Source organism: Pan troglodytes, chromosome 19 (assembly GCF_028858775.2).
Source record: "Pan troglodytes isolate AG18354 chromosome 19, NHGRI_mPanTro3-v2.0_pri, whole genome shotgun sequence".
NCBI classification, from domain to species: Eukaryota; Metazoa; Chordata; class Mammalia; order Primates; family Hominidae; genus Pan; species Pan troglodytes.
Window position 1 is genome coordinate 28,111,360 of NC_072417.2, and position 263,753 is coordinate 28,375,112.

Sequence of the window (263,753 nt, forward strand, 5' to 3'; positions counted from 1 at the left end):
CCAGACATAGAAGGGTAACTGGAAACCTGGACCTGTCTTCCTCTACAGGACTGTGAGGTATTTCCGAGTGGTGCTGACCGTGGGTGGATTCAGCATCGCGGAAGAACTACAGTGGAGGGAATGACGCCCCCCAACTCAGGAGTTCACCAGCAAACAGGAGGCACGGAACACAAAGCAGCTAAATCGTGGGGCAGCAAGTGTCACAGGAGGCGGGGGTTACAACGGGAGTGTGTGATCACACCTACGGCCAGGCAGACCCTTCACCCTCCACAGGCACCCATGAGGCTGCCCTGTCCACTGGAATAACTCATGTGTGAGGGGAAATCCCTGGAAATGGTTAATTTATGAAGTGCCTTAAGGAGTCTGACAAAGCAGAAAAAGGAGGAGGGTCAAGGGTACAGATTGAAAAAGAGGCATAAAAGTGTGGGTGCCTGGGGAGCTGTTAGGAAAGAGACAGTTGGGACCACAGTCTGGGGACTATGCCATTGCCATTTTGCGTGCCAGGCTGAGCAGTATAAAGTCTCCATGTAGAACACTTGGTGTCTAGTCTCTATTCACTAGCTAGGAAACACTGAGCAACTGGGTCCTTAGTTCCTCATCTCTAAAACTACCAAATAACAATAACAATACGTAGCCTGTCTACCTCACAAGACCGTTATGATACCCTACAGCAGTGGGGAGCAATGGAAGCTTCCCAGGCAAGGGAAGGACAGAGCTGGAGCTCTGCTTAGTAAGGCAAGTGAATGTAAGCTGGGCTGCTGGAGAGGAAGATGACCAGGCAGAAGTGTCTGGGAATGTTAGTGGCTCAAACCATGGCACTGGCAATATGAAGGAACAGGCAAACACAGAAGATGTGCAGACAATTCAACAGACGACCAAGTGATGGGAAGGAGGATGGGGGAGAGTCAGAGATGATCCCAAGGCCCTGATCTGGATCGGGAAAGCAGGAGGAAGGAATGGTAAGGGGGCCAGGAAGGGTCTCTTTGGGACACGCTGTAGAGAGAGACATGGGGAGTGGGAGGGGGAGCTGGATCTGCAGGCCTGATGCTCGTGAGAGGGGTCAGAGTTAGTGTTATGGGCTAAACTGCATCCCCCTCAAGTTCATGTTAGAGACCTAAACCCCAGTACCTCAGAATGGGACTCTATTTGGACACAGGGCCTTTAAAGAGGTAATTATGGTAAAGTGAGGTCATATGGGTGGACCCTAATCCTACATGACTATTGTCCTTCTAAGACAAAAGCAGGACACAGACACGCACAGACGGAAGACCATGTGAAAACACCAGGAGACGGCCATCGACAAGCAGACGAGAGAGGCCCTCAGAAGAAACCAATCGTGTCACACTTTGCTCTTGGACTTAGAGCCTCCAGAATTGTGATGAAATTAATTTCGGTTGTTTAAGCCGCCAAGTCTGTGGGACCTTGCGGTGGCAGTGCCAGCAGAGTAATGGAGTTAGTAATGTACGGGCTGAAGAGCATCATGCAGGCGAACGCTGAGGCTGGGAAAGCAAACAAGGTCACTCAAGGAGAGAATGAGGGTTTTACTATCGACAGAGAAGCTCTCAGAGTGCTCTGCTGAGGCCCAGGTGGTGAGAAGGAGCAGAGAGAACACTGGAGGGAAGGGGCTGGCCAGTGCACTGTTGGGGAGGGAGCCAGGGGAGACAGGAATGGCCGCCTGAGAGAGGAAGCAGCAGGGCTGGGGGTTTTCTTCCCGGAGACTGAAGCAAACAGGTGATGGGCCAAGGCTAGAAGAGAGAGGAAGGAGTGTGATGGAAAACACAGGTAGTGAAGCTGGTGTTAAGTAAAGACAGGGAGGGTGAAAATGGGCGGAGAGAGACATTCAAGTTTACAAGAGACAAGGTGGCTGCAGGAATGAATGCTAGCTGACCTCCAGCTTTGAACAGGATGAGCCAGCACCGCCCTCCTCACAGCGCTCTGTGCACCAGCAGCACTGGCATCACCCAGGGCCTGTTAGGAACACAGACTCTCTGAATCGGAATCTACAGCTTCATCAGACCCCCAGGTGATTCTGTAAGCTGGGTGGTGACAGGGGTACGGCAAGGGTGTGTGAGGGCAGAGGGCAGAGGGCTGGTTGCAGGCCTTCTCCCAAACATGCCTTCACTCCCGCCCTCTCTCTCCCTGCGCTCCCTCACCAACAGCCCAAGACCTCTCTTCCAGCTCTCTACGCCTTCCTGCCACTGAGATTTAAATGCCTGAAAGCCTCTCTCATGGTACATGACACATTTTATATATGTTAATTACTAGTATTTTTAGTGGTTTTCAAAAGAAACTTTAGTGTCTCTCATATTGTAGGCAATCTAACATTTTGCTCACGCGCCCTGTGTGTCTGAAAAGCCTTTACTCCTTGTGAAAATCCTACCCATCTTTCAAAGACCAGTTCAATTTTAATGTTTGTTTTTTTTTTGAGACAGAGTCTTGCTTTGTCGCCCAGGCTGCAGTGCAGTGGCACGATCATGGCTCACTGCAGCCTCGACTTCCTGGGCCCAAGTGATCCTTGCACCTCAGCCTCCCAAGTAGCTGGGACTACAGGTGCATGCCATCACGCCCAGCTAGGTTTTTTATTTTTGCAGAGGCGGTGTCTCCATATGTTGCTCAGGTTGGTCTCAAGCAATCCTCTTGCCACAGCCTCCCAAAGTGCTGGGATTACAGGTGTGAGCCCTGTACCTAGCCAACTTTTTCTTTAAGACCCTTTCTCTTTCATTATTTGATCAAAAACAAATCTGACTTTCTCTGAACTTCTGAACAGAAATAAAATGAATCTCCTACTACATTGACCTAATCAACACACGTCTCCCGTTCCCTGTCAAGACACCATGGAGGTGGATGTTGTGTGAAGGTAGGAGCAGAGGTTTGAATTTGGGAAGACTGGGTCTACATCCTGGCTACTGGGCTCTGTGACTTCACATACACCCTCAAGCTTTCTGACACAACATTCTTTATCTCTTTGAAATACTCTAATAATAAGAAATACCTGGCCTGGAGCGGTGGCTCACGCCTGTAATCCCAGGACTTTGGGAGGCTGAGGTGGGTGGATCACTTGAGGTCAGGAGTTCGAGACCAGCCTGGCCAACATGGTGAAACCCCATCTCTACTAAAAATACAAAAAATTAGCTGGGCGTGGTGGCAGGCGCCTGTAATCCCAGTTACTCGGGAGGCTGAGGCAGGAGAATCCCTTGAACCCCAAAGACAGGGGTTGCAGTGAGCCAAGATGGCACCTCTGTCTCCAGCCTGGGAGACAGAGCAAGACTCCGTTTCAAAAAAAAGAACCAAAAAAACAAACAAAAAAATTAGTTGGATGTGGTGGCAGGCGCCTGCCCAGCTACTGAGGAAGCTGAGGCAGGAGAATCACTTGAACTCGGGAGGCGGAGGTTGCAGTGAGAAAAGATCGCGCCATTGCACTCCAGCCTGAGTGACAGAGGGAGACTCTGTCTCAAAAAACAAAAAACAAAAGAAAGAAAAGAAAGAAAGATCACTTATTATCCTCCCTTCCTATCCCTTACAGTGCCTAATACCAAGGTTGATGCTTAAATACTTGCTGACTGACAGCTTAAGTGGCCAAGTTTTATGTTTACTTGAGCCACTCAGCCTTGCAGAGATTTTCTGGGTTCCTTGGCCACAGACAATACAGTTTCCAAATGTGAACATGAAGGACTAGATAAAAACCTGGGGTTTGTATCAACACAATCTAGGTCCAAGCCTGGAATGACTGTCAGGAACGCTGGGGAATCAGGAATATTCTAAACCTATCTGCCAAGAACACTCTGAATATCCACTGCCAGAGGTGCAGGTAGTGTCTGCTTCATTGACACCCACAAATAGATGTGAAGCAACCTTTTGCAGACATGGCAGCTCGCACCTGCAATCTCAGCACTTAGGGAGGCAGAGGCCGAAGGATTGCTTGAGCCCAGGAGTTCTCACCTGAGCAACAGTGATATGCCTGTCTCCACAAAAAAAAAATAATAATAATAAAAGTTGAAGTCCTTCTGGATAGGAAGGTTAAGGATGCCTTTCCTAGCCCCTAGCATAGAGAAGAGAACTGAAGTGGTAGGGAATGAGTAACAGGCAAAGGGGCCAGGCATGGTGGCTCATACCTGTGATCCCAGCACTTTGGGAAGCTGAGGTGGGAGGACTTCTTGAACCCAGGAGTTCAAGACCAGCCCAGGTAACATAGCAAGACACCATCTTAATTTAAAAAAAAAAAAAAAAAAAGAGGCAAAGGGATGATGGTAGTTGTGGCTCACCGTCTGTTTGAAGCCGACAGCTGTGTGCTGAGGGGCCTTGCGAAGGGCGTTGGTCATCGTTCTCCGGGCCTCTGAGTACTCCAGCTGGATGGCTTTGATTCGCCCTGGGAATGGAGGAGAGGAGAGTTGGTCAACAGAGTAGGGTCATCCAACTCCCCACCGACAAGCCAGGGTGCCAAATGGGCCTCTTACGCACCACCCCTTGGAAAATTTGCACCAGGCAGGCCTGAGACACCTTCTGATTTATGGGTTGGGCCCCTCTGCTCACCTGTGTAGTAGAGGTACCTGGCCCACTCATTGTTGTTGGCCTGCTCTGGGAACACAGACTTGGACACCAGCTTCTCAGCCTGGTCGTACAAGCTGTAGTGTAGGTAATTCCGCAGCAGGAGGTTCAACAGGGTGGCCTGCCCGTCTGCGTCATGCCGAAGCGTAGCTGTCCGGAGCCGAGCATGCAAGAAGCTTCAAGAAGGAAAGAAAGATGTCAAAGCCTTCAAATCACAACTCTCTGAACTGCCTTTAACTCTTCTCTCTTTCTCAATTCCTTAAAAAAGTTATACAAATTGCTTTTCTGGTTATTTGCTGAATACTGTTAATTATTGAGTGCCTAAGGTGTACAGCACTATTCTGGGTGCGAAAAAGGGACAAAACCCTGCCCTTAGGGAATGCAGTGCAGTGGGGGAGGCAATGGTCATGAGAAAGAAGCACAGCCTGCAGTGTGGCAGAAGACGGGAGGCCTGTGAGGCCAGGGGAACTGCAATGGGGAATGCAGGACGTGAGAAAGATGAGTCGAACTTTTCAATAGCTTGGCCAAGGCAGGACTCACTGAGAAGGGATCAGTTAAGGGAAGGCTTGAAGGAGGCGGAGAGAAGAGTGTTCTGGACAGAGGGGCAGCCAGTGCAAAGGCTCTGAAGAAGAGTGTGCCGGGCACACCAGAGGAAAGGCAGGCCAGTGGGGCTGAGGAGCAGGAGGAGGTGAAGTCTGGGAGGTCAAAATGGAGCAGATCATGTCAGGCCTTATGAGGTATTGTAAGGACTTTGTCTTTCCTTGAGACGGGAAGCCACTGCAGGTTTTGAGCAAAGAAGTAAAATGTTTTCTAGCCTGTCCCTCCACCCCTAACCCACCCTCAGTCCTACCTTGATGTGGGGTGAAGGGAAGAATCTGGGGACAGTTCTTTACAGCCCAGCAGCGACCCACTTCTTCATCTAGCACCAGTCTCTCTCCCACACCTCTCATGTGGTGCAGGGCATGGGAACCACTGCCCCTCTTCCCTGCTTACATCTACAGGTTCTTCGCCCTCTGCAGATTCACAGCTGTGTGCTTGTGACTGACCAAGTCTCTGACCCCACGGACCCCAAGTGAGATCCTTGGCTGCCTGTACCTGCGCACCACATCCAGCTTGTCCAGGAACTCATAGACCCGGGCGTGATAATAGTAACACTTTGCGGCTACAAGGTCTAGGGCCCGGCGGTTCTGAGTACTGATCTTCTGCATCAGGTCATCAGAGATCTTCTGTGCCTGGGGAGGAAGCCAAAAGAGAATCAAGTGGCAGTTCCTCAAAAGGATAAACATGGAGTTGTCATTTGAGCCAGCAATTCCTATCCTAGGTATGCAAGCCAAGAGAACTGGAAACTTAGGTTCACATAAAAGCATGTACACGAATGTTCACAGAAGCATTATTCATAACCAAAGAGTAGAAACAACCCAGGTGCCCGTCAGCTGATGAACAGATAAACAAAATGTGGCACATCCACACGAGGGAATATTACTCAGCCTTAAAAAGGAAGGAAGTACTGACACACACTACAACATGGGTCAACCTTGAAAACATGATGCCAAGTGAAAAAAGCCAGAAACCAAGGGCACATGGTGTGTAATTCCATTTACATGAAATGTCCAGAGTAAGTAAATCCTCAATAGAGACAGGGCAGATTAGTAGCTGCCAGGGGCTGGGTAAGGGGAAAATGAAAAGTGACTACTAATACGTATGGTGTTTCTTTGTGGGGTGATGAAAATGTTCTGGAATTAGGGGTGGATATACAACTTTGGGAATATACTAAAACCCACTAAATTGTAGTATACTTTATTTATTTGTTTGACGGAGTCTCGCTCTGTCACCAGGCTGGAGTGCAGTGGCACAATCCTGGCTCACCACAACCTCCGCCTCCCTGGTTCAAGCAATTCCCCTGCCTCAGCCTTCTGAGTAGCTGGGGCTACAGGCACATGCCACCACGCCCAGCTAATTTTTTGTATTTTTAGTAAAGACAGGGTTTCACCATGTTGGCCAGGATGGTCTTGATTGTCTGACTTCATGATCTGCCTGCCTTGGCCTCCCAAAGTGCTGGGATTACAGGCGTGAGCCACCATACGTGGCCTGTAGTACACTTTAAAGGGGTGAATTATATCTCAAAAACAAACAGCCAAGTACAGTGGCACGTGCCTGTAATCCCAGCTACATGAGAGGCTGAGGCGGGAGGATTACCTGAGCCCAGGAGTTCAAGACCAGCTTGGTTAACATAGCAAGACCCCATCTCCAATAAAAACAAAACAGTGGGCCAGGCGCAGTGGCTCATGCCTGTAACCCTAACACTTTGGGAGGCTGAGCCCAGGAAATCACTTGAGCCCAGGGGTTGGAGACCAGCTTGGCAAGAAGGTGAAATCCTGTCTCTACAAAAAAAATGCAAAAATTAGCTGGGCGTGGTGGCACATGCCTGTAGTCCCAGCTACCCAAGAAGCTGAGGTGGAAGGATCACTTAAGCCGGGGAGGTCAAGGCTGCAGTGAACTGTGATCACACCACTGCCCTCCAGCATGGGCAACAAAGCAAGACCCAATCTCAAAAAAACCCCCAACCAAACAACAACCAAAAATAGTGTGGTAAGGAAAGGAAACAAACCAGGGAATTAAGGAGTGCGACTTACTTCCTGAGTGTGCTCCTGTGACAGTGGCTATGATGAACAAAGAAGCTGGCCCTAGCTGGGGGAGTGGTGGAAGTGCAGTTTGCAAAATGGAGCTATTAGTCCATAATAACAGCTACCATTTATGAAAATATCATGAAAGCTTACTATATGCAGATCATTGTGCTAAGTATTTCTAAACAAATTATTTTATGTAACGCTAACCATCTTGTAAGGTAGGCACTATTATCCCCAGCTTACACATAGCTGGGAGAAATTAATTTGCCTAGGGTATGGCTGGGATTGGAACCCAGGTCTTTCTGTCTCCAAATGCCCCTACTTTTCCCCAAGAATGTACTACGCTGGTATCCCCCACAGACCGGTACAGCGTGACCACTGCAAGCCCTGTCCCACAGTGCCCAGAGCAAGAGTGGGTTCTCCCGGGATGTGGGATCAAACGCATACCTCTATGGGGAAAGAGTGTGGGGGACAGTTCTTAAGAATCAATGATTATTTCCATTTCTTCACCAGGGACCATCTCCCCACCAAACCCCTTGCATCACTTGGGGCTTATGAATCGCTCTCACTGCATCCTGGATACCTCTTTGTAGCGCTTGCTGTTCATCATGAAGATGACCATGAGGAGTTGGAGATAGGCTTCCACTTCAGGCAGGAGGGGTGTCGACGCAGCTTTTCCCGTGCGGGGACGGAACTGTAAATCAGCCTCTGTGTCCATGGGCTAGGAGAGGACAGAAGTCACCATGGAAAAGCTCAGTCTGATCAAGTAACCAAGAATTTATTGAGCATCCACTATGTATTTCAACATATTGATTGAGTGTCTACCATGTGCCAAGATTTTGTTAGGTGCTAGGGATAAAAAAATAAAGATGACAGTCTTTCCCAAAGAAATCAAGGAGGAGCTGGGTGTGGTGGCTCACGCCGGTAGTGCCAGCTACCTGGAAGGCTGAGGCAGGAGAATGCTTGAGGCCAGGAATTTGAGACCAGTCTGGGCAACACAGTGAGACCCCATCTCTCAAAAAATAAAAAAGAACTAGCCAGGCATGGTGGCATGCACCTGTATTCCCAGCTACTCGGGAGGCTGAGGCAGGAGGACTGCTTGATACCAGGAGTTTGAGCCTGCACTGGGCCATAAGTGTGCCACTGTGCTTCAGCCTGGGTGACAGAGCAAGACCCCATCTCAAAAAAACAAAACAAGTCAAGGATGCTGGCAATATAATATTAATAAACACAATAAAGTGTTACAGGAGAATAAAAAATTTCTTTACACAACATAATGGAGACAAAGGACGATGTAAGGAACCTTCAAAGAGGCTACAACCTAAGTGGAGACATTAAACCACCACACCTGGATCCACTGCAAATACTACTGGACAGGGCTGAACGAAATAATTCTAGAGATGAAATCAGAATAATGAGACCAAAAAATTGTTTCTTGTGGGAACAAAGAAAATTTAGGGAAAGTCAACATATAAACAAAACATATTTTCATATTTTGTCACTGACACTGGAAAAAATAATGTGTTACAGTCACCCCCCAAAATAATCACGTTTCATGAGTTTAGAGATGTGAAGGTCAGAAAATATTCAAGGTGGAGTTGGGGGAACAGTACGTTTTTCCCCTTTCCCAGACAAGAAACTCTTCACTGCCCTACCTCCAGGGATGTTCTGAGTTTCCCCATCCACGGAGCTGACTGAGTATACAGGATTTTAAGGACATGCAGGTGCTGGAAGGTCAGTGGAATTGGAGAAGGCTGAGAACTGGCCCATGCCATGAATCATGAGGGAGAGTTTACAGCTACAGAGGATAAGGAGAGGTCTCTCCTGGCACGGAGGCGCCACCACCACCACCACCAAACTGACTTCGTCTGCATTCACTACGTGCCAGGCACTGCTCTAGGAGCTTTATACTGCCCGCTTCCCAATCCGTTCATCACATTTAACAAATGAAGAAAATGAGGCACAGCAAAATGAAGTCACTCGCCCAAGTCCCACAGGTACTAACTGTCAGGGTTTGGATTCAAATTCAACTCTACCTCTAAAATCTGTGGGGTTTTTTTTGTTTTGTTTTGAGGTAGGGGGGTCACCCTGTCACCTAGGCTAGAGTGCAGTGGTGCAATCTTGGTTCACTGCAATCTCCACCTCCTGCATTCAAGTGATCCTCCTGCCTCAGCTTCCCGAGTAGCTGGGACTACAGGCAGGTGCCACCATGCCTGGCTAATTTTTGTACTTTTTGCAGAGACAGGGTCTCGCCATGTCGCCCAGGCTGGTCTCAAACTCCTGGGCGGGCAGATTGTTTGAATCCAGGCTGGACTCAAACGATCTGCTCGCCTCAGCCTCCCAAAGTGCTGGGATGACGATGTTAGCCACTGTGCCCGCCTCAGCCTCCCAAAGTGCTGGGAAGACAGGTGTGAGCCACTGTGCCCGGCCCTGACAGCTGTGCTCCTCCTAACCACTGTTCTCTACCTCCTCCATGGTGAAGCTTCAGAGGAAAGAGGCAGCAGCACCTTCTCTCTCCTAGAACAACAGAGAGGTCACCCAACGCAACCTCAACTGGAGTAGGGGGTACAGGTTGCAGGGTAGTGGGAAATGAGTTTGGCTGGGAGGGTCCTGATCCCCTGACTTGGAAGAATGACACTACAGGGCAGTGGACGGTTCCCTTGTCACTGTGCAGATGAGTATTCAAATGGACTGCTTTGGCTTCTCTCCTCATGCTACCACAGGTAATAAGATGGGACTTTAGGATGGAAAACAATGCTGTTCCTGGAGATCTGAGGCCAGGCCTGCACCCTTTAAGTTGGCCTGACTCACTCACCTCTTCCAGGAAGGGGAGCAAGAAGTCTCGAGTGGCATTATTTGAAGTGAAGAAGCCCTGCAGAGCCTTATACAGAACATAGTGGTTGAGGCGGCGTGATGTGGAAGGCAGCATCCGCAGGGCCCGCAGCACGAATCTCGGCTCCTTGCCTGAAACCGCTTTCTCTAGCTGTTTCACGTGCTCCTTGATGTCTGAAGAGGAGCAGAGAAGAAAATGATGTCACTTTCACTCCTAGTCCCCCACCACTCCAGGCAAGGAGTTCTTTTTTTTTTTTTTTTTTTGAGACGGAGTCTCACTCTGTCGCCCAGGCTGGAGTGCAGTGGTGTGATCTCGGCTCACTGCAAGCTCCGCCTGCTGGGTTCACACCATTCTCCTGCCTCAGCCTCCCGAGTAGCTGGGACTACAGGCACCCGCCACCACGCCTGGCTAAATTTTTTGTATTTTTAGTAGAGACGGGGTTTCACCGTGTTAGCCAGGATGGTCTCGATCTCCTGACCTCCTGATCTGCCCGCCTTGGCCTCCCAAAGTGCTGGGATTATAGGCGTGAGCCACCGTGCCAGCCAGGCAAGGAGTTCTAAGGAGCCTCTCACAGAGGGGCAAAATGCGACCACTCACCTTTTCTGCCCTAATGGGGTCCATAATATTTACAGATTCCACACACTGATTTTAAGACATAACCAAGTGGCAAGAAACACATACAGTGGGGATGCAGGATGGGGTAGAGGATGACAGAGGAAGAAAGGAAAAACCAATTAACTACAGAAACCTGGAGTCCAGATTTATCAGATCTTAATGGAAAAGACTTTCTAAATGTGAACAATGGGAGAAATCACATACGCACAAAAGATTAATGGGCTTGACTTCATTTAAAAAAACCCTTTTAGATAACTGTGTATACAAAAGAAAAATATTTTCAACAAATGTGATCAAAGATTCATATTTTTATTCTATAAAGAGCTTGTATAAATGGTTAAGAGATATAATGGTATAATGATTATATTGCCACAATTTCAAAACAAAAATGGAGACGAACTAACATACAAAGAGGAAAAATAGCTAACAGACAAAAATTATATTCCATTAGTATTTGAGTAATTGCAAAGGGAAACATTTTTAAACTACCAAATTTGTAACATTAAAAAAATTATAGGTGGGGCACAGTGGCTCACGCCTGTAATCCCAGTACGTTGGGAGGCTGAGGAGGGCGGATCATTAAGGGTAGCAGTTCGAGACCAGCCTGGCCAACATGGTGAAACCCAGTCTCTACTAAAAATAAAAAAATTAGCCGGGCGTGGTGGTGGGTGACCGTAATCCCAGCTACTCAGGAAGCTGAGGCAGGAGAATCGCTTGAACTTGGGAGGCAGAGGTTGCAGTGAGCCGAGATTGCGCCATTGCACTCCAGCCTGGAAAACAGAGCAAGACTCCGTCTCAAAAAAAAAAAAAAAAAATTATAGAGTACAGTGAAAACTACATTTCTCCTGGTATAATGTAAATCAGCACAGTTTTTCTGGACGATAACTATCAAAAACCTTTAAAATGTTCAGCCTTTTAAACTCAGGCATATAGGTTTTGGTGGGAATCTGTACTGAAGAAATAATTATAAAAGTAGATTTTTTAAGTTGGGCACAAAGATGATTGCTTCAAAGCTATTTATGATAGCAAGAAACTAGAAACAGTTTAAATGCAAAGCAATAAGGGAATGCAATCAATGAGTAGTTTCTTAGGCACTTCTGTATATTCAGCGATTAGCACAGGGTATCTGGGCCACACTAATGATATAAATAATAACAGCTGATATTTATGTGCTAGGCACAGTTTTAAGCATTTTAATGTTCACAACAACCCAATAAAGTACTGTACTATTACTCGTATTTATACAGATGAGGGAACTAATTCCAGAACTTGTACTCTTAACCATTATATTGGGTATTCAATAAATGTTTCTGGAATAAATTGAATGCTGATTATGTTTACGAATGTTAATGAAAACACATAAAATTCAAAATTTATATTTAGTTATGCCTTGATACAAACTGTATACATAACTTGCTCTCAATTATAGGAGAACAGCTCAAAAATTCACAAGAAAAAATGTTAACCATGTTTTTTATCCCCTGCTTTTAACTTCTCATATATTCCACAATTTCTGCAATGAATATGAATTACTTTACAAGAAGAAAATGAAGTGCCTGTAATAAACACACCCAGTAGGCAATGCTGAGTGGCACCTTTGACATTGCTGCCACTACTTTAGGTAAAAGGATCTCTATTAAATATCGATCCTGTTGCTCAACTTTACAGTAAGAGCTGATGTAGTCAACACCATCACATCCTCAAAAGCACCACCTAGGAGGATAACTTTGCTTATCTCAATGTTTTTGAGCTAGTTTCTCACGCATTTTAGTGAAAAGAAAACCTAGTAAGTAGTCTGGTCCCACTTGATCCAGAACCAGGAAAATGGCACCAGGATCACAGTGGGAAGCTCTCACTTTGCCCACTTCAAATGGAAACAGGACGCTCTAAGTGGGGAAAGTAAAACATGAACTTGGAGGAACAAGAGGACTACAGACACTCGAAACAGGAACCTCGGAGAAAAGAAATAGGAGACACCGGTATATAGGAGTTTAGGCCAAAGGTGAGTATTACAAAACCAAACAAAGATGACACCCGAAAAGTTTTAGGTGTGTATGTACTTAAACCCTTTAGAAACAGAGGGGCAGTAAGGACCTGAAGGGAGAAGACAGCAAGGGGACTGTTGGGACACTTCAGTTAGAGAAGTAGGAAACAAGATACTAAGTCGAAATGGTTCATTCGGGGGAGTGTGCTAAAGGCAGCTAGGACAACAAAAATCTGCTGTACAGTTTTAAAACTCAGGAGTCAATATTCTAGGTCATCCTGGCCCTGTTTACACACAGACACAAACACTGGTTTCCAGCGGGAACAATCAGTCATATATTGGAGGCGCTAATATCAGTCGGGTGGGATATAAACGGAATAGGTCAGAGGGGAGGACTTAGAAGAGGGAGTCCCCAGGCCCACTGGGACCTAGATATAGATGCAACCCCAGATATGGGGATGGAGGGGATGGGAGGGGAGTGGTTCCCAGCCTGGAGAGAAGGTTCAGTCATTGGGCCTGGAGTCGGGAGTGTCGGGGCAGTGGGAGCAGGTATCTGGGGGTGATCCCAAAGAACTGAGGGTGGTGGAGGCTGCTGTGGCTTCCCAGCAAGAAGCCAAATCACAGGGGTCGCTGTCACCCGCGATCGCGGCACGTTCCCGGCCTGGGCTGCCGTACCCTCCAAGGTGACTGTGTCCAGCTCTCGCTGGGAGTGCTCAGCCGCTGCCGCCGCCGTCTTGCCGTCTGCCTCCCCCGTTGACCCGCCACCCGTCGCTGCCTCCTCTTTCATCTCCACATCCTGGGGGGCCGGCGGCGGTGGGGGTTCTTGTTCTCCTCCGCCGGGCGGCGGTTTCGCCTTGTCGGCGCCGCGGCGCCGCGCCGAGCCCTCCTGCTTCATGGCACCCGGGGTCACGGCCTAGTCCGGGGACCGAGGCCGGGGCCTCGCGTTAACCCTCGCACCGGGGACCAGGAGCCGAGCCGGGCCTGCACACGAGCGCGAGATAGCGTCGGGCCGCACGATGACGGAGCAGCTGCAAACCCCTTCCCGGCGCTGGGCCTTCTGGGAAACGCCAGGCCCGGCAGGCCGATGGCCGAGTCAACAAAGGGGAAATAAATCCACAGCCGAGGTGCAGGATGAAGGAGGAGCTTCGAGGAAGGAGCGGGGAGGAGCCTTTATGGGTTCGTGGGGCTTTCTTTCGAGCGCTTAAGTGTGATGCTTTTATGTTCCTCTCGAGTGCATTTCTGTGGGCGTCCACGAGAGGTCCCCTCAGGCTCCAATCTGGGTTACAAAGGACTTTAAGAGCCCCTCAACCAGCGTGGAGTGGGTACAGCCTATCCGAGCGCGGGATGAGATGACGTCACGAGTTGCCGGGCGGGTTTTGCGCCCAAGTTCGCTCAATTTTCCCCGGTCGCGGCGGGGTCTCCTTCCAGATCCGCTGGGCTTGTGCTCAACGGCTGCCGGGCGCATCCGGCAGGAGGGAAGGAAAGAAGGCTGTGAAGGAGGGACGTGAAGCTAGGGCTGTTGGGCTTAAAATAAACCGAACTGGAGAGTAGGAAGACCCCTATGGGATCCGGACTTCCTTGGTTAGATTTGAGTTTAGTGCTGAACATAAGGCATACAATTTCTGCAGGCTGGGAGTGCCGATAGGTAGGAACGTGCATTTGCGTAGAATCACTCCAGTTTAACAAAATATAGGGGTCCACCCTATGTACGGCCCACGGTTAGCAAATAGGGAGGTGAAAAACAGCTCAAGAATGTAGTATACGGGGGAGTCAGATGGTTAGATAAGCAGACACTGTACTCTGAGCTGCGGTGGATTGGGAGTGTTGAGGAAAGAGGGTGGGAGCCCCTACTGGCAGACGCTTTAGGGAGCCCATTGAGAGGGCTTTTATACATCCAGACAGACATTGTGAAATGGGGAACAGAATAATGGTGTGCCTAAGGACAGAATGATGGTTTACTTAGTGGTGTACCTAAGGGGAAGCAAATTGGACAAGAAACCCTACCCACTTATTTTTCAAAGGACTCCCCCACTGGTTCTGCAGGGAAGGTGAAACAAGGTGAAGGATATAGCTCCCAATTTCTTAGAACACAAAACAAAAACTCTCTCCCTACCTTGAAACTTTTCTCTGTCCCATAAGTGGAAGTCCTGAGTTTTAGACCTTTCACGGACCCTACAAGACGATCTAGCCCTGTTGTAAGGACCTAGAAGGCAGGAAATATGCTTTGACCTCCTCCTTTGCATATATAAAGGGTATCCTGCATATCTTTTGCATCCTCTTTCATAGGATTGCAGGATGTTCCTTGCATTAAACAGCCACTTGCTAACTGGAAAGATATGTGCTCTAGTTTTAGGGAACATGCCTTGACCAGTTCCTCCTCAACTGTCCTCTCACCCTCCAGGGCTGGGGGGTGGATAACAGGACTTTTGAATCATCATTGGAATAAACTCATTAGAACCTCTTCATAACACCATATCTGCAACTGAAGGTGGGCGAGAATGGTAAGGAAGAAAACAGATGAGTTATGTTCATCCTTAACAATCAAAGGAATTACTCTTCTAGATAGTTAGGGTGTTAGCTCATCTCTCTATTAAGTTTACATCACAAGGAGAAAACAACCAAGTCAGCAGATAACAACCCAGTATATCCATGAGCAATAGAGTGAGGCTTTGGAAGGTGCTCAGGATCAGGGAGGCTGGCGGCATAACACAAAGCTTCTGGCAGTTGGTCATGAATTCTTGGTGGATGAGGGAACCAGGCTGGGCAGGGGGCGACTAAGACACTGGGGGAGAGTCTGACTCCATGGACCAAAATCCTTAGAGAAATTCTTCCACTCATAAAACTTTTTTTTTTTTTTAAACGGAATCTCGTTCTGTTGGCCAGGCTAGGGAGTACAGTGTCGTGATCTTGGCTCACTGCAACCTCCCCCTCTGGGGTTCAAGCGATTCTCCTGCCTCCTTCTCCTGAGTAGCTGGGACTACAGGTGCGAGCCACCATGTCCAGCTAATTTTTAATTTTTTTTTTTAATTTTTAGTAGAGACAGGGCTTCACTATGTTGGTTAGGCTGGTCTTGAACTCCTGACCTCAGGTGATCCTCCTGCCTCGGCCTTGCAAAGTGCTGGGATTACAGGCATGCACTGCACTCATAGAACTACTTTTTTAAAAATTATTTTTATTTTTTGAGACAGGATCTCGCTCCATCACCCAAGCTGGAGTGCAGTGGTGCTATCTTGGCTAACTGCAGCCTCAGCCTCGCAGGCTCAAGTGATCCTCCAACCTCAGCCTCCCGAGTAGCTGGGACCACAGACACATGCCACCATGCCTGGCTAATTTTTGGTATATTTTGTAGAGATAGGGTTTTGCCATGTTGCCCAGGCTGGTCTTGAACTCCTGGATTCAAGCGATCTGCCCACATTAGCCTCCCAAAGTGCTGGGATTACAGGCGTGAGCTACGGTGTCCGGTCCTGATAACTGCTTTAAAAGAGGTTGGTGAAAGATGTTCAAACCCAGCTTTTAGGCAGAGGAGGATGATATAAACCCAGCGGTTTGATGAGATTGTAATATCCATATTAGTAGTCGGTCCATATGCCAAGCCTACCCACACTATTTCCTCCTACAAGAACCCTAAATTTCAGGGCAGAACAGAGAAAGGTGAAATAATATCACAATTTAGTTTTTAAAGTTTTGGGTTAGTCTTATTCTTGGGTCCCCCTTTTTTTTAAAGGCCCATCTGCATTTTCTGTTCAATAAATTTGAAATCTGTCTTATTTTTGTTTCGGGCTTCTACTATGTATCTCTCGGTCTTTCCCTCAACCCAGAGCTAGGGGACTCCCAAATGCTCTTCTTTGAAGACAAACTACTTTGATATCTTCTTACTTAAGACTCTAGATTCCATTAAACAAATCTAATTGAACAGAAAAAAAAATCTGGATTCCACATTCTATACCCTCTGAGCATTTTCCAGTTTGCCTGAGGACAGTACAGCATCATATTCATGTACATATGATTTATATGCAGTATGATAACAATTTCTTTTTCTGGCACAAATTAAGAATTTCTGTATGATAAATTCTTTAAAGAAAAACACCAAAAGACATATCATTCCTAAGATTGACATAATATTTTCCATTAATTCCAGTAAAGCTTGTTTTTTGGGGAAGTATAAGTAGGAGGGATTAGGATAGGAAATTAATTAATCTTTTTTTTTTCTCAGTTTTGCTGAAACGGCTCATAGTTTTAAAAGTCTGAGTGCTTCTACTCCTAGAATATTTAAGCATAGGCCGGGCACGGTGGCTCACGCCTGTAATCCCAGCACTTTGGGAGGCCGAGGCGGGCAGATCACTTGAGGCCAGGAGTTCGAGACCAACCTGGGCAACATGGTGAAACCCCGTCTCTACTAAAAATACAAAAATTAGCTGGGTGTCGTGGCGCATGCCTGTAATTCCAGCTGCTCGAGAGGCTGAGGCAGGAGAATTGCTTGAACCTGGGAGGCGGAGGTTGCAGTGAGCCAAGATCAAGCCACTGCACTCCAGCCTGGGTGACAGAGTGAGCCTCCATCTCAAAAAAAAAAAAAAAAAAAAAAAAAAAAAGAAAAGTAAAGAAAATTTAAGCATCAGCAGATGGGCTTAGTGGGTTGCGGAGCTGGAGGGGTAGGGGGTGATATATGGTTGGGCAGGTGGAAGTTGGTTATCATGGGTGACCAGCTGAGATTTCAGACGTCTTCAGCTGATGGCTCTGAAATGCCCTTAGGTGGTAAGGACACAGCACCACGAGGTTGGGAAGGCATTAAGGAGTCATGAAGCAGACGTAAAAGGCAAATTAGGAGGCCTTGGTCAGCTGCTGAAGGAGAGAGAGGCCCGCATAAAGAGCACAGAGGCGAGGGAGGGTGTCTGGGTCCCACATATATTGGGGGCCCGATCTCTGCACTTCCAGGCCACTCAGCCCGACTAGAGCCTCCGTGAGGGTCAGCTCCTCGTCCCCAAGGGAGGAGAGCAGCTCAGGTTGCAGGGGGAAAACACCCTCTTTATCCAGCAGGAAGTTCTGTTCCATCGTGCTCTCCACCTGGAGGGAATCAAAACAGCATGAAAAGAAAGAACTGGAAACCTCTCTCCTCTCCTAATTCACAAAAATCACAAGAAGGTTACATTCCCCTTATTAGAATTCCTTACTTTACCTTACATTACAACCCCATCTGGGTCTTTGAACAGCCCTATACAGTGGGCAGCACATTGATTTTTAGCCCCATTTTACAGAGGAATAAATTGAGACAGACTCAGACACATTAAAAAATTTGCTCACAGGCCAGGCGAGGTGGCTCACACCTGTAATCCCAGCACTTTGGGAGGCTGAGGTGGGCAGATCACCTGAGGTCGGGAGTTTGAGACCAGCCTGGCCAACATGGTGAAACCCTGTCTCTACTAAAAATACAAAATTAGCAGGGTGTGGTGGTGGGCGCCTGTAATCCCAGCTACTCGGGAGGCTGAGGCAGGAGAATCGCTTGAACCTGGGAGGCGGAGGTTGTGGTGAGCCAAGATCGCACCATTGCACTCCAGCCTGGGCAAAAAGAGTGAAACTCTATCTCAAAAAAAAAAAAAAAAAAAAAAAAAAAAAAAATTTGCTTACAATATTTGGCTAGGAATAAGCAAGGCCACAGTTTCTGTCTCTTCTCCCAAGATCAGGCTAATAAACCCAGATTATTACCCAGAAATTCAGTCTTCTACCTCTTGTGAAATAACAAAAAATGAGAAATAGAGAGAGAAAGGAGGAGTGGGCATAAGCCCCTGGGATAAGACAGGGATCCTCCAGAATGGCTCCATCCTTAGGCGAAATCTGCATCTCCACTGGCTGCAGCTACTCCCAGACTCTCCCCAGCATCTGCTGTTTTTCCCTCACCAGCTTTAGCTGCACGGGTAGGATCTTTTTCTCCATGGATTTCACCAGCAGCTTCTGTTGGGCTTCACTTAGCTCTGGAGAAAAAAAGCAGAGAAAGATGTGTGTTGCTGGTGCAGAGGGGACTACAGCCTCCAAATAGCGCACTTCCAGAATTTCAGCCTTCATTCATTGGATGTAATTACAACGCAGGTGTTAAGGGAGCCATAGCTGAGGGGTCCACTTTGGTCTTGGAGTCGGAGGGCAGGCTTCCTAAGGGGACAAACGTTTTGGCTTACACCTGAAGGACCACAGAGTTTTTCTAAGTGGAAAACTAGAAAATGTGGAGGGAAGAAGAGCTTTTAGGGGCAAGATAAGAAAATGTTACTCCCTGAAGTTAAAGCTAACAGGTATCAGGATAGAAGTGATGAGCTTAGCTATATGCAGAAATTTTAAATATGTTGCTGATAAAACTAGGGTTATTCAACCTCTATTAGCAAGACTAGGCTGTCTTCTCAGACTACCCAATGTGACCAAGCAAATCCTTAGGAATGAAACCAATTTTTTTTTTTTTTTTTTTTGATGGAGTCTCGCTCTGTTGCCCAGGCTGGAGTGCAATGGAGTGATCTCGGCTCACTGCACCCTCCCCCTCCTGGGTTCAAGCGATTCTCCTGCCTTAGCCTTCCGAGTAGCTGGGATTACAGGCACCTGCCACCACGCCCGGCTAATTTTTCTATTTTTGGAAGAGGCGGGGTTTCACCATGTTGGCCAGGCTGGTCTCGAACTCTTGATCACAGGTGATCCATCCACCTTGGCCTCCCAAAGTGCTGGGATTACAGGCATGAGCCACTGCAGCCAGCCATGAAACCAATTTATAAAAATGTAGATATAAACTACTTAACTGTGGTATAATTGGGCATTCATTCATTTATTCATCCATTTGGGAATTGATTCAAGCGATTCATTCCTATTACTGAAAAGGTCTATAAATGAAGACCTTATTCCCCACTTACCTGTTAGGGCTCCAACGAAATAGAGGATGGCGCCCATGGCCTCCTTTGATAGCAGGACATCTTTTGGGAGTGCCTCCAGAGTCACTTCATGTCCCTTGTCTAGAGCCCCTTCAAGCTGTGGGGGAAGGTGGGCGACTATTGAAGATAACATAGGAAAGGGCCCAACCCAGGGCCCAGCACATAATAACCCCTTGACATGCGGAAACTCTCTCCATTTCCTGATTTCTTTTTCGAGGCCTCATGTCCTGAAGAGTACTGGACTCCTGGGTTCCTTGTTTCCTGAGTTTTGGACTCTGGAAAGAGAAGGTTCCAGCCCCTCCAGCAGAAGGCCCTTCTGGCCATCAGAGGGAGCATGTGCCTTGGGGGAACCCACTGTTTGCCCTTTTCCAGGGGACAAAGGGAGGAGCAGTGGCCTGGCAGCCTTGGGGCACGTGGCCAGCCTTGGGGAAGGTATCTAAGGTGGACTCCCCTGGCCACCCACCTCCTGCCCCCGTCAGATCTCCCTACCTGCTGCAATACCCGCCCCCACCAAATCTTCACCAAAACATGCCTTCTCCCACCCTTCCCCACTTCCACTAGGTCCTCACTGCGAGCTCAAGGTCTTGTAGCTCCTTTTTCTTCCCTAGAAGTTTGCTGAGGGAGCTGAGCAGGGAGCTTTGCCCTACTCGGCTCAGCTTCTCCACTTGTTGGGTCTCTCTCTGAACTTCTTCTTTTAGTGTCCTGAAGCCTTCGTGTACGTCCCCTATGGGGACAATAATGGGACACACAGCCCTCCATCGGGCACCTTCCTCTCTAGTCAGCATTCCCCCTTCAGGGCTCCTACACTCAGCCCCCTTTAGGTACCCATGCTCTACCCCCCAGTTTGAGCCTGGCCCCATTTTTCTTTACCAAGGAACGCGGTGACAGAACTATCCACCAACCCTAACCTGAGGGTTGGGGCGAGAAGGTGGGCCAGGATGCATGTATCATCTAACCCAACAGTTAATCTTCCTGAGATCCCAGGCCTTATCCCATATCAGTACACACTTGACTTTTCTTTGAGACTCCAGCAAAAAGTGGAGAAAGAAGGTCTGTTTTCCCTTCCCATGAGTTAGCTGACGAAGAATGACTTCGCCTTCTCCCCTCTCTACCCCTAATGCTACCTCCATGCCAAAGTCTTGGGAGAAACTCACAAAGTTCCTTACCAACATCAGATGCCTGGATAACTGAGAAAAAAAGGAAAAAAAAAAAAAGATAAGAATGCAATCCTTCAGAATGGCAGCCATACCCAGGGGATGAGACACTAAGAGAGATGAGGAAATACATCCTGCCTGTCTCCTGGGAGAGCCCAGCTACCTTGTTCCTGGCATTACTGTGACTCAGTGGCTCTGGCCCCAGTTGCTGGGCGGCCGAGTTGCAGATGTGTGTGTAGCAGGTTATAGCTACTAAGACTCTTAATTTTTTTTTTTTCTAGGCCAGGCTCAGTGGCTCACACCTGTGATCCCAGCACTTTGGGAGGCCAAGGTGGGAGGATCACCTGAGGTCAGGAATTTGAGACCAGCCTGGCCAACATGGTGAAACCCCATCTATACTAAAAATTCGCCGAGTGTGGTGGCCCGCGCCTGTTATCCTAGCTACTCAGGAGGCTGAGGCACAAGAATTGCTTGAATCCGGGAGGCAGAGTTTGCAGTGAGTGGAGATCTCACCATTGCACTCCAGTCTGGGCAACAGAATGAGACTCTGTCTCAAGAAAAAAAAAAAAAAAGGCCGGGCGCCGTGGCTCACGCCTGTAATCCCAATACTTTGGGAGGCTGAGGTGGGTGGATCACCTGAGGTCAGGAGTTCAAGACCTGCCTGACCAACATGGTGAAACCCCATCTCTACTAAAAATACAAAAAATTAGCAGGGCATGGTGGCGGGTGCCCGTAATCCCAGCTACTCCGGAGGCTGAGGCAGGAGAATCACTTGAACCGGGGAGGTGGAGGTTGCAGTGGACTGAGATTGCGCCACTACACTCCAGCCTGGGCAACAAGAGTGAAACTCCATCTAAAAAAAAAATTTTTTTTTTAAATAGAGACATTGTCTCACTATGTTGCCCAGGCTGGTCTTGAACTCCTGAGCTCAAGGGATCCTCCTGCCTCAGCCTCCCAAAGTGCTGGGATTATAGGCGTGAATCACTGTGCCTGGCTGCTACTAAGGCTGTTGAGGACAAAGGTCTCAGGCATCAGACCACCTGGGCATCTTGTCCAAAGACTCCCCCTTTCCACTGCTTTTTCCCAAGCTATTGGAATTTCTGCCATGTTTTGGGGACAATTATTTGCTGAGATTCGCTCTGCTATTTCCCTGTCAGTCCTGTCAGAAGGAAAGAAAAAGACTGGAGTTTTAAAATTTGGAGTCAAGAAAGTTTCAGTGGAATGAAAGGAAACACTTACGGATGACCTTCTCCTCTCCTGACTTTTCTGAAGACAGAAAAAATGCACATCTGTCAGCACAAAACCCATTTTTGCCTTTTCATCTAAAACAGTCTTCAAGGCAGTTTCATCAGTGATCATTATAAAAACACAGGGAGATTATGCTAGCTCATCCACCCCCATGATTCGGGAACACACTCTGTCTCCAAGTCTTACTTCTGCTTCTGACTGTGCCTTCCGGTCTCTGTCAGTTTCTATATCTCTCTGGGACAGTATTTATATGCCTCTATCTGTCTTTCCTAAAGTTGAGGCTAGGTATTCTTAGGGACTTGGGAAACAAAAGCAGAGGCTCCTTGGGGGATTATAGTATAAGCTAGGAGAGGGTGGAGGATTTTGGCAGATAATGTCAGGGGTAGGGCGGAAGATGTGGGAAGCCTGTAAGCAATTTCACTTACCTCCAGGAGGGAAGGTTTGCATGTTATCATTGCAGATATGTGGAATATCTGTGAAGGGCAAGGGAGGGAGGGTGGGAGGACACTTAGCAGCTGCCCCCCATTCCCTTCTTCAGTCTCAAGCCAAAGGGCTCTGCTAAGGGCTAGGACCTTGCACCCCAAATGCTTCATTTAATTCCCAGCTTCAACCTCCATTGCTGGAAGCAATCTTTTCTTCCTTGATAAATTCTCTACTATGAGAACACTACTTTCTATCATCCATTCCAGTTTCTGTCTGTTTCCTCCTTTGGCCACAGACTTCTTGAGAGCAGAGGCAGTGCATGTTCATATTTGTACCCCCTCCCCCAATGACCACAGTGCCCAGCACCCAGAAGATGCTCAGAATCCAGGAGCCTCTTCACCCTTCTCTCCAGAGCAGGCTCCATGGCTGCAGTCGGATCACAGTACAACACACCCCCCTACTCATTCTCTGACATTTCCGCAAGAGGGGACCAGGGTGCCTCAGTACTGGTGCAGGTAATTCTCATCTTGTGGGGAGAACATGCGGGTCTCTGCTCACCCCACTCATCTTTGCCTTTGACCATCAGCTGTCTCACTTGAAAGGCCAGGACGCAGCCCTTGGGGATGGTTACAGCCTCCTTGTGATTTATGGATCCCTAGAATTAGACAATGAGAATTTGTGAATCTCTGGACATCTTAAGTATGAGACATTGGGAGCGCAAGTTGGGGGAGGTGCAGGGTCAGGGCTGAGAGCCTTCAGGGAGATAAGAAGCTGGAAGCCTTCAGTGGTGTCCCTGGTCTGGACTCTGAGGAAGGACTTCAAAGTCCTTGTGCTCATTTCTGCTGATTTTCCCTCTAGTGACCTGGTTCAGGTCAGTAGAGTCTAGTCAGGTCAGTTCTAGTTCCTGGTTCAGATGCATGAAGGGAACTGGGCAGACCTGCTCCATCTCCTGCCTGTACATCACCCTAGAGCTTCCATCCAAGCCCTGGCTCCTTCTTCCTCTTCACCATCTGTCCCATGCTTACCTCTTTCAGGACGCCTTCCATGACTAACCCCTACTCCTGGCTCCAAATCCCAAATCATCCCTTGAATATTTAGATGCAATAGACAGAGGTATGGAGACCATTCCTTATTTCCATTGGCTTTTCCAAGCTTGTGTTCTCTGGGCTTTAGCCTCTGTGTCTCCTCTATGAACCTGATGACTTTCTGAGAGTAAAGATGTCTCCTCTTTGGAATGGGAGCAGCACGAGGGAAAACCCAGGAATGTGACTTTCCCCTTCCCCAGTAGTTCCCTGTGGCATCTGGCGCAGGGATCTGCCCTCACTGGGTGCCACTGACCAGGGAGGGGGCATGTGTCTGGGATTTGGATCTTTAAGAGCCGGGGGAAGGAGTGGCCCTTTTCAGCATCCTCGGTGGGCGCTGATCAGGCAAAGCTAATGAAGCCTCCAAGGAGGGGCTGAATGTAAATGTGTATGTGTGAGTGTGAGTGTGAGTGTGAGAGTGTGTGTGTGTGTGTGTTTGAATCAAACCTGTAGCCCCAATGGGGCGAAGAAGGGGAGGGAGAAGCAGGCCTCTGCCTTGCCGGCTCGCTCCAGTGTGACCTCCTGCACCGTCTCCACCACCTCCATCACCACATACAGGTTCTCCCCTTGATCTTGCATCTCCTTCAGGAATGGGTGGTCTGCTGCCAGCTTCCTGTTGCAGGAGAAACATAAGGGAACTGTTCAGAGCTCCTTCCTGCCTGTACCACACCCTCCTCTTTCCTTCTGTCATTCCCAGGAACTAGACATTGTGGTGGCAGGGAAGGAGTGAGGACTCTGGACTAGGGCTGAGGTTGAAACCCAGATCTCATGCTTACTGGCAGGGCAGCTTCTCTGAGTCTTAATTGCCTCATCTATGAAATGAGTATAATGATGCTGACCTCCTGGGTTGCTCAGAGATAAACTCGGTAATTGTCTGGGCCAGCACCTGGCCGGGAACAGGGCCTCTTGGGTGCTTCTTACCCCCTTTTCCTCCAGTTCGGGGGTAGATGCTCCCCCCCTCTTTCCTCCCCATTCATCTCTCTGGGATCCTTTCTCTCCACATCTTATGCTCTGTCTTGCTGTTAACACCAGTTCCTCCTCTCCACTTGCTTCTTCTGTCTGCTTCCATATATAAACGTGTCCCTAATCCTAACAAATTTGTTTGCTTTGATCATGCCACTCCCTCAAATTACTACCCTATTTTTTTCCTTCATTTCATTGGCAAATATATCAAAAAAATTCTTTTTTTTTTTGAGACGGAGTCTCACTCACTCTGTCACCCAGGCTGGAGTGCAGTGGCACGATCTTGGCTCACTACAACCTCTGCCTCCCGGGTTCAAGCGATTCTTCTCCCTCAGCCTCCTGAATAGCTGGGATTACAGATGTGAGCCACCATGCCCGGTCTACCTAAATTCTTTATAATTTGCCTTGTATTTCCACTACTCAGCTGAAATTACAATGATCTCTTACCACCTATCAGTCTCAATGACCTCGCCTAACTCTGTGCAATACTCGATCCTGCTGTGGAAACCCTCCGTGCAACGCTGGCTTCTCTTGGCTTCCAGTCACACTGTACCACCCTGGCTCAACTCCAGTACTTCTAGTTTCTAAATCTTATCCATTCTGTCTGCACCTCATTTTCCAGTTTCTTTGGTTCTCTAAAATTTTATGTTCTGTAAGATTCTGTTCTCAGTCCTGTTTTCTCAACTCCCTCTAAAAGCTCCCCACACCCAACTCACTCCTACAGTTTTTTCTTTTTTTTTTTTTTTAAGGTCCCACTCTGTTGCCCAGGCTGAAGTGCAGTGGCTCGATCATAACTCACTGCAGACTTGAGCTCTTGGGCTTAAGTGATCCCCTTGCCTCAACCTCCTGAGTAGCTGGGACTCTAGGCGCACCACCATGCCCGGCTAATATTGCATTTTTTGTGGAGATGGGGGTTTCACTCTCTTGCCCAGGCTGGTTTGAACTCCTGGGCTCAAGCAATCCTGCCTTGGCTTCCCAAAGTGCTGGGCTTACGGGAGTGAGACTCCTCCCCTGGCTCCTACAGTTTTAATCTTTATAGTGCTGATTACCTTGTGTGTATCTTCACTTTGACCTCTTTCCTGAGCTCCAGGCCCTTATTTCCAATCACCTGTTCAACATGCTCAGCTGATGTCTCAGCAGAACCAGAAACTCAAAACATCCAAAAGGAACTCACAATCTCCAAATCTACCTCTAACCTGTGTCTTCCTGTTTGTCACCTGTAATGGTACCTTTAATGTCCTATAATGTCACAACCTGAGTAAAATCTCACAGTCACCTTTGACAAACCCTTTCCCTCATCCTGCAATCAGCTACCAAGCCCAGGCCATTCTATCACCGTTGGCAATGGGCATTGCATCCATTCCTCCCTCTTCACTCCTCTTGCCCTTCCCCAGCTCGGGTCCTCAGTTTTCATTGCTCATGGGATAGAAGAACAGTGTCTTGGCTGGGGGTGGTGGCTCACGCCTGTCATCCCAGCACTTTGGGAGGCCGAGGTAGGCGGATCACCTGAGGTCAGGAGTTCGAGACCAGCCTGGCCAACATGGTAAAACCCCATCTCTTCCAAAAATACGAAAATTAGCTGGATGTGGTGGCGTGCGCCTGCAATCCCAGCTACTCAGGAGGCTGAGGCAGGAGGACTGCTTGAACCTGGGAAGTGGAGGTTGCAGTGACCTGGTATCGTGTCACTGCACTCCAGCCTGTGCAACAGAGAGAGACTCCGTCTCAAAAAAAAAAAAAAAAAAGACCGGGCGCAGTGGCTCACGCCTGTAATCCCAGCACTTTTGGGGGCTGAGGCAGGTGGATCACCTCAGGTCAGGAGTATAAGACCAGCCTGACTAACATGGTGAAACCCCATCTCTACTAATAATACAAAAATTAGCCGGGTGTGGTGGCTCACGAGCCACCTTACCTCCTTCTTTCAACCACTACTTAACTGGGATTACTTCCCTGTAATCCCAGAACTTTGGGAGGCCGAGGCAGACAGATTACAAAGTCAGGAGTTCGAGATCAGCCTAGCCAATATGGTGAAACTCCGTCTCTACTAAAAATATAAAAAATTAGCTGGGTGTGGTGACAGACACCTGTAGTCCCAGCTACTTGAGAGGCTGAGGCTGGATAATTGCTTGAACCCGGGAGGCGGAGTTTGCAGTGAGCTGAGATCGTGCCACTGCACTCCAGCCTGGGCGACAGAGCGAGACTCCATCTCAAAATAAATAAATAAATAAAATAAATAAATAAAAAATTATCCGGGCGTAGTGGCGGGCACCTGTAAACCCAGCTACTCATGAGGCTGAGGCAGGAGAATTGCTTGAACCTGGGAGGTGGAGGTTGCGGTGAGCCGAGGTTGCACCACTGCACTCCAGCCTGGGCAACAAGAGCGAAAAACTGTTTCAAACAAAAAAAAGAAGAAAAGTGTCTTGCCTTGTCTGACTGCTTCAAACCCCTGTTCCTCTTCCCCTATCTGACACACTTCCTCCATCTGGCTGGATTAGTCATGGGACACATCAGAACATTTTCAGGATCTTCCTGGTGCCTACAATTCAGTCTCCTGGAGCTGCCACTTGCCTCTTCCATGGTTTGGGTTCACCTGCATTTCCTGCTGGTTCTACTCGCACCTCTTCCGCCCCTGCTATGCTGGCTGTTCCTGGCCCTTGGTGGTTTTGAGATTGCTCACCTGTGTGCCTTCATAATACCCTTCTCCCAGCCCTGCATGCCCAATTTCTGCTCATCTTTCAAGGCCCAAAACAGAGGCTGCCATGTCTGTGAGATCTTCCCTTATTTCCCCAGCCAGAAGTCCCTTTGACCTGCCACAAGACTCAGTCAAACCATCCCTACAGCACTTAGCACTTCTTGGCTTTGATTATAATTACTGTTGCACAGGTTTTTAAAATTTTCACCTTCCTAAACTGCAAGGTTCTTGGACAAAGATGTTCTAGGCGCACCCCAGCCCGTAGTAGAGTGCTTTACTATACACATGCTTGCTGGATGACTACCCCGGCCTTTCCTTCTGGCCTTCACAGTCCTTACCTCCTTCTTTCAACCACTACTTAACTACTTAAAAGTCAGTTCCCGTGTCAAGCCAAACATCCGTGGTGCCCAGCATCAATGTGGCACCTGCCACACCCTTTGTGCTGTGGGGCAGCATTCCCGAGGGCATGCTTAGTGTGTATTGGGGTCAGGCAGGAGGCTTCATTTATGGGAGCAGAACACAGTGCTCAGGTCTCAGCTGGGGGCAGTTAAGACACATCCCTCCTTTTTCTAGTGTATTGCATAGTCTTAGAGTTAGAAGGAGCCTTAGAGATGATCATTCAATCCTGTCATTTTGCAGAAAAGAAAACTGAGGTCCCAAGAGAAGTGACTTTTCCAAGATCACACAGCAAGCTAGTGTGGACATCGTCTTCCCTGTGCATGCGTGACAGTGGGGAGGTGGTCCTGGAGACGGTGGCAGCAGCGGGAGGTGTGACTAGGAAATGGCCTGGATGCAGCCATGGGCCAGAAGGGTTGCCTCCAAGAGCTCCCCTGTCATGACCACATTGGCAAAGGTCAGTGCAAGGGTCCTACCTTTCAACTCAAGGCCCCAAGCACCATTTCCATGCACTGCCCCACCCACATCCCGGGAGACCCTCGGTCCCGCCCACTCTCACCTCTCCTGCAAGGTCTCCAGGGCCTTGGGAGCCACACTGAGTGTCTGGACCTCCAGAGTGCTGTTCTGCGAGAGCCCTGCCGTTCCCTTCACCTTCACCGTCTTTGGTACATCCACATCTCCCTCCACTCGGGTGTCCAGCATATTCTTAAAGCCAAAATTCCCAGTGTCTGTTGGGTCTGCAGGAGGGAAAAGACAAAAGGGGTTGGGCTGGCTGGGTGCAGTAACTCATGCCTGTAATCCCAGCATTTTGGGAGGCCAAGGTGGAAGGATTGCTTGAGCCCAGGAGTTTGAAACCAGCCTGGGCAACAAAGCAAGAACCCATCTCTACAAAAACAAACAAGTAAATAAATAAAAGAGGCTGAGCTGAGAGGTATCCCCCCGACCACCAGCCTCCTCAGCTCCTGATGATGACTTTGGGCTAGATGACATCTAATCACCTCTGGCCAGAGGGAGCTTTGAGGTCCTCCTTGCAGGCCAGGTGCCCAGTCCCTGTCCCTCAGTATCCCTCAGTTCCCAGCCCCACTTGAGGCTGACCTGAAGGTGAGCTGCCGGGCTCAAGGACATCCAGCAGTGTGTAGTCGGTGCGGACGTACCGGGCCCCCCAGAAGAGTGTGCTCTTCCTCTTCCTCAGCACCAGGCAGAAGGGATGGAAGCGCTTGAAGTCGATGAGGCTGTCAAGTGGTGTCAGGTCCCCTCGAGGGTTTAGCTGTCTGGCCAGGGCCCGGGTGACATTTTCAAAAATGGTCATTGTCTCTGTGGAGGTGGGGAGACAGGAGAGTGTCAAGGTGGCTGCCAAGGCTGCCAAGGAGCCCGGGATATAGGCTGGGCCCCTGCAGAGAGAGTTTACCCGGCTCTGGGGCAGGGAGAGCTCTTAGAGATGCCTGGATTGTCTCATGTCACAGCTGGAAAGAATCAAGGGAGTCTGCATTTTATGATGAGGAACCTAGGGCTGGAGAGTTGAAAGAGTTGCCCCAAAGTCCCATAGATGGCCAGCAAAGCCACACCTCCCTTTTCTTTGTCAAGGGCATTTTTCTCACTCCACGCTCATTTTCTTCACTGCCACAGAGCCCAGCTGGAGCACTTCTTTTCTTTCTTTTCTTTTCTCTTTCTTTCTTTCTTTCTTTCTTTCTTTCTTTCCTTCCTTCCTTCTTTCTTTCTTTCCTCTTTCTTTCTTCCCCCCCTCCCTTCCTTCCTTCCTTCCCTTCCTTCCTTCCCTCCACCTCGCCTTTCCTTGCTTTGCTTTCTTCTCTTTTCTTCCGAGACAGGGTCTTACTCTGTTGCCCAGGTTGGAGTGCAGTGGCGTGATCACAGCTCACTGCAGCCTTGACCGCCAAGGCTTGATTGATCCTCCCACTTCAGCCTCCTGAGTAGCTGGGACTGCAGTCATGCACTTGGCTAATTTTTAAATTTTTTTTTGTAGAGACAGAGTCTCACTATGTTTCCCAGGCTGGTCTCAAACTCCTGGCTCAAGTGATCCTCCCACCTCAGCCTCCCGAAGTGCTGGGATTACAGGTGTGAGCCACTGCGCCTGGTCTAGAGCATTTATTTAGCAATGGAAGTAAAGCTTTCTCTCACACCAGAGACTAGCAATAGCCAGAGTCGGAGGACACCAGGGGAGGGAAGGAGATGCTGCTGGCAACAAGAGCCTGGGTGGCCAAGCTGTTCACCTGCCCCAGTTGCCCTTTCCATGTGTGGGTTACACTTCCCTGCACCCTGTCCTTCCCTCATGCGTGCCACAGGTATGAGTAGACCCACTCCCCTCTCACAGCCCCTGGGGGATGCCTGGATCCAGACTTTTTTTTTTTCTTTTTGAGATGGAGTCTTACTCTGTTGCCCAGGGTGGAGTGCAGTGGTGCCATCTCAGCTCCCTGCAGTCTCCACCTCTCATATTCAAGCGATTCTCCTGCCTCAGCCTCCCGAGTAGCTGGGACTGCAGGTGTGTGCCACCACGCCTGGCTAATTTTTGTATTTTTAATGGAGACAGGGTTTCACCATGTTGGTCAGGCTGGTCTCGAACTCCTGACCTCAGATGATCCGCCCTCCTTGACCTCCCAAAGCACTATGATTACAGGTGTGAGCCTCTGCGCCCAGCCAGGATCCAGGCATTTTGATGCTCTTCACCTTTGCCCCCTCTGCTTACAATACCCGCTTCCGGATCTGAAGACTCCCTAGTCCTCCGCTAACGCTCAATTCAGGTCACCTCCTGGAACCTCTTCCCTCAGTCCTCCAGGCAGCTGGTGACTGTATCTGTGTTTCCAAAGAGCTCTTCTGATGCACCTTCCTGTTGTTATGATCTGTTCACCTGACCCTATCAGCTCCTCGTCTGTGACTTCCCAGAGGGCAGGAAATGGGTCTTAGTCACCTCTGCAGCAGCAAGTACCACACCTGGCACAGAGTTCGAGCTTGGCAAATGTGTGTGGAAAGAACCAATGAATGTGGCCCTGAGAGATGTGCGCTAGGGTGAGAGGGCCCTGGAGAATGTGGGGCCCATGGGAACCTGAGAGGCAACATTTTTTTTTTCTTTTTGAGACGGAGTTTCATTCTTGTTGCCCAGGCTGGAGTGCAATGGCATGATCTCGGCTCACTGCAACCTCCATCTCCTGGGTTCAAGTGATTCTCCTGCCTTAGTCTCCCAGGTAGCTGGGATTACAGGCGCCTGCCACCATGCCCAGCTAATTTTTGTGTTTTTAGTAGAGACGGTGTTTCACCATGTTGGCCAGGCTGGTCTTGAACTCCTGACCTCAGGTGATCCGCCCATCTCACCCTCCCAAAGTGCTGGGATTACAGGTGTGAGCCACCGCACCTGACCTGAGGGTCAACATCTTAAGTCTCTGTCTTTGAAGTTTGAGTCCAGGTGCTCTGGCTGGGTGGCCGATCGGCACACCCCAGTTATCCCTGTGGGTGGAAGAGGCCACACGAGCTGGCGTGGAAGCATCCCACATCCACCACAGGCACTTCACAGCAGCAGAGGGGGCAGGAAGCACGGCACAGATGCGTGGGGCTGTTCTGCCAGCTTCAAGGTGCTTTTTTTTTTTTTTTTTACCCTCATTCCTGGGAGGGCCAGGATGGGGCAGGACAACCTCCTGGTGCCACCTGGGTGCACCTGGGAAGGGCTTGGGCAACAGCAGCCTCCTCTTCACCGGAGAGATGTCCACAGGCCTGCCTCTCCCTTCCCTCCCCAAGGCCTATCGGGATACTTATCCCACTGGACTCTAGGGGAGTTCCATTCCCTTCTTGGTCCACCCATCTTCCTGTGTCCTCAGAGCACCCCTGCCTTCCCTGCTGTCATCAAGTTCTTACCTGGGAGCGGGGCTGGGTCCTATCCAGCAGCTGGGTCTGGGGTGAGGGCCTAGGGCTCACTGGGTCTGTAGGTTGAGAGGATGACCATCCCTTGCCAGGACAGGCTGCTTTATGCAGGGACAGAGGCTTCCGGGGACCCCGCCTGCCCTAGTGACCCCACCCCCCTCCCACTCCACTTCCTGGAGAACAGCATCAACCTGTTCCACGTGTGCCCTGGCCTCCTGAGGGCTGAGGGGGTGGATAGGGAGCTGCCAGGCAGGTGCCAGCATGGGTGGGGGTAGCCAAGGCTGATAGAGAGGTGGCAGCTGGAGGTTGGCTTGTGGATTGAGAGGAAGGCAGGTGCCTTTGGGAGGGGTGCAGAGGGAGGCAGTGGGAGTGTGTGTGTGTGTGTGTGTGTGTGTGTGTGTGTGTGTGTGACCAGGGATGGCATCTCTGTTCTGTCATCATCACTGTCATTGGGGAGCATCTCGGATTCATGGTGGGGGTCTGCGGGTGTCCTGGGATAGGGATTCCTGTATGTCCACACATTCCAGTAGAGAGCAGAGCATCTGCAGTGCCGCCCTCCATCCTGGGCTTGTCAGCCTGTGTGTATTGCTGCCTTACTCCATTTGTTTTAGCTACATAGACATAACTCTGATACCGCTAGAAGCAGATGTCTGAGTAGGCAGAGATGGAGTTAGACCAAATGGGTTTGTGTTGTTTAGTGTTCAGCGTCTCTGCTTCTCACAGAATATTGTATACACACATCAGCATATCCGTAGGCAGGGGCACAGCGATATTCATGGAAAAGCCCAGGAGGCTTGTCGTGGGCTTTCAGATGTTGCATCAGAGGTCACTCAGGTCCTCCTCTTAGCTTAAATCTCTGCCTAGAAGGAATTTTAAAGGAATTTCAAATGTTGCCTACATGGTCACATTGCTAGAGGACAGAATAAGGGACTTACAAGCAAGGCCCTTACAGTGTTGGGCCATGTGGCCATGCATATGTGCAGGTATAACCTGACACAGCAGAGCCTTCCTGCTCCCACCTTGAGGCTCTTCTTAGTACCACTCATGGAAAAAGAAACGCAACCCTGAATGCTGTGAAGAGTAAATTCCATCTTTTTTTTTTTTTTTGAGAAGGAGTCTCGCTCTGTCCTGCAGGCTGGAGTGCAGCGGTGCAATCTCAGCTCACTGCAACTTCCACCTCCCGGGTTCAAACAGTTCTCTGCCTCAGCCTCCCGAGTAGCTGGGATTACAGGCATGCACCACCATGCCTGGCTAGTTTTGTATTTTTATTAGAGACGGGGTTTCGCCATGTTGGCCAGGAGGGTCTTGATCTCCTGACCTCATGATCCGCCCGCCTCGGCCTCCCAAAGTGCTGGGATTACAGGATGAGCCACCGCGCCCGGCCAATTCCATCTTTACTGAAGGTTTCCTTGAGGGGCTGATGGTGAATGAGACTAGACCATTCCACACTTAGGAAAACTCCCTAAAATAGTCATCACTCCACTTGCGTCCCCAAAGTCTCATTCAATATGACAGATGCTCCCAAATATCTCTTCTCTATGTCTTGAAACAGAACAAAGCCAAGCCTTGCCTCTGCCTCTCTGGTCCCTGCTCACTCTCTTTTTCTTTACATGCTTTCCCATCCACCCTACACCTTTTTGAGACAGGGCCTCGCTCTGTCACCCAGGCTGGAGTGCGGTGGCTTGATCACGGCTCACTGCAGCCACCCAACACTTCATCCTCCTTCCACAGCTCCAGCCATTCCAGCAATCAAATGTCCCTTCTCCTTAGGAGAGGCAGAGGCGGGGGCTTGAGTGTGTGGGAAGGTTGTCGTTAGGCTGGGTGCGGTGGTTCACGGCTGTAATTCCAGCACTTTGGGAGGCAGAAGTGGGTGGATCACCTGAGGTCAGGAGTTCGAGACCAGCCTGGTCAACATGAGGGAAACACCATCTCTACCAAAACTGCAAAAATTAGCTGGGCGTGGTGGCAGGTGCCTGTAATCCCAGCTACTTGGGAGGCTGAGGCAGGAGAATCACTTGAACCCGGGAGGTGGAGGTTGCAGTGAGCTGAGATCGTGCCACTGCATGCCAGGCTGGGCGACAGAGCAAGACTCCGATTCAAAAAAAAAAAAAAAAAAAAGAAAAAGAAAAAAAAGGTTGTCGTTAGTCATCTGGTCCCTATCACAAGCACATATTTACATAGAAACCTGTTGTCTGTGTTATAGTCTTTTCATCTCTGTCTGTTTTCCTGGATTTCCACCTCTTCCTCCTTGTATCTCTCAGCCACTACACTGACGTGATGCCTGCATTTCAGCATATCGTCCTGAGGCTGTGCAGTCTCCTTATGCCTTAATCAGCTCCGGGGAAGGTAGTCCCACTCCCACCCTCTCACCAGCCTAGCATTGCCTCGGTCAGACTTTTGGGAGTTTCTTCCCAGTGACTACCCTTCTCCCACTGGCTGCAGGCCAAGGTTCTTAGTCTAGTGGATTCTGCAAAGATCTGGAGAACAGTGGCATCTAAAAGCCACACGTGGCTCTGCTCTCCCCGAGGACCCGCAAAGCCCATCTAGTCAGCTTTCTCTCCTCTGACCGGGAAGTCTTGCTTCTCTCATTTCTCCCGCCTTCAGTCTGATCTCAGAGCACTCTGCCGGGCCTGTCCTCACACTCCTGGTGTCGTCCCGACCCTGCCTGCACCACATTGTCCCATTCCCCCAGACTGCCTACTGGTATTCCAAGCAGGGGGCTTGGTGAGTTCAAGGCAGGGAGGAGATATATGGGCTTGTGGGGTCAGCCAGGTTGAAGTTCTTGTGCTTTTGGAATGAAAATATCCACATTTAGGCTTGTCTTGGTGGTGCTCCTTCCTCCCATCCAGGGTGCCCTGCCTCTTTTTCTTTCTTTCTTTCTTTTTTTTTTTTTTTTGAGATGGAGCCTCACTCTGTCTCCCAGGCTGGAGGGCAGTGGTGTAATCTCGGCTCACTGCAACCTCCGCCTCCTGGGTTCAAGCAATTCTCCTACCTCAGCCTCCCGAGTAGCTGGGATTACAAGCACATGCCACCGCTCCCAACTAATTTTTGTATTTTTAGTAAAGACGGGGTTTCAACCCTGTTGGCCAGGCTGGTCTCGAACTCCTGACCTCAGGTGATCCACCCACCTCGGCCTCTGAAGGTGCTGGGATTACAAGCGTGAGCTACCGTGCCCAGCTGCGTCTTTTTCTTTTCTTTCCTTTCTTTCTTTCTGTTTTTTTTTTTTTTTTTGAGACAGGTTCTCACTCTGTTGCCCAGGCTGGAGTGCAGTGGTGCAGTCATGGCTCACTGCAGCCTTGACTTCCTGGGCTAAAGGGATTCTCTCATCTCAGCGCCCGCTCCCTGCTCCCAGTACCTGGAACTATAGGCATGTGTCACCACACCTGGCTTTTTTTTTTTTTTTTTTTTTGAGATGGAGTCTTGCTCTTATCGCCCAGGCTGGGGTGCAATGGCACAATATTGGCTCACTGCAACCTCCGCCTCCCGGGTTCAAGCGATTCTCCTACCTCAGCCTCCAAAATAGCTGGGATTACAGGCACGCACCACCACGCTTGGCTAATTTTTTGTATTTTTAGTAAAGACGGGGTTTCACCATGTTAGCCAGGATGGTCTCGATCTCCTGACCTCGTGATCCGCCCGCCTCGGCCTCCCAAAGTGCTAGGATTACAGGCTTGAGCCACTGCGCCTGGCCATGCCTGGCTCACTTTTTAATTTTTTGTAGAGAAGGGAGTCTCCCTATGTTGCTCAGGCTGATCTTGAACTCCTAGGCTCAAGCAGTCCTCCTGCCTCGGTCTCCCAAAGTGCTGGGGTCACAGGCGTGAGCCACTGCGCCCGGCCTGGGGCAGAATTTAAATTGTACTGGCGGATATTTAAGTTAGACTGCCTTGTAAGGACGCTTCAGGTCAATTAAAAGAGACAATAAGGAAGCAGGAGGTCATGGGGTGAGTGCTGCTCAGGCAGGCGGTAAACTTTGCTCTCTACCTCCCTCTGGTGGTCAATTAAGGTAGTGATGGACAATGATCACCTCTGATTTAGAGACCAAGCTTGTGACTATGTAGGGTTGTTAGGAGACAGGGATCAGGAGAGGGAATTGATTTAGGAGAGGAAGCCCCAGGCACCTGCCCCGTGGGACCATTTCTGTCTCTCTGACCCATAGAGTGCACTGCAGACAGACACAGTCATTGGGACAGGGCATTATTTCCTTACTCATTTTCCCTTTTGTTATTGTTTTTGTTGTTGTTTTTTGAGACCGAGCCTCACACTGTTGCTGGCTGGAGTGCAGTGGCACAATCTCGGTTCACTGCAACCTCCACCTCCCAGGTTCAAGTGATTCTCCTGCCTCAGCCTCCCGAGTACCTGGGACTACAGGTGCGCACCACCACACCGGGCTATTTTTTGTGTTTTTAGTAGAGACAAAGTTTCACCACATTGGCCAGGCTGGTCTCGAACTCCTGGCCTCAAGTGATGCGCCCACCTTGGCCTCCCAAATTGCTGGGATTACAAGTGTGATCCACTGTGCCTGGCCTCCTTTTTATTATTGTTGATTTCCCCCTCAGCAAGGGGTCAGAGGAAACAGAGAAAAGTAGATTATGGGCATTCATGGAAGTCACAAACTCTGGCCAGAATGGGAAGAAGCTGGCACTCTGGGAGTTGGGAGGGCAAGGAGAGTGTTGTAGGATTTGGAGCCTACTTGAAGGGTGCAGGATAACTGGAGCATTTGCAAGAAGTGATCCCTCACATGAACATATTCCCAGACCTGCCCTGAACAAAAGGAGGTGGAATGGTAATGGTTAGGGATGAAGACAGGCTGGGCTGGGGCATGACTGCCTGGTGGAGGCGCAGGAAGAATGCTTCCTAGGGATGCTGTGTTTTATCTCTCATATGGGAGGTTGGATGTTTGGGGGTGCAGATCATAGATTGTGAGCTAGACTTCCATAAATTCTCCTTTCTGAACAGAGTAAAGCTCCCATACTCTTTCCTTATTCTCTAAAAAGCTTTAACGTTTCTTCCCAAATTCCCAAATCAGCTTTGGAGTCCAAGACCTCCCCAGACTCTGGCTGAACAGACATCAGTGTTCAGCTCTAAGTGTGTCAAACTCAGCATCCAGCTTCAAGGTGTCAGCCCTCACTGCCCCCACCCCTCCACTGCCAATCCCCCTACCCATCAGCCCTGTCTGGGCAAGGAGGCCACTGCCAGCCTCCAGCCCAAACCCAGAGAACTCTCTTCTGTCAGGTGATCCTCCCAGCAACCCACCTCTTCCTGAGCCCCTGCTGATGCACGGGAGCACGTGTTGGAGCTTCTCTGTATTTTTTTTTTCTTTTTCTTTCTTTTTTTTTTTTTGAGATTGAGTTTCGGTCTTGTTGTTCAGGCTGGAGTGCCAATCTTGGCTCACTGCAAACTCCGCCCCCCGGGTTCAAGCGATTCTCCTGCCTCAGCCTCCCGAGTAGCTGGGATTGCAGATGCGCGACACCACACCCGAATAATTGTTGCATTTTCAGTATAGATGGGGTTTCACCATGTTGGCCAGGCTGGTCTCGAACTCCTGACCTCAGGTGATCCACCCACCTCGGCCTTCCAAAGTGCTGGGATTATAGGCATGAGCCACCGCGCCCGGCCACTATTCTGTATTTTCACCAGCTCCCCTAGGCTTGTCCTCAAGCCCCACCCTGCCTTCCCTAGCCATGGACGGGCAGGGCTGGGGATCCCTGATGAATAAAATATCTGGAGAGCCAAGTGTTGTTGGCCAGCACCCGAAAGATGGAGAGGCTGGCTTACAGGACACAGAGCAGTGTCAAGGCATTTGGCTCCCAGGTGTAAGGAGGATCTGTCTCCTTGGTCTCCTTATATGTCAAGGCCACAGAGTCCCATCAGGGCCTGACCACTTTCAGCTCCTCACCTCAGAACCCCCAGAGCAGCTCAAAGTAAAGACAGAAGGGCTCCATCTCTCCCTGAAAGAAATTCTAGTCCAGGATGGTTTCCATCTGCACAGTGGAGAAAAAGCATCACAGGATGCTTTGCATTTAGGGAGCCACCAACTTCAGAAGTGGTCTGTAGTAAAATTGTATTTTATTATCTATCTATCTATCTATCTGTCTATTTTTGAGACAGAGTCTTCCTCTATCGCCCAGGCTGGAGTGCAGTGGCACGATCTCGGCTCACTGCAGCCTCTGCCTCCCAGATTCAAGCAAGTCTCCTGACTCAGCCCCACAAGTAGCTGTATGTACAGGAACATACCACCATGCCCAGCTAATTTTTGTATTTTTAGTAGAGATGGGGTTTCACCAGGTTGGCCAGATGGGTCTCGAACTCCTGACCTCAGGTGATCTGTCTGCCTTGGCCTCCCTAAGTGCTGGGATTACAGGTGTGAGCCACCATGCCTGGCCTGCAGTAAAATTTTAAATTTTAATTTTCAGTAAAAATTTAAATTTCAGCCCCTATCGCTGTTCTGCAGTGAGCAGATATCTGCAAACCTACCCCCAAAGGCCAAGGGAATTGAAAGGCCAAAGAAGGAGGCTGACAGGCCAGGCGTGGTGGCTCACGCCTGTAATTCCAGCACTTTGGGAGGCCGAGGCGGGCGGATTATCTGAGGTCAGGAGTTTGAGACCAGCCTGGCCAACATAGTGAACTCCCATCTCTACTAAAAATACAAAAATTAGCTGGGCGTGGTGGCAGACGCCTGTAATCCCAGCTATTTGGGAGGCTGAGGTAGGAGAATCGCTTGAACCCAGGAGGCGGAGTTGCAGTGAGCCGAGATCACGCCATTGTACTCCAGCCTGGGGGACAACAGCGAGACTTCATCTCAGAAAAAGAAAGAAGAAAGAAAGAAAGAAAGGAAAGAAAGGAAAGAAAGGAAAGAAAGGACAGAAAAGAAAGAAAGAAAGAAAGAAAGAAAGAAAGAAAGAAAGAAAGAAAGAAAGAAAGAGGCTGACAAATCCAGCTTCTTAGAAAGAAACATTTAATAGGGACTTACGAACAAAAGTGGTTCCCCACACCTGCTGTCCAGAAAATATCTTTTCTATAACAAGCTTTTAGAGTGAAACAGGTGCAGCCAGTCATGGCTCAGACTGTCTTGCAAAAGTCATGGCCACTGGGGAGGTTAGATACACATCTATATGAGGGATTATCTGTGTTACAGGCATTGTTGCTTTATGAGGGGTTGGTATGGTTTCGCTGTGTCCCCCACCCAAAATCTTATCTTGAATTATAATCACCATAATCCCCATGTGTTGGGGGTGGGACCGGGTGGAGGTAATTGGGTGATGGGGGTGGTTACCCCTATGCTGTTTTCATGATCATGAGTGAGTCTCATGAGATCTGATGGTTTTATAAGTGTCTGGCATTTCCCCTGCTTGCATTCACTCTGTCCTGCTGCTCTGTGAAGGTGTCTTCTTCTCTTTTCCTTTCCGCCATAATTTTAAGTTTCCTGAGGCCTCCCCAGCAATGTGGAACTGTGAGTCAATTAAATGTCTTTCCCTTATAAATTACCCAGTCTCAGGTATTTCTTCACAGCAGTGTGAGAATGGACTAATACAGGGGTTATCTATGCTACAGGCATTGTTTAAAGACTTTGCTGCCAGAATCAGGAATCCAATACCAGTCACCATGGCAGTTTTGCTTCAAGATGGCATCACACTGCCATTCTTTTACTTTTTATTTTTTATTATTTCTTATATTAAATAGAGACGGGGTCTGGCTATGTTGCCCAAGCTGGTGTGGAACTCTTGGCCTCAAGCAATCCTCCTGCCTCGGCCTCCCAAAGTTCTGGGATTGTAGGTGTGAGCCACCGCACCCAGACTCTCTTGCTATTCAACAAGCTATTTTATTACAGTCCCCATCCTTGATCCCCCCTCTGTCTGTTAATGCTAGAGTGAAGCAGAGATGGGCAAGGATTAAGAATCCGGAGACCTAAGTTCTGTAGAGAGTTTTGCTAAGAGCCTGCTGTGTGGCCCTAAAGTCTTGTGTGCTCTCTGGGCCTCAGACTGCCCATCCACAAGTGTGGGGGTGCAGCTGGATGAGCTCAAACTAAATTTTCTCCTCGTTGTCATCCCCCAGGCCCCTCTCCAACTCCACCTATTGGGAAAGGATCCCCTTCTCCCTGGACATGGCCAGCAGCTGCTGTTGCACCTCACTCAGCTCTGCAGAGGGTAAAGGAGAGGAGAGGGCATGAGGGACAGGGCATGCTCTCCCTCCTTCTGTGGGCAGGGCATTGTAAAGTGGCTCTGGGGGCCGGGTGTGGTGGTTCACACCTGTAATCCCAGCACTTTGGGAAGCTGAGGGGAGCGGATCACTTGAGGTCAGGAGTTTGAGACCAACCTGGCCGTGATGGGGAAATCCCATCTACTAAAAATACACAAATTAGCCGGGTGTGGTGGTACATGCCTGTAATCCCAGCTACTTGGGAGGCTGAGGCAGGAGAATTGCTTGAACCTGGGAGGCAGAGGTTGCAGTGAGTGAGATCCCACTGCTGTACTCCAGCCTGGGCAACAGAGAGAGACTCCGTCTCCAAAAAAAAAAAAAAAAAAAAAAAGTGGCTCTGGGAACTGGGGTTAGCTCCCATGTGCGTCCGTGGAGGGGAAGTGGGCGGCAGATTCATTTTTTCTCCTCCAGGAGAGGATGAGAGGAGATTCCTGGAATGGTATGTTCCCTTTTCCCCTTTTGGGAAAAATGAGCTGGCGTAGGGATGGTAGGTGGGCTTGCCCCTCTTGCCTTTTCCTTGGAGGAGGGGACAATAGGGTCTGCACCCTGCCCACTCTGCTTGTAGCTTGGTATCAGGGCTGACTTCATGGGCACGCAACCTGTGCAGTTGCACACAGCCCCATGCTTCGTTTAGTGCTCTGCTGCTACTGTCTTGAATATAATTTTTTTTTTTTTTTGAGTTTCGCTCTTGTTGCCCAGGCTGGAGTGCAATGGCGAGGTCTCAGCTCACTGCAAACTCCGCCTCCCATGTTCAAGCGATTCTCCTGCCTCAGCCTCCCAAGTAGCTGGGATTATAGGCATGTGCCACAACACCTGGCTAATTTTGTATCTTTAGTAGAGACGGGGGTTTCACCATGTTGGCCAGGCTGGTCTCGAACCCCTGACCTCAGGTGATTGGCCCCCACCTTGGCCTCCCAAAGTGCTGGGATTACAGGCGTGAGCCACCACGTCTGGCCAAATATAATTCTTAATAACTTTTGTAGCAAGGAGTCCTGCATTTTCATTTTGCACTGGGACCCTTAACTTTTGTGGTAGGTCTTGCTTGGTACCATTGGACCTAACCTAGTAGGCCTGGTACATCAGGGATGGCCCTCACCCTCATCCCTGACCCTCACCACACAGAGCACCCAGTAGGTACAGAATGTTCCTCCAACATGGAGCTGAGGTTGCTGGAAGTCTCCTGCAGTCCCGCAGCCATTCAAAGACCCCGTTCCTACCCCCAGTCCTCCCTCTCAGAACTGGCTCCTGTAGATCCAGAACTCGATCAACCTGGCAGAGAGATGGGAAGTGATGATCCCCCTGAAATTTGAGAGACAGGGAGCTTCCTGAAGGGAGGGGGACGCAGGTCTTCACGCTCAGAATGGCCATTCCATCAGGGACAGGCCCCAGTCTCTCTTGCGGCCGGAAGAAGCCTACTCAGGTGGGCTGAGATCTCCCAGGAGGAGGCCGATCACGCCCCATCCAGCCCATCTCTGGCCCTACCACCTTGTATCCCCGCCCTCAGCCATCTTAAGCCTAGCCTATCATCCCCCACCATCCATCCTCCTACTCGCTAGCCGGGCTTGGGCTTCCGGCGCATGTCTGGTCCTCAGCACTTGAGCCCTGTCCCCGATCCCGCCCCGCCCCTGGGCAATCCGCTCTGCCCCCTGCTACCTTAAGCCCAGCCTCTCGTCCCTTGTAGTCCGGCCGTCCACCCAGCCCCGCCCCCCGGACGCCATCACCATCTCTGCCCCGCAGCCCGCAATTCCGCCCACCCCGCCTCAGCCCCGCCTCTACCCCAGCCCCGCCTCCACCCAGCCCCGCCCTCACCGCACCAGCCCAGCCTCCGCACCAGCCCCGCCCTTACTGCCCAAACTCCGTCTCGGCCCCAGCCCCACCCACACCTCCCCCGCACCGCCTCCGCACCAGCCCCGCCCTCACCACCCCAGCCCCGCCTTCACTCCGCCAGCCCCGCCTCTGCCCCAGCCCCGCCCTCACCGCCCCAACCCCGCCTCCGCACCAGCCTCGCCCCAGCCCCAGCCACCTCCTCAAAGCCCCAGCCCCGCCCTCAGCGCCCCAACCCCGCCTCTGCCCCAGTCCCGCCCTCACTGCTTAAGCCTACCACACCAGCCACGCCTCCCCCAGCCACGCCCACACCGCCCCAGCCCCGCCTCCACCCCAGCCGGTCATTCTCTCCGCAGGCGATCTGCCGCCCGGGTCAGGCCTTTCCGCACCGCAGCTGGTCCTTCACCTCCACCTGCAGCGCCCGAAACCCCCTGTGCTCCTGTGGGGCCATCTTGGGCCCGGACTGAACTGTGGGTTCAGGACAGTGGTGACTGGGACCCTACCCCTCTCCACCCTCTTCGACCTCACTTTACTCAGCGAGTCCCTCACTCCCAGGCACAGAGGTTTCTTTCTAGGGTATGGCGCCCTGCTCCCCTGTGCAGACTCTCCTCACCAGGAAAAGATGGTCACAGCAGGGTCTTGTGGTGAGGGGGCGTTGGGGGCTCAACGCCTTACAACGTTTTCCGATGGGCATTGAGGATCCTGTTTAGGGGAAAGGGACACACCCTGTCACCATGGATGAAGGGGAAAGGGACACACCCTGTCACCATGGATGACTGTCAGATGGAGAGCGAAATCACGAGGACGGAAAGCCCAAACGGAAGAGGTGTCCTGCGCCAAGGTGCCTCCCTGAGTGGGCCTAACCTCAGCCTACCTGAAACAGCGTGGTGGAGGCTTGCGGGCAGGATGCACCGAAAAGGCCCAAGAAACCCGTGGCTGCCATCACAGTCAGCACTACGTCCCGCCAATGTCCAGGGGACCCCTCTGCATCCCACCCACCATCACCCCAAAGTCTTTCCCTTGCGAAGGGGCTCTGGGCTTCAGCTGCTGACTTGACAGGTTTCTTTCCTTTGCTTAGGAAAGGGGTCTCTGTGTCCCTCTCACCTTCTAAGGTTTTGTCCACCCTTGGGATGGGGATGGGGAGAAGAGCCCTCTGCTTCTCTGACCTTCTGAGGGCATTTTCCGCTTCTTGTTCTTGGATGGGGGATGTCTGTGAAGGTCAGAAATGGGGCACTGTGGCCAGGTGTGGTGGCTCACGCCTGTAATCCCAACACTTGGGGAGGCTGAGGCAGGTGGATCGCATGAGAACAGGAGTTTGAGACCAGCCTGGCCAACATGGTGAAACTGTCTCTCCCTATCTCTCCTATTTCATTCCACTGGAAGGGGAGTATGTGTGTGTCCCAGAGGGACAGGGCCCCGTGGATTCTCTCCCATCTCTACTAAAAACACAAAATTAGCTAGGTGTGGTGGTGTGTGCCTGTAGTCCCAGCTACTCAGGAGGCTGAGGCAGGAGAATTGCTTGAACCCAGGAGGCGGAGATTGCAGTGAGCCAAGATCGCACCATTGCACTCCAGTCTGGGCAACAAGGGCGAGACTCTGTCTCAAAAAAAAGAAGAAATGGGGCACTGGGCACTGGCTGTCTCTGACTTCTCTGTCCCTTCCCACCCCCACCCACCCCTGCACCCAATATATATAGTGTTGCCTCCAGGAGGGGACACGTAGGTGCAGGCATTAGGGAGCCACACAGCAGGGGATGTGGAATAGGGATTGGGAGGGACCCAGGAGGGGGTGGAGTCGCCAGCTGGTTTGGGGGGCAGAGCCCAAACAGAAATGGAAGACTCCAAACTTCCAGACTTCAGCTCAGCTCTGAGGGCTTGGCTCGGAGTAGGAACCGTCCCTTGGGAGGCCGCCTCCCCTCCCCTTCCCTCCCTCACACTGTACTCTGTGACTCCAGCTCTCCTCCCCAGTGACCCACTGCTTGGGGAGAAAGGCCATGATGATGCTCCCGTGTGGAAACAGAGAGCCCTGGGAAATGCAGCTGTCCACAGGGCAGGGAGGGGAGGGGAGGGGAGGAGATAGAAGAGAATGAAAGAAGGGAACCCTGGCAGATGGTGGGAGAACCCTGGCTGCAGTGGAGCTGCCTGGCGAAAGAGCCAGCTGGGAATCTCAAAACCTGGGCTTTGCTCACAGATTAACCTTGGGTCAGTCCCTGGACTTTTCCAAAGTCCAGTTTCCTAAACTGTACGAAATGGTGGTTGCAATAGCAATTTTGCCTTCCTCAGGGGATTCCTGTGAGATGATAGATGAAAAAGTCCTTAGAAAAGATAAAAGTGTGAAGGGAAATGGCATAGAATGCAGAGGAGAGTAGGGGCTGCGTGGGGGAAGGAGAGGGGCAAGTGTGCATGGAAGGGATGGGGCAGAGAAGGCATCTCAGAGATTCCCAACCTTGAGCCCCACAGCAGTGAGGTCGGGGATGGAACCGCCCCTCTGGCCTTACCCCCCTTCTTCAGCATCTCCATGGTCTTGGTCACCACGTATAGATTCTCCCCATCCTCTGGAAGCTTCTGGAGGAAGGACTGCTCTGCCTCCTTCAGCTTTGTGGAAGGGGTGGGGCTAGACTCAGAGGCTGTCAGAGGTTGCGAGTGGGTAGACCCTCTGCCCATTTCAGCTGCACCCTGGGCTCATGGTTGTCTCTCCCTATCTCTCCCTTATTTCATTCCCCTGGAAGGGGAGTATGTGTATGTCCCAGAGGGACAGGGCCCTGTGGATTCTAGTCCTGGTTCTTTCCTTCCCTCCCTATGTGACCTTGGATAACTCGCTGCCCCTCTTTGGGCCCTTTTGTAAAATAGAGATCCCTGCCAACTTGAGCAGTCCGTGCGATTCTGGGTGGGTGCTATTCCTCTGTACCAGCCTCTAGCATCTGGCCTGGAATCCTCAACCTGCCTCCTCACCCCACCCTGCAAGCTCGCCTCTTCCTCAGGTTTTCCAGATCATTCACGATGATGGCTGAGGTTTTGGATGTCCAGGGAGTTTTGACATTTGCCTTCGACAGTGACAGAGGCATTCACCAGGACCCCTATGACTGCAGTCTTGGTGATCTTGAGTCTTTTCTTAGTTCTACAGGACAGACGTGCCCTGTGCTCGTTCCCATACACCCTCTGCTGGAAACATTCCCTGATAAATTGCCTTGGCCCCAAAAGTGAATGAGAAGTGAAGGCTGACCTTAGACATTAGTATTAGTGTGGGGGCTTAAGTTTTGTTTGGTGTTCTAAAAGAGGAAGATGGCAGTTGTCATAAGTGTAGAAACATATATATATATATATATATATTTTTTTTTTTTTTTTTGAGACGGATTCTCACTCTGTCACTCAGGCTGGAGTGCAACAGCGTGATCTCAGCTCACTGCAACCTCTGCCTCCCGGGTTCAAGTGATTCTTCTGCCTCAGCCTCCTGAGTAGCTGGGATTACAGGCGCCCGCCACCATGCCCAGCTAATTTTTGTATTTTTAGTGGAGACAGGGTTTTGCCAGGTTGGCCAGGCTGGTCTTGAACTCCCAACCTCAGGTGATCCACCAGCCTCGGCCTCCCGAAGTGCTGGGATTACAGGCATGAGCCACTGTGCCCGGCTGAAATATATATTATGATTGGGGAAGATCAACTGCATTACAGGGTCCCGAGGCAGGTACGTGTGTGTGTGCTCACATATGCGTGTGTGGTGGTAGTGGGACATAAAAGCTGTGATCACGCCACTGCACTCCAGCCTGGGAGAAAGAGTGAGACCCTGTCTCTAAATTAAAAAAAAAGAAAAAAGAAAAAAAAAGACTAGGCTTTTAGGCTGGTTTGTTTTGCATGGCCCCAGGGGCAGATCTTCGACCAGTGGGAAGAAGGAACAAGGAAGTAGTTGAGGTTGAAGTAGCATTTTCCAATAGTCATTCTGCCTTATTTACTTCAGTCCTTGATGGAAATTCTTTCTCAAGTGCATCACCAGCTCCCTGCTTCTGAGAATGGACACTCCAAGATTTGAACTTTTCTGCAGGTAACCCAAAGTCAATGTACTGATCTCATGCATTTTGCCAATGCCCATAGGCCCCTGTGAGGCAGGGGGAGTCAGTTTTCCACACAGGGCCATTTAAGAGACACTAAAATGCCCTATGACAATGCCTTTTGAGTTCTTAGACTTTTAATCATGTCCCTCCCCGTCGTTAGGGTGTACTTTCTCACTGCTGTTATTCTGACCCTCTGTAATATAATTTTTGCTACTTCAAAAATACTGTTTCTAACTTGCTATAAGCAGGAAGCCACAGTTCTGAAATTATTAGAACTCCTGTAAACTAAGAATAAATGAGTTCTGAGCGAGGGTTCCTGTGAGCAAAGTACATGACCCTTTGTCGGTGTTTGATTGAGATGCTCCTTATGGGTTCACAGGGCCCCTGTGCACAGCCCTGTCTTCCTGGACTGTCATCACTGATACACTAGCCTGTCAGGTCCCCAGGGTCAGGCACAACTTCCTGATCTTTGTAGTTGCAGCGCCTGCCATGCACAGGAACTCAACGGATGGTGTTTGTTTGTTTGTTTTGAGACAGAGTCTCATTCTGTCACCCAGGCTGGAGTGTAGTGGCACGGTCTTGGCTCACTGCAACCTCTGCCTCCTGGGTTCAAGCGATCCTCCTGCCTCAGCCTCTTGAGTAGCTAGGATTACAGGCCCGCACCACCACACCCGGCTAATTTTTGTATTTTTAGTAGAGACGGGGTTTCACCATCTTGGCCAGGCTGGTCTCGAACTCCTGAGCTCAGGGCCCACCTTGGTCTCCCAAAGTGCTGGGATTACTGGCTGGAGCCACCGCACCCGACCAACAGATGCTTGTCAAATGAAGGGGTGGGCTTGTGGTGGCATCCATTTGGCAGCTTGGGGGCCTTGTTCTGCTTTCCCTTTGCCTTCCTGGTTTGGGGTGACTGTTCCTTGGAGGTAAGAGAGGTTGATGATGGCAGATTCTCAGAGAGCTAAGGCGAAACCATTTCTAGCAGTTCGAACTCCCTTTAGTCCAATGGGGGAGGCAGTCCCTCCCTTTGGAATAAGCTCCCCGGGTTCCTCTGGCTTTGATGCCCCTCACTCTGTAGGAGACCTCAGTCTTAGGGTTGTGCTCTCAAAGCCACTGTTTGTGAGCCCAATTCAGGAAGGGGTGGAGCTTCACTCTCCCTCAGCTGGGGGCTCCCTCAGGGTACCCTTGGCTTTCTCTGCCACTCCAGGCCTCAGCTCTGTAGGGCAGGAAGAAGCTGGTGGCGGAAGGGCTGTGGGGGCCTGTAATCGCCCAAGGGGTTCACCTTGCGTGCTGCCTAGACAGAGCCGATTTATCAAGACAGGGGAATTGCAATAGAGAAAGAGTAGTTCATGCAGAGCCGGCTGTGTGGGAGACCAGAGCTTTATTATTACTCAAATCAGTCTCTATGAGCACGTCGGGGCAGAGTTTTTAAGGATAACTTGGTGGGTTGCGGGGAAGCCAGTGAACCAGGTGTGCTGATTGGTCAGAGATGAAATCACAGGGAGTCAAAGCTGTCTTCTTGTGCTCAGTCAGTTCCTGGGTGGGGGCCACAAGATCAGAGGAGCCAGTTTATTGATCTGAGTAGGGCCAGCTGATCCATCAAGTGCAGGGTCTGCAGAATATCTCAAGCACTGATTTTAGGAGCAGTTTAGGGAGCCTCCAGCGGCATGACTCCTAAACCATAATTTCTGATCTTGTGGCTAATGTTAGTTCTACAAAGGCAATCTAGTCCCCAGCCAAGAAGGAGGTCTGCTTTGGTAAAGGGCTGTTACTGTCTTTGTTTAAACTATAAACTAAGTTTTTCCCAAAGTTAGTTCAGCCTATGCCTAGGAATGAGCGGGGACTGCTTGGAGTTTAAAAGCAAGATGGAATCAGTTAAGTTAAATCTCTTTCACTGTCTCAGTCATCATTTTGCAAAGGCAGTTTTAGGCCTCTCCCTCTCCTCTCATCACAGCCCACTGGCTCCCTGATGCTGCATGTGGTGACAAGCTGGGACCTGGGCCCAGGCCACGGGAATTCTTGCCTCAGGCCTGGGCTAGCTGTGGGCTGGGCTGTCTTGGTTCCTGAGCCAGGTTCCAGCATTTCCTGGTGGGAGAGTTTGGGACTGACATAGTGTGTCTCCCAGAAGAGCGTGCCTTTTCTCTCCCTCTGTCCCAGGCAGAAGGGCAGATGCGGGCAACATCACTGAGGCTGTCCAGCTGCCTCACCAGGCTTCCGTAGTTTCTCAGAACCCAGGGTCCTGTGATCCCTGGTCCATGGCAGAGGTGAGGATGGGAGTGAAGCCAGTTACGTCACCCCCTCCTGCCTGCCCAGTGGACAAGCACAAGCCCGGGGTCAGGATGCTGAGGGAGCAGTCCGGGATTCTGGGGCAGTCGTTCCGTGCAGGAGCCGCTCTGAGTGTGTCGGCACAGTCCTGGCCAGTCCAGCAGATGGACTCTGGTGGCAGGGGCTGGGGAGCAGAAGGGGAGATGGGAAGCTGGCCTCCAGCCCAGCAGGAGCACCCCCCACCAAAGGGGTGGTGGAGGGGCTGAAGACAAGCTCAGCACCCGTTCTCTTCACCAACAGGCCACAGGTGCCCAGGAAAATGAGCAATACGAGATCGGAGCATTGATAAAAGTGACTTTATTGAGTTGTCCAGGGTCTCCTTACTTCCCCCAGCTCTCCAGTCACCCGTCCCCAGCTCAGTCATAGAGGAGACCACCTTCCCCCCACAAGAAGGAGCTCAGGAAACTAATCAGTGTATAAAGGAGAGGACGGAGAGAGATAGGGAGTCTCTGGATAGGGACCTTGAGTCGGAGGAGGGGATCCTCAGTAGAGGGCACAGGAGGAAGAGGAGCCTGGGGACAAGAGAAGCAAGAAGCCAGGGGAGGTTCTCAGTAGAGGCAGAGGGAGAAGACAGGAGGAGCCCACAGTGTCCTTTTAAATCTGGCCACAGCCTGGCTTTTGACCTCGCCTCCAGCTTGGTTCCACCCACCTTCCCCTTGCCCCTCTTTGCACCCTCTCTTCCAGCCCCAGGGTGAGTCTTGCTGCTGCCCAGACATTCTGAGTTGTTGCACATCTTCCTTGCCTTGTCCACACCTTTCATCTAGGGGCCTTCTCTGCTCTTGCTTTTCTGTCCAAAGCTCTCCCTATTTTTTTTTTTTTTTTTTTTTTTTTTTTTTTTTTTAGAGAAGGTCTCGATCTGTGGCCCAGGCTGGAGTGCAGTGGTGTGATCTCAGCTCACTGCAACCTCAACCTCCTGGGATCAAGTGATTCTCCTGCCTCAGCCTCATGAGTAGCTGGGATTACAGATGCCTGCCACCACGCCCGGCTGATTTTTTGTATTTTTAGTAGAGATGGGTTCCTTGGAGGTAAGAGAGGTTGATGATGGCAGATTCTCAGAGACCTAAGGCAAAATCATTTCTAGCAGTTTGAACTCCCTTTAGTCCAATGGGGGAGGCAGTCCCTCCCTTTGGAATAAGCTCCCCGGGTTGCCTCTGGCTTTGATGCCCCTCACTCTGTAGGAGACCTCAGTCTTAGAGTTGCGCTCTCGAAGCCTCTGTTTGTGAGCCCAATTCAGGAAAGGGTGGGGCTTCACTCCCCCTCAGCTGGGGGCTCCCTCAGGGTACCCTTGGCTTTCTCTGCCACTCCAGGCCTCAGCTCTGTAGGGCAGGAAGAAGCTGGTGGTGGACGGGCTGTGTGGGCCTGTAATCGCCCAAGGGGTTCACGTTGCGTGCTGCCTTGGGTGATCCACCCACCTGAGTCAGTTCAGGCCGGGCGCGCTCACGCCTGTAATCCTAGCACTTTGGGAGGCCAAGGCGGGCAGATCACGAGGTCAAGAGATCAAGACCATCCTGGCCAACATGGTGAAACCCCAACTCTACTAAAAAATACAAAAATTAGCTGGGCGTGGTGGCGCGCGCCTGTAGTCCCAGCTACTCAGGAAGCTGAGGCAGGAGAATCGCTTGAACCTGGGAGGCAGAGGTTGCAGTGAGCGGAGATCCTGCCACTGCACTCCAGTCTGCTGACACAGTGAGACTCCATCTCAAAAAAAAAAGAATCAGTTCAAACATCCTACAGCGAAGCCTTTGAAATCGCCCTGGGCCAGGTGCAGGCTCCCTCCTCAACCTGCCCCCCCACAGCCCCTCCTCCCTTGTTCCCACCCCACCTGCTGTCATTCTCTGTTATGGGTTTTCTGAGTCTAGCACAATCCAGGCACAGAGTAGGCACCAAAAAACTCCAGGCACCAAAGATGGTGTTGGTTAAGACGACACAGAGAGAGAGAGAGAGAACCAGCACAGGTATTTAGGGGAAATAAAGGAGGGAGGGGTGGGATGGGCTTGGGGGCAGGGGTGAAGCTGCACAGGAGGCAGAGGGGGTCAGAGCAAAGGAGAGGGCATAGGGGCAGGAGTGTGGGGTGTGGCTGGAGGAGCATCCTGGGTCATCAGACCACTGTGCTGAGGATGGAGGAGTCCTCGGAACGCACGGGCAGCACTGGGGCCCGCTTGAGGGAGCGCCTGGTCTCATCTCGGTTCTGCCACACATAATGCACCAGATAAGCCACCACGAGTGTCAGCCAGCCCCCCATGGTGACCAGCAGGGCCACATCGGTGCTCCTCCGGGCCCCACCCCACCCCGACCCACACAGCTCTTCTTCCCCTGCCAGCAGCAGGAACTCCTGCCCCACGAGATCCGGTCGGGCTCCTGAGCCACACACAATGCCTGTCCCAGTGCCTGGCACCAGCCTCACCTGCCGGAGCACTTCCTGGAGGGCACAGTCACAGTGCCATGGGTTTGCGGATAGGTTCACTTGGATCTGTAGCCCCACAAAGGCCTCCACGGGCACTGAGGCCAGCTGGTTGGCAGAGAGGTCCAGGTGGCGCAACGTGCCCTCCAGGCCCTGGAAAGCCGCCCCTGAGAGGTGGGCAAGGGCATTATGGGACAGATCCAACTCCTCCAGGACAGGCAGGTGCTGGAAGGCACCAGCAGGCACCGACGCCAGCTGGTTGGCATCCAGGTAGAGCTTGCGGGTGTCATTGGGGATGCCAGAGGGCACAGCACTGAGGCCTGCCTGGCTGCAGCGGAAAGTCCGTTCACCTGCTTCCTTTGCCACATAACAGCCCCGGGGAGGCACCTGGGGGCTGGGCACAGTACCCCCTGTGCCTATCACCAGCAGGAGGGACAGGAGGTGACCTGCTGTTGGGAGCATGGCCATAAATTGGCATAGTCCTGGAGTGCAGTAGGATCTGGGGAAGAAAAGGCCACATAAAGGAAGAGTGAGTCGAGAGAATCGCATGCCCCACTGCCGGCTTTCTCCTCCCGAGGTCCCTCTGGGGAGTCTTTTTGGGCTGGGGCCTCTTCTCTGGGGGCTTCTCTCAAGCCTGGGTGACTTTTTCACTTCCTTATTGGGGTCTCTCTTGATTTAAGTCTCCTCAATAGGGTCTTTTGGGTAAAGGGTCTCTTGCACTTGAAACTCTTTTAGGGTCTGTTGATTCTAGAAGGTTAATCTGTGAGGCCTTGTTGGTCATTCTGGGTCTGGGGGTTTCTAAGTTTCTGCCTCTGTCCATGTGTTGATTTCTCTCATTGGAATAAAGTCTTCTTCCCCTACCTACCTGGGTGGCTGCCAAGTGGGCTAGGTAGGTACCAGAGGGCCTGGTTGGCACTCGCGTGATGGAGACAAGGGGACGGATGAGCGATAGGGTGTCAGGGCGTCCAGCTAGGCCAGGTGACTAGGTAAAATAGACCTCTGGCCCCACCTTCTATGCCCATCTACCCCTTTTCTGGGAGCATCCACCCCTCTGCCTGCCCCAGCTCTGTCCTCTCTGCTCTGTACTTCCTCCCTCCTCCTCCCCGTCCTCCTCCATTCCTCTCACCCCTGTTGATGGCAGAGCCTTCTCCAGTGCAGGTGCCCTGTCCCTGGACGTAGGCTCCCTGCTGCTGGGCTCTGGAGACCCGCTTCCTCCTCCAGAAGCCCTGTTTGCTCGTAGCTGCTGGAAGTTGGGGGCTGGGACCCAAGAGTGTTGGGTTTCCTGGCATGTGACTCTGGGCCCAGGTGTCGGATACCTGAGCCATGGTGTGGCCAGGCAATGCCAAGAGAGGGCAGATCCTGGACCCTGATGAACTCTGTTGTGGGGAGACCAGGACCCAATTCCATTCCCTGCACCAGGCTCCCCTCCCAAGGCCTTGATGCTGCCATCTTCCCTCGCTCCCCAAGGCTGAAACTGCTTCCCAGAACCCCTCTTCCTTACCCAGAACCTGGCTGGGCAGAAGGATCCCTGCTTGGCAGGCCTGGCAGGCAGAACTGGGTGGGCCCCATCTCACATCCAGTGTCTCCAGCAACCTGTATTCCCCCAACTCCATTCCTCTCCCTACTCCCTTCTGCCCTTCTTTCACGCCGTGGCACATTCTTCCACGCTCGGTGGCCCCTTCTTCCACGGTGAGCAAACTTCCCCTAGTCTTTCCTTGGAAAACATGTCTGTCCAGGGTTCCTCATTTCCTGGCTCCTCGCAGTGCCCAGACCTCCTGCCTGCCAGGGGTGCTGTGGTTCAATTTCAGTTTGTTCTCTGCGTGGTAGATTGATTGCTTCTCTAGGAGTTGGAAGGAGTTCTTTAAGGCACCTGAAGCCTGATGTGGTCATCTCTGAGTTTTCCTGCTGATTTTATGATCTGGATGAGAACTGACTCAGGTTCTCTCAGTTTGCTAGAGCCCTGGACTCTCAGGTTGGCACTTTGAACTCTCCCTCAGGCCTGGGCACCAAAGATGGCTTGGATGACTTGTTCCCCCAGGGTGTCCCTATCCCAGGCATCATTTGCAGGAGGCCACGCCACTCCGTGATACCACCCTCTCCTAATGTTCACTGGGTAGTGGGAAGGAAGGATTTCAAGGCAGAAGATGAGATTAGTGTGTGACCTGGGCATGTCACCTGACACTGCTGCAGGGTTGGGAGGACCCGCCAGGGTTGAGTGGATGTGAAGGTACTTTGTGAAGTGCTGTGCAAAGGCTAGTTGTTAGGATTACTGACTTCCAGAACACATCATGGTCTTCCTCCATGATTTCATTACCCACGCCAGGCTTTTCCCCTTCACCTCCTCTCATATGCTGTGCAGGGGTAGGGGTGACAAAGGGTCATAGATGTGATCCATGTGGATGACCCATCTCATTCCTTAGCCCATGGTGGCTTATCCCCTGCAACTCCCTTGACCCTCAAGTCCAACCACATGGTGCCTCCTATGGCACCATCCTACCCACACTATCTCCAGTTCGGTGCTGGGATTCAGAGCCTCAATGATTGATAGAGCTCAAAGGAAGGGACCAGCCAGTTGATCCCTCCTTAGTTTGCAGACCGGTAAACTGAGGCCCAGAATGTGACCAGAGTTACACAATGAGTCAGTGGCCAAAGACCAGAGCCCAGTTTTCTGACTCCTTGTCCAACCACTTTCCATTGCCTGCTAGCAGCTCTTACCTCTGTGCCTCTCTGCCACACATACCAATACCCTACATCCTTGCACGTTGAGCCTGATGGTACCCACGGTATTGTATTGTACGGAACCTGGAAGCCCTCCTGCCAGGTCAGAGAGGTGGAAGAGAACAGGAGAGTGGGGTGTCACAGAGACTAGGGGTGGATATACTTACACGAAGGAAGATGAGGTCATACGCATTGGAGACCTTTCTGAGAAGGATTTTTCTTGCTGGATTTTGGAAGACTATGGGTGACCAGGACTGGACACGGAATTGTAGAGCTGAGTGCAAAATAAAAATGGGGTGTGTGTGGGGGGGGTCCCGTGTTTCAAAAACCTGTTAAGAATTTCTTCCTTTTTTTTTTTTTTTTTTTTTTTTTAGATAAAGTCTCACTCTGTGGCCCAGGCTGGAGTGCAGTGCCACAACCTTGGCTCACTGCAACCTCTGCCTCCCAGGTTAAAACGACTCTCCTGCCTTAGTCTCCCGAGTAGCTGAGACTACAGGTGCCTGCCGACCACACTCGGCTAATTTTTGTATTTTTAGTAGAGACAGGGTTTCACCATATTGGTCAGGCTGGTCTCGAACTCCCGACCTCTAGTGATCCACCCACCTCGGCCTCCCAAAGTGCTGGGATTACAGATGTGAGCCACCACACCCAGGTGAAAACTTAAGAATTTCAAGGCCTTGCCAGGTATGGTGGCTCACGCCTGTAATCCTAGCTCTTCGGGAGGCCGAGGTGGGTGGATTACTTGAGGCCAGGAATTTGAGACCAGCCTGGCCAATGTGGCGAAACACCATCTCTACTAAAAATACAAAAAATTAACTGGGCTGAGGTGGCGCACACCTGTAATCCCAGCTATTTGGGAGGCTGAGGCACGAGAATCACTTGAACCCAGGAAGCAGAGGTTTCACCGAGCCTGGGTCGTGCCACTTGACTCCAGCCTAGGTGACGCATTAAGACCCTGTCTCAAAAAAAAGAATTTCAAGGCTGAGTGCAGTGGCTCATGCCTATAATCTCAGCACTTTCGGAGGCCAAGGACCAAGGAGCCTCATGAGTTTGAGACTGGCCTGTGCAACACAGTGAAACCTCGTCTCTCCAGGAAAAAAAAAAAAAATTGTCCAAATGCACTTTCTACAAAAAGAAAAATAAATTAGCAGACCATGGTGGTGCATACTTTAGTCCTAGCTACTCGGGAGGCTGAGGTAGGAGGATGGCTTGAGCCTGGGAAGTGGAGGCTGCAGTGAGCTGTGATTGCACCACTGCACTCTAGCCTGGGTGACAGAGTGCGACTCTGTCTCTAAAAAATAAAAATAAAAAAGAATTTTAAGATGACGACAGCAGCAGAGTGTAAAACCAAGTGCAGAGCTCTTGTGAGCACAGGGCATGAGGTCTTGTGGGACCTTGTCGGCCGCATGCCTGTGAGGCTGGCCCTGTAGGTTACCTTTGAACAAGCAGTTTCAGAAGCATGATGGGGACCAGACCAGATGGTAGGATGCCAGATGATATCATCTCTGAGGATGTACTCACCACAGACTTATTCCTGTGATGTCAACAGGGGAATTTTGCAGACTCACATTTGTCTAAGGAATCAGATAACTTTCTACACTTAGGCAGGAGAAGCAACAAGCAAACCTTTTCTCTGAGGGCCGGACACTCTGCTGCTGGCTACTTGGTGTCCATTTCGGGACTGTAGCTGAATGTGGGACAGAAAGCTGAGCAATCCTCCCTTTCCCCCTGTTCCTCTCTCACACTGGGCAGGGGCTTTAACTGAGGCACAAGAATTGAGCCTGGCTGTTGATGGAGGGTTATTTCCTTCTAAGACTAGGGCAGCTTCCAGGAAAAGAGTGGAACTAGGGTGTCCAGCACAGCAGCTGTGGGAGAAGCAGGAGCCCAGCTGGAGCTGCAGATGTGGTTAATTAAGGGAGTCTGAGTGCAAACTCAGTGAAGGAGGGAGATCTGGGGGGAAGGAGGAACCACACTTAGGACAGTGCACACTGCCCACTAGGGGCTGCAGAATTGGAGCAGAAATTCTCTGCCATCCATTTATTTGTTTATTCATTCAGTGAGGATTTCCTGTGAGCCTTATGTGCTAGTTGAAGGGGACATAGACAGGGTTCTTAAGGTGCTGGGTCTATGGCAGGGTTCTCAAAACACCCTGCACATTCAAATCACTTGGGGAGCTTTTACAGATTAGTTATGCTGGGGCTTCATCTGGACCAATTATATTAAAATCTCTGTGCATGGGGTCTAGGCACTGGTTTCTTTCGAAAGCTCCTCAGATATGTCTAACGAGCAGCCTGAGTTGAGAATTGTTGGTCTGGAGGGAGGCACAGACATGTCTCCACAATGCTTTGATGTGATGCCTGCATTAATTGATGTTTGTACAGGGAGCTGTGAAGCACAGAGAGAGAATAAGTATTAATAACATGGCAGAACCATCCCTTCCCTCCTACTACCAGATTAACACACATGGCTTTGGGAGTGGCAATGCACTCAGTCCTTGATGATTCAACCTGATTGATCTCAGCCCATCAGAAATCCTGTTGCCTACTTCTTCAATCTCCTTTGCAGCTGAGGGTGGCCCAATTCTGGTCAATGACATCTAAGCAGAAGTCCGCAGAACAGGTTTGTGGGACAGTCTTTGATTTGCTGGTAAGAGAGGATAGGGCTGGGCTCTGCTCCTCTCCCTGCCTTTTTTTTTTTTTTTGAGATGGAGTCTCTCTCTGGAGTGCAGAGTCTGGAGTCTCTCTCTGAGTGCACCCAGGCTGGAGTGCAATTGCATGATCTCGCTTCACTACAACCTTCACTTCCCAGATTCAAGTGATTCTCCTGCCTCAGCCTCCTGAGTAGCTGGGATTACAGGCCTGCATCACCACACCCAGGTAATTTTTGTATTTTTAGCAGAGATGAGGTTTCGCCATGTTGGCCAGGCTGGTCTTGAACGCCTGGCCTCAGGTGATCCACCTTCCTTGGCCTCTGAAAGTGCTGGGATTACAGGTGTGAGCCACTGCACCAGCCTTTTTTTTTGAGAGAGGGTCTCACTGTGTTGCCCGGGCTGGAATGCAAACACAGCTCACTGCAGCCTTGACCCCCTACCAAACTCAAGCAATCTTCCTGCCTCAGCCTTCTATGTAGCTGGGACCACAGACATGTGCCACCACAACCAGCCAATTTTTTTTTTTTTTTTTGTAGAGATGAGGGTCTCACTTTGTTGCCTAGGCTGGTCTCAAACTCCTAAGGCTCCTGCCTCGGCCCCCCCCAAAAAGTGCTGGGGATTACATGCGTGAGCCACCGTGCCTGGCCCCTACTTTGAACATGAAAGGGTCAACTCAGGCCATCTCGTGGCCATGAGACAACAAAGCATAAAGGGAGGGTTGAGTATTACTGAGATGTTGGCCTGGAAATCACTGAGCTACTCAACCAACACCAGCAACTGCCACCTCTAGACTCAATACGTGAGAAAGAAAGCCCCCTAATTTCAGTGCTTCTCAACTTGGCTGCACACTGGTATATAGGCAGTTTTGAAAACTGCTGATGCCTGGATACACCCATGTGGCATGTGTCTGGTAATGGAGATTTTTTTTTCTTGTTGAGACAGAGTCTCACTCTGTCGCCCAGGCTGGAGTGCAGTGGCACCATCTTGGCTCACAGTAGCCTCTGCCTCCTGGGTTCAAGAGATTCTCCTGCCTCAGCCTCCCAAGAAGCTGGGATTACAGGCACACGCCACTATGCCCAGCTAATTTTTGTATTTTTAGTAGAGACGGGTTTTCTCCATGTTGGCCAGGCCAGTCTCGAACTCTTGACCTCAGGTGATCCACTTGCCTCAGCCTCCCAAAGTGCTGGGATCACAGGAGTGAGCCACCGTGCCTGGCCAGGTGATGGGAATTTTCAAAAGCTCCTCAGGTGATTCTAATGGCAACCTAGGGTAAGAATCATTATTTGGGTTTTCTGTTGATTTCTGCTGAGAGCATCCTTAACTGTACAGTAGCTTTTCCAGGGTATAATCAAGGAAGGCTTCACAAAGGAGTGACATTTGAGCTGGGCTTTCAAGGCTGGGTTAATAGGTGGAGAAGCAGAATGTGCAAGAGCAAGGGAGCATGAAATGGCTTGGCTTCCAGATCACTGCGTGGATGGAGGGGGTGGTGGCAAAGGCCAGGGGTAAAGAAGTAAAAAGGGAGCAGATCCTTGTGGCTTGCACGCCATGGATGCATTGAGACTTGATTCCGTGGCTTATGGATTAAAAAGGTTTTATTTAGTTTTTATTATTTTATTTATTTATTTTTTTGAGATGGAGTTTCACTCTTGTTGCCCAGGCTGGAGTGCAATGGCATGATCTCAGCTCACTGAAACCTCTGCCTCCCAGGTTCAGGCGATTCTCCTGCCTCAGCCTCCGGAGTAGCTGGGATTACAGGCACCCATCACCACACCCGGCTAATTTTTGTATTTTCAGTAGATACGGGGTTTCATCTTGTTGACCAAGCTGGGCTTGAACTTCTGACCTCAGGTTATCTGCCTGCCTTGGCCTCCCAAGGTGCTGGGATTACAGGCGTGAGCCACTGCGCCCGGCCTATTTATTTATTTTTTTTAGACAGAGTCTCACTCTGTCACCCAGGCTGGAGTGCAGTGGCTTGATCTCGGCTCACTGCAATCTCTGCCTCCCGGGTTCAAGCAATTCTCCTACCTCAGCCTCCCGAGTAGCTGGGATTACAGGCGTGCACCACCATGACCAGCCAATTTTTTAAATTAATGTTATTATTTTTTTAATAGAGACGGGGTTTTACCATGTTGTCCAGGCTAGTCTTGAACTCCTGACCGCAAGTGATCCTCCAACCTCAGCCTCCCAAAGCGCTGGGATTACAGGCGTGAGCCGCTGTGCCAGGCCAAATTTTTATTTTTATTTTTTTCGAGACGGGGTCCCACTCTGTCTCCCAGTCTGGAGTGCAGTGGTGGCATCACAGCTCACTGTAACCTCAACCTCCCCAGGCTCAGGAGATCCTTCCACCTCAGCCTCCCAAGGGATTACAACCAGAGGTGCATGCCACCATGCCCAGATAATTTTTTTTTTTTTTTTGTATTTTTGTGTAGAGATGAGGTTTGGTCATATTGAGCAGGCTGGTTTCAAACTCCTGGGTTCAAGTCATCCACCCTCCTCGACTTCCCAAAGTGTTGGGATTACAAGCGTGAGCCACCGCATCTGGTCGGATTGAAAGGTTTTAAAATTAGATTTGATGTCTGGATCACTCTGTTGGTTGTGTCGGGGATGTACTGGTGGCAGGAAAACCAGTTATGGCAAAGGTCTAGGTGTGAGATGATAAAGACCTGAGGGACACATGGCATGGGTCTGGAAAAGCCATCACCGGGGAGTCTCACGCTCTGTCTTGGCCTGTGAAGTGCCTGGGAAAATTCTCGGGCTAGGCCCAAGACCAGCAGACGTTTATGCCACGGGGCACATCCTTTCTGTTTTCTGGACCCTCACAGTCTCTGAGATCCCTTCTAGCCTGATGCTCCACGTGTCTAGAATGGCAGGCAGGGAAGAGACTGAGGCATGGCAGGGCCCTGGCTCCCAAGTTCAGGGCTCAGGAAAGTGAGCCTCTTAGCCTCCCACCCTCGGCAGTCTGAGTCACAGCTCCTCCCTCCAAGGGTGGTAACTCTATATCCCCAATATGTGACCACAGGGGAAAGAAGTTCAGCAGGCCTCCATCTCCTTCCCTCCCTGATGTTGGAGACCTCCAGGTCCAGCCTGGATCTGGGGATAACTGAAAGGAAAAAGATAGATAGATAGGTAGGTAGATAGATAGATAGAGAAGATAGATAAGGAAGGGCTACCTTCTTTATCTATCAGGTCAGCCAGGGACCCGTCTAATGCCAGGTTACTGGGCAGTTTCGGGGAGAGGGCAACAAAGGCCTCTGCTATTGTTGTTCCCTGTAGAAAAGAGCAAGGGGTGTATACATACACTTCATGCTGCCATGCTTGGAGATACTGTCTCATTTACTTAACACATATCTGAGCATGTACTGTGTACCAGGGCCTCTTAGGCATTGGGGATTCAGAGTTGTTGTTTTTTTCTTTTGTTTGAGACAGGTCTCGTTCTGTCATCCAGGCTGGACCACAGTGGCATGATCACAGCTCACTTGCAGCCTCAACCTCCTGGGTTCAAGCTGTCTTCCCACCTCACCCTCCCAAGTAGCTGGGACTACAGGCGCACACCATCACACCCAGCTAACTTTTGTATTTTTGTGTAGAGCCACCGTGCCTGGCTGAGAACTAAATGTCCCCCAACCAATGAGGGAAGACTGGTGTGTGCACAAATATAGCCCTCTGATCACCTAAGGGAAGGCTTGGGCTGAGGGATCCGCCAGGGTCACAGGAGCCTGGAGGATGAAGCAGTGGACTCTGCTTGGACACTGGGGAAGGCTGCACCGAGAAGGTGACAGGTGAGGTAGGCCTTGAGGGGTGTATAGGAGTCCATCAGATGGAAAAGGGTACGAGGCTGAGGCAAGAACAAGGGAGAGCTGTGTGGCTGTGGTCTGGGACGTGCAGTTCTGTCAGAGGCGTGTGAACCAGAGCAACTCCGTCTTAAATAGAAGCTGGGTAAAATGAGGCTGAACCCTACAGTTAAGGCATTCTAAGTCACAGGATGAGATAGGAGGTCAGCATAAAATACAGGTCATAAAGACCTTGCTGATAAACCAGGTTGCAGTAAAGGAGCTGGCCAAAACCCATCAAAACCAAAATGGCAATGAGAGTGACCTCTGGTGGTCCTCACTGCTACACTTTCAGCCGCGCCATGACAGTGTACAAATGCCATGGCAACGTCATTTTTAGACCCTTAAATGGTCTAAAAAGGGGAGCATGAATAACCCACCCCTTGTTTAGCACATCATCAAGAAATAACCATAAAAATGGGCAACCAGCAGCCCTCGGGGCTGCTCTGTCTGTTGAGTAGCCATTATTTTATTCCTTTACTTAATAAACTTGCTTTTACTTTGCACTGTGGACTCACCCTGAATTCTTTCTTGCGTGAGATCCAAGAACCCTCTCTTGGGGTCTGGATCGGGACCCCTTTCTGGTAACAGTTCCGTTACATAGTTCAGTTAACATTTATTGAGAATTCACTCTGTTCGGGAAATGCAAATGTGAGACAGGGAGCAAGTCTAGCAGCCCAGGGGGAGGTGGTTCTGTAACAGACAAATAAAGCCCTTTGCCCAGTGCCTGGAACAAAGCAAACAATAATGCTTGCTGTGATTGTTACTGAGGGAGGAGCTGGCCTTAGGCAGAAGAAGGTGATCTGGGAACGGTGGCCACCCAGATTTCTAGACAGGTGAGGCTAGGAGTAGGAACTCAGTTGGTAGGGAGCTAGGGGGTCTTGTCTTGAACTTAACTGTTTTTATATCCATTGCCCTTTTGATCTGAAATATTTTCAGTTTTCTAACTGCTTTTGTTCATGGGAGAGTGTCAATTGTCCATATCAAAGAATATGCAGGTTGAAGGGTTCCTAAGGTACCTCCCTGCACTTGGTTCCCCAGGGAGGTTCTTGTTCCCAGGCACAGGCTGGGGGATGGGGGCCCAGTGGCCCTGACCGGTTCAGCCCTTTCTCTCCACAGCCCAAGATAGCCAACTACAGGACTGGGCGAGGGAGGCAGAACAGAGTGCCCACTGGCGATGCTGCCAGTCCCGCACCCACTCCTGGCTTCTGACTGGCACAGTAGTTCTCAGGAGGGTCATTCGCTGCTCCTTTGTCTGCTTAACATCTGCATTCCCCTCCCCCTCCTTCTTCCCACCACATGCCTGGGGTATCCCCCACCCAAACAAAAATAAAAACACAACTGTCAATGAAATAAGCAGTTCTTTCCTTCCTTGCACTTGCTCTGGACATGACCTCACCACCCTCCCTTCAGGAAGCAGGTGGGGGAGGAGGGGAGGAGTAGGAGTGGAGAGGTGGTATTCTTTCCCCCAGGGGAAGGGGCTCTGTTTCTTTTTTCTTTTCTTTTTTTTTGAGACGGAGTCTCGCTCTGTCGCCCAGGCTGGAGTGCAGTGGCGCCATCTCGGCTCACTGCAAGCTCCGCCTCCCGGGTTCACGCCATTCTCCTGCCTCAGCCTCCTGAGTAGCTGGGATTACAGGCGCCCGCCACCACGCCCGGCTAATTTTTGTATTTTTAGTGGAGATGGGGTTTCACTGTGTTAGCCAGGATGGTCTCAATCTCCTGACCTCGTGATCTGCCCGCCTCGGCCTCCCAAAGTGCTGGGATTACAGGCGTGAGCCACCGCACCCAGCCCGAGGCACTGTTTCTTGACATCCCTTCTCCCAGCTTCTGAACACGGCCAGCAGCATCCCAGGAACATGTTCCTTGTTTACCAACCTATCTCAGCCCACAAGACGGTGTATGTCTCACAAGCAGAGGCCCCATCACCACTCCCAGATCACCAGATGAAAGCACACTGGGGCTGGGGAATGTGTCTACCTCAGCAGCCTAAGGATCTCCCAGAGGGCAGAAAGAGCCTGTGGCAGACTCATTTTGTTTTTAAACAATTTTAATAAAAAATTTAAAAGTAATATCACATTACGTGAAGTTTGAAACTAGAGAATGAAAAAGATCACCCTAAATCCCTTCATCCTGATTCAAGGTTTTTTTGTTGTTGTCTTTCTTCCTTCCTTCCTTCCTTCCTTTCTTTATTTTTTGAGACAAAGTTCCACTCTTGTTGCCCAGGCTGGAGTGCAATGGCGCCATCTCTGCTCTCTGCAGCCTCCGCCTCCCGGGTTCAAGCAATTCTCCCACCTCAGTCTTCCTAGTAACTGGGATTACAGGGGCGCGCCACCATGCCTGACTAATTTTTGCATTTTTAGTAGAGACGGGGTTTCACCATGTTGGCCAGGCTGGTCTCGAACTCCTGACCTCAGATGATCCACCTGCCTCGGCCTCCCAAAGTGCTGGGATTACAGGCGCTAGCCACCACACCCGGCTGTTGTTTTAAGAGACAGGGCTTGCTTTATTGCCCAGGCTGGAGTGAAATAGTGAGATCATAACTCACTGCAGCCTCGAATTCCTAGCGAGATCATAACTCACTGCAGCCTCGAATTCCTAGCAAGATCATAACTCACTGCAGCCTCGAATTCCTTGGGCTCAAGCGATCCTCCCGCCTTAGCCTCCTGAGTAGCTGGGACTACAGGAACATGCCACCATGCCCGGCTAATTTATTTTTATTTTTTATAGAGATGGTGGTTGGGGCGGGGTGGGGGGGTCTCATTACGTTGCCAGGCTGGTCTTGAACTCCTGGCCTCAAGCAATCCTCCCACCTCAGCTTCCCAAAGTGCTGGGATTACAGGCTTGAGCCACAGTGCCCGGCCCAAGGTCTGTTTTTATTTTGTTGAATTTCCATAGCCTAGTAAAGTAGATGCTCAAATATCATTCAAATGTGGAATGAATTAATAAAAGGCAACACATACTGAGCACTTAATTATGTGCCAGGAATTGTTTTGAGTGTTTCATTTCACATTTACTGACCCATTTAATATCCACAACATGAGGAGGGTATTATCATGATCATCGCCATCTTCATTTACTTTATTTTTTCCGAACACCAGTGTCACTTGCCAATTCTTTTAGCAACGAGGTAACTGAAGCACAGAGAGGTTCAGTAACTTGCTTAAGGTTACACAGCTGGTAACTAGAGGAGCTGCAAGTTGAACCCTGGCAGTCTGGTGCCAGAGGATGTTACCAGTGCTGCTCTATTTTGGCTTATCTTAATCATTAATGTATATGCAGGTTTAGACTTTTTATTATGAACAGTTTTAAACATTAAAAAAGTAGAGAAAATAGCCCAGGCGTGGTGGCTCATGCCTGTAATCCCAGCACTTTGGGAGGCCAAGGTGGGCAGATCACTTGAAGTCAGGAGTTCAAAACCAGCCTGGCCAACATGGTGAAACCCTGTCTCAACTAAAAATACAAAAATTACCTGGATGTGGTGGCGTGCACCTGTAATCCCAGCTACTCGGGAGGCTGAGGCAGGAAAATCTCTTGAACTAGGGAGGCGGAGGTTGCAGTGAGCCGAAACTGCACCACTGTGCTCCAGCCTGGGTGACAGAGTGAGACTCTGTCTCAAAAAAAAAAAAAAAAAAAAGTATAGAAAATAATATAAGGAACTTCATGTCCTCATCACACAGCTTCCATAATTATCACCTCATGGCTCATCTTATTATTTCCCTATGGTTCCCAGTCCAGATTATTTCGAAGCAAATGCAATCACTGTATCATTTCATCCACAGATATTTTAGTATGTATGTCTGAAAGGAGGACTTTTTTTTTTTTTTTTTTTTTTTGAGACGAAGTCTCTCTCTGTCACCCGGGGTGGAGTACAGTGGTATGATCTCGGCTCACTGCAACCTCTGCCTCCCAGTTTCAAGTAATTCTCCTGCCTCAGCCTCCCGAGTAGCTGGGATTACAGGCACGTGCCACCATGCCTGGCTAATTTTTTTCTATTTTTAGTAGAGACGGGATTTCACCATGCTGGCCAGGCTGGTCTCAAACTCCTGACCTTGTGATCTGCCTGCCTCACCTCCCAAAGTGCTGGGATTACAGGTGTGATCCACCGCACCCAGCCAAGGAAGACTTTTTTTTTTTTTGAGATGAAGTCTCACTCTTGTCTCCCAGGCTGGAGTGCAATGGCACGATCTCGGCTCACTGCATCCTCCACCTCCTGGGTTCAAGCGATTCTCCTGCCTCAGCCTCTCAAGTAGCTGGGATTATAGGCGCCTGTCACCACTCCTGGCTAATTTTTGTATTTTTAGTAGAGGCGGGGTTTCACCATGTTGGCCAGGCTGGTCTTGAACTCCTGACCTCAGGTGATCTGTCTGCCTCAGCCTCCCAAAGTGCTGGGATTACAGGCATGAGCTACCACGCCCAGCCATGGAGGACTTTTTAAATTAAAAAAACAACCTTACCACAATTCCATATCACGCCTAAACATTTAGAATTCCTTAATATCGTTGAATACCTTGTCAGTATTCAAATTTGCCTGATAACTTAATAAAATCTTTTTTTTTTTTTTTTTGAGACAGAGCCTTGCTCAGTCACCCAGGCTGGAGTGCCAATGGTGCAATCTTGGCTCACTACAACCTCTGCCTCCTGGGTTCAAGCAATTCTCTTGCTTCAGCCTCCCGAGTAGCTGGGATTACAGGCGCCCATCACCACACCCAGCTAGTTTTTGTAGTTTTAGTAGAGACGGAGTTTCACCACGTTGGCCAGGCTGGTCTCAAACTCCTGACCTCAGGTGATCCGCCTACCTTGGCCTCCCAAAGTACTGGGGTTACAGGCATGCGTGACCATGCCCGGCCTTTTTTTTTTTTTTTTTTTTTTTTTTTTAAAGTCAGTTTGCTTGAATCAGGATCCAAATAAGACTTTTAGTTGATATATCATTTAATTTATTTTAATCTGTAAGTCTCTCCCCCTCTTTTTTTTCCTTTTTTTTTTTTGAGACAGGGTCTCACTCTGCTGCCCAGACTGGAATGCACTGGCACGATCATAGCTCACTGCAGCCTTGACCTCCCGGGCTCAATTGATCCTCCCACCTCAGCCTCCTGAGTAGCTGGGACTATAGACACACCACCATGCCCAACTAATTTTTGTATTTTTTGTAGACCACGGGGTTTTACCATGTTGTCCAGGTTGGTCTCGAACTCCTGGACACAAGCCTTGGCCTCTCAAAGTGCTGGGATTACAGGCGTGAGTCACCATACCTGGCCCCAGTTTTATTTGTTAAGGGAATTGGGTGTTTGTCCTAATTTTCTTCATTCTAGACTTTGCTGACTATATCCCTGGGGAATGTATGTTATGCTATTTTGTGTCCTCATCTTTTCATATAACTTAGCAAACATTCCCCATACTGCCACGGGGTTTTCACAATCTGTCCTAAATGGCTTCATACTATTCCATCCAGTGGATATACTGTAATTTTTTTCTTGGGCATTTGGTTGCTTTCAGTTTTTCACTACTATAAATATTGCTGGAATGAACATCCTGACACATTGCAGCTTTTCCTGTACATGGGATGACTTCCTTAGAATATGCTACCAAAAGTGTAATTATGGCTCTGAGGCATGAAGAATTTTTCAGCTTCTTGGCACACAGTGACAAGTGTTTGTCCAAGGGTTTGTATGTCCCCCAGCACGAAATAAGAGAGCTGTCACTCACTCTGAATAGTGCTTAGGGCTATTCACAGCTGAAGAACGTTTGGGGAAGATATGGTAATTATGAGGGCCAAGAGAGAAGAAGAAAGATGATGACAGGGACTCCCGCTAAATAAAGCAGAAAGTGATCTGCAATTTACCACAAATGAACTCTGTTCATTCCTATTGTGAAAAAAAAATCCTCGATAACAGGAGTTATTAATAGTGCATGACATGTCCAGTAATCTTTCTGTTAGACTCTGCATTAGTCAGAACCTTATTTGAGACGTGGACTCAGTCTGGGTCACTGAACTTCACAGAGTTGTCAGGAAACTGACCAAGATCCAGAGGGATCGATCAACTTGATGGAGGATGAAGAATCCCAGAGAAAAATCAAAGGAGTCAAGCAGGCACACTTCGGAAAAACCAGAGACACCTTTCTTGCCTTAATGCTGGGGAGGTTTCTGTGAAAAGAACAACACTGGGTTTGCTTATGTCTGCAGAAAGATGACTATAAGGAAAGGCACCTCCACAAACCAGGAGAAACTTCCACAGGACATAGGCAGAGCTATTTCAGACTCAGATGATTATTTCGATCTTGGGATGAGCCTTTTTGGGGCCATTGGCCCTGGAAATATTGAAGAAGCTGCCTGTTCTGCTCTGGGTGGTTCAAATACCCACCTGCCTGGTGACCACTAAGTGCCTCTGGGGGTCCCACTCCAGCTGTGTGACAACTGTTTCCTGGCAGCCCCCTGGGGAAGGAAGGGTAGGTGTAGTCCGAGTAAAGTGCTCCCCAGTTTCCCTGGGCTAGCCTTTTCCTTCCTGTTCCTTCACTTTCAGTTCAGGGTGCCATGAACTGCCATTCAGAGTCAGGTTGGCATGCCATGACATCATCTGATCTTGCTATTCCAGCCCTGCCCTGCATAGAGTGGACTTAGAAAGAAGCTGGGTAAGGAGTTGAAACTACCCAGACAATACCTCTTGGTGACATGGAGAATGGGAGTGACCGAGGAGACCTCAAGAGCCATTTAGTTCAACCTCCTACAGTAATATTAAGTAGATTCCTACAATGCAACAGGTGCTTTACATACATTCTTTTGGGTTCCCACAACCTTGGAGGTGGGGTTTCACAGGTGTGGAATTGGAGATTAAGACAAGTAATTTGCCCAGGGTCACACTGCCAATAAAGGAGGGCCTACCCCATGTCTACCAGGCAGTAAAGTCTGTGCCCTTGCCTTTAGACGATGCAGATGTGAAAACTGCAGACCAGAGCCTCTCATTCAAAGCCACACAAGCTGACCTGAGACAGAAACTCAGGCTCCTTACTACAGATGGAGGAATCTATGATACGTAGCCTCTTCTCACGTCAGGTGCGGGGCGGCCAAGGATGTGGCCCGGTCCGGGGCAGCCTGGGCCAAGCGTGACTGAGAAGGAGAAGGCAGGCTCCGTTCTGGGCCCTCCAGACCCTCATCCCAGCCAATGTTGTGAAAAGCGCTCTCCCAGGAGGGCCCAGCAGGGCAAAGGGCCGGGCTAGTCTGTTTCTGGAGGAGCCAATCTGGGGCCAGGGCGGAGGCAGCCAGGTGCAGTGGAAAAATCCTGCAGTTGGGGTCAGAATATTTGGGTTTCGATCCAGTCTAGGACCCAGCAAAGACCTACAGAAAGTTACTTACAAGTCCGAGTCTCCTCATCTGCAAAACTGGGGCACGGATAAAATACACTTGAAGGGCACAGAAGCAAAAGTTGGAATTGTTACGCACCAAAATTCTATCATCCGATCTGACCATCACGTCACGGTACAACTTCCAACCGTGCGTCCCCGAAGAGGCCGGGAACGGAGCCCAGTAAAAACTACAACTCCCAGGAGGCGTCGGGAGGGCCGGCCCGGAGCCAGCGGAAGAAACTACAACTCCCAGAAGGCGTCGGGCGTGCCGGCGCGGGGCGGTGACGTACGGGGACCGGCGCGGAGCGCTGATTCGGCCGGAGCTGCCAGCGGGGAGGCTGCAGCCGCGGGTTGTTACAGCTGCTGGAGCAGCAGCGGCCCCCGCTCCCGGGAACCGTTCCCGGGCCGTTGATCTGCGGCCCCACACGGTGAGCCCGGACGGAACCAAGAGGCCCCAGGGCTAGGGGAGGGGCGGGAGAGAAGGTGGGGGCTGCTGGGGAGGCGCCCCGGGCTGGAGAGACGGGGGCAGAGGGAGTGGGGGGTGGAGGGAGTGCATCAGCCGAGGGGGTGCATCGGCTGGGGAGGTGGCCAAGGAATAAAGTGCGAGCGGGAGGCCGGGGGTGGAACGTCGGGAGGAGCGCCTCGGCTAGGGGTGGGAGGCGGGGAGCGGCTCGGCTTCGGGGATAAACGTTTGGCTGCCTCCAGGGCTGGGTGAACGCGTGGAGATGGCTGTGGGGTCCCGGACCGGACCGGGTTCCGAGTGCGAAGACCCAGGCTGGGGAACAGAGCGGGACCCCTCCCCCCGGCCCCGCACCCGAGGTCTCACTCAGAAAACCCCAACAACAGTGAGGACTCCGCCTCTTCGCTCCTCCTCTCCTGTGCTTAGTGCGGGTTCGCCTGGGCACTCGCTTTCCGCTCCTACCGCCCTCCCTCAGTCGGGGTGGCTGGGCCAAAGTTGAGAGGTTATCAGCTGTGGTCCTGCAGCTTGGGGGGTGGGCGGAATGGACATGGCATTGTGACGTGCTGCCCCGGACTCCCCGCTGGGGTCCCCATCCAGGCCTGGATGTTTTGTGCTCCTCTTCCAGAAGACAGGAGGTTTGCTGTTGTGAGGGCTGCTCTTTCCTGGGGGAGGGAATGGGAAGGGCTCACCTGGTGGCTGCCCTGGTGGTGCTCAGCCTTGGCTTGAGTGTCTGGCATACTGGCTGGGCCCGGATATTTGTATGTGGAGCCAAGAGGGTGGGGCGGGAAGGAGGGGGAAAGAGCTACCAGCAAAAAAGTGGTTAACACAACAGAGTTGCTGCAGGCTCTGGTTTGAGGCAGGTTATGAAACCACATCAGGGCCCAGCACTAAGCAGCCTCCTGCCAGCTATGGCAGCAGAAGTTTTCGGCTCAACTCCTGTAGACCTAGTCGACCTCTGCCAGCCTCTTCTCTCTGTTTCTCCCCATCTAGGGTAGGGGCCAGTTGGTTGTTTTACTAATGGAAGTGATATGTATCCATAGTCACACGAAAGTCTCAAGAGTGTTTCCTCATTGCCAGTCTTTTTGTTAGTTTATTGATCTCTTCTTTTTCAGGGGTCTCTGGTGGTTTCCTGCTCTCAGGGCACCTAGTGTTTAGGCTTCAGGAAGAAGCTTCTGAGGGTGTCGGCTAGGACCTAGGTCTAGGCTTTTCCTAGGCCCATCAAGTTTTGTTGGCTGCCCTGTGAAAGCCAGAAAGGCGTATGGGGTCCTGTGATCTGGGATTCCCCAAGGCTTTTGGCACTCCTGGACAAATACTAGGAAGGGTTTAGTGGGCTTTCTATACCAGCACCCCTGTAGGTGCGGGTTACAGAGAGGTGATGGGGTGGCAGTTTCAGGTCAGACTTGGGAAGCTCTTTCCCTCTCCTTAGTCAGAGTTAAGTGCTTCAGAGCCCTCACTTGTCAGCCACATGCCGCCCTCCTCTCTCAGGTGGAGGCTTTTGCGTAGCAGCTGTCCCAGGGGCTGCTAGAGTAACTGAAGCCCCAAGGCCCTGGGAAGATAAACAATCTGAGCCAGCTCTGGCTTTCTAGATACTTGAATTTCTGTTAGGCTCAATTATCCAGCCTAATGGGCTGCGCTGATGGGTCCCAGGAGCATCTCTTCAATCAGAATGCGCCCCAGGCTGGCGCACGGGTGTTTGCTTGTTGGGATGGCGTGTTGTGGGTCACATTTTCTCTGAGGTCTCTAAGCTTGGAGCTGTCTGAGAAGAGGAAACTTGCTCCTGTTATCCTGGAAGTAAAGAACTGGCCCCTGAGGACTCAGTCTCCTGTGCAGGTTTGGCTAGGATCCTAGTCAGAGATAGATAGCATCTGGGTCTGACGGGGTTGCTGCAGGGGCGTGAGGGAGGTGGCCTTCTGGGTACTTCTAGAATATCTCCATCTGGGACTCTTTTCTGCATTCCCAGGAAAGATGGGGCTGTTACCATGGTGATGACCTTACGGTCTTTAGCAAGCAGGACCCTATGTCAGATAGGGAGGTGAGCCAGTACACAGGTGCCATCTGTCTCCACTTTCTTCTGGTCACAGGGCCCTCAGGGATCTGGGGACGGCCAAACTCTGGATAAGGGGCAGATCATTCCACCCCTTCCTTCTCTACTTCCCTCTGCTCACTGTGGGTTGCGGCCACCTCCTGGTTCCTCCTGCTGCAGGACTCCTACCGTTGGTGCTGGGCAGGGGAAGGCATGGTGCTAATATACACCTGGAAACAGGTGCTGAGAGGGGAGACTGAGGTGAGGATGGGCAGGACAGAGAAGAACAGGGGCAGGAGGGAGGCCACAGGTTCGAGTCTGTGCCCTTAGGAGACATATGTTGAGGTGGATTCCAGCTCTCTATGGGAGTTACAGGTGTTGGCCATGTTCTCTATCCTCGCCTCTCTTGTGGGGAAAAGGGCCCTGGTGGTTTGGCAGTGGAGTGGGTAGCATCACAAGGGTTGGCCTGAGTGGCTGCCAAATGGAGAAAACATCCGGATGGGTTGTTTTGTGTCACCCAGGAGGGGTGCCTTCTAGGTCTGGGCAAAGGTTGTCCCTAGTCTGTTGTTTTCTCCTTTCTTCCTCCCTTCCTCCCTCCCCACTTCCCTCTTTCTACCTGATCAGTCCTCCTAAGTTGGGGTTTGGGGAGATCCAGAATTGAAAAAATTAGAGGAGGTGAGTGGATGCAGTGACCTCAAAATAGTTCATCCACTGCTGCCTGTACCCACAGGCCTCACTTCCTTTCCCTCCTGATGGGAAGAGCGTAAGAGTAGATGTGTCCCACATTAGGCCTTCAGTGAGACACAGTCCAGCAGGGGTTGTGCTGAGTGAGAATTCTCTCCCTGGGGCTTTGTCGGCAGAGGGTCCTCATGGGAGTGCCATAGGGGGTGAGGCTGGGGGATGGGCCTTGACTTCTCTGCCCTGGGGCTGCGTGCCTCTTGATGACCTGTCCTCCGATGCCCTGCCAGGGCCCTGTCCCAATGGGATGATGCATGGGGCAGCCTGTTGTTTATCCCAGCCCAGCAGCAGGAAATGAGTAGAGCTAAGTCCACATGGACTTTCTCCACTTTCCATGCTTCAGAATCAAAAGAGTGGAACTGCCTGGAGTTCTCAGGGAAACAAGGGCCTGCCTCCCAGCGGGATCCGAGGGTGAGAGGGGGCAGGGAAAGCAGTGTGACCTGTCTGACCTGTGCTGCTTGTTTGCAGAACAGCGGAGAGGGGCAGCAGGATGAATGTGGGCACAGCGCACAGCGAGGTGAACCCCAACACGCGGGTGATGAACAGCCGTGGCATCTGGCTCTCCTACGTGCTGGCCATCGGTCTCCTCCACATCGTGCTGCTGAGCATCCCGTTTGTGAGTGTCCCTGTCGTCTGGACCCTCACCAACCTCATTCACAACATGGTGAGAGCCTGTCTGCTGCCTGCCCCTGCCCCTGCCCTGTGGGCTGCCCTTTGGCAGGGCTGAGGGATAGGAGGAGCCTGTCGGGCCTGGCCCAGGTGTCAGGGTGATGTACTGACAACATCTGCCTCCAGAGCCCAGGCCTAGCCCTTACCTCTCTGCCTTGCTCCCCCTTCTGGGTTCCTGCCCTGTGTACCATGACAGGAATCAAATCTGCAGATTTTTCCACATCTCTAGGGTGGGGTGGCTGTTGGCCTGGAAGATGTGCTCCTGAGAGCTGAACAAAGGGCTCCAGAGAGTTCCCAGGACCCGAGAGTCCTGGTGCCTAGGCTGATACAGAAATGCCCCTTTCTCAAGTTAGCTTCTCGAACCGTCTTCCACTTTTGCCCTTCTCTGCTCCCTCACCACTTGCTACCTTGCAGTCTTTGTCGGGTAAGCAGGGCTTAGTCCCATCGCTTGCCTCCTCCCAACAGGCACAGGGGGCTATGAGTGGCCTGGAGGGGGGCAGCATCTCGGTGCCTATCTTGTGGCCAACTCCCACCGTGCGTTCTCATGCCAGGCCTAGCCCGTCCCCCAGGGAGTCCCCTTGTTCTTCTCCTGCCATACTCCCAGCTGCTCCATCCTGACCTCCAGCCCATATCCCCCTGCCCAGCAGAGGGAGGCTCCAGATCACTGGGAGTTACTTGTGTCTGTGACTGGGTGGAGGAGCTGGGCAGGGGGGCCTTTCCCTTTTGTATCCTCTAACAAAGACTTCTTCCTCCAGGGCATGTATATCTTCCTGCACACGGTGAAGGGGACACCCTTTGAGACCCCGGACCAGGGCAAGGCGAGGCTGCTAACCCACTGGGAGCAGATGGATTATGGGGTCCAGTTCACGGCCTCTCGGAAGTTCTTGACCATCACACCCATCGTGCTGTGAGTGCCTGGGCTACAGGAAGACACCAGCAGGCAGGGCAAGGCCTGGAGGACCCCAGGGCCCAGCCATGCTTATTAACCCTGCCGTGGCTCCTGGTGTAGGGATGAACAGAGGAAGTTGGAATATTCCTGGGTCTTACACTGGACTCAGGCTTTGGGCCTCCCTGGCCCCATCTTTCCTCCATTGGAGCTTCCTTCCTGCTAGTGAGATAGGCCTACAGGCTTGGGGTGAAGCTGGGAGGTGGGGGCGGCGCTGGGCCAGGAGGGGCCCCTTTAGCCTGAGAGCTCTTGCTTCTTACGCTGGTCTGGGAACCTCTTCTGTAACTCCTTAGCTGTTGGGATTCTGCCTTTCCCCTCCCAGGAAGTGAGGGAGGAAGGGGTCCTCCCAACAGTCTTTTATATCTCTCCCCACCCTTCCCCTCCCAGGTACTTCCTCACCAGCTTCTACACTAAGTACGACCAGATCCATTTTGTGCTCAACACCGTGTCCCTGATGAGCGTGCTTATCCCCAAGCTGCCCCAGCTCCACGGAGTCCGGATTTTTGGAATCAATAAGTACTGAGAGTGCAGCCCCTTCCCCTGCCCAGGGTGGCAGGGGAGGGGTAGGGTAAAAGGCATGTGCTGCAACACTGAAGACAGAAAGAAGAAGCCTCTGGACACTGCCAGAGATGGGGGTTGAGCCTCTGGCCTAATTTCCCCCCTCGCTTCCCCCAGTAGCCAACTTGGAGTAGCTTGTAGTGGGGTTGGGGTAGGCCCCCTGGGCTCTGACCTTTTCTGAATTTTTTGATCTTTTCCTTTTGCTTTTTGAATAGAGACTCCATGGAGTTGGTCATGGAATGGGCTGGGCTCCTGGGCTGAACATGGACCACGCAGTTGCGACAGGAGGCCAGGGGAAAAACCCCTGCTCACTTGTTTGCCCTCAGGCAGCCAAAGCACTTTAACCCCTGCATAGGGAGCAGAGGGCGGTACGGCTTCTGGATTGTTTCACTGTGATTCCTAGGTTTTTTCGATGCCACGCAGTGTGTGCTTTTGTGTATGGAAGCAAGTGTGGGATGGGGCTTTGCCTTTCTGGGTAGAAAGCTGTCTAATCCAAGTCCCAGGCTTTTGGCAGCTTCCCTGCAACCCACCGTGGGTCCTGGTTGGAAGTGGGGAGGGTCAGGTTGGGGAAAGATGGGGTAGAGTGTAGATGGCTTGGTCCCAGAGGTGAGGGGGCCAGGGCTGCTGCCATCCTGGCCTGGTGGAGGTTGGGGAGCTGTAGGAGAGCTAGTGAGTCGAGACTTAGAAGAATGGGGCCACATAGCAGCAGAGGACTGGTGTAAGGGAGGGAGGGGTAGGGACAGAAGCTAGACCCAATCTCCTTTGGGATGTGGGCAGGGAGGGAAGCAGGCTTGGAGGGTTAATTTACCCACAGAATGTGATAGTAATAGGGGAGGGAGGCTGCTGTGGGTTTAACTCCTGGGTTGGCTGTTGGGTAGACAGGTGGGGAAAAGGCCCGTGAGTCATTGTAAGCACAGGTCCAACTTGGCCCTGACTCCTGCGGGGGTATGGGGAAGCTGTGACAGAAACGATGGGTGCTGTGGTCCTCTGCAGGCCCTCACCCCTTAACTTCCTCATGCAGACTGGCACTGGGCAGGGCCTCTCATGTGGCAGGCACATGTGGCGTTGTGAGGCCACCCCATGTGGGGTCTGTGGTGAGAGTCCTGTAGGATCCCTGCTCAAGCAGCACAGAGGAAGGGGCAAGGCGTGGCCTGTAGGCACTGTCTCAGCCTGCAGAGAAGAAAGTGAGGCCGGGAGCCTGAGCCTGGGCTGGAGCCTTCTCCCCTCCCCAGTCGGACTAGGGGCAGTGTTAATTTTGAAAAGGTGTGGGTCCCTGTGTCCTCTTCCCGGGGTCCGAGGGAACAGGAGAGGTCACTGGGCCTGTTTTCTCCCTCCTGACCCTGCATCTCCCACCCCGTGTATCATAGGGAACTTTCACCTTAAAATCTTTCTAAGCAAAGTGTGAATAGGATTTTTACTCCCTTTGTACAGTATTCTGAGAAACGCAAATAAAAGGGCAACATGTTTCTGTTTCCCTGTGTCTGGCCTTCGCTTCCTGGAAGGCTGAGGGGAGGGGACAGGGGTGTGGGCAGCGGCTCCCGCTGAGGTGCTGGTGGGGCATCAGTGCAGCTCTGACGGTGGCGGGAGGGGCGCTGGGACTGCTGGGCTTTCTGCTGACTTCAGCAGGGAAATCCCCCAAGGGGGCTGTGAGGGAACTGGCGGCGGCAGCGGTAGGCAGAGAGCAAAATTCTCTGTGCTTTTGCCTGGCTGTTCTCCGACAGGTCTTGCGCCTTGGCCCCAGAGGCTGGGGTGACCTGTGCCATGGCCAAGGAGGGGGACACTCCAGCAATGGTTTATACGTGGAGCCAGGGTCCCAAGTGGTGCCCAGTCCTTCCCAGTGAATCCCCAGCCCTTCTCCGGTTTCTCACTTCTCTCCCCAAGGCCTTTCCCCAGTCACCTCTCCCTTGGGAGCGCTGCGTTTCCTTCTGGCCTTTCAGTGGAGGGGACTCTTCATGTTTCCTCCTCCCACCATAAGCCTGAGTGGCAGGGGAAGAGGTTCTGGGGACTTTCTGAGGCCAACATGGCTAGGAGAGAGAGGAGTCCTATAGCAAGGAATCCTTATCTCACGAGGGCACTGACCTTCCAGCGTGTTCTGGGGAGTATCAGCTGCTATTCCCAGGAGAGGCACAAGGTCCCAGGTAGAAGGGAGGAGCTGTTCCTAGCAGCCTGGGGTCTCTAGCCCCGGTCCACCATCACAGCACCCTTGGAGTGAGTGTCAGGGAGTGTGGGATATTTGCCCAAGTCCAGCCACCACCCCTGTCCGAGTAGAGCCCACACAGTATTGGAAAGAGAAATATAGCCACTGCTTTCACTCCTGGGAGTAGGGGTGCCCTGGTTGCTTTCACCAGCCTGCAAGAGTATAGTCAGGGTGAGGTGCTGGAGAACATCAACAACGATCTGGGTTCAAATCCCAGCTTTGCCACTTATTAGCCATGTTGCTGTGTCAACTTCTCTGAGCTTCAGTTTATTCCACTGTTGTGTAAGGATAATGCCTCTTAGGGCTGTTGTGAGCATTAGCACAGTGCCTGGCATATAGTAAATACTCAATATATGGTAGCCGTATTATTGTAATTGTTACTACCACCACTGTCGTCTATTTATTTATTTATTTATTTTTTTTGAGACTGAGTCTTGCTCTGTTGCCCAGGCTGGAGTGCAGTGGTGCCATCTTGGCTCACTGCAACCTCCGCCTCCCAGGTTCAAGCAATTCTCATGCCTCAGCCTCCTGAGTAGCTGGGATTACAGGTGTGTGCCAAAACATCTGGCTAATTTTTTTTTTTTTTTTTTGGTAGAGACGGGGTTTCGCCATGTTGGCCAGGCTGGTCTTGAACTCCTGGCCTCAAGTGATCTGCCTGCTTCGACCTCTGAAAGTGTTGGGATTACAGGCATGAACCACCACGCCTGGCCTGTCATCCCTTCAAATGTTCTTTCAGAACTGAGGCATGCAGAGGCTGGAAGACAGGCTGGGCTCACCCGGGTGGTTATCTCTGAGAGAGGACATGGGTGAGGTCAGAGGCCTCTCCCTGGAGGAGGTAGGTGGAGAAGCCAGGTGGCATCCAGATAAGGAAGACCAGCATCTCCTTGAGAGTGTACACGGGAGCACGGGATGGGGAGGGAGGCTGAGTGCTCCTTACAGGCCCACCCTGTTCCCTCCAGGTGTTAGCTGCTGTTGTCCTGGGTCTTCAGTGTTGACCATCGCATGGCATTTGGGCAGCTGGTTCTGCTGGGTTACGGTCCTCATGTCCCTGGCACAGACACAGCCATTGCCTGCTGGCACTTGATACCTACTCATATTCCATTTCTCTATTCCAAACACACTGGATTGCATGGCCCAGGGCGCCACGGTGTGCACCATTGTCTGGCCCACACTCACCTAGAATACATATCAGGATCTCCTACCCACTCCTTAGGTACAAGAAGAAGAAGGGGTTCTGGCCGGGCATGGTGGCTCACACCTGTAATCCCAGCACTTTGAGAGGCCGAGGTGGGTGGGTCACAAGGTCAGGAGATCGAGACCATCCTGGCTAACACGGTGAAACCCCGTCTCTACTAAAAAACACACACAAAAAAATTAGCTGGGCGTGGTGGCAGGCACCTGTAGTCCCAGCTACTCGGGAGGCTGAGGCAGGAGAATGGCGTGAACCTGGGAGGCGGAGCTTGCAGTGAGCCGAGATCGCGCCATTGCACTCCAGCCTGGGCGACAGAGCAAGACTATGTCTCAAAAAAAAAAAAAAAAAAAGGGTGGGGTTCTGGCCTTAATCTGCCTCCAGCTCAGTTATAAGGTGGCTTATCTAAAGGCTTGGGAGGTGGGGCACCCAGCCCTACCCACCCATCCAGGAAGTTCCACACCTGGACAACTTTCAATTTCATTATTTTAGCTTCCTGAGATTCAGAGGCCAGGAACTGTGCAGAGATCTGTGGGGATTCTCACAACTTCCATTTCTGGTGAACAGCTGAGGTCAGAGAGGAGGTGGGTACCACTTGAGATGGGCCTGTGGTTCCCGGGTACTGTCTTTCCAGACACCTAGAATTCCCAGGTTGGTAGTGAACTGAGAGTCAACCACCATGATGGGGGCAGAGACAGAGGAGGAAGCAGTGAGTGGACAAGTGCCTGTGCCGGGCAGAAGGGATATAGGGGAAGGTGGCCAAAGGTAGGATGGGGAAGTGGATCCCAGGAAGCTTTTGTTTCTTCTGAGGCCAATTTACCACCACCTCATTGGGAAATTGTTGGTAGGGAGGCACCCATCCAATTGCCTTGCAGAATACAGCAAGGCAGGGAGCCCAAGAATCAGAGCCAAGGGAAGAAACGACCAGTTAAAGTTAGTAATGTGAAGTCTGGCAACCGTGCCCGTCATTCCTCCCTGGTTCCTCTGTTCATCAACGTTGGGGCTAGTCTGGCTGGGGCATGGTGGGCCTGCCTTTCCATCCCTTGGGCCCCTTGGAACAAGGGGGCAACTCTGCTGTGGGAGATGTAGAAAATGGGTCTCACTTTCTCTATTTGGGGCAATAGCTGCTACTTTTTTCCTCCAGATGGGTACCATGAGGGGCAGAGGAGAATCTGGGATCTGTGATGTTTAGCCCTCTTTACTGAGTCATGGCTGCCTCACGTTCTAGAAGTAAGGCAGGCAAATCATTCCAGGTACTGATTGTCCTGGAACCTTTGGCTCTTCCTTGACCTCATGTCACGTGCGTCCATGTGAAGAGAGTCCACGAAACGGGCTTTATGTGAACAACAAGGCTGGGTACAGGCAAGCTGAGTCCAAAAAAGGGGTCAGCAAAGGGTGGTGGGATTATCATTAGTTCTTATATGTTTGGGATAGGCTTACAAAGTACATTGTCAAGGGTGGAGAAATATTACAAAGTACCTTCTTAAGGGCAGGGGAGAATATTACAAAGTACCTTCTTAAGGGCGGGGGGAGACTATATCGTATCAGTTAGGGTGGGGCAGGAACAAATCACAATGGTGGAATGTCATCAGTTAAGGCTATTTTCATTTCTTTTGTGGATCTTCAGTTGCTTCAGGCCATCTGGATATATACATGCAGGTCACAGGGAATATGATGGCTTAGCTTGGGTTCAGAGGCCTGACACCTCAGGCTGCCAAATGTGGAAGATTTAAATACTTGAACCAATACCCTCCTCCCAAAAACTGAAATTGGCTTCTGTTTCTGAGTTGGTCCAGGCGCAATGTTCAGCGTATTTGAGGAAATCACAAGAATTGTAGTTAAGGAGATGGATGCTGGAGGGGATATGATTGCCGTTAGAAGCCTTGTTGATGCTGATAGATTCCGCTGCTTCCATCTGGTGGGGGAGAAGAGAACTTTCTTTGGATGCCGGCACTACACAACAGGCCTCACCCTGATGGACATTCTGGACACAGATGGGGACAAGTGGTTAGATGAACTGGATTCTGGGCTCCAAGGTCAGTATAATGTAGATGACAGGTGGCCAGCCAGGAGGCCTTGACCGTTTGTACTCCATCTCCTTCTCAATTCCCCATTGTTATCAACCAATCAACAACGAAACTGTGGGATTTGTACACATTCACACACCTTAATTTAAGAAATGCACGGAAGAGCTGCATGGTGGGAGGAGAGTGGGAGAAGTGGAGATTTATTTCCATTGGAAACCGTTCCTAAATGGTCTTCCTTTTCCATTTTTTCCCTTGTAAAATAATCTGCTTTTAATTTAGCGAGCTCTTCTCATGTGTTTATCATTTAAATGAATAAGTAAATGAGGGCAGTTTGCTTACTGGTTAAGAAAGGATGCAGGCTTTAGGGCTGGAAGCACCTGGTTTCAAAGCCTGGCTCTGCCTCTTATCAGCTGGGTAACCTTTGGACAAGTTGTTTTATTGCTCTAAGTTTCAGTTTCCTCCTGTGTCAACTCTAGAGGACTGTTGTAAGAATCAAGTGAGGGATGGGTGCGGTGGCTCACTCCTGTAATCCCAGCACTTTGGGAGGCCGAGGTGGGCGGATCACGAGGTCAGGAGATCGAGACCATCCTGGCTAACACAGTGAAACCCCGTCTCTACTTAAAAAAAAAAAATACAAAAAATTAGCCAGGCGTGGTGGCATGCGCCTGTAGTCCTGGCTACTCAGGAGGCTGAGGCAGGAGAATTGCTTGAACCTGGGAGGTGCAGGTTGCCGTGAGCTGAGATCACGCCACTGCACTCCAGCCTGGGAGACAAAGCAAGCCTCTGTCTCAAAAAAAAAAAAAAAAAAATCAAATGAGAACAAATTACGTGAATCATTTATCACAGTGCCTGCCACAAAAGGAGTACCCAATAAAAGTTATCTCCCAGGTCGGTGGTGATTCTTATTATCCTTTCATGTTCCTTGGCTATCAAGACTGAAAGGGAAGTTGCTGATGAGCAGAAATCCCTAAGGTATTGAGGGAATTTATGGAAGAGTCAATTATTCCAACCCCCTGCCTCTGATCTCAGTTATTCCTGGGGTACTTGGGTTTCAGAAGCCCCAGGGTTAAGTGTTGAACTCTCACTTGGAGCCCACACTGGAATATGGTGAGGAGTTCATTATATTTCATAATGTGAAAAAATATTTCATAATATGAACAATAGCAAGGAGTTCATAGCTCAGACCTCTCTGATACAGTCCATTTCTTTTTATGAGGTCTCATGCCAAGAGACGGAAAAGAGCTCTAACAGCCCTGAGCAGTTTTAGAGTATTACAGTGTGCCAGGAACTGCTTTAAGTGACCAAGAGCAGTACCCAGATTACTTGGAGGTGGTGGACCTTTCCACAAGCAGAGTTTCGTTAAGCAAGCAAGGGGCTTTTGGAGAAATTTCAGATTCGCATCTTTCAAAGACTGAGTCAATTCTCTGAAAAGTAAATTGCTAAGAGCCAATTTGCTAAAAGTCAGCTCTCAAAAAAAAAAAAAAATCAGTTTGCCAAATGATCAATTCACTGAAAATGGAAAAATACTTTAACCCAGAACTAGGATGTTTTGCCACAATAATATTACTCCCCAGGGACAGGGCAAAGTGTAAGTCTGGGAAAAAAAAATTGACTAAGTCAGTCAACTTCCTTTAAGGAAAAGCTCATCTGTGTGCATACAAAATTCGGAGGCAGAGGTGAAACCAAACTTAAAAAGAAAATCCTTACAATGATGGGAATTGGTAATTTGAATAGATTTTTAGCTTGGTCTGCTCCCTATTTAAATGGGTTATTTTGTAACTGTATAATGCTGTTGGTGCAGTTAAAGTGTGCATAGGGCTGGGCACAGTGGCTCGCGCCTGTAATCCCAGCACTTTGGGAGACTGAGGCGGGTGGATCACTTGAGGTCAGGAGTTCAAGTCTGGCCTGGCCAACATGGCGAAACCCTGTCTCTACTAAAAATACAAAAATTAGCTGGGCATGATGGCGCATGCCTGTAATCCCAGCACTTTGGGAGGCTGAGGCGGGCGGATCACTTGAGGCCAGGAGTTCGAGACCAGCCTGGCCAACATGGCAAAACCCTGTCTTTACTAAAAATACAAAAATTAGCTGGGCGTGGTGTCGCATGCCTGTAATCCCAGCTACTCGGGAGGCTGAGGCAGGAGAATTGCTTGAACCTGGGAGGTGGAGGTTGCACAGTGAGCCATGATTATACCACTGCACTCCAGCCTGGCGACAAAGCAAGACTCCGTCTCAAAAAAAAAAAAAAAAAGTGTGCATAGGATTTTGTGTTTGTTATTAAAGTCCATACTTTATTCATATTAACTTTTGTTTTTTTTTTTTGAGATGGAGTGTCGCTCTGTTGCCCAGGCTGGAGAGCAGTGGCGCGATCTTGGCTCACTACAACCTTCACCTCTAGGTTCAAGTGGTTCTCCTGCCTCAGCCTCCCGAGTAGCCGGGATTATAGGTGCCTGCCACCACACCTGGCAAATTTTTTGTATTTTTAATAGGGACAAGGTTTCACCATGTTGGCCAGGCTGGTCTTGAACTCCTGACCTCAGGTGATCCGCCCGCCTTGGCCTCCCAAAGTGCTGGGATTACAGGTGTGAGCCACTGCACCCAGCCCATGTTATCTTAGTTTTGACCTAGTGTCCTTTTTCTATTCCAGAATCCCATCCAGGATCCTACATTACATTTAGTCGTCCTGTCTCCTTAGGCTCCTCTTGGCTGTGACAGTTTCTCAGACTTTACCTGTTTGGGATAATCTTAGCAGTTTTGAGCAGTACTGGTCAGGGATACTGTAGAACGTCCCTCTGTTGGAATTTGGCTGATGTTTTTTCTCATGGTTAGACTGGGTTCTGGGTCTCGGGGAGGAAGACCACAGAGGTAAAGGACCATTCCTATGACATCACATCAGGGGTACGTACTGTCAACATGACCTATCATTGTTGATGTTGACCTTGATCACTTGGCTGAGGTAATGTTTGTCAGGTTTCTCTACCAGAAGTTACTCTTTTTCCTCTTCTTCATATAGTACTCTTTGTGCACATAGTTTTTATTTTTCTTTTTCTCTCTGATATTTTTCTTTTCTTTTACACTGCTCAAGAAGCAAATGGTCCCTAAGACATTAGTGTCTCATGTACACACAAATAGTGATTTCAGTCACTGTTTCTAATTCTGTCACATTTCCACCAGTTCCAAAATGGATTTGTCTTTGGAAATCCAGCCCTGCCTCCAAAACCTAGCAGTGGGAGCTCTCCCTCCCCTGTAGGTTCCCATCTGGGAGGTTGGAGACAAAGGCACGCAGCCCCTTCAGCATGCCCACACATCCTCCACGAACCCTGGGGTGGCAACTGACTCAGAACCAAGGCCCTTATTAGTGCCTGATCAATCAGGGCCGAGTCCATGCATGTTTGTGACTTTCCAGGGTTGCCTCACTTCATACTTGTGTGGTTCATACAAACAACAGCGACAGAACTGCTTTTTTTGGAGATGGAGTCTCGCTGTCGCCCAGGCTGGAGTGCAGTGGCTTGATCTTGGCTCACTGCAATCTTTGCTTCTGCCTCCCAGGTTCAAGCGATTCTCCTGCCTCGGCCTCCCAAGTAGCTGGAATTACAGGCACGTGCCACCACCCCCGACTAATTTGGTAGAGATGGGGTTTCACCATGTTGGCCAGGTTGGTCTCCAACTCCTGACCTCAAGTGATCTACCCACCTCAGCCTCCCAAAGTGCTGGGATTACAGGCGTGAGCCACCCCACCGTGCCCACCCAGAACTGCTTAATTTTTATTTCCCAATTGGCTGGGGCTCCTACTTCTTTAGCTTTACTTTTCTTTGTCTTGTTTCAGCCTACAAGACTGGCTTACAATTATTAAGCAGTTAGAATGTATGCCAGGCACTTGGTTAAGTGCTTAACTACATCATTATATTTAATTTCTTCATTTCTTTTCTTTTCCTTTCCTTTTCTTTTTCTTGTTTTGTTTTGTTTTGAGGCAGAGAGGCAGAGTCTCACTCTCCTCCAGGCTGGAGTGCAGTGGTGTGATCTCAGCTCACTGCAACCTCCGCCTCCTGGGTTCAAGCGATTCTCATGCCTCAGCCTCTCAAGTAGCTGTGATTACAGGCACACACCACCAGGCCTGGCTACTTTTTGTATTTTTTAGTAGAGACGGGGTTTCACCATATTGGCCAGGCTGGTCTCGAACTCCTAACCTCAAGTGATCTGCCTGCCACAGCCTCCCAAAGTTCTGGGATTACAGGCGTGAGCCACTGTGCCCAGCCTTAATTTCCCTAAATATAGGAAGTAGACATTAGTAATATTCTCCTACTATAGATGAAGAAACAGACTCAAAGAGGTTAAGTGACTTACCCAAGGTCATGTGGTAAGAAGGTGGAGGAGTGGGCTCAAATCTGGGATCCTGTGACCCCAAGGTAACTGTGCTTCTGGTGAGAACAGCATTTCCTGGACAGCCACAGCTGTGGCGCTCCCTCAGAAGGGAGGGGGATGGTGGCACGGAGCCCAGGATGGGGCTGCCCCAGGGAGGGTGTTTTGGAGAGAGATCTTTTGGGGGTCCGCTCCAGAGTGACCTTTACCATTCTCTTTCCAGGTCAAAAGGCTGAGTTTCAAATTCTGGATAATGTAGACTCAACGGGAGAGTTGATAGTGAGATTACCCAAAGAAATAACAATTTCAGGCAGTTTCCAGGGCTTCCACCATCAGAAGATCAAGATATCGGAGAACCGGATATCCCAGCAGTATCTGGCTACCCTTGAAAACAGGTGAGGTTGGAGTTGGGCAGCAGGGAAGGAGGGGAAGAAGCCCATCTTGGGCACCAAGGGATTCAAGGGTGGCAGACCGGCTCTTTTTAAAATTTATTTATTTTTATTTTTCTTTTCCCTGCTTTTCATGAGCTTTGTGGGGGACTGGCTCTCTAGGGCAGCCTCTCGCTCTCTACTTCCAGGATTCCCTCAGCCCGCCCCTTTACGCAAGCACGCCTTCCTCTTCTCTGCCTCCAGAAAGCCTTCTCATTCACCCAGGAGCAGTCTCCAGGAAGCCTTCTGATGCCCCCAATTCACTCATATCCCTGCTGTCCCCCAGGATGGTTAATTCCTCTGACTTGGACAAACCTGGTTGTTTTTTTTTTGTTTGGTTTTTGTTTTGTTTTTTTTTGAAATGGAGTCTCGCTCTGTCGGCCAGGCTAGAGTGCAATGGCATGATCTCGGCTCACTGCAACCTCCACCTCCAAACCTGGTGGTTTAAGAGGCACTCTCCTTTGCTCTCCTCTGCTCTCCTGCACTGAGCTGCCCACATCAGTATTTTGTGCTTGTTTCCCTCTGCCTTGTGGGCAAGCCAGTGGCTTCCATGTTCGTCTTTCCCACTGGACTGGAAGCAACTTGTGACAAGGGACTGACTTTACTAACCTCTTTGTATTGACCCCAAGCACACAGTAGGTACTGAGTGAAAGAGAGCTGAAGTGAAGCACGAGGAAAGCAAAGAACCCCTTGGAGGACGTTTCCTGCACGGAGTACGGCCACCCCACCCCAGCAGGGTGGCACCGATCCAGTGCCACAGAGGTTCTGGTAGCTGGTGGGCAGGTGCTTCCAATTCAAAAGGACATCACTAGCCATCCCCTCAGCAATAGTTCTGTTGTTGTTTTCTTCAGCTGGGATTGTTGGAGATTGAGGAGTAGCTCAGGGGAAGGTGACCCACAGTTTTCCTGGCCTTGCTCTCCTTGAGTGGAGCGGGTACCTTTTTTCTTTTCCTTTTCCTTTTTTTTTTTTTTTTTTTTTGAGATGGAGTTTCACTTTTGTTGCCCAGGCTGGAGTGCAATGGCACATTCTTGGCTCACTGCAACCTCTGCCTCCCGGATTCAAGAGATTCTTCTGCCTCAACCTCCCGAGGAGCTGGGACTACAGGTGCCCGCCACCACGCCTAGCTAATTTTTGTATTTTTAGTAGAGACAGGGTTTCATTCACCCTATTGGCCAGGGTTTTTTGGAGAGAGATCTGGTCTCAAACTCCTGACCTCAGGTGATCCACCTGCCTTGGCCTCCCAAAGTGCTGGGATTACAGGTGTGAGCCACCATGCCCATGCCACCCTTTTTTATTAATAAATTAAAAACAAAGGCTTACAATAAAATTTTACTGGTCCTTTGAATTACCCCTCCCTACCACAGTATTGCTGGGGAGAGGTCTTCAGAATTGTTCTAAGAGAGCTCGGTGTTTTCTATTATAGAATGCTTGTTTGTCAGGTGAGGGTATTGGTATCTATATGTGGGGTGGGGCACTGGATAGGTAGGGGAAGGTCATCGGAGGCAGGGACCCATGTCTTGAGGGCCTTTTGATTGCAAATAGAAACTCCATCAGACTGTTTCAGGTCTCAACATGAGTTTCTCCCAGCGGGAATGGAATCTGATGCTTCATGAGCCTAAGGGCAGATGATGCAGCTGGCTCCAGGGACCAGCGCAAGGAGCTGGAGCCCCTCGTCAGAGAAGAGGGTGTCTTGGGCTTCACAGATGCCTATCTCAGTGTCACGGGAAGGGCACTCTCTTTGGACTTACACTGACCAGGGTTTGAATCCCAGCTCTACACTTACTAGCTGTGTGACCTTGGACCACTCACAACCTGTCACTAAGCCTCAGTATCTTTACATGGAAAGTGGACGTAATTCTGCCTACCATCATAGGATTGTGAAGGTTAAGTGGAAAAGCGTGGCTCACAGCTGGCACATTGTAATCTTCCATAAATGCTGGCGAATTCTTGCCCCACTTTGTTTTTATTTATTTATTTTGAGGTGGAGTCTTGCTCTGTTGCCCAGGCTGGAGTGCAATGGTGCAGTCTTGGCTCACTGCAACCTCCGCCTCCCGGGTTCAAGTGATTCTCCTGTCTCAGCCTCCTGAGTAGCTGGGATTACAGATGTGTGCCTGGTGATCCACTCACCTCAGCCTCCCAAAATGCTGGGATTACAGGCGATAGCCACCGTACCTGGCCTCTCGCCCTACTTTGTACCCCACCCCTACCTCGACCCCGAGGTGGGTAAAGTGAACTGCGATGGGGTGCTGTGTTCCTTGGTTTTCCAGTCTCAGAAGCGATTAATCTTAAATAGGAGCTGGCTCACAGAGAGGGAGAAGAGTCAGTGGGAGGTAAGGCCCTGAGATCCTCAACTCTCATCTCTCTCCACTCTCTCCAGGAAGCTGAAGAGGGAACTACCCTTTTCATTCCGATCAATTAATACGAGAGAAAACCTGTATCTGGTGACAGAAACTCTGGAGACGGTAAAGGAGGAAACCCTGAAAAGCGACCGGCAATATAAATTTTGGAGCCAGATCTCTCAGGGCCATCTCAGCTATAAACACAAGGTTAGGATCATGGGAGGCAGGGACTGTGGAGGCCAGTGTTGGCCCACACCCCGCAGGTCAAGGCGATGCCAGCCTTAGACTCTTCCTTCACTCCTCTCCGAGCAGCCCTGCTGGTCTTGGCCACCTTGCCCCAAGAAAGGGTGGGTGGCATTGCCCAGTCCTTCGCTTGTTACTCTCTAGCGGTGCCCTCTTTTCATTTGCATTTTCTTTCTTTCTTTTTTAAATAGAGATGAGGTCTTGCATGTCGTCCAGGCTGGTCTCAAACTCCTGGGCTCAAGCAATCCACCCACCTCGGCCTCCCAAAGAAAGTGCTGGGATTACAGGTGTGAGCCATGCACCCAGCCTTCATTTTCTTTGTACATTTCCCTTGTACATTTTCCATGGTTCATCATTACACAGGTGTATTTTTGCTTGTTTATTGTCTGTCTCCTTTCTAGGAGGTAGGAGGACAGGAGCCATGGTGCCTAGAACAAAGCAGCTCCTCAGTAAACATTTGTTGAATGAACAGTGGCAACAAGATGAGTTTTGGCATCAGACGTGGGTTCAAATTTCAGCTCTGCCACTGTTTTTAGCTGTGAGACTGTCTCACCTGCTGACCTCTCAGAGCCTCAGTTTTCTCGTCTATAAAATGGGGATACAAATGACTGCCTCACAGGATTGTTTGGGAGATCAGGCAAGATAATGATGTAGAAACACCTGGGGATCCGTCAATGTGAGCTCCTTTTTCTAGGGCCAAAGGGAAGTGACCATCCCCCCAAATCGGGTCCTGAGCTATCGAGTAAAGCAGCTTGTCTTCCCCAACAAGGAGACGATGAGTAAGCAAAGGCTGATGGAGAACAGGATGGGGGGCCCTAAACACACCAGTGAGGTGGGGGGTGGGATTCAACCAGGCTCTGTCAGCCTAGGGTGGGTGGCTGGTGAGCTTGGAGGTTGGGGAGGGGTCCAGGGAAAAGGGTGGGTTCAGCACTAGGAAGGACTGAGGCTCCATGCTCTGACCTGGGGACCTGGACCCGCTGACCCAGGATTTGCCTGAACATGACATAAGAGTCATTAACTCCTCTCCCAGTCTCCAAATAGAATAATTGTCTTTTTTGGCTGGACGTGGTGGCTCACGCCTGTAATCCCAGCACTTTGGGAGGCCAAGGTGGGCGGATCACCTGAGATCAGGAGTTCGAGACCAGCCTAGCCAACATGGTGAAACCCTGTCTCTACTAAAAATATAAATATTAGCTGGGTGTGGTGGTATGCGACTGTAATCCCAGCTACTTGGGAGGCTGAGGCAGGAGAATTGCTTGAACCTGGGAAGTGGAGGTTGCAGTGAGCCGAGATCTCACCATTGCACTCCAGCCTAGGCAACAAGAGCAAAACTCCATCTCAAAAAACAAAAAACAAAAAACAAAAAACAAAAACAAAAAAAAAAACAGTTGTCTTTTTTTTTTTTTTTTTTGATTGGAGGCTGGTATAGGGATTGAGAGGGACTGGAGAGAGGGAACTTACAGAGTGAGAACTGGTCTCTCCAATAACTTGTTTTTTCCTCCCTTTTTGGTGCTGGTTTAGATATTCATTTCAGGGGCAAAACAAAATCCTTTCCAGAAGGTGAGTGAGCTGCTGGGCTTCCTGTTCGTCATTTCCGAATGGGCAAAGACACTATTTTAAAAAATGGAATTATAGAGTGGTTAGGTCCAAGGATGTGGTAAGACGCACCCACAGGTGGGAACCATGGCAAGTGCAGGAGAAAAATTAGCCTGTTGAAGAGTCTGGATTGTACATTGGACTAGGGTTTCCAGGCTGCTCCTAGGACAACTTTGTGCTGGCAGTCAGCTGGATCCTGAGCTTACAGCCCTCCCTGAAGTCTTGTTGGCCTAGGAAGCACAATTAAATGACTTGGCCAGTTCCAGCATGACAGCACTGGCTGTGAAAAGGGTCCTGGACTGGAGTCAGGCAGTCTCAGGGTCTAGTCCCACCCTGCCACTCACTAGCTCTACAGCCTCCCAAGTCACAGTTTTCCTGACTTTATTTTAATTTAATTTAATTTAATTTTTTGAGACGGAGTCTTGCTCTGTCGCCCAGGCTGGCGTGCAGTGGTGTGATCTTGGCTCACTGCAACCTCTACCTCCTGGGTTCAAGCGATTCTCCTGCCTCAGCCTCCCAAGTAGCTGGGAATACAGGTGCCCACCACCACGCCAAGTTAAGTTTGTTTGTTTGTTTGTTTGTTTTTGTATTTTTAGTAGAGACAGGGTTTCACTATATGTTGGCAGGCTGCTCTCAAACTCCTGAACTCAAGTGATCCACCCACTGCAGCCTCCCAAAGTGCTGGGATTACAGGCGTGAGCCACCATGCCCAGCCTTTCCTGACTTTAAACTAAAGGAGTGAGACTAGAAGGTCCCTGTGATTCTGAATTATGTGGCTTCCTCTGGAATTTCTAGGTTTTCCCCTTGATCCCAGCAGGGTTGTACTGCCTAAGAGAGCTTGGAAAGGGATAGAGAAGTCTGACCCAAATTTGCGGAGCGACTGAGTGTATGCTGCCCCCTTTCTGGGCCTTGGCTTCTTCCTCAATCATCTAGGCACAGTCCTATGACTGCCTGTTTTTGAGGATGTGGGAAGGGTCTACAAATACAGTGCTTTCCCATTGACACACACTGATGAGGATGCAGGCTCCCTGGCACCAGCAGTGAGGGCTCAGATTGCAAGAGTAAAAACTTCCATCACTGGGAAGAGAAGTCTGCAGGGGACTGGAGGTGATCTGAAGATTCTGAAATAACTCTTCCTCTCTCTGCAGAGAAGGATGGTGCTTCATCCTGTTTAGGTAAGGGTGATAGCCAAGTGTGTTCAGGGTGGCTGCACCAACCCACCCTGAGTCCCTGTGGCTCAAGACTGCTGCTCAGGTGGGGTCAGCTGAGTGGGTAGGAAGTCGGGAGGCACTGCCTAGCAGGTTTCAACTTTAGTCTGGAGGCTGCATCTGTCTCCTCTAAACACAGTGGTTCTCATTGGTTATACCCCGAAATCACACCAGGAAACTTTAAAACTAGTGACGACTGAGTCCTGTCTCCAGAAACTCTGACTTAATTGTGGGGGTGTGGCCTGGACATCAGGATTTGTAATAACTCCTCAGGTGATTCTCATGTAGTCAAGGTTGAGAACCACTGCTTTAACTTTCTCCAAATCCTAATTACTTCTAGTGTGGCCTGAGGACTGCACTTTGAATGGCAAGGGCCAAATAACCAAGTTTTTGTTTTTTTCCAGGAGGTGGAGAAGAATTTGGGGTTGGGACTAGACTGGGGGTGAGCTGGGGAGATGGAAGATGGAAGTGGGGTCAGTGGGAGGCAATGATGGTAGGTATCTTGGAAGAAGGATGCTTAATTTTAACACGGAAAGACTGGAAGAAGGGAAGATACAAAGAGGTGGTCTCCAGAAGACAGTCAGACAAATAACAGAGCCTTAGAAATAAAACCTTTTGGGCTGGGCGGCCCAGGTTCTCAATTGCTGCCTCTACAGGAAAGTCTTTGGGTTCGGAGGATTCCAGAAACATGAAGGAGAAGTTGGAGGACATGGAGAGTGTCCTCAAGGACCTGACAGAGGAGAAGAGAAAAGATGTGCTAAACTCCCTCGCTAAGTGCCTCGGCAAGGAGGAGATTCGCCAGGATCTAGAGCAAAGAGTAAGGGACCCTAAGAAAGCCTTGGGGCAGAGAGAGATAGGAGCCAGAGGGGATGGCAGTTGGCACAGTGAGGATAATCTGCTATGGTGAGACTGCTCCTCATCTCCCACACCTCCTGGCCCTAGGTATCTGAGGTCCTGATTTCCAGGGAGCTACACATGGAGGACCCAGACAAGCCTCTCCTAAGCAGCCTTTTTAATGCTGCTGGGGTCTTGGTAGAAGTGCGTGCAAAAGCCATTCTGGACTTCCTGGATGCCCTGCTAGGTGAGGAAGGGTCTCGCTGTAGGCTGGGGTGGAGGAAGTGTGAGCAGAGAGGCCTGTGGGGAGTCACATCTTGGGAGGAGGGGCTGCATGTTGCTCTTCACAGTTTATGGGGGCCACTCCTTCATGTCTTCCTCAGGCCAGGCATTGAGGGGCTGGTTCCTCGTCTGTGACTCCTGCAGGCCAAGAGGGAAGCAGGAGTCACAGCAGAGGCCTGTTTGGAGTAACTCTCATCTAGCACTCCCAGGGGCTCTCTGGAACCTTTTGATGATGCATGTTCTGGGTGTGATCAGCCACTGAGGCCCTGTCCCACCATATATCTCTCCTTTTTACCACTCTTTCTTTGCCCCCAGAGCTGTCTGAAGAGCAGCAGTTTGTGGCTGAGGCCCTGGAGAAGGGGACCCTTCCTCTGTTGAAGGACCAGGTGAGACAGCCTGGGCTGAGGGCCATGGTCATAGTGGAAGGGAATGCCCATATTCTCAAGGGACCCAGAAGTCCCAGGGTACAGCCCCTTCTTATTCCATAGTTTTCTGCCGGCTCACATCCATGCAGCTGGTTTGTGACAATTCCCTGGACAGAGAGTTGCCAGAACAATTTGTGGTGGGTTCTTTAGGCTCTGTTTTTTATCTGTGGGCAAGAGAGGGCTGCAAATTGGTTAGTCCCAGGACAGCAGCTGGTATGATCTTGAGTTCCCATGCAGATTGACTAGCAGAGCCTGCCACTATGTTGAGAGAGTATGAAGCTCTCCGGGCTCTGCAGGAAAGAGTGCCATGATGGATTATTACGTCTGCCTATCGGCTCAGCAGCAAGGAGTGTGGCCAAATATTTGCCATTTCTGGTATATCGTTGTTCCTAGCTATTACAATCTGGTGGGTTTCCTTCCAGGTGAAATCTGTCATGGAGCAGAACTGGGATGAGCTGGCCAGCAGTCCTCCTGACATGGACTGTGACCCTGAGGCACGAATTCTCTGTGCGCTGTATGTTGTTGTCTCTGTCCTGCTGGAGCTGGCTGAGGGGCCTACCTCTGTCTCTTCCTAACTACAAAAGCCCTTTCTCCCCACAAGCCTCTGGGTTTTCCCTTTACCAGTCTGTCCTCACTGCCATCGCCACTACCATCCTGTCACCAGTGGGACCTCTTTAAAACAAGCAGCCAACCATTCTTTGATGTATCCCATTCGCTCCATGTTAACATCCAAAACCAGCCTGGATTTCATACATGGACTTCTGATTAAAAGTGGCAGGTTGTGCATGTTAATTTTGTCTTTTGAAGCCTCACTAAATGACAGTAAAGCAATAGAAAAGCTTTGTATAAACCTACAAGGATAAAAAGAATGCAGCAGCAGATAAGAAACTTTAACACATCTTTGGAAGCTAGAAAGCAATGAAAGGAGTGCAGGCTGGGAGTTGTGGGACTGAGGGGTAGACAGGAGATTGCTGTTTTTATCATAAGCCTTTTATTTATTTATTTATTTATTTATTTTTGAGACAGAGTTTTGCTCTTGTTGCCTAGGCTGGAGTGCAATGGCGTGATCTCGGCTCACTGCAACCTCTGCCTCCTGGGTTCAAGCGATTCTCCTGCCTCAGTCTCCAGAATACCTGGGATTACAGGTGCCCACAATGATGCCCACAATGATACAAAAATTAGCTAATTTTTGTATTTTTAGTAGAGATGGGGTTTAACCCTTGTTGGCCAGGCTGGTCTCGAACTCCTGAGCTCCAGTGATCCACCCCCCTCGGCCTCCCAAAGTACTGGGATTACAGCGGTGAGCCACCGCGCCTGGCCAGCTTTTTAGTTCTATTTGATATTTTTAAAGAAACTGTAATTAAAAGTTAAAGAAATGTATGCTTGTTATAAACCATTCAAACATTTCCCAAATATAAATTAGCAGGTGAAGTTACTCTGTGACCTACCCTTTCTTTCTAGAGACCCAGAGAGGTAAGTGAAATATCAGAACATTAAAGTAATTTTGCCTCAGGTGAGGGGGATTGATATTTGCAAATCCAGGCAAACTAAGTTTGGGTTTGGCTAGCCTCCTGGACTGATGGCTCCAGAAGCCAAGGCCAAGGGCCTATCCAAGTTTGGGAGTCTAGTAAAAGGAAACCTGCCCTACCATATTAGACTAATCTCAAAGGCTACACTGTAAGTGTTAGGGTGAATCAGCAGTAAACTTACTGTTCTTACTCCACCCCCAGGGGACTGCAGGGAAGACTCTCTTGGTACTGAGTGAGGAAGAGGTTAGCGAAAGGAAAGGAAAAAAAATGCTGAGAAAACCACAGCCTAGTCTTTTCTCAGAACTTAGCCTGCATTTGTATCCTCTTGAGAATTCCAGAGAATCTGAAATTGTGAACTTGGTTTTTGGGGGTCTTGGACTGAATGTACCCCCAGATGCCTGTCAGAACCAAACACAAATTATCTCTGGAGGAAGTAATCTTCCACAAATATATATATTTGAGACAGAGTCATGCTCTGTCACCCAGGTTGGAGTGCAGTGGAGCAATCACAGCTCACTACAGCCTCCACTTCCCAGGCTCAAGCGATCCTCCTACCTCAGCCTCTTGAGTAGCTGGGACTACAGGTGTGCACCACCATGCCTGGCTAATTAAAAAAATTTTTTTTGTAGAGATGGCGTCTCCCTGTATTGCCCAGGCTGGTCTTGAATTTCTGGGTTCAAGCGATCCTTCTGCCTTGGCCTCCCAAAGTGTTGGGATTACAGGTGTGAGTCACTGTGCTTGGCTGGCTAAGGCACATATGTTTTCCTTTTGAGAGATGTGGTATTGCTCTGTTGCCCAGGCTAGAGTGCAGTGGTGCAATCATGGCTCACTGCAGCCTCTACCTCCTGGGCTCAAGTGATCCTCCCATTTCAGCCCCCTGAGTAGCTGGGACCACAGGTACGCACCACCATGCCCCATCTAATTTTTTATTTTTATTTTTTGTAGAGATGGGGTCTCACTATGTTGCCAGGGCCTCACTATGTTGCCAGGGCTGGTGTTGAACTCTTAGGCTCAAGTGATCCTCCCTCCTCAGCCTCCTGAAGTGTTGGAGTTATAGGAGTGAGCCACTATGCCGGCCTAAGGCACATACTGTCAAGTAACTCAAAAGTCAAGGGAGAAATCCTAATGGAAGTTATAAGATTTTTTTTTCTACTTAATGATAATAAAAATATACATATCAAACTTGTGGAATTAAGCTAAAGTCTTTTGTTTTTAGAGAAAATACATGTTTCACCTTGTTTTAGAAAAGAAAAAAAGCTAAAAAAATCAAAAAGCTAAGTATTCATGTCAAAAAGCTAACAAAGAAAACTCCAAAACAAACCCAACAACAAGCTGCTCCCTTCCCCTCCAAAAAAGCCCAGCAAAATAAATCCAGGAAAAAGAGGAGAAAAAGCACACAAATTGACAAAATAAGAAACAAAAACGTTAAGAGGATCAATAAAGACAGACATTGGACCTTTAAAATGACTCACAGATCTCTGACAAGGGTGATATTTAATTTAATTTATTTATTTGTTTTTGTTTTTGAGATGGAGTCTCACTCTGTCTCCCAGGCTGGAGTGCAGTAGTGCGATCTTGGCGCACTGCAACCTTCACTGCCTGGATTCAAACAATTCTCTTGCCTCAGCCTCTTGAGTAGCTGGGACTACAGGTGCACACCACCACACCTGTTTAATTTTTGTATTTTTTAGTAAAGACAAGAGTTTTGCCATGTTGGCCCGGCTGATCTTGAACTCCTGACTTCAGGTAATCCACCCACCTCAGCCTCCCAAAGTGCTGGGATTATAGGTGTGAGCCACCGTGCCCAGCTTGACAAGAGTGATAAAAAGAGAGAGGGAGCAAATATCATCAGTTTTAAGAGTGAAAAGGGAACAGTTCTAAAGATGTTACAGGCATTTAAAAGACAGGAGGATATTAGAAATGACTTTATGCCAATAAATTTGAAATTTTAGGTGAAATGGGTGTTATCCTAAAAAAATATAATTTCCCAAAGTTGTCCCAGAAAAAAATAGAAAACATGGGCCTGGCGCGGTGGCTCACGTCTGTAATCCCAGCACTTCGGGAGGCCAAGGTGGGCAGATCACGAGGTCAGGAGATCGAGTCCATCCTGGCTGACACGGTGAAACCCCATCTCTACTAAAAATACAAAAAATTAGCCGGGCATGGTGGCAGGCACCTGTAGTCCCAGCTACTCAGGAGGCTGAGGCAGGAGAATGGTGTGAACCAGGGAAGCGGAGCTTGCAGTGAGCAGAGATTGTGCCACTGCACTCCACCCTGAGCGACAAAGCGAGACTCTGTCTCAAAAAACAACAACAACAACAACAACAAAAAACCAGAAAACATGAATAATCCTCTAAGAACAAAGGATACTCTATCAAGAACAAAATATTGGCCAAGCATGGTGGCTCACACCTGTAATCCTAGCACTTTGGGAGACTGAGGTGGGTGGATCACTTGAGGTCAAGAATTCGAGACCAATCTGGGCAACATGGTGAAGCCCGTGTCTACTAAAAATACAAAAATTAGCTGGGCATGATGGCGCATGCCTGTAATCCCAGCTACTTAGGAGGCTGAGGCATGAAAATTGCTTGAATCTGGGAGACAGAGGTTGTGGTGGGCCGAGATCACGACACTGCACTCCAGCCTGGGTGACAGAGTGAGACTCTTTCTCAAAAACAAACAAACAAAATATTCCCACAAAGAAAATTCCAAGCCCAGATGGTTTCTTCAGTTATACAATTAAGCATTTAAGAATAAGTAACTCTAATTTCACACAAACTTTTTCAGAGACACTTTCCAATTCATCCACAACACTAGCAAAACTTAACAAGAACAATAAGAGAAAGGAAAATGCAGGCCAGTCTCATTCGTGAGCTTAGATGAAAAAACAGAAAAACAAATCAGCAAACCAAATCACCGTAGAAAAAGAATAATATAAACTGGATTTATCTGGGATTTCAAGGCTGGCTTAACATTGAAAAATTAATGTAATTTACCACACTAGCAATTTAAGAAGAAAAATGATGGGATCATTTCAATAAAGACAAAAATGCATCTGATAAAATTCAATGTCCATTCACGATTAAAATTCCAAGAAAACTAGGAACAGGGCCAGGTGTGGTGGCTTACACCTGTAATCCCAGCACTTTGGGAGGCCGAGGTGGGCGCATCACTTGACGTCAGGGGTTCAAGACCAGCCTGGCCAACATGGTGAAACCCCATCTCTACAAAAATACAAAAATTAGCCAGGCTTGGTAGCAGGTTCCTGTAACCCCAGCTACTTGGGAGGCTGAGGTGGGAGAGTCGTTTGAACCCGGGAGGTGTAGGTTGCAATGAACCAAGATCACGCCATTGCACTCCAGCCTGGGGGACAGAGCCAGACTCCATCTCAAAAAAAAAAAGAAAAAAAAGAAAAGAAAACTAGGAACAGGAGGAAACTTCTTTAATCTGATAAGAGTATGTACAAAATATGTATAGTAAATATCATATTTATGGTAAAATGTTGTAAGCTTTCTCTCTGAAATCAGTAATAAGACAAGGATATTCACTATCACTGTCTATTTGACATTGTACAGAAGATCTAGCAAATGCAGTTAAACAAGAAAAAGCAACAAAATATGTAAGAATTATAAAATATTGCATTACTTACAGATGATCTAGTGTGTACATTGAAAATCCAGAAGATTTACAGATAAATTATGAAATTAATAATTTAACAATTTTGTAAAATCAATATATGGACCAGTTGTAATCCTATATATACCACTAACAAGTACAAAATGAAATTTGAAAAATACAATGATAATGGCACCAAAAATATGAAATATTTAGGAAAATGTTGAACTGAGGGTCTGAAAGAGCTGAAATACATTGTTATAAAATCTTACTGAGGCCAGGTGTGGTGGCTTACACCTGCAATCCCAACACTTTGGGAGGCTGAGGTGGGCGGATCACCTGAGGCTGGGAGTTCAAGTCCAGCCTGACCAACATGGAGAAACCCCGTCTCTACTAAAAATACAGAATTAGCTGGGCGTGGTGGCGCACATCTGTAATCTCAGCTACTTGGGAGGCTGAGGCAGGAGAATCGCTTGAACCCGAGAGGCAGAGGTTGTGGTGAGCCGAGATCGCGCCATTGCACTCCAGCCTGGTGACAGATCGAGACTCTGTTCGGAAAAAAAAAAAAATCTTACTGAGAGACCTTAGAAAAGACTTAAACAAAAGAAGAGATACTACATTGAAGGATTAGGAGACACAATATTGTAAAAATGTTAATTCCTCTCAGATTGATTTATGGATTCAGTACAATCCCAATAAAAATCCTAACAGTTGAGTGAGTGAGTGTGTGTGTTTGTGTGTGTGTGTTTATGTAGGTGTGTAATTTAATAAGCTGATTCTAAAATGCAAAGGGCAAAAACAGCTATGAGGCTCTTGAAGAAGAACAAGGTGGAAAGACTTGTTCTACCAGATCCAAGACTGATTTTGAAAGCTATGTTATTTCAGTGTGGCACTGAACAGGGATAGACAGAAAAACAATGAAAGAGAGATCTCAGAAATGGATCCCCATGTAAAAATGGACATTTGATATATGAGAAAAGTGTCACTGAAGATTAGTTAAGAAAGGCTAGACTTTTCAATAAACGGTGCCAAGACAACTGGATAAGCATGTAGATAAAAAATGAAATTTGGCTGGGCATGGTGGCTCACACCTGTAATTCCAGCGTTTTGGGAGGCTGAAGTAGGAGGTTAATTTGAGCCAGAAGTTTGAGGTTACAGTGAGCTATGACTGCTACTGCACTCCAGTCTGGGTGACAGAGTGAAACCCTGTCTCTAAAAAGAAAAAAAAAAAATGAGCCAGGTGTGGTGGCTCATGCCTGTAATCCCAGCACTTTGGGAGGCCGAGGTGGGCAGATCACCTGAGGTCAGGAGTTTGAGACCAGCCTGGCCAACATGGTGAAACCCCATCTCTACTAAAAATACAAAAATTAGCTGGGTGTGGTGGCAGGCGCATGTAATCCCAGCTATTCAGGAGGCTGAGGCAGGAGAATCGCTTGAACCTGGGAGGTGAAGGTTGCAGTGAGCTGAGATCACGCCATTGCACTCCAGCCTGGGCAACAGGTTGAGACTCCGTCTCAGAAAAAAAAAAAAAAAAAAGGATCCCTATCACACAGTATACATAAAAATTAAATTCCAGATGGGTTATAGATCTAAATTGAAAGGTAAAATGATAATTATATTAACATTAAAAACTTCTGTTCACAAGATATATGATAAAGAGGGTAAAAAGCCCACGGAGTGGGAGAAGATATTTAAAACACATGCAACTTACAAAGGGCTAGTATCCAGAATGTATAAGGAACTAATACAAATCAATAACAAAAAGATGACCCATTAGAAAAACAGACAAAATATTTGAACGGCACTTTCCATAAAGGAAAAACCAAATGGCTAACAAATGTATAAACTGATGCTTGACTCCATTACTAATCAGGGAAATACAAATTAAAACCACTATGAAATAACATTATTCCCTCACCGTAAAAGCTAAAAGTCTGACAATATCAAGTGTTGGTGAGCACCTGGACAAATGGGAACTTTCATACACTACTGCTAGGAAGGTAAACTAGTACAGCCACTTTGAATAACAGTTTGGCATTACAAATCAAAGATTTGCCTACCCTGTGTTCCAGAAATTCAACGTTGAGGTACAGACCCTAGAGAAACATATGCACATGTCGATCAGTGGGATACACTCTTAAGAAAGTTCTTTAGTAGAATGTCATCAACAGCCAAAAACTGGAAACAACTTGAATATTCACCAACAGTTGAATATGGATAAACAAACTAAGGTATATTCATACAATGGAATACTATACAGCAATTGATATAAATGAACTAAAACTACAGGAGATTAATCTTTGGAAAGAAAGTACAAAAGAATATATTCAATATTATTATCTCCACACAACATTCAAAAACAGTAACTATATTGTTTAGGGATCTACACTTTGGCGGTAAAATTCCAAGAAAGGTAAGGAAATAACTATTATGAAATCATCCTTTTTGGTGGAAAAGTGATATGATTAGGAGAATCATATCTGAAAGGGGTTGAGCATCTGAAAGGGGTGGGTTTCAAGAATGCTAACAATATTTTATTTCTTCACCTGGGTGGCAGGTAGCTCAGGAGTTTATTTGGTAATTATTCATTAAGCTACGGTTTTATATTAAATACACTTTTCTGTATCCATGATGTACTTCACAATATAAAAGGTGAAAAAACAAGAGAATGGTAATGCTTACTGTTCTATTTGAAGTTTTTTTGTGTGTTGTGGCAGTGTAAACCCCTCCTCCATCTGCTTTCTGAAATCTTTTCTCAAGTCTACCACCCATATCTCCAAGGGACAGAGTCCTAAGCTGCCATCTAGGTTACAGTGGCATCTAATGAAACAGTACAGTACTGTGCTGTACTGACAAAAGGGATGAGAAAATGGTCTTTGCTAAAGATGTACTGTACTAGAAAATGATAAGAGCCAGGGCCAGGCATGGTGGCTCACGTCTGTAATCCCAGCACTTTGGGAAGCTCAGGCAGGTGGATTACTTCAGGCCAGGAGTTCAAGACCAGCCTGGGCAAAATGATGAAACCCCATCTCTACTAAAAATACTAAAAATACAAGACTTAGCCAGGCATGGTGGCATATGCCTGTAGTCCCGGCTTCTTGGAGGCAGGAGGCTAAGGCAGGAGAATAGCTTGAACCAGGGGGGCAGAGGCTGCAGTGAGCCAAGATCATGCCACTGTACTCTGCCTGAGTGACAGAGTGAGACCCTGTCTCAAAAAGAAAAAAAGAAAAAGAAAATGATGGAGTCAGGACCAGAATCAGAAAGCCAGAGGCCTTCCCCTTCGATTGTGTGTTGCAGATGTCTTCCTCACTTGCTTTCTGTCACTCAGGGTAGACAAGCTTTGGGAGATGCTTTAGAAACCATTGGGGCCAGGCGCGGTGGCTCATGCCTGTAATCCCAGCACTTTGGGAGGCCGAGGCAGGCAGATCTTGAGGTCAGGAGATCAAGGCCAGCCTGGCCAACATGGTGAAACCCTCTCTACTACAAATACAAAAATTAACTGGGTGTGGTGGTGCGCGCCTGTAATCCCAGCTGTTTGGGAGGCTGAGGCAGGAGAATCGCTTGAACTAGGGAGTTGGAGGTTGCAGTGATCTGAGATCGCACCACAGCACTCCAGCCTGGTGACAGAGCGAGACTGTATCTCAAAAACAAAACAAGAAAACAAAACGAAACAAAAACATTTGATAGTAGGCTCAAACAAAGCTGGGCCATAAGGAAAGAAAAGGGAGGCACATGCACATATCTCCAGATTCAATTTAGTCTTTCCTCTCCATTTGAAATTTGGTTGACTTCCTTCCAAGTGAGCCACACTCCAGGAAACCCCAGAAATGAGGTAGGGTCCAGGAATCTAAATTGGAGCTGTTCAGTCAAAGCTGTGCGAACTACATCTGCAGAAAAAGGACTTCAAGCTCATTTGGACTGAAGTGTGCTTCCTCTGCTGTCTGCACTGCATGCAAAACCTGAATGATTGGTGTTACAAAGCTACTTTTGGCTGGCCGCGGTGGCTCACGCCTGTAATCCCAGCACTTTGGGAAGCCGAGGCGGGCAGATCAGGAGGTCAGGAGATTGAGACCATCCTGGCTAACATGGTGAAAATCCGTCTCTACTAAAAATACAAAAAAAAAAAAAATAGCTGGGTGTGGTGGCTACTGCCTGTAATCCCAGCTACTCGGGAGGCTGAGGCAGGAGGTTGCAGTGAGCCGAGATCGCATCACTGCACTCCATCCAGCCTGGTGACAAAGCGAGACTCCATCTCAAAAAAAAAAAAAAAAAAGCTACTTAAAAAATTTTTTTTATTTTTGCTTCCTGTTTCCTTATTTTCTAAACAGCTTCATTGCGCTTTATTTGATTCTAGATTCTGATACCAGATATCAATGTGTTGTTACCCTGGGATGATCCAAAGTGATAGCATAGCATCTGTTTATCAAACTCCACCTCATAGCTGAGTCCATTGCAAGCAGTCTTTGTAACATGAGATCACTCTGGAACTGTACTTTCTTTTTTATTATTTTATTTTTTTTTTGAGATGGAGTCTTGCTCTGTCACCCAGGCTGGAGTGCAGTGGCGCAATCTCGGCTCACCGCAACCTTCGCCTCCTGGGTGCAAGCGATTCTCCTGCCTCAGCCTTCTGAGTAGCTGGAATTACAAGCTCCTGCCACCACGCCTGGCTATTTTATTTATTTATTATTATTTTTAAATTTTGTTTTATTTTATTTTTAGTAGAGGTGGGGTTTCACCTTGTTGGCCAGGCTGGTCTCGAACTCCTAACAACAAATAGTCCATCCACCTCAGCCTCCCAAAGTTCTGGGATTATAGGCATGAGCCACCACGCCCAGCCTGGAACTTTACTTTTACACCAACCATGTTTCTACAACTGCAGGGGCCTTCAGACCTGCAAAACTCCTTATTGTGCCATAGCTGTCTAAAGCTATATTACCTCCTGGCAGCTACAATTCTCTGACTTAGGGAGAAACATAAAAGTTCTTTTTTTGACTAATTAATGTTCAATTCTGAGTAACGGATGACTGGTGAAATAAGCAGCTTGCTACAGTGAGACCCAGAATTTCCACTCTAGGCCACTGACATCTGCACAAACCTGGCAGTGATATAAACGTTTTTCCCCATTTATAACGTTACAAATATTTTTTCTTGAGATCAGGTTTTTGTTTTGACTGTCAAGCTTTCCACTCACAGAGCTAAAGGTAATCACACTAATCTGTCAGTTTATCTGTGCTCTTCTTTCTGAGGGACTGAAGAAGCTTATGAAACAAAAGGAGGAAGAAGGCAGGAAGGACCTTGAGACACATTTATCAGATGCATGGGTTGTGGGGTAAGGAAAGCTTGCCAAAGGGGAACACAGCTCAGGTGCAAATAAAGCAGCAATTTAAAGAGTAAAAGGAAACTGGAGGATGAAAAACAAAAGATAGAAGGAGAAAACAGCTTCCTGGCTTAGGAAAAAGAGAAATTCACAAACTCAACAGCAGTGCCTACATTCTGTAGGATTTTCTAAGGAGAGGGGAAGAAAAGTCAAAGCAGAATAACATCAGACAGAGGCCAGGCGCGGTGGCTCATGCCTGTAATCCCAGCACTTTGGGAGCCCAAGGTGGGCAGATCACCTAAGGTCAGGAGTTTGAGACCAGCCTGGCCAACATGGTGAAACTCCATGTCTATTAAAAACACAAAAATTAGCCATGTGGTGGCAGGCGCCTGTAATCCCAGCTACTCAGGAGGCTGAGGCAGGAGAATCACTTGAACCCGGGAGGCGGAGGTTGCAGTGAGCCAAGATTGTGCCACTGCACTCCAGCCTGGATGACAGAGTGAGACTCCATCTAAAAAAAAAAAAAAAAGAAAAGAAAAAAGAATAGCATCAGACAGGAGCAGGTGGCAATCTTTTGGAATGCAACGCCATCAGTAGTTTACCCTTTGACCTACACTGTAAGTTTTCCCTCAAGGGGTGGTTAAATTTTGTATTTGGTTGTATCTTATTTGCCTAACAGCCACTTCCCATTAAACTGCTTTGTTTGAGGAGCTCATGTGAAATGTTAGAAATAATTACTGGTGTTTAAGATAAAACTTACTATGAAAGACAGAATAGTTGGTAATGAAGAGAGCGTAGATACTGGAATATTCAATGTCAAGTCTGCCACATACCATCTATGTGACTTTTTGGGCAAATTACTTCCCTATTATGCCTCCGTTTTGATGTGTATCAAATGTGAATAATAAGAGTATCTGCCTCCTATGATGAATATGAGAACTACTGAATACATCGGAAACACTCTGTGCAGTTCCTGGCGTGTAGTTCTATATGTACACGTGTTCATTATAACGTGGGAGTACATGCAGCGTTTCTTTTTGAACTCCATAGGCATGTCTCTCTTTTTTTTTTTTTTTTTTTTTTGAGACGGAGTTTCGCTCTTGTTGCCCAAGCTGAGTGCAATGAGTGATCTCAGCTCACTGCAATCTCCACCTCCCGGGTTCAAGTGATTCTCTTGCCTCAGCCTCCTGAGTAGCTGGGATTACAGGTGCCTGCCACCAGGCCCGGCTAATTTTTTTTTTTGTATTTTTAGTAGAAACAGGGTTTCACCATGTTAGCCAGGCTGGTCTTGAACTCCTGACCTCAGATGATCCACCCGCCTCAGCCTCCCAAAGTGCTGGGATTACAGGCGTGAGCCACTGTGTCCGACCAGGCATCTGTCTCTTTAGGATGGTTGGGGTGGTAGTTCTACCTTCAAGAAGGAAACATTTCCTTCTTAGGGGGACATAATCACTTTAGAATCCTACCATTAAAATGTTCATACTCTCTTTCTCACTTTTATGAAGTTCTACTGTTTCAAAATGAGATGTGCTATTATGGAAAAGAATAATGCATTAGCCTATTTCAGGATAACCTAGTCATTAACCTGTGTGCCCAGTTCTTTTTATGCCGACAGAATAAAACTATCCAAACAACAGAGATTCATCCTCACTGGAATAGACACATATTCTGGATGTGGGTTTGCCTTCCCTGCTCATAATGCTTCAGCCAGCGCTGCCACCTGTGAACTCACAGAATGCCTTATCGACCATCATGGCATTCCACACTGCATTGTGTCTGATCAGGGAACTCACTTCACTGCAAAGGAAGTGAAGCAGTGGGCTCATGGCCGTAGAATTCGCTGGTCTTACTCCACTCCCCATCACCTAGAAGCAATTAGCTTAACGGAAAGGTGAAATGGCTCACTAAAATCTGTTACAGTGTCGACTGGGAGACAACACCCTGAAAGAAATGGGTTCTGCTTTACAGGATGCAGTTTAGGTTTTGAATCAGAGGCCACTATCTAGTGCTGTCTCCCTCATAGCCAGGATAGTCCAGGAATCAAAGAGTGGGTGTGGGAGTGCCTCCTGTCACTATTCCACCCAATAACCCACTAGAAGAATGTTCGCTCTCTATCCTGGTAACTTTGAGCTTTGATGGTTTGGAGATCTTTGTTCCCAAGAGGGGGATGCTTCCACAAGGAGACACCACAATGGTTCTTCCCTGGTTTGGAAGATGAGACCGTCACCTGGACATTTTGGGCTCCATATGTTGTTGAACTAAGCAGGGGAAAAAGGGGATGAGGTGAGAAAGGAGAGTTAATCTACTGGCTGGAGAGAATGATCCTGATGACCAATGGGAAACTGAGTTGCTACACAAGGGTAGAAAGGAGGACTATGTCTGGAACCCAGATTCTCTGAGGTACCTCTAGTTCTTCCATCTTCAATAGTAAAGGTTGATGGAAAACTATGTAGCAACCAAAAAACAGGTGTGGGGAGGAGAAGGGGTAAGAACAATAAAGATTCAGACACTTTGGCAATAAAATTTCAGTCATTCCACCACATAAAGAACCCACAGCAACTGAAGTTCTGACTGAGGGCAAGAATAATACGGAATTGGCTTCCCGCAGAAGGAAGCCATAGGTATAAACTACAACCTTAATGACCAATCACAGAAACAAAGTAGCTTTGCATATTTTCTCTTTGCTTCTTGTATTCACACCTTTATTTATTTATTTTGAGACAAAGTCTTGCTCTGTCGCCCAGGCTGGAGCACAGTGGCACAATCTCAGCACACTGCAACCTCTGCCTCCTGGGCTCAAGCGATTCTTCTGCCTCAGCCTCCTGAGTAGCTGGGATTACAGGTGTGTGCCACCACACCTGGCTAATTTTTGTATTATTAGTAGAGACGGGATTTCACCATGTTGGCCGGGCTGGTCTCTAACTCCTGACCTCAGGTGATCCACCCACCTTAGCCTCCTGAAGTGCTGGGATTACAGGTGTGAGCCACTGTGCCCAGCCAATACCTTTATTTTAATATGCTATCCTTCTTCTCTCTCCTTTCCATTTTTTAATATACAGATTGTTGGTAGATAATTTTACAGTTTAGTCTTTAGGTAAGAATATTCAGTGGAACTGTGACTGAATTTGAGAAGTATTTAAAATAGCAATAGAAACAATGACTGTTGGGACTACGTATCTTTACATTTTGGGGAAACAGCAAGTACTTTTAAGATGGATAGATGTATCTTCTTAGAATATAAAATTGTGGCCAGGTGAGGTGGCTCACGCCTGTAATCCCAGCACTTTCAGAGGCTGAGGCGGGAGGATCACTTGAGCCCAGGAGTTTGAGATCAGCCTGAGTTCTAGAGAGAGAACTTGTCTCCACCAAAAAATTTTAAAAATTAACTGGGTGTGGTGGCACGTGCCTGTAGTCCCAGATACTTGTGAGGCTGAGGCAGGAGGATCGCTTGAGCCCAGGAGTTCAAAGCCTGCAGTAAGCTATGATTGTGCCACTGCACTTTAGCTGGAGCAACAGAGACCTTGTCTCAAAAAATAAAAATTGTTTTGTCCATGAACAAGGGTTCAAATGTGTATAGAAAGGTGCATGTGGACGTCAAATAGCCAAAAGGTTAGACTGTGACAGTTAGCAACTTATTGTCTCTCAGCTCCAAATTCATCCTTTTTGCCTGCTCTATGAAAATGAATCTGGGCTCTGAAAATATTTTTCCTTTGCCAGCTGGCACAACAATGAACTGTCAGAAAGGGGTGCTGGAGAGACACTGTAGGTTCTGAGTTCTTGCTTTGGCAGGCTCTGGTAGCATGTTCAACTTCTCCATTGTCCATACCCTGCAGTGCCTGGTGGCCAGCAGCATCACTGACAACTCCTCCTCCTTCTGTGGATTTATTTATTTATTTAGAGATGATGTATCACTGTTGCCCTGGAGTGCAGAGGCACAATCTGGCTCACTGCCATCTCTGTCTCCTGTCAGCTACTTGGGAGGCTGAGCGATTCTCCTGCCTCAGCCTCCCAAGTAGCTGGGATTACAGGCACCCACCACCACACCCAGCTAATTTTTGTATTTTTAGTAGAGACAGGGTTTCACTATGTTGGCCAGGCTGGTCTCGAACTCCTGACCTCAAGTGATCTGCCCACTTTGGCCTCCCAAAGTGCTAGGATTACAGGCATGAGCCACCACGCCTGGCCTCCTTCTGTGGTTTTATGGCAGAGTGTCTCTAGTGAGAAACTTCCCTATGTACAGCTTTTCCTGGCACCGCAGAGGGTGGGTCTCTGACAAGTTCTAGAGAGTGTATTTTTAGCACGACAATGACTTTTCTTCCATCTGGTGACCCATGGTTATGCTCATTTTAACAAGCTGGACCTCAGCCCTAGGGGATGGTGGATTTTCTTAGACACTCTCAGTCCTAGTGGTATTGCCTTAAAAATATATGTATATCTGTTATTCCTCTATTCTTTAGAGTTCTCCTTACATCTTACTAGGCAATTCCTTATTATTCCAATCCCTTGTTACATTTAATAATTCCTCATATTAAACTTCCTCTAATCAAATTACTGTGTATTTTCTGTCTCGAGATTGGACCCTGACTGATGCACATACAGTTAATAGATGGAAAATAATACATATTGCCATATTAATGTAGTGGAATAGAGGAGGAATGGAATCAAATCTTCATGTGTTAACAGAATTTTTAAAAATATGGGTAAAGAAAGTTGCAAAGCATACGCATTACACCTTTGATGTAAAAATTAAAAGATTAAAAAACTTAAGGCCGGGCGTGGTGGCTCACGTCTATAATCCCCAGCACTTTGAGAGGCCGAGGTGGCAGATCACCTGAGGTCAGGAGTTCGAGAGCAGCCTGGGCAATACAAAAATTAGCTGGGCATGGTGGTGCGCCCCCTGTAATCCCAGCTACTCAGGAGGCTGAGGCAGGAGAATCGCTTGAACTTGGGAGGCGGAGGCTGCAGTGAACTGAAATCATACCACTGTACTCCAACCTGGGCAACAAGAGCAAAACTCAGTCTCAGAAAAAACAAAAACAAAAACAAAGACAACCCCCACCCAACAACAACAAAAAAACTTACATGGGAGGGATACCTACCAATTTCAGAGTGGTGATTAATTCTTGGGGGGGGGATAAGAGAATAGTGGTAGAAGAAAAGTATAAAGAGGCTTTAAATGAACCTGTAATGTTTTGTTTTTAAAGAACTGAAGTAAACAAAAAACTGTAAGAATATAATGAAAATGAAAGGCAAGAGTCCATAATCTGCAACTGAAACAATTTGGCAGAAAAAGGTCAGCCTAGATTACATTTGGACATCTTCTCTTCTGGATATTCTGAGCAGGTTAATACACAGGTAACCTAAGAACACATATCTTGGTAAGAATTTCAGGATAGTCTGCTTTGCAGCTGATAAGAAAGCCTAAGGTAAGATAAAAATGTCCAGTGACAACACACAGGCTCTTACAAGAGATTTTATTAATCATTGATTAGAAAGGTACATAAACTGTTAGCCTTTTATTCCCCAATAATACCTCTGATAGGCTAGCTAATATGTCCATAGAGGCTAAATGTTTGTGCTCTTGAAAGTTTGTAATCAGTGATTTTCTTATACTTCAATAAACTAATGCTTTCACATACGACCAGAAAATTTTACTAAATCTGAACTAAGTAGATCCATTAGTTTTTCTAACTGCTTCAGACAGAAACATTTACAATACATGAAGATATGGCACCTGCAGTTCAAAGCATTAAGCTATTAACACCACATACATGCCAAAATGGTTGTTGAAACAAGCAAATGAAAACCAAATGTTCATTAGTTTATTGTTAATAATACACTAGTGTTGGAAAACACTCTTGCAGAAGTACAAAATACAAAATTCTCAATACTGACTCTTTTGGTAGGTACAATCCTGTGAAATGTGACTTCTAAGTACTACAAATGTACACACACAGAATCAAGATGAAAAAGAGGGAGGCCAGGTGCGGTGGCTCATGCCTGTAATCCCAGCAATTTGGGAGGCCAACGTGGGTGGATTGCCTGAGCTCAGGAGTTTGAGACCAGCCTGGGCAACACGGTGAAACCCCAACTCTACTAAAATACAAAAAATTAGCCAGGCATGGCGGCGTGCGCCTGTAATCCCAGCTACTCGGGAGTCTGAGACAGGAGAATCGCTTGAACCCGGGAGGTGGAGGTTGCAGTGAGCCGAGATTGTGCCACTGCACTTCAGCCTGGGCAACAGAGGGAGACTCCATCTCAAAAAAAAAAAAAAAAAAGGGAAAGGGTGGGATTTTTTTCAGCAGCAAATTGTAGGAATGCTGTTACACCTTCTGTTTCCATTGAATAAGTCAGAAGATATAATAACTTTGTTGCCATTTTAGGGCTTTGTGTCTCTGCTAATGAGATAAAGAATATTACATTCATTTAATTTTGTTGTTAATGGGTTAACATTTGCAAAATATTAATTCAACACAAGCTTTTAATTCTACTGTGTTATAATATTTAAATAGTTTACTATGGATCGGGGTTAGGGGATGGAAAAAGTGTGAATCAATGTATCAAGGGGCAAATATTATCTCTCTCTCTCTCTCTTTTTTGAGACAGAGTTTCATTTTGTCACCCAGGCTGGAGTGCAGCGGTGCCACGATGTCAGTTCACTGCAACCTCAGCCTCCCAGGTTCAAGCAATTCTCATGACTTAGCCTCCCAAGTAGCTGGGATTACAGGTGTGTGCCACCACATCTAGCTAAATTTTTTTTTTTTTTTTTTTTTTTTAGTAGAGATGGGGCTTCGCCATGTTGGCCAGGCTAGCCTCAAACTCCTGGCCTCATGTGATCCGCCCACCTTGGCCTCCCAAAGTGCTAAGATTACAAGCGTGAGCCACCATGTCTGGCTTTTTTTTTTTTTTTTTTTTTTTTTTGAGACAGGGTCTCACTCTGTCGCCCAGGCTGGAGTGCAGTGGTGTGATCTTGGCTTGGCTCATCGCAACATCTGCCTCCTGGGCTCAAGCGATCCTCCTACCTTAGCCTCCCAAGTAGCTGGGACTACAGGTGTGTGCTATCACACCCAGCTAATTTTTGAATTTTTCTGTAGAGACAGGGTTTCATCATGTTGCCCAGGCTGGTCCTGAACTCCTGGGTTCAAACAATCTGCCTGCCTCAGCCTCCAAAAGTGCTGGGAGTACAAGCATGAGCCACCATGCCTGGCTGCAAATATTCTCAAGATTCAAAATAAGTAGCAAGTAGGATATAACCACAAGTTTACCTCTGAATGCAGACTCAATTTAATCAGTTCAATTACTTATTACAGCTATAATGCATAGAAATGTGGGGGGCATTCAAAGGTTAGTATGAGGAAGTTCCTGCTCACAGGAGTTTATTCTAGTAGGGGATGGTGGGGAAAGGATACAGAAGATAGAAAAGACATTAAACCTAGATTCAGTGCTGGAAGAGATATTATGGATTTAATATAATCCTTTCATTTTACAAATAATGAAAGAGGCTTAAAAATGTTAAATGACCAGTCTGGGCAACAGAGTGAGGCCTCATCTCTACAAAAAAAATTTTTTTAATTAGCCAGGTGTAGTGGCACATGCCTATAGTCCCAGCTACTCCAGAAGCTGAGGCAGGTGGATTGCTTGAGCCCAGGAGGTCAAGGCTGCAGTGGGCTGTGATCACACCACTGCACTCCAGCCTGGGCAAGGCAGCAAGATCCTGTCTCAAAAAAAAAAAAAAAAAAAAGAAAGAAAAAGAAAAAGAAAAAAGAAAAAAAGTAAATTGTAACAAAAATGTGGTTGCATGTTAAAATTAGCAGTAGCAGACAATACATTTATGGAAGAAATTGATCAGTGTGGGTAGAAGTGTTGTGAATAACGTGGAAACAAAGATGGAAGGGCATTCTACATATGAGGAATAAGTGTAGTCTGTCTAGGAGAAAGCAAGATGAGTCTTGTTACAGAAAAGGGTTCAAACTGAAAAGACCTTTACATTCTTAGAGCTGGAAGAGAACTTAAGAGATTTAGTCCAATCTGTCCCCCAGTGTAGAATGATAGGAATCAAGGTGGAAAGGTCAATGGAAACCAGACCGTAGAAGGCTTTGGATGCCAATTTTGGGTTTAATCTTTTATGCCAGGGGTTGCCAGCCTCTTTTCCCCTCCTTTAGGAAGCTTTTTTCTAGACTTCCCCCCACAATTGCCTTCCCATGAAATTTTAATACCACAGATAAACTGTGTATCTGCTTATGTAACGTGTGATCCTTTTTTTGTGTGTGTGACAGAGTCTCCCTGTTGACCAGGCTGGAGTGCAGTGGCACAATCTTGGCTCACTGCAACCTCCACCTGCCGAGTTCAAGTGACTCTCTTGCCTCAGCCTCCCAAGTAGCTGGGATTACAGGTGTGCGCCACCATGCCCAGCTAGTTTTTGTATTTTTAGTAGAGACAGGGTTTCACCACGTTGGCCAGGCTAGTCTCAAACTCCTGATCTCAGGTGATCTGCCCGCCTTGGCCTCCCAAAGTGCTCTGATTACAGGCATGAGCCATTGTGTCCAGACTCGTGTGACCCTTTGAAGAGCCACAAACATATGAAAAAATGCTCAATGTCACTAATCATCAGGGAAATGCAAATTAAAACCACAATGAGATAACACCTTACCCCAGCCAGAATGGTCATTACTAGAAAGTCAAAAGACAATAGATGTCAGTGTGGATGTGTTGAAAAGGGAACACTTATACACCGCTGGTGGGAATGTAAATTAGTACAACCTCTATGGAAAACAATAGCAGATTTCTCAAAGAACTAGAAGTAGACCAACCATTCAATCCAGCAATCCCACTACTGGGTATCTACCCAAAGGAAAAGAAGTCATTATATGAAAAAGACACCTGCATGCATATGTTGTTTGTTTGTTTGTTTGTTTGGAGATGGGGTCTCACTCTGTCATCCAGACTGGAGTGCAGTGGCATGATCATGGCTCACTTCAGCCTCTGCCTCCCAGACTCAAGTGATCCTCCCACCTCAGCCCCCTAGAAGGAGCTGGGACTACAGGTGTAAGCCACCAAGCCTGGATAATTTTTTGTATTTTTGGTAGAGACGGGGGTTTGCCACATTGCCCAGGCTGGTCTTGAACTCCTGAGCTCAAGCAATCCACCAGCCTTGGTCTCCCAAAGTGCTGGGATTACAGGGTGAGCCACTGCATCCAGCCAGCATGCATATGTTTATTGCAGCACAATTCACAGTTGCAAAGATATGGAACCAACCTAAGTGCCCCTCAACTGACAAGTAGATAAATAAAATGTGGCATGTATACACCATAGAATACTACTCAGCTATAGGAAAGAACAAAATAATGTATTTTGCAGTAACTTGGATGGAATTGGAGGTCACTATTCTAAGTGAAGTAACTCAGAAGTAAAAAACCAGGCTGGACACAGTGGATCATGGTTGTAATCCCAGCACTTTGGGAGGCAAAGGCAGGCAGATCACTTGAGGTCAGGAGTTTGAGACCAGCCTGGCCAACATGGCAGAACACTGTCTCTACTAAAACTACAAAAATTAACTGGGCATGGTGGCGCATGCCTGTAATCCCAGCTACTCGGGAGGCTGAGGCACGAGAATCACTTGAACCAGAGAGGCAGAGGTTGCAGTGAGCCGATATTGCACTACTGCACTCCAGCCTGGGCAAGTGAGACTCTCTCTTAAAAAACAAAAACAAAACAAAACAAAAAAACCCCAAATACTGGCTGAGTGTGGTGGCTCACACCTGTAATCCCAGAAATCTGGGAGCCCAATGTAGGTGGATCACTAGAGCTCAGAAGTTCGAGACCAGCCTGGGCAACATGGCAAAACCTGGCTTTACCAAAGAAAAAAAAAATTAGCTGGGTGTGATGGTGCATGCCTGTGGTCTCAGCTACTCAGGAGGCTGAGGTAAGACGATTGCTTGAGCCCAGGAGGTGAAGGCTGCAGTGAGCCGAGATCGTACCACTGCACTCTGGCCTGGGTAACAGAGCAAGACCCTGTCTCGAAACAAAAAAAACAAAGCAAAACAAAACAAAATACCATATGTTCTCATAAGTATGAGCTAAGTAATGAGTATGCAAAGGCATACAGAGTGGTATAATGCGTATGAGTATTGGAGACTCAGAAGAGGGGAAAGTGGAAGGGGGATGAGGGATAAAAAACTACATATTGGGTACAATGTACACTACTTGGGTGAGGGGTGCCCTAAAATTTCAGACTTCACCAGTATACAATTCAACCATGAAACCAAAACCACTTGTACCCCTAAACCTATTGAAATAAAATTAAAATAAAATGCCTAAAAGTAGCATCAACATGTCATTAGAAGTAATAAATAGCTCTATGCCAGAGTAAAATTGTCTATTTCAAGAGACAAAACTGTAAATATATAACACACTTAGAAAACCACGGCAGGATACATAAGCAGTACTGGTAAAATTTAGCCCCCAATATGCGGTGGAATTAGAACTGCTTTATTTTGGAAAGATACAGTTTGAGTATTCCTAATCTGAAAATCTAAGATTTGAAACTTTTCTAAGTGTCAACACGATGTTCAAAGGAAATACTCATTGGAGCACTTTTGATTTCGGATTAGGGATGCATTTTTGATTTTTGCATTAGGGATGCTCAACCATTAAGTATAATGCAAATATTCCAAAATCTGAAATCTGAAACACTGCTGGCCCCAAGGTTTTTTGTCTTTTTTTTTTTTTAAAGAGGGTCTTGCTCTGTCACTGAGGCTGAAGTGAAGTGGCATAATCATAGCTCAGCCTCCTGAGTAGCTGAGACTACAGGTACATGCCACCATACCTAGCTATTTAATTTTTTTTTTTTTTTTTGTAGAGATGGGGTCTCACTATGTTGCTCAGGCAGGTCTCAAACTCCTGGCCTCAAGTGATCCTCCTGCTTCAGCCTTCTGAAGTGCTGGGACTACAGATGTTAGCCACCATGCTTGGCCCCAAGTATTTTGAATAAGGGATACTCAACCTGTATGGTGATTGGAAAAAGTAATGAGATATATTTATCAATGTTAATTAGCAATCTGTTATAGTTATGCAGGAAACAAAGCCAGCTCACAGTGAAAATAAAACATCACTATCTTGACAGAAAGTCCTCATTTCAGAATAGCTACCTATCAGCAACTGGTTATCATTAGGTTAAAGGAAGAAAAAAAAGTATACCATGCTAACACTGATCAAAGGAAAGCTCGAGTAGCTATATTAATTTTGGACAAAGTAGATTTCTGAACAAGGAAAATTATCAGGGATGAAGAATGGTATTACATAATGATAAAGGGGTCAATTCTCCAGGAAGACATAACAGTCGTTTATAGGTGCCTAACAACAGAGCATCAAAATAGGTGGGTTAAAAACTAACAGAACTGCAAAGAGAAATAGACAAACCCATTATTATCCTTGGAAACATCAACACTCTTCTATCAGGGATGGACAAATGCAGCAGGCAGAAAATCGGTAAAGATATAGTTGAATTACGGCATCATCAATCAACTGGATCTAATTGACATTTACAGGATCTCCATCCACCAATAGCAGAATACATATATTCTCCTAAAGCTCACATGAAACATTCACCAAGATAAACAACATTCTGGACATAACAGAGTACCTGAGCAAAAAATTTTTAAGAGATGCTTATGTTGCCCAGGCTGGTCTCAAACTCCTGGCCTTAAGCGATCCTCCTACCTCAGCCTCCTGAGTACTGATCACATTTAAAACAATAAAAGCAAGCCGGGCCTGGTGGCTCATGCCTGTAATCCCAGCATTTTGGGAGGCCGAGGCGGGCGGATCGCAAGGTCAGGAGTTCAAGACCAGCCTGGCCAGGATGGTGAAACCCTGTCTCTACTAAAAATACATAAAAATATTAGCCAGGCATGATGGCGGGCGCCTGTAGTCCTAGCTACTCGGGAGGCTGAGGCAGGAGACTCACTTGAACCCGGGAGGCAGAGGTTGCAGTGAGCTGAGATTGCACCACTGCACTCCCTGTGGGCGACAGAGTGAGACTCCGTCTCAAAAAAAAAAAAAAAAAAAAGCCATACACAGTAAGCCTGCAGACCACAATGGAATTAGACTAAAAATCAATAATGGAAAGATAGCTGGAAAATTAAAAGATATTTGGAGATTAAACAATAGGCATCTAAATAACACATGGGTCAAAGAAATCTCAAAAGAAATTTTAAAATATTTTAAACTAAACAAAAATGAAAATACAACTTATAAAAACTTGTAGGATTCAGCAAATGTTTAGAGGGAAATTGATAGCATTGAATGCACATATCAGAAAATAGGAAAAATATAAAATCAATAATCTAAGCATGTGCCTTAGATTAGAGGTACAAGTTTCTGGAAACTACAGGAAGAAGAGCAACATAAACCTAAAGCAGGCAGAAAAAAAGAACTAATAAGAATTAGAGCAACAATCAATTAAATTGAAAGCAGGGAATCAACAGAGAAAATCAAGGAAACCAAAAGCTGGTTCTTAGAAAACATCAGTAAAATTGATAAAACTCTGGCCAGGCTAACCAAGAAAAAAAAGGGGAAGACACAAATTACTAATATCAGAAATAAAAGAGGGATTATCACTACTAAACATTAATGTCATTAATGACATTAAAAAGATAATAAAGGAATATTATAAATAATTCTATAATTTGATAATTGAGATGAAATGAACAAATTACTTAAAGGACAAAACCTACCAAAATGTATACAAGGAGAAACAGATACTCTGAATAGGTCTAGATCTATTAAAGAAATTGAATTTTTTTAAAATTTTTTTATTTTTATTTATTTTTTTTGAGACAGAGTCTTGCTCTGTTGCCCAGGCTGGAGTGCAGTGGCGTGATCTCGGCTCACTGCAACCTCTGCCTCCTGGGTTCAAGCAATTCTCGTGCCTCAGCCTCCTGAGTGGCTGGGATTACAGGTGCCCGCCACCACGCATGGCTAATTTTTGTATTTTTAGTAGAGACGGGGTTTCACCGTGTTGGCCAGGCTGGTCTCCAACAACTGAGCTCAAGTGATCTGCCAGCCTCGGCCTCCCAAAGTACTGGGATTACAGGTGTGCACCACCATGTCCAGCCAGAAATTGAATCAATAATTAATAACCTTCCAAGACAGAAAGCATCAGGCCCAGATAGTTTTGTTGTTGTTGTTGTTTTGTTTTTTAGTGGCTTAAAACAACACAAATTCCCCAGGAGTTCAAGATCAGCCTGGGCAATATAGTGAGACCCTGTCTCTAAAAAACAAAACAAAACAAAATCACAAAAATTTGCCATCTTACAATTGTGTAGGCCAGAAATACAATATGAGTCTCACTGGGCTAAACACAAGGTGTTTGCAGGACTTTGTTCCTGTTTGGAGGTTCTACAGAAACCATTTCCTTGCCTTTTCCAGCTTCTAGAGGCCACCTGCACTCCTTGGCTCATGGCTGCCTTCCTCTGCGTTCAAAGCCAACAACATAACATCTCTCTGACTCTGCTTCTGCCATCCCCACCTCTTTCTCTTTCTCATTTGTTTCCTTCTTCCTGTTTCATAAAGACCCTTGTGTTTACATTGTACCCACCAAGATAATCAAATATAATCTCCCTATTTTAATGTTTAGCCACCTTAATTCTGCTGTAACTTTATTTAATTCACCTTTACATGTAATTTAACATATTCACAGGTTTTGTGGATGAAGATGTGGACATCCTTGAGAGGCCCTTATTCTGCCTGCTACACTATTCCAGCCCCTTCACTATGATTTTTAAGTACATTCCAGTATTTGTTAGAGGCCCAGACAGCTTTACTGGTGAATTCCACCAAACATTTAAGAAATAAATGATACGTATTCTCTATAATCTCTTCCATAAAAACTGAAGCAAAGGGAATACTTCCTAACTCATATCCTATGAGGCCAGCATTACTCTAATACTAAAACCAGATAAAGATATTACAAAAAGTAAAACTCCAGACTAATATATCTCATGAACATAAATGCAAAAATCCCTAACAGAATATTAGCAAATTAAATCCAACAATGTATAAAAATATTTATTCACATAGCCGAGAAGGATTTATTCCAAATATGCAATGCTGGTCCAACATTTAAAAATTAATTAATGTAATCCATAACATTAACAGGCTAAAGAAAAATCATATGACCATATCAATAAATGCAGAAAATGCATTTGACAAAATCTACTACCCATTTGTGATAAAAATTCTCAGCAAACTAGGAATAGAGGGGATTTTTTAACTTAACAAAGAAAGTCTACAAAAAGTCTATAACTAACATCACACTTAATGGTGAGAAACTAGATGTTTTCCCTTTCTTTTAGACTGGGCATGAGGCAAGGATATCCCCTCTCACCACTCTTATTCGACATTATACTCAAAGTCCTAGCTGATGCGATAAGATAAGAAGGAAAATAAAAGGTATACAGATTGGAAAAGAAGAAATAAAACTGTCTTTGTTCACAGATGATATGATTGTCAATGTAGAAAATCCCAAAGAATAGGCAAAAAATTCCTGGAACTAAGTAATTATAGTAAAGTCACAGGATATAAGGTTAATATACAAAAGTCTATTGCCTTTCTTATAACAGCAATGAACATTTGGACTTTGAAATTAAAAGCACAATATCATTTATATTAGCATGAAAAAATTAAATATTAAGGCATAAATATAATAATAAATGTACAGGATGTATATGAGGAAAACCACAAAACTCCAATAAGTCAAAGAATATCTAAACAAATGGAGAGATATTCCATTCATAGATGGGAAGACCTAGTATTGTTATCATGTTAATTCTCCCCAACTTGACGTATAGATTCACTGTAATCCTAAACAAGCTCCAAGCAAGTTATTTTGTGGTTATCAACAAAATGATTCTAAGGTTTACATGGAGCAGCAAAAGACTCAGAATAACACCAAACTAAAGAGCAAAGTCAGAGGACTGACGCTACTCAAATGTGAGACTTACTATACAGTAATCAAGACAGTGTGGTATTGACAAAATAATAGACAAAATGATAATGGAGCAGAATAAAGAGCCCACACATAGACCCTTACAAATGTAGTCAACTAATCTTTGACAAAGGAGCAAAGGAGCAAATGTTATTCAATGGAGAAAGAACAGTCTGTTCAACAAATGGTGCTGGAACAATTGGATATCAATATGCAAAAAAATGAATCTAGACATACAATTTATACTTTTCATAAAAATTAACTCCAAATGGATCTTAGACTTACATATAAAACATAAAACTATATAACTTCTAGAAGATAACAGGAATATCTAGTTACCTTAGGTTTGGCAATGAGTTTTCAGATATGACAACAAAAGCATGCCATGAAAGAAAAATTATCAAGTTGGATTTTATTAAAATTAAAAACTTCTTCTCTGTGAAAGGCATTGTTGAAGGAATGAAAAGCTGAAGGAATAAAGCGAAAGAATTTTTTTTCGCAAATTTTCACAAAGAATGTGAAAAAATCTTTGCAAACTTGTATTTAATTAAAAATTTGGAAAAAAAGAAAAAAAAAGATGTCACCTTGTCAGATGTCAGTCAGCTCAAGCTGGTTGATAATGTTGTCTATGTCTTCTACATCCTTTTGGTTTTTGTACCAGCTGTTCTATCAATTATTGAGAGTACATTATTGAAATATTCAATTATTGTTATCAAGTTATCTATTTTCCTTTTTTTAATTCTTTACATTTTGACTTGAATATTTTGAAGCTCTGTTAGGTGCAGATACATTATTTCTTCTTGATGTATTTAACCTGTGTTCATTATGAAATACCCCTTTCATGCTGAGTAGTACTTGCTTTAACATCTATTTTGCCTGATATAGATATATTCACTTGACCTATATTATGGTTACTGCTTGTATAGTGTCTATATTTTTTATTTTTACTTTGGGACTATTAGTGTCTTTGAATCTGATGCATTTCTTTTGCAGGTAGTGATGGTTGAATTTTTCTTTTTACTCAGTCTGTCTGACAATTTCTGCCTTTTGATTGCATTAGAACTATAACATTTAATACAATTGTTGATGGTTGTACTTAAATTTACCATTTTGCTAATTGTTTTCTGTATTTCTTCTGTCTTTTTGTTGTTGTTGTTGTTCTTTATTTGATCTTTAACTGGCTTTTTTGTTAAATAATGTTTTCCAGTGTAGATTTTCAGTTTTTCTGTTTTTGAGTTGTATTATTTCAGTTGTTTTCTAAGTGGTAGTGCCAGTGATTGCAATATGCGTATTATCCTATCACAGTCTACTTCAGATTAATACGTAAACTTAGTTCTAGGAAAATACAGAACCTTGCCTTCAACATTGCTTCACTTTCTTTCTTGTCTTTTGTAATTTTATTATCATATATATTACACGCATATATGTTGCAATCTATTAATATAGTCTTTAATTTATTGTGTTAATGAACTTAATGTCTTTTAAAATTACTAAGAAAATAAATCGGAAGATTAACTAAAAAAAATTTGTATCCAAAATATACGAAGTCCAGCCTGGGCGATGGAGCAAGACTCTGTTTCAAAAACAACAACAACAACAACAACAACAACAACAACTATATATATATATATATATGCAAAGAACTCTTAGAATTCAACAATAAGAGAATTAAGAACCCAATTATAAAATGGGCAAAGGATATGAACAGACACCTCACCAAAAAGATACACAGATGGCAAATAACCACATGAAAAGATGTTCAACATCAGATGCCATTAGGGAATTGCAAATTAAAACAATAAAATACCACCATACACCTATTAGAATGGTCAAAATAAAAAAAAACTAACAATACCAAATGCTGGGAAAGATAAGGATAACAGGAATACTTTTTCATTTCTGGTGAATGCAAAACGGTAAGCCACTTTGGGAGACAGTATGGCAGTTTCTCATAAAACTACACATAGTCACACTCCGGCAGTCATATTCCTAGGTTATTTACACAATTGGGTTGAAAACTTATGTTCATACAAAAACCTGCACACAAATGTTTATAGCGGCTTTATTTTTAATCACCAAAAACTGGAAGCAATCAAGATTTCCTTTAATGGGCGAATGGATAAACACACTATGCTATATCCATACAATGAACATTATTCAGCAATAAAAAATGAGCTATCAAGTCACAAAAAGACATGGAGGAACCTTAAATGCATATTGCTAAGTGAAAGAAGCCAATCTAAAAAGTCTACATACTGCATAACTCCAACCAACTACATGACATTTTGGAAAAGGCAAAACTGTAGAGACAGTAAAAAGATCAGTGGTTGCCAGGGCACGGGGGGAGGGATAAATAAGTGAAGCACAGAGGATTTTGAGGGTGGTGAAACTATTCTGTATGAGACTGCAATGGTGCACACATGCCATTATGAATTTGTCAAAACCCACATAACCTTACAACACAATGAATCTTAATGTGAACTATGGGCTATAATTAATAATAAATTAATATTGGTTCATCATTTGTAACAAATGTGCCACACTAATGCACCATCTTAATAATAGGAGAAATTGTGTAAGGAGGAATGAGGGTATGGGGTGCGGTGGGTGTATGGAACTCTATATATTATCTGCTCTATTATTCTGTAAACCTAAACCTATACTTTAAAAAATACAGTATATTAATTTATCTTAAAAAATAAAATCATAGGGACCAAAATAAATAACTTTTTTGGTTCTAATACAAAGATAATATACACGCCTTTATATCATACAAGAGTGATTCCAAACAAATAAATATATGGAGAGTATACAATTTTTATTTTATTATACTTTGATACTCTTCTTGACCTTACTATACTCTTAGGTACACAGCAACATACCGTTTGTAAACAATAAAACATTTCATTAAAAATAATCCATTAAAACTTCAAGTTTCCTTTGTACACTAGAGATACTGGATTAAATGCCTTCTTAGAAATGCCATGTTAACCATTTATTTTAAAGTTTCCAAAATGCATGTTTTCCAGTGGTTTGGTCTTACTGATTTTACTTAATGGAACTATCTATGATGCTCTGGGATGTGAAAATCATCTTATGTCCCCGACTTCCACAAGTAAGTAACAATGCTTTCACCTCTAATCTTCATATTGCTGATTTTTGTTTGAAGTTTGTGGGCAAGATTTAGCTCCATAGGTAAGGACGGAAAAGCAGGTCTGACAAATTACATTAACATCAGGACTAAAAGTCGCAGGACTACAAACCACTGCAGAGGAAAACACAGGGAGTAATTATAATTTAGAGGCATTTTATGCCTCTACTACTTGGAGGTATTCTATACCAACAATATAAATCTGCCTTTAATATCACACCATTTCAGTACCTATATTATACCAGGTAATGTTCAGCCCATTTAAGTTGTGGAAGATTATGTGAGTTTCAAACTTTATAATTTGATGATCTTAAAGATAGGAGAAAGTGAGAATCCTATTTTTTCTTTTACTATCAGCATTTTACAGTATCTTCTGCAGTGCCCCATTTATGAGTTCCTATTTCTAGTTTTCTAGTTCCTATTTCCTAGTTCTCTGCTTTCCAGGTAGGACCATTCTGTTTTCCTTCATTGTACAGTAGCTTAAGACAGAACATTATAGAAATGTTTATAATACAAGAGAGTACATCAGGAAGAGTTAATATACATTAAAATAACTATATTTAGAAATTTGGGCTTTGGCTGGGCGCAGTGGCTCATGCCTGTAATCCCAGCACTTTGGGAGGCCAAGGCGGGCAGATTGCTTGAGCCCAGGAATTCCAAGACCAGTCTGGGCAACAGGGCGAAACTCTGTCTCTACTAAAAATACAAAAATTAGTCAGTAAAAATACAAAAATTACAGATTGCACACCTGTAATCCTGGCTACTCAGGAGGCTGAGGTTGAAGGATGGTTTGAGCTTGGGAGGCAGAGTTGCCGTAAGCTGAGACTGCGCCACACTGCACTGCAGCCTGGGTGACAGAGCCAGACTCCATCTCAAAGAAAAAAAAAAAAAAAGGGGCCAAGCATGGTAGCCCACACCTATAATCCCAGCACTTTCGGAAGCCAAGGCAGACGGATCCTTTGAGGTCAGGAGTTCAATCGAGACCAGCCTGGCCAACATGGTGAAACTCTGTCTCTACTTTTTACAAAAATTAGCCAGCTGTGGTAGCTACTGGGGAGGCTGAGGCAGAAGAATCACTTGAACCCTGGAGACGAAGGTTGTGGTGAGCTCAGATGACGCCACTGCACTCCAGCATGGGTGAAAGAGTGAGACTCTATCTCAAAAAAAACAAAAAAAAAAATTGGGGCTTTGAATTTTTACTTCCCTTTAGCTAAATATATATTTTTTTTTGGTAAGAGAATCACTGTAAAGATTCTATTCAGTTATGCCAAGTGAATTACTTATATATTCTTCTGACTCTATAACCTAAATATTTAGATATTTATATTTTGTAGTTACCACAACAGCTAGCGCAATTACTGTGTAGACGTTCATTTTTTCCAAAGCCTGGTCGACAGCTATCCAGACGTACTACTTGCAAACTGTGGTCCACAAAATGCATTGCTGGTAGAGTTTTATTAAAGTTATGGTAGAAAATATATGCTTGGCTCCGAAAAAAGTCTTCTATTCGATCTCTTGCCTAAGGTTGAAAAATACCAGAGAAAGGTACAATTACTAAACCATGAACCAAATTTATCCTCCAGTATCACAGGCAATAATGTACTGTAAGCATGCCATACTTAACGTAGATAAATTCCTGAAAAGGTGTGTGTTAACACCAAAATTAGTCTAGCTTTGACCTTATCAACCGTTGTCAATTAATATGTGCAATGGTTAAGAAAAATTGGCTGGGAGCGGTGGCTCATGCCTGTAAACCCAGCACTTTGGGAGGCCAAGGCGGGCAGATCGCGAGGTCAAGAGTTCGAGACCATCCTGGCCAACATGGTGAAACTCCGTCTCTATTAAAAATACAAAAATTAGCTGGGTGTGGTGGCATGTGCCTGTAGTCCCAGCTACTCAGGAGGCTGAGGCAGGAGAATTGCTTGAACCTCGGAAGCGGAGGTTGCAGTGAGCTGAGATCGTGCCACTGCACTCCAGCCTGGCGACAGAGCGAGACTCCGTCTCAGAAAAAATAAATAAATAAAAATTAAAATTAAGATTAGGCTGGGCGTGGTGGCTCACGCCTGTGATCCCAGCACTTTGGGAGGCAGAGGTGGGCGGATCACTTGAGGCCACGAGTTCGAGACTAGCCTGGCCAACATGGTGAAACCTCGTCTCTAATAAAAAATACAAAACTTAGCCAGGGGTAGTGGCAGGCACCTGTAATCCCAGCTATTCGGGAAGCTGAGGCACAAGAATCACTTGAATCCAGAGGCAGAGGTTGCAGTGAGCTGAGATTGCACAGCAGCCTGGGTGACAGAATGAGACTCCATCTCAAAAACAAAACAAAATAAAATGAAAAGAAAAAATAAGATTAAAAAACTTGTTTTGAATTATTTGCAATGTCTATCCCATATGTAGATAATTGGGCATTCATTATATCTAATTTCCATGATCATCAAAGAAAAAGAGCCAAGCAAAATGGAAAGCAAGACTTTTCTTGGCTGGGCGTGGTGGCTCACACCTGTGATCCCAGCACTTTGGGAGGCAGATATGTGCAGATCACTTGAGGTCAGGAGTTTGAGACCAACCTAGCCAACATGGTGAAACCCCGTCTCTGATAAAAACACAAAAAATTAGCTGGGTGTGGGTGTGGTGGTGTGCACCTTTAGTCCCAGTTACTTGGGAGGCTGAGGCAGGAGAATTGCTTGAACCTGGGAGGTGGAGGTTGCAGTGAGCTGAGATGGCCACCACTGCACTCCAGCCTGGGCAACAGAGCAAGACTCCGTCTCAAAAAAAAAAAAAAAAAGACTTTTCTTTAATCAGCATTATAAACCGATGATGTAAATTTTGGGTTTTTGAGCACAGAATTTAATAATAACTAATTTTAACTAAGTGCTTCTCATAAGCCATGCACAATAACAATTAAGGACATGAGCTCAGGAACTAGACCAGAGAGTGAAGGGATTTTTAAGACTATGTCCTTTGCCTCTGAGGATGGTAGAGGGGAGAGCAACTAGTATGACCAATATAGATATAATTTTGGAAGCACCATTGGCTTAACGTAGGGTGACATGTTTGTGAAGTTGTTCTTTAAGCCACTATTTAATCATCATTTGGGGAACAAAGACCAGGGATCCTTCTGTCATAGGTAAAATACATAATACTAACCTTGGGAACTATCTAATATTACAGATGTGCTACTCCAAAATAACACATCTTGATACTCCAGCTCTCTTTTGAGAAAGAAAAAAAAATCACATCTTGAAATAACTAAGAATCTCATAATCTCAGTTTAAAAAACTGAAACCAAAAATCAATAATACTTAAAAAATCAATATTATTAATACTTTATATTCGTTTTTTAAAAAATAATTTTTCCTCCTTAGAAATGATCTTATTATTGATAAATATTCACAAGATGGAGAAATAGGTTTTTAAAGAAACGTTTCAATATAACGAAATATTTACAAAAATGTTTTAAATAGCTTTATTGATTTTCAAATACTTCCTCCTTGGCTGAGGCAGGAAGATCACTTGAGCCCAGGAGTTTGAGGCTGCAGTGAGCTATGGTCGCACCACTGCACTCCAGCCTGGGTGACACCCTGTCTCTAAAAAAAGAAAAAGACAAATACTTCTTCCTTACCATGAAATTCTCACCTGGAGGATATTATGATTAGTGGTATCTTCACAGTCAACAGATCCATTGCAAGCACCTTTCCACCCCGGCGCAAAAGGATTAACTGAAGAGAAAAAAAATGATAGACTCACAAAGGGATTCTGAAAATTCCAAACATTTCAATAAAGGTCCAAGTGCTGAATTCCATGTGCATGCAGGCATGTGTTTAGTCCAGCTATCTAATCCTAGTAATAAAACAAGGTGCACAATTTGAATAATTTATACTTGATGGTTTCACTCCATCTGGGGGCTAATGTAAGTAACTACAAGGCTTTAAAATGAATAGAAATAAATTTGGTTTGATTATTCACTTTTACTAAGTTTTCAAAAATACAATTTAAAATTCTGTAAGAAGTTATAAGTGAAATATTAGCTGCATAAAGGCTGTATTAATAAAATATTGATTTTTAAGAAGCAACAATATGTCATATTTGAAAGTAATTAATTAGTGTGTTAAGTTTTAAAACCATAAACAGGCTAAGGTCAACTACATACTTTAGTGCTTAACAAACATGTAAGACCTATTACTTTTAAAATATCTTATATTAATATGGTAATTTTGTAATCTATTATGGTTCAGGACTAAATTCAAAATTAAAGAAATTTTAAAAATTTTACCTTGAAATGCTATAAATAGCTCATGTATGAGGCCATGTTCTGGAATTTCAACAGAATGGCATTTATATGATGGCTCTATGACATGGCATGACAAATCAGAAATTAGACTATCCAAGATTTTCTTCAGCACTCTAAAGAATACATCATTGTATCTCCCTATACAAGACTTTGTGGTAAAACGTACAGCCATCTGATATGAATAATCAGGTTCCCGATAGGCTTTAAAAAAAAAAGAAAGATGAGAGTGAAAACAATCGTACCTAGCATTAATTTCCTCTACCAAACAATTTTCAAATACTATGTAATACTAAATCCCATCAATCTTGCAGTCAGCATAGAAACATAACGTTTTATCAGTTAGTCCTCACAAAAATACATAAAACTATTAACTTTAATGAAAAATGTTATTTTCATCTGATACATTATCTACTTGGTACAACAAGAGAAATGGCTTCTGTGGGTTGGCTATACAGATAACAGTATCAAGAAAAAGAAAGATTTTTTGGGGAGGGCCTTAATTCACAGAAATTGTCATTGCTGTCAGCACAACCCAGTGAAAGGATCATTAACTTGCTTTTATAGAATTAAAGATCAGTTTTTAAATTACCTGCTAAATTGTGATAAAGTAGATGTGCTTGCATATCTAGATAGAGGCAAGTAGGGAGCTGAAAGAAGATTATTTAGGATAAACTATCTTGATGTCAACTTAAGAGTTTGCTTAGTCAAATACATCCCAAAATATTTTGTAAGTCATAATTGGTGACAGTCACCTATTACAGACTCATTTTCATTAAATGAAGAAACCATACACTTAATTACGATCCAAACTAAATGTATAAGTTAAAATGTGCCTAAATTCTTACCAAAGACCATAAAGTCATATCTCTTTTTGACTGTTTTTTCTTCTTGAGTTTCTGCTTTAACAGTCTTATAAGAAAGAGTACATGTGTAAAGTCCAGACAAAGGCTCCAAAAAATCTTTCACCATCAGCTGTCCAGTTTCAGTTATATTTATTCTATTATTTCCTAAACAGAATAGTAAATTACTTATTTAACATATAACATATCAAGCATTATTTAGTACACTTGGAGTTACAAATAGATACAAAAATTTTAAAAATTAATGAACTATCTCAACTTTAAGGATCCCACAAAATCTTAATTCTGTCATATTACTCTGTGGAAGACTGCATGAGATAAGTACACTTTTGAAATATATTTTGGTTTTCTTTGTTTCTTGGCATCTAGTTTCAATTGGTTCATCCCAGCAATTCAGAAAAAGAGATTGCACTGCTCTGTAGTACTATACAATTTCTTCAGACAAGAAACTAATTAATAATACTTATGTTCCAAGGCACTCTAACATGATGAAAAATTATATATTAGTTATTTCATCTCCTATTACTGGTACTACAATGATAAATTTTAGGTTTTATAAAGACCTTTGAATTAATACAGCTCTGAGAAGCAGGGCACAAAAATTACTGCTTCAGTTTTTGCATAAGGAGAAAATAAGGAAGTGGCCAAAATATAACATGATTTTTCTAAGTAGGGAGCAAGAGAAACTGCAATTAAAATTAAATTTCAATTTGTTCTTTCCAATAAGTAACAGTGATTTTCTAAAAATATGTTCACATCATTAAAAAAGTACATATTAAAATCAAATTTACCTGTTAACGTCTTTTCATTAGGCCCAATCCATAAGTAGGTGGGGTCCACTATTTCTTTTTTAGAAAGCTTAAAATCCATACAGATAAGGACTGGACTATTTTGATGTAACTCTACATATATTTTGTCTGTGATGAAATAAAATAATGTATAACTACATTATATAGCAAAATTAAATTAAGAAATATACTCCTACCATTTTGTGCTGAAGACACGAATTAGTTCTTGTTGGATTTCACTATTTTAAAAATCAATCTATAACATTTAGAACGCTCGTCTGAAGTCCTTTTTGCTTCTCATAGTAAGTTTTTTAAAACTCTACACTGTTAGTCACGAGTCATGATATTTTTCCATATTACACTTTTGTTTATAAAAATACACGATATATTTAAAGTTCATTTTAATGTACAGATTCAGAACTCACTCAAATCATAATTTTTTGGAGGGTTGGTGGAAGCAATTAAAAGTTCAGAAAAGGCCTGGGCACGGTGGCTCACGCCTGTAATCCCAGCATTTTGGAAGGCCGAGGGAGTGGATCGCTTGAGTCCAGGAGTTTGAGACCAGCCTGAAGAAAACGGCAAAACCCCCTCTCTACTAAAAATACAAAACTTAGCTTGGCGTGGTAATGTGGGCCTATAATCCCAGCTACCCGGGAGGCTGAGGGAGGAGACTTGCTTGAACCCGGGAGGCAGAGGCTGCAGTGAGCCGAGACTGCACCACTGCACTCTCACCTGGGCAACAGAGCAAGACTCCCTCTCAAAGAAAGTTCAGAAAAAGACTTCAGCAAAACTATTCTAAAGATGATCAGCTGGGAGCGGTGGCTCATGCCTGTAATCCCAGCACTTTGGGAGGCCGAGGTGGGTGGGTCACCTAGCTCAGGAGTTCAATACCAGCCTGACCAGCATGGTGAAACCCCATCTCTACTAAAAATACAAAAAAATTTGCCGGGCATGGTGGTGGGCCCCTGTAATCCCAGCCACTTGGGAGGCTGAGGCAGAAGAATTGCTTGAATCCAGGAGGCGGAGGTTGCAGCGAGCCGAGATCACACCACTGCACTCCAGCCTGGGCAAAGGAGCGAGATGCTGTCTTAAAAAAAAAAAAAAAAAAAAAAGATTGGCTGGTGCTGTGGCTCATGCCTGTAATCCCAGCACTTTGGGAGGCTAAGACGTGCGGATCACCTGAGGTCAGAAGTTCGAGACCAGCCTGGCCAACATGGTGAAACCCTGTCTCTACTAAAAATACAGAAATTAGCCAGGCGTGGTGGCGCACGCCTGTAATCCGAGCCACTAGGGAGGCTGAGGCAACCCAGGAGGCAGAGGTTCCAGTGAGCCAAGATTGTGCCATTGCACTCCAGCCTGGGTGACAGAGTGAGACTGTCAAAGAAAAAAAAAAAAAAAAAGAAAGAAGGAAGGAAGGAAGGAAAGAAAGAAAGAAAGATAGATGATCATGATCACCCTAAGGGAAACCTTATGTTTAACTGTAAATTTTCTCCATTGGGAACAATAATTAAGCCTATCTGGGCATATTAGGAAGATGTGTGATTACTTCTTGTTTCTGGTTTGGTGGACAGAACGATGGTATGCTTGGAATCACTGCAACCCAGAAAGATATTAATTTTAAAGCCTACTGAATGCCAGGCTCTGAGCACATAAAGACAACGTCCTACAATTTGGTTGGGGGTCGGGGAGAGAACCCAAACACAGAAGGAGTCTAAACATGACAAATTCTATCAACTGGCTCAATTTATCTAAAATTAGCTGTGTAACTAATTTTCCTTGGGAAAGTTTCACTGCAGAGATAAAGGACATTTGAGCTGAGCCCTGAAGGATGCGTGGGAGTTTTTCCAGTTAATAAGGGGAGGATTAAAGATATTCCAAACAGAAGGCCTTGGAAATCACTCCTTTGCGTGGGTTTCCCACGTTGCAAAGCAGCAGAGACACCTGGAAGTGAGATGGCATCTGAGAGAGAGATCTGGAATAAATTCCAGCCCTTTGTGAGCTGTAAGGCTTTAAAGCAAGGCTACACAATAGGGATCGCTGTAAGGATGAAAAAATGCGACCGTCGTGAACTGCCAAGCAGATGCTTAGTATAATAGATGCTCAATAAACGCTGGCTCGTTCCCCTTCTCTCCAGGAAGCTCTTCCGTGAAGAGCTTCGCAGTTCCGGCCCCTCCAATGGGCCCGCGTGTGCAGAGGCCCTTATTACCTGGCTGTCCTATCTTGCCATAAAGGAAGCCCTTCTTATTGAATAAGGTAGAACGCGGGCATTGGACTGCGGAGGAAAGAAAACACTGACTTTTAGTTAGAAGAGGAGCAGGGTTCAGAGTCGGGCAGGGCAGGGCGAGGCGAAGGAGGCAGGACCGGGAAGCTCGGGCAGAGGGAGAGGCCTGGGGACCGGGTGGAGGGAGCCCCACCTCCTGTGAGGCACCAGAGCACCGCGGAGAGTAGGACGCACGTTCGCATCACGGCTCAGGGGCTGGCGTCGCAGGAGGCGTCGAGGGACAGACTCCCTCCTACCTCAGCCCTGGCCCAACACCTCCCCACCTCCTCCACAGTGCGGAGCAGAACGCCGGGGTCGCCTCCCCTACCCGTCCGTCGCAACGGCGGGAGCGGACGCGCAGGAGAACGCGTGCGTGCTTCGATTCTCGCGCGCGGGGGCGGGGCGACGGCGCTGCAGGCGACCGCCAGATCCTCTCGCGCCCACGCGGCAGCAGGCGTGCGAACTCTTCGCGCCTCGCCTCCGGCGCCATTTTCCCGCGCTCCTGGCCCCTTGCTCTCTGAGCGGAGCGGAAGGCAGGAAGAGAATAAAGGAAAAGAAGCCACGGTGTCGCGTTCCGGGGATTCCCCAGTCTAGGGGCCGAAGGGATCAAGGAGAGAACACCGCGGGTCCCAAGGACCGTGGTGGGGTAGGGCGGCTAGGGGATGCGATGAGGAATCCCCTAGGAAGGGGACCTGAGGAAGGCAGAGACTTGTGACAATTTCCTCCTCACGTGAAGCAGAGAGGCCCGCGTGGGGATTTCCTACGCCTCTCTTCTCATGAACGCTGAAACTGGGTGTTGAATCTCTTTCAAACTGACACTCGATTTTTACCTAATTGCATTATTTACCAGCAAGACCAAGACCCAGAAGAGCCACTACTGAGCCAAGAAGGCGCTTCCGGGCCTTCCCACTATAGAGGAACGTTGAATCTTCATTTTCACTTCAAGTATGAGGCGATGTGAGAGACCTCCCCCAGTGCAAACGTATCTAGGTTGATGAAGTGACCTTGCTTTAAAAATGGGCCCAATTGTAAGGCCCATTGGCCTTTTCTGTAGGGATGGAGCCCGATTGGCCTTTTCTGTAGGGATGGATGATTAGTCAAGATCGGGGAGCTCCAAAGGGGATCATGCCCGCGTCTTTGATGGTTCCTTCTTGGCTACTAGTTTGGTGGCCCGAAAGGCCCTGTGTGTTGTCTGTTTCTTAGCAGCGGGACACCACTCTCAGTAGTGGTTTTGAGTAGGCTGGTTAGTAGAGAGAGCCCAAGGTTCAGACAGGGTGCAGAATGGTTATTTTGGGTGAGATCAAGAGTTTTCGGTTTTATTTCCTTTGAGCCGAGTCAGTACTTGGACTCTCTCATATGGTCCAGGAGCAACCTTTGTCAGTAATTTCATTTTTAGTCACTGTTAATTTTACCTATATAGCATAAGCCATGAAATGTGACTCAGTGAGTCAGATCCACCCATTTTCAGTTACCATGTCTGGATACATGGTCTGGTCTCAACTGTTCTCTTCTTAAGGTGATGATAATGAAGACAGATTTAGGCATTATCTTTGATTCCCTACAAGTTCTTCATTCCAGTTTTAGTCAAAGTACATTATATATCCACAGTGTGTTTTATTGACTTCTTGGTTACTGTAAGTAATTGATAGTTGTAAATCCTGTGTGATAAACTAAATCCTATGAGAGGAGACTTAACCAAATGAGTAATAGTTGTCAAAAGTACCCATCCACTCTTTTTATATAAACTTTTTATTTTAGAAGAGTTTTAGATTTGCAGAAAAATTGCAAAAACAGTACAGAGAGTTTTTACATACTCCCTCCCGATTTTCCCTATTATTGACATCTTACGTTGGTATGGTACATTTCTTACAATTAGTGAACGGATATTGATATATTACTATTAACTGAAGTCCAAACTTTATTCAGATTTCCTTAGTTTTTTACTCAATGTCCTCCCTACCTCGTTTGTTTTTTTGCTCCAGGATCTCATGCGGGATCCCACATTACCTACAGTCATCGTATCTCCTTAGATTCCCCTTGGCTGTGTCAGACTTTTCTTGTGTTTGAAGGTCTTGACCTGGCTTTAATTGGTGAGGTATTTTGTAGAATGCCTCTCTACTGGAATTTGGTGTCTTTCTCCATATTAGACTAGAATTATGGATTCTTAGGAGGAAGATTACAGAGATAAAATGACATTCTCATCACATCATATCAAGGGGACATACTATCAACATGCCTTATCACTTGATGTTAACCTTGGTCTGCTGGCTGAGGTACTGTTTGTCAGGTTTCTCCACTGTCAACTTATTCCCCTGCTTTCATACTATACTCTTCGGAAGGAAGTCACTTTGTGCACCCACACTTAAAGAGTGGGGATTTATGCTGCATCTCCTTGAAGGTGGAGTAGCTACATAAGTTATTTTACCAATTCACTTTTAATCCCCTTAGGTATCACTCTCGGGAGTCCGAAATACTCAGTATTGAACTATTTACAGAGTACTAACACGTTCCACTGTCAAATATACAGAAGAACATTGTAATGGAAAATCATAAAGTTTCCTTACAACTTTTTTTTTTTTTTTTTTTGAGACGAAGTCTCACTCTGTTGCCCAGGCTGGAGTTCAGTGGCAAGATCTCGGCTCACTGCAACCTCTGCCTGCTGGGTTCAAGCGATTCTCCTGCCTCAGCCTCCTGAGTAGCTAGGATTAGAGGCATGCGCCACCACACCCAGCTAATTTTTGTATTTTTAGCAGAGACAGTATTTTGCCATGTTGGCCAGGCTGGTCTCGAACTCCTGACCTCGTGATCCACCTGCCTTGGCCTCCCAAAGTGCTGGGATTACAGGCGTGAGCCACTGCGCCTGGCCTACAACTTTTTCATAACCAAATAACTTTTCATCCTCATACCATCCCTGTGAAATTTTACAGTTCCTCTTCTGCTACTTTTGATGTGCTATTTTTGCTTTTAGAAACTAACAAACAACAAATTTCCCCTTTCAGTACTAAAATTAGACCTAGTGTTTAGAGTATTTCTCCAAAATTGACATCCTGCAGAACTCCCAACTCGTACAGTTATAGAGATGCTACTGCGGTGCTTAAAGCCAGTGTAGTTTTTCACCCACTTGAATATATATACACACATCACATAGACTGCCTATACCAACGACATACTATTGTTTAAAGCTACAATTCATAAAATTACAGCATGTATACTTTAACTAAGTGTGGGTTTCTTCTGATATGGACAGCTGATGCACAAACCCTCAGCCTTAAGTCTCAAATATATTTGTATGCACTAATATAATTTTCTAATAGCGGTGACAGTGGCCTTTTGAGACTCATTCGTATATTGTCCCACACGCTGGATATCTTTAGAAGGGCTCACCTGAACAATGTCCCTTAGACCTCAATGTGAAGAAAAGTTCTGTTTTGAAAAACAGTTTTGTGGTCACTTCCCCTTTCCTCTCTCTGCAGTCAAATGTGTGCTTTACCTCTGGACAGTAGGGAGGGTGTTGGGAGAAGATGTTGACTGATACATATCTGTATACTAACATCTTTAAGTTAATTTTACAATCTTACTGCGCCCACCTTCCACCCTTAGCTCTACTTTCTTTGCTTAATTTTCTGGTACATCATATATGTATTTTTGTAAGGTGTGTATTTAGAAGAAGGCAGGCTGGGAGAAAATAAACACACTCTATAAAACACTCCCTCTGTTTATATAGAGTGGGTAGTATTGCGTGAGTGGTGGCAAATAAATCAAGCAGTTCCCAGAGGGAAAACAAAAGTGAGATAAATGCTTCCAAAAATTAAAAAGTTGAATTGATAGAAGTGCCAAAATCCTTTCCAACTGTCTGAAAACTTGGACCAAAAACTTTTACCATGTGAAATGAAAAAGTGAGGAAGGAAAAAAAAATACTTTGAAAGAAGGGGGTTCTCATTGATACTTTCCACGGCTGTTATCACTGAATCTAGACAAAAAGTTCCAGATCTTCCTCAATTTAAGATAAACGTCTTTGAACTTCAGCTTGCCAAGAAAGCAAGGCTGACCCCCAACCCTCCGTGTGATGTCACTTTTCTCATCCATTATCCTTCTAAAATAGACATTTTGAGACAATTTAGTGATGCGACATTTCCATCCTGTCGGGGTTCCTTGGGTTTGACATTCGAAAGGGGGCTGGAGGCGCGGAACCCGCGGCACTCCGCGGCCAGCGTCCTTTAAAGCCGCCGCCAGCCAGCGCCGCTGTAACCCCGCGCACCGGCAGGTCGCCGGCTCCTGCCCTTTTCAGTCTGCGCCGACGCGGCTGCCGGATCCCGGGGACTCCCCGCGCCGGGAATCTCCCGCCAGCTGCGCGCTGAGTCCAGGCGACGGCAGGAGCACGTGGAGAGGCCGGGTAGCCACAGCGGCAGCTCCAGCCCGGCCCGGCAGCGACATGGAAGGTGAGCCTCCAGCCCGCTTCTTTTCTCCGGGGTCTTTGAGAAACTTAACCTGTGCAAGCAGTAGAAAGAGTTTCTTCTGAATCTCAGTTTTGCTTCTATTTACTTCTTTTGTCAAAAGTAAATATGAGGTATTGCAGAGGACAAAGCGCGTCGGTTCTCTTAACGTCTCTCACTTGTCCTTCCCCCGCCCTTTGGAAAGTGATAACTTCTTCGCAATTTTATTTCTAAAGAGTTGTCAGACATGGGGGGTCTACCCTACATCTGCAGAGGAAGAGCACTTAAGGGGTGTCCCTGAAATGGCTGCAAATCTGGGGGTGGAATAATCAACCCTTTTGGATATTTTTTCCTTCATGGCCTCAGTGTTTATTGGAATTAGACTAATCTGAGTAACTTGTTTTCTTCCAAGGGTAAATGGTGTCATATGGGAAAGGTATGGCATTTTAAAGCGGTTGGCATTTGCAGTTCCCTTGGAACTCGATCTTCTAATGAGTCTTCTTTACCCAGCGCAAAAATCAGGTTCACATTAGGAGTTTCATATGAATTAATTTTGAAAGTCGTAACACTATCCTTGCTTCTCAAACATTTTTCATTCTGTACTTCCTTGGGATACCTAAAATTTCACACTGCTACTGTAAACTCTTCAATGGTCTTTTCAACAAGTGTTTCTAAAACCTTGAAAATGGCAAATGCATCTCAACTCGGGGGGGATGGTGGGATTAAGAAATTCAGAATTTCATTCTATTAAAAATGAGATATTGACACCTAACTAAAATGTTACTTTGATAAATATGAAGATCGTGGGTATTTTCTTCATAATAATGGAAGAATCTCTAATTAACAATGAACTGATCTTTGGCAGCTTTATTTCTAGAGTATATAAAGTTGTTAAAATATCAAAAACTTTATGCTTTTAATTTTTTAAATTAGGGCTTGAAAACTTTAAAAATTTTGCATTTTTAACATTTAAATAATGGTTTATTGAAGTGTAATTTTTAACAAAGGTTTTATTGGCCAATAACAAGGAAAAAAAGTCGGGCTGTTGTATACTATGGGAAAAATAATTTTTGAAAAGCTCATATGCTTTAATTATTACAAATGATTAATTTGTTTTTATGAAATTATAAATCAGTACTCCAACACTATTTTTCCTAGCCTTAACCATACCATGTATCAAGGATAATGTACAGAATCATGTAAATCCATAGAAACTGGAGTATTTCTCTATAAATGTTAATACTTCCAAATTCATTTATTTAATGTGCAATAAAGAAACTAAATAGCGTATCTTAGGTTATTGGTGTACTAACACAGATGTTTAATAAGCCTGAAGACTCCCTTAAGAAGAAAAGAATGAAAACTTGTGTAGAATTTAATTTAGAATGTGTAGACTATAAGTGGAAAGAGAATATAGATCAGTAATTTTTTAAAGTTGTGTTTACATGATTAGATTAAATCTATAGGTCCATGGAGATAGATAGTATAGATTATGCTTAATGAAAAAACTTTAACATTTAAATTTTAAAAAGAGGTTAATTATATGAATTTGGCTATTTTAATGTCAGGTCCTTGCGGATAGAGTATTTGATGTGGTAAAATATCTAGTTCATTATAGCTACCCAAAATAGACTAATCTGGCCCATGTTTTTGATATTTAAAAAATTTTTATATCATCTTGTGGTTTTGATCTCAGTCTAGATTAGAGATTTGGTCTATAGTGTATACCTCTCTTGGCAATGTAAGAAAGTAGAATACTTCATGGAATACCTTTATTTTCTGCCCAATTTGGGGGTCACATTGATTCATAACAGTTTATTGTACAATGCAATACTGTATATCATTCCTTCAGCATATAAAGTCATTTAACAAATTCATTTATCTTTTAATTAATTTATTGAGACTTTCTATGTATGAAGATGTCAGATGAATAAGCTTTTGAAATAGAAATCTTGTAGAAATGAAGATTTAATGAATATACTAAATCAGAAGCTATAACTTTTTAATTTTCTCACAATCTGTGACCTTAAATATTTTCTACCCAAAGACTGTTTATGAATCACTAAATTTTATTATTTGTACTATAACATCTCTTCTGTCTGTTATGGTCGGGAAATGAGGTGGTTCACAAACATGAATTTCACAGGTAATGGCAGACTTCTTATTTAATGTAAAACATTTTTATTTTTAACAATATTGAGTAAAGATTTTTCTAAGTATATTTATTACACAGCTCCCTGCTTTATAAGCAAGGTACATAAGAGATAAGTTTATCTCGGCAACTCTGAGTTACTGTTCTCACCATCAGATCATGTATTATTCCATAATATATTCTCACAGGGGTTTTGAGCTGAATGCCCCTACACCAAACATACCTAGGATATTGTACAATTTTTGTCTCCTTCTTGATGTCAGCTTATATTTCTTACCACATAGATTTTGTGGTAGTAGTGTTTTGTTTCAGGTCCCTTTCCATGTTCTGGATGGCTGAGATTAACAGAGATAAAGCCTGTAGATGATGGAATCTGTTTGCCCTCCATTGTGAGCGTATGGAGGATGAAATGCGAAGGTTTTAAGAAACAAAAGCCACAGAAAGGCCATGGCGTCCTGGTAGAACATAATTTTTCAAAATTCCTGTTTGTACTTCCTTTAATCCAGTATGCTATTTCATGCTTCCATGTCTTTGCTATTATGTTCACCCATTCTCTACTTGCTTATGCCTACTCATCTTTCAAGACTCTGCTCAGGCATCATCGCCATGAAGGCTCTCCGATGACCTTCTTCTGATGACCTCCTCCTAGTGCCTTCTGGTGATCACCCCTACCCAGTCTCTCATGTTCCTTCACCTCAGCTAAGGGCCTCTCCTTTCTGTGTATACTTCTACCACATTGTGTTGAAATTATTTATTGATGTAGGTGTTTATTCCCCCTCTGGTCTTTAAGCTTCTGGAGAACAGAGACTGTGTCTTGTTTTTGTACACTGAATGCGAAGGACAGTTTCTGGTTCATAGAAGGCCCTCAGAATTTGTTGCATTCAATTAAAATAGTGCTGAAAAAGTACTTTTTATTATGTTTATTGTGATGCATTTTATTTAAATAAATTTTTAAAGTAGGAGATTGGGGCTAGTAATTCTTTGATAAAACTCAGTAATTTTTTAAGCACTTAAACTGTATAATTGAAAAAGAAAGCTTGGAAAACAAAAATGTTATTGGATATTTTTTGCTAGACTGTCACTTAAAGCCAATTTTAACAAAATTAGATTTAGGGGGTACATGTGCAGGTTTCTTACATAAGTATATTATGTGATGCTGAGGTTTGGGCTTCTATTGATCCTGTCACCCAAATAATGAGCATAGTGTCCTATAGGTAGTTTTTCAACCCTTGCCCTCCTCCCACCCTTCCCCATTTTGGGGTCATCAGTGTCTAATTTGGGGGTCGCATTAATTCATAACAGTCCATGTGTACCCAGTGTTTAGCTCCCTGTCATAAGTGAGAACATGCGGTATTTGGTTTTCTGTTTCTGTGTTAATTCACTAAGAATAATGGCCTCCAGCTGCATCCATGTTGTTGCAAAGGATATGATTTCATTCTTTTTTGTGTAAAGCCAAATTTTAACTGTTAAATTTACATAAGCAGATTTCAGGATCGCAATTAGTCCTTAAAATATCCATTGAATATGAGCAGAAATTTGTTTTCTCAGTCAGTAAGATATAGATGATGCCATAAAAATAGCATACACTTTCAAGTGATACTTTAAAAATACATTGTTATAAACTTTTCATTCATATATAAATGTATATACTTACACTTATTTAGGACTAAAAGATTATTGATTATTGGTAGATCTTTTATCAGACATCCAGTTTTTTTTATTATTATTATTTTTAAAGAGATAGTCCTTGCTCTGTTGCCCAGGCTACCACAAACTCCTAGGCTCAGACGATCCTCCTGCCTCAACCTTCTGAGTAGCTAGGACTACAGGCATCCACCACCATAACCTGGTAATTTATTGTACAAACCGCCATGACCTGCTGATTTATTATCTTTTATTTTTTGTAGAAATGGGGGTCTCACTATGTTGGTCAGGTTGGTCTTGAATTCCTGGCCACAAGTGATCCTTCCGCCTCAACCTTCCCAAGTGCTGGGATTACAGGAGTGAGCCACTGCACCTGGCCTAGATAGATGTCCAATGATAATTGGCTCATATGTCAAGCTATAGTTCCAGACCATGTATGAGAAGAACTGAGTGATTAACACAGAAACTTGCCTATAGTAGGTGCTCAATAAATGTTTTTTGTCCTAAGGATTCATTAATTATTTTGAAAAGAGACCCTACACATCACAAGGCCATAGAATGTACTCTGCTATTTAGCCTTTATTAAATTTAGCTCCATATTAACTGGTATATTTATGATAATTAGAAATTATAAGGATGAGGCCAGGAGTGGTGGCTCACGCCTGTAATCCTAGCACTTTGGGAGGCTGAGGTGGGCAGATTGCTTGAGCCTGGGACTTCAAGACCAGCCTGGGCAACATGGTAAAACCCTGACTCTACAAAAACTACAAAAATTAGCCAGGCGTGGTGGCACATGCCTGTAGTAACAGCTACTTGGAAGGCTGAGGTAGGAAGATGGCTTGAGCCTGGGAGGTCGAGGCTACCGTGAGCCATGAGCATGCCACTGCACTGACATGAGCATGCCACAGCCTGGGCAACAGAGCAAGACCCTGTCTCAAAAAAAAAAAATCATAAGGATGACACCAAGGCCTTTTGGATCACTAAAAAAAAAGATGCAATAATGAAACAATAATTATAATTTATTTATAATATATATAGTTTGAAAAGTAATCTGTGTATAACTTTATTAATTAATATTACTATATAACTCATCAAAATACCTTTATCCCTAGTGATTCTGAATGAGGTTATTTTTTCAGTCTAATTGAAATCTGGTTTTTGCATCCAAAATTAAAAGTTTTTTTTTTTAATTAAAAAGTTACTTAAAAAATTTAAGGGCTGGGCACAGTGGCTCACACCTGTAATCCCAGCACTTTGGGAGGCCAAGGTGGGAGGATTTCTTGAGGCCAGGAATTTGAGACCAGCCTGGGCAACATGGTGAGGCCCTGTTTCATAAAAAATAATAATAAAATAAAAGTAAATTGGCCTGGTGTGGTGGTGTGCACTTGTAGTCCCAGCTACTTGGGAGGCTGAGGTGGGAGGATGGCTTGACCTGGGAGTTTGAGGCTTCAGTGGGCTGTAATGATGCCACTGCACTCCAGCTTGGGCAACAGAGTGAGAACCCATCTCAACAACAACAACAAAAAATGTAAGTCCAAAGTGGTATACAGTAAATGAAAATAATGTGGAATTACCATATTATATTAAATACCAATACCATATGAAAATATTATGTTAGATATGTGTCCAATCCAGGAGATATTTAAAAACTGGGTACTTGATGGTTACAGGCGCCTGTAGTCCCAGCTACTCGGGAGGCTGAGACAGGAGAATTGGTTGAACCTGGGAGGCGGAGGTTGCAGTGAGCCAAGATCGCGCCACTGCACTCCAGCCTGGGTGACAGTGTGAGACCCCATCTCAAAACAAACAAACAAACAAAAAACTAGGTACTTGGTAATGGATATGAAACAAAGTGCATTACTCTTTACTTATTGTCAGTACTTAAAATCAGCTTACTGAGTGATTTTTTATAACAGTGGAATTGGCAATATGTCACAAATTGTACTTAGTAGTGTTCTTAGAGATGAAATTTTTGGCAGATTTGGTTATTGTGGGTTTACAAAGGAAACTTTTCTTTCTTTCCTTTTTTTTAATAGAGACAGAGTCTTGCTATGTTACCCAGGCTGGTCTTGAACTTGTGAGCACAAAAGATTCTCCTGCCTTGGCCTCCCAAAGTGCTAGGATTACAGATGTGAGCCACCAATGCCCAGCCAATGAAGGAAACTTTTAAAATAAGAAATGGAAAACATTTCAATACTGTCACTCATGAAACAGAACAAAACTATTATTTTTCTACTCTGAATTATCTAAGGATTATGCAACTAGGTTTCTTGTTTATTTTGTTGATTAATACACCTATAGCCCCTTCTAGACTGTTATTTTCCAAAGTTTAGGGATCTCTCTCTCTCTCTTTTTTTTTTTTTTAATTTTTGAGATGAGGTCTCTCTACATTGCAGCCTGGTCTCAAACTCCTGGGCTCAAGCGATCCTCCCACCTCATCCTCTTGAGTAGCTGGGACTAGAGGCATGTGCCACCATGCGTAGCTAGGGATCTTTTTATAATCGGTGGTAACTAGTACCCAACCCAGTCCCCAGCACATAGTAGGCCTGTAGTCATATTTGTTTAATAAATTAATGAATGAGTTGCCTGTGTGTTTGGTCATTTGACTCTTTTCTTGCCCAGCTTTTATAGTAAAGGGGGGAAGGAAAATAGAGACATTGAAATTGGTAAATTTTGCTGGCTAATTTGTTAAAGGTACTGTTAAAGGTTTGGTAGAAGAGATTGAAGTATTGGCTAAATCCGGTGCGTGAATACGGCCATTTTTCTAATCCACGCCCCCCACAAAATACAATGCCTTCTAACTTTTGGCTTTATTTAATAATTTTGGTACATTTTTTATTTCAGTGAAGCACTGCAGTTTCCACTATAAACCTTTTCTTCACAATAGATGTTTTGATTCTTAAAATTGTTGAACATCACTTAATTTGAATACTCTATCACAGCAACATCAGTTCATTTAAGAAGTAATGTCTATTAGAGAGACTATTAATTTACCAGAATATTTGGCACATCAGAACAATTTCCTCTAGGAGTTTGTGGATATGAGAAAAAGATCACTCTCACAAACCTATAACATTTTTATGGATATGGAATTTCATCATAACTGATGGAAAATATTGTCCAGTATGAAAACTGGAAGTAACTAATTTTTATAATGTATAACAACTAGTCATTTTTGCTGTCATCTACCTCTATCTCTTAGTTAAGAAATCCCTTGACCTAGACTGCTAAAAATCACTAATAGTTGATTTATATGCTTACATACAGTGTAGGCAGTTCCACAAAGGTGCTTCACGGGCCAACTTGATTTAAATTTCATTTGAATTTCACATAAAATTCCAGACTTTAAAGTATTGAAGATGATCAGTGTATAAATTTATCCTCTGACCTCAAAATGAGACTTTTTTTTCCAAATATTAAAATTTTATAAACGTGATGAGTAAAATCATGGTGCTGCTGGTCTTTTTTCTCATGTAAAATTATTATTATTATTATTATTATTTTGAGATGGAGTCTCACTCTTGTTGCCCAGGCTGGAGTGCAGTGGTGCAATCTTGGCTCATTGCAACCTCCGCCTCCCAGGTTCAAGCAATTCTCCTGCCTCAGCCTCCCGAGCAGCTGGGATTACAGGCTCCCGCTACCACGCCCGGCTAATTTTTGTATTTTTAGTAGAGACAGTATTTCACCATGTTGGCCAGGCTGATCTTGAACTCCTGATCTCAGATGATCCGCCCGCCTTGGCATCCCAAAGTGTTGGGATTACAGGCATGAGCCACCACGCTGTAAAAGTTATTTAAGTAAGAATATTATTAACAGTTTGTGACCAGCTGGCCAACATGGTGAAACCTTATCTCTACTAAAAATATGAAAATTAGCTGGGTGTGGTGGCACGTGCCACCACCAGCAAGGCAGGAGAATTGCTTGAACCTGCGAGGCCGAGGTTGCAGTGAGTGGAGATTGCACCACTGCACTCCAACCTGGGTGACAGAGCCAGACTCCGTCTCAAAAAAATAAATAAATAAAAAAGAATATTACTAACTGTCTTATTCCCTGTACTTTATTAAGTGCCTGTAAAGGCTAAGGCTCAGCTGCTTGGGACATGCTTCTGTCACAGTATAGTAATCAACTACTCACTAACAAAGACATGTAACATGTAACCTTACAAGCATTTAAAAGAGTTATTATATACATGTTATATTGTACATGTACAATATACATGTATATTGTACATGTACAATATACATGTTATATTGTACATGTTATATTGTACATGTACAATATACATTGTATATTATAATACATGTTACATCATCATTGTATATTATAAATCTTAAATACTTATAATAAAGTTGGGGCATTTCTTGTTTGATTTTTATGTTCAGAATGAAATAAAATGAATGTTAAATATTTTTGTGATTCAACTTTGAAGGAAAGATTACTTATCATCCTTTCTCAAGTTTCTGGGAGTAGTTTAATTAAAAACTGTTCTGAAATAATAAGGTGAAGCACTCCTGCCTCAGCCTCCTGAGTAGCTGGGATTACAGGCATGTGCCAATACTGCCCGACTAATTTTTCAGATTTGAATTAGTAGGGCTAGGAGACCAGAATGCACAAATAAGTAACAGCTTCTAAGTGTGCCAAGCCAATAGCATAGTATGCACATCTCAATAAAAGGAATTTGGAGATTCTCAAAGGACTCTATAGATATCCATTGCAAACATCAATGACCTAGTATGGACTTAGTTGCCCCAGACCTAAACAACTAGAACATTTTTACACGTAATCCAATTTGGGGAGGGAGATCCAATCTATATAATAGGACAAATAATGACTGAACAAGTTGATATTAGGAATTCATGTAGTGCTTATAGATTTTATAACTACTACTCTACACAATGAGACTTGATGATTACACGATGACCTTGAGGTATTTCACTGTTAGTCTCACATTTCAACAAGAGTTAGGATTAGACACAAAAACAAGACAAAAACTTGTTTTTTTTGCAACAGGACACCGTTTATACCAAAATCTTATGTGGGATCAGATGCAAGTGTAATGTTCCAAATGAGAGATTGGAGAAGGAGCAAGAGACCACTGCTAAGCCTATCTTCCTCTTGCCATAGATCAGCCCTGTGGCAGCCCTCTGCAACCCTGGATTCCATAAAACACGTTTTGAAAATGACTGATTTAGACCGTTACATGTTTTTCCTACTAGTAACCCTGTATCTAGACTTGCCTCTTTTAATCTGTTTTGAGGATTGCTGCCAGAATGATCTTCCTAAAACATAAAGTTATTCTCCTACTCAGACACCATTTTAAATATTTTTTAGTTGGACATTTAAGATACTCCACAACATAGCTTCAGTACCTTTCCAGTGGTATCTTCTGTCCTGTAATGTGACTCTGGACTGCTGCTTAGTGTTCCCTGTTCAGGCATTGCTTTCCCTCACTCCCCATTTTTCTAATGCTGTTCTTCCAACTCAACAAGTCCAAAAATGAACTAATTTTCTCTCCAATCCAAACCAACGTCTCCTGACTTCCCAACACTGTTAATAGCGCCACAATCATGCCAACTGAAATCCTCACTCATCCATTATGGTCTATCCTAAATGCCATCTCCTTTAGGAAGCCATCCCTCATTCTAAGAGGAATACCTTCCTTTTCTGAAACGTAGTGACATTTTTTGCTGTCTAATGACTTCTAGACTGTAACTCCATTTTATGTTCAAACATGAAGCATTTTTGCATGGTTTTAGTACACTCAAATTTATCTAGGATTGGAATTACCACCTACATTGAGAGAGGATGATTTTTTTGTTTAGTTTAGAGCTTAGCCACTTTTACCATTATTATTACTGTTTTTCATTTAATCCATGGCTTTATTTCCTTGTTTTTTAAATTTTATTTCCTTGCTTTTTTTTTTTTTAAATTGATGCAACATGCATCCTTCTGCATTTAGCTGTTGCATTCATGGTGATTCTACAAATACGTCTATCTACCTTATTCTGTCTTCTGGAATAATTGTGCTGGTGCATTTACATTTTGAAATATAGAATATTATTTACTGTCATTTATTTCACCTTTATATTACAATTGGGACTTTGTTTTTTTGTTTGAGACAGAGTCTTGCTCTGTCACCCAGGCCGGAATGCAGTGGCGTGATCTCGGCTCACTGCAACCTCCGCCTCCCAGGTTCAAGTGATTCTCCTGCTTCAGCCTCCTGAGTAGCTGGGATTACAGGCATGTGCCACCACGCCCAGCTAATTTTGTATTTTTAGTAGAGACAGGGTTTCACCATATTGGTCAGGCTGGTCTCCAACTCCAGACCTCGTGATCCACCTTCCTCGGCCTCCCAAAGTGCTGGGATTACAGGCGTGAGCCACCGTGTTCGGCCTTTTTTTTTTTTTTAGACGGAGTTTCGCTCTTGTTGCCCAGGCTGGAGTGGAATGGGGCGATCTCGGCTCACTACAACCTTCACCTCTCAGGTCCAAGCGATTCTCCTACCTCAGCCTCCCGAGTAGCTGGGGTTACAGGCATGTGCCACCACGCCTGGCTAATTTTGTATTTTTAGTAGAGACAGAGTTTCTCCATGATGGTCAGGCTAGTCTTGAACTCCCGACCTCAGGTGATCCACCTGCCTTGGCCTCCCAAAGTGCTGGAATTACAGGTGTGAACCACCGCTCCTGGCCTGTTATTTTTTTAAAATAAAAAAAATTTTGACAAGCATTGCCTACAGTTTAAACAGTATCAGCAAAACCTATCATCACTCTGATAGCATACATTGCATCAGTGGTGGGTCATCTTCACATATGTACTTAACGTATGTTTTTTATTGTTTAAAAGATTTTAAAAGATAGTTGAAGAACGACAGTTTTATAAAGTTTAATTTTGATGAATCTTGTAATACATTTATTATACAATATAATTCAAAAGTCAGAAATCTTCATTCTTCGTTCTAAAACTATTTATTGAATACCTTTTTTGTGTCACATATGCAAAATACTGGCAATACAGTGGTAAAAAAGGCAGACAAAGCTTTGGCCCTTATGGAATTTGGTAAGGTAAGGAAGACAGACCAAAGAACAAGTAATAACAATTGAAATAATTAAATTTATGCTAAGTGCTATGAAGGAAATAAAAAGAATGCTAATATGGAGAGTAATGGAAGGAGGCAGGGTCAGGGACCTCTCCTCTAAAGAAGAGGTCTGGCTAGTGATAGGAATGTGGCTCTGGCTGTTTTCTTCAGCACATGGATGATTTTTTTTTTTTTTTGAGATGTAGTCTCACTCTGTCACCCAGGCTGGAGTGCAGTGGTGTGATCTTGGCTCACTGCAACCTCTGCCTCTGGGGTTCAAGCGATTCTCCTCCCTCAGCCTCCTGAGTAGCTGAGATTATAGGCACGCACCACCATGCCTGGCTAGTTTTTGTATTTTTCGTAGAGAACAGGGTTTCACCTTGTTGGTCAGGCTGGTCTCGAACTCCTGACCTCTTGATCCGTCCGCCCCGGCCTCCCAAAGTGCTGGAGACTATGGGTGTGAGCCACTGCGCCCAGTCAGTGATATTTAAAGCCAAGGGAATGAATGGGATCACCTAAACAGAGAATATATTGAGAGAAGGGCTCTCAGGATAGTGCCTGGAGACATACCTCATTTGGTCAGGTAGAGGAGAAGCCAGCAAAAGAGAAAGAGCAGCCAGTGAGACAGGAAGAAAACCAGCAGAGTGTGGTGTAACGGAATTCAAGAAAGGGGAGTATTTCATGAAGGAGTGGGTGGTCAGCTATGTTGAATGTGGCTGAGAAATCAAGCAAGATAAGGACAAAGAGTGTGGTTGGTTTTGGCAACATAACACTTGCTAGTGACCTTGACAAAAGTGGTTTCTGTGGAGTGGTGGGGATGGAAACCAAATCGAAGTGGGTAGAGTGGGAATGGGAGTAGAAGAAGTAGAAACGTTGATTACAGACCAGTTTTTCCAGAAGTTTAGCTATGAGGGTGAAGAAGAGAAATCAGTGGGATGTTGCTGGAGGGAAATGTGGATTAAGAGAGGTTTTGTGTTTGTTTTGTTTTTCAAAGATGAGTGACATTTACACTATCTGTAGTGTAAGTTTATTGAGAGAAAAATGCCAATATTGAAACATTTTGAAATCCTAATTTGCAGGGAAGTTTGGGAAATTAGTGATCACTGAAAATATCTTCATATTTAGTTTATGCATGACATGTAAATCAATTTCTGTACCACGTGATTTTTAAGCTATATATGGAGCCCATTCAGTGAGTGGTTGGTGTAGATGCAACTTATAAAAATTCTGTAGCAAAATCATGAGAAACTCTTGAAATTCAAAGTTTTTTTCAAAAGCAAGAAGATACTGTTATAATTGCATTTCTTAGGTTTAGGATTTAGATATTTGGAGATGTGTGAGTATTCAATGGATTTTCTTTAAATTAAGGAATAACATATAATTAAAGTGCACATATCTTTTGTATATAGCTTGATTATTTTTCACCTATATCCAACCTTCCAGATCAATATATGGAACACTTGCATCACCTTAGAAGGTTTCCTTCTGTCCATTTATTGTTAATTTCCCCCTTTGCCCCAAATTAATCACTATTCAGACTTGTATCCTCATAGATAGTTTTCCTGTTGTTGAATTTCATATAAATTAATTTTACAATATATGCTTTTCTGGGGTCTAGCTTCTTTTCCTCAATAGATTTTTGAGATCCATCCAAGTTGTTATATTTATTAGTAGTTCACTCTCTTTTATTATCGAATAGTATGGATATACCACAATTTATACCTTCTGATGTTGATGGACAATTGATTGTTTCCAGTGTTTGGCTGTATTACAGACATTCTTTTGCATGTCTTTTGGTGGGCCTATATGTATTCATGTCTCTTGAATATATACCTAGGTGGCCAGGCACGGTGGCTCACGCCTGTAATTCCAGCACTTTGGGAGACCAAGGCGGGCAGATCACTTGAGCCCAGGAGTTCAAGACCACCCTGAGCAACATGGTGAAACCCCATCTCTACAAGAAAAAGTACAAAAATCAGCCAGGCCTAGTCATGTGCTCCTGTAGTCCCAATACTGGGAGGTCAAGTCTGCAATGAGCCATGATCACACTACTGCACTCCAGCCTGAGTTGCAGAGCAAGACCCTCCCTCTCTCTCTCTCTATATATATAGTATATATAATATATACGTGTATATAACATACATGTATATAATATACACGTGTATATAATATACGTGTATATTATATATACTATAGAGTATATTATATATGTATATATACTATAGAGTATATTATATATTATATATACTATATGTATATATACTATATAGCCTATTATATATGTATATATAGTATATATAGTATATAGTATATAGTATATATAGTATATAGTATATAGTATATATAGTATATAGTATATATAGTATATATAATATATAGCCTATTATATATGTATATATAATATATACTACATATTATATATACATATATAATATATAGTATATAGTATATATTATACATTATATATACTGTATATTATATATACATATTACATATATACATATGTAATATGTATATATAATATACAGTATATATAATGTATAATATATATAATGAATATATGTGTATATATATACATATATAGTATATATACTATATAGCATATTATATATGTATATAATATGCTATATAGTATATATACTATATAGCATATTATATACATATATAATATGCTATATAGTATATATACTATATATTATTTATGCTATATATTATATATACATATATAATAGGCTATATATTATACATATATAATAGGCTATATAGTATATATACATGTATAATATGCTATATATTATATATACATGTATAATATGCTATATATTGTATATACATGTATAATATGCTATATATTGTATATACTATATATTATATATACATACAATATGCTATATATTATATATACATACAATATGCTATATATTATATATACATATATAATATGCTATATATTATATATACATATATAATATGCTATATATTATATATACATGTATAATATGCTATATATTATATATACATGTATAATATGCTATATATTATATATACATGTATAATATGCTATATATTATATATACTATATATTATATATACATACAATATGCTATATAGTATATATACATGTATAATATGCTATATAGTATATATACATGTATAATATGCTATATATTGTATATACTATATATTATATATACATACACACACACACACACACCCCCCCCCCTAGGAATACCATTTCTGGGTTCTAATGTAGGTGTATGTTTAGGTTTGATACATATTGCCAAAGAGTTTCCAAAGTGGTTGGATCAGTTTACCCTCCCACTAGCAATGTCTGAGAGTTATACTTGTTCCACATCTTTTTGTTAACACTTGCTATTATCAGTCTTTTTAATTTTTACCATTCTTTTGGGTGTGTAGTGAGTGGTATTTCATTGTGGTTTTAATTTAATTTGCATTTTCCTGATGAGTAATTACATTGAGTGTCTTTTCTTATGTTTATCGGCCATTTTGGATCCTCTTTCCTGAAGCGTCTAAGGTTTTCTGGTCATTTACTTTTTTTGTTAGTTTGTTTTGTTTTTTTTTCCTGAGACGGAGTCTCGCTCTGTTGCCCAGGTTGAAGTTCAGTGGTGCAATCTCGGCTTACTGCAACCTCCACTTCCCAGCGATTCTCCTGCCTCAGCCTCCTGAGTAGCTGGGATTACAGGTGACTACCGCCCCACCTGGCTAATTTTTGTATTTTTAGTAGAGATGGAGTTTCACCATGTTGGCCAGGCTGGTCTCAAATTCCTGACCTCAGGTGATCCGCCTGCCTTGGCCTCCCAAAGTGCTGGGATTACAGGCATGAGCCACCGCGCCTGGCTGGATTTTTTTTTTTTAATTGGGTTGTCTTTTTTCGTACTGATTTTGTGGGCTTTTTTTTTTTTTTTTTTCCAGGTGCTATCACACCTGGCTAATTTTTGTATTGTTTTAGTAGAGACAGGGTTTTAGCATGTTGGCCAGGCTGGTCTCAAACTCCTGACCTCAGGTGGTTTGTCTGCCTTGGCCTCCCAAAGTGCTGGGATTACAGGCTTGAGCCACTGCACCCAGCCAGTAATGTGTACTTTGTCAGATGTGTAATACAAATACTTTATCCCAGTCTGTAACTTGTTTATTTTTCTTAATCTATTTGATGAATAGAATTCTTAATTTTAATGAAGATTAATTTATCAGCTTCTTTTTTGTGACTAAGTGCTGCTTATATCTTGCTAAAGAATTCTTTGCCAGGCACGTTGGCTCCCATCTGCAATCCTACCACTTTGGGAGGGTAAAGCGGGAGGATCATTCAAGGCCAAGAGTTTAAAACCAGCCTGGGCAATGTAACGAGACCCCATCTCTCCAAACATTTTTTTAAAAATTAGCTGAGTGTAGTGATGCACACCTGTAGTCTCAGCTACTCAGGAAGCTGAGGTGGGCAGATTGCTTAAGCCCAGGAGTTCCGGGCTGCAGTGAGCTACGTCATGTCACTGCATCCCAGCCTGTGCAACAGAGTGAGACCCTGTCTCTAAGAAAAAAAGAAAAATAAATCTTTACCTACTCCAGGGTCATGAAAATATTCTGTTTTCCTCTAGAAGTTCGATTGTTTCAACTTTCATATTTAGCTCTGTTACCCACTTCAAATTAATGATTCTATTTTTGGCTCCAGCTATTTTACAGTTATAAAACTAGGCATTTTACAGTTATAAAACAAGTCTTCATTTCAATATGTTGGATTCAATCATTTTACCAGAAACATCTTTTTAAAGTAGCAATGACATGAAATGCCCATTTTTCCTTTTCTCTCTGCATGTTCATTTGGTAGCATGTGATATACAAGGTAAAATTGGAATGTATGTTTTTGTCTACAACTTAAGGGTAACCGACCTTTGAAGGAAAATAACACTAGACACTGACTTTGTTGTTTTAACAACAGTTGTCAGCAGTTCACCTGTGCCCCACGGTCTACAGTTTCCTCATTAAACACTTAATCTAGGAGAAAAAATGGAATGCTTTATTTTTTTTTAAAGGGGGAGGGTAGGAAGAACTGGAACAGTAACTTGGTTGTATTTGATCTGGTGTTTTTAAGCAAGCAGTCTTGATGTTTCTTAACATTTACCTTAGCCCAAGGAAATAGGGAAGGAAGTATTTCATGATTGGAGGGATTACTCTCACTTTAACGCATGTCTTTGTTTTTGTTATCTTCCTTTCCCCTCAATCAGCAATAATGCACAGTCAGTTAAGGTGTTTGAAATTAATTGGATCTAAAATTTCTTCTAGTTCTGACCTTCTAAAATCTGTAATCTGTATAGGAAGGCATTTAAAACACGATTTAAATTCTCTGAAGCAACAGTAAAACTCAAGAGACAAATCCTGCTTCTCTTCTTAATGTGTCACTGACTTTGTGCCCTTGGGCGATTACTGGCCTTTATGTTTTTTGTCATTATTTGTATCTTGGATTTTGTCTGTAAAATGGGGAAAATAATAAATGCCATTGCCCCTATTTATCTTCCAGAATTGTTATGAGAAAAAAAGAAATCTCATTGCACTATTAGGCTGAGTGCTTGATGCCACGTTTTTGGAGAGCCACAGGCAAACAAAAACGGGTTCAGAAGACAGCTCTCACCATGGTCAGGAAACTGGGTGGTAACATCTGAGCTATAACTTATCCTGTATGTTCCCAGAAAGCTGAACTAGGACCTGAAATAGACATTTCAGTAAATTTGAGTTCAGCTACATTTAAGAAAGAATGCTTTTAACTACTAGAGTTTTTCTGAAATGGAAAGGAATAACTTCTGTATTATTCGAAGTGTTCAAGCAGAGGCTGTATAACCCAAGTAGGGGGATATTAGAGGACATTCAAACATCAGATGGCAGAGGAAGGAGAGGTAAGCTAGTTATGATAATAATTTCGATTCTAATATGCTAATTTCATCGGTTATAGGGATCATTTTTCATCCTACAGAACTGTTCTTGTACTGATGGAATTTGAGGAATGATTATATATGATGGTGATACGGAGAACTGGTAAAGGATTTTGCAGAAATGACAGCGAACGCTTCTCTGCCACATTTACAGTCCCAGGTGTTAATGTTGCAATTCTGAAAACATTCTTATAATCAGTGCCTCAATTTCTAAAACTTTTAATTAAAAAGTAAAAGTGAACATTTTAGATAAGATAAACTTTTTCTTTTTAAAAAAGAGGTATGGGTATAAAGGACTCCATTTACTATTATAAAGAAGGAATGGAATATCAACATTCAGAGATAGCTTTCTGGCACCTCTGGTGCCTGACAGCTGGCAAACTCAATACAGGATTCTTTCTGAGATTTGACATTTTGCTTTGCTTTAGTGCTTATACTTCCTACTGGGAAAACAGACCATGGAGTAGAAATATGATCTCTGAAATTAAGAGGAAAATTTTGTTAGCTAATATTCTTAATTGAATGGTAATTATTTAATAGTACAGTATTAGAAATAAAGGCAAGTTTATAACCATTAGAATTAAAAACATGATTGTACATTTTTGTTGCTAATGTAAATATTTGATTTTGTTCATAGCTAATTTATATTTGAACTAATAGGTAAAGCATTCATATGTGAACTTCCATGAAATCTCAATTAACTAGACTCCTGCCATTTCCAAGTTTAAATTTTATTTATAATCTGCCCCCTTTCGTTTTACAGCACATGAAATGTTAGAAACTCTGAAAAAAAAAAAAAAAAAACCTTGGTATCTTAAAAAAACTAACCGGTGAAAAAATTTATATAGCGTCATCGTCAATGAAAAGAGAATCTAAAAAGCCAAAAACGAATTTGAAATTATCATCTCTTAGTAAGCATGTGATGAAGTCTTGTTTTCTATACTGGTAGAAAACAATTTGACATTGCTAGAATGGCTATGAGTAGCTATGAATGGGAGAGTGCTGTGGAACACTGCAAAAGAAATAAGCTTTAACTTTTACAGTCTAATATATATGTCAGTATCTCAGTAGTAGACTAGTTGTGTCCTTTAGAAGATGTGTTATTTAAGAGATAAGGTGTTAATGGAAAACACTTATGTTTTAATTAAACCTTAAAACATATCAGGAGATTGGTTATTTAGTTGTGGAAAGAGCAAAAAGACAAATGAAATAGGTATTAACTAGAGTTTTCTGCTAGATTACAACTCTGGCTTTTAAATGAAATAAGAAAATGGTTTTATCTAATGATACCAAAAAATCCTGATGAAAACATGGTGCTAAGTATATATTTGTATACATACATGTATGTTCATTTAAAAATATTTTATCTGGATATTTGGATATCCTGTGGTCGATATTTTTACCCTCTGAAAAGTCGCATTAATTTTTCAATCAGTGACATTTGTAAAGTGCTTTGTATGAAAGGTGCTGTCTAAATGTTTTATTTCTTTGATTACTGCATCAGTGAAAACCACAACTTTCTCTTGAAATTCCAATTGCAGGGTTTTGAAAGTAAACATAGAAGTATTAGTAATAGACCTAGAACAGGGCTCCATAAGCTTTTTCTGTAAAGGACCAGATAGTGAATGTTTTAGGCTTTGCAGGTCATATGGTCTCTGTCACAACTACTTAGTTGGCTGATGGAGTACAAAAGCAGCCATAGACAATATACAAATGAATGGGTTTAGCTGTGTTCCAATAAAACCTTTTTTTTTTTTTTCTTTTTTGGAGACAGAGTCTCGGCCTGTTGCCCAGGCTGGAGAGCAACGGGGCAATCTCAGCTCATTGAAACCTCTGCCTCCCAGGTTCAAGTGATTCTCCTGCCTCCCCCTCCTGAGTATCTGGGATTATAGGCACCTGCTACCAAGCCTGGCTAATTTTTTTTGTATTTTTTTATAAAGACGGGGTTTCGCCATGTTGACCAGGCTGGTCTCGACCTCCTGACCAAGTGATCCACCTGCCTCAGCCTTCCGAAGTGCTGGGATTACAGGCATAAGCCACCGTGCCTGGCCTCCAATAAAACTTTATTGATGAACACTGCAATTTGAATTTTGTAAAATGTTCAAGTGTATTCTTCTGATTTTTAAAAACCATTTAAAGATGTAAAAACCATTCTTAGTTCACAGGCAGTACAATAACAGGCAGTGAGCCATAGTTTGCAAAACCATCTAGTGCGTTCATAGGGATCAACAATAGAGATATAAAACTTCACTTGTTCATTCAACAAGTATTTATTCAGTGTCCATCATGAGCAGACACTAGTGTAGGGGCTGAAGATACAGCAATACAAAACAGACAACATCACTGTTCTCATGGAGCTTACATTCTTGTGGGAAAAGACAGATTTAAAAAAATGAGTGATGGTGATCTGGGAGGCTGAGGCAGGCGGATTACCTGAGGTCAGGAGTTTGAGACCAGCCTGACCAACATGGAGAAACCCCATCTCTACTAAAAATACAAAATTAGCTGAGCATGGTGTCGCATGCCTGTAATCCCAGCTACTTGGGAGGCTAAGGCAGGAGAATCGCTTGAACTGGGCAGGCGGAGGTTGCCGTGAACCGAGATCGCACCAATGCACTCCAGCCTGGGCAACAAGAGCAAAAAAATAAAAAATAAAAAAACAAGACTCTGTCCCCCGCCAAAAAAGGAATGATGGTGATAATGAAAAAATTTTATAAAGAAAAATAAAGCAGGTAAGAGGAAAGAAAATGACAATGGAAGATGACATTTTATGTAGGGTAATTAGGTAAACCTTGTTTGAATAGGTGACTTTTAAGCAGATACTTGAATGAAAAGAGAAATTGAGCCAAGTGGCTTCTAAGAGGAAAGCATTATAGTCAGGGGGAAGGGTAAATGCAAAGGCCTTGAGGCAGGAGCATGCTTTCCCTGTTCAAATAACAGGAGAAATGTAGACAATTGATGAGATTTATATTTCAACAAAATTAACCCACTCCAAGATTCTTCCATCATTTGCCCCAGATATGTATAAACATCAGTACAGGAAACTATATTTCTATCAAAAGCAATATAGGGACTCTTCCTACTTAACTTTGTAGAGCATTCTTTTGGAAAATATTTCAAAGCTATGTTGACTGCCTACACATTAAAAAGACCACAGTAGACCCCATCAAATGGAAACTTTTTGTGGGTTTGTTAGGGGGGACTGAAGTGTAAAGAAGTTACAAAATGATTAATTAAAAACTAAGATGTTTTTGCTGCATTTAGAAATATTTAACAAGTTTCTGGTCTTCGTTTGGGAGTTCCTTCACCATCTGTCCACTCCTATCTTTGAATGGGCTTCATGTTCTTATAAATACCTTGAAGTTTAGGGGGGAAATACACTTCAATCTATCTTGTTGTTGTGTTTTAATTTAGTAGCTAATAAGAACATTCATGTGACCTGATCACAGATGGTTTTCCTATCTCTTTTTTTTTTTTTTTTTTAAAGACGGAGTCTCACTCTGTCGCCCAGGCTGGAGTGCAGTGGTGCCATCTCGGCTCACTGTAACCTCTGCCCCCCGTGTTCAAGCGATTTTCCTGTTATGAATGCTAAGGTAGTCAGAATCTCATTTTTCTCTTCGAAACTACACTCAGTTACTTCTGGTGTTATTTACAGTACACAAAGGACACTTTAAAAATATTGAGAGCTATTTAAATGTCAGAGGGTTTAAAATATTCAGGGGACCAAGACCTTTTGCCTTTAGTTCACCAAATCAAAAGCCATCTTTCTGTGTAGTGACTAAAAGATGTTCCCACATGAAGGTTGCTCATGTGAAAGCTTTGAGCTAGTTTTCGTTCTTTCTTTTTTTTTCCCCTCCGTTAAGAATCTTTTCAGCATGCAGTTGAAAGTTTCATAGTTAGCGTTTTTAAAAAACACTATCGAACTTACAGAAAAGTTGCAATACAGCACAAAAAAACTTTTTTTCTGCAGGTTTTGAAAGTAAGTTGCTGACACGGTGCTCTATCCCTCTCCTATGCTTTAGCGTATGTGTCCTGCCTTCACAATAAAATAATCAAAACCAGGAAATCAACATTACTACCATTCAATCCTCAGACCCCATTCAGGTTTCTCCAGTTGCTTCTGTGATGTTCTTTACCACAAGATATTTCGGTTCAGGATCACACATTGCTTTTCGTTGTCATGTCTCTTTCCTCTCCTTCAGTCTGGAACAGTTCTTCAGTCTTTCATGACCTTGAAACTTTTGAGGATTATAAGCCAGCTGCTTTGTAAACTATCCCTGCAAATTCGAGTTTGGTTGTTTCTTTATGGTTTGATTCATGTTTTGCATATTTGGCAGGAATATCACAGAAGTGATGCTATGTTCTACTCACTATCAGAAGGCACATAATTTTTGTTTGTCCCATTACTGATGATGACCACATGTAACTTTGCTCAGTTACAGTGATATCGAACAGGCTTTTCCATTATATAGGTGCTCTTTTCTTTCAACCTTGTAATTAATAAGTATTTTTGGAGAGAAGCACTTTGAAACTATATAAATATCCCATTTGTCACCACACTTTTAATTTATTCATTTATTAACATCAGAATGTTAATAATATACTCATGAATTTGTACATGAATAATGTACTTATGAATAATGTACTCAGAATGTACTCATGAATTTCTGTTTTTTTTTTCCAATGAGTTATAGTCTAATACTATTATTATTTTATGCTCCTTTGTCCCAGATTTGGCCAATGGAAACCCCTTCAGGATGACTGCTCTATACTTTTAAGATATCCACTTCATTCTGTGAGCACTTCCTTGCTTTCTGGCACAGCAAAATGTTCCCGACTCATACTTTCAATTCTCATGCCTTAGCCACCCCAGTAGCTAGTACTACAGGCATGCGCCACCATGCCTGGCTAATTTTTGTATTTCTAGTAGAGATGGGGTTTCGCCATGTTGGCCAGTCTTGTCTCAAACACTTGAGGCTGAGGCGGGCCTCAAATGATCCACCTGCCTCAGCCTCCCAAAGTGTTGGGATTATAGGAGTGAGCCACTATGCCCATCTTGGAGTAAACCATTTCTTCAGGGAGCCTCGTTCCTTTAAATGGAGAATAATATTTAGAAGTTAATATCTAGACGCTATTGTAGTTTCACTGTTCCTAGGTGCTCTCAGTGAATGGGGAAAGGGACTGTATTTATGTATACCCATATACACACATTTACATCTATATTTTATCTGTTTTTTTTTTTTTTTTTTTTTTGCTTTGTTGTCATCCAGGCTGGAGTACAGTGGCACCTTCATAGCTCACTGTAGCCTTGAACTTGTGAGTTCAAGTGATTCTCCTGCTTCAGCCTCCTGAGTAGCTAGGACTACAGGCACACTTCACCACACCTTTCTAATTTTAATATTTTTTTGTAGAGACAGGGTCTCACTATGTTGCCCAGGCTAGTCTTGAACTCCTGGTATCAAGCAATCCTCCTGCCTTGGCCTCCCAAAGTGCTGGGATTACAGGCATGAGTCACCTCGCCTGGCCTATCTTTTTATATATAGTAGAAGCCATGAGTTCATGCCAGTACATCCACTTCCAATACAGGACCACAGGCTTCCATATTTGTAACTCCCTTCTCTCACAGAAAAACCTGGCTCTCATTATCCTTATTATATTTACTTATTTGACCATTCCTCCACTATGTAATACAACCAGTCGCCCATTGGCACTTGGCATCTCCTACTCAGCACAGTTGCTCTGCTTGACTCATTTGGTTTTGATAATCCCATACTGTGGCCTCCACTCTGTGCGGACATTCTTCTCAACTGCTTGAGCTCTGACAGCCCCATGCAGGACTGCCCCTAAAATGTAGATGCCCTCTTCACCCCACTCGAGTTTTGGTACTTTGCACTGGACTACTCCTGGCATTGAAGTTCTCCTCATTCCATTTAGCCTCTAGTGGGGGCTGCCAGCCACTTCATTCCCTCTTCATTCCCCTCTTCATTCCCTCTCAGGCTCCAGCAGTCCAGGCCAGGCAGTCCTCCTCCCTGCATGTCCTCTTATACTGTTTGAGCTCTGACTTTTCATGCTGTCTGTCCCTCCATGTGGAAACTTGCCTTTTTTTTTTTGTTCCAGACAGAATCTCTCTGTTGCCCAGGCTGGACTGCAGTGGCACTGTGTCATCTCACTGCAGCCTCGACTTCCAGGGCTCAAGTGATCCACCCACCTCAGCCTCCCGAGTGACTGGGACTACAGGCTCATGCCAACATGCCTGGCTAATTTTTGTATTTTTCGTAGAGATGGGGTTTCGCCATGTTGCCCAGGCTGGTCTTGAACTCCTGGGCTCAAGCAACCTGCCCACCTTGGCCTCCCAAAATGTTGGGACTACAGGCATGAGCCACCACACCTGGCCTGAAACCCTCCTTACCTCGTTCACACTGCCTACCCTGCATGGACACACTCTTCATGCTGGCTGGTCTCCAGCAGCCCACCCTGGGCTACCCCTATTCATTGCATGGACATTTTTCTCATCCAGCTTGGATTTTGACATCCCATGCCAAGCTGCTCCTTTGCGTATTTTTAAACTATGTGTATTTCCCTTGCCTTTATGCTTTGTTGCTAACCTCTAATGGCTAACATATTAAAAGTTTTAAATTAGAATACAATGTGACTATAGTGACTGTATTTTTTAAACTAAAAATTGGAATATGACCTGATTATAGACCATTTTAAATCAGTACTTTTCTAAATAGTTTTGAGTAAATGATCACAGTCAAAATAAAGAACAAAGGAGAGTTTTAATTTCTGTAATGGAGTAGTACCTCCTATTGAACCAACCTTTCCACGGATAAGAATGATAGATTCTGGACAAAATATAAAAAAAATTATCACCTGAAAGCACTGGAAAAATGACCAAAAGCAGCCTGTTTTATGGCCTTTTATACAAGGGCAGGCCCCATTTCAGCCTCAGAGTGGATAGAAAATCCACAGTTTTGACAAACCATAACAACCACAGCAACTGGGAAGTGAAGGAAGACATTCTGCAGTGGAGAAAGCCAGAGAGGGCTTTTTTGGATATAAATTATCTGGCTGATCCACTAATGTGTAGAGTTACACTCTAAATAGCCCAACTGAGGCTAAAATAACTAAACAGATTTATACTTCTGCAAAGGTGACTAACTCATCCCAGTTTCTTTGGGACTCTGAAAGTTCTGTGTTCTAGGAAACCCCTCAATCCAGGCATATTGGAACATTTGGTCACCCCAGCTGCTGCCCACAACAGGTGAGACGGAGTTTGAGTTTAAGCCAAGGCAAGTTAGTTGCAAGGTTTAAAAAGTAAAAAGTCTGGTCAGGCATTGTGGCTCAAGTCTGTAACCCTAGCACTTTGGGAGGCCAAGGCGGGAAGATTACCTTGAGGCCAGGAGTTTGAGACCAGCCTGGGCAACATGGCGAGACCCCCTCTCTACAGAAAATAGAAAAATTAGCTGGGCATGGTGACACCTACCTGTAGTCCCAGCTACTCGAGAGGCTAAGGTGGGAGGATCACCTGAGCCCAGGGAGGTCAAGGTTGCAGTGAGCTGTGATTGCACCTATAGTCCCGGCTACTCAGGAGGCAGAAGTGGGAGGATTGCTTGAGCCTGGGATGAAGAGGGCTCAAATCATACCACTGCACTCCAGCCTGGGCAACAGAGTCAGACCCTGTCTAAAAAAAATTAAAATAAAGGAAGAGTCCTCTCTTCCTTTCTCCGCCATCGTGGTGTGTGCTTGCCTCCACTTCTCACCATGTCTTCTCACAAGACTTTCAGGATTAAGTGATTCCTGGCCAAGAAACAAAAGGAAAATCTTCCCATTCCGCAGTGGATTTAGATGAAAACTGGTAATAAAATCAGGTACAACTCCAAAAGGAGACATTGGAAAAGAACCAAGCTGAGTCTGTAAGGAATTGCACATGAGATGGCACACATATTTATGCTGTCTCAAGGTCACAATCATGTTACCATATCAAGCTGAAAATGTCACCACTGTCTGGAGAGTTGAACATGTTTTATTGGGAATATATTTTTTCTCTCTGAATCTCTTATGAACGTGTTGGTTGACTGCATTCAGTAATAAATATATGAGACCTTTCATTTCAAAAAATACGAAAAAAAAGAAGGAAAATTAAAACAAAAAGGACTGGGCATGGTGGCTCATGCCTATAATCCCAGCTCTTTGGGAAGCTAAGGCAAGAGGATTCCTTGAGGCCAGGAGTTCAAGACAAGCCTGGGCAACATAGTGAGACTCTTGTCACTACAAAAAACTTTAAGAGCCAGATGTGGTGGCACACACCTGTAGTCCTAGGTACTCAGTAGACTCAGGCAGGAGGACTGCTTGAGCCCAGGAGTTTAAGGTTACAGTGAGCTACGATCATGCCACTGCACTCAAGCCTGGGCCACAGAGCAAAATCCTCTCTCTTAAAAAAAAAGTAAAACAAAGATTCCTACATGCTTCAGAGGAACATATAGAATTCACAATTTATGGGCCGGGCGCGGTGGCTCACGCCTGTAATCCCAGCACTTTGGGAGGCCGAGGCGGGCGGATCACGAGGTCAGGAGATCGAGACCATCCTGGCTAACACGGTGAAACCCCGTCTCTACTAAAAATACAAAAAATTAGCCGGGCGTGGTAGCGGGCACCTGTAGTCCCAGCTACTCGGGAGGCTGAGGCAGGAGAATGGCGTGAACCCGGGAGGCGGAGCTTGCAGTGAGCCGAGATCGCGCCACTGCACTCCAGCCTGGGCGACAGAGTGAGACTCCGTCTCAAAAAAAAAAAAAAAAAAAAAAAAAGAATTCACAATTTATGTAGTATATCATTCACAAGGTCCAGCATACAATCCAAAATTATGTGGTCATATGAAGAAGCAGGAAAATATGACCCATACTCAAGAGAAAAGGAAATCAATGGTAACTGACCTCAAGATGGCATACATAATGGAACTGGCAGACAAGAACTTGTATAAACTATAGTAATTACACTTCTGTAATTGAAGTTATAGAAGGAAAAGCGTGGGAGAATGGAACAGAAAAAATATTTGAAAGCATTTAGAGAAAAATGAAATTATTTGTTAATAATAATTATTATTTGTTAATAACAAAATAATAATATTTTGTTATTATTTGTTAATATTGTTATTAATATTTTGTTAATATTATTTGTTAATAACAAAATAATAATAATTTGTTAATAAACAAATAGAAAACCTCAGCAGAGAAATTAAAATGAACTAAATGGAAATTCTAGAACTAAAAATTACAATATCTGAAAAAGAAAACTCATTAGATAGGCTTAACAGCAAATTAAGATGACAGAAGAAAGAGTAAATGAACTTGAAGATATGAAAATAGAAATTATTCCTTCTGAATATCAGAGAAAAAAGCATTGTGGGGGGATAAAACAACAATGTCTCAGGGAACTGTGGGAAAATATGAAAAGATCTAACACACATATAATTGAACTTATAGAAGGAAAAGGGGAGGAGAATGGAACAGAAAAAATATTTGAAGAAATAATGGCTGAAAATTTCTTAAGTTTGGTGAAAAACGTAACTGTACAGATTTAAGAAGTTCCATGAACCCAAGTGAGATATATGCAAATAAAATTACAGCTGGGAATATTATGGTCAAACTGCTGAAAGCCAAAAGTAAAGAGAAAAATCTTGAAAGCACTTAGAGAAAAGGAACACATTACCTATAGGAAAACAACAACACAAGATATCACTGACTTCTCATCAGAAACAATAGAAGACAGGCCGGGCGTGGTGGCTCACGCCTGTAATCCCAGCACTTTGGGAGGCTGAGGCGGGCAGTTTATGAGGTCAGAAGACCGAGACCATCCTGGCTAACAAGGTGAAACCCCGTCTCTACTAAAAAAAAAATACAAAAATTAGCCAGGCATGGTGGTGGGCTCCTGTAGTCCCAGCTACTCGGGAGGCTGAGGTGGGAGAATGGCATGAACCTGGGAGGCAGAGCTTGCAGTGAGCCAAGATTGCACCACTGCACTCCAGCCTGGGCAACACAGTGAGACTCTGTCTCAAAAAAAAAAAAGAAAAAGAAACAATAGAAGACAGAAGACAGTGGAATGCCATCTTAAAAGAGCTGGAAGGAAAAAAAAACTGGGCCAGGTGTGGTGGTTTATCCTCTAATCCCATTTTGGGAGGCTGAGGTGAGAGGATGGCTTGAGGCCAGGAGTTTGAGATCAGCCTTGGCAACAAAGCAAGACCCTGTCTCTAAAAAAAAAAAAAAAATTTTAAGACAAAAACCCTGTAAACTCAGAATTCTATATCTAGTAAAAATATCCTATAAGATTGAAGACAAAGTAAAGACATTTGCAAATAAATGAAAACAAGAAAAGTCCCTCAGATAATTGCACTATTAAAAATGCTAAAGTTCTTTAGACTGTAGGGACGTGATACCAGATCAGAACTCAAATCTTTATGAAAAAATGAAAAGCACCAGGCCAGGCACAGTGGCTCACACCTGTAATCCTAACACTTTGGGAGGCTGAGGTGGGAGGATCATTTGAGCCCAGGAGTTTGAGACCAACCTGGGCAACACAGTGAGACCCCCGTCCCTACAAAAAAATTTTTTTTAATTAGCCAGGCATGGTGGTGCTTCTGTAGTCCTAGTTACTTGGGAGGCTGAGGTGGGAGGATTGCTTGAGCCCAGAGATCGAGGCTGCAGTGAACCATGATTGTGCCACTGCACTCCAGCCTGGCAACACAGTGAGACCCTATCTCAAAAAAAGAAAAAAAAGGCACCAGAAATGTTAAATATGTGGGTAATTAGAAAGTATTATTTTTTCATCTTAATCTTTAAAATACAATATGACTATTCAAAGCAAGAATTAGCATTGTATGGTAAGGTTTAAAGTATATGCAGATGTGATACATATGACAACTATAGTATAAAGGTTGGAGGGTAGGAAATGGGCCTAAATGGTTGCAAGCTTTTTACATTTTATGTGAAGTGTATAATTTTAACTCTAAGAAGCCTGGAAAATTAAAGATATATTTTATAGTCCCTAGAACAGAGAGAAATAGACAAATCAACGTCATATTTGGAGATTTTAATACTCCTTTTTCAGCAACTAAACAACTAGTCAAAAATTAGTATATCCATAGATCTGAATGACATTGTCAACTACCTTGATTTAATTAACATTTATTAAACAGTACACTTGAGAACTGCAGAATACCTAGAAGCAGTTTCTCCACTACTTATTGAATCTCCCCCTGTTTCTGCCCACCTGCCTCCACTCCCGCCTCCACCATGTCCATCAGGGTGACCCAGAAGTTCTACAGGGTGTCCACCTCTGGCCCCGGACCTTCAGCAGCCACTCCAACATGAGTAGGCCCGGTGCCTGCGTCAGTTCCTCGAGCTTCTCCCAAGTGGGCAGCAGCAGCAGTGTCCAGGGTGTCCTGGGTGCCAGCATGGGTCTGGGTGGAGGCTATGGCCGAGCTGGTGGTTATAGGAGGCATCACAGCCATCATGATCAACCAGAGCCTGCTGAGCCCCCTTAAGCTGGAGGTGGACCCCAACATCCAGGCCGTGTGCACTCAGGAGAAGGAGCAGATCAAGACCCTCAACAAGTTTGCCCCCTTCATCACGGTTCCTGAAGCAGCAGAACAAGATGCTGGAGACCAAGTAGAGCCTCCTGCGGCAGCAGAAGACAGCTTGGAGCAGCATGGACAACATGTCCAAGAGCTACATCAACAAACCTCCGTGGCAGCTGGACACTCTAGGCCAGGAGAAGCTGAAACTGGAGGCAGATCTTGGCAACATGCAGGGGCTGGTGGAGGACTTCAAGAACAAGTACGAGAATGAGATCAGTAAGCATACAGAGATGGAGAATAAAATTGTCCTCATCAAGAAGGATGTGGATGAGGCATACATGAACAGGGTGGAGCTGGATGGAGTCTTACCTGGATGGCAAGCTTACAAGATCAGCTTCCTCAGGCAGCTGTATGAAGAGGAGATCCGGGAGCTCCAGTCCCAGATCTCGGACACATCTGTGGGGCTGTCCACGCACAACAGCTGCTCCCTGGACACGGACGGCATCATTGCTGAGGTCGAGGCCCAGTATGAGAAGATCGCCAACCGCAGCCAGGCCAAGGCTGACAGCATGCACCAGATCAAGTATGAGGAGCTGCAGACCCTGCCTGGGAAGCACAGGATGACCTGCGTTGTACAAAGACGGAGATCTCCAAGATAAACTGGAACATCAGCCGGCTCCAGTCTGAGACAGAGGGCCTCAAAGGCCAGAGGGCTTCCCTGGAGGCTGCCATTGTGTATGTGTGGGGAGCGGTCCGTTAAGGATGCCAATGCCAGGGAGTCCAAGCTGGAGCCCGCCCTACAGTGGGCCAAGCAGGACGTGGCGCGTCAGCTGCTCAAGTACCAGGAGCTGATGACCATCAAGCTGGCCCTGGACATTGAGATCGCCACCTACAGGAAGTTGCTGGAGGGCAAGGAGAGCCAGCTGAAGTCTGGGATGCAGAGCATGAGTATCCATATGAAGATCACCAGGGGCTACTCAGGTGGGCTGAGCTCAGCCTACAGGGGCCTTACAAGCCCTGGCCTCAGCTATGGCTTGGGATCCAGCTTTGGCTCTGGCAGGGGCTCCAGCTCCTTTAGCTGTGCCTGCTTCTCTAGGGCTGTGGTTGTGAAGAAGATCAAGACGGCGATGGGAAGCTGGTGTCCCAGTCCTCTGATGTCCTGCCCAGGTGAAAGGCCATAGCAGCCCCTCCCAGCCTACCCCCTCCCATGGCTGCTCCAGAGCCTGTGGAGGAGGCCACTGTGCAAGGGAGTATAGGGAACAGGAGACCCACCTGAGGCTCAGCCCTAACCCTCAGCCCACCCATGGGGAGTTTACTGCCTGGGATACCCCCCTTTGTAGCCCATGCCTCCAGCTACAAAACAATTACATCATTTTTTTTTCCTCCAAAATAAAGCCTCAGCCAGATCTGCAAAGCAAAACAAAACAAACAAACAAAACCAACAAAAACCAGAACATACATATGTCTCAACTACACATGGCACATTCACCAAGAACACCAGTCTTAATACTTTTAAAAGGACTACAGTCACACAGACTGTGTTCTCTGACTGTAGTGCAATGGAATTTGACTTCAATAACAAGTTAGCTAAAGAATTCCCGAATTCCCCCAAATATCTGGAAATTAAACACTTATAAATAACCAGTGGATCACAGAAGACTCGAGGGAAATTAGAACTGAATTATAATCAAAACATCAGCATTTATGAGATGCAGCTAAAGCAATGCTTACAGGAAAACTTATAGCTTTAAATGTTTATAATTAGAAAAGAAGAAAGGAATAAAGTCAGTCACTAAAATTTCACCTTAAGAGGGCAGAAGCAGAGCAAGTTAAGCCCAAAGTAGAGGGAAGAAGCACTTTTGAACAAGTTCTAGTTTCTCTGTGTTGAAACTAGATGTATGCCTCCTACCCTATAACCCAGTAATTCCACACCTAGGTATTGACTCAAGAGACATGAAAGCATATGACCACAGAAATACTTGTGCAAGGATGATCATGCTCCAGTCTAATCATGAGAAAAACAAACACATCCCAGTTGAGGGACATTCTGCAAAATACCTGACCAGTACTCAAAACTCAAGATCATCAAAACAAGGAAAGTCTGAGAAACTGTCCCAACCAAGAGGAGCCTAAGGAGACAAGATGACTAAATGTAATGTGGGATCCTGGAAGGGATCCTGCAACAGAAAAAGGACATTAGATGAAAACTAAGGAAATCTGAATACTTAGATAGTAATAATGTATGAATATATATTCATTAATTATAACAGATGTACCATACTAATATAAGATGTTAATAATAGGGGAAATTGGGTGTGGGGTATATGGGAACTCTCTGTGCTATCTTTGCAATTTTTCCATAAATTTAAAACTACTCTAAAATTTAAAAGTTTATTATTTTAAAAAGGAATATCATAGTAGTTTGACTTATAAATAGCCCAAACTGGAAACAGTCTAGGTGTCCATCAATAGGAGAATGGATAAACAAACTGGGATATTCATATGGAATACTACTTAGCAATAAAAAAGAAGGAACTACTGATAAACACCACAGAATGGATGTATCTCAAAACATTATGTTGAGTGAAAGAAGCCTCGGGCAAAATAATTTATACCATATGTCTGTGTGATTCTGTTTTTATGAAGTTCTAAAATAGGCTAAACTAATCTATGGTGGAAAAAGTCAAAACAGTAGTTGTCTCTGGAGTATGTGGGTGGGAATTGACTAGGAAGAGATGTGAGGGAGTTTTTCTGGGATGATGGTAATGTTCTGTATCTTGATAGGGGTTTGCATTACATGAGGATATGCATTTTTAAAAACTCATTGAATGGTACACTTAAGATCCATGCATATCACTGTATGTAAAATTTACTTTTTAAAATCTTGTAAACATATTGAATTTTAGTTAATAATAATCATGCTGAAATGTTAGGACTGAGGTATACTGATATCTGCAACTTATTTTGCAATGCATTGAAAAAGCTGGATCGATGAATGGATTGAGAGATGAATGGGTGGAAACATATGTGAGAAAGCAAAAATAGCAAAATGTTAATTGTAGAATCCAGAGGGTGAGTAATGGATGTTCAACTGTGCAGTTCTTTTTTAAAAATTTTTTATTGATACATAATATTTTACATATTTATGGGGCACATGTGATAGTTTGTTACATGTATAGAATATATAATAATCAAGTCAGGGAATTTGGAATGTTTATCACCTTGAGTATTTATCATTTCTATGTGTTGGAAACAATTCAAGTCCTCTCTTCTAGCTATTTTGAAATATATAATACGTCGTTGTTAACTATAGTCACCCTACTCTGCTGTCAAACATTAGAGCTTATGCCTTCTGTGTAACTGTATGTTTTACCCATTAACTAACCTCTCTTCATCCCCCATTCCCACCCACACACCCTGTCTATCATTCTACTTTCCACCTCCATGAGATGAACGTGTTTACTGTCATATATGAATGAGAACATGTGATATTTGTCTTTCTGTGCCTGACTTATTTCACTTAACATAGTGACTTCCAGCTCCATCCATATTGCTGCAAATGACATGATTTTATTCTTTTTAATTGCTGAATAGTATTTCATTATATATATATGTACATATATATATATATATATACCACTTTGAACTCTTTTTTTCTATGTGTTCATAATAAAATATTGGGGGAAGAATAAAGAATATATGAAATTATTTCTAATGGGACCCACTTTTTGCATATTGTTCTTGGTGTAAGTAGATCTCTGGCAGAAAGTTCTTAGAGTAACATTGCTGAATCAATATTTTTTTTTCATGCTCCTTGAAAGGCTTTTAGGGAGAATATAGAGAAAGAGTAATCTTGCTCTGAAAGAGGAATTCTGCTGTTAAGTTTTCCGAAATGGTATCCCTTATTAAATTTGGAATGCTCAAACCTGTAGAAATGTACCCTAAGTAGCTAATATTTATAACCTCTTTCTTTTCAGATATACAAACAAATGCGGAACTGAAAAGCACTCAGGAGCAGTCTGTGCCCGCAGGTAACATCAGGTCTTTCCTCTCTGGAAATATACCTTTACTAAAAATACCAAAGAAAGAGGAATGTGCTTATTCTGGTTGCAGTAAAAATGCTATGGAAATGTGTGTGTGTTTTTTTTTAAATATGGTTGTCTGTTGCTGATGAAAAAATAACTCATCCATTTAGATCATGTAAGTTCTTTAGCATCTTAGGGCCAAACATACACTACCTAATGTTGATCACTGTTTGTTTGTTTGTTTGTTTGTTTTTTAATTTTTCAGCTCATTGCTCTGAAGACAGTTTTTGTTGAATAATATAGTAGCTTGTATTTGAATGACTTGCGATTTTTACTGTAGAACAGTGGTCTGCAAACTTTTTTGTAAAGGGCCAGATAGTAAATATTTAGACTTTGCAGGCCACATATGGTCTCTGTCACGTATTATTTTTTGTATTTCTTACAACCCTTAAAAAATGTAAAAACCATTCCTACCTCCTGGGCCCACACAGAAGCAGGCTATGGTCAGACTTGTACCTCAGGCCATAGTTTACTGATCCCTGCTCTAGAATAAATTATAAACATTTACAATAATTTATTTCCTGAAAATAACTTCTGTGTCCTCCATTGATTAACTCACTGTGTGAATCAAAGCTTACATTATATTACAAAATTTAATTTATCACTGAAATGCCTTTTTGTGTTACTGTAAGTTGTAATCACATCTTTCTTTCTTTCTTTTTTTTTTTTTGAGACGGAATTTCGCTCTTGTTGCCCAGGCTGAAGTACAATGGTGCGATCTCGGCTCACCACAACCTTAGCCTCCCGGGTTCAAGCCATTCTCCTGCCTCAGCCTCCTGAGTAGCTGAGATTACAAGCATGCGCCACCATGCCTGGTGTATTTTTAGTAGAGACGGGGTTTCACCACGTTGGTCAGGCTGGTCTCGAACTCCCAACCTCAGGTGATCCGCCCGCCTCGGCCTCCCAAAGTGCTGGGATTACAGGCATGAGCCACCGCACCCGGCCAATCACATCTTTTAACTGAATCTAAACCTCATATTAATTGTTTAGGTGTCCACTATATTTTAGTCATTTCAGGCTTGAGAAAAGTGAACCATTGTTTAGAATGGTATCTTAGAGTTCACAGAGTATACATCATAATATGCAGAAATTAGAAACTTCAGATATTCATAAATCAAACACTGAGTCCATGGTGACCACATTTTCAGGGGCTCTTAGTGATGGGTTTTGTGAAACGTGTTTCTCTTTCGCTCCCGCGTGTGTTTGGTCATGGCTCAGCTGAAAGGAGTGCCACTGCAGAGCTTCTAGTTACCTCCCTACTTCAGCCCAGCCTCAGTGCCACAGGATTCAGTGTCTTTGACTATTTTTTATATTAATGGGAACTCAGCAAATATTTTATTGAAGATTGGGAAGGAGTTAGATAAAAAGAGGGTAACTTTTCAGTTCATTTCTTCTGCTATCATCTTTTTGTTAAGCTACTACGCTTATATGTGAAAATAATTCCAGTTGCATTGTTCCTTTTTCTTCTAGTATTATCAATATTTATTATACATTTCTCTTAAACTTATTTTGTAACAAGTTTGCTGTTTGTTTAAGCATGTTTTTATTATGTCTGCTCCCTTTCACTTATGAACTTTAATAACACTTTGTATTTCCTTTATTTAATCCTTTGTCTGAGCCTACCATGTGTTAGAGTTGTGGGCTTCTCTTATCTATATCTCAAAGTATGAGCTCCTTGAAGACATAATGACTTATTCATATCTGTAGCCTTGTCAACGTTCAGTAAATGTTCAAACAAATAAAGAAACTTGGGGTCCAATATGTTTTCCACAGAATCACATTTATAATGTGAACAGAAGGGAAAAACAGAATTTGGCATACAGAAAGCTTACAGATCTTCCTCCTAGGAAAGCATCTTTCCCAAATTAGGTTATGCCAGTGTTTGCACGCTTAGTATTTCTGGTCACTACTTTGTCATAAATAGCAATGGCATCCTACTGAATATCGTGAGATATACCAATGGACAGATAGTTTTTCTCCAGAAGGAACATGAGTGCCCTTTAACTCAGATGAAAGAAATATTCAAGAAAGTTGTGTGTATTCAGAGGGTACATGAACCCTGGGCATATTTCTTTTCTCTTTTTTTTTTTTGTTTGAGATGAAGTCTCACTCTGTCACCCAGGCTGGAGTGCAGTGGTGCTATCTTGGCTCACTGCAACCTCCACCTCCCGAGTTCAAGTGATTCTCCTGCCTCAGCCTCCCGAGTAGCTGGGATTACAGGCATGCACCGCCATGCCCAACTAATTTTTGTATTTTTAGTAGAGATGGGGTTTCACCATGTTGGCCAGGCTGGTCTCGAACTCCTGACCTCAGGTGATCTGCCCATCTCGGCCTCCCAAAGTGCTGGGATTACAGGCGTGAGCCACTGCGAACCCTGGGCTTATTTCTAAACCTCAAGAGTTTTCATGTATATATCCCTTTTGGGTATGTGTGAAGGGGTACTATCTGTCACTAAAAGATTGTGTGAAGCTGAAAGTTAAATGGGGGTCTACTTAATACATATTTATAAAAATCCTTTAACGTTGAACCACATACTTAAAATTCCTTTTATCTTTTAGAAAGTGCAGCGGTGTCGAATGACTACAGTTTAACCAAATCTCATGAAATGGAAAATGTGGACAGTGGAGAAGGCCCAGCCAATGAAGATGAAGACATAGGAGGTGAGCCGTAGTGTGCAGACTAAACACTGATGCCTGTAGATATTGCTTAGGCTTAGTGTAGAGAAGAAATCAGCTCTCCAAGGAAAACTTGCAATTGTAGGTTTAGTTAGGAGTGATTCTGTTTTGTTAATTTCACAAATATTTGCATTTCATAGTTGTAGGTTATCAGCAAATTTTGAGAATTTAAGGTGCTTATCCAGTGTTCCAATTATATTAACTTCACTTAAAACATGATGTTTGACTATTTTCCATTATAAAAGTAATACATGTTTATTGTAGAAAGTTTGTCTGGGGTGTTTTCTGACACCAACAAACCAATTTTCCGGTTTTCCGACAATGACTTGGTGTCCAACAATTCAATTCAATTATTATTATTATTTTTTTTTTGAGACGGAGTTTCACTTTGTCGCCCAGGCCAGAGTGCAGTGGCGCAATCTCGGCTCACTGCAACCTCCGCCTCCCATGTTTTAGTGATTCTCCTGCCTCAGTCTCCCAAATAGCCGAGATTACAGGCGCCCACCACCATGCCCGGCTAATTTTTGTATTTTTGTTAATAGAGACGGAGTTTTACCATGTTGGCCAGGCTGGCCAGGAACTCCTGACCTCAAGTGATTGCCAAACTCAGCCTTCCAAAGTCCTGGGATTACAGGCATGAACCACCACACCCAGCCCACTTCAATTCAATTCTGATTGTAATTCCTGATGTTTGCGTAGACCGCACAGGTTACAGGCTCAGTCTCACAGTACTGCACAGTACTCTCCCTACTTTAGACAACAGTCTCAAGTACCAGGTCCCCAGGTTACCTGCACTTTTGTCTGACTTAGCTACAAAATCGGGGACTCCCCTCCACATGTTTAATAATTTGCTAGGATGACTCACAGGACTTGTTACATAACTCATTTATTCATTCCTTTACTCTCAGCTACTCTTCCTCCTTCTTACTGTTTATGCCCAAACTTCCCCACCTTTGGGAGGAATATTAGGTTTGACCACTGCACTGGTCTAGATCGTAGGCAGCAATACTAGTCTAGCAAGCACCTCTCCCTCAGTCAACTCCCATACATACAGGATAGGGTTACACAGGTACAGAACTAGTGGGCTATTTCTACCACTAGGCAATACATCTGCATTCCATGTTAACCCCAATTTTGCCAGATGGGATAAAGGCACAGCCTGCCTCATCAGGCCCTTAGGAGTTCTGACATAAAGGTTTAAAGCTACGGTTACACTTTCTTGCTTTAGAAATCATCTCTGTTTCTGGCACTTGTAATTACAGTGCTGGTATTGCAACCACTGCATCTGGTAGGAAAGAGAAAGCTGATGTGACAATGTAGGGAAGGAAAAAAAGAATAGTCATCACACCAATATCCTCCTCTTTGGCAAGAATTGTATAGTCATATCAGCATCCTCCCCCACCTCCTCTTCCCTAATCCACCAGAAAAACAGAGGAATCTACCTAGTGGGAACACTCCCTTAGCTCATTTCAATGTGACCTCACACTTGTGCAAATGCATAAACCAACCCTTCACACCTATACCTTACCCTATTTTAGACAATCAGTGTTTCAATTGACTGGTCCAATTCTCTATCAAACTATTACTCTGAGGAGGATAGCTCTTTGCCCATTGTTTGACATTATGGGCTGTAAGTAGAGTGCTCCTTAGTCTAAAGAAATGTGGCTCAGCCATTCAAATTGGTGCAATATCTTCTGTTCTGGTTCTTTCGTGGTACTGACCATTTGTGTATACAACCAGGTAAGCAAAGCCCCTTCCAGAGTCTGTGTTTATCCCCGTCAAAAACAATTTATAGGTTGGGTGCAGTGGCTCACACCTGTAATCCCAGCACTTTGAGAGGCTGAAGCAGGAGGATCTCTTGAGCCCAGGAATTTGGGCCCAGCCTGGGCAACATGGTGAGGCCTCATCTCTATAAAAAAAAAATTATAATAATACAAATAAATTAGCCAGGTGTGGTGGTGTGTGCCTGTAGTCCCAGCTACTCAGGAGGCTAAGGCTGGAGGATCACTTGAGCCTGGGAGGTTGAGGCTGCAGTGAGCTGTGATCCTGCTACTGCACTCCAGCCTGGGCAACACAGTGAGATCCTGTCTCAAAAGAACAACAACAGGCCGGCCGTGGTGACTCACACCTGTAATCCCAGCACTTTGAGAGGCTGAGGCAGGTGGATCATTTGAGGTTGGGAGTTTGAGACCAGCCTGACCAACTGGTTAAACCCCATCTCTACTAAAAATACAAAAATTAGCCAGGTGTGGCAGTACTCACGTGTAATCCCAGCTACTGGGGAGGCTGAGGCAGGAGAATTGCTTGGACTCGGGAGGCAGAAGTTGCAGTGAGCCAAGATTGCACCACTGCACTCCAGCCTGGGTAACACAGTAAGACTCCATCTCAAAAAAAGAACAAAAACAAAAATGATTTGTAGCCCTTGGGACTACCAGCATCGGCTCTTCAATGCAATCCACTTGCCAACTATGTGTGGGGTCTTCCCCCTGGGGAATCTTCCCCATAGTCACCTACAGTAACTGTCTCTCTTATTGGCAGACATAATAGTTTGTTGCTATTTTGTGCCTCAGGGGGTCCAAGGGAAATATGTCCAAATTCAGCCCATCTTCTGCAGTGGCTGTAGCATCCCCCATCCTGTCTACTCATTTTATGGACCCACGTGCTCACCTCAAACATGCACACTGTGATACCTACTAATTGGTTCTGATCACCTTCCAAATCTGGAAGGGGGGTCTTTTACTGAGCATTGACATGTCCTACTTTAATGCACCCCTCAAATTCCCATAGTGATTTCCACAGGGCTTTGTCCCATATGCGAGTCCCTTTAATATGCCAAGTTTCCATTGCACTCTTGCCTTACCACATGGCCAGGCTGTTGACCATTGCCCATGAATCAGAAACTGAAACATATGGGCATGTATCACTGTTCAGTTCTTCCATCACTTCTAGGAAAACAGCAGATTATTCAGCTCACCAAGCTGATTTGTTTTTACCTTCTTTAATTACAGTTGTGGTGTTCCAAACAGGATGTTGTCCATTTACCTTAAAACTACCATCCACAGCCAGGCATGGTGGCTTATGCCTGTAATCCTAACACTTTGGGAGGCCAAGGCAGGAGGATTGCTTGAGCTCAGGAGTTCAAGACCAACCTGGGCAATATAGTGAGACCTCGTCTCTACAAAACATTTAAAAATTAGCTAGGCATGGTGGCATATGCCTGTGGTCCCAGCTACTTGGGGGACTGAGGTGGTAGGATCGTTTGAGCCTGGGAGGTTGAGGCTGTAGTGAACCCTGATTGTGTCACTGCTCTCTAGGCTGGATGATAGAATGAGACCCTGTCTCAACAAACAAAAAAACTACCGTCCACAAATCAAGCATCTCTTTGTTGGTCAAAGACTACTTTATAGGGCACTGTCTAAGTGATGATAGAATCCAGCAGCTCCTCACATAGTTCCAAAGTCAATTGTAGGGGAAAAGAGGATCCCTGCCCCTGAGTATATCATCCTTTCATTCCCAAGGTACCATGATTCTCTATAAACTATTTCTATGTTATTATAGAACTCTTCTGGGCAATGCTCTCCCCATTAGAACACTTCTCTGACATCACCCAAGACTTCATTGATATTTTAGGTTTTAAAATTATTTTTTTGTCCTTCAATCATAAGAGCAATTTCAATTAATATTCAATAGCAGGCTAATAATTGCCCCTCAAATGGAAATTCTCTGGTCCAAAATCCAATTGTTGTCATTGCTGGAAAGTACTCACAGGTTTTTGCCATAAGCCATTACCCAATTCTCACACACCAAGCCTATATTTCACCTACCCCAAGTCATCCCAGGGCCAGATACCAGTCAACCAGAGACCATCTCTATGCTTTAGAGCCCACCAGAATTATTAAAACTAGCCAATCCTAAACTGTTTACCCAGCCCTGCCTTGCCTTTTCCACAGAAACCCCAATTAAGGCTCTGACCTAAGGTTTTTCCTCATTCCTCTTTTCTGCCTCCTGACCAACACTGGTGCTTTCTCCTGTGATCTTGCATAGCACATAATAACCACCTCTCTGGGACCTGTGAATGTGATAAACTTCTTTCTGGGCCTTGTTCTAATTTTCTTTGTGTCCACACTGACTTTACCATATCATATCTGACATGTACATTCTTAAGACACCACTTAACCGTGGCATTTACCATGACCTGGTGTATTAGTCTGTTCTCATGCTGCTATGAAGAAATACCCAAGATTGGGCAATTTATAAAGAAAAGAGGTTTAATTGACTCACACTTCCACATGGATGGGGAAGCCTCAGAAAACTTACAATCATGGCAGAAGGCAGCTTTTCACAGGGTGGCAGGAGAGAACGAGTGCCAGCAGGGAAATGCCAGACACTTATGAAACCATCAGATCTTGGCCAGGTGCGGTGGCTCACACCTGTAATCCCAGCTCTTTGGGAGGCCGAGGCGGGAGGATCACGAGGTCAGGAGATCGAGATCATCCTGGCTAACATGGTGAAAACCTTTCTCTACTAAAAATACAAAAAATTAGCCAGGTGTGGTGGTGGGCACCTGTAGTCCCAGCTACTTGGGAGGCTGAGGCAGGAGAATTGCGTGAACCTGGGAGGCAGAGCTTGCAGTGAGCCAAGATCACGCCACTGCACTCCAGCCTGGGTGACAAAGCGAGACTCTGTCTCAAAAGGAAAAAAAAAAAAAAGCCATCAGATCTTATGAGAACTCACTCACTATCATGAGACCAACATGGGGGAAACCACCTCCATAATTCAATTACCCCATTATTCAATCCCACCGGGTCCTTCTCACAACACGTGGGGATAATGGGGGTTACAATTCAAGATGAGATTTGGGTAGGGACGCAGCTAAACCATATCATTCTGCCCTGGCCCCCATTCAAATCGCATGTCCTCATATTTCAAAACACAATCATGCCTCCCTAACAGTCCCCCAAAGTCTTAACTCATTCCAACATTAACCCAAAAGTCCAAGTCCAAAGTCTCATCTGAGACAAGGCAAGCCCCTTCTGCCTATAAGTCTGTAAAATCAAAAGCAAGTTAGTTACTTCCCAGATACAATGGGGGTACAGGCACTGGGTAAATATACCCATTCCAAATGGGAGATATTGGCCAAAACAAAGGGACTACAAGCCCCATGCAAGTCCGGAATCCAATAGGGCAGTCATTAAACCTTAAAGTTCCAAAATGATCTCCTTTGACTCCGTGTCTCACATCCACGTCATGCTGATGCAAGAGGTGGGCTCCCATGGCTTTGGGCAGCTCCGCCCCTGTGGCTTTGCAGGGTACAGCCCCCTTCCCAGCTGCTTTCACGGGCTGGCGTTGAGTGTCTTGCAGCTTTTCCAGGTGCACGACACAAGCTGTCAATGGATCTACCCTTCTGGGGTCTGGAGGATGGTGGCCCTCTTCTAACAGCTCCACTACACGGTGTTCCAGTGGGGACTCTGCATGGGGGGTTTTACCCTACATATCCCTTCTGCACTGCCCTAGCAGAGGTTCTCCATGAGGGCTCCACCCCTGTAGCAAACGTGTATCTGGACATCCAGATGTTTTCATACATCCTCTGAAATCTAAGCAGAGGTTCCCAAAACTCAATTCTTGACTTCTATGCACCCATAGGCTCAACATCACATGGAAGCAGCCAAGGCTTGGGGCTTGTACTCTCTGAAGCAACAGCCTGAGCTCTACCTTTGCCCCTTTTAGATGCAGCTGGAGCAGCTGGGACACAGAGCACCATGTCCTGAGCCTGCACAGAACAGGGTGACCCTGGACCCAGCCCAGGAAACCATTTTTGCCTCCTAGACCTTTGGGCCTGTGATGGGAGGGGCTGCTGTGAAGGTCTCTGATATGCCCTGGAGACATTTTCCCCACTGTCTTTGTAATTAACATTAGGCACCTCATTACTTATGCAAATTTATGCAGCTGGTTTGAATTTCTCCTCAAAATGGGTTTTTCTTTTCTAGCACATTGTCAGGCTGCAAATTTTCCAAACTTTTATGCCCTGCTTCCTCTTGAACGCTTTGCTGCTTAGAAATTTCTTCCACCAGATACCTTAAATCATCTCTCTCAAGTTCAAAGTTCCATAGATCTCTAGGGCAGGGGCAAAATACTGCCAGTCTCTTTGCTGAAGCATAGCAAAAGTTACCTTTGCTCCAGTTCCCAAGCAGTTCCTCATCTCCATCTGAGACCACCTCAGCCTGGACTTCATTGTCCATATCACTGTCAGCATTTTGGTCGAAACCATTCAACAAGTCTCTAGGAAGTTCCAAGCTTTCCCACATCTTCCTGTCTTCTGAACCCTCCAAGTCTCTAGGAAGTTCCAAACTTTCCCACATTTTTCTGTCTTCTTCTGAGCCCTCCAAACTGTTCCAACCTCTGTCTTTTACCCAGTTCCAAAGTTGCTTCCACATTTTTGGGTATCTTTATAGCAGCACCCCACTCTCTGTGGTGCCAATATACTGAATTAGTCCACTCTCACACTGCTATGAAGAAATACCCAGCTGGGCACAGTGGCTCATGCCTATAATCCCAGCACTTTGGGAGGCCGAGGCAGGCAGATCATGAGGTCAGGAGATCAAGACCATCTTGGCTAACATGGTGAAACCCTGTCTCTACTAAAAATACAAAAAATTAGCTGGGCATGGTGGTGGGCACCTGTAGTCCCAGCTACTCAGGAGGCTGAGGCAGGAGAATGGTGTGAACCCGGGAGGCGGAGCTTGCAGTGAGCCAAGATCGCGCCACTGCACTCCAGGCTGGGCAACAGAGCAAGACTCCATCTCAAAAAAAAAAAAAAAAAGAAAGAAATACCCAAGACTGGGTAATTTATAAAGAAGAAAAGAAGTTTAATTGACTCACAGTTCTGCATGGCTGGGGAGGCCTCAGGAAACTTACAATCATGGCAGAAAGTACCTCTTCACAGGGTGGCAGAAGAGAGAGTGAGTGCCAGAGGGGAAATATCGGATACTCATTAAACCATCAGATCTTGTGAGAACTCACTCACTGTCACGAGAACAGCATGGGGGAAACCACCTCCATGATTCATTTACCTCCCACTGGGTCCCTCCTATGACATGGGATTATGGGCTTACAATTCAAGATGAGATTTGGGTGGGGACAAACCCAAATCATATCACCAAACCATATCAGCCAAACCATATCACCTGGGTAATGGGCATATTCAATATGTGAATCTTGATTATCACAAAGCCAGTTCCACATGGCTTGCATATGAAGCATATCAGCTGCTTCATCTGGGGTATTCCAGTTGGCATTGAAAGGGGAAGTCAGATAGTTCCCTTTCTCAGGGTAAATAGACCTTATAATGGCTCTTATCTGGTCCCCCAGGTCAGCTGTTCCCTTAGGAATGACCTGCTGTGTGTCTGGATCATGTGTAGCCATCTGTGATTGTTCCATAGTGAGCTGTGGATCCTATATAAACCCAAACATGCTCTTCCACTCTGAAGCATTTAAAAGCCAAGATACTGCCCCTAAATTATTTATTCTTACAATTCATTTTAGTCAAAATTCTTTAGGAAGCTGATGGTACTGATCTACAAAATAAAGTAACTCTTTCACACTATACCCCCTGGTTTCAGTAGTTTCTTGGTTTTGCCCTCCCTACCTGGACTCTCTTTTTGGTGACCAGAGATCTTAGAGGTATTTTCTGTTGTTCCCACATTTTTCCATTAGAGGCAGCTTTGGGTCTAGCATCCGAAGTTCAGGCCCACCAGAATCTGAGCGTGGTTCAGCATCAAGGTCCAACCCAACACTCTTTTTAACTTTCATTTTAGCTGTTGCAGATAACAATAACCACTGGATTGTGTATTTCACTTTTTTCTTATTAGTTTGCATTTCCTGAAGCATTCAGTGAACCAGCTCCCCAGGAGTTGGGTTCATCTTTAAATTTCACTGGTAACTTTTACCTTTAGTAACTGATCACAGCCCCTTTGCTGCTCCATAGGTGACTATATGGCCACTCAGGAATCAAAATTTCCTCATCCCCTACCCTTTTATTTTATCCTTCCAAACCACATGTTTCTGTGAGCCTGGGCTGATGTAGCAAATCCCACTCCAATTCTGGGGTGTTTTCCATCCACAACCAAATCTCTAGGCAATTCCATTGTTGGGTGTCCAACAATTCAATTCAATTCTGATACTAACTCTGAGAATTAGTACAGACCACACAGGTTAAGGGCTCAGTCCCACAGACCGCCCCTACTTCAGACACCAGTCTCAAGTGCCAGGCCCTCAGGTGACCCACACTTCTTCCAACTTGGGCAAATTTGAGTGTTCCCACATCCTTCCTCAGGTTTAGTAATTTTCTGGAATGACCCGCAGAGCTCAAAAAGTTTCTTTACTTATCATTACCAGTTTATTATAAAAGATACAACTCAGGAACAGCCAAATGGAAGGGAGGCATAGAGCAAGGAAGGGGTGACATGGAGCTTCCATACTTTCTCTGGGCATGCCACACCCCCAGCTCCTGAAGCTCTCTGAATCTTGTAGTTCAAGAACGTTTATAAGACTCAATCTCCAGCTCCCTTTCCTCTCTCTTCTTCCCTGAGGTCACTGGGTGGGGCTGAAAGGTCCAACGCTCTAATTACCAGGTCCTTCTGGTGAACAGCTCCATCCTGAGGCTGTCTAGTGGCCCCAGCCTCAGCTACCTCATTAGCATAATCTAAGGTGCTATTGAAAGGGGCTTGTTATGAATACAAAAGATACTCCTGTCCCTGCTACTTAGAAGCTGAGGCAGGAGGATCTAGTGAGAAAAACAAAACAAAACAAAACAATACTCCTATCACTTAGGAAATTCCAAGGGCTTAGAAGTTCTGTGCTTGATCCTGGGAGCAGGAACAAAGACCAAATATGTTTTTGTATTATACCACAGTTTGGAAAGTTCATTGAAATAGAAAGAAAAAAGAAAACCCCACCTCTATCCTACCACCCAAAGATAGTCTCTAATAGCATTACAGAGTACTTACTTCCAGGCTTTTTTGTGAGTTTTGAGCATTATATTCACATTAATATTGCTCACATTTTATGGTAATATTTATGTTGATAAATCTAATCACTTTTGCTTTATGAATGTTACTCTGTTACTCAGATCTCATCTTAAATGTCATTTCTTCAGAAAAGCTTTTCCTGACAATTCAGTCACTATTTTAACACAGCCCTATTTTAATTCATCGCATGACACTGAACACAGACAACTTTGGAGTTTTGTTTAGTGTCTACTCTCCTTCCAGCCTTCTTGGGCTATTTTTTTCCTTGCCAGATATTTACAGTACCTAGAACAGTACCTGGCCCTACTGTGGTAGGTGTGCAATAAATATTTGTTGAGTAAGTGACTAAATGAAAGCCCTAGGTCAGTTATATGTGTGTATACATGAGTTTCTTAAAGGAAGAAAAGAAAATAGGCTGGGCGCAGTGGCTTGGCTCACGCCTGTAATCCCAATACTTTGAGAGGCCAAGGTGGGCGGATTTTTCTGGAGGTCAGGAGTTCGAGACCAGCCTGGGCAACATGGTAAAACCCCATCTCTACAAAAAAAAAATTTTTTTTAAATTAGCTTTGTGTGTGCCTGTAGTCCCAGCTACTTGGGAGGCTGAGGTGGGAGGATCACTTGAGCCCAGGAGGCAGAGGTTGCAGTGAGCCAAGATTACACCACTGCACTCCAGCCTGGACAATAGAGTGAGACTCCTTCTCAAGAAAAGAAAATCATTTCTCAGAGTCTTTTTCTTTTGTCTTAAATTTCTTAAGAGACCAAGAAATTGAGTTATTTGTCTAAAACTTCTGAGATTCAAATCACAGCTTCAACTAACATTCCAGCTGTACTGAGCTATACATTAATTTGTACCAGTTTTTAACCACAGAGACAGAAAAATGCTGCCTGGCACAGGATGTGGTCATTTGTGCTGAGGAAAGGCATATGATGTTGTATCAGCTTCGTGCAACTTCTTGAAGGTGACATCCATGGAGTCTCACTCAGAATGAGGCAAATGATAGCTGTGCCTGTGGCTTGTTTTTTTTCTGAGTTACAGTTTCTGAGTTCTAGTAGGTAATACCATTAAATTTGTAGTTGAAATAGTGATCCCTATGCCACTGTTGGTGTGGGAATTTATAATTTATGTTATAAATTTACTTTGGGTTCAGGGGTAGCCTATGAGTTTTATATTTTCAGATAGTTTGTGGTAAAAAAAAAACAGATTAAATACTCAAACATAAACAAGAAACCAATAATTTCCATTCAACAATAGGAATTTAAAATAAATATTGTAAAAACCCAAGTGGTGAAGCACCTTGTTAGGAACCCATACAATAGTATCGCCTTACCTCCAACTACATGTCAATGGGTTAATAGGATGTTTGTGTAAAGAAATTATTTTTCTCAGTTGCTAGGGGTCTAGGAGTGTCATGCAGTTCTTGATAGAGAATAGAAGATATGATCAATCACTCTAAATAATTTGGGAAAGAGAAAAGAAACAGTTATTTACTTTAAGCTTCATTCAGAAAGAAATGAATACGCTAATTTTGTTGTTGTTTTGTTTTTGTTGTTGCTCTGTTGCCCAGGCTGGAGTGCGGTGGTGTGAGCTCAGCTCACTGCAAACTCCGCCTCCTAATTTCAAGTGATTCTCGTGCCTCAGCCTCCTGAGTAGCTGGGACTACAGGCATGTGCCATCATGCCTGGCTAATTTTTATATTTTTAGGAGAGACGGGGTTTTACCATCTCTACTAGATGGCCAGACTGGTCTCAAACTCCTGACCTCAAGTGATCTGCCCACCTCAGCCTCCCGAAGTGCTAGGATTACACCACTCCTGGCCTGAGTAGGCTAATTTTAACGTTGAAAGATCATTCCATTATTTTGTGATTAATTTGCAAACAGATTATAGTAGTCCCCCTTCTCTGCGGTTTCACTTTCTGCAGTTTCAGTTCCATGGTCAACCATGATCCCAAAATAGGTGAGTTCAGTACAATAAAATATTTTGAGAGACAGTCAACAATTATGTACCTTTTATTATAGTATAGTGTTGTAATTGTTCTATTTTATTGTTATTGTTACTAATTTCTTACTGTGCCAGATTTATAAATTAAAACTTTATCATAGGTATGTATGTATAGGAAAAAACATAGTATTCAGTCATATACCACATAACGTTTGGGTCAATGATGAACTGCAAAAACAGTGGTGGTCTCATAAGTTAAGACCTATTTTTACTGTATCTTTTCTAAGTTTAGATATACAAATACTTACCATTGTGTTACAGTTGCCTACAGTATTCAGTACAGTAACATGCTGTACCCATAACATGCTGTACAGTCTAAGAGCAATAGGCTGTACCATATACCCGAGGTTTGTAGTAGGCCATACTGTCTAGGTTTGTATAAATACAGTGTGCTCTATAATGTTTGCATAATGATGAAATCACCTAATGATCCACTGCTTAGAATGCATCCCATCATTAAGGAGCATGTGACTGTATATAGGGTTTGGTACCATCTGCAATTTCAGACATCCGCTGGAGGTCTTGGAAAGTATCCTCTGTGAATAAGGGGGGACTACTCTACTGTACTATTAACACTGGCACTTAATCTGGGTCATATATGTTTGGAAAAGGTGGTTACCAGGACCCTGCTTTTATAAAATATATAATATGATCAGTATGTATAAATTATACATGCTAAATTATAAAAGTAATAGAATGTAAAAACAGCATTGCCCGATAGAAGTTATACCTACTGCATAATAAGGTACCACTGCCATATGCAGCACAGGAAAACATTAAGACTAGAGTTAGGCCCGGTACTGTGACACAAGCCTGTAGTCCCAGCTACTCAAGAGGCTGAGGCAGGAGGATCACTTGAGCCCCGGCATTTGAAGCTGTTGTGCATCATGATTACACCTATGAATAGCCAGTGCACTCCAGCCTGGGCAATATAGCAAGACTCCATCTATAAAAAAAGAAGACTAGAATTAGAATTATACTTTTAAAGGTAATTAGGGGAATTTAGCTACAATGTAATAATTATTTTAAAATGTTAGAGAATTCTATTCTGTTTAAGTTTAATGGCAGCATTTATTTTTTAATGTCATTTGAAAGATTTTAGGAACCAAAGACTTGTCTGGAGTGTTTAAAATTCAGAATAATTGCAATCATGTTTAATGTATATGTTAAAAAATGAAATATCGTGTGCATCTTTATAAGCTTCCAGTTCTTAGAAAATTGTTTTATAGAAACTTTCACACCCTGATGGAAACACTCACTTTATTTTTTCTCTTGCGGAAAGACAGACTAATTTCTAGGGGAAAAGGCTTTACCCAACTAGAGTAAGTTTGGAAAACAAAACAAAAATACTTGGAAAAAACTTTAAAAAACTATTAATATTGGCCAGGCATGGTGGCTCACGCCTGTAATCCCAGCACTTTGGGAGGCCCAGGCAGGCAGATCGCCTGAGGTTAGGAGTTCAAGGCCAGCCTGGCCAACATGGTGAAACCCCGTCTCTACTAAAAATACAAAAATTAGCTGGGCGTGGTGGCGCATGCCTGTAATCCCAGCTACTCGGGAGGCTGAGGTGGGAGAATCTTCTGAGCCTGGGAGGCGGAGGTTCCAGCAATGAGCTGAGATCGTGCTCAAGCCTGGGCGACGGAGCGAGACTCTGTCTCAAAAAAACAAAAACAAAACAAACAAAAGTATTAACTTTGAACATAAATACGCTTGCTTGTGATCTCACAGACATTGTGGTAATTTTTTACAGTATATTCCCAGGAGCCTAGTGCAGGTATTGGCAAACTTTTTCTGTAAAGGACCAGATAGTAAATATCTTAGGCTTTGTGGGCTATACAATCTCTGTTGCATCTTCTCAACTCTGCCATTGCAAGGTAAGACAACTGTAGAAGATACATAAATGAATGTCAGTGGCTTTGTACCAATAAAACTTTATTTACAAAAATAGGCAGTGGGTTGGATTTGACCTGCAGGCCATAATTCCCTTACTCCTAACCTAGTGTATACATTTATTGTATGATGAGTTAAGAAAAGATTTGGCACTTGAAAGGAACATTGTTTGTGTAACCATTTCAAAAGGGCATCAGTGAGGATTCTAACACTATTATTTTAAAAATCAGAAAAATATATATCACTAACAGCTTTTTATCACATGCATGTATAGTTGATATAGCTCTATTTACATAAATTAATTAGACATAAATAAAACCATATGTAGACTAAATGTTGTGTTACCATTTAGTTGGTTTTCTCCTTTATTCCTGAAAATTTAAATCTAACAAGCACTGGCAAATATTTACATCAACTCAAGTTTATTTCCTCCAGGAGGCCTTTTTATACTATCCCACCTCCCACAGTGTGGTCTCAGAGCTGAATTTTTAAGAGTATGTTTAGTTAGTACTTATTTAAACACGTAATTATATTCTGTTCGAAATTGTTTGTGCATGACAAGGTTTCACCCCATTATATCATAAACTTTTTGAAAAAAGAAGCCCTAACCTATATTTACATCTTTCTAAGAATACTTACCTATGAAGTGATATAATCCAACCAGTTTGGAAAGCAGAAGAAATGAAGAAATTCAGAGTTCTTTTTCTAGCCTGCTCATTCACTCTTATGAACAATTATTATTTCTCTTCCTCTTAGTGACCAACTGTAACTATCTTCAGACTGATCTTGAGCCATAGGAAATAACCCAGAGATCCCCAAGTCTTTATTTTTGTTTAGCATCCAATGAGTGCTGGGAATATCACAGCCACTTTACTGAATACAAAAGATTTGGGACCTTCTACTTGGATCTAAAATGTCAGCAAGATACTGTGATGTCAAAAGCAAGAGTTAAAACAATTTTATAATATATCATGAGAAAGAATATTATTGTTGCTTATATCTTGGCCTATGATCACAGAGCAACTAAAAAATAAAAACCTCTGAGTATCAAGGCTAGAGGGAAGATGTGTTTCATGCTAGTGTACTGAGGGATATTAACTAGGTAGAGATAAGACTCGAGATGGTGGAATGTCATCCCAGCAAGGCAATTGTCATGCACAAACAATTTCAGAGAGAATGTAATTAGGTGCTTAAATTAGTGGAAAAGACATGGCCTTAAGGCCTGAACGACTGAAATAGAACTCTTGCGACTTTTTGTTTCAGTCCTTCTTCCTCTGAAATTGGATTCCCGTCTTTGCCATTTCCCACTTAGAAAATAGAAGGAAAGGTTCTGTCATGAGCATGTATATGTTATGAGGGTATGATGCATTTGCCGATAGTATTTTTTCCTCTTTGAATAGCTGAGGAATAAAAGTTGGGCTACTGACCCCCTGTATTTAACACTCTACTGGCCCCCTATTTTTCAGCAGCCCCCATCATCCACTATCTCTATTTACACAAGCCATTTGTTCTGGAGCTGCTGTAGGGGTAAAAAGTACACACGATACCTCGATACCCATCAACACTAGCTGTTTACCCTGCCTGAGTTGCACATTTACCCTCTGTCTTAGTTTTCCAGGGCTTCCATAATAAATTACCACAAACTGGGTGACAAAACACCAGTTTGTCACAAAGCAACAGAAATTTTTTACTATTCTGGAGGGTAGAAGTTCAAAATTAAGATGTCAGCAAGACCATGGGAAGGGCCTAGGGAAGAATTCTTTTTTGCCTCTTTCTGGCTTCTGGTGACTTCCAGCAATGCCTGGTGTTCCTTGGTCGTGGCAGCATAACTCTAATCTCTGCCTCCATTGTCACGTGGGCTTCATCTCTGTGGGCATCTCCTGTTTCTCTCCTCCTCTAGGGAGACTAGTCATTGGATTTAGGGCCTACCCTAATCCAGTGTGACCTCATCTTAACTAATTACATCTACTATGACGATATTTCCAAATAAAGTCACATTCTGAGGTTCCAGGAGGACATGAATTTAGGAGGGACACTATTCAACACAGTACACCCTTCATCTCCTGGCTCTGTAACTAAATATCAAATAGACCCAATACCCATCATGAAATAGATTTCTTTTTTAATTAATTGTGCAGTGGTGATCAATCAGTGTATGTATTTAATTACTTCCATTCTGTACAAGCTATGGGTCTTGCCTGATTCCAAGAGAAAAGGTGAATTTGATCATTTTTGAAAGGTCTTACATTTTCTCCATTGTGACATCTTGTGCAGTGTAGATGCTTAGATCAAAGATAAGAACTTTAATTAGAAAGCTTGCTGAAAAAAATAATTCTTCTTCCCCTTAGGAGAAATAACTCCCATCTTCAGTAACTTCCCATGGCATAGTCTCAGTCCCTTTTGAGGTGTACAACTCTTTGGTGCTTAGAAGAAGTACAAACTACTTTGATGCTTCTGAAAGGGGAAAAAAATTAAGCCACATGTGTGGTTTATGGATGCTAATTACCGCCACATTTAGATGTGTGAAGAAGGGTGGCTGGAGCGAGCTGGGAGAGACCGCGTGAGCCTCGCTTAGGCACTCGCTGAGGCTCCCGCGGTACTGCTCAGTACACGCAAATATATGCTTCAAAAGGAAGTGCCGTTTTTTATCAAAATATTACATCTCTCAAGCCCAGATCAAGACCTGTCACTCATGGGATGCAGGGGTTATCTTACAAAATCAGCAGTGCTGTGCTGCAGAAGTTCACTCACAGGGGATTTCTGTAAGTGCTTACCATGGGCAGAGCTTTACAGCTTGTACTGTGTCAAACGGGTAAGTTCTGTTGATGATAAAACCAAGACATCTCTCCCTGAATCTTTTTTTTTTTTAATCACGCTGTCACCCAGGCTGGAGTGCAGTGGCACGATCTCGGCTCACTGCAGCCCCAACCTCCCAGGCTCAAGTGATCCTCCCACCCGAGACTCCAGAGTAGCTGTGACTACAGTTGCATGCCACCATGCATGGCTAATTTTTTTTTTTTCTGTAGATACGGGGTCTCGCTATGTTGCCCAGGCTAGTCTCAAACTTTTGGACTCAATCAATCCTCCTGCCTTGGCTTCCCAAAGTGCTGGGATTACAGGTGTGAGCCACTGTGCCTGGCCCTTGAAACTTTTTAACAGAAAACATCTCTGGATTTTCTTTTCTTCTTTTTTTTTTTTCATAACTAAGCTGCGTAGCACAGCAAACTAAAAGGAATGTGTAGGAAGATATTTGACATCTGCCAAGGAGCCACAGACAGTTGCAATGGTTAACAGAAAAATGGGGCTGCCCACTGTCCTTAGTGGATCCTCTGGAGAGTTTTCTCCCTTCTTTTTATTTATTTATTTATTTATTTATTTATTTTTTGAGATGGAGTCTTGCTCTGTCGCCCAGGCTGGAGTGCGGTGGTGCGAACTGGGCTCCCTGCAAGCTCCACCTCCCGGGTTCACGCCATTCTTCCACCTCAGCCTCTAAAGTAGCTGGGACTACAGGCGCCCGCCACCACGCCCGGCTAATTTTACTTTTGTATTTTTAGTAGACACGGGGTTTCACTGTGTTAGCCAAGATGGTCTTGATCTCCTGACCTCGTGATTTGCCCACCTCGGCCTCCCAAAGTTCTGGGATTACAGGCGTGAGCCACTTCGCCCTGCCTCTTTTTGCATTCTTTGTCTGTTAAGCAGTAGTGTTGGTGCCTCCTTCCAGCTGGATTAAGAGAACGCATGAAACACCCTTATGTGCCTGCTAACTTTCATAGCAGCTTTTCTTGCCAAGTGAGTTCTGCTTCTCAAATAAACTTTGGCACCAGGCACGGTGACCCGAGCCATTGTGTACCTTGGTGCCATTTGATAGCTAGAGGAAGGTACCCTGATGAGGGATAAATGAGGAGTCCCAGTGGTGTGCCAGAATCAGCTCATAGCTGCTTGTTAAATTTTCAACAATTTTGTATGCTGGCTGACTCCATGATGGTAGCTTGAAATTGGCCATGGTGGAGTATTTATACCACTGAAATCAGCAAATGCCACAAATAAGCCCTTCCCCCATCCTGAGCTGGTTGTTAAGCAATTACCAGAACACCACTGGACTGAAGACTGAACAAAATCCTGTCCTGGCTCATCAGAACTATCAAATTTTTTGTAATTTGTCAGCCCAAAGGGATTTTGGGTTTTGGGTGTTCTGTTTTGTTTTTGTTTTTGTGTTGTAGTTTGCATGAAAGAGAATAGTGTCGGAGACAAGAAGAGTACATGAGCTCTCTCCACAACATAGTAGATGGGATCCCGAAATTTTATCTTGTAAAATATGGGGGTCATATTATTGCAAGTAAATGAAATATAGTAGGTGGTTTTGTGTTTTGTTTTGTTTTTAATATACTGTTACAAAAAGCACAAAGCAATGACAGTGAAGTTTAAACTGGACACAATTGTAAACCTTAAAAGACCCAAATGATCTTGAAGCAATTACTTCCTATCCATTCCCATAAGAACTTTAGCTTGCTCTTGTCTGAGAAGTGGGCAAGGGTAGACAACTGGAGGCAATCAGCAATCCTTTTACATCCAAATTTGTACACATTGTATTGTGGCAGGGTGTTATTGTACTTGATTGTGTCCCAAAGACATGGCAAGAACCGTCTTTTATAGTTGTGTTCTTTTGTGCCAAAGTTCTGGGAATATAGTAAATGCTCAGTGTTTATCCATTTTTCTTTCTGCCTTTCCATCCAACCATCCATTCATCCATTTATCCCCTGCAGTGTTCACAAGTGCTCACTAAATAATTATTGGTTCATTAACTAAAGTGAAGAACAGCATGTGAGTACATTTTGGCATTGGGGTCTTTTATTTTAGTAGTGTTCTTCGAATGCTGGGAAAACTTTCCAAGGATTGCATGGGATAATTTTAAGAGAATCAATTTCCAGGTCCACAACTTCAGTATATTCTCTGCCCTTCTTCCTAAAACTGATCTGCCTAGAAGACTGCTGCCATTGAGCTTGCTTGCTTTTTCTTTTCTTTCTTCCTTTCTTTCTTTCTTCCTTCCTTCCTTCCTTTTCTTCCTTCCTTCCTTCTTTCTTTCCCTTTCTTTCTTTCCCTTTCTTTCTTTCTTTCTTTCTTTCCTTCTCTCTCTCTCTTTCTCTTTTTTCTTTCCTCCCTTTCTCCCTCTTTTTCTTTCTCTCCCTCCCTTTCCTTCCTTCCTTCCTTTCTTTCTTTCTTTCTTCTTTCTTTCTTTCTTTCTTTCTTTCTTTCTTTCTTTCTTTCTTTCTTTCTTTCTTTTCTTTCTTTCTTTCTGACAGGGTCTTGCTCTGCTGTCCAGGCTGGAGTGCAGTGGTGTAATCACGGTTCACTGTAACCTTGACCTCGTGGGCTCAAGCAATACTTCCACCTCAACCTCCTGAGTAACTAGGTCTACAGGCACGCACCACCATGCCCTGCTAATTTTTTAACTTTTTGTAGAGGGGTCTCACTGTGTTGCCCAGTCTGGTCTTGAACTCCTAGACTCAAGTGATCTTCTCGCCTTGGTCTCCCAAATTGCTGAGATTACAGGCATAAGCCACCATGCCCAGCCTTCCTTCTCCACTTTATAAAAGAAAAGAACATTTCTCACCCACCTCTAAGGTGTAAGTACTTCCAAGATGCCAAACAAAGGATCAATTAGATAATTTCTTTTATCAAATTTTCATAACTTATTTCCTCTCTATCCTTCTCATTAGGAGATACAGTCCCAATAAATTTTACTTTTTGTATTTGGTAATTATTGATCAAATTATAATATACCTATATTGTTTTACTCAATTGTATGTTAATAATTGTAATGCTAATTCAATCCAGAAGAAAACACATTTTGACACATAGCACTTCATGTTAACAAAAGTAACTATATTTTATTGGGGTTTTTTTTTTTTTTGCTGCAGATACGTATAATGGGATGAACAATAGATGACTCAAGCATACAAGAGTACTACATTAGGATAAAATTCCATGGGGGTAGTGAAATGGAAATAGAAGTTCAAAGAGAAATTTCCTGACTTTCTTGAAAAGCTTACTTATGTATTTTTAAATTTATGATGGAGTAAATTAAATCACAAATATGTATATATTCCTAAGTAGATACATTTGAAAGGGTGTGGTAATGGTTTAAACTATCATTATTTACAATACACAAACTGTATTCTTTTGTTTAAAAGTAGTTAAACTCATGATGAAAAATTATAGATGTCAACTTAGTATGTACTTAATGTCCACTATGTATAAGAGAGATATATAATTTTTCAAAATTCTTTTGAGGATGCTTGAGCAAAAAATTTGAAAAATGCCAACCACTATTATATGAAGTTTACAAAATATAACACAGAGGTGTCTTTAAGCCTGAGCCTATTTAAAGGCCTGAGGCAGAGATTCTCAACCTGAGATCTCAGGGTTTGAGAAATCAATCAATAGTATGTGAAATTTCGTGTTTATGGGCATGTGTACCTTTTTCTGGGCAAATAGTACAGTTCTCAAAGATGTTCACAACCTAAAAAAGATTAAAAAGATCTGACCAAAGCATGTAAAGTCTTAAGAAACTTGACTTTGCTGTTTTCATAATAGTTTCATATGCACTGGCATGTGGAATTGCTTCCAACATAAACAATTTTGGTTCAGTTGTTTGTATATAAAATAATACTAATTATGAAAAATAATGAAAGATTCAATCTCCCTTTCTTCATCATCATCCTGAAATCTATGTCAATCTTTTAATTTTATTCCTTGCTTATTCAGAGGCCTTTTCTTTTCTTAATTTTGATGGAGAAAATTACAGGTGCTTCATCCATAGAAAAATGCTGAATGGAAATGTGGAAAACAGTTTTTAAAAGAATAGACATCATCTGCCCCTGACAGTTGTGTCTTGCGGTTTCTTCCAGGATCTAATCAGCAGTCTAGCAATAGGTTGACATAGTATTCAGGCTTAGAATTAGGAAAATTACATTTGGAAGTGACTAATAACACAGTACTTTCAAAGCTTTGGATTTTAAAGTGTCACACACACAGCAGGTGAATGAAGATGTCAGAGCCAGGCCTAAAGGAGCACCCCGGTAATCCAGCCCTTGGTGTATAACCTTCAAACACCAATAAACAAGATTATCTGGGTTTAACATGTGACCTTTCTCATTTTGACTGGTAGGTCCAGATGTTTTCTCATTTAGCTGCCTGGTTGAAATCTGCTTTAACTGACTGCATTTGGATCTAGATTTGAGGTTGCAGGAATGACAGTCTTGAAAACTACATTCTGCACTGGGTGATACTGTCTAAACAGTAACATATGGAGACCTATGGTTTAATAATTAAAAATAATTTGTGACCTTACCCTTAATAGATTTGCTAATTATGTCAACTGAATAAGTAAAAATGGGTTCACGATAGATATTTCACTATATTCATCAGTCTGGTGGCATTAAAGACATTGACAAGATGTGTTAGAACCAGCCTTTTCTGCACCTGCGTCTACAGAAGCAAAAATCTCAGCCAGGGCCTTTGTTATCCTTTCTTACTCCTTAAGTAATTTCATAGCAGCCCTTGAGAAAATAGGAAAGGCTCTTTGTTAACTTCTGTTAAGTCAGCCTAGGCTGTGGTCATACCTCCCATCCACCGACATTTGAACAAACACTACTTAATGGTCCATTATTACTCTTTTCATTACTTGGAGCCCAGAACTCTCTCTTGCATTTTTATATGACCTATTCCTTACTTACCATCAGCTTGATTTTCCGGTTCTAGTCCTTCAGGTTGTACTAGTTCTCTCTCTCTCTCAGACTGTAAAGAAAAGATAATTCTTTATTTTCTTATTTTGTCTTATGAGAGAACTCACATTCCTGAATGAACCCTCAGTGAACTTCCCCAGGTGCATTTATATCACTGCTGCTTTGCAGTCCAGAGATAGTGCTCATTAACTAATTAATAACCACAGCCTAGTAAAACACACTAAGTCATTAACAGAACAGAAAGTGAGACAGTATGGTCCATAAAAGCACAAAATATAACAAAGAAGTAATATATCCTTATGTATCTGGATCCTTATGAATTTTAGCCCAATTTAGAAAGAGCAAAAATCAGTAGTTAGGTATTTGTCTGAAATCGATAATAAAATAACTAAGTATGGGAAATGTCCAATCAGGCCAACTCTTTTACACTTGATTTTTTAACCTTCCTTTCCTACTGTCAAGTAGCGGGTGCCCTTGTGTTTTTCAACAAGCTAATTCTTGTTAATTTTGTTGAAAGGGAATGAAATCAGTTGTACAGGAACAAAAGGAGTTAAAAATAGTCTTCTGAGCATTTGTCATATGGAAGTAATCATAGCTCAAAAACTATACTTACCATGATGCTTCTTGTAATTGTTGGTGAATGGGTAGCTAAACATTCCCATTTTGAGACAGAGTCAGTATCAGAGTCAGTATCAGAGCTATCAATTTTATTTTGTTTTGTTTATCTGTATAGATTTCTTTTTAAAACAGCTTTAATGTGGTTATAATTTACATACTTTAAATGTTCAATTCAATGACTTTTCTAGCAAATTTACAGAGCTGTACAACTACCACCATGTTTTAGAACATTTCCATCACCCTAAAAAACCCTTTGTACTTGTTTGTAGTTGATCCCCATTCTTGCCTGCAGCCTCAGGCAACCACTAATTATTTCTGTCTCTAAAGATTTACTGTTTCTGGGTATTTCATATAAATGGAATAATACCATATGTAATATTTTGTTTCTGGCTTCTTTTACTTAGCATAATGTTTTTGAAGTTCATCTATGTTGCTGCATGTATCAGTAGTTTGTTTCTTTTATTTCTTTTTTCTTAAAATTTTTGAGATGGGATCTCACTGTGTTGCCTAGGCTGGTTTCAAACTCCTGGGCTCAAGTGATCCTCCCACCTCAGCCTCCCGAGTAGCTAGAAACATATAGAGGCCCCGTCTCTACAAAAAAAAAAAAAAAAAATTTTAAATAGTCCCAGCTACTCAGGAGACTGAGGTGGGAGGATTGCTTGAGCCTAGGAGGTCGAGGCTGCCTAGTGAGCCATGACCATGCCGCTGCACTCCAGCCTGGGTGACAGTGAGACGCTGTCAAAAAAAAAAAAAAAGAATATCATTGTATTTATATAGTACATTTTGATTATCAATTCACTGTTTGATGGACATTCAATTGTTTGCACTTTTTAGCTTCTATGAACATTTATGTACAAGTCTTTATGTGGACATAGGTTATCACTGCTTTTGAGCAGATACCTAGAATTGTTGGCTTGTATGGTAAATTTATGTTTAATTTTATAAGAAACTACCCCTATATTAGTTATTGATTGCTGTGTGACAAATGACCCCAAACCCTAGCAACTTAAAACATATTATCTCAGGAATACAGGCACAGCATATCTGGGTCCTCTGCTTCAGTCTCTCCCAAGGCTGCTAACAAGATACTGACCTGAACTGTGGTCTCATCTAAAGACTTGACTAGGGAAGGATCAGCTTCCAAGCTCACTCATGTGGTTGTTGTCAGGATTCAGTTCCTGAAGGCTGTTAGACTGAAGGCCTCATTTCTTCACTGGAAGTTGGCCAGACACTGCCTTCAGCTCCTTGCTCTCCAGCTTACTTCATCTGAGAAGCTTGCAAGAAGCACCACAGAGAGAAAGAGAGAGAGAGATGGAAGTCACAGTCTTTTATAACCTAAACACAGAAGAGACACCTTCCATCACTTTTCCATGTTTTTCTCATTAGAAGCAATCACCTAGGTCCAGCCCACACTGGAGGGGAATATTACACAAGGGTGTGAATGCTAGGAGCCGTTTTAGAAGGCTGCCCACCATACTGCCAAACTGTTTTCCAAAATGACTGTGTCATTTTACACTCCCACCAGCAACGGATGAGGGTTCCATTTTCTTCACATCCTTGCCAACGCTCTTTATTGTGTCTTTTTTATAGTAGCCATTCTAGCAGGTGTGAAGTGGAATCTCATTATGGTTTTAATTCACACTTCTCTAATGACTGAGGATGATGAGCATCTTTTCATTGGTCTGTTGTCCATTCATGTAAGTTCCTTGGTGAAATGTTAATTCACATCTTTTGTGCGTTTTAAAAATTTTATTTATTACCTTAGAAAAGCTAAAGACTACTTTCGTGCATTTTAAAATTGGATTATTTGTCTTACTGAGTTGCAGGATATTTTCATTTATGAATCATGTTTTCAGTGCTGTATCTAAGAAATCTTTGCCTGTCTCAAGGTCATGAACATATTATGTGCCAGCTACTATGCTACGCCTATATATACATTATTTTGCTTAATTTCATTACTGTAACAGCCCTATTAGGTATAGATATTATCATTACTGCAACACAAATGAGAAAATTCACGGAAGTCAAATTACTTGCTGAGGTTACACAGCTAGTTAGTACAACTTGAACCTGGGTTCTGTCTTACTCCAAAGCCCATGCTCTTTTATCAGAAACTTAAAAAAAAAAAAAGTCATTCAACTCTATTTTCAGTGGAAAAAAATAAGTTAAATACCATATTGTTCCTTCCCTGTAATTACCAATACCCATCCAATATTACTTGAATATTGTTAGTAGAAACCTCTCTGTGATCATTAGAAGCTGCTGTTTGAAATAGAAAGGACATAGATTGCAGTTTGTTGGCCAGATTCTATTCTAGTTTTATTCTGCCAGACAATATTCCCTCTGCAGTTTCCAGTAGAGCTAGGATGCATCTTTGCTTGCAGCCTTGAAGTATGTTACTGGGCAGCTGTTAAGCAGTTGTTACACTTTACCCCCAGGGATGAACATGTTCCAGTGACAAGATAGCTCATTCCCTTGTGTGCTTTTAATGTTGTACATTCACCCAGGAGAAGTCAGTGCTGAGTTTCTTCTATTATTTCTCAGTGCTCTAATTCCATTATTTGAGAACCAGGGAAGAAGGAAGGGAAGAACCAGAGATGGGTAAAAGTCTAAATAATATGTTACAGATGGTAAATGTTCATTTTTATTTTGTATTTTAACGTAATGCTAAAAAGAACAAGAGTCTTCTAATTCTTAATCCTTATACTCATTTCCTTCTCATCCAAGAATCCTTTATACCCTTTGGGTCTGATTGTTATACCTTGAGTTAGAAATAACAATTTATTTTTTCCCTCTATCTTCGGCTAATATGCTAGCTTTAGGCAAAATTGCAATCTGTACAATTTTTAAAAACACCGTCAACCCTAATTTTGTACTTGAAGCAAATAATAGTATAGTTGTTCACGCTTTCCTTTCCTCCTTCTTATCTTCTTTCCTTCCTTACTTCCTTGTTTGTTTGGTAAGTAGTCACTGAGCTCTGTATCAGTGCTAAATGTTGATAGAAGCAGCATAATATACAGACGTTGACATCAAACAGCCACTATGTAGAGAGGACAACGGGGAATATTATAGGAAAAGCGGAGAAGAAATGGGAGAGATAAGGAGCTTGTTTGCAACTTGTTGAGTGTGAGATAAGTGTTGGAAATTCAGGAAGTGATTGTACATGTCAGGAAGTATATGTCTATGGCTTTCCAGGTCTACCGGAAATAAAAATTTGAGAGTCAACAGCAATAAAAACTTGGATCAGGAGACAGAGTATGTAAAGTGAAAAGGCAAAAGTTTCAAGAAATAGGCCCTAGGAAATAATTCACATCTAGGAGATAGAGAAAGAGGAATAAACAGAGGATATAAGTAAATAAGTGAGGTAGGAGTAGGACCAGCAAAGAATAAGCTAAGGAAAGAGATTTAAAAAGCAGGGACTGGCCAGTGGCATCCTATTGCAAAATGGTGGAGCAGGAAGGGCAGAAGCCAGACCACAATGGGCAAAGAAGTCAACTAGATGACTGGCTATCACTGTGGGCCATGGACCTTATTCTGATGCATTAAGAGAAACTACATACTGCATGACAGCATCAGAATCTTGTAGACAAGTTAGGGTTATATTGTGATCTACTACTTCTTCTCTGCCTGGCCTAGTTATCATCACTAAATTGGTTCAGGCTGCCCAAGAAGTTCATTCATTCATTCATTCAATTTCTTTTTTTTTTTTGAGACGGAGTCTCGCTCTCACCCAGGCTGGAGTGCAGTGGAGCTATCTTGGCTCACTGCAACCTCTGCCTCCTGGGTTCAAGCGATACTCTTGCCTCAGCCTCCTGAGTAGCTGGGATTACAGGCGCGTGCCACCGTGCCTAGCTAATGTTTTGTATTTTTAGTAGAGACAGGGATTCACCATGTCAGCCAGGCTGGTCTCGAACTGCTGGCCTCAAATGATCTGCCCGCCTTGGCCTCCCAAAGTGCTGGAGTGTTGGGATTACAGGCATGAGCCACCGCACCCGGCCCATTCATTCAATTTCTAAAGTAACAAGGCCCTTGTTAGGTTCTGGGGACACAAATATTATTTAAACCTGGTCCCCACCTTGAAAATACTCCTAGTCTATATGGGAGATAAATACCCTAATTGTGATATAACACAAAGCATGCTATATACACCAAGAACTACTTATGCTCTGGATATAGAAGACTTTTTCATTCCTTCCTTTACCTGTGACCCTGAGTTTGGTATTGTGACAGTCAGAATGTTTTTTAGCCAATTTAATTGTATTTGGATGACAGTTTTTGAATTTTACTAAGAATTGTATTTTAACATGCTTTAACCTTTTTCATTCCTGTTTTTAAAAAAGATAGAGTGGCTGGGCGCGGTGGCTCACGCCTGTAATCCTAGCACTTTGGGAGGCCGAGGCAGGCAGATCATCTGAGGTCCAGAGTTCGAGACCAGCCTGACCAACATGGAGAAACCCTGTCTCTACTAAAAATGCAAAATTAGCCGGGCATGGTGGTACATGTCTGTAATCCCAGCTACTCCGGAGGCTGAGGCAGGAGAATGGCTTGAACCCGGGAGGTGGAGGTTGCTGTGAGCCGAGATCGCGCCATTGCACTCCAGCCTGGGCAACAAGAGCGAAACTCCGTCTCAAAAAAAAAAAAAAAAAAAAAAAAAAAAGATAGAGTGAATATTCTATGCAAGGGAATTTTGAATGAAAAAGGAAGTTTTTTTTCTTTCGGATTTACAAATGAAGTTTCTACCAGGTAACTACTTTAGTCTATGCTTGTTTAGGCAACATCTAAAACTTCAGCCTCTTTAAATGTATTTCATCCATTGTTTTTTGATGGGTAGCAGTTATTTCTCAAAAATATAAATACAAAAGAGTTTAATACGTAAATGAAAATAATCAATAGAAAAAGTAATTGTTATAATGGGCAGAAATGAAACAATATACTTATAGACTCTTTATAGTTTAGAAAGACCTTTCATACATCATGGCCTTCAGTCCTCACAATTCTAGATAAAGAATTATACCTGGCCCCATGACATTTGAAGAGCTTAGCCCAGCTGAGCAGCTGGAACCTTACCTACTGCTGATGTATAGTGTATTTCTGTTGTAAAAGTAGTAAATCTCCTCTTCTTCTAATGGGGAAGCAAAGAATTACACTGAAATTATTAAACAAAATTATTTTTATTATTATGCCCATGAATGAGCTATTTGATAGTCAGATAAGGCAAAAATGAATGTTATTAGTAAAATTGAGGGTAGTTCCTTTGCAAATGAAACTTTTTACATGCTAATGCTCTTGTGTTTGAAGTGATGTGATTTACTGATGGCCAGTTTAGATTTTTTTTTTTTTTTTTTTTTTTTTTTTGAGACAGGTCTCATTCTGTTGCCCAGGCTGGCTGGAGTACAGTGGCATGATCACAGCTCACTGCAGCCTGGACCTCCCCAGGCTCAGGTGATCCTCCCTTCTCAGCCTCTTGAGTAGTTGGGACTACAGGCATGCTGTATTCCCAGCTATTCCCAGGTATTCTACCATACCTGGCTATTTTCTCATGACTTTAATTTTTTTTCTTTTTTTTTTTTTTGAGACAGGGTCTCGCTCTGTCTCCCAGGCTAGAGTGCAATGGCATGAACACAGCTCACTGCAGCCTTGACCTCCTGAGTTCAAGGGAATCTCCTGCCTTAGCCTCCTATGTAGCTGGGACAACAGGCACACACTACCACATCCGGCTAATTTTTTGATTTTTTGTAGAGACAGGGTCTTACTTTGTTGCCTAGGCTGGTCTCAAACTTCTGGGCCCAAGCGATCCTCCCACCTCTGCCTCCTGAAGTGCTGGAGTTACAGATGTAAGCTATTGCACCTGGCCAAAAATGTATTTCAATGAGAACTTAAATCTATAGAATTTTATCCAAACCTGTATTGAGATATCAGTATTTCATCTCTCTCTTTTTTTTTTTTTTTTTGAGATGGAGTCTCGCTCTGTCACCCAGGCTGGAGTGCAGTGGTGCGATCTCGGCTCACTGCAAGCTCCGCCTCCCGGGTTCACAGCATTCTCCTGCCTCAGCCTCCCGAGTAGCTGGGACTACAGGTGCCCGTCACCATGCCTGGCTAATTTTTTGTATTTTTAGTAGAGACAGGGTTTCACCATGTCTTGATGGTCTTGATCTCCTGATCTCGTGATCTGCCTGCCTCAGCCTCCCAAAGTGCTGGGATTACAGGCGTGAACCACTGCGCCCGGCCAGTATTTCATCTCTTGTTAGCCTGATTCACCTTTTCCAGTTTTTTCCTAATTTAAAAATAGGCATTTTCAAAATTAACAGACGTTCATTATTTTAAATTTTAAAAGAGAAAAAAAGAAAACATAATAGATTTTATAAATCAATGACCAAAAGTTTAGTTTGCATTGAAGCTTTATAATTTTACTGGTTAGCAAATATTAAAACTTTCCTTACTCTTTAGTTCTAAAAATATCATCGGTTTCTCTCTCTCATTACTTTACATGCAAAAATGTAAATTAGAAAATGAAAATGACCCATCGTTTCAGTGTTCTTCTTCCTAATACAAAGAGGTCATTGTGGGAGAGAAGTATAGACATTAATTTTATAAGGAAAACTGTTCTAGTTCATCTGTTTGTGCTAGATTGGGTGACAGCAACAAACTTTGTAGACTGAATACCTACAATACATATATTTCCCATTTTGCTCTTTAGTGCTTCAAGCTTCTAAATCCTATTAACAGCTGTCAAAACCTGGTAAACTATTTAGATGCTTTCACAATTTGTTTAATTGGATAGTTAGAAAATGGCATGCTAGAAAAGCCCCACCCCCACCCCCTTTCTTTTAGCCTGGCTGAACATCTGTAGCATTAGGGCCTCATTATCTCTGAATTGGCATAGCAAATCAGTGGCATCATTAAAATGCCACATTAAGATGATTAAGCTTCTTTGTTATCCAGTTGACTTTTGCATTTGCTGAAGATTTCATGGTTATGACCCCCGATCCTTGTAAAACACTTAAATAACATCACCCTTTTGTGCCTTCCCTAACAGCCTCTATCTTGTTTTGTCCCTTCTCACAATATCTCCGGCAGACCTGAGGAGATTACTTCCAACTTTGTCCTTCTTAGAGTTGGATTCTGAGATCTCATAGTTTAAGGTGGAAATTCAGAATCTCTTTTTTCCACTGGGAAATTCCTAGTATCAACATGCTCTCCAAGATACCCAAGTTGTCTATTCTGTTTGCCATCTTTGATAGGTTCTTCTCTCCAACTGAGCATTTTATGTGCCTGTAAAAACAAACTGAGGCACAGTTGGCTGAGACTGCTATTGCCCCTGAAGGATTTAGATGTTGGATCCTTTCCAGGACCCATTGTTTTTGCAGTGTCTCAGGTGAAACCAAAAATGTCTACTCTGGAGTACAAGCCTTTCATGTGATAACCATCACCCCAGGAAATGAAACCATGTGCATCAGCCCCAGTGAGCCAAACCTTTGTTCTCTTCAGCCTACAAAATTCTCTCTGGGGTGTGTGTGTGTTCGTGTGTGTCATCTTCCTAAGAGGCCTGAAAACATAGACAAAGATGGGAGCAATTGTACCCTAGAGTAGTTCCTTTAGAAAGAAGTTTAGTTTAATCTAATTTCCTATGGGTTAGATTCAATTTAGACATCTTTTCCCTGCCTCTGGGAATGTATAGCAATTACCTTTATCAGCAATTTGTGGTTTGGTATATTCTTTTCTCCACAAGTTCAGTTATAAAAAATGTATTCAGGAAGCCTTTAACTTTTTTTTATTATAAAATAGATCATATGTACAAAAAGGCAAGTATAATTACATGTATAGATTAAAGAATAATAAGAAAACATCCATACACCCACCACCTGACTTAAGAAATAAAGTTTCACCAGTGTCTATGAGGCTTCTTGATAGTCTTCTAAGTGTCAACTTAAGATGTATGTCTAAGAAACCTGATATATATTATAAGAAGATTAGAATTTACAAAACCAAAACATGAGATTATTCATACTATAAAAGGTTTATTCACTTTACAAAAGACTTCAGGATACTATCAGGCAGTTCCCCAAATATATTCAAGTATTTGTTGCCAGGTCTTTAAGATTTTCTGCCTTTATTAAATGAACGGGTGTTGCCAGTCACTGACAACTGAAATCAGGGCAAAATAAACATTTCTGAATGTAGAATGTTAATCAGCGGGACAGTGTTATTGGTTTTGCATGAAACATTTTATGAACACATCAACTACATAAAAGCGGATCTGTAGCAATGTAATTATATCATACTAAATATAAAGCAGAATAAGACGGATGTATGAGAACAAAGAAACATAATTTTTTTTCTAGTTAAGGGTATCAAGGAAGACTTCATGGAAGAAGTGGCATTTAAACTGCATGTGGAAGTTTGAATACACTATTGAAATGGTAGAAGGATATTTTAGGTGTGGGAAAGGCTGGAGAAGAGGCTTCAAGAACTGTGATTAGTCATGTTGCTGCTGTGCTTCTCAGACTTTAATGTGCATAAGAATCCTTGAGGATCTTGTTAAAATGCAAATTCTGGTCCAGTAGGTCTAGGTTGAGGCCTGAGCACCTGTATTTCTAACAAGCTCCCAGGCAGTTGCAGAACTGCTTATCCAAGGACCTCACTTTGCATAGTAAAGTTCTAGTATAGAGAGAAAGGTGATTCAAGAAGACTGAGAAATGAGATGATTAAGTAGTCCTGGGGCAAGTTCTGGACAGGTGCTTGAATACCTCATTAAGGAGTTTGGACTTTATTCTATAAGCAAATGAAATCATTGAAAGTTTTAAATAAGAGTTTCTTTGCTACAGCATGATTATTCTGGCAATAGGATGCAGTATAACAGAGGTCACATGTACCATGGGCCAGTTAGGAGGCTAATGCAATGATATATTCATACACCAGGAATTTATTGGATGTCTACTTTATGTAGGGCACTGCATCTAACTCGAGGCAGTGGCTCTCAAACTCCGTTGTGCATAAGGTTTATCTGGAGAGCATGGTTTTAAATGAACATTTCCAGTCTCCACCCCCAGATTAGTAGATCTATGGTAGGAGCCCCAAATTTTCTATTTTAAAACCACGTAACCTCTGGTCTTACAGATACAGGTTAAGCAGTGTCATAGGGAATACTGAGTGAAACACACACACACACACACACACACACGCACACACACACACAATCTGTAAAGCTTCTGCCCTCAGCTAGTTTACATATTTATCGGGGAGACTAGGGGAGGTGAGTTCATAAGTAACCCAGGAAGAAGGAGCAGGCTATTTTCCAGCTGGGTTGATCAGAGAAGGCATAGTAGCCAGGAGACAGCATATTAGTTTGACCTTTAAAAATGTGTAGGACAGTGGCCAGGCGCGGTGGCTCATGCCTGTAATCCCAGCACTTTGGGAGGCCGAGGCCGGCGGATCATGAGGTCAGGAGATCGAGACCATCCTGGCTAACACAGTGAAACCCTGTCTCTACTAAAAATACAAAAAATTAGCTGGGTATGGTGGTGGGCGCCTGTAGTCCCAGCTACTCGGGAGGCTGAGCCAAGAGAATGGCATGAACCCGGGAGGCAGAAGTTGCAGTGAGCAGAGATCGCACCACTGCACTCCAGCCTGGGTGACAGAGCAAGACTCCGTCTCAAAAAAAAAAAAAAAATATGTAGGATGTGTAGGACTTGGACCTGTGGCCATATTGGGGAAAGATCTTTTAGGCAGTAGAAATAAGACTACTTAGAAGCTCTTTAGTTAAAGATCTAACTAGTCAAAATTAATATGCCAAAGATAGGTTGGGGCCAGATCCCGAAAGGCCTTTTAAATTATTTGTTTCTGAGTTTGGACTTTATTTTGTTGGCAGTGGAAAATATTGAAGAATTTTGACAGGGCTATGACATGACCAGAGGTAGAATTTAGGAAGAGCAATCTTGTAGCAACGAACAAGACAGGCTGGAAAGGAGAAAGAAGGGAGGCAAAGAGAACAGTGCGGGGGCTACAGCAATAAGTAGATCATGGGAAAGTCATAGGGTCTGAGAATTAGGTAATGGGCATGCAAAATACAGGAGTGGAGAAACAGATTAGAGATTGGATACACAGATAGAACCACTGAATGATTGAATGGGGGCCCAATCAGGAGAAAGGAAAGATGACTCTAAGGATTCTAGCCTGAGTAACTGGGAAGATACCTAGGAAGCCTTCAGAAATAGAGGACTAAAGAAAGGGAAAGAGATTACACCTGGAGTTATATATATGGAAATTAATCATATAAGATGTTAGTTGAAGCCTTAAGAATGAATGAAATTGCCATACAAGAGGGGTGTAGAGGTAAGAAAAAAGAAGGTTAAGGACAGTATTTAGGATGCAGAGGGAAGAAAAGGGGCAAGAAGGAAGCAATCAGAAAGGCAAGGAAAGAAGGTACATTTTCATTGAAGAAATAGGAGTGCAGGAGCCGGGCACGGTGGCTCATGCCTGTAATCCCAACACTTTGGGAGGCCAAGACAGGTGGATCACCTGAAGTCAGGAGTTCGAGACCAGCCTGGCCAACATGGTAAAACCCTGTCTCTACTAAAAATACAGAAATTAGCCAGGTGTGGTGGCACGTGCCTATAGTCCCAGCTACTCGGGAGGCTGAGGCAGGAGAATCGCTTGGACCTGGGAAGCAGAGGTTGCAGTGAGCCGAGATCGCACCACTGTACTCTAGCCTGGGCAACAGAGTGAGACTCTGTCTCAAAAAAAAAAAAAAAAAAAAGAAAGAAAAAGAAAAAAAGAAAGAAAGACATAGGAGTGCAGAAGAACAAGGAATGGTGAGTGGTCAGTAGTGTTGAGGATTACAAAGAAGTTGGAGAGAGTGGCATACAAAAAGGCTCTGAATCTAGGAATCAGGAGATTATGGTTGGTGATATTCAAGGGAGCAGATTAAGTGAATTGTGGAGGCAGAAGCCATATTACAGAGAATTCTGAGTCCTTTTTGAGGCTGTAGAGGCAGTAAGCATAGCTTACCTATGTCTTTTTTTTTTTTTCTTGAGACGGAGTCTCACTTTGTCGCCCAGGCTGGAGTGCAGTGGTGGGATCTCAGTTCACTGCAACCTCCACCTCCCAGGTTCAAGCGATTCTCCTGCCTCAGCCTCTTGACTAGCTGGGACTATAGGCGCACACCACCACACCTGGCTAATTTTTTTGTATTTTTAGTAGAGATGGGGTTTCACCGTGTTAGTCAGGATGGTCTCGATCTCCTGACCTCATGATCCACCCGCCTCGGCCTCCCAAAGTGCTGGAATTACAGGTGTGAGCCACCGCTCCTGGACCACCTGTGTCTTAAATCTGTCTAGAAAGGAATGTTGAGACCGAGAGCAGTGGCTCACTCCTGTAATCCCAGCAGTTTGGGAGGCCGAGGTGGGTGGATCACGAGGTCAGGAGTTCAAGACCAGCCTGGCCAAGATGGTGAAACCCTGTCTCTACTAAAAAAAAAAAAATTAAAAAAATAGCCAGGCGTGGTGGTGGGCACCTGTAATCCCAGCTACTCAGGAGGCTGAGGCAGGAGAATCGCTTGAACCAGGGAGGCAGAGGTTGCAGTGAGCCGAGATCCCACCACTGCTCTCCAGCCTGGGCAACAGAGTGAGACTCTGACTCAAAAAAAAAAAAAAAAAAAGAAAAAAGAAAGAAATGTTGAGAGAGGATGAATTTAGGTATGATGTGATGAAAGGTGAAACCAAATTGCAAAAGGAAAGGAAAAGAGGAGTTGGCACCTAGAGAGCCTGAAGACATAGAGTTGATAGATCTTGGAGACTGACTTGATGTAGAAATTGAAAGAGAAAAGGTTCCACAGTTTCATGGCTTGGAGACTGGAAGAAGGGTTATGCCATTTGTCAGCATAAATAAGTCATAAATTAGAAGTAAGTTTGGGTTCAAAGATGACAAGTTTGATTTTAGACATGTTCATTAGTATTTTCTAATAGAATTTTTCTAAGTAGAACACCCCTTTTCTCTGCTTCAATAAGTCTTCCAGGGAATGGGATGAATCTCTTCATTAGAGCAGGCTAATGCCTTTCCTGGTTTTGGTGGCCTGTGTTTGGAGGCTGAGTACTAAGCCTAATATCTCTCAGGAATCTCATTCATACCTTAAATTCTAATTTATTTTATTTTATTTTATCTTTTTTGAGATGGCGTCTCGCTCTGTCGCCCAGGCTGGAGTGCAGTGGTACGATCTCGGGTCGCTACAACCTCCACCTCCCAGGTTGAAGCGATTCTCCTGCCTCAGCCTCCCCAGTAGCTGGGAGCCACCATGCCCAGCTAATTTTCTATATTTTTAGTGGAGACGGGGTTTTGCTATGTTGACCAGGCTGGTCTCAAACGCCTGACCTCAAGTGATCCACCTGCCTTGGCCTCCCAAAGTGCTGAGATTACAGGCATGAGCCACTACGCCCAGCCAGCAATTTATTATGGCTTACCTTGAGAAGGTAACAGAGTTGAATATTAGAATAAATTAGAATCTGGTTGGATACGGTGGCTCAGGCCTGTAATCCCAGCACTTTGGGAGGCCGAGGAGGGTGGATCACTTGAGGTCAGGAGTTCGAGACCAGCCTGGCCAACATGGCGAAACCCTGTCTTTACTAAAAACACAAAAATCAGCCAGGCATTGTGGTGCATGCCTGTAATCCCAGCTACTCGGGAGGCTGAGGCAGGAGAATCACTTGAACCTGGGAAGCAGAGGTGGCAGTGAGCTGATCGTGCCACTACACTCCAGGCTGGGCAACAGAGCAAGACTATGTCTCAAAAAATAAAATAGAATAAAATAAAAATAAGTTGCTAATCCCCAGTAACCATGCAGAGAGATCATCCAGGTCATTCATCTAAAACTGGTAAGACTCCAAAGGCAAACCAGCAACTATTTAAGCCCAAAGGACTTCTCTAATGCCCTGTCCCTGTGTCCTTATGTCCCTGGGTCTCAAATACTGTCTTCCTTGCTCTATAGCTGACTCCTAAAGGACTAAAGCTAAGATCTGCTCTTGAGCCAGCATGGTGTCGTATTGAATTCCAGGTCAGGCCAACTAAAGCCAAAATCCTGAGGGAAAGGAGCAGCTCTCTTATGTCCTCTGTTTTCAGAAAGACTCAACACATTGATCTTACTACATTTTAAAGTTCAGTGACCATGGAGTGGCCTGAGTCTGGTCATGTTCACATTTTCTAACCAAAATGGAAAGGATCCTTTTCTGCTGGCCTTTTCTATCTGCTGTTTTTGGTTTTAAGTAGCTGAAATTTTCCGTTGAGGTTCTTTTAAACGCCTACATGCAAACTGAAGAGCACTCAAGCTTTGGTGGGATATTACCCACAGCTGGAGTGATGGAGGAAGGGAGGCAAGTACAAGCCTCAGGTGCATCCTTCTCTTAAAAAAATAAAAATAAAAAATAAACACTTAAGCAAACAAATTCCACTTGAAAGCAGGGAAGACCTGTCTAGAGAAAGAAGTAAACCTCTTTCCAAGTAGGAAACAGATATCATTTCTTATATAATCCAGATCCATAGGGTGGGCAAATTTGAAACATGTTGGACTTATCCTACAGCCCTACATCTTTGCTAGTCGAAGAGTGAAAAGTTGTGAACCATGAACTGTGGTAGGAAGCAGTGGAACAGTGTGGCAGCCCTGGCTCCTCTGATGGTGGTTAGGCCCTGTCTTGCTCTATTAAGCAAACACAGTTAATATAGATGAAAGGTAACCTTGATAGAAGTGAAAATTGAAACTTGGGTTGAAGGTAGCAAGCCAGGCACAGCTGCAGTTGTACTTCCTCCTATGTGGCAAGAGGAGCAACACTTACTGATGTTTTTTGGAAGGGATGTAGTTTTTTAAAATATCTTTTTTCAGACTGTTTTGGGTTTTAACATTTACACCATTGATGGGAGGGTGTGTAATACAGTTGGTAAGAACCCACTTAGGCCTTATATGTCTAGTGCATGAGGTCAAATCCAAGTAATTGATAGTTCAAGCTTAAGTTTTGCATTCTAATCACACCTCTGCCAGTAACCGGATGTGTAACCTTCGACAAATGACCAAAAACATCTCTGCTCCCAGATTTCCTCATCTGAGAAACAAGAGGGTTGGATTAGATGACCTTTAAATTCCCTTCCAGCCCTACACTCCATTGATTTGTGATTCCTCATGGGGAGGTACAACTTTTGATTTCTAAGGACCAATGGTTGAAAAAGTAAGCATTTATATAGCATATTTTATATATGCAAAATCCCTTACAAATGTTTATTATTCTTACATCAGGCAAATTTTTAGGTTTTACTAGTGTCAGTGCTAGTACATAAATTTGCCTTCTTTGTTTCTTATGTTCTTCATATTTTTCCCATGTTCTTCATATGTTCTTATGCTCTTCATGAAGAGTATTACAGCTCTTCTTTTAAATTTCATTCATTTACATTGCAGCTCTTAAGATAGTACTTGGTCAGCCAACTCACTTGAGCCAGTCCCTCCTCTCCTATCCAGTCCTATTACACAATCCTTGAGTCCTTGAGTTTAGTTCTCCCTAACTTGGACCTAAGGGTCCTTCCCCTTATTTAGATTGAGCCCCACTTACCTGTGTCGATGAAAGTGACTCCTTAGGTTATATGAAAGAATTACTTTTCCTTTTGTCTTTCTCAACACTTTTTCATTAGTACTGACAGCTTCCTCTACAGTCAATGTTGTGCCTTTATCAGCTCCAAGAGAGACAGAGATAAGATGTGTTTTAGCAACTCATATACGTGGAAGGGGAAGAGGCAACGCATGGCTTAAAATTAGAAAAACTATGTTAACTAGTCAACTCTTAATCTTAATGGCTTACACTGGATGCATCTGAAGGATTCAAACAATATTTTCTCCTTGAAACCTAAGAGTACATCACCTTGCCTTTTTAACTGCAGCCACCAAAGACAGTACTAGATCTGAGAACCCTTCCTCTCCCCTAGTACTGGAGAAGAGTTGCTCAATGTTTGTTTCATGGCCACTTTGAGCAAACTTAGCTAAAATCTATTATCTGTAATTTTCTGGATAGCCTAAAACATTATCGTCTATTTTTATGTGTGTAAGTATGTGTGTTTTCCTCTGACTGTGGTTCTGAATTTAAATAACGTGCGGTCACGCTAATGGTGCTTTCTTGTTTTGTAGATGTACAGTGTTTTGTTAGCTTCGATTGGTATTTAATTGTCAGTTGTGGGTCTCTGCTGTTTGAGCTGCTTTGATAGCTTCAAGTATAGTCATTGTTCATTTCTTGCATTTTCTTCCCTGCAGATGATTCAATGAAAGTGAAAGATGAATACAGTGTAAGAGATGAGAATGTTTTAAAGTCAGAGCCCATGGGAAATGCAGAAGAGCCTGAAATCCCTTACAGCTATTCAAGAGAATATAATGAATATGAAAACATTAAGTTGGAGAGACATGTTGTCTCATTCGATAGTAGCAGGCCAACCAGTGGAAAGATGAACTGCGATGTGTGTGGATTATCCTGCATCAGCTTCAATGTCTTAATGGTTCATAAGCGAAGCCATACTGGTAAATAGTCTGCTTTTTTCATTCTTCTGAAAACTCTCCTAATGCAGCCACGTGAGAAATGAAGTGGTGGAATTTGGAACTTTTGGTTACTTTCATTGATTTTTGCTATAATGCTGATGTATCTCTCTCTCTGCATTGCTGTTCACTCAGTGCTTTTTATTCCTGCCTCACCATGCATTTGGCAAACATATTGCAAATGCTATGAATAAAAAAAGACTGTAGAGAGCACAGTGTTCTAGGTCAGCCAAATACTTTTTCTTCAGTTTCTAAGTAGGAGTTGAATTGTGTGATTTGCTTCTTAGCCATCTTTTGTATATTTTTGCATAACATTTTTAATAAGAGCAGATCTTCTTATTGTATTGGGTTCAAATTTGGTAAATGAAAGGACATAGTTTTTATTTCCTGTTTAAAATAATGTATCTTCAGACAATAAACAGGTAGTCTATAGAAATGCATACAAACACAACCATCGCACTTGAGCCAGTCGATTCCATCCCATATCTCATATGAAGACTTTAAAAAGGAGAATTTCTAGCCCTCAACACCTTGTAAGGACTTTAGTTTCTGGCTCTTTTTTCAAAGGAGATTATATTCAAAAGGAATACTAAAAAATTAGCCAGGCATAATGGCAAACACTGGTAGTCCCAGCTATTCTGAAGGCTGAGGTGACAGGCTCACTTGAACCCAGGAGGTCAAGGTTTCAGTGAGCCATGATGGGACCATTGCACTCCAGCCTGAGCAACAAAGCAAGAAGACCCTGTCTAAAAAAAAAAAAAAAAAAAAAAAAGGGAGTACCAAGTAATATAAAAACTTAGATCTAGAAAGCACTTCTAGAGCTGCTCTTGTTTCTTTGCTCTGATTCAATATGATACCTAAAATAGCCTTGCTAGTGGGTGCTTTTTCTCTTCTACAGAGGAGATTTCATAAGTAAGTCTTAGGCTTGCCTTGAAATGCAGCTCCCAACTGATCCCAATGTGAACAGTAATTGTCTAAAAGATGAGCTTTTCCCCTAGGCATCTAATCTGTGCATATGTTTCTCCACTTGCCTGTGACCAGAAATCTCCTTTTTTGTCCTTTTTAAAGGTGAACGCCCATTCCAGTGTAATCAGTGTGGGGCATCTTTTACTCAGAAAGGTAACCTCCTCCGCCACATTAAACTGCACACAGGGGAAAAACCTTTTAAGTGTCACCTCTGCAACTATGCATGCCAAAGAAGAGATGCGCTCACAGGGCATCTTAGGACACATTCTGGTAAGTGAGAGAAATGAGCATTCCTTGTCTAGGAAGTGCATTCCTCAGAGCCCAGTGTGGAAACTAGAAAGAGTTAAGTAGGAAGGTTTCAATCTGTCATTCTTGTTCTGAAGGGTTACAACAGCAGAGACCTCTAGGGCTAATTACACGACCATTAAGGCACTAATTGCTCTCCGTCTGCCTCAGTGGAGATGATCATCTCCTCACCATCCTTGCACCCATGGAGAACAACACAGTCAGATAGGAAGAGCCCACCCTATAAAAAATGTCCTTTTAATTTTTGTGAGAAAATTATAGCCATCAGTATTTTCTTCTGGTAAACTTTATTAGAAGATTATTTTCCTAACACACACACTCTTTCCATTCAAAAGACGAGACAAGCAAATGATGTACAGTTTGTAAATTATGAAAAACTGTGATCTGGATATAAATCATTGTTTGGGGGCTACTTTTTGGCCATTTGGGATAAATTTATTAAATCCAACTTTCCTCTTGATTGGCCCACTTTTTTTTTTTTTTTAAATAAACATGAGGTCTCACTATGTTGCTCAGGCTGGTCTCAAACTTCTGAGCTCAGGCATTCCTCCCACTTTGACCTCCCAAAGTGCTGGGATTACAGGCAGGAGCCACCATGCCCAGACAGCCTACTTATTTTAAATCTCTAAAAGATTGAACAACGGTAAAGATTTGTAAAAAGTTATGTGCTGTCATGATGTTTTTACTCCTTATTTTGACCAAGATAATACTTTTTTTTCAAGATTTAGAATTTCCGTCCTAGAAAAATAAGACTGAGTTTATTTTCAAATTTGGGACCTCATGTTCTTGATGTTATCTGGCAAAATTTTAATTGGAAAAAAAGGCTTGTTTTTATGTCAGTTCACATCTACTGCTTTGATTAAAACCTAGCCCCAAACTCAAAACTTGTTATAATTCAGCCACTAGGATTAAACAAGTCAGCCCCAACAAAACCCACCATGAGAGATCATAATTGGCAATTGAAGGGTTTCTCTCTTTTACAGCTCATTTTTCAAAGTAATGAATTAAGGATGAGTTTGGTTCGAAAAAATTAGAATAGTTCTCTACTGTTGCCTTTTTCAAGTAAGAAACAATAGTAGGCTTTTTAAAGACAGATTCCAGAGAACCCAATTTATGCAGAAACATAACATTTTTAGCCCTAGCAAACCTGCATTTGTTTTAATTTAGGATTCCATAAGGATCTTTTAGTGCTTTAAATCCCAAAGCCTCTGTTTTAAACAGAGCAAGAGGAGTTAGAAAATAAAAATTTTAGCCCCTAAAACTGACAAATGCATTGAGTATATTCTATCAACAATCAGAAAGACCAGCCTTGCACAGATAGTTGAAGTTATTACTTACATATTTCAAGCAATAAAGCATTTGGGGAGTTGGCAGAATAAAGTTTGCATGAATTGTATGGGTGAAACTTTTCCTTCATCTTAGACATTTAGACGAAGTCATTTTTACAATTCATTTTTATTTTATTTTATTTTATTTTTTGAGACGGAGTCTTGCTCTGTTGCCTAGGCTGTTGCAGTGGCGTGATCTTGGCTCACTGCAACCTCCGCCTCCCAGGTTCAAGCAATTCTCCTGCCTCAGCCTCCCTAGTAGCTGGGATTATAGATGCCTACCACAACACCCAGCTAATTTTGTTTGTTTGTTTGTTTGTTTGAGATGGTGTCTCACTCTGTCACCCAGGCTGGAGTACAGCGGCGCCATCTCAGCTCACTGCAACCTCCACCTCCCAGGTTCAAGCAATTCTCCTGCCTCAGCCTCCCTAGTAGCTGGGATTATAGATGCCTACCACGACGCCCGGCTAATTTTGTTTGTTTGTTTGAGATGGAGTCTCACTCTGCCGCTCAGGCTGGGATGCAGTGGTGCAATCTCAGCCCACTGCAACCTCCACCTCCCAGGTTCAAGCGATTCTTCTGCCTCAGCCTCCTGAGTAGCTGGGACTACAGGGTCACGCCATCACGCCTGGCTAATTTTTGTATTTTTAGTAGAGATGGGGTTTCACCACATTGGCCAGGCTGGTCTCGAACTCCTCACCTCGTGATCCGCCTGCCTTGGCCTCCGAAAGTGCTGAGATTACAGGCGTGAGCCACTGTGCCTGGCTAATTTTTGTATTTTTAGTAGAGATGGGGTTTTGCCATGTTAGGCAGGCTGGTCTCAAACTCCTGACCTCAGGTGATCCTCCCACTTCGGCCTCCCAAAGTGCTGGGATTACAGGTGTCAGCCACTGCGCCCGGCCTATTTTTATTTCTATTATTCAAAAATATCCTGGCCGGGTGCAATGGCTCACACCTGTAAGCCTCTCACTTTGGGAGGCCAAGATGGCCTTTGGGAGGCCCAGACTTCACCTGAGCCTGTGAAATTGGGGCTGTAGCGAGCTGTGATTTCACCACTGCACCCAAGCCTGGGTGATAGAGTGAGACCCTGTCTCAAAAACAAAAAAACAAAAAAATTCGTAGTTAATTAGCTCAGTTTTTATTGTTTTAGCCTAGACTTTCCTATAGCCACGTGGCAAGGATGAGCTAAATTTACCCAAATATGTCAATGTTCTGAAAAGGCCATCAGTTTCTAGCCGAATGGCTAACTCCCACAAACTACAGCAATCTTTACTTACAGCCAGATGGATGTCCAAAATAAAGAATCCTTTCCTATTTCATTGCTTATACCACATTAACCTCCTTGAAGAATAAAAGGGCCCTATTTTCTTTTTCCCAAAGAAAACAAAATTTGACCTGGAGCCAAAACAGTATGCTAAATGGTAATCACTAAATCCAAATTCTTCCATTTGTGATAGGAGGCGATCCTTTTGAAGAATACTCTGACATAATAATTAATCATAGACCATAACCTTATTTAAGCTTACCAAATTTAAAATATAGATTCAAAAGTATCCAAATACTCTGGCTTCACTCAGCAGTCTCATTTCTAGTGAACAGTTGTCACAGAACCCCAATACCTGACCTGTGTGGAACCCCTGAGGGTCACTGAGTGCCTCTTATGTTCTCCTTCTAGTGGAGAAACCCTACAAATGTGAGTTTTGTGGAAGGAGTTACAAGCAGAGAAGTTCCCTTGAGGAGCACAAGGAGCGCTGCCGTACATTTCTTCAGAGCACTGACCCAGGGGACACTGGTGAGTTCATGCAACACACGTTTAGTGAGCATCTGCTGTCCTAGGTGGTGAGATACAATAGTAAGTAAAAAGACTCCTGGAGTTTATATTTTACTGGGGGCAGACAGATTATAAAGAAAGTAAATGAGCAAACTGTAAGTTGGAAGGTTAGCGGGTGGTAAGTGCTATTGAGAAAAATGAAGCAGTTGCTGAGGAGTGAGGGTGAGAATCAGGGAAGGCTTCAACGAGGTAACATTTTAACAGACTTCTTAACAGGGTGAGTAAGCCCTGCAGATAACTAGGGAACAGCAAGAGCAAAGGCCCTGGGGCACAAATTTGAAGAAGTGTACGTAGTCCTGTGTGTCTGGAACACAGTGAGTAATGGGACCTGAAGCCAGAGAGGAAATGGGAAACCAGATCTTCTCAGGCCTTGCAGGCCATTGTAAAGGCTTTGGCTTTTACTCTGAGTGAAATTAAAAATCTTTAGAGGGTTTTGTACAAAGAGGTGACATCATTGGTCTTCTCATTTGAAAGAATCACTCTACTTGCTTTTGAGAAGAGATTGTATTTGGGGCAAGGTTGGAAATTGGGGGTCCAGTTAGGAGGCCATTGCAATAATTCAAGCAAGAGAAAATTATGTCTTGTTAGTGGTAGAGGTGGTGAGAAGTATTCTAATTCTCTGTATATTTAAAGGTAGAGTCAACAAGATTTCCTAACAGATTGATGAAGAATGGAGTTGTCGTTTACAAAAAATGGCAAAAATTGAGGGTAGAGGAGGTTGGGGAGTGGCTAGGGAAGAGTCAATTAAAACTACAAGGATTTTCTTTGCACAGGGCCCAATTTATATCCTTGTCTACTCGTATGATTTATTGTGATGCTTCTATTTGGCTTTGGGGATTCCTTGTTTTATTCAGTGATTTGAAATAGATGCCTACTGGCAATTGGTTGAAACGCTAGATGTTCTTCTATATCTCAATTGTGGTTTTATTTCCTTTTAATTATTTGTTGAAACAGCCTGAAACTTTTTTGTGTCACATCTCTGCAGCTGTCCTTTGTCCCATTGAGTTGGCTGTCAGCCTGGTTCTGCAGCTTGGGTTGTCTGACATTTTTATTTGGTAACTTGAACCAATTGCTTATTTAGAATAGGTACAAACCCTCATGGGATTTAGTGTTTGACAGCAATTGTTGCAGTTGAGTAGTTTGAATAGGCTAAAACAGAAAAGTTACAAAAAGATGACAGAAATAACGTGAAACTCAGGAAAAATGGAGTAGAAATGACTACCTAAACTGCCCTCATTTTGAGTGAGAGGAAACTATTATTTTAGATAAAACCTATTGCATGATGTTAGGGGCTGCCCAACTGAATTCTGTTGGCTTGCAGCGCTTCTGCTTTTTATCCTAATGGCATCTTTGGTTTTATCAAGGAGTTGGATTTCTAATTTGATAAAGGAAATCCAACTTATTTGGATAAAGCTTATCCAAATAAAAAGAAATGTTTACCCCCTTATAAAAAACAAACAGGTCATACATAGTGGTACACACCTGTAGTCCTAGCTACTAAGGAGGCTGAGGCAAGAGGATTGCTTGAGCCCAGGAGCTCAAGCCCAACCTGGGCAACAAAGCTAGACACCATCTCTAAAACAATAATAATAAAATAAAAAGAAAAACCTAATATTTGGGTTTTGACATCTTCTTCTCTTTGTTTTGCTTTTATCTGAGTCTGCTTGCTAGGAAAGATTTTGACATCTTAAGTGGCATGCTTCATGGCAGTCAGGCAGTACTCGCTCAAGGACGGAATGTAGGCATCTCTACTTGCAGTTCTGTATTTCAGACAATAGGCAAAGCTCCCACTGTAAGAGATTCCCAAGCTATGAAAAGCTATCATATTCCAAGTAGAATCACTAATATTTAAAGCTAGAATGAAAGAGAGCATCTGACCCTACTTCTTCATTTTAGAGGTGACAAGACTGAGACTCACCCAAAATTCAGTGACCTACTTAAAATTCACCAGAACTTTAGTTGTTTTTGTGATTAGTCATATTTTTTAATTTTCAAAAACTTGAGATATAACTCACATGCTATAAAATTTACCTTTTTAAAGTGCACATTTCAATAATTTTAGTATATTCACAAAGTTGTACAACCATCACCACTATCTTATTTCAGAACATTATCACCATCCGCAAAAGCAGTGCTGTGCTCATTAGCAGTCACTCCCTATTCCCCCTTCCTCTAGCTCCTGGCAGCCACCAATCTACTTTCTGTCTCTATGGATTTGCCTGTTCTGGACATTTCACATAAATGGAATCATACAATATGTGGCCTTTTGTGTCGGCTCCTTTTACTTAGCATAATGTTTTTGAGGCATTTATGTATGCTGAAGCATTTATCAGGACTTCATTCCTTTTTGTGGCTGAATAATATTCCATTGTTTGGATATGGCTATTTCCATTTATTCATTCATCAGCTAATGGACATTTGGGTCTTTTACACCTTTTCCACTTTTTTGGCTTGATTAGCTATATTTCTTAAAGGTTATATATTATCTGGTTTGCAAAAGAAATATAGTAACACACATACTAATAGACACACACGTATATACATATATGTGTGTCCTGATTCTCCTGGAAGGAGGGGGAAAAATCAGAAAACTACACTCTATAAACAGTAAGTTCAAAATTATTGATTTTGAAGTAAGGTCACCACCTTACTTCCCATTCTCACAACCTTTTTTAGGAATTTCAAATAAGGAAAAGTATCAAAAGTAATATTTTAGCTATTCTCAGTGATATTAGGTGATTCAGGAAATGCTGAAATACAGAGGTTGAGTTAATTTGCATTTCATAGGGTGGTTTGGTGGATGCGTGCACCATACTTTAAGTCTCAGCAAAAAAAGATAAAGGGTTAACTAAGTCAGCAAGTTTTGATTTTTTTTTTCAAACAAATATGTTGTAATGGTGGTTTCAGGTTATAAATGTGTAAATTCACAGCTTAATCAAGTTACTGCATCTCAGTTCACACATTACTCTTTTATATTTCAAATAGTTCCTATAATTTTTCCTGAGGCCAAAATTTACAGAATATTTAACCCAACATAAGCCAATTCTTTAACTATTTTGCACCCTTCCATGTATGGTTTCCATTTCTGTTTCCTTCTTAGAATTGGGAGTCCATTGTGGACATGGGGTTCTATTCTGAGCCTGAGCAGTATAGTACATCTTATGCCTCATCCGTCACTTGTAAAGAGATGATGCTCCATTGCTGTTGTGCCTGCAGCACTCATTCTTCAAGTGCTTATTGTAAGTTGAAGTGCAGCGTAGTGTGAGAGCCAAGCCTGTGGACAAACCTGCCTGCAAGGGGAAGCAGGACTTTCTGGAAGCAAGCAGATGGATTAAAAGGCCTTGGAGTGAAGACCAGCCTGCAAAAAAATGCAGGTATTGGGCAACAGGACTTCTGGCCTTGCTAATCATTTCTTTTATCCAGATAGCATTTGTTGAGTTCTCTATGTGCCAGGCTCTGTATCAAAGCTGTTTGTAAAGATGAGTTAAGGTTAAGCCCCTACACTTTAAGGATTTACAATCCTGGCCGGGCGCGGTGGGTCGCACCTGTAATCCTAACACTTTGGGAGGCCGAGGCGGGCGGATCACAAGGTCAAGAGATGGAGACCATCTTGGCCAACATGTTGAAACCCCGTCTCTACTAAAAATACAAAAATTAGCTAGGTGTGGTGGTGCTCACCTGTAGTCCCAGCTACTCAGGAGGCTGAGGCAGGAGAATCGCTTGAATCCAGGAGGTGGAGGTTGCAGTGAGCTGAGATCATGCCGCTGTACTCTAGCCTGGCAACAGAGCAAGACTCCATCTCAAAAAAAAAAAAAAAAAGACACTAGTGATATTGCTACTTTAGTCCAAGTTTCTACATCAGGCATCACAAGTGACACCATCAGAATATTCCAATTCTGTCTTAATGGAGTATATATGAAAAAAAGGAAAAATACAGAAGAACGTGGACTGCATTTTCCCATTAGCTTGATTCTTATTTCAGAAAGAGACTAACAGCCGGTATAGAGATTCATTTAGCCTCATTCACACAGATTATGAATAATTGGAGCAGGAAATATTTTATGTAACAATGAGTTCTAGCAATAATAATATTTTTAAGTAATTGAATAACCACATCTACTTATGAATCTAAGACTCCAAACTTTTCATCTTCAATAGCTCTTCAAGCTAATACAAGCATGAGGGCTTCAGAATAAACTTATATTTTTACCAACTTAGCAGACCAAAGAAAATGTTTAAAATTTTTTAAGTTTGTTTTCCCAACCTATTTTTTTTGTTTTGTTTTTTGTTTTTTGTTTTGAGACAGAGTCTCGCTCTGTCACCCAGGCTGGGGTGCAGTGGCACGATCTCAGCTCACCGCAACCTCCGCCTTCTGGGTTCAAGCAATTCTCCTGCCTCAGCCTACTGAGTAGCTGGGATTACAGGTGCCTGCCACCACGCCCAGCTAATTTTTGTTTTTAGTAGAGAGGGGTTTCACCATGTTGGCCAGGCATCTCAAACTCCTGATCTCAGGTAATCCGCCCACCTTGGCCTCCCAAATTGTTGTGATTATGGGCGTAAGCCACCACACTTGGCCCCAACCTATTCTTTTTAAAAATCAATACTGGCCGGGCGCGGTGGCTCACGCCTGTAATCCCAGCACTTTAGGATGCTGAGGTGGGCGGATCACGAGGTCAGGAGTTCCAGAACAGCCTGGCCAACATAGTGAAACCCCATCTCTACTAAAAATACAAAAATTAGCCAGGCACGATAGCATGCACTGATAGTCCCAGCTACTCGGGAGGCTGAGGCAGGAGAATTGCTTGAACCCGGGAGGCAGAGGTTGTGGTGAGCCAAGATCATGCCACTGCACTCCAGCCTAGGCAACAGAGCGAGACTCCATCTCAAAAAATAAAAAATGCTATCTCACAGGTAGTATTCATTTTACTTGTTCAAAAAGGCAACAGTTTTATGAAACTTTTTTGTTAGAACCTGCCTCTGTCTTTGATACCAATCTCTTGTTAGACAATTTCTATTGCATAATAACACCATTTTTTTCCACTCTCCATTAGTTACTGACTGACTACACCATAGAAGAGACAGGAAGCAATACCTCTTATTTAAGCTCCACTTAACACTTCAAGATCTAATGAAGGATTTTGAACAAAAACAAAAGCACAACACAATTACATAGTTAAACCTCCAATGACTTTGAGGTAGAAATTGTATCATGGAAATAGTTAACTAAAACCAAATATTAAGACTTATACAGGGAATAAAGGTAGTAGTAACCTAATCTGTAAATGTGACATTGTACTACATTTTATTATTTTTTCAGCACGTCTTTAAAATAACTTTTCTAATGAAAATTAGTATGTCTACTATTTAGTAGGCAAGCAATGTGAAGGGAAATTGATCCACAATGACAGTTCTACTCATTCTGTTCTCACTCATGAACTGAATGTGCAAATTGTTCCTTGCCACCATCCCATATTCCCCACACCCACCGCTTGCAGCATTAAACCGCCAAACACCACCCAGGAACGGATTTCCTATTTCGTCATTTAAACCCATTATCTTGTTCCCTTACTATCTTGCCAAACTGGTTTCCCTCCACTTACATTTCTGAGATATGAAGTGGCAAGATAACAAGTCTAGACTGTTTGTATAAATAGACAGTTGGGTCCTAAAGTTGGAGAAAAGGACCAAAAGCCAATAGTCCTCTTTTTTTCTTTTCAGTGCACTGCCTAAACCACTCAGTAATCCCAAAGAGCTTGTCCAGTTACAAAGCATTTCTTTGTGTATGTGTGATATGTGTGTGTGTGTGTGTGTTGTTGTTGTTGTTGTTTAGAGACAGGGCTCACTGTGTTCCTCACACTGGAGTACAGTGGCAAGATCATAGCTCCCTGGGCTCAAGCAATCCTCCCACCTCGGCCTCCCAAAGTGCTGGATTACAGGCGCAAGCCATGGAACCTGGCTGTTTGTGTTTCAAAGGGCGCTCATTTCATGGTATTGTGCATCAGCTATCCAACAAGTGTGAGGCAAAAGACTAGCAGTTTAGGAAAGAAAATGAGTGCCATCTTCAATTGAAAACTAGCCTTTGCCTAACTTATCAACTAGAAAACAAGGTTAATTCAGTGAAGATCAACTGAATCAGTAGGAGTGTGTTCACATGTACAATGAGAGTGGAGCTCTTGTAGTTAATATTTTGAGTGAATGACCCAGAAAGAGGGTGTGGGTGAACAGGAGTCCTCTAGATTCGTCTCAGAGGATTTCTTTCAATCTAATCGGAGTTGTGGAAATGGGAAAGTCTCCACCCATGCCTCAAAATATGTCCATCCATGAACACTGCAGAATTTTATGTTTTTAAATGTCAGGCATTTGGTCACTGATTTACAGAGTAATGTTTATCTGGAAATGACTCTAAAGACCAGTTTGGTGGGTAACGAGGAATAAAAGGTGATGTTATCTCAAAAGTTTGCCATTTAGTGACCTGCCCTAATTACAGTTATTTAGGTCAATGTGTCCACACTTCAGCATCCTCCCAAATGTAGAGGATGTTGATTACGTGTCCTTAGAAAGCTGCTTGTTTTAATTGACATTGACTTCAGTAAAATGTAGACAGCGACTGCTGAGAAACAAATGGGAAAACTAGATGGGTAGCACCGTGCTTGGGGTAATTCCTGGGTAATGATTTGGCAGTGAGAGGAGGGACCACAATAGACTAATAAGAACAATGGTAAAATGGGCATAAAAGGTAAACATTCCCAGAATACTGTTTTTCATTCTTTTTTTTCCCTATAAATCTTTTTGTTGATAACTACAGGGTTGAGGGGAGGCTTACTTGGATTTAATCTTCTCAAAATTGCTGGAACCAGGATGAATGTTCCTAGTCAAAGTGCAAACTTAGCTACCTCTCCCCTGATTCTAAGAAAAAAGTCTCCTAACAGCCCCAGGAACTTACTGCAAATTCCAAGCTTTGTCTTTCATCTCTCTGCTCTTGGGGCTTTGGGTAGTGCCACATCTGGTGGTGGTTTTGTGTGAAAGGAAATAATATATATAAATAATTTCCTGTTTGGTCATTTAAACCTATCCCTGTGCTGGACAGAATTTGACCCTCTTCACTCAATAGCAGTGTCGTGTGGCTGAAGTGCCCGTTATTTACAACTGCTGGTCAGCCAGAGTCAGTCGAGTACTTTTGCTCTAGCCCCAAAGCCACTCAGGCCCCCTATTCTGACCCTTACTGTTTTCATTTACACAAATAGTTGTTAATAGCTTCACTGAAGGCTATGATTTATTCCTTTAGAGCCTAGAATTATTTTTGACAAGAAACTCACTGTCTAGTAAATATTGTCATTATTATCACATTATTATCATCCTCTTCTTTTTCATTTTTGGAGCTGGATTTCTTTTTCTTTTTAAGAGATGGGATCTCACTGTGTTGCCCAAGCTGAACTTGAACTCCTAGGCTCAAGCCATCCTCTCACCTCAGCCTCCTGAGTAGCTGGGACTATGGGCTAGTGCCACCACACCTGGCAGAGCCAGATTTTATGTTATTCCAGGAAAAAAAAAAAAAAAAAGCTGAGCTTTGGCTGAGTGCAGTGGCTCATGCCTGTAATCCCAACACTTTGGGAGGCTGAAGTGGGAGGACCGCCTGAGGCCAAGAGTTGGTGACCAGACTGAGCAATATATTGAGACTAATAATTTTTTTTTTAATTAGCCAGGCATGGTGGCTTTAGACTGTAGTCCCAGCAACTTTGGAACCTGAGGTAGAAGGATTACTTGAGCCCAGGAGGTTGAGCCTGCAGTGAGCTGTGATCATGCCACTGCACTCCACCCTGGGTAACAGAGTTGAGACCCTGTTTCAAAAATAAGTAAATATATTAACTAAATAATGAAAACTGAGCTTTATAATGTATTGTGTAATGACTAACATACAGTTTTTTAAGGCCACTAATAAAATTAGAAATATTTAATACTTTGGGGCTTGTTTTTTTTTTTTTAGACAGAGTCTCACTCTGTCACGCAGGTGCACTAATAGGTTGGTGCAAAAGTAATTGCGGTCTTTGCAGTTACCTTAATAGTTCACCGTAACCTCAAACCCCTGGGCTCAAGGAACCCTCCCACCTCAGTCTCCCAAGTAGCTAGGACTACAGGCGCATGCCAACATGCCCAGCTAATTTTTTAAAATTACTTTTTGTAGGAACAGGATCTTGCTATATTGCCCAGGTTGGTCTTGACTCCTGGCCTCAAGCAATCTTCCTGCCTCAGTCTCCCAAAGCACTGGGATTACAGGGGTGAGCCACTGTGCCAGCCACTACTTGCTTTTTACTCTAATCCCTTAAACTAATTTCAATTTATTCTTCCTTAGACATAATAGAAATGTACGGATAGTTCATTTTAGTTTGGATCTCCCGAAGTGTTTATGAGAAAACAAGAAAAATGTTTACAGCATCACAATATGTTTGCCCAGGGCAGGTGAGGGCAAACTGTGGCGCTCTAGGCAAGTGCAGCCAGTGGCCTGTTTGTGTACAGGGATTTTTACGTTTTTAAAAGGCTGTGGGACAGAAAAAAAAAAAAAAAAAAAAGAATATAACATAGAGACTATATGTGTCTGGCAAATTTTTAAAATTTACTGTCTGGCCCTTTACAGACAAAAGTTTGCTGATCCCTGGCTCAGGCTAGCATCATGTGTTAAAATGTCAAGCCTTGTATTTAGAGCAGCTGGTATCTCTTTGAAATTTATTTAATTTATTTATTTATTTTTTGGAGATGGAGTTTTGCTCTTATTGCCCAGGCTGGAGTGCAATGGCTCAATCTCAGCTCACCACAACCTCTGCCTCCTGGGTTCAAGCGATTCTCCGGCCTCAGCCTCCCGAGAGCTAAGATTACAGGCATTCGCCACCACACCCAGCTAATTATTTATATTTTTAGTAGAGATGGGGTTTCTCCATGCTGGTCAGGCTGGTCTTGAACTCCCAACCTCAGGTGATCTGCCCGCCTCGGCCTTGCAAAGTGCTGGGATTATAGACGTGAGCCACCGTGACTGGCCCTCTTTGAACTTTAGACATAAATTTGGGCACTGCCTGCTGAATTGAGGTAAATTATATTCATTACAGTTTACTATTTTAGTTGATTAGATATTGCCACTATTTATATACTCTTCTAGTAGTTCTCAATTCTGGCTGCATTTTAAAATCATCTGGGGAGCTTTGAAAATATTCTTGCCTAGGCCCCTATACCAGAAATCCTGACTTAATTGATCTGAAGGGGGGCCTGGGCATAGGTATTTCTTACCTGCTATTCAGGTGAGTCTAATGTGCAGCCAGGTCTGAGAACCACAGGCCTACACCACTCACAGGTCTATTTGTGGATGGGCCCACATTCATAGGCAGGTTTTTTTGTGTTTTGTTTGTTTCTTTGTTTTTTGAGACGGAATTTTGCCCTTGTTGCCCAGGCAGGAGTGCAATGGCGCCATCTCGGCTCACTGCAACCTCCGCCTCCCAGGTTCAAGTGATTCTCCTGCCTCAGCCTCCCGAGTAGCTGGGATTACAGGCATGCACCATCACACCGGGCTAATTTTGTATTTTTAGTAGAGACAGGGTTTCTCCAAGTTGGTCAGGCTGGTCTCGAACTCCGACCTCAGGTGATCTGCCCACCTCCACCTCCCAAAGTGCTGGGATTACAGGCATGAGCCACCGCACCCAGCCCATAGGCAGTTTTTATTCACATTTTTATTAGAAATTCAATACAGATGCATTATACAAATTGTTCTTTAATTTCAAGGCAGAAGTGTTGCTTAGGGAAATTTTAATTGAGACTATTTTGAAATATGAAGAGCATATGAAACAGATAATACAGAGCACAGAGAAACAGAATATGAAAGATAGGAACTGAGAGGAGCGTGCTGAAAAAAAAAAAGAAAAAGAAAAAGAAAGAAACCACTCAGAATTTCAATACAGAAATCACTGAGTAGATAGATGTCTTGCTATCTGTGTGAGTGTACCTATTTTCAAAAGTGCTGTTAACATAAACAGAGCAGTAAATCTGGGGCACCATGCTTTTTTTTCAAAGTTGTTAAGAATTATATCAGTCTGCAGGTGTCACACGCAGTTACTCAGAATCAGAAAGAAGGCTGATCGGGGGTTAGATCTCCATCTATCTATCTTTTTGCAACCAACCACGTCCAGGCTGTTTATTTAATACTTCCTCTTGCTAATGAAGGTACTGGTTGGGGATGGGTCGAGCTTTCCCATCTCGGCATAAGACTGCAAGATTTGAATGTGCCCTGGTGTCGGCTTCACTGACCACAGCAGGTACCCCAGGCAAGAATCTGAGCAGTTATAACAGGTAACAACAATAGAGTGTGCATCCAACTTCGGACACTTCTCCTTCCAGTTTATTTCCTTTTCTCCCCATGTACCAATGTGTTCTTTTCTCTCTTCTTTTTACATTTTTCCAAACTAGCAAGTGCGGAGGCAAGACACATCAAAGCAGAGATGGGAAGTGAAAGAGCTCTCGTACTGGACAGATTAGCAAGCAATGTGGCAAAACGAAAAAGCTCAATGCCTCAGAAATTCATTGGTAAGAATACAAACCTTTTTCCTGCTGTTGTTAGCAGATAGTTTGAATGAAATAACATAGGATGCTTGCTACACAAGGCCCTTCCTAGCTTAACCTCTGTTAAAATAATTAGTTTTTCATTGTGTACTTTTATTCTTCGTGGTTCATTCTGATAGCTCTGGAAAATAGAATAAAAGATATTAACTAAAGCATCATCATGACAGGAGATGGGAGTAGTTGATATCCAATTTCCTAAATGGATGTGATGTTTAAAATCCTGTTCCTTCCTCTTTACTCTGAATGACATATGTTGCATGAGAGAGTTTATGCAATTTATACCAGTAAGATGTTCAAGATAGCATTTTTGTAATCTTTTGTAATTATATTTTACAAGTTGGTTCGTTAGCATGCTCAAACTTTTTTCATGCTCTAAAACATATTGCCATATTTTCTTGAATTTGATTGAGAATTGGCTTTAAGGGAAAGTGGTTGGGCAAACATAGATTTAAATAAGAAGGTTTGATTTAATCATTTGTCTTACTGGAGTTCATTTTTATGCCATTGGTTTTCACATTGTCAAAAAATACAGCAGAATGAGATGGGTATGAAATAATTATGTTCATTGAAGTGTTAGGACTTCCAAATGGCAGAGACATTTTGCTGAACTCTCCCAGATGTTTACATAAACGTGACCATGGTATTTGAAATAGATTTGTATTTGTGAAGTAGACAGCTGAAATTGAATGTATCAGTTTTGCTATAAATTGAAAGTTGGTGATATTGAACAAAAATAGTTATCACATGAAAATAGACCTCCCTCAACATCAGTAATATTTTAGAAACCTGTCTCAGCCTCTTTTTCCAAAGCTGCTTGCCGCTGTTGATTTTTTATTTCAGTCCTTTTGTATTTATTCTTCTCAATAGCTCTTACAGATAATAAGTTGCCTGCCTGGTTTTTAAATCTGACTAAATTTGATTCTGGTATAGATAATGTTTTGACAAGCAAACATTCTATGTGAATTATAGAGGTATATTGAAAGAACCCATATATTTCAAAATTACCTAATTTGGTATTTCTGCCTCCTTATTTTATTTTGACTAGCTGAAAGGTTTTTGTGCACTTTTAGTCACTTTAAGAACAAATTGTGTCAGAGTAAAGTTGGTATATTTCAGTTTAGGGAGATCCCCTCCTCCTTGCTGTCCTCCCTCCCCTTGGTGAGACATGTCAGGGGAGCATGTAGTGACTTCCATTTAAAGTTTAGGCACAGTAAACAAATGGTGAGTTTAAGACATTGTCTACAAATATTCCCATATATCTTTTGGGCTTTACTTATGTGAAGAGGTTCTGACTGGAGTACAAAAGAAAGCTTGCCTCATTATTCTGAGTGTATTTTAGTCTGGAGAAAGTTATGGGTTTTGTTTGTTGGTTTGTTTTGAGACGGGGTCTCACTGTACTGCCTAGGCTGGCGTGCTGTGGTGCAATCACAGCCTCAAACACCTGGGCTCAAGAAATCCTCCTACCCCAGCCTCCCAAGTAGCTGGAACTATGGGCACGCACCACCAGGCTCAGCTAATTTTTAAACTTTTTGTAGAGATAGAGTCTCCTCATGTTGCCCAGGCTGATCTGGAGAAAGCTTTGACTCTAGAAATGGCTGAAGCCGACAAGAGGAGGGACATCATAGGGAGAGCTGGGCAAGAAAAAAATGTAAAGCGACTTCATTTCTTTCTTTCTTTCTTTTTTTTTTTTTTTTGAGACAGAGTTTCACTCTTGTCGCCCAGGCTAGGGTGCAATGGCGCGATCTCGGCTCACCGCAACCTCTGCCTCCTGGGTTCAAGCGATTTTCCTGCTTCAGCCTCCTGAGTAGCTGGGATTACAGGCATGCACCACCATGCCTGGCTAATTTTGTATTTTTAGTAGAGACAGGGTTTCTCCATGTTGGTCAGGCTGGTCTTGAACTCCCGACCTCAGGTGATCCACCCGCCTTGGCCTCCCAAAGTGCTGGGATTACAGGCGTGAGCCACTGCGCCCAGCCGTGACTTAATTTCAATCCAGTTGTGGTCAATGCATTTTGGTCTAAGACAACTAAAATTTGAGAGACAGTCCCTAGTATTTACGGTTGCCCTAAACCTATAGTTGAACTAAAGCCCTACTTAATATAATAAAAGTTACTTTGGTATTTCATGGGTTCAAAAATATAGCATGTTTCATATGTGCAAATTCATGCCATTTTGCCTGTTGCCTCGGGGATCTATTTCGTTTGTTTGCTACAATTGCAACCAGAGGATTTTCACTTCACTACTTCCAGACTTGTGAGAGATGCTGATCTTGTAGGTGTTGATTTCTCTCATCTTCTGAACCATCACATTCTCTCTGTGCTGGAATCAGAAACCTAGTAGAGTTAGCTCTTGATTGAGGTAGCAACTTCAGGGCTTCAGGGCCCAGAATAACTGGGGGAATTTTTTTTTTCGTAAATTGTGTTGTAGTGCAATAAGAAGAGTACTGGATTAGAAGCTAAAAGACCCAGGTTCTGATCCTAGCTCTGTCATTTCTTAACTGTGTGTTTAGACCAATCACGGAACCTTTCTGGGCCTCTCTTTACTCATCTGTGAAATGAGGAGACTGAATAGGTGATGAAGTGACCAGGAAGTCTCCTCCCATGTACAAGTCTGTGAGATTAATTAGAAAAGAAATAAAAGGCAGCAACTATTGATACCACTGTGTGTTTAGAAAGCCCATGTGCGTAACTTCAGATAGCCTTTTTCTCAAGGCTATACAGATGTGGTGTTTATGCTATAAACCATATCCTAGGTTTTTAGAGTCTTTTTTGTTTTAGGAAGATGGTATAAATCTGAGAATCTAAAACACAGTCGCATTAGCCCGACATTCATGTGTTTTACTTAGGGCAGTACTACTTGTTCACTCACTCTTTTGTCCATTCATTCATCATACAGAAGGTTAAGAGTTCCTGTCATATATATGGTATTCTTGTTTTTGGGCACTGTTCTAATCTTCTTGCATTAACTTATATCCTAAACTTTTGTTTGAAAGGTTTTTAAAAATTAAAAATAAAAGAAACCCCTTAAATTATTTAATTGAATCAACCTTTGTGATAGAAAATAGTAATGTCAACGGAGGGAGAAAGGAACATTATTTGTGACACTGTGCAGTGTATGAGATGAAGTGATGTAAAACATGGGGCTACTGTTTTCTCTCCATCTCCCCTCGCCTTGCCTCGCCTCACCTCACCTCTCCTCTCTTGTCCTCTCGTTCCCTCCCCTCCTCTTCCCTCCTCTCCTCCCTTCTCTTCTCCTCTTCTCTCCTTTCTCCTATATTTCCTCTCCAAGGCACTGTTTTTTGAAGATTCAGCTGCCAGGGTAATGGCAATGGGTAAGGTGTGAAGGAAGAATGAGTCATTCCCTTTAATCCTTGCTGACAGTTGCACAGCACTCAGACCAGCCTTGACTTCCCTGACCTCTTGAACTGTGAGGGTAAAGGTGAAAATAGACCATCAGGTCAGCCCGCTGCTATCTCAGGGGGGCTGGCGATAATTACCAGTAGGGAGCATTTTGCATCCATTAGAGATGAACTGGGGAAGAGGGACAGATTGGATCAAGTCTAAATGTATTTCTCAAGTTGGAGAAAAATATTTTTTTTTCTAATTCTCCAAGAAATTTTGTATGTCTTTGTTTCAAATGGGAAAAAAAAATGGACACACGTCCATCAGGAATCACCATCTTTACGTTGTCAGAATAATTCTGTTTAAGTTGTTCTTTTCAAAGGACAAGAAGACCTTCCTTTGCACATACTGTCCTTTAGGGGATTTCCTTTCTCTGAATCTTGTTCTCCTGTTATAAACTTGTTTGACTACACTTCAAACTAGGCCATCCTCAAATACTTGGCTCAAAATGGATTTCTCTCTTGGATGCAGAAGAAAAATGACTACATTTCTGCATATTTCTCCTGATTTTTATTCTTTCCCAAAAAAACAGATGTTATTCAGACCAAAGTGGTTACCATAGCATCTCCTTATTTTAAAAGTTTTATGTATTACTTTATTAAAGGAAGTTTTCATAACGAAAAGAACATGAAAAAAAGATCTCACTCACCTGTGGTAAACATGTTAATGAGGTTTTGACACTTCAACAAACCATCGGATCTCCCTGTGAAGTAACTAATGAGAAATTGCCTGCTTTGGTTAACAGCAACAGGAAGCAGTTTTAATACCTGTTTCTAAGAGAAAAAAAAGTATTTTTCCAACCCCTTCCCAAAGGCCTGATGTCCATAATCCTGTAAGCATTACAATGTCATAGTATTTTTGGGATATTAGGAACCACCAGTGAGGCTCTTTTACCATGGAAGGAAGGAGGATCAGAGAGGTGGAGTGACACAGCTGGCAGGTGACAGAGCAGCGCCAGACCTCGGCCTATAAGGCACTGCAGTCCAGGCCCTTCCTTCCCCAGGAGGTGACCAAGAGCAGTGCATGTCATGCGCGGGGCTTTGGACAGCAAGGAGTCTGGTCATTGAAAGTTGGTGGGAGAGGCCAGGTGCAGTGGCTGACACCTGTAATTCCCCACTTTGGGAGTCCTAAGCAAGTGGATCACTTGAGGTCAGGAGTTCAAGACCAGCCGGGCCAATATGGTGAAACCCTGTCTCTACTAAAAATACAAAAATTAGCCAGGTGTGGTGGTGGGTGCCTGTAATCCCAACTATTTGGGAGGCTGAGGCACAAGAATCACTTGAACCCAGGAAGCAGAAGTTGCAGTAAGCCGAGATCGCACCAGCTTGGGCAACAGAGCAAGACTCTGTTTCAAAAACAAAAAAGAAAATTGATAGGAGGAAAAAAACCCTTGAAGAAGGGCAATTGTTCTCCCTCAAGGGTGGTTCTCTTTAGAAAAGAACAGTCTTCCCTGGTGACTCCATGAGAACAGATGACATCCACACAGCACTTCCCAGTGTCTCACAGAGGACAAAGACTTCTGCAGCAACCAAATGTGGTCTCCAGCTCAGCTTTCCCCAGTGCCACCCCCACAGCTCTCTCTGTTCTTTCCTCCTTCCTGTTTCTTCTTGTTCTCTGGCTCCCCTCTGTTTTCCACCTCCTGCAAGAAGTGTTAGTTTCACTTAGGTTGAGATCAGAGCCATGATGATGGTTGGATATTCCATTTTCCTGCCTTTTTTGTTCATTTGCTTTTGGATGTGTGCTGATAGTAAGAGTGAGGGATAACACTTGTGGGAAATTATATGACGCAGCAGCAAACACATTTAAGTGACTTGAAGAACTTTAAGACTTAAGACCTGAATATTTCACCTTACCCCATCATGGTGACTCTAAATATCGGATTTCTGTTATTTTTCTAAAGGTTCGATCATTTTGACCCCCTCTTCAAAAAAACCTTTCAATGGCTCCCAGTGGAATCAAATCTAAACCATTCAGTCAGGCCTTCTGAGCCCTCCACAATCTGTCTTCAACTTACCTCTTCTAATTTTATCATTTCAGCCAACCAGTCCTTTACTTCAGCCACAGTGAACTCCTCCTCCCTCTTCTGTGTAATATCTCACTCTTGTCTGAATGGCCTCCCTCACATCTGCCCTTAAAATACACATTGTAGGCCAGGCACAGTGCCTCATGCCTGTAATCCCAGCACTTTAGGAGACCAAGGTGGGAGGATCACTTGAGCTCAGGAATTTGAGACTGGCCCAAGCAACATAGTGAAACTCTGTCTGTGAAAAAAAAAAAAAATCAAAAACTTAGCCAGATGTGGTGGCATGGGCCTGTGGTCCCAGCTACTTAGGGGGCTGAGGTGGGAGTATCGCTTGAGCCCAGGAGGTTGAGGCTGCAGTGAGCTGTGATCACGCCACTGCAATCCCACCTGAGCAACAGAGTGAGACCTTGTCTCAAAAATAAAAAATAAAAAGAAGCACACATTGTCTACATTCCCATACCCCTGTGTTCTCTCTCTGCTCCATCCTCCCTCTGCACTCCAGGCGAGTTTACTAGTCTGCTTCTTATTATAGATATGACTGTCTCCACCACCGTCACTACCACCACCTCTGATTTCAAGGAGACTTTAAAGAATAGATGAATCTTTGCCCCATATTAAGTGTGGCATATTTGAGAAGTAATTCAGTTTTCTCTTTCCACTCTCTTGGCTACTCTATGTTTTGTTCTACCATGTAGCATTAAGGATATGATTTGTCATGAAATGATGTACATGCTGCATCTCCTCTAGTGGATTGCAATTTTGTTGTATTCCTCAAATCACCTAACCATGGTGCTAAGCAAATAATGGGAATAGAGTGCTTACACATGCCTGGCACTGCTAAGCACTTTATAGATATCATAACAACTCTGCGCAGCATATACTTCTTGAGTGCATGTGCTGGTCCATGTGGAAAAAGCAGTTGCTGCCACTAAGCCCCCTTTCCCTCTGCTATGGGAACCATCACAGCGGAAAACCTGAAGTCACTGCTGGTGGTGGGGCTGTGCAGCCATGGGCAAGGTAGCAGCCAGGAAACATCAGTTAACACTCAAACATATACTGGGATATGTGGGCTCTTGGATTACATCCTGGTTCTCTGTTCACCAACTGGGCAATCTTGGAAAGTGAATCAAACTGTTTGTGCTTTAGGTTCTTCATCTAAGAGATGATAATTCATGCCTTAAAAGGTATCATACAAAAATTAGCCAGGCATAGTGGCACGTGCCTGTAGTCCCAGACACTTGGGAGGCTGAGGCAAGAGAATCACTTGAACCCAGGAGACGGAGGTTGCAGTGAGTCGAGATCGCACCATTGCACTCCATCCTGGGTGACAGAGCAAGACTCTGTCTCAAAAAAAAAAAAAAATGTATCAACCCCTAATGGGCTGGTAAAATGAGACAGTATGCAAAGTATCTAGGATGGCACGGTGGATACAGCAGGGGCTCAATAAATAGTACTTATCATTATTGGGATTATTGTATATAAGGCACAGTGCAAGGTACTGTGAAATATAAAGACCAGAAGTAAACATATTAGGGTGTTGGGTCTTCCCCCTCAACCCTGCAGACAGAGTTCTGAATCCACTTGCTCAGTTAAGGGCCCTTTTAGCTCTAGCCTGTGATTCTGTACTTCCAAGTTGGCACTTAGAAGCCAACAACCATATGTCCTCACCACATTGCATCAGTTCAGGTCAGGTGGTTTCTTAGTTTAGAGTTAACAAAGCCAAGATATAAGACATTGACACCTTTAAAAAGAACCACAGGTAGGGAATGGCCCAACCAGGCAGCCTTAGTTTCTAAACTTAGGACTTGCTGTTGCCGTTTGTATTTTTGTTGGAAGAAGACCTCTAATTCAGCCTGAAGCTGGTATCATGAATCATTCAAAGGCGTGGTGTGATTTTGACTAGAAGCTGGACCAGATGCTCTGTGCAGGTTTGGAAGCAGTTACACTTTTGTGGTTTGACTAACCTTTTTTATGAGTGTGTTACTAAAGAAACGTGAGCTGTTGGCTTTTCAATTACTGTAGTTTACCCTTTCTGAGTTTCATACACATTGAGTCATCGTGTCTACAGGTGACTGATAATCATCTGCACTGCTCAAGTTACCGTAACTCAGAGACGAGGGGATCTGATGATTGCAAGTTGCATGCACGTGAACATCTGAGGCTGCCCCATCTCCTTAACAATGAACAATGGTCTGTGTTAACTACAGAATTCAGTCACATATTTCCACTCATCCAGGGGTTTATCTTCCTCTTAATGTTTTGCCTTTTACAATTTTAGCACTCAGCTGTTTTCTGACATATGCTGCAGGTGGTATAGATTGTGAAATTGTAGGCCTTGTTAAGTAAAGCAAACTCTTGGGAGAAAGGATAAAATCAGAGTTTGTGATGTGCCTACCCCACCCAGAAACCTTCTGGAGCCTCTCTGTTGGGTGAAAAGAGAAAAAGTTTCTCAAGGACCCCTGGTATTTACGGAGATGAATAGAGGTGGCCACAGTGGAAAATAACCAATAACCTTAAAAAGGCCAAGAAACCGAAGTTCATCATTTCTGTGTCACATTCTAGGGAATGAATGTCTGTGACCTTAGCTGGCTCTCATGTTCTCAGTCTTCCAGATGGCCTTGACCAAAGATATATCCAATCTGGAAACTGAAAATAAAAAACATTGATTACTTTGGCCAAGGTCTACTCTGCTGTTGCTTCTCATTGAGTTTCCAAGACAGGGTGTTTTCGTTTGCATATTTTTTTTCTCTCTCAGGTATTTCTCTGGAAACTATCAGGTTGGCCTTAAGGTCAGCTGCTTGTGGGGATGCAAAGACAAATTCATCTCATGGGAATAGATCTTTTAGCTGGTTCTTCTGGCTCCAATTTCTCACTGTTCTGGTCTGCCTTACACATTGCTGTTACGTTAACCACAAACCTGTCTTTCTCAAGGGCAGGTAGCCTTGGCTCTTGGTTCAGATTCACACCCTACAGTGGGCCATTCGGAATGCCCACCATTCGGTCCTACCATGCATTATCTTTTTTCAGTGTTTCCCCAAATGTAGGATGCAAATTGCCAGCAAGCATATGGAGCATTTAAAAACCTGGGTCCACACAGCAGGACAATTATTTTCTTTCCAGTTCTCTTTCAGTCTCCCGGATCATACTAAGGAGAAAAATTTAGACTTAATTTGATGCCAGTTGTCTTTAACACGAATCTCACACTTGGTAATCTCTGTTTTTAACAAAGGGGTAAGGGATCTTAGTCTCCAAGTACTCACAGTAGTATCCGATCAAAATTTAATGAAATGCTCTGTTTCATTGTCTTTATTTTTCATAGTTACCTTCTACTTGTGGAAAGTGATTCTGGTTTTCCGTTTATGTTAGTGATATAAAGTTTCCTTAAAAACCACATTTATTTTAGAAAAAAAAAGAAAGAAAGAAAATGTGAACCAAATCAAACAGGAAAAAACCCAAGCATTTACCAAGTGTTTTCCATGTGGCAGGCCCTGTTCTAAGTGCTTTCCAGTGACCCTGTGAGGTACATACAATTATCTTCACTTTACATGAGGACACGGAACACAGGTTAAGTGACTTGCCCAAGGTCACAAAACTGGTGACCAATGGAGCCAGCATCAAACCCAGCCCATCTGACACCAGAGTTTATTCTCTCAACCACCACACTGCCCTGGTGTGTGGATATTGCAGAATGCGAAGGAAGAGTGAAGCCTGAGAAATACTGTATTTCATACTTCTTGATCGTGTTTCAGCCAGACTCGCTGTCTGCGCATGTCCCGTGTAGTCCCACCTCTCTGCCTTCATTCCTGCACTCCTCCTCAACTAGGATGTCCTCTCCCGCTTCTCTGAAAATCTAAACTCTTCCAGTTCATCAAGACCCTTCTCAAAATTTAGATTTTCCAAGAATGCTTTCCCTTCCCCAAGTACTTCTGAAGTTTCTGCATTCCCTTAATGCCTAAATATACAATTTATACCAAATTGTCTCACCGATGCCTGTATGTTACCTTATTATTCTTTTTAAAGAACACGTTACTTCCCTGCCTAAATGCCTCAAATGTGGGCATTTAGAATAAAAGCAAAGACCTCCATAGAGCAAAGCAGTCCTTTTACCACTTTTTTTTTTGAGACAAGGTCTTACTCTGCCACCCAGGCTGGAGTGCAGTGGTGCCATCTCAGCTCACTACAATCTCTGCCTCCCAGGCTCAGGTGATCCTCCCACCTCAGCCTCCTGAGTAGCTGGGACTACAGATGCCTGGCTAATTTTTGTATTTTTTTGTAGAGACAAGGTTCCTCCATGTTGCCCGGGCTGGTCTTGAACTCCTGGGCTCAAGTGATCCTCCCTCCTCAGCCTCCCAAAGTGCTAGGATTACAGGCCTGAGCCACCGTGCCCGGCCAACTTTTAACTTATACTTTTTCTCGAGTTCTATATATATATAGGTCTTATTTCTCATCCACTAGGTTGGAGACACCTCAAGAACAGGAACTGGTTCTTCCAATCCTTTTGTTTTCTCATGGCATTTTTTCTTCTTCTTCTTTATTTTCATTGCTGAACCCTTTACTGTAGGGCAGTGACAAATTTTGGAATCTCAACATGACTAGGAAACATTATAGAAGGATATGGTTTAGCAAATCCCTCCAGGATCCAAGCTGACAGAATGGAGAGGCTCAACAGTGACCTCAGCCTCACCTCCAGCACTCGGCTCCACTTCCTCGCTTTCTCTCCCCTCTCCCCACCACTCACCACTGAGCACATCTGCCCTCACTGCAGTCCCCATCCCTGCCTTCCCTGTGACCAGAGAGCCTCTGTTTTCTAACACACAACACCCACACACTCTGAAGGTGGCTAAACTCTGTTTTCAAAACTTCTCAGCAGTTTGACATGAGAAGTAGGAGAGGGTGACCACAAGTATATTTTTTCAGTTAAGTGTGAGATAGGCCCTAATGATCACATGTGTATCAGAGATACACTTGCCAAGCAAAGGAAGAGAAACACACGTTAGGAAAGGGACAAAGACCATGATCTCTTCTCAAGAAAACTTTTCTCAAACTTTCTACATTTGAAGCTCTTTCACTTCAGTCTCAGTCAGCCAGGACTGGTGAGTTTGGGGAGTAGCCAGTTGGAGTCTGGGGGGCTATTTTCTCTATCTCTGTAGCTATTTAAAAAGCTGCCGAGGTGAGGCACCGAGTGTCCCCACTCTTTGCAGCACTTCTGTCCCCCTGGCTACCTAATATTGCAAGCAGAAAATAACAAGCAAAAGCAAAATAAGAGTTGGGAGCCGACTGTGTCTTAAGAGATCATGAACTATAGCAGAAGTCCCAGGCTCCTGTGGGCTGGTGGCTCCCTTGTCCCTCTAGCCCCATCCTAGTGTCCTGCTTCTTTCCCTCCTTTCTTGAGGGCTCCCCTCTAACATGCAGTGGGCATACCTTACCATGTGGCCTCAACTGAACCACATCTCTGCCCCTCTCTTCTGCCTGCTGGCTTTATTTTAACCATCCAAACATGTTGCTGCCGACCAGCGTCCCCTGAGACAGCACCATGGGAAACCATTCTGCCAGGCTTGGTCTTCTTGAGCAGCAGGCAACTTAATTCTCCTCCCTTTTTGAGGTCTCTAGAAAATATTTACAAACTCTCTGCCTTGGCAGTGTTCCCTTTGTAACCCTTTCTGTCACTTGTTCCAGGTGAGAAGCGCCACTGCTTTGATGTCAACTATAATTCAAGTTACATGTATGAGAAAGAGAGTGAGCTCATACAGACCCGCATGATGGACCAAGCCATCAATAACGCCATCAGCTATCTTGGCGCCGAAGCCCTGCGCCCCTTGGTCCAGACACCGCCTGCTCCCACCTCGGAGATGGTTCCAGTTATCAGCAGCATGTATCCCATAGCCCTCACCCGGGCTGAGATGTCAAACGGTGCCCCTCAAGAGCTGGAAAAGAAAAGCATCCACCTTCCAGAGAAGAGCGTGCCTTCTGAGAGAGGCCTCTCTCCCAACAATAGTGGCCACGACTCCACGGACACTGACAGCAACCATGAAGAACGCCAGAATCACATCTATCAGCAAAATCACATGGTCCTGCCTCGGGCCCGCAATGGGATGCCACTTCTGAAGGAGGTTCCCCGCTCTTACGAACTCCTCAAGCCCCCGCCCATCTGCCCAAGAGACTCCGTCAAAGTGATCAACAAGGAAGGGGAGGTGATGGATGTGTATCGGTGTGACCACTGCCGCGTCCTCTTCCTGGACTATGTGATGTTCACGATTCACATGGGCTGCCACGGCTTCCGTGACCCTTTCGAGTGTAACATGTGTGGATATCGAAGCCATGATCGGTATGAGTTCTCGTCTCACATAGCCAGAGGAGAACACAGAGCCCTGCTGAAGTGAATATCTGGTCTCAGGGATTGCTCCTACGTATTCAGCATCGTTTCTAAAAACCAATGACCTCGCCTAACAGATTGCTCTCAAAACATACTCAGTTCCAAACTTCTTTTCATACCATTTTTAGCTGTGTTCACAGGGGTAGCCAGAGAAACTGTCTTCCTTCAGAAATTATTCGCAGGTATAGCATATTATTACTTTTGTGAAACCTTTGTTTTCCCATCAGGGACTTGAATTTTATGGAATTTAAAAGCCAAAAAGGTATTTGGTCATTATCTTCTACAGTAGTGGAATGAGTGGTCCCGGAGATGTGCTATATGAAACATTCTTTCTGAGATATATCAACCACACGTGGAAAAGCCTTTCAGTCATACATGCAAATCCACAAAGAGGAAGAGCTGACCAGCTGACCTTGCTGGGAAGCCTCACCCTTCTGCCCTTCACAGACTGAAGGGTTAAGATCTAATCTCCCTAATCTAAATGACAGTCTAAGAGTAAGTAAAAGAACAGCCATAAAATAAGTATCTGTTACGAGTAACTGAAGACCCCATTCTCCAAGCATCAGATCCATTTCCTATCACAACATTCTTTAAAAATGTCATCTGATGGCACTTCTGCTTCTGTCCTTTACCTTCCCATCTCCAGTGAAAAGCTGAGCTGCTTTGGGCTAAACCAGTTGTCTATAGAAGAAAATCTATGCCAGAAGAACTCATGGTTTTAAATATAGACCATCATCGAAACTCCAGAAATTTGTCCACTGTGGATGATGACATCGCTTTCCTTTGGTCAAGGTTGGCAGAGCAAGGGTATAAAGGGGGAAATTGTTTGGCAGCACCAACAGAAAACAAACAAACAAAAAACAGCTACCTAAAACTTCTTGAAAGAGTTCATGGAGAATTGGTGATACAGACCCAAAGCAAATTTGCCAATGATTTTTTTCCACAAAAAAAGTCCAAAAAGTATGGCTCAGCCTCCCCCTCCCCACAGGAGAGGAATTGGAGATAGATGGCATGTGTGTTTAGATCGGAGTTGAGCTCCGGAATGGGGTGAGGAGGGACACCTCTATTGAGAGGTTCTCCTTGATCAGGCAGGCTTCGGCCCTTTTTTTCCCATTTAAATGGAACTGCTGTATTCCATGATAATTCCTGAAAGTCTGATCACGGTTCTGCAGATGTATAAGTCATCCTTGTCACTCATAATGTGTACATACTATCAGGAGGAGTGCTGTTATCATGGTAAAATTAGCACTGGAATAGGAGGTCACAAAATGCTTGCTAATTAGCTATGTGACTTTGAGTAAATCGTTTAACTTTTTTTTTTTTTTTTTTGAGACAGGATCTCACTCTGTTGCCCAGGCTGGAGTGCAGTGGTGCAATCATGGCTCAGTGCAGCCTCGACCTCCCCAGGCTCAGGTGATCCTCCCACCTCAGCCTCTTGAGTACTGGGACAACAAGTGCACACCACCATGTCTGGCTAAATTTTGTTCTTTTTGTAGAGATAGGGGTCTCACTATGTTGCCCATGCTGGTCTTGAACTCCTGGGCTCAAGCAATCAGCCCACCTCAGCCTCCTAAAGTGCTGGGATTACAGGTGTGAGCCACCACACCCAGCCTTATTTAACTCTTAAAACTCAGTTTCCGGCCAGGCTCGGTGGCTCACACCTGTAATCCCAACACTTTGGGAAGCCGAGGCAGGCGCATCATTTGAGGTCAGGAGTTCGAGACCAGCCTGACCCACATGGTGAAACCCTGTCTCTACTAAAAATACAAAAATTAGCTGGGCAGTAGTGGCACACGCCTGTAATCCCAGCTACTCCGGAGGCTGAGGCAGAAAAATCGCTTAAGCCTGGGAGGTTGAGGTTGCGGTGAGTGGAGATCACACTACTGCACTCCAGTCTGGGCGACAGAGTGAGACCCTGTCTCAAACAAAACAAAACAAAAACAAACAAACAAAAACAAAAAAAAACTCAGTTTCCTCATCCATAAAATAGGAATTAGATTTCAATGTTCTCTTAGGTCCCTTCTAGCTTTAATTCATATGTGATTATGCAGTAACCACAAGGTATTTTTTAAACCTCCTAATGTATGGATATTAAGCAGAAGAGTATTTATATGAATACATGTTTCACATTCCTTTGGTATGAAAATGGTGTGTTAAGTTTTTCCTTTAACCACTGAGTTGTGAATGTGAAGAAGGTGGTGGAGAGGAACAAAAAACAGAAAGGTATTTTGATCTTGCCACAAAGCATACACACAAATTGGCACATGCAGCTGTTTGCCAAAGCCTTCTTTTTTTTTTTTTACTTTTTAAGAAATTATGTTAGGGAAAATAAATTCTGCTTCCAGGGACAACTTCATGGAGCCTATTTACAAATTAAGAGTCAGCTTAATTTGTAACATTTCTACCAGAGCCAAGAATCCCAAATTCCTGGTAGATTAGTGTTTTATTTCTAAGGGGCTTATGCATTCGGCTCCAACTCAACTCGTCTATGTGCTGCCAGTAATTAAAATGTTCCACCTCAGACTGCACAAATGGCTTATCCTTCTTTGTGGCATGGCGTCTGTCTCAGGAAAAAAGGTTTTATGAAATTCCATGGCAACAGTCCCAACATGTTTGAGACTTCAGCTAAAGGAATGGATGTATTTTGGTGTGTAGTCTTCAGTATATCACTGTATTTCCGTAATACTAGACTCCAAGCTATGCCAGATTGCTTATTCCCTTTGTGAAAGAGGAGTTGCTCATTACGTTCTTGAAATATCGCACATCCTGTTGGTTCTTCAAGGGACAAGAGAAAGAGAATTTGGAAGCAGGGATTAGTAGAAGAGAAAACGAGGGAAAGGAAGCCTTTCCACCAGATTAGTGTTCAAGTCTTTGCAGAGGAGACCAACTTTTTTTGTTTTCTTTTGTTTTGAGACAGTCTCTCGCTCTGTTGCCCAGGCTGGAGTGCAGTGGCACGATCTCGGCTCACGGCAACCTCTGCCTCCCGGGTTCAAGCAATTCTCCTGCCTCAGCCTCCCAAGTAGCTGGGATTACAGGTGCTCACCACCAAGCCCGGCTAATTTTTGTATTTTTAGTAGAGACAAGGTTTCACCATGTTGGCCAGGCCAATCTCAAACTCCTGACCTCAGGTGATCTGCCCGCCTTGGCCTCCCACAGTGCTGGGATTACAGGCATGAGCTACCGCGCCCAGCCTGAGACCACCTTTTGCATCTCAAGATTGTGAAACCAAGGCCCATTCCACCAGCCTGGGGACTCTTTTTATAGATATGATCCTCCTTTTTCCTGTGACTAATGAATTTGCTGCATGATTTCTATTCTTCTGAGGTTAGTTTTCGGAGTAAGGTGACCACTCACAAAGGCACTTTCTTTGTGGCATTCTGAGCCTAGATTGGGGCCTATCAATTCCAGAAAAAAATTTATGTGTGGAAACTCTGCATCCTTAAGTCTTGAAGTTGAACCAGATATGCAGTGGTTACCATCACACAGATAAACGCTGCCTTCTGTACATACCCCTTATGCTGTACTAATTAACCAACCCATTGCCAGGGCTGGGGAGGTGAGGGTGAAGGAGAATCTTAGCAGAAGGGCAGAGTCAGGACTTGCATCTGCCACTGCTGGGCACTGAAGCCCTGGAGCAGCTTCAGATAGTACCTGTACTTTCTCATGCAGACTCCCTCTGAACAAGAGCCTTGTAGGCCCCTCTCCTTCATTTCCCACCAGCCTCTTATCAGGCGGGCTTTCCACCATACACCCAGGAGGCCACGGTCTGAGGAACAACCAAACCCATGCAAAGGGCCGGGCGCGATAGCTCACGCCTGTAATCCCAGCACTTTGGGAGGCTGGGGTAGGCAGATCACCTGAGGTTGGGAGTTCGAGACCTGCCTGACCAACATGGAGAAACCCCCATCTCTACTAAAAATACAAAATTAGCCGGGCATGATGGCGCATGCCTGTAATCCCAGCTACTCAGGAGGCTGAGGCAGGAGAATCGCTTGAACCCGGGAGGCGGAGGTTGCAGTGAGCCGAGATGGCACCACTGCACTCCAGCCTCGGCAACAAGAGCGAAACTCTGTCTAAAACAAAAAGAAACAAACAAAAAAACCCAGGCAAAGTTTCCTTGCAGCCAAGGTGACAGAACTGGGCTGAGGGTGGAAAAGAAACAGAACCAGTGCTCCAGGTGTTTTTTAATTTTTTAATTTATTTTTTTTTTTTTGTATATATATATATATACATATGTATGTATATTTTAGAGGACCAGGGTCTCACTATGTTGCCTAGGCCAGACTCAAACTCCTGTGCTCAAGCAATCCTCCTGCCTCAGCCTCCCAAGTAGCTGGGATTACAGGCATGCACAAACAGTGCCCAGCTCTCCAAATGTTTTCTGTCACTACCTGAAGTGTTGCATCGGTACTTCCTACGGAGAGAAAACTAAATAGAAGTGTCTCTCCCGTGAGCCCCCACCACTACCACCAGAAAAAAAAAAGAGAGAAAATGAACTCATCAGTCTTTAGTTTCCTCAAGTTATTCTCCCAAAAAGACATTCGCCTTGGCACAGATAAGCCAGCTAATCTTATGCTTTATGACCCACTGTGAGCTGTTCCTGACACAGCTTCTGACTTTGTCAGTGACAAAATTTCTCACCTTTTAAATGCAGTGCTTAACATTTTGTTAGGCCCATACTCAAAATGGGCCAGATATAAAATGACCTCAGATTTTGATCTCCTAGGCTCAAACAATCCTCCTACCTCAGCCTCCCAAGTAGCTGGGACTATAGGCACACCACCATGCACAGCTAATTTTTTTTGTATTTTTCTGCAGAGATGGCGTTTCGCCATACTGCCCAGGCTAGTCTCAAAATCCTGGGCTCAAGCAATCTGCCCACCTCAGCCTCCCAAAGTGCTGGAACTACAGGCAAGAGCCACTGCGCCCAGCCACAACCTCAGATTTCTTTGGCAAACAGAAATGTTTAAAAACACAAAATTTTGCTCAGTTGAAACACTGTGTTACTATCAAATCTCACATCCACATAAAGTTTTTCTTTTCGGCTTTGTTTCGTGAGGAACAGACAGAACAAAGTTTTTCCAGGTAGCATCTGTATCACTATTATTCTCCTATTTCCTGCACCACCCCCACCTCCCCAAGCCCTACTGAATGTGAGGTTTAGAATGTTTTAAGGAGGGTCAGGTGCGGTGGCTCACGCCTGTAATCCCAGCACTTTGGGAGGCCAAGGCGGGCGGATCACCTGAGTTTGGGAGTTCGAGACCAGCCTGACCAACATGGAGAAACCCTGTCTCTACTAAAAATACAAAATTAGCCGGGCGTGGTGGCACATGCCTGTAATCCCAGCTACTTAGAAGGCTGAGGCAGGAGAATCGCTTGAACCCGGGAGGAGGAGGTTGTGGTGAGCCGAGATCGTGCCATTGCACTCCAGCCTGGGTGACAGAGTGAGACTCCATCTCGAAAAAAAAAATACAAAAATTAGCTGGGTGTGGTGGTGCACACCTGTAATCCCAGCTACTCGGGAGGCTGACGCAGGAGAATTGCTTGAACCTGGGAGGTGGAGGTTGCAGTGAGCCGAGATCGCGCCATTGCACTCCAGCCTGGACAACAGAGTGAGACTCCATCTCAAAAAAAAAAAAAAAAAAAGAATGTTTTAAGGAAAAAAGTAGTACTGTTGCATATAATCCCAGGTGATAAGACCACAATGGAAATGTTTAAGTCCTCACTTTAAAGAGTACCCCACTGAGAAGAGGTATGTTGGACTCTAGCAGAGATTTGGAAACTCTGGGACACTCAAGATGTGAAAGAGCCTGGCTATCTGAGGACTCAAAGAGTCAGCATCGGGACTTGTGAGCTCAAGAAGAGAAAAGGGAGTGGTGAAACTTTGTCCTAAAAGTTAGCACCAGGAACAGAAGAAAAAAACCCGATATATAGTGATACCTCATCTTTTAGAGAATTGGAAGCTATTTTTGTGTTCACACAGAAAGTATAGTTCAAAAAACCTCTATATCCAGAGTTCAGACAAGGAGAATGATTTGAGATATAAGTGCCGATGAAGGAGGACAATTTTGATCTGAAACCAGCAGCTGGACCTGGGCCACCTCAGGAAAAGGACTCTGTTCTCCAAGGCAGCACGACTGAATGGTTCTGAGAATAAGCCCAGGGTTCAGGACTCCTGACCCTTTAGGACCATGGACTCAGAAGAGCCTGAAGGACAATTGTGGGCTTTAAACTTCTGAGAGCTTGTAAAGTAACACAAGACTGTGCCTCTCCCTTGCCCCAGCTGTAGATAGTCTTTGCCCCACCATTGTTATGAAGATACACAGGGTTTTGCAGTTTGAATAAATTGGATACAAGTTTCCTCTTTTTTTTTTCTTTTTGAGACAAAGTCTCGCTCTGTTTCCCCAGGCTGAGTGCAGTGGCACAATCAAGGCTCACTTGCAGCCTCAACCTCCTGGGCTCAAGCAACGAGCCATCCTCCCGTCTTAGCCTCCCAACTAGCTGAGACTACAGGCGTGGGTCACCACACCCAGCTAATTTTTGTACTTTTTGTAGAGACAGGGTCTCACCATGTTGCCCAGGCTGGTCCTGAACTGGGCTCAAGTAATCTGCCCACCTCAGCCTCCCAAAGTGTTGGGGTTACAGGCGTGAGGCACCGCGGCTGGCCTGAGTTTCTTCTTAATACTGTATCACAATTGTGGGTTGTCTTATGTGTTGATATCGAATGAGCTATTTGAAATAGGAATGTTAATGGGTGTATTAAATTTTTGTAAGGATATAACAATATCTACCTTCCAAGGATGTTGTGAGGTTTTCCATGATTTTGTATATGAGCTAATGTTACCTTTGAGGGGTGGTGTGCATTATGTTGGATGATTGTAAATTTTCAGTGGAAAATGTACGTGTCCTAAATTTAAAGACATGAAAAATATCCCAAGATCATACTAGATCATAATAGTAATTCCTTTACAAATGAATTATGGAGGTAACTGATCTCTAACAGTTTCCTTCATGTTGTTTTAATGCACAAGGGCAGAGGATCTGCTGACCCTTGGAACCAGCGTGAGCTAACCACGTGCTATAGACACTTCATGGTGTCGCACCCAGGGAAGTCAAAGCGCTTTGCTCCCTCACTGTCTGTGAGTCCTCAGCCATTAGTACCCCACCCCCCGCTGCTCCAAAACTTGAGTTATTTCAAATGTTTCTCACTGTTCATCTCTCCACTGACCCCACTCCAGAAAGCCTGGAGAGAGTCCCAAGATGCCACCCATCTTCCCCAATCCCTCGCCACAGATCTGTGTCTATCTCACACTCTGTAAGTGCCGCTTTGCTTCTTCCTCTCTTGAAAAGACTGAGAACACACATTTTAACATGTTAGGAAAATGGGGCAGCCTAAAAAATGACTGATCCCACCGCCAGTGACTCATGTATACTCCAGGCTAGCAGACAAGGCCCTTTTTGGTGGGCCTGCTTCTGTGGGTTCACAGAAACCAAATTACTGTGGGTTGCAAAGAATTAGCAGGTCATTTACAAAGCAGACATCCCTTCACCCAGACTGTGGTTTTGCATGCTCAGGTTCTCAGTCTATGAGCTTTGGTGCAGGATCATTTTGGCTACTGGAAAAACCATAGCTTATTTTAAATTTCTGGTTGCCAAAGCCACCACACGTGTGGTCTGTGGATGACCATTGTCTGCAGAATGACGAGGAAGGAACAGAATGTGGTTTGGGGCTCAGGGTGGCCTTCCCACTGGGAGGGAAGGCGGGAGGGAGCCCTTGCCCTGGGTTTTGACACAGCCTGTGCTCACAGCCTCTCCTCTCATCTGCATTTCTCAGAAATGCCCTCCCTGCCCAGTGGTGACTTTCCCTCGTCACTCCTATGGAGTTCTACCCGGAGCCCAGCCATGTGTGGGACTGTGAAGTTTACTCCTCTGTAAAGATGGTTTAAAGAAAGTCAGCTTCTGAAATGTAACAATGCTAACCCTTGCTGGAACCCTGTAAGAAATAGCCCTGCTGATAGTTTTCTAGGTTTATCATGTTTGATTTTTACACTGAAAAATAAAAAAATCCTGGTATGTTTGAAATTAGTCCTTGTGCATCCTTATCACTTATGATTTGTGGCTGCTGGTGTCAGGATGTAGAAGGGTTTCATCCCGCCCCAAGGAATACTTTCTTAATTTTGCCCCTCTATTTCTTAAAGTCCAGTTATCAAGAAAAATGAATTATCACTGAAATAAAGGTTCTCACCTGACGCCTTGCTGAGCCTACCACTGTGATCCTGCTGCTGGCCCCTGTAACCCACAAGATAGGGTTCCTGGTTCCACTGGTCCTTAGTTCACTAAGGAAACTGGAGGAGGTTGAGGACCTGGTCTTAGCATGATCAGCACATTCAGCACGGTGCACCCCTATTCCAAGTCACTGCTCTGCCTTCCTCCCTCAACAGAGATTCTCCTTAAAATACAGTCAAGTTCTGACTTTTTCATGTGTGGGGGCTCACAGACATCCACATTGGGAAACTTGAGTTGCAGTCCTTAAACTCGACCATATTTAAATACAGTTTTTAGATACTTGGAGACCCAAACCGAAGGTGTTAGGGGGAAAAGTCCTAGGAGAATGGCATAGGGATGAGGCTGCTTTCTTTCCATCATCATTGTGTTCTCTCTTAGAAAACGTTAGAGAAAGTAGAGAGACAGTCTGGCCTTCTGCTCAGCCTCATCTAAAGCACCCTCCATTTTCCGTCTTCTGTGGAAGAGGCATGAGAAAGATTGTCTGAAGTTTTAAGACTAACAAATGTGGGGCTAGGCTGGCACCAGCGTCCTCTGGCTCCATGATCAGCATCATGTCCCTCCCATCAGCACTCCAAAATGTCCAAACTGGCTGAGGGTCTCCTACAGGTTTCCCAGTCTTGCTCAAGCTGAGGAGGAGAAAGGAATGGCATGGCACCCTGCCTTTGCATTTTAGCACTGAATACATTCAAAAACGGCCCCTCAGTAGCTGGTTTTCAGCCCTGGAGAGAAGATTATATGGTCTTCCCCATCCCCAATCCCTCCCCAAAGCAGAAGCAGCTCAGGCAGAAGAGAGGGAGACAGGGAGATCCTGACCCCCTTTGCCAGTGAGCAGGACCGGAGGTCCACACTGGCGTTGGGGTTGAATGGACTCCCAGCCTGAGAAGAGTTTTCCTTCCTGATCTTGGGAGCTAATTCAATGCCCTAGAGGGTGGTGGGCCTGGCAGTGGAGGCCACCCCACACCTGCACCCTCCTTCTCCCCCTCCCCCATCACTCAAAACCCCGGACCATTCACTTAGGTTGCTGTGCCCAAACCCTCCACCTGCAGGCAACTGCCACCCGAGGGCAGGCAGGGGGAAAGGACTTAGCTTCCTGCCTTCATCTCCTGTCCCTCAGAATCCAGGGTCTGAGGAAGAGTGGAGGTCACAGCTCCAGGAAGACCAGAAACACTGGCCCAAGGGATGGTGGAGGGGCACATTCGGCCCAGGCCACAGTTAGGGCTGTGGAGCATTCCGGGATCAGACAGTTGTTTGCATAAAAGCCAAAAGCCACTGCACCTGGGGTGGGGAGGCCCTCTGGGGAGGTGCTCCCTGGCTTAGGGGAGAGGGGGGAAGGAAGGTGTCATGGAAAGTCCCTGAAGGACACGGGGTGTTGAATTTGCTGTGGTTTTGTTTTTAACTCTGTCTTGACCTGTGAAGTAGGCAGCTGCCTCCCTTCTCCGCAAATAACAGATCTTCCCCCAGAATAACACACATACCCAAGGAAAGGGCTGCAGTGGAAAGGCCTGCGGGTGATGGCAGCTACCCCCCTTCCCCAGGAGTGAGGGGGCAGGAAGCCCCAGAACAGCCTTTCCCATCACCTCGCCTCTCCACCCCAGTCCCCTGGCCCCTTGGCCCAGAAGAGCTGCCTAGGCAAATAAACCACAGCACTGGGGGTGGTGGTGGATGGGAACTAGGGGGGCGATGCCACCTCCTCCCCCGGGCTTGTCCTTCCACCGCCCAATCCCCATCCCACCCCCACTGGAATTGCATTCTCAGTATCTCACTGAGAATGTCTCACTCACAGACCTCAGCTGCCCCGCTAGACTCCTGGGGAGCTGTGTGTCTCTTTGCGTGTGCGTGTCTGTCTCCATGTGTGCCTGTCTCTCTCCCTGCATGTCTGTCTGTTTGTGTGTGTCTGTGTATCTGTGTGTGTGCGCGCGTGCACGTGTCTCGTGTGTGTGTGTGTGTGTGTGTGTGTGTTTGTGTTTGTTGAGGGAAAGCAGGCTGAGTCAGTGAATCCAGCAAAGCTCTGAAGTCCCAAGCAAAAGACAGTCGCAGACTCCCGCAACTATTTGGAGTCCTGGTTCCAATCCCAGCCCTCTCCCTCTCGGGATGAGCGCAGACACTTGACTTCCCCTTCTGGGCGTTGATTTTCCCCAGAGTCAGGTATCTCTGAAGGGCCTTCCAGCTGGTACTCCTAAGACAGGCCTCAACCTCACTGCACCAGCCGGGCTCCAGGTCTTCCCTCTCTCTCCTCTCCTCACTGGACGCTGGAGCTAGAGTAACAGTGGCCGGGCCCTGACTCTCTCAAGATGTCATTTTCCTAACTGTTCTATCAAATTCCAATCCTGGGCCCCAGGGGTAGGGGACAGGATCCCCTCACCTGTGGAATTATAGGAGGCTCGGAATAACGCGCGCTGAGGCTGGGTCTGAACCCCCGGCCCCCGCCCTTTCTCAGGTTCTCCTCTTAATTCTGCGTGGACCCAGACCCCAGATTCCCGGCTAGGGTGCCTGGGAGAGGAAAGGGAGGCCGGCGGAGAGGGGGCAGGGGTGCGGCGCGCGGTGGGAGTGAGGGGGGTGTGAGGGGAGGGGCAGCTGCACTTCTGAGAAACAGCTCGGCGTCTCAGCAGCCCGCAGCCTAACCCCCTGCCTGCGGCTTCACAGCTCCCTCCTCCCGCCGCCCACGCCGCTCGGGGCCTCTCCGGGGGTCGGCAGCCCCGGCGGAGACGGTGTCTGCTGGGGAGGAGCGGCAGCTCGGGGTACAGCAAAGTGGAACCCATGGGGGGTGGGAGTGGACATGGAGGAAAGCGTGGGTCGCGTGACACCCCAGGAGTAAAAGGCCTCCCCTCATCGGGGTCCCGAGCGCCGGATCTCGGCGTGCCCGCGTGTCCCCCCGCTGCCCCCGCGCTGTCCTATCACAGCCCGAGCAGGATCCAGAAGTGAAACTGCCCGGGTCACAGCCCAGCGCCGCTGCTGCACCCCGCCCCGCCCTTCCGGGCACTGCCGCAGCGCAGGATCTCCCGGCGCTCGGGCGCCTGCGGGGAGGAAACGGGGGAGGGGCAGGGGAAGTGCCCCCGCGGGCATCTGCAGCGCGCGGCCGCTCTCCTCCGGGGTGCCCGCGCGTAACCAGGGTGGGAACCTCGAGAGACAGGAGCCCTGGAGGCCTGGCCGCGGCGACCGCACTTCCCGCGACGGCCGCTGGGTGTCACTGCAGCCGCGCGGCTGAATCGGCTCGGCGCCTGCGGGAGTGGGGGACGGTGGGACGCCGGGACTAGGCCGCCGCGCTGCACGCCAGTCTCGCCTGCCCGCGCCTGGAGGCTCCGCGACGCTGGGATGCGGCGCCCACACCTTCCTCCACCCGCCTGGCCAAGGAAGCACCTCCCGCCTCGCCCACAGACTCGCAGCGAGGCCCGGACTAAGCAACGCCCAGGGGCGACCGGCTCGTTGCTGCGGCGCCACGCAAGCCACGAAACCGATGGCGCGTCCCCTCGCGGGGCCGAGTTCAAAGAGCCGCGACCCCGACGCGCGCCCCCTGGCGAAGCCGGCGGCCTTCCCTCCGCAGAGGCTCGAGGGGCCGCCACGACGGAGGGTGGCTCGGTGGAGCCTGGCGCCCGTCGGCCCCGGCGCGCGCATGCGACTTGGGTGGTGGCGGAAGGGCGGGCGGCGGGGCAGATCGCCTCAGGCACCGGCCCAGAACGGCTGGGAGACGGGTCCCCCGTGTATCCTCCCCTACCCCAACCTGGCCTGACAAGTCTGGGATCCAGCCTTACCCAGCCACCCCCTGGCCCCAACACTAAGTTCCTCCAGTAGATGTGTGGGGCAGGGTGCCTCAGCCTGGGAGGAAGGAACCCTCCCTTGGGAGGCCAAAGCGGGAGGATCACTTGAGGTCAGTTTGAGATCAGTCTGGCCAACATGGCAAAACCCCGTCTACTAAAAATACAAAAATTAGCTGGGCGTGGTGGCGCACGCCTGTAATCCCAAGCTACTCGAGAGGCTGAGGCAGGAAAATCGCTTGAACCCAAGGGGTGGAGGTTGCAATGAGCTGAGATCAGCCACTGCACTCCAGCCTGGGCAACAGAGTGAGACTGTAAAAAAAAAAAAAAAGAGAGAGAGAGAGAGATCCCTGGAATCTTTTGGGAAATTGGGGTAGTGCCAGTAGGAATGCCCTGGAGGACAGGACTCAGGGCATGGGAGTTGGGCAGGTGAATGCAGATGACCGTGCCTGTTGGTCACAGCTGTGTGAGGGTGCGGGTGGCCCGTTCCATCCCTGCTTACAGCTTCCCCTCCAACTCCAAGGTCACAGGGCCCAGTTCCACTACCCAGACCCTAAGGAGATCCACGTGGTTGTCCTGAGGGGGTGGTTTCTGCCTTCCAATCTCCCTCAGTCTGCCCCAAACCACCCTAAGATAAACCTAATCCAAGTAAGAACAAAGTGCTTACAACAAAAATGCAGCTCCAGGCCCGGCGCGGTGGCTCACACCTGTAATCCCAGCACTTTGGGAGGCTGAGGCGGGCAGATCACATGAAGTCGGGAGTTCGAGACGAGCTTCACCAACGTGGATAAACCCCATCTCTACTAAAAATACAAAATTGCTGGGCGTGGTGGCGCATGTCTGTAATCCCAGCTACTCGGGAGGCTGAGGCAGGAGAATTGCTTGAACCCAGGAGGTGGAGGTTGCGGTAAACCGAGATCACACCATTGCACTCCAGCCTGGGCCACAGAGCGAAACTTGTCTCAAAAAAAAACACAAAAACAAAAAAAGCGAAACAAAAAAAACTCCAGCTAAACAGCCCCCCCAGGTGCCCATCAAAGAAAAACTTGCCCCTTCCTTGGGGTAGATGCAGCCGTGTGAGAGGGTGTCAGATGACATCATAACTCAACCCACATGGGATTGAATTTCAGGCCTCATCCCCATTTCCCCACACCGCCCCTTCTTGTATGGAGAACTTCGAGAACACTTGTGGAGCAGCCTCAGCCCGCCCTCCCCACACCCCAGGATCGCCCACACCCCCAGGCTCTGGAGTCCAGTCTGCAACATCCAACTCCCCCAGGATCTAACTCCTTCTTTTCTCTCCTCCCCCAACTCAACTGAGAGCTCCGAGTCGTTTGTCCTAATTGCCACTGCATACTCCCCCTCAAGTCCCAAAGCTGAGGTTCTGCCAACAGCACAGGACAGGAAAGCAGTCTGCAGACGCCCCACCACTGTGCGAGTTGGACCAAGCCCTGACCTCTCGGGGCCCTCTTTCTATCTGTTGGACCAGATCAGTACTTCACTGGTTCAAGCCTTTTTCCTGAATATACCATAAGGCTCAAGTTCCAGATAGAAAGGCAATGCATCCCCCATCACCACCCCAACCTGCCCCTCAAGCCCCTGCCAGAACCCTTGGGCTCTGGGAAGGAGTTAGAAAACTGCTTATGTGGATAGTTTGGAAGAAAGAATCCTTCCAAGTGGCTTTGGGCTCCCCTTTCTGTGTCCTGTCCTTCCTCTCTTCATCCCTCATCAGGGTGCCTGGCACTGGGGCCCAAGGAAGGAGCCAGGCAGGGTCCCTGACCTGATGTTGAACCCTTGGGCCTGTCCACCACCCGTGAACTTGGATGTTGCAGAACTGGCCAGGGCTTTGTCTGGATGCCCCGCCCAGGGAGGTGGGCTCCCCTGGAATCATGCCCACCCCCATCCCGGAGTCCAGAGCGTTGGCAGCAGTCCTCCCTCCCCTCCACACTTGAGCAGGCAGGGAGGCCAACATTGCAGCCACACCCTCCACAGAACCCCTACCCTAAAGGCCCATGGTGCTGCCAAGGATAGCAATGTGCCCTGGCACCCGGCTCCCACCGGCCACGCTGGTCCCGGGAAGCTGGAACGTGTGATGCATGGCAGGCAGCACTTCGCGTCAGCTCCCCAGATGTGGGCCCTGTCACCCTCTCTCAGTACTGGGTCCTCCTCTGCATGGAAAGATGATGAGGAATTTCCCCTTTGCCCTCAAGTTTTTTTCTGAAATGTTTTTAATAAGTACGTATAATTTTAGAATGAAACCCAATAAATCAATTTTGAAAAGACAGTATCTGAGGTCCCAGCCCCCACCCTCTCCCCCAGAGAAGCCCCTGCTTCCCCTCCCACCAGCCCAGATTTTCTCAGAACCACAAGCCTCCCCGATCTAGCACTGCAGCCGTCCTTGGCAGTCCTTTCTGCTGTCTGACCACTGTAGGTCATGCTGCAGTCTCTGAGGTAGAGCAGCATCCTTCCCACATCCTCAGAGCTGGGGGATCTTACCCAGGGGTTCCACTGTGAGCTGGCCCTGAGAGGGTCCCTGTGCCCCCAAACTCTTAGCAGCTACGTCTCCAAAAAGCCAGAAATCTCAGACACTTACCAAGAATGGGCTGCTGCTGGTCTCAGGTGGCCAGATCAGGGCCAAATGCTGCCCCCTCTAAGGGCTCTCGGCAGCCTAGGTCCCTCACTGTGGCCAGCACTGAGAAGGGAGGGGGCAGAGAACAAAGGCTAGAGCAGGGCAGGGCTGCATTTCACCACCTGTCCAGTGGGCTGAGTCTGGCCTCTGTCCCGAACTCCCTCTGCGACCCCTGTCGCAGGTGAGTCCCTGTCTTTCCCTGAGCCTCAGTTTCCCATTTGTAAAGTGGGAAGGACATCTGTCTCACAGTCTCCAATTAGCTGATTGACAGAGAGGCTTTGTCTCTGCGCAGTGCCTCAGGCTGTGAAGGGACACTGGGTTCTCTTTTTTTACAGTCTGAACCCCTGGACATGCTGAAGAGGTGACTCATCTTGACCCCTTTACTCTCACTCCAGCCTGGAACCCTGGCACCCACACCTTGGAGGTGGCCCTGGGCACCCATGGCCAGCCACACAGCTGACACTGCCCTGTTCGGTGCTCGAGCCACAGCCTGTGGCGGGGATGGCTCTGGGAACCGTGGCAGGTGGCAGGCAGCAGGTTGCACTGGGTTCTGCCTCCAGTCCTGCTAAAAAGAAGCAAAATCTGCCACCCTTCCTGCCCTTGGGCTGCAGTAAGTTCTTCCAGCAGATTCCCAGGAGGTCCCAGGCTGGGGTGTGCATGAGACCTCTCTGCCCACCTCTGTCTGCTGGACCTGGTCCCAGCTTCCCAGCCTGGAGTTAACCAAGGATGGGGGTGCCTTGGTCAGGAGTGGCTGCCAGGGCCGCCAGACCCAGCCCAGGGGCTGATTGCAGAGGCTGCACGGTCTCAAGGTCACCTCAGGACAACCCTCCAGGCCAGAGACCAAGGCTGCAGGGAAGGGAGGGGCTCTCTAAGGGAGGACCCCAGTAGGCCACTATTGCTGTCACTGTGGCTGAGGAATGCCACCTGGACGTCAGCCAGATGGGAAGCAGAACATGCCCAGACCTGGTCCTCAGACCTGGGTTGGAATCTTGGCTCTCCCACTGTGATCTGGGGCCAGGCTGCCCACTGGGCCGTCAGTTTCCTCACCTACAAAACAGCGTCTCACCACCTCCTGCCCAGTCAGTCCCAAAGATTTGAGAAGGGGCTCTCCATTAAAATATATCAATATATAATAGAATATCCAAGCATATACAAAGGTGGAGAGGATAATTTAACAAATCCCCACATAGCCAGTACCTGTCACCAAGCTTCAACCAATATCAACAGCCAGTGTCAACTCATGGCCACACCATGACTATGCCCACACCCTCTCCTTTAACCTCTGGATTTCATTTTTTTCTTTTTATTTTTTGAGACAAGGTCATGTTCTGTGGCCCAGGCTGGAGTGCAGAGATGCAATCATGGCTCACACCAGCCTCGACTTCCTGGGCTCAAACGATCCTTTCACCCCAGCCTCCCAGGTAGCTGGGACCACAGATGCATGTCACCACACCTGGCTAATTTTTTATTTTTTATTTTTGTAGAGAGAGGGCCTCACTATGTTGCCCAGGCTGGTCTCAAACTCCTCCCACCTCAGCTCCCAAAGTACTGGGATTACAGGCATGACCCACTGTGCCCGGCCACCTCTGGGTTATTTTAAAAACAAAGCTTCAGCATTACTCAATATACCCAGGTAATAAACCTGCACATGTACTCCCTGAATCTAAAATAAAAGTTGGAAAAAAAAAAAAAAAAGAAAAGGAATAAAAACAAAGCTGAGACATCATGTGATTTCACCTTCAAATACTTCATAATGAATTTCTTAAAGATAAAGATTTAGAAAAAACCATAACTGCAATATCATTATTACACCTTAGAAAGTTAGCCATAATCCCTTAATATCATCGAATATCTGATGATATATCAGAATTCAAATTTCCCCCAATTGCTCATAAATGCTTTTTACAGTTAGTTTGGATTTGAATCAAAGGTCAACACATCATTTGGTTGATATATGTCTAAATTTCTTGAAATCTAGAGATTGCCCATCTTTTCTGGTAATTTTGTTGCTGTTGAAGAAGAAACTGGGTTATCTGTTCTGTAGAATTTCCCAATCTGGATTTTTGTCATTGTTTCCCTTGTATTTCCCGTAAACTAGTTGTTGAATCCAAGGAATCAGATTCAGGTTTGGTGTTTTGACAAAAACAATGACTAGTTGGGGTTCACAGGTCTGCAGGAGGGTCTGTCTCCTGAGTTAAGCAGCAAGTTCAGATGCAGTCGATCTGACACATTTATTACAGAGCTCCCATCAGGTAAGAGCTCAAACTAAAAAACTCTTAGACAAGGCCAGGCGCAGTGGCTTGGGTGTGTAATCCCAGCACTTTGGGAGGCCAAGGTGAGTGGATCACTTGAGGTCAGGAGTTCAAGGCCAGGCTGGCCAACATGGTGAAACCCCGTCTCTACCACAAATACAAAAAATTAGCCAGGCGTGGTGGCAAGCACCTGTAATCCCAGTTACTTGGGAGGATGAGGCAAGAGAATCGCTTGAACCCAGGAGATGGAGGTTGTAGTGAGCTGAGATCGTGCCACTGCATTCCAGCTTGTGCAACAGAGTGAGACTCCATCTCAAAAAACAAAACAAAAAAACCTCTAAGACAAAAACATAGACTGGCATGAGCAGTGGGCAGAGGCCAGACATCTGTCTTTTTTTTTAAGACTGAGTCTTGCTCTTGTTGCCCAGGCTGGAGTGCAATGGCATGATCTTGGCTCACTGCAACCTCTGCCTCCCCGGTTCAAGCGATTCTCCTGCCTCAGCCTCCCTAGTAGCTGGGATTACAGGTGCCCGCCACCATGCCCGGCTAATTTTTGTATTTTTAGTAGAGATGGGGTTTTGCCATGTTGGCCAGGCTGGTCTCAAACTCCTGACCTCGTGATCCGCCCGCCTCGGCCTCCCAAAGTGCTGGGATTACAGGTGTGAGCCACAGTGCCCTGCCGGGAGTGGTGAATTTATATTTGAGAAAAGATCACTCTGGGTGCTGAAGGATGTGTTGGAGATGGAAGCCAGATGCAGAGGGCTGAATGCTAGCAGGCTCCATTTATATGGCTTTCTGGAAGGGGCAGAACTAGGACAGAAAGGAGGTTTCAGGTTGGGTAGGAGGGAGCATGGCTGATAGTAGGGGGCACAGGGACTTGTGGGGGGTGATGAGGCTATTCTGTGTCTTGGTGGTGGGGCTGGATGCATAACCGTGTGCATGCTGGGGCCGACTATCCGCCAGCTAGTCCAGGACTAGCGGAGGACAAGCATGCTGTCGGACTCATCTCCAACCCCCAGGCCCTGTTAGTTACCTCTCTAGACTTAGACTGTCAGAAAATCTCTCTGGGATGATGGTCTCTTGTCCATTCACTTACTTAATTAGCAATGACTGGGCGCCCACTATGTGTCAAGCTGCATGGTGGGCACTGGAGACTCTCAGATAACCACGACCACTCCTGCCCTTGAGGAACATCCAGGCAGGCTGAGACATGGCCTCGATCCATTTGACACTTCCACCAAGGCCTCCACAGGTGCCCACCTCTCCGGGTCTCCCCTCTTTTTTTTCCAGACAGGGTCTCACTCTGTCACTCAGGCTGAGTGCAGTGGCACAATCTCAGTTCACTGCAACCTTGACATCCCAGGCTCAAGGAACAAGGGATCCTCCCACCTCAGCCTCCTGAGAAGCTGGGACTACAGGTGCACACCACCATGCCCGGCTCATTTTTTTTTATTTTTTGTAGGGACAGGGTCTTGCCATGTTGCCCAGGCTGGTCTCAAACTCCTGGACTCAAGCGATTCTCCTACCTTGGCCTCCCAAAGTGCTGGGATTACAGGCATGAGCCACCACGTCCAGCTCTGGTTCCCTTCTTGATTCAGCCAGCCAGGCCTTGCCAGACAGAACTCATAGTAGGTGTATCAAAAAATAATCTTTATTGTCACTAGTATAAAACAGAGCAGATCAACTGGCCTCTTGGTCTGTACAAAGTGTGGGGCGTGAAACCGCCTGGGCTGCCCCCACTTCTCCCATAATTCCCTGCCCTAGAGCAGCACCTCCAGAGCTAGGAGAAGGAGAGGGGGCCACCCAAGGCCTTCCCTTGAGGAGAGGGGTCAGGAGTGGACTGGAGTGGAGGCTGTTTTCTATCTGAGGGAGGCAAAGAAGCAGAGGAGAAAACTGGAGTGGCGGAACCCTCCCGCTCCTCATCCCGTCCCCTGCGGCCGCGCCCCAGAGTCCACTGGATGGGTGGAGGGGCGGCGGGCAGCCTGAAGGCGGGCTGAGGCATGAGCCAGTCCACAGCCTGGTCAGAGGGCCACCCGCGTGCAGCAATGGCGCAGCAAGCACGGCAGGATGCCGCGGTTCAGCTGGTGGAACTCCACGAGCTGCAGCAGGTCAGTGAAGCGGGTCTGGCCATCATCCATGCTGAAGTACAGGCGGCCCTCCTCCTCGCTCTGGGGTACAGTAAAGGGGGTGGAAGTTCAGGGAGGGGCCCGAGGCTTGGGAAGCTCCCTCCTGGGCCAGGGCCCCACCATTTCCTTTTATTCTTTTCTTTTTTCTTTTTCTTTTCTTTTTTTTTTGAGACAGTTTTCTCACTGTGTCATCCAGGCTGGAGTGTGGTGGTGCCACCATGGCTCACTGCAGCCTTGACCCTCTGGGCTCAAGCAATGCTCCTACCTCAGCCTCCTGAGTAGCTGGACTACAGGTGTGCACCACCATGCCTGGCTCATTTTTAAATTATTTGTAGAGATGGGGTCTCCCTGTGTTGCCCAGGCTGGTCTCGAACTCCTGGGCTCAAGCCATTCTCCCACCTTGGCCGTCCTAAGTGCTGGGATTACAGGTGTGAGCCACCGCACTCAGCCTCCCACTTCTTGTGCAGGGAAAAGGGAGACGCACTGGGGGCCAGGGAGCCTCTGGAGGGGCCTGGTGAGGAGGACAGGTTGCTGGGAGTCCTGTGTCTCATTGCAGGACTCCGGGGACGCAGGGAAGCTCACCGGCAGGATGAGATAATGCTTCACTTTCTGCAGGTGACACAAAGAGAGGACAAAGCCCTGGGGGTTCCGCTGACTCTCCCGGACCAGGAAAAGGCTGCCAGAAGACAGAAGATGGGGCAGCATTACTACCCAAGGACCATGGCTGCCACCTGGACCCCAGTCTCTCTTATCCCTGGGTCTGTTGCCCAGCCCTGCCCCTTACCCGTCTACCAAGCCCTGCTGTCCAATAAGCCGCTGGCTCTCCTCACGGGAAATGCGCCCGTGGAACCAGAGTTGGGTGCGGTGGATGGCTGTGGTGGGGAAGGACATGGGCGGTCACTTTGGGGAGGGGACCCCTATACCATCTACTCCCCGCTGGGAATACAAAGAGAAGTTGAGGCAGCCCCCGCCCCAGGACTCGGGGCCGTCACCCACCTGCACTGAGGCTCGTGCCGGAGGCTGGCATGGGCAGGCTGAGGCGGTGGTTTGTCTTCTTCTGCGGAGCAGTGGGAGATACGGGAGAGTCGGGGCGTGCTTGGGGGCATTACCCAGCACCTCAGGAAGGTAGAGCACTTCTTCCCAGCCAGGGGCCTCCCCCCGCCCTCTCTTCCTCCCTCCTATTTCAGGGATCCCACCCAGAGAGTGGGTCCCCAGCACAAACACACACACACACGGCAGGCCTCACCCTCCAGGCCTGGGCCTCCTCCAGGGCCACACTCAGAGCCTCCCGGGGGTTCTCGATGACACGCCCAGCATGGCCAGAGAAGTCCATGGCCACCAGGGTATTATCTGAGGCACTTCTCTGGAGATGGAAGGAGAGGAGAGAGGTCAGAACAGGGCCCAGGTACCCGTAAGACAGGGCCTACATACCCACCCTCCCATCCCCTTGGGCACACTCACCAAGGGTGGGGAGCCCAAACAAGATGGATGCAGATGGCGAGACTGTGCCTGCTGGTAATTCTTGTACAGCTGCACCCCGTACTGGGGGTGGGGAGAGAAAGAGAGCTTCAGGTCGAGAGGTCCTGGGGGCGTGGCTGTGACGCCCCCCTCAGACCAGGACTTGCCCAGACCAGGGCTGTGTTTCTGCCTTCGATGAGCACTTCCTATAACTTCAGGCTTGGACTGGGGGTTATCAGGGAGCAAGGCTGTGATGCCCTCCTCATTCCTGAGACTTCCTGAGGGCAGAGCTGGGGATCCCTCTGGCCAGGCCAGCCCCCCATGCCACTCCCAGGGTCTCACCTTGAAGAGGCGGAAGGCAGCCAGCCAGCAGGTGCGGCTCTGCTCGTCTTCACTGCAGAAGATCCGAAGCCCCTTGTGGCCATTTCGAAGCTTGTTGGGCTGCAGAGAGAGGAAATTGACTGGTCCCATATCTGCCTTTAGGACCACATGTCTGCCCCTGCTCCACATAGCAGAGCTGAATCCAGGAGTTTCCAGCAGGCCAGGGTGCAGGGAGAGGAGTCTAGGTGTCTGAATTGGGGCTCAGAAGCCCCGGGCAGGATCCAGGGGCCTGAGCAGTTCCTGCTTCCCCAGGCCAGGGGCCAGGCCTGGCCAGGTCTTCACCTTGACACAGAAACCGAAGTCAGTGGGCATCCCGTAGAGCTTGCGGCCCTGCGTCACCACGTACACGTTGGACTCGTTCACATCTGCCACGTACTGCAGGTGCCTCGGATCCTAAGCAGCATGAGTGAGCAGGACTTGGTACAGGTGGACCCCGCCCACTATTACCTCCCCCCACAAGCCAGGTGGGGAGATTTCAGGACCAGAGAGGGGCAGGGGAATACCCAGGGTCACACAGCAAATAGAAGTAGAGCCAGGACTTAAACTAAGATCATCTTTTCTCCTGCTACCTCCCTGGGCAGGTGAGCTAGGCAAGGATGTAGGGAGAGATGGTAAACTGGAGGTGGCTGGCCTGGGGGGCCCAGGGGGAGAAGGGCTCAGGGGTTCCAGCAGAGAAGGGGCAACTTCTAAAAGGACCAGGGACTGGAGGGGCTGGGGCTGGTACCCTCAAGACCTTACCTTAGAGGTGCCCTTGGTAGAGTAATAGAGGCCAGATCGGCGCAAGAAGCAGAAAAAGCGTTTCCAAAGCTTCCGTCCTGAACCCCGCAGCTGCAGAAAGCCCTGGATCTCAGGAAAGCTGCCAGCATTCAGGAAGTTCTGAGCCAGAGGAGAGCAGAGGAGAGTGACAGGTCTGACCTCCTCCCTTCCCCTCTACCACCAGGATGTTTCTCTTTTTCTTTTTCTTTTTGAGACAGGGTCTCATGCTAGTGCGGTGGCACGATCACAGCTCACTGCAACCTCGACCTCCCGAGCTCAAGTGATCCTCCCACCTCAGCCTCCCAAGCACCCGGGACTACAGGCTCATGCCACCATTCCTGGCCTTTTTTTTTTTTTTTTTTTTTCTTGGAGAGACGAGGTCTCATTATGTTGCCCAGGCTGGTCTCAAACTTCTAGGCTTAAGTAATCCTCCTGCCTCAGCCTCCCAAAGTGCTGGGATTATAGGCATGAGCCACCGTGCCCAGCCCACCCTCAGGTTTTTACAAGGAAATGCTCCACATGCATTTCTCGCCCCCATTTAATAGAAGAAACTGATGCTCAGGCAGGGAAAGTGACTGTCCCCAGTCACACAGGACTGTGATTTGGCTCTTTCTACAACATAGAGGGGAGGCACAGGACTTAAGGGTGGAGAAGCACTGGCCAGTGCTGGGGAGTCGTGAATCTGCAGTGAAATGGGGGGTCCCCCCACCTGGATGAGGTCTTCATGGGATATACCAGTGTGTGCATCGAGACAGCTGGAGACCATTTTTTCTGGGAACAGGGAGTGCTGTGGGTAGACAAGTGTCAGGGATCAGGGCTCCAGCATCCAGGTTGAGGATCAGGGCATCCCAGCGCCCAGACAGCCCTCATGCACTCACTGGGGAGCTCTTGAACAGTTCGTACTTGGCGAAGTTTTTCCGGAAGACGAAGCGGCTATCTCCGCCCACGGGCCAGGCAGCCTGCACTTCCACCACGGACTCGTGGTCCTCCAAACCCCGCTCTGGGGACAAGGGCAAAAAGCAGGGGTTATTGGAGATCAACCAGCTCTCCTGGATGAGCCACATGCCTAGCCCAAGATGCAAGGCATCATCTCCCGGCCCGGATAGTTCCATGCACCTGACTTACCCAGTGCTAGGTGGGGGTGGCACTCCACCAGCCCCCAGGTCTCGTCGCTCAAGGCGTGAGCTCGCTGCACCAGCATTTCACACACGTGGCGAGCTGTTGCACCTGCTGCCACCTCCACAGACCTGCAGGCCCCATCCTCACTGTACACCTTTACTACCTGCGCCCCAGGAATTGCACACGACTTGAGGGGAGGCAAAGGGTGATTCATTCCCTTTCCGCACCTGCTAGACCCTCAGGGACTCCTAACCAAGATCCCCCGCCTCCATGGAAGCGGCTGTGTATCTCCCACAGACCCAGAACCCGTGCATCCCTCCCTTCCCTTCTGAGGGACAACTCACATGGGGGCGGCTGGCATCGCGGGGGAGCAGCCCCCTTGCACTGGAGGGGCCCCCGAGAATGGGGCTCTGTGAGGGAGGACTGCAGAGCTCAGGGAAGGGGTTGGGGATAGAGGGGAGGGAGGTGGCACGCCTCTCCTCCTCTCGAAGTTTCCTGTGGCAAGAAGAAAAAGGGAGAGAGGTGCGGGGAAGGGAGCAGTGGCCTGCAAGCCTCTGTGTATTATCCAGCACTGACCTCCCCCAAGCCCCACGCCCCATCGTACCTGCCGGTGGTTGGGATGAGGAGAGGCTGGGACCTCTTTACCTCCTCAGGCAGAGGGGTATCAGGGGGCCGGGGAGTCCCAGGAGGGGTCCCAGGGGCTGGGCAAAGGTCTTCCGGAGAGCTGCTAAGATGAGGTGGAGACAGATCCAGCTCCATGGCGTCTGAGCGAGAGAGGGGCTTAACGGAACCAGTTGTGTGCCCTTGTCCTGGGGAGAGGGGATGAGAGAATTCAGACCTCCTGACCTCACACGGCGGTTAGGGTGCCCCTCAGAGTTTACCTAGCACCTCACTGCTCTAACTGGAGTTTCCCTGAAGCCCTTGGGGGAGGACAGAATGAGCCTCATTTTACAAAAGGGGACACCGAGTCTCTGAGAAGAAAGCATTCTTGCCCTCAGTCACAGGTGAGTCGGGAGTAGAACCTGTGTTTAGACTCCAAGTCCAGTGCTCTTTCTGTTTTTTTTTTTCCTTTTTTTTTTTTTTTTTGCAGCAGCGTCATCTCTGCTCACTGCAACCTCCACCTCCTGGGTTCAAGTAATTCTCGTGCCTTAACCTCCCGAGTAACTGGGATTACAGGTGCCCACCACCACGCCCGTCTAATTTTTGTATTTTTAGTAGAGACAGGGTTTTACCATGTTGGCCAGGCTGGTCTCGAACTCCTGATCCGCCCGCCTTGGCCTCCCAAAGTGCTGAGATTACAGGCGTGAGCCACCACGCCCGGCTCCAGTGCTCTTTCTTTAGCACAAAGTTGCTCACAGGAAGAGCTGAGGGTCCACCCACCACAAGCCTGGTGGTCACAACAGATTTCACAACCCACAGACTCTCAGGCTCAGCCCTCAGGGTCAGGGCAAAGGCCCACTCCTTTGCCTCCACGTGTGGGGCACTCACTGCGCTGGGCTGTGCCCCGGGTTTTTCCAGCACTTTGTTGCCAGACCCAGTTGCCAGAGCCTGTTCATACTTGGCGAAGTTTGGCCTGCCCAAGTGATGAGTGATGCAGAGGGGAGAAGGAGGTGGGGAAGGATGGGAGTCAGAAAGGCAGGAGAGCCGGCTCCGCTGCAGTGCAAGGGGGAGAGCAGGGCCTGGGGTAGGGGTCCTGGCCCCAGCAACCCCCAAACCTTGCGTACCCTCCCCAGGCCATCCTCCTGCCCAACTCTTTCCTGAAGCCCCAGTGCTGAGAAGCCTTCCTGGCCTTCCACATTCAGACTGAATGACTCCCTCTCAGCACTGTGCGGGGGCCGCATCATCCATTACTGTGCACCTGTCCTATCCACCCATTTGTCTGAGGGCACCTGGTACCCCCACGCAAGGCCAATCTCACCCATGTCTTATCACTTATAGGGGCTGCACAGACACTCAAGACAAGTAAAGACAGGACAGCAGGCAAAGACGAGCACTAGAGGTGGAGGTGGGGCTGGCCCCTCCTCCGCAGGAACCCAGCAGACCCCTTTGGCCGGGCTGAGACCTGGGAGAACCTGCAATCCCAGCCCCCAGCCTGTTCTCCAAACACTGGGCCAGTACTATGAGGCCACCTGGGGCACCTGGGATTGACCCCTCAGGAGGGAGCAGGCACCTGACCCTTCAGTGAGGGCATCAGGGGATTTGGGGGACAGGTGAGTCAGGGCGGGCGGGACAACACTGCCTAGGGCTCTCCATTCAACCTTGACTCATCCACACAACTTCCTGGCTTAGGAGAAACAAAAACAGCCCTGCCTCCACCCTTCCCCCAACTCCCCAACCCACTGCTAGCCAGAGCGGAATGGGGGAGGCACGGGGCTGGGAACAGGATGGGGGAGGAGGATGTGGGGCCTGAGGCTCCTGACATCACCTCCTCCTCCCCACCCTCGGCCTAGCTCCAGGCCAGGTGGGACCTACGATCTGCTCTCACCCCCAGTCCCAAACCACCTCCTCGCCAGGGAGTCCCTCGCCTGGGAAGGAGAGAGGCAATGCCCGGCCTGGATTCAGAGGCCCATTTGGAGAGAAGCCAGCATCCCAGCGGTGCCCCTCCCCACCCAAAGCATCGCTCAGAGCCCCTGCCCTGTGTGGATGAAGTTCCTCCTGACACATTCTCCTGGGTGTCCCGGCCAGAGGGGTACCACAGGAGCAGGAGTGGAAAGGGAAAACACTCAAGAAGACAGACAGGATGAAAGGCCAGGGAGGGGGCTCAGGGTCCTGCCAGGAGGGGCAAGACACACCCATCACCCGCTAGCAAGAGACACTAGCACCTCAATACCAGAACACAATCCCCCACTCCCACCCCAGTCTAACCTCCAAACAGCCCCGGTCTCCAAACAGCCCCAGTGACTTCATTCCAGGCTGCAGGGGGCCACGCCTGCCTCGAAATCACAGACCAACAGTGGGGTGGGGAGAGGAGCAGAGAATTCAGGAGGGCAGTGCTTGGAAGGGGTTAGAAGTAGATTCAAATCACATTAGAGCCTGGCCTCAGAGATCAGAGAGGGCCAGTCCAAGGCTGGGGTTTGCCTTCAGAGCCCCCCAGCCGTGCCCTTAAGCCCCTTCTAAGGCTGGAGGCGGGTGGAATCGTCAAGACCAATGGGGTGAGCAGGGAGGAGGAAGCGGTCCTGGCTGTGGGCCTGGCAGCTTAGAGATCTGGAGTTTTCAAACTGAGGCCCCGGTAAAGCTTCGGTTGGAAACACCGACCCCCAAAATCAGTTTGTCCCCTCAACGAGGTAACTCCGTCCGTGGCTTCCCAGCTGCCTCCTCCCCCAGTGGCTCCAGCCCCACCCGCGTTCCCGTCCTCCCAACCTCCTTGTTTACTTCCTGAATCACGCCCCACCTGGCTGGCCCTAAGGGCAGGTGGCGGGGCCAGGTGTTCAGGGCCAACAGAAAACAACTCTGCTTCCCAGAGCAGGGGGAAGGGCTTGCGGGACTGAGGCCTGGGCCAGGGGCCTGGATGTGGTGGGAGAGCCCCCGTCCGCCCAGTACTCCACGCCCCGCCCCCACGGGAGAGGCTTATAATTTTTTAGGGTGCAGGGCCCAGGTGAGAAGGTGAGAAACCCCTGGATGACTCCTAGTATAAGGGAGGACCCAGGACTCTGAGGCCCCGCCCACTCTCTCACTCAGGAAAAATACCCAATGGGAGAAGGCGGGGCAGCTCTTTTAAAGTTTAATTCGGGAAGAATGCTGGAGTGTCTCTGCAGTTAATCATTACAGGCTGCCCGCCTCCATGAGGTCCCCCCACCACGCATACAGTAGGATATCAGGAGAGGGGAGAGCAGAGTCCAAGACCGGCGGACCAAAAGAGGGCATTCCTGGGGGGCGGTGCGGCTAGTTGGGGGGCGGGGTGGGGGGCGTTCCACCTTGCCGGCAGGTGCATTCTCTGTCCTCAATCTGCCAGGGAGACCCAGACCGGGAACCTGGGTCTCTCCCTAGCCTCATCAAGCAGAAGAAACCATCTGCTATCCCCCACCCCACTCTCCCCAGGCCCCACCGCACTGCAGAGCCCCTCATACACCCCTCCAGCCTTCCTGCCCATTTCATGCTGAAGCCAGGAGGGACCCCGTCTCACCCGGCCTCCACTTTCCCATCGGAGGGCCGGAGGCGGTGTTGCTGAGAAGGGCATACAATCTGGAGAGATGAAGCCTCGACAATTTAGAGGATCCCTCTCCTTCACTGCCCTCCAAAGTGGAGGGGGCCCTCCCCACATCTCCCCGCAGCCCGCAGAGACGTCTGTCTTAGAGACTTGGGGAAACCCAAACTGGGGTAAACTGGGCGAGCCAGGGAGTGAGGGCGGCTCTCCCCGGGTGTGCGGGGAGGGGCTAGTTTCAGCGGGAAAGCCAAGTCGGAGGAGAGAATCAGGTCTTCCTTCCCATTCTTAGCTGCTGCCTGCAGGGAGGTGTACAGGGAGGGAACAAGGAGCGCTGGAAACCAGGATGGGGACGAAAAGAGGGCGGGTGGGGAGGAGGGGGCAGGGTGGGAAATGGACAGAAAAGAGAAAAGTGGGAGGCCAAGCAACCCATCAGGAGACCCAGCCTTTCCCTACCGGCCTCCAGACCGGCCGTGCCTGCCCCCAAAGGATAAATGCCCGCTTGGGTTCTTACCTGAACCCCGAGCGTCAGGACACCCGGCTGGGACCACGTCTTCAGGGGGGGAGACGCCAGGCCCTTAACTACCTGTCCCCCTCCAGCCCCCGCCCCTGGCCTGACATCACCGAGCGGGGGAGGGGGAGAGCCAGGTGGCTCCAATCCTCCCACCTGGGCCGCCGGCCAGTTCAGCCGGAGACGGGCACAGCCTGGGGCCCTGGTGCGGCTGGGGGTTGCCTGGCAGGCTGTCGTCTGAGACCGATCTCGGTCCCCTTACCTGGAGGAGCCCCAGCAGGAGTAGCAGGACACCCGTTCCGAAGTCTGGCTCCGTCTAGGAACCCCCAGATTCCTGGATTTTATTTCAGATCCACTCCCGCTTCTCTACAGGTGGTAGGAGGGTGTCCCGACTTCGGACAGAGAAGTCAGAGGCGGGGGGAGCCCTGTGTGTCCAGATTCCAGGCCCAAGGAAACTAAAATTATCTTGGGCAGATGGGGGCGGGTCCAGGGGAGGCGCCTGGGAGGAGGAAACCTGGGAGGAGGGCGGAGACTCCCTGACTACGCCAACTGGGATTGTTTTTGCCCTTCCTAGCCTGGCAGCAGGTGCCAAGGGAGGATGCAGGTGCCTGGGGAGAGGCGGGGAAGACAGCCGAACAGACAGTACCACGAGCGAAGATCAAGAGTCCCGACCACCTGGGAGGGAGGGGGGAGGGCTTGGGGGCTGCAAGGTAAGGGGAACCACCCCATCCACTCTTTTCCAACACCCTCCCCGAACCTGGTCTGTTCATTGGCCAAGCCTGGGGGCCTGTCTGCAGCTCTGGATCCCACCCCATGGGGCAAAGAGCACCCTGCCGAGAGGGACGCCAGCCAGGGTGGTGTCCAGCAACATGGCCTGCCCCTCGATCTGCAGTCACCCTTACCGTGGTGGCTGCGCCCTGGCCCCTCAGAGGTACCCAGGGTAAGCCCTCCCTCCCCCGCCCCCCACCTTCTGAGCAAAGTCCAGAGTCTTGGCTTCTCCTTTAAAATCGAGGGGGTTAGGCAGGGTGGCACAGTGGGAGGAGCCATGGTGACCTGGAGAAAGCGCTGGCCTGGGCCCCTGGGGATTCCTCTTAGAGGGATCACTTTATTTTATTTTTTTTTGAGCCAGGGTCCCGCTCTGTCACCCAGGCTGGAGTGTAGTGGTGCCATCTTGGCGCACTGCAAACTCCGCCTCCCGGGTTCAAGCGATTCTCCTACCTCAGCCTCCGGAGTAGCTGGGATTACAGGCACCTGCCACCACACCCAGCTAATTTTTGTATTTTTAGTAAAGATGGGGTTTCTCCATGTTAACCAAGTTGGTCTTGAACTCCTGACCTCAGGTGATCTGCCCACCTCGGCCTCCCAAAGTGTTAGGATTACAGGCATAAGCCACCACGCCCGGCCTGAGGGATCACTTTAGTTCTCTCAGGGATCACTTTAGCTGTCTCGTTCAGTGCTGGGCAAACACAGGGTACTTGGGAGAGGGGTTAGGAGGTGGAGATCAAAGGCTGCGGCCACCACCCAGCTTGATGTGGGTGACAGGAAAACAAACAATCCTTAGGGTGATAAGAGGTCCACCCTGGAAGGGGCACGAACGAGTGGCTCCTGCCTCAATTTTCTCCAGAGTTTTCCTAGGAAAACCAGTATGAGTGGGCCCAGCAAAGAAGTGGGGGAGGAGGCAAGGTCTCTTGGGTGATGGAGCAGCTTGTGCAAAGGCAGAGTAGACAATTCACTCATTCATTTATTCAACTATCTGTTTAGTACCTACCATATGCCAGCCCCATGTTTTGTGCTGAGGATACAGGCGTAAACAACAAAAACAGACCCCGCCCATCCTCACACAGCCAATCAGGAAGATTGATGTTAATCAAAGAATCACACAAATAAGAAATGACAGGAGACAACTATGCTGGGAAAATGACTCACATAGGGAGTCAGGAAAGACTTCTCTGTGGAGGTGACAGCTGAGCAGAGGAGAAGCTGGCTGACATGGGAAGGGGGTTGGAATCGGTGGATGGGAATTGGGGAAGGAGGCCACTTTCCCCAGTGAGGAAATCAATGCCAGAGCTCTGGGCAGGAGGAGATGCAGCATGCAGAGACAGAGAGTGGGGTTGGAGGAGAAGGGAGGAAGCAGAGGCCACGTGGGTGAACCTGGACAGGTGTGGAAGGTGTGGAGAGAGGAAGCTGTGCTTCTGCAAATGTGGCCTCTAGACCTCCCTAACCTTGTGTGGAAAATAGATTCTTGGGCTCCTCTCCAGCAACTGAATCTCAGTCTCTGGGGCTAAGACCCAGGAAGGTGTGGTATTGACAAGCCCTCAGGTGGCTGTTCTGCAAACCAGGTTTGAGAGCCATCCATCCTGTTTGTCCAGATGGGCAGGAGTAGCGGTCAAAGACCAGATCCTGCAAGTTGTATTTAGACTTAAGTAGAAGCACAGAGGAGAGGGCACATTTACATTTTGGAAAGATCATCCTGGATATTGAAGGATGGGATGGAAACAAAGCCACAGTCAGAGGGCGGAGTGCTGTAGGAATCAACTTATATGGCTTTCTGGAGCGTGTGGAACTGTGTGAACAAAAACCAGGTCTGGGATTGGGGAGGAGGGAGAGGGGTCCACAGTAGGGGGCACAGGGACTTGTGGGAGGTGATGGGACCATACTGTATCTTGGTTTTGGGGTTGGATGCACAAATGTGTGTGTTTCTTAGGACTCATAGAAAGGCACACTCAAGGCTGGGCGTGTGGTTCACCCCTGTAATCCCAGGACTTTGGGAGGCTGAGGCAGGTGGATCACGAGGTCAGGAGTTCAAGACCAGCCTGACCAACTGGCAAAACCCCGTCTCTACTAAAAATACAAAAATTAGCCGGGCGTGGTGGCGTACGCCTGTAATCTCAGCTACTCAGGAGGCTGAAGCAGGAGAATCTCTTGAACCCACGAGACGGAGGTTTCAGTGTGCTGAGTTCGAGCCATTGCACTCCAGCCTGGGAGACAAGAGCGAGACTCCATCTCAAGAAAAGAAAAAAAAAAGAAAGGTACACTCAAGAGGATGAATTTTACTGTGTATAAGTTGTATCTGAATTTAAAAACAACAACAACTATAAGGCCAGGTACGGTGGCTAACACCTGTAATCCCAACACTTTGAGAGGCCGAGGCGGGTGGATCATGAGGTCAGGAGTTCGAGACCAGCCTGGCCAACATGGTGAAACCCCGCCTCTGCTAAAAATGCAAAAATTAGCTGGGCATGGTGGTGTGCACCTATAATTCCAGCTACACAGGAGGCTGAGGCAGGAGAATTGCTTGAACCCAGGAGGCGGGGGTTGCAGTGAGCTGAGATCGTGCCACTGCACTCCAGCCAGGGTGACAGAGCAAGACTCCGTCTCGGGGGAAAATAATAATAATAATAATAATAATAATAAATAAGAATGCGTTTATAGGTCAATGGAACAGAATCCAGAGTCCAAGTAGAAACCCTTACATTTCTGGTCAATTGATTTTACAAGGTGCCAAGACAATTTCATGGAGGAAAGGATAGGCATTCAATAAATGCTGCTGTGATCAATTGGATAGCCACATGCCAAAAGGTGAATTTAGATCTTTTGCTCACAGGATGCATAAGAAAAAAAAAACTTGAAATAGATCAGATACCTGAATGTAAGAGCTAAAACCATAAAACTTCTAGAAGAAACCATGGGAGACAGTCTTCATGACCTTGGGTTAGGCAGAGAACTTGAATATAACAGCAAAAAGACAACTGACAAGAGAAAAAAAAGTTAGACTTTGTCAAAATTTAAAATTTTTGCACTTCAAAAGCCACCATTAATAAGAGGCCAGGAGGCCGCGCGCAGTGGCTCACACCTGTAATCCCAGCACTTTGGGAGGCCGAGGCGGATGGGTCACCTGAGGTTGGGAGTTCAAGACCAGCCTGGCCAACATGGAGAAACCCCATCTCTACTAAAAACAAACAAACAAACAAACAAACAAAAAAAATAGCCAGACATGGTGGTGCATGCCTGTAATCCCAGCTACTCGGGAGTCTGAGGCAGGAGAATCGCTTAAACCCAGGAGGCGGAGGTTGCGGTGAGCCAAGATGGTGCCATTGCACTCCAGCCTGGGCAAGAAGAGCAAAACTCCATACCAAAAAAAAAAAAAAAAAAAAAAGGGGTCAGGCATGGTGGCTCATACCTGTAATCCCAGCATTTTGGGAGGCTGAGGCAGGTGAATCGCTTGAGCCCAGGAGTTTGAGACCAGCCTAGGCAACCTGGCAAGACCTCATCTCTACAAAAAATATAAAATCTATCCAGGCATGGTGGTGCGGGCCTATAGTCCTAGCTACTTGGTGGGGCTGAGGTGTGACAATCACTTGAGCCTGAGAAGTTGGGCCTGCAGTGAGCTGTGATTGTGCTACTGCGCTCCAGTCTGGGTGACAGAGCAAGACACTGTCTCAAAGAAAAGAAAGAAAAAATGAAGCCAGATGAAGTGGCTCATGCCTGTGATCCCAGCACTTTGGGAGGCTGAGGTAGCCAGATCACTTGAGGCCAGAGTTCCAGACCAGCCTTGCCAACATAGCGAAAACAGCCTGGCCATTGCTACTAAAAACACAAAAAATTATCTGGGCTATGGTGGTGCACGCCTGTAATTTCAGCTGCTTGGGAGGCTGAGGCACAAGAATCTCTTGAACCCAGGAAGTGGAGGTTGCAGTGAGCCAAGATTGTGCCACTGCACTCCAGCCTGGGTGACACAGTGAGACCCTGTCTCAAAGAAAGAAAGAAAGAAAAAAAAACTAGCCAAAGACTGGGAGAAAATAGTTGCAAATCATATACAACTATATATGGTTGTATATATGGTTGTATATATTTTGGTTGGTATCCAAAATATATAAAGAACTTTTACAAATCAATAATAAAGAGACAAATAAAAATGGGCAAAAGACTTGAATAGATGTTTCTTCAAATAATATGTATATGAATGGCTAATAACTACATGAAAAGATACACGACATAGTCATTAGATAAATGAGAATTAAAACCACAGTTACATACCATGTCATGTCCACTAGGATGGTTATAATCAAAGAGACAGAAAACAAGTACTGGTGAGGATATGGAGAGACAAATCCTCATATATTGCTGGTGGGAAAACTTTGAAAAACAGTCTGGCCATTTCTTAAAATGTTAAATGCTAGCCTGGGCAAAATGGCAAAACCTTGTCTCTACAAAAAATACAAAAAAAAATTAGCTGGGCGTGGTGGTGCGTGTCTGTCGTCCCAGCTATTCAGGAGGCTGAGGCAAGAGGATAGCTTGAGTTTAGCAGGTCGAGGCTGCAGTGAGCCATGTTTGCACTGCTGCATTCCAGCGTGGGCAACAGAGCGAGACCCTGTCTCAAAAAAAAAAGGTAATCATAAATTAAACACAGGACCCAGCAGTTCTACCCTTAGGAATCTACCCAAGAGAAATGAAAACACACACCTATACAAAGACACCTAAACATTTGTAGCAGCATTATTCAAAAAAGACAAAAAAAAAAAAAAAAAAAAAAACTGGAACCCTAAATATCCATCAGCTGGTGAATTAAGAAAAAAATGTGGCATAACCACACAGTGGAATACGACTCAGCAATGAAAAGGAACAAACTACTCTAGACGCTACAGGATGAACGCATTTCAAAAAACATATCGAATGAAAGAACCAGAAGCAAAAGACCACATAGTGTATTATTCTGTTTATATGAAACATCCAGAAAAGGCAAAGTTAGAGACAGAAAGCAGATCAGTGGTTGCACAGGACTGGAATTGGGAGCTGGATTGACCAGAAACAGGTGGGAAGGACTTATCAGGTTGACGGAAACATTCTGTAACTGGATTGTAGTGATGGTTAGGCAACGGTACAAATCACTGCATTTTCTTTCTTTTCTTTTCTTTTTTTTTTTTGGAACACAGTCTCACTCTGTCACCCAGGCTGGAGTGCAGTGGTGAGATCTCAGCTCACTGCAACCTCCACCTCCCAGGTTCAAGTGATTCTCCTGCCTCAGCCTCTGGAGTAGCTGGTGCGCCACCACACCCAGCTAATTTTTGTATTTTTAGTAGAGACAGAGTTTTGTCGAGTTGGCCAGGCTGGTCTTGAACTCCTGGCCCAAGTGATCCGCCCACCTTGGCCTCCCAAAACGCTGGGATTACAGGTGTGAGCCACTACGCCCTGCCTGGTTTAAAAAAAAAAAAAAATGAGCCCGGGTGCAGTGGTTCACGCCTGTAATCCCAGCACTTTGGGAGGCCAAGATGGGCAGATCACAACTTCAGGAGTTCGAGACCAGCCTGGCCAACATGGTGAAACCCCATCTGTACTAAAAATAGAAAAATTAGCTGGCTTGGTGGTGGGCACCTGTAATCCCAGCTGCTCAGGAGGCTGAGACAGGAGACTCACTTGAGGCCGGAAGGCAGAGGTTGCAGTAAGCCGAGATCGCACCATTGCACTCCAGCCTGGCCAACAGAGCAAGACTCTGTCTCAAAAAAATAATAATAGTAGTAATACAAAAGTTAGCTGGGCGTGGTGGCTGGCACCTATGATCTCAGCTACTAGGGAGACTGAGGCAGGAGAATCGCCTGAACCCAGGAGGTGGAGGTTGCAGTGAGCCAAGATCGCGCCACTGCACTCAAGCTTGGGTGACAGAGTGAGACTCCATCTCAAAATAAATAAATAAATAAATAAATAGCCTAAAGGGACACTAGAGTGGGTGGCGTGTTAGGATACCATAGTGGTACTGTAGTCAGGGAAAAGGCAGCGAGGACTTGTGCAGACTCCATTTCCAGAGCTGCAAAATGGGAATAATGACGCCAGCCCCCCAGTGAGAGGCTGGATGAGAAGGGATGCGCAGAAACTGTTGGGGTCACAGAGCCTGAAGAGCATCTACTGTTCTCCAGTGCAGGCAAGAAGCAGCTGCAAAAGACTGGAAAAAGCAGTTTAGAGCTTTGAGATCAGAAACACTTGTGTATGTAACTATAGGGTGGTTCCAAATGCCATCAGCGCCGGGCATGGTGGCTCACGCCTGTAATCCCAGCACTTTGGGAGGCCAAGGCGGGCAGATCATTTGAGGTCAGGAGTTCGAGACCAGTCTGGTGAACATGGTGAAACCCTGTCTCTACTAAAACAAACAAAC

General features: G+C 45.4%; 8 protein-coding genes and 1 pseudogene across 31 annotated transcripts in view; 4 read left to right on the forward strand and 5 right to left on the reverse strand.

Moving 5' to 3' along the window:
* The window catches only part of PSMD3 (proteasome 26S subunit, non-ATPase 3), a 17,069-nt gene extending 3,507 nt beyond the window's left edge, over positions 1–13,562 (reverse strand). The window contains 6 exon segments of the mRNA NM_001246642.1: positions 4,263–4,366; positions 4,531–4,721; positions 5,641–5,777; positions 7,756–7,893; positions 9,988–10,178; positions 13,280–13,562. Coding sequence (NP_001233571.1) covers positions 4,263–4,366; positions 4,531–4,721; positions 5,641–5,777; positions 7,756–7,893; positions 9,988–10,178; positions 13,280–13,499 — 981 coding nt within the window. The 5' untranslated portion in view covers positions 13,500–13,562.
* Positions 13,563–16,632: 3,070 nt separating this feature from the next.
* GSDMA (gasdermin A) lies at positions 16,633–31,401 on the reverse strand. The gene is made up of 12 exons (XM_001171222.5): positions 31,320–31,401; positions 28,554–28,772; positions 28,018–28,195; positions 23,858–24,023; positions 22,887–22,983; positions 22,331–22,378; positions 21,897–21,923; positions 20,670–20,690; positions 20,073–20,227; positions 19,486–19,600; positions 18,497–18,570; positions 16,633–17,665 (listed from the first exon to the last, which is right to left on the reverse strand). The coding sequence occupies exons 2-12, from the start codon at positions 28,765–28,767 to the stop codon at positions 17,423–17,425; spliced, it is 1,338 nt and encodes a 445-aa protein (XP_001171222.2). The 5' UTR covers positions 28,768–28,772; positions 31,320–31,401; the 3' UTR covers positions 16,633–17,422.
* An 18,199-nt stretch (positions 31,402–49,600) lies between these two features.
* LRRC3C (leucine rich repeat containing 3C) lies at positions 49,601–50,665 on the reverse strand. The gene has a single exon (XM_016931877.4). It carries the CDS (start codon positions 50,657–50,659, stop codon positions 49,808–49,810), a length of 852 nt encoding a protein of 283 aa, XP_016787366.1. The 5' UTR covers positions 50,660–50,665; the 3' UTR covers positions 49,601–49,807.
* A 15,712-nt stretch (positions 50,666–66,377) lies between these two features.
* Positions 66,378–73,512, forward strand: ORMDL3 (ORMDL sphingolipid biosynthesis regulator 3). Of its 8 annotated transcripts, XM_063798596.1 has the most exons (5): positions 67,352–68,936; positions 69,188–69,390; positions 70,336–70,531; positions 71,292–71,443; positions 71,870–73,512. In XM_063798596.1, the coding sequence occupies exons 3-5, from the start codon at positions 70,358–70,360 to the stop codon at positions 72,003–72,005; spliced, it is 462 nt and encodes a 153-aa protein (XP_063654666.1). In that variant the 5' UTR covers positions 67,352–68,936; positions 69,188–69,390; positions 70,336–70,357; the 3' UTR covers positions 72,006–73,512. The 8 variants fall into 8 exon arrangements, with proteins under 8 accessions (XP_001171486.3, XP_009430520.3, XP_063654666.1 ...); XM_001171486.8 differs by lacking the exons at positions 67,352–68,936; positions 69,188–69,390 and adding an exon at positions 66,378–67,074; XM_009432245.5 differs by lacking the exons at positions 67,352–68,936; positions 69,188–69,390 and adding an exon at positions 66,805–67,074 and having other exon boundaries at positions 70,341–70,531.
* A 2,396-nt stretch (positions 73,513–75,908) lies between these two features.
* Positions 75,909–89,959, forward strand: GSDMB (gasdermin B). Of its 4 annotated transcripts, XM_009432246.5 has the most exons (10): positions 75,909–77,462; positions 82,036–82,207; positions 84,618–84,786; positions 85,517–85,601; positions 86,344–86,382; positions 87,567–87,593; positions 88,283–88,443; positions 88,569–88,707; positions 89,058–89,128; positions 89,590–89,959. In XM_009432246.5, exons 1-10 carry the CDS (start codon positions 77,228–77,230, stop codon positions 89,740–89,742), a joined length of 1,251 nt encoding a protein of 416 aa, XP_009430521.1. In that variant the 5' UTR covers positions 75,909–77,227; the 3' UTR covers positions 89,743–89,959. The 4 variants fall into 4 exon arrangements, with proteins under 4 accessions (XP_009430521.1, XP_009430523.1, XP_009430524.1 ...); XM_009432248.5 differs by lacking the exon at positions 87,567–87,593; XM_009432249.5 differs by lacking the exon at positions 86,344–86,382.
* A 4,159-nt stretch (positions 89,960–94,118) lies between these two features.
* On the reverse strand, positions 94,119–126,667 carry ZPBP2 (zona pellucida binding protein 2). 5 transcript variants are annotated; one of them, XM_054671544.2, is made up of 8 exons: positions 126,119–126,351; positions 125,911–125,976; positions 123,708–123,833; positions 122,902–123,063; positions 122,039–122,257; positions 121,402–121,484; positions 119,101–119,281; positions 94,119–94,859 (listed from the first exon to the last, which is right to left on the reverse strand). In XM_054671544.2, exons 1-8 carry the CDS (start codon positions 126,165–126,167, stop codon positions 94,705–94,707), a joined length of 1,041 nt encoding a protein of 346 aa, XP_054527519.1. In that variant the 5' UTR covers positions 126,168–126,351; the 3' UTR covers positions 94,119–94,704. The 5 variants fall into 5 exon arrangements, 4 of the variants coding, with proteins under 4 accessions (XP_054527519.1, XP_054527520.1, XP_511463.3 ...); XR_010152873.1 differs by lacking the exon at positions 94,119–94,859 and adding an exon at positions 116,658–117,876 and having other exon boundaries at positions 121,388–121,484; positions 126,119–126,667; XM_511463.6 differs by lacking the exon at positions 94,119–94,859 and adding an exon at positions 116,658–117,876 and having other exon boundaries at positions 126,119–126,363.
* Positions 126,668–129,437: 2,770 nt separating this feature from the next.
* IKZF3 (IKAROS family zinc finger 3) lies at positions 129,438–237,277 on the forward strand. 5 transcript variants are annotated; one of them, XR_010152871.1, is made up of 9 exons: positions 130,090–130,403; positions 162,754–162,807; positions 165,420–165,521; positions 202,093–202,353; positions 203,437–203,604; positions 206,644–206,760; positions 217,246–217,362; positions 228,499–229,987; positions 237,030–237,277. XR_010152871.1 is itself a non-coding variant. In XM_003953029.5 (8 exons), exons 1-8 carry the CDS (start codon positions 130,397–130,399, stop codon positions 229,200–229,202), a joined length of 1,530 nt encoding a protein of 509 aa, XP_003953078.1. In that variant the 5' UTR covers positions 129,438–130,396; the 3' UTR covers positions 229,203–237,277. The 5 variants fall into 5 exon arrangements, 3 of the variants coding, with proteins under 3 accessions (XP_003953078.1, XP_009430526.1, XP_063654663.1); XM_003953029.5 differs by having other exon boundaries at positions 129,438–130,403; positions 228,499–237,277; XR_010152872.1 differs by lacking the exons at positions 130,090–130,403; positions 162,754–162,807; positions 165,420–165,521; ... (1 more) ...; positions 203,437–203,604; positions 206,644–206,760 and adding an exon at positions 216,726–217,128.
* On the forward strand, positions 154,969–155,212 carry LOC129137760 (large ribosomal subunit protein eL39-like; annotated as a pseudogene).
* Positions 237,278–247,737: 10,460 nt separating the features above from the next.
* Positions 247,738–257,122, reverse strand: GRB7 (growth factor receptor bound protein 7). Of its 6 annotated transcripts, none has more exons than XM_016931881.3 (15): positions 256,869–257,122; positions 252,559–252,763; positions 252,299–252,449; positions 251,961–252,117; positions 251,714–251,835; positions 251,545–251,622; positions 250,818–250,955; positions 250,362–250,472; positions 250,041–250,139; positions 249,702–249,782; positions 249,487–249,603; positions 249,237–249,297; positions 249,025–249,112; positions 248,823–248,916; positions 247,738–248,282 (listed from the first exon to the last, which is right to left on the reverse strand). In XM_016931881.3, the coding sequence occupies exons 2-15, from the start codon at positions 252,711–252,713 to the stop codon at positions 248,136–248,138; spliced, it is 1,599 nt and encodes a 532-aa protein (XP_016787370.1). In that variant the 5' UTR covers positions 252,714–252,763; positions 256,869–257,122; the 3' UTR covers positions 247,738–248,135. The 6 variants fall into 6 exon arrangements, with proteins under 6 accessions (XP_016787370.1, XP_009430535.2, XP_063654668.1 ...); XM_009432260.5 differs by lacking the exon at positions 256,869–257,122 and adding an exon at positions 256,610–256,797; XM_063798598.1 differs by lacking the exon at positions 256,869–257,122 and adding an exon at positions 253,187–256,268.
* Between the last annotated feature and the right edge of the window lie 6,631 nt (positions 257,123–263,753).

Bases quoted from the DNA above. Each gene is read 5' to 3' on its own strand.
- GSDMA (XM_001171222.5), bottom strand. From the start codon at position 28,767: ATGACCATTTTTGAAAATGTCACCCGGGCCCTGGCCAGACAGCTAAAC. The intron at 22,984-23,857 runs GTTTGATTCAAA...GTCTAATTCTAG, and splicing joins TCGCCCCATTGGGGCTACAG to GGATCCATAAATCACAAGGA. The intron at 19,601-20,072 runs GTGAGGACCTAG...CTTCCCCCACAG, and splicing joins TACAAGACCTTGAGCTCGCA to CTTGAAGGGGCTCTAGACAA.
- LRRC3C (XM_016931877.4), bottom strand. From the start codon at position 50,659: ATGCGATTCTCTCGACTCACTCTTCCTTTATGTGGCCTTTTCTTCCCC.
- ORMDL3 (XM_003315460.7), top strand. From the start codon at position 67,710: ATGTTTTGTGCTCCTCTTCCAGAAGACAGGAG. The intron at 67,742-70,335 runs GTTTGCTGTTGT...GCTTGTTTGCAG, and splicing joins CCTCTTCCAGAAGACAGGAG to AACAGCGGAGAGGGGCAGCA. The intron at 71,444-71,869 runs GTGAGTGCCTGG...TTCCCCTCCCAG, and splicing joins ACCATCACACCCATCGTGCT to GTACTTCCTCACCAGCTTCT.
- GSDMB (XM_009432246.5), top strand. From the start codon at position 77,228: ATGTTCAGCGTATTTGAGGAAATCACAAGAATTGTAGTTAAGGAGATG. The intron at 82,208-84,617 runs GTGAGGTTGGAG...CACTCTCTCCAG, and splicing joins CTGGCTACCCTTGAAAACAG to GAAGCTGAAGAGGGAACTAC. The intron at 85,602-86,343 runs GTAAGCAAAGGC...GTGCTGGTTTAG, and splicing joins CCCCAACAAGGAGACGATGA to ATATTCATTTCAGGGGCAAA.
- ZPBP2 (XM_054671544.2), bottom strand. From the start codon at position 126,167: ATGCGAACGTGCGTCCTACTCTCCGCGGTGCTCTGGTGCCTCACAGGA. The intron at 122,258-122,901 runs GTAAGAATTTAG...TTTTTTTTAAAG, and splicing joins ATATGACTTTATGGTCTTTG to CCTATCGGGAACCTGATTAT. The intron at 121,485-122,038 runs GTAAAATTTTTA...TTTTCTCTTCAG, and splicing joins GCTATTTATAGCATTTCAAG to TTAATCCTTTTGCGCCGGGG.
- IKZF3 (XM_003953029.5), top strand. The intron at 165,522-202,092 runs GTGAGCCGTAGT...TCTTCCCTGCAG, and splicing joins TGAAGATGAAGACATAGGAG to ATGATTCAATGAAAGTGAAA. The intron at 203,605-206,643 runs GTAAGTGAGAGA...TTCTCCTTCTAG, and splicing joins GCATCTTAGGACACATTCTG to TGGAGAAACCCTACAAATGT.
- GRB7 (XM_016931881.3), bottom strand. From the start codon at position 252,713: ATGGAGCTGGATCTGTCTCCACCTCATCTTAGCAGCTCTCCGGAAGAC. The intron at 252,118-252,298 runs GTGAGTTGTCCC...CCTGGGGCGCAG, and splicing joins GCGATGCCAGCCGCCCCCAT to GTAGTAAAGGTGTACAGTGA. The intron at 250,956-251,544 runs GTGGGGGGACCC...CCTCTGGCTCAG, and splicing joins CCCATGAAGACCTCATCCAG to AACTTCCTGAATGCTGGCAG.